A 217,984-nucleotide genomic window follows, 5' to 3' on the forward strand; every position below is an offset into this window, starting at 1 on the left:
TACCTTCAGACACCACATAAATTACAAATCACACCTCGTGGACTCTGTTTCAGATCAACCTAAATAGACGCTTCATGTTTTAGTTATTTGCCAATGAGGGTAGGCATATTGTAATATATTTGAGTCGGGTTCAAACTCTGAAAGCTCATTGGTCTGAGGTCATGTGACCAAGCCTGAAGGGGCTCAGTCATATTTATGAGACATAATACAGTCAGAAACACATGTCTGACCCCAAACCAGCTGTGGGGGGCTAAACCCTCACTCTGGCGCGAGGATCATAATGCCACTGAGCCCAAGATAATCTAAGCCATGGGCAGAATGTTATGGAATGATCCCTTTGGGGCGGGGTGAAGACCCACCAGTGTACAGTGTTACTATGACAATTCATGTAACTTAAGGTCATTGAATAACATTGAAAACTTGTTGTGCAACAAGGCCACAGAACCACATCTCCCCACATTTCATCCACATTGCCTGTAGTCTGCTTCTGCCATGTTTTGAATCCAGCCAGTGCTGGACACTCGGACTTTGCATCCCGTATTGCTTCATATGGAATGCGAAACACCTGCCTGGCCAAAATTAGAATTCTGGACCGCTGGTGGGTTCAGAACCCTGCTCCAGGGGGATTCTGGGAAATGCGTCACCTTACGGGACCCTCACGCAAACTGTCCTGCAGCGTCCAGAATGGGGCCTGTTTCACGGCATCTAATTACAAACAGGAGATGTTTCCACCATCTGCTGCGCCACTTTAATTAGCCAGAGAAATAGAGATGTATAGAATCTGCAATTAACCAGTGAAAGCCTAGACATATAGGATCTTTAATTAGCCAGTATGTAGAGCTATTTAGGGACTTTGCACTTACTGAGTTATTCAAATTTGATTCATCAGTTTTAGTTCAGCTGATCTATACAGGGGTGGTTATATTTTGGGCAGTTTTGTGGTTTTGTGGGAGTCAGATCATGCACAGGGATCACACAGCAGCATAGGACAGAGGCCCACACTTACACCCAAAGATGAACTTTAATACTGCTTTGCGGGATAAAAGTCACAAAGTAACTATCGCTACAGAAACACAACTATACATAAAGAATGTCATTGTAGATCTGTTGGGTGGACTAGGACTGCCTGTTACCTTTTCAGAAATGTGTCTTGGATTTATAGAGCATGGGTCCATGTAAATGAACACAAAAGATAATTAGAGATAAAGACATTCATCTAATCTGTCACATATCAATGCAGAACTGACAGCATTCCTTTCTTACTGGGGTTCTTTTGTTTTCTCAGTTAAAAGTGATGATCCTGGTCCAAGTCATTTTTGAAAGACTGCTCACCTAACGCACTGATGTGTTCCAGCTGATTCAATCAGTTCTTCACCTGATTCCTCACACTGTCTAATCAGCACCTCTCCCTGAACAGGAGCTTGCAACAAAGGAAGACTGGCAGCCAACATGTTACTGCTTCCTGCCTCCCCATTGCAGAGTTAAGTAGCATAAGTGATCATGTGGCATCAATATAAATATTTTAACACAGCAAGGGGAGCTGTCACTGAGGGGTGGTGTCTACCTTGCAGCTGGATCTCAGTTTTTAGCGCTGCCCCTCCTTCAGCACACCTGTGGATGGATTACCTGCTCATAAAGGGCACATAAAGAAGGCAGCAAGTCTGGAGAGCTGAGCAGAATGAACTGTGAGGAAACTGCTATTGCCGTCCTGTAAATGATTTTTTTTTCCTTGCGTGTCTGAATACCTGTCTTGACCCTTTGTCTCTGTGAGCACCTGAACAGTCTATCGACCCTTGCCTGTACTAGACAATCCTTTGACCTTGCCCTGATTTTGATAGGTAGGGAATTGTAAGTTAGACTCAACAGAGGGCTAGCATTCATTTTGCAGTTTCAGTGTTTGTACAATTCACATTCAAGTCCCAATGAATTCACCAAAGGAACAACATGTGTTGTGCTCTATTCAGATTAATGCACACCTCACCCTTCCTCAGTGGCAAACCTGTTGTTGGATCACTAATATATATACATATACACACACACACACACACACACACACATACATACAGTATCTAGAAACACTACACACCCTTTGAGTCAGACTTTTTCAGCTTTACTTAGATATTGTTGATTACAATGTGTAAGTGAAAAATCGAATGCCTCGGTTTTTAAAAAAAATATTAAAAATGAAATTAGTATTGGTTTTGTATTGGTTGCATACATCTGCATACCCTTAAATTAATACTTGGTGGAAGCACCTTTTGCTTTGATAATGACAGTGAGTGTGTTTGGACAACTCTCTACCAACTTCTCATATCTAGATTTTTGCCTTTCTCCCATTCTTCTTTACAGTAGAGTTTGAGTTCACTTAAACTGTGAGGGAACCATTTATGAACAGTTATCTGGAGGTCAGTCCAAACTTGAGGTCAGGTCTCTGACTGGGCCATTCCAGGACATTGATCTTCCTTTTTTCAGCCATTACACTGTGGATCTGGCCGTGTGCTTTGGGTCATTGTCATGCTGAAAGTTGTCCCCATCTTTAGCTTTTTTGCAAAGGGTAGCAGGTTTTTCTCCAAATCTTTTGTTACCTTGCATTATTCATTTTTTCCTCTATCCTCACCAGAGCTCCTGTCCCTGCTGAAGAGAAACAGCCTCAGAGCCTGATGCTGCCACCACCATGCTTGATATTAGGGAACCTACTGAAAAAACCTACAAAATCAGCTGATATTATCCTGAACAATCAGAATCACTTTGATTTGTCACAGGTGAAATCAATTAGCTTTGGGCATGATTTCAATGGTGAATGGTTAGACTTGAGCACAATTACAACTCCCATTACAAAGGACATGTATGGTGTTCTAGTTTTGTTAATTTTATTTTATTTTATTTTAAATTCATATTTAATGCTGTCTTTTCTTTTTACTTTGATGTTGTTTGTTACCATGTGAAAGTGAAAGTTACATTGAAAGTTAAAAACCGATTTAATGGGTTTTCATTTCAGGCCTCAGAGCAATAAAAACAATTTTAAAAGGGTGTGTGGACTTTCTAGATCCACTGTACATGGTCATAGTTAAAAAGAAGAGCAAAAGAGTTTAGCCCTAACAGAATAACAATACCACTTTCATATTCACACATCCACATACACCCCTCTCCCTCAAACATACACACTAATCACAGCGCTGCTGTTGCTATCACAACCAAACAATCCTGCTAAATCTGTCTGAGGATCTGGTAACACAGTGGTGTAGTGTCACTACCCTATTTTCACATTTGCTTAGAGTTCCTGCCTCTTGATGTCTGTAAAGACAACTTTTACTTTCAAGTCTCAGATGAACTAAAACCTTCAGCTGAACTAAAACAGGATATAATTAGACGAGCACACAGACTGTCTATATATAAATATGGTGCATCTTGTTTGGCTGAGCTGTGTCTGTTATCACAAAAACAGTGCAAAATGAGTTATATTTCACATAAACACTCATTGTCCAAGTGATGCATGCCCAAGCCACTTTATTTTTACTTTTAAGTTTAAGATCTGCCTTAAGATGACTGAACCTCTGCTGCATTGTTGAGTCCTTTGCACATAATTTAATGCTCTGGGTGTTTTTCATTTACACACCAATTTATAAAACTCAAAAACAGCCTGATCTTGGTTGCAGCAGCTCGCTGATACTCCGTTGTCAAAGATCCAGAGCTGTTATGTTATTATTGTTCATAACCATTTTAAGGGTATGCGTAGGCGCAGGATCAAAATGTCATCTTTGATCCCTGGGTCAGAGCAAGCACATTATTACATGAATTTCACAATATCTGAGAAACCAGTTAGCACTCTAAAGCAGACAATGACACAAAGTTCATAGCTGTTCAGATATGTGCCCGGAGATGAATAGATCATACACAGCCCTGTGAGATGATTTTAAAGTATTTATTATCATATTTCAGTCACTTCGGATGTCACACATGAACAACATCTCATGTACAAAAACAGGTCATGGGTGTCTGAGAAATAAAGAGAAGCAAACAGCGGTTCTCAGTCCAGTGGCCAGAGTGGAGGTCGTGGGGGGAGGGGGGTGGTGCCTAATATCAAAAGCCACCAATCCTGCCTCGGCCTTAAGAGGCCTCTTCCTCCAAAGTCCACTGTCAGAGATCACTTCCCATAACACACAGTGCAGCCGCCTCTGGGGGAGAGAGGCACTTTGTTACATTTCACCAGGAGCTTCCTTACAGCAGGGGCATTCCAAAAGGGAAATCCTCCCTGATCCTTCCCAGAACACCCTTTGGCTGCAATTCTCATCAGCACCACGGTGACAGCGATGTCAGCAGTGTACCTCCCCACCAAGGAGCAGTGCGAGGGCTGGAGTCCTGAACAGGTGGCCGATTTTCTGACACAGGTAAGGTGAGTGATGTTACCTTACAGTGCCTCATTCTAGCAACATACGATTGTGGTCACAGCAGTGGGGTTTGTGATAGACTTGAGGATTGAGCGCTTTTATCCTCTTATGCTTAAAAAAGCAATGTCATTTTATCCGAGGTTCAGCCACGTCAAACATTCTGTGCGTGTTGGAATACAGCTGTGAATCGTTGTGATATTTTATAAAGAAGTGCTTCCTGTGCTGTTGTCATATTTGCACAGAATGGAATGCAACAGTGTTCAGCAACCATACGGAGGATGAAGATTGATGGCCTTTGGCTGCTAGTGAGTTTTATGCCGCATTCTTTTGTGTTATTTTGTGTGTGTGTGTGTGTGTGTGTGTGGTGTCAGTGTGTCTTCAGTTTACGCAGTCACTCAATGAGATTTGACACCCACTGTGTGATCAGAACTCTGCCCCCATTTTCACAAAGTTTGTCACGTAGAAACAAGAGATTTTCTGGTGGCCTATGTTCATATCATGGTCATTAGTGTTAGTTTCTAATGTTTCTAATGTCATACAGGACATTATCATTGCCTCAGTAGTCAGATAGAGAGCTGTTAATTTGATGCTTGCCTTCACGAGAGATGACCATGACTATCTTTAACATTAAACATGTTCTGATGACAATCTCTTTTTTTTACCTTGGTTGGGTATAACCACTTAAGGTTCTAACTGTTGAAATCAAGTCTGAAGTAGCAGCTAGATTAATGCACAAGCCAGCACTGACCCCTCTCCATCTTCCTCAGTTGTATGGCACTACAGCTGTATAGTCATTCAACAGAATGATAGCACTGAGATTTTCTTTCTTCCTCTGACTGGAATGACTGCTCAACATCAGCATTATCTTTTTTTTTATTTCTGTTTTTAAAAAAAGTGAAGTAGTGTTCAAAAAACATATCAGCTGTCTGGCGTGCATATACTGTATGTGCACCTTATTTGTGGAAGCGTGTGAGAAACTGTGTCATAACTTCCACCTCACATCGACCACAATGTGTTCTGTATTTGCCTGTGTGTTTCTAAATGTGTGACGGTATTTCCGCCGCTGCGCTCCAAAGACGAGGCTGCAGTATGTAATGGTCAAAGACAAGCTGAAAGATTTTGTGTTGGAGTCTCCAGCATTTCAGTTTTAGTTCTGCTCTTCTTGGTATCCTGTTCAAGACCCTCTTACCCATGTCATTTCTGGTTCTGCTCCTCTACAGTAACCCAGTTCAGTCCATTCAGACTGTCCCACTTTCCTTTCTCTTCTTTTCCTCTTTTCTTTGTCTTTGACACTGTCTTTAAAAAAAAAACATTTGGAAACTACTTTGCTTGATGTAATTAGTGTGCTTAAGCTGTTTTTTTACATCAGTTCTGGATTTCAAAGTGCGATGTTTTAAAAACACCACTTAGAAAGCCATATTTGAACATGTTTCCACTACAGAGTAACTGATGCAAAGGGAAAGTTACTTGTTTTTCTACAAGGGACATCACTGTACTGCTAGAAATAGCCAGGTCTATTTCTAATGAGCTAGCTTATGCTTGGCAAAACTAGATTTTAGTCTTATTTTTTAAAAAGATGTCACATAGCGTACTAGCTTACAACTGAATTCCAGAAATGCAATCCATGTTTTATTTTCTCCATATGAGGACAATATGGATATAAAAGCAAATCAATCAAGGTGATTTGTTGAAAGGATCAGTCTTTCATTTTCAGTGGATTCAATTTAATATGAAAAAGTCACACAAAAACACACATACACATATACATACACACAAAATCACACCCACCCTCAAACTCTGCACACTCACATGCTGTGATCCTCTGAATTTACATGGCGCCTGAACTAGGAGGAAAATGTTTTTAGATGCCAGGGTACCACTACTGCTGTATTAGTAGTCTTGCTATTAAACCTGTTAAACCTATTAAACCTATTAAAGCTGTCTGAAGGGTGCAAGGCCACTCCCAGGCCCTCGCCAGGATGGAGACTGTAGTCAGAGAGAGGCAGTGAGGAGGGAGAGGGAGAGAGAAAGTGGAAAAGATAGCAAGAGAAAGGAGGAGGGAGGGTATTTTGTTATTAATGCCTTTCATGAGATGGGAATGTTATATTGTTCTTCTCTTTTTTCACTATTATTATATTTATATTTATTATATTTATATGTTCCTTCTCCTATTTACGATGCGGTATTTCAAAAGAGGAAGGACAGAGCCACAGAGAATAAAATAAAGGAGCCTTTTGCACCTGACAGCTGAAACTTAAGTGTTTACTTTGTGGGGGGCCTGTTGTATATTTTTATTTCAATCATCAGGTGATTTTTGAGGTAAAAATTTGAAATAAACATGTATCTTTGAGGTAAAAATTTGAAATGAACATTTTCCTCCTGTCCTTATTTTAGATGTTTTAGGTGAATATTGCTTCCTCTCATTTGAGTTTTTATGAATGTTTTCCAAAGTGAGCAGAGAGCATGTACCTGGCCATGTTAATACATGGTTGCTTATCCCCCCGAGTATCTTCTCCTCTCAGTTCAGCTAAGTCATAATGTTCACGTAACATTGTTATGACATTGTGGCAGCATATTGACTGCAGTGCAGCTTTATGAGAATATTAGTTGGGTGTTGCTGTGCTACAGCATACTTACTGCTGTGTAGAGGAGCTTGTGAATTAATGGTTCAGTTCAGTATTATGTCATATCCTTGCATGCAGACGCTGATGGCTTTGGGTTGTGAATCTGTGTATCCAACATCACTGCATATATAGAGTTTGCATTGTAATTTGGATCAAGGCATAAGTGCAGTATACCAAGATGCTTTAAATTTTATATTTTTCATACAAGTTTGAGAAGGGAGTTTGTCTACTAAGATGAATAATGTAAATTGATCCTTTTAAATAGATGAAAGATGTTTGATTTGTTTGTTTTTTTTCTGCTTCAGGTATCAAAAGGCAGCATGTGGTATGATCCTTACCACGCATGAGTTTAAACTCTAATCCTATTTGCAGTGTTTTTTTTCCTCATAAAAAATGAAAGCATAAAAAATATATCAAATGACCACAGAAATAGGCCACAAGAAGTTATAACCACACTTCTCAACATTCCCAACTAGATCAGAGGTAATAGAGTTGCATGATGACATGTAAATGCATTCCAAAGCTAATGGTTTTGTTGAACCTTATGCCCTGAATCAGAGGGCACTGTTTAAGGTGTAGGAGATAGGGAATACGGTGCGGGGAGGGTGTGGCCAGTATGGGAAAGCATAGGGATGACTTACCTGGGAGCTATTTTGGGTGTTGATGGGACTCTTTTTGGGGTGAAATTTTGGAGTACTTATCCATCCCTACGGAGTTCCTCCTGCAAGGGTGAAAGCACCATACCATCTCATATGAGATTCAGAATATTTCAGACTGATAGGGTTGATCTGTTTAACAAAGCGCTTGTTCGTGGCTCAGGGAAGCAGCCGTAGAAATAGTGGTCACTGACTGACCAAAACACTGATTCACTGAGAGAGCAGGCCTGCTACCCTTTATCAATTCAGTCCAGCAAAGCAGTCACAGCCCCCAGACCAAGCCTGTAGAGTTCTCACTAGTGTTGCAGGTGCTATTTATCACAGCCATGAGCTTTTTTTTTCCTTCAGAGCAGGAGTTTCAGTGAATTGTGTGGGTGAGAGCACAGAGCGCTTGTCTTTAATATGCAGGAGCAGTTGCAGGGCATTGGGCCGTTGTGTGTTATCCAGACTCAAGGAGAACTGTGCATAAATAATTCAGGCGCTCAAAGCATCCGAAGAGGTACTGAGGCACCATAGTTTATATTTTATTCAGTGTCAAAAGGCTAAGTTTGATTTTTGGCAGAAAATATATTTTCATCTTTTGGCGACTGAACTGATAATTGGGGGCAACACCTCTTTCCCTGTTTTCTGAAATGATGAGGAAGGTGACATTTTATACAGAATGATGCACAACTTGTTTATTTGTTTGGTTGTTTATTTGTTTAGTTAACAAGTAATTTTACCAGGGTAGAATTTCATATTATATTACAACATCACAGCAAAAAGAACAAGACTATACATACAAAGCAGCTGGACTTACAGAACATAGGCATTAAAGATCAAATAAAATATAACTATAAAAACATTGCCCAGCCCTTATCCTTGAATGCAACATAATTGCATCATGCTAGACTGTATTTCGATTAAAAATGATCTATACTGAACAAGCAACACATTTTTATATGGTCACATTCAGGGAGCTAAGGATGATTCTGAATCCACTATGATCCCTGATCCACTATGGTCTGTCATGACCTTAAGATGCCCTTCAAGTCTTTCATGTGTCAGGAATTAGATAAATATGAGTTCTAACATGGTACGATGAGATTGTGGAAGTCCTAATATCTGAGGATTTAGGCTTCACCAGGCTATACATACTTGCCTCTCATTCCTCTGAGTGTATAGTCTGAGCTCAATGTTTTCAGCTTACTAATGGATACAGCACAGGATGGCTCAGCGAGGCATTGAGAAGATCCTACAGGCACAGTGGAATGAAACTGTGATGGTTATAGTTGTGCACTTGTGACCAGTAACCATGTGTTAGTGAGTCTGTGTCCCAAATGTGGCATTGCTGCTGTAATAAACAGGCTATTTTCACAAATTCACAGGCAATTGAAAGAACACAGGTAACACACATATTCCACATAACACTGTAACTGCCCCTGTAACAGTATCATACAGTGATGTAGCTGCAGGAGAGTTGGGAGAACATTATTCATTAGCTGGGGATTTTTTTAATAAACAGGGGTAATAAAAAAAACAGTTTAGCAATCTCTGAATAATAGATTCAGATTCACAAGAACAATGATGTGAAGCTTGAGCATTGACAACAGATATGAGCAGCACTCAACTCTAGACAGTAATTAAAACAGGAACCACATGCATCTCGCAATCAGCCAACAATAAATAAAGAAATAAAACAAAGACATTGGACCAAAAAAAGAAATAACTCTTTAAAAGACATAGTACTCAGTGGAGCTTTCAAACATCCTACGGACTGAAGACCAAATAGCTATATTGCCGCTGCTTTTCTGAGACTAGGAGTACTGGGCAGTCAAGGTTATTAATGCCACAAAATACAAACACTGGGACTGTTATACTCAACAGTCTGATGTATAATTCCAAAACATAAAATCTCAGGTGAATTACAGTATCTATTATGCTAGAGAGAGAGAAAGATAGTCAGTGTGTGAGCGAGTGAAATTGTAGCAATAAATTATATATGACCTAAGAGAGGAGATGCATTATTTATCAGGCTTTGGAACATACTTTATGTTAATTAGTTCACTGTAATTTCTTGAACTCAAAATGAAAGCAGCTTCCTCTCTTCAAAGACTTCTTTAACGTTTCTTGAGTGTTGTCTGGTAAAATTTTTACATGGCAAAAATATTTGTAATAGTTTCAAGGGTTGCATAAGTGCTTCCAATTTGTACTTTTTGTCAGAGTACAGTTATTTAAAAGTATGTGATGTGTTACGGGGCCACAAACTTACAACAAGTTGCATATGCCTCAGAAAATGTACTGAATTTGATGGGCACGGTATCTATCCACTACCATCTGCATGCATTTCATGGCTATTGAGGAAAGGGCGCCACCTAACGGTATAATTTAGAACATTCTCTAAAAATAGTTTGCGATACAAAATTTTGACGTTTGAGTTTTCTGCTTTCAAGGACTGTCAACGTCAAAGCATTAATATAATCTTTGTCAGCACCCTGTCAGTTGTAAGAATAAATTGCCATGATGGCGGGGAAGGATGATGAACATTCTTTGATCAAATATTCACTTTCAAATCCGTTCACAGAGGGAACGGCTCGACTTTGTATTGAAGAGAAATAAACGGTACCATTAAGTGTTTTAACAAAAATTCAGGGCAGTGGTGGCATAGCATTTAGAGAATGAGGCTTTGTATCCAAAGGTCGCAAGCTCACCATCCCAGCTGGACACTATTGCAGAACCCTTAGGAAAGTAGTGCAACTTAATGGCTTGAATAAACATTCAGCATGCAAAATATGGGTTATGCAAATTGCAAACAAATAATGAAGCATGCACATAAATGTGTTGTGGTTATTGAGTCTGGCCACAATGTGGTAGATCTGCTCTGATAAAGAATCATCCCAAAACTTGTTTTTATTTTAACAGTATTTCACCATTTCAAGGTAATTGATCATCTTTAATTTCATTGGTAAATGAATATGACATGCCTTTGGCTCTGTCCAGGGTGTACTGCTTTTTCCTTTTTGAGGAAAAAAATCCATCTTTTTGTGCCACAGAAATTAACTATGTCATAAACTGCACTAGCTTCAGGTGCTATATCTTCGGAAGGGGACTCACAAAAAAGACAGTTATGACAATTAAGTATGATAGTGCCATTTCACTTAGACTAACCCAAAGTGTTTATGTTAAGGCCCCAATGGATTTCTAACAATTTTGGATATAAGGCCTGAAAAACCTTAGAAATGTTAATTGCCTTGAAGAAGCTTTGGCTAATTGTTGAGAAACAGAACGTTCCTGGAGCTAAAGATTTTAAGTGTAATCTGTTGTGCTAACTTTTTTGATAGATGGTTTGGTGTGTTTGTGAAACATTTTATCCCCCATGAGACCCCCCCCCCCCCCCCCCCCCCCACCACCACCACCACCACCACCACCAGCACCTCCACGGAAACCCCTTCAAAAACAAGATAAGGCATCTCGAGGGGTTTTAGCCCATGAAACAAAATTTACCAACAAATATATTATTTTATACCAATTGGAATATTATACAGGTTAATAAAGATGATCAGCTGATGTCGTGTACATACAGCACAGGGTTTATACCACTTCAGATGCCTCAATAAACAGGAGTAAACGTTACAGTTTGCCTTGGTTATTAGCATGTGCAATTTGTTGCCTTAACTGTTGTTGTCTCTAATATTAACATTTGGCATGTGGTTCATAACACAATTTTTTATATGCTGTCACCAGCTTATTACCAGCACTCACCGAAGAACTGAAGTGAGCTCTGGCCACTGACCCATAACAGGACACTTCTGTAGATTATACCAGACCTCTTGAACAGAACCTGCAGTTTTCAGTGCCTTTCAGTGACTAAATCTTGCTGGTATTAGATAAATGTGTACCTGCTTGTCATGGTGGAGACTGGCCCACTGCTCCTTTTTAAAATGTTTTTCTTTCCTTCCTCTTCCTCTTAATGCAGAACCTGTCTGGCAACGACCTCAGCAGATTCAGCCTCGTGCACCAGCCGTGAGTATCACTGCAGGCCCTCTGTCCCTCTATTGCCCTGCTCGCCACACAACCCTCACCACAAGCAGCATGTTTCATACAATGACTTATCTTCTTGGTTTGAATTTGTGCGACTGTTTTTGTTTATTGTTTAACTGCGGGGTCCCTTAGAGGGTTCTGCGTTTTTAAATCTGTAACGGAGAGTTTGGTAACCTGGAGTTTATATAAAGTGGAGAGAGGCTGGTGACCTTGCCCCTGCATGTGTGTCCATAGTTCACTGTGTGTGGGGCACATAAGGACAAACCAGGGAGGTATCAACAAAATGGATGGACTGTCAAGGCAGCAGGTGATACAGTGTGTTATCAATATCCTCCTGCTGTTGTTTGGTTGGCATCCTCATGGACGCGTGCAGCACTCTTTCAGTGCCTCCCACCCCCCATGTATTGCTGCCCTGAAGCTGAGATTCATTTGTGAGGATTCACCACAACTGAGTGATGTAAATTCCTGCCAGAGCTTCTCCCTGTGAGTTCCTGTTTTCACCAGTAATCATTAACTTGTGTAATGAGGAAGTTGCCAAAGCAGAAACGGGGCCGCTCTTTGAGCAGCAGTGGAGCCTGACTCACAGGCATTCAGAAAGAAGTCACCTTCAGCCCCACATTGATAGGGGCTGGCTAATGGGTTTTTCCCTGCATAACCAATGCGTTTTTCCTTTTCTTTGCATGCCCCTTATACTGGACTTTACTGGCATGCCCCCTGCGTAGAAGCCTCCTGTAGCTGAGAGAGAACTGATTTGTGAAATGACTTGTTTCCTCCGTCGTCTTCTCCTTGGTAAATGCTGCCACTGAGACTGTCACTGCTGTAGAGCTGAGCTCTTTCACAGAAATTGTTGGGACCATATTATCTGAGACTAAACTGTCTGCAGAGATGAGTCGAATGCCAAGGTATGTAAAACCTAGCACAGTCCATCAGCATTCATGCAATTAAAAATTTGTAATATTAGCTTATTGACTGCGTATTGACTATATGGTTATGGTTATGGTTATGGTTGTGAGTGAACTGAGATTATGAATTTGATTTGCATGGTAATGATGATTGTGGTGGTTTATTACTGCTGTTGGTTGGTGTAGTCATGGCCAGTTTTTGGCAGCACAGAGCTGAGTTTGAGTTGAATGTACAGCTGTAGGGTAGAATTGCATCTCATTGCTACAAACTCTGCTAACGATCCAGGAAAGTGCCAACATACGCTCTCCTCTGAAACACATGATGTCAAGGGTTGCTTGTTTTCCCACTGCAGTCCACAATTTAAGCTTGTATTGACACGAGTCATGGGCAACATTTCATATGTAGGCAGGCAGATGGTAGGGGCCCAACCAACCACTGGGGGTCACTGGTGTGCAATGAGACAGATAAACCCCGGCCGACTTACCCTATGCTGATGGCAGGGATCAAACTCAGGTTGTAGAGCACAGCTTGCATTCAAAGTGAACACTTTAACCGCTGACCTTCGTGGGAGCCCCTGATCCAAGTTTTTCACAAATTTCTCACAGCGCTTGTCTTTGTTTTGTCATCGTTTGACTTTTCACTGATGGTCCTTTTGGCTGGACTTCCTCACTTTCCCCACGCACAGAGTGAAAAAGAAAAAGAAAAGGGAGGGTTGTTTCGGTTGATGGGGGTTAGAGCTAAAGCAAAAGTGAATGTTGCACTGGGAAATCTGAGCTCAAGTTGAAACCTCTTCAACTTGTGCCATTTCACTGAGGCCTCATCCCAGACCATACAAAGACTACACAATCTAAACTGAAACACATTCCATAATTCTGAATAAACTGTCAAGTGTGGTTAACAGATTAGTGATAATTCTATTTCTCATGGTTGTTAACACCTAATTTGCCCAATGGTTCCTGATGTATTAATGTGCACTAATCCTGATGTAGTACATCTATATCCAGCCACATAAATGGGTAACATGTAAAAGCTATAAGCTATATAACTTGCACTGCATAGGAGCATCTGCAAAGCAACTGTACTGAAACGTCCTAAAAAAAAGCTGTTTTTCTCTGTGTTGTAGAAGGCATGTGGGGCATAGATGTGAGTCAAAGTGAGTCATATTTTCAGTTCAGGCTTCTGTTTACAGTTATTATGATAGGACAATAGATCAACACGAGCTGAGGAAGTCTGATTCACTGATACAATGGTGGCACTTCCACCTGTGGTGCTGCTGGTCCTGAGGCCCCTCTCCACATTCAGGGATTTACCCTGGATATATCACAATTGCATTGATTTTTCTCAGTAATCCTCTGAGAAAGCCAGTTAGCCCTTAATGCTAACTCAGCACTGCTGTGATGTGCTTGCTGCGATAATCACACAGTTTCAGCAAGGCTGGTCTGTTCAGCGCATTGGACCAATGCTCCTTTGCTGTGATCAGAGGGGAGGAAGTAAGTCCATTCACAGAGCTGCCAGCAGGGGGTGTTTCCATCACCCTCACCGGAGCAGCGCTATCGTCCAGGCAATGTTTACCACAAGGAGGCACTATCGCATTTTAGATGGCTTTTATGGCATGTTAAGGTCAAGGACAAGCTTGCAAGAGGGTCCAATACTGAGAAGGAAGTAGACATATTGTCAGAGAGGGATTATATAATCACAAGCCATGTGACTCAACAGACAGCGGAAATCATGTACACAGGGGAGACTCATTGCTTGTTGTGCTGTTGGGACCCTGACACTATACATGTACACATGGTTACTATAGTATCCATCTCTGTATCTCTCTCGGCATCTTTCTTTCTCTCTCTGTCTCTTCCTGTATCATTATGTTGCTTTTAGCTTTGTTTCCTTTTTAATTGATGAAGTGATATGTCTGTTGAGCTCTATGTATTATTGTCAAAATAAAGGAGGCTTAACAGTCAAAGCCCTTCTCTCTCCCCCCATCTCCCCCTTCCATTCCAATGGTGAGGTCATTCATAGACAGCTACAAGAATGCACCTTCCCTAGGAGGTGTAGTTTTGTATGTGTAGCAAGTGTCTTAGCTACAACATCAAGTTCCAGTAGTTATGATAACTATGCAATCCTGAAGGTTGTTTTATAAAAGTCTACTTCCTATACAAGCTGGCATATGGAGGGTCCTTCATAGAATAGCTGCATCACAGAGTATTCCTATCAGGTTTGGAGAAATGTGATTTTTTTAATACAGAGGAAAATATTTTTCACTTTTCAAGTGACTGCTCAAGATAGTGTGATGGAAATAATGAAAAAGTGGCTGGATAGGGTAAACATGCATTTTTTCTTACTTGCTTCATTTTGAAATATATAAAAAACAAAAACATCTTTGCATGCTCATGATTTACATTTTTGGAATGGCAAAAATGGCAATATATAACTCTGACAAGGCCTACAGCGGTATATATTTACTTTTTTATAAGAACACGCTCTTTTTTAACAAATGTTAAACAAAGAGCTTTGAAAAGTAAAAAATCTCTCTTTCTCTCTCTGTTAAAAAATTGTCTCATTTTTTAATGTCTGTTGACTTTTGTAATGTAATGCTTTAAATAGATGACTATTTTTGTGCTGAGTGTAGTAGCACAGAAATAGTCTGAGGTTGCGAGGCAAGTCCATTACCACAGCGAGTCTTGTAATGTAGCAGCTCCACTATTATTTTTAACAAAGAGCACTCCATCAGCATGCCTGTGGAAAGTCTACAGCATTACACCTCCAAACCACGCACCCACTCTGTCTGCAGAAAGCATGTAAGCTATCAATTTCTTTCAAAGTCAGCTGTTTTGTGACAGGATCACAGCATACAAGTCAAGCCAGAACACACACACCGAATGCAGTGATAATTTCGACACAGAATATCATAGCATTTTGCTCATGCACATGCATGTTCATGCATACTTTCACACACGTGCACACTCACTCAGGGAACTGTTGACCCATATATTTTATACACCCTGATAATAAAGTCCAGGCTTATCAGGTGCCCTTTGGAGCAAACTATTTCCTTAGAGGAACAAGTCTCTTGTCACATAAAGAAGACCCTGTCCCTCTGTTCACCTGCTGTGATCATCTACCATGGGAGACTGTTCAAACACAGGTTTTGAAGGGGAGCCTTAGAAAACCTGACAACCCACAGAGAATTTTGCAAAATCAAGGACTTTGAAAGTGAATGCCTGAAACAGTCATATGAAAACTGTGGGTTATTTTTAATTTCATTAACTGCCAGCCAGTAATGGAATTATCACTCTTTCAGTCTCAAGGATGTATACCAAGTAATGTAAAATGTAAAAATTATATCTCATTTTCACGACACCCTTGATATGTGAAAGATAAAGAGGACCATGACCATGACCACATCTATTAACAGAAAAAAACTGACAAAAATGAAAAATGCAACATAGTGTAACATATAAAACCATATTCAGTCCAAATTACAAAGTACATCTACAGCAGTTACTATTATAATCTATAATTATTGATGTTAATTTCTCTGATTGCATAAATCTAAACAAGAACAAACCCAATTTGATGGCTCCAGGTATAGTCTTAAAGGGGTGAGTCCCAGGTGAAACTTGCCTCTGAACAGACATTGCTCCTGAAGTAAAGCAAACCAATGGCTATTTCTGTAAAGGAACCTGGATCAGAAAATCACGCTGACTTCTTTTTCTCTGAGTTCACACATGAATGAAAGACTGAAGTTTCGGGATGAAAGTTCTTGTTTTGTGGTTTGTAATGAGTCACATCTGTAAATGGAACAATTCCTCTGCATTTATTTTTAGTGTACTTTTAAAAACAAGGGACTAGGTTGAGAAATGCTGGCTTTTGCTCTGTGGTGAAGCGTGGAGAGTGGAAAGCAGAACTGTTCACTGTTCTTCATCTGAAACAAGATGTGTTTTCTTCCCTGCCTCAAGCTGCAGATGGGTACTTGTTGTTTCATTTCTCTGAGATCTCTCCCACCTATATCCGTCTTAGAATCGTGGCAACTGTCACAAAGAATATGTGACGTTACACAGAAGACAAGGGCAGTGCCACTACTCTACCACCCATTGTTATGCATGGCACACTTTTCAGATGTAATCACAATTTTCCTCTTAAATCTACAGATAATGATATGATCAGATATGTAGATATGTAGATAAATAAAACTCACAAAAGAACAGAACTTCAAACATTAGTAAATGTGCATTGTTAAATGACATCATCTCAAGATCCTCTTGAATGCACACACATGGTTCTGCACCCAAAGAGCTGAAGCACATAAGCACATGCACACTTTCATACAAAGGCTTTTCAAAGTGCAGTGGTTCAATGTTTCAATTCAATGTCAAGAGCAGTGAGGAGCTTGTAAGTTTGCTAGTTTAAAAGGCTGCTGCGGTTGTGTCCTTGAATTTGCCCTTTAATCTGAATTGCTTGTGTAAATGCTCAGCTGTATAAATAGATTGCATGTGATGTGTAACCTGTGTCAAGTTATACCTGATAATTTAACGTCTTCTATGCAAATAATATTTAGCCTAATTTTATGCTACCTGTTGATTGTTAAAAATGTGTTTAAAGCAACAATAATCAAACACAATTAAATACGCAAATATCAAGCCCATTTGTCCCTTACTCCGCAGTCGTGTTGTCGAATGTCAATTTGTTTAAAATGTGCTTTTTCCTCACATTCAAATGGTCGTCTTCGAGCTATTACTGTTTTGATATGTCGTAATCATACTTGTTTTGTAATGGTGCGATCATCACTTCCTGGCGCGCGTGCACATGAAAGTCAACACCTTCATTCTTGTCCATGCGACGCGCATCAGATAGCATCTGCAGTTTGCGTTAAAAGCACAAGGTGCGCACTTCAAACCTCATGCGGACAAAACAACTAAAAAGGAGAGACGCAAGGGATCACTAGCTATCTTCACAAATCCTCGTCATAAGGAATGGAAAAGTTAAATAAATTAGCAGCTCCCGCAAGTGAGAAGCTGAGGTAAGAAAAGTTGTATATTGAATCATAAAGTTGAGTTAATGAGTTCAAGTCAAGTTGTCTTTACCGACGCACGTCGCGTGGGGTCTTTCGGCAGTTGCTGTTGACACCTGTCAGAGCAGATGTGTTTATTTCATTGCAGTAGCCTGCATACGACGCTCAACAACTTTATTTTTCTCATTAGAGGCAGGTGTGTGCCATTTCTGTGAATGGGTTCTTTCAATTATTATTTACCGTTGACTGTTTTCCTCCTCTGTGAGGAGTTTCTGATTTATGCACAATTAAAAATGTAGCAGCTGCCATCAGACTGATGATGAAATATGCTGGTAACCAACAGTTTGGCACTTTTTCTCATAACGTCTAGGTAGCTACATATATTTTTATGACTTATTATTACAGGATGTCTAGGAGCACAAAGCATCCGCAGAGGAACGTGACAGTAGAATCACTTGGAGTGAGCGCAATTGAGTGCCTTGCATTTCAAGTGGGATTTATATAAAATGTTTGCAACCTGTTTGCATTCTTACGTAAGAATTCTTGCATTCTTACGCGGGTGATTGCCGTTCTAGGATGACAGAGTGGTTTAGCAGTCACCAGTTGTCTGGGTGGACTTCCCAGTTTGACATTTTAGATATGACCGCCGGGCAGAAAAGGGGAACAACAGCTCCACAGGGACGAGTAGCACGATTCAGCTTCCCACTTATTTTAGTGGCGGCTGGTGATCTGGAAACAGAAAAGGCACAGGCCTTACCACTAAACCCATCGTTAGTTTAAATCGTTTCTGTTTTAGTCCCTTAAATAACTATCAATCAAATTGCTGAATGATCAATACTGATAAGTATAGCTTCCAAATTTTATTTTGTGATAGCATTGTTTTATTTACATTACATTGTTATCATTTACAAGATGCTCTTATCCGGAGCGGCTTACATAGGTTACAGTTTTGTCCATTTCGACAGCTAGATATTTACTGAGGCAATTGTGGGTAAAGTACCTTGCCCAAAGGTATAACAGAAGTGCATATAACAGCAGCATCATAAAGCTGTAGAGCTACAGAACCCAGTTTGTTTGGCCTTATGGATAAATGCACTCTCTCCGTGACAGAAGTTATTCTGACAAGGTACACACCATTACTCTAGTCTGAAAGTTTAATGTTCATGAAAAAGTTTGTGTGTTCTGCGTTATGACGCGTTGGGCTCCAAGATAGTGTGCTGTACAGTTAATAGAGGGGAAAATGTAGCATATTCTCTGAAATTCAGCTGATTTTTACTCAGTGAAATGTCATGTTGTCATTTAAATTCTCTAATCTGACGAGAAAATAAGTACTTGCTAATTAATTATTCAAATAATTGCCATCCGTGTTAAACAATCAAGTTGTGGCGTTTGCTTTCTTCACATTATTGATGCAGAATTGAAAGTATGAGACGGAATTCAATAAAATCAAAGTTGAACATCTCACTATCTTTTAGCACACTGTGCAATGAAGACTAGCAAAGCATTTACATTACAGAATCGTAAATAAGATTAACGAATATTAGGCTATATGCCATCAATTTTCTGAATTTTCCGGACTGGAAGAGTAAATATCCACAAATCCAAATAATCTGCGGATATAACAAATTGCTGCACATGTTTAAGGATTAAATAATAAGTAATGCTCCTGAAAATAAAATTGGTATTCATTATAGATTCGTATTGATTATTCAGGGAATTAACTGTGATTGTTAACTGAGGAAATTAACCGGAAACGGTCGAAACTAATGGAAAGGTAAGGCTTGTGCCTTGTCTGTTTCCAGGTCACCGGCCGCCAGCCGTTTAAAGTCTGTGCTTAACCTGGATATTACCAGTAAAGAGCATTTGTGACTTTGCTTTACGCTCAGCCGAGTTTATTGCCACCTCAGTGCTTGCTGTTGCTACGCTGACCAAACGTTAAAGTGCAGCAATGACAAAATGCTTGGCCCTGGATCACAGACAGGGTGAGACGAGATAGAGAGGGCACTGAGTGAGTCAGACCAACGCCAGACGTTACGGTAATTACACGTCTCACTGCTTGTACTCTCTCTCTCTCTATCCGTCTGTCTGTAGTCAGGTGCCCCATTATCATCAAAACCCAGTCAACCCAAACACTGCGAAGTGCGCAATACGCATCATGCGGCAGAGGGAAAGTTCAGGGTTTTTACAGTGTTTCTGTGAGTTTGTGGAAACACTGTCACATGTTGCCTGTTAGTCTGGGTCTTTTTGGTAGGGTGTTTGCGTGTGTTTGTGTCCACGTACATGTATGTACCTGTGTGCCATACTACTGCATCAATTTGTAATCTGTTTAATATAATTAGACTGCAATTTAACCAATCTGTCTGAGGTTTTCTCTCGCATTTTGACTGATTTCCACATCACACATGAGCTCTGAATAGCATTTAGTGTGAAGCAGATGAAGGGCAACTGGCCTAGATGCCCTTTAACCTGGTTATGTGTCCTCTAGGCAGCTTCAGAAGATGGTGGAGGACATTAAGAAGAATGATGGTAGCATTCTGAACCGCCTGAAGAGGTGAGTACTGGACCATCAAATATGTGAATACAGGGAATTGCATCGGTAATGAATGCCATATTTTTCTGAAGGAAATCTTTTGTACTGTGATCCATTGAACTAACTTTGGTGACTGTTTCATTTCTGACTTGTAATCGTCAGCAACAATGACACGTGTCGCATATTTGGTTGTAGACAGATATCAACAAATTGTAGACAGATATCAAATTTGTTAAATTTGACAAGTTAAGCTTAATCATGCATTTTTGGGGAATTATAGAGTTTTGTATTGCATAACATTGTAGCAAACATGGAGACTGAGGAGGTGAACAGCGTTGCTTGCCAGAGCTGGGAACTAAACCCACACCAGTCAGATTACCACATTTCTAAATGAGGATGTACTCTTCAGTGTAACGTCACCCTCCCTAACAGGCATGATAATTATTATATAAATATTATTATGATATAAAAATAGCATCATGGAAAAAAAAAAAGATTTTAGAATTTTTTTATGTAGTTAAAAGATCCATATGAATGTCTTTAGAATCAAGGATGGGTGCAGTGTTGGATTCTGTATTTTAGCGGCGTGTGAAGCGTGAAAAGACCTTTGCACTGGTCAATGCAATGACCTGGCTGCATGCTTCTTACACAGTCAAGGGACTTTTTAATGGTTTCTAGTGGAAAATAAGTAGGATTTGATGATTTGTTCTCACACAGATGCTTTTAAGATGAAAATAGATGACCGAGAGAAAAAAGCTGGGGGGAGATATTGAGGAGGGGGGACAGAGAAAGATACTGATACAAGAGGAGAGAGAGAGAGAGTAAGAGAGAAATAAACAAAAAAGATGGAAACAGTCAGAGAAAAAGAGAAAGAGAGAGAGGAAGGGGTAAAGCCTGCTGCCAGATGGCTCCTCTCTCTCACTTCCCCCTACTCAGCCTCAGCAGGGGAGGTGTTTTGCATATGCAGAAATGTACATCATTCTCTGTGGGAAATCATTGTGTGTGTTTTATTATATATTCCCATTCTACCTGTTTGTCGGATGATCTTGGTAAAATGAGGTCTGTATTCAGGATCAACTCCCAAGTGTCTGCCCTTTAATTTCTCCAATATAACTAGTTGCTGAAAAATGAAGATGTGTCTTCCCTCTGTTGACTGTGCAGGTTTCAGAATGAGAAAGCAGCTTTTATACGCAAAACCGGGAAAAGTACCTGGAACCGGTATGAACACTCATGGTAGTGACGTTGCCACGTGGGCTACCATGTTGCCAAGTGCCCTCAGGCATGGACTGACTTCATAATGCTCAAAGAAACAAATCACTTTCTAACCCCTGACATGCCTAGCCAGAGTACTGCTTTAACATAAAGAAATCAAATGCCTGGTAGTAGCTGTGTAAAAGCTATAATGGGTGTGTGTTTGCTTGGTGGAGTACAATACAAAATAGCTGTTCAAGCTAAGGTCATGAAAAACATAAAGGTAAGTCAGTGTGGGATATAGTTAACAGCCTTGCCATATTAATAAATGCTGGAGATGTTTGTAATGCACATTACTATCTTCTCTAAATGCTGTTGGGTTGTTTCCCATGGTTAGGCCAGCCAAGACTTCATTCTTATGTTTGGCTGTGGTGTGAAACATGTCAGTAAACCAATTTTGATTGGCTCCAGCATGCATCACTAACCCTGGAGAGAGGGCTCATTAATAAACTAACATCCTCCAGTTCAGCTTGCCATAAGCTGTAACATTGCATTGTTGTGGAATTAATATCCGAAAGGCTGTCTAAAAACGACTGACCATTAATTAACACTATTCTGTCATCATTTTATGAGACTGTTATGACCCCTGCCGTTCCCATGTCCCCTGGCTTACTGGTGATGTTTGTAATTTTGTGACACTATGTTTGCATGGAATTTCCCACTAAAGAATAAAGGAATAAACAAAGACATCATATTGATGTGAGGCACTGCAACCACGTCCTCTTCACTCTGTTTATTTTGCATTTTAATGGCAGACTGAAAAACAAACCGCCGCCGAAGTTACCTACGAGAGACTACAACGCAGGTGAGGTGTGAGGCTGCCGCCTTCTTGGCCGCCAGCAACAGGGAGTGGTTGCCTAATGCAGGTGGCTCTCTTTGGGTGGTCTGAAACCTGCAGAGTAGGTGGAAACACTCTGAGGTGTGGCTGTGACCTCTGCTTTCTCCCAGAAGGCTCACGTTCACGTTCGCTTAATTGTAGCTGCGTGCGCCTGAAGCCTCGGTAGGGTAGCGGTTTCTGGATGAAACGGTGACGCAAACCTGGCCCAGGTGTGGTACATTACAATCTAGTGAAGTCAGGAGGTTTTTCAGGGACTGCCCTGTCAGCACTGAAAAACCCTCAAATGACAAGCTGGATGTTATCGTGAGTAATGATGTCATAGTGCTACAGAACAGGATATGGACATGTGTGCCTTTACTGACAGGCTGTCTATCTGCATCTAAATTTCAATCTGTGTCTGTGTACTTATAAAACCCCAAAATTACACATAGCATTTAATAATGTGTAATTGGTTCACAATATTCCATTGCTCCATGCGGTGCTGGATGTAATGTGATAGTATACATTTTCACTTATTCATGCAAAAATACCTGCATGAATGTGCATTTCTTCCTTTAAATCACGTTTTTGAATACAGACACAGACTATTGCAGCAATGTGATGTAACAGAAAGGAACAGAGCTTGTAACTCAAAGGTTACCAGTTCAATTCCCCTTGAGGCACTGCTGTTGTACCCATGGGCAAAGTGCTTCACCTGAATTGTCTCTATAAATTTCCAGGTGTCTACATTGTAAACTATGTAAATTGCTCTGGAAATGAACATGTGCAGTGCAGCTGTAATAATATGATTGTATTGATAGAAGTGAAAAAAATGAATGGGATCAGCTTAGAAGTGTAACTAACTAACTGACTGCAATGTATCCGTGTTGTATTTAGATGAAGATGGGGACACTGATGAGTGGTCGGGGTCTGAGTTTGTAAGTCCAGTATTTGTCAGTGTATCAGTGTGTTGAGTGCATTACAGCATTTTAATGTGTGTTCAGTAGCCGCTGCACATTAAGCAGCCTGTTTACACCTCCAACATGCTGTTTTTTAAATACCATCTGATAATTTACATAAATATTAAAATACATGCATAAGGAAAACATACAATAATATACTGTGTATGTGTTGTATATTGAGTAGTTATACAATATGTACATTTATTTTTATTGTACAGTTATGCAATATTACCACATAATTACAAAATAATATATTATACTAAATATTACGTTACATTAATATTGTGTGTGTGTGTGTGTGTGTGTGTGTGTGTGTGTGTGTGTGTTAAAATGAGCTGATATGAATGTGGATGCACTTTGGAGGAGAGAATGCAGCTTCTGCCTGAAAACACTGTGATGTGTGCTCAAATTTTGTATAACTGTGATCAAAGCAAATACGAGTTGTCAGAGCAGACTGTTTGGCTGTTATGTGGTGTATCCTGCCAAAGGGTATCTGTTTGTTATTCCAGGTATTAGCAGAACAGGTTTCTCTCTTCTGCTTTAGCGGATCATTTGGAGTGATGTGGAAATCTGATTGTAACCCTGCTGTAAACAGTGAGCTGTGGTCTTGGTGTGTAAGATAAATGTCTGGATGTGATTCAGGACAGCGACACGTACGAGGACCCACTGGAGGACCAGGACGACAGCTACGAGCCCCCGCCCAGTGAAAAGGGCAAGAGGGTCTTCACCCCCAGCTCATCGGCCTCCTTTCCCAGGGGGGAGTATGTAGGTAAAAACCCCCACCCTCTCACAGGGCTCATCACATCCCACACTAACCTAAAATAACACTACCCATAATGACACCATTATCACTCACCTTTCAGAATGACCTCACTACATCACCCATCATCCCTCATGCTCTCACAATTACCCAAGACTACACTACCCACCATCCTTCTTTCTCTCAGGGACCCAGGGGTGTCCATCATGTCAGTAGGTCAATGTGCAAGATATTAGCACAGCCACACATTTGAACAAAACAAAAACATTGGTGTGTTATTGTGTTAAGGCACTATTTTTTGTGGGTTTTTTGTTTATCTTAAGATGTTTAAAAAGGTGAAACAGCAAAATTGAGAAAGTTTGCTCATGTTGTTTGAGGCCGGATGAACACCTGCTCTGAGAGCAGAGTTTCACAGTATCCCTGCAGCATTCAGGAGACCGTGACAGGGCCGCAAGGCATGAGTGTTGTTGTTCTATGCAAATAACGACATCCTGTAATCTTGCTCCTTGCCATCAGACAGTTTACGTGACAGGCCCAGCCACACCCACAGGAAGCCAGTTCATCCCCCAAGGGACCCCAAACCACTGCTGCCTCCCAAGCCAGCCCAGCCCGAGGAGGACAATGTAATCCTACTCACTTTACCGCTCATTTCACAGTGTAATCTGACTCACTTTACATCTCATTTTACAGTGTAATCTGACTCACTTTACTCCTTATTTTACAGTGTCATCTGATTTACTTTAATCCTTATTTTACATCATAATCTGACTCATTTTTCCCCTCATTTTCCAGTGTAATCTGACTCATTTTTAAATATTGCAGCAAATTGTTTTTTAAAAATTTGAGCACTTAAGGTATTAAGATATGCAAAATATAGGAAGATACATATATATTGAAAATAAAATAGAATAAGCATTGACATATGTCACAATATAATTCTTAACTTGCTAACCAGAAGCCTATCCAGGGCAGCAATAGTGAACATCTGCGCAGTTGAATATTGACCAAAGCAAAGATAAATATGTTACTCAAAGGTACAACATCTTCGAATTAAACCTGCAACCTTTTAGTTGCAATGCGCAATGTGACACTGCCTCTCTAATGCAGCGTAGTATGTTTTATGAATGTTTCAGTGTTATAAAACTGTATGACATTTTGCTTAGAATTATTTTGCTCAGCACACAGGGCAACTGCAATGACTTTTTCTGAAAATGACTTTGGGTAGGCTGTGGTACTTTGCGACACATTCCAATCTGTGCTTTTAGGAGTCAAACTGTATGTTATAAATGCTTAAGAGCCTGCATAGTTTCATTCCCAGAATGCAGTTCTGGTCATCCAAAAACATGACGTTGTGTCTGTTCTTGTCTCGCCAGGAGGACTACATTAACCCAGAGGAGGGAACGGATGATGACTACATTGAACCCTCAGAAAAACCTGCTCCAAGCAAACCAACTAAAGACACGAGTGAGGCACATACATAAAAATGTTTTGCATGCACATGAAAGCCCAGGAATGTGGAAAGGGTTTATATATGGCTAGTGCCTTCCTCCTCTGTATCTTGTTGCTGTTAGTCAGAAGCCATGACTGGTCCGTCACTGCTTGTCTTTAATGTTTAAACCCTGTTGGTGACGTTAAATTCTTATATTATTTATAAGCATCTGTGTACAATTTGCTCTTCAGCAGTGACCCTCCTTTTCCTCTGTTGATGTTGTGGCATCTTGCTGAGTTCTCTGTGCATCCCTGTGCTTTGCCCGTTCATTTAAAAGCTGTCTGTGAGAAATTAAAGCAGAAGTGAGGAAGCTATACTCCAGCGTTCAGGCCTTAGCACTGCGTGTCATCGACTCAATCTGTGAGTTTGCTTTTAAATATACAGGAACAGTCCATGCATTAAAGTCTTTATGTTATTACTGATGATTTTCCGCCAGAACCCCCCTTTGTGAACAGAGGAGTCAAACCAGCGACAAGTCGCCCCGCAGTTTCCAGTGCTGAGTCAGACCGCTCAAACAGTCCAGGTGTGTGTGTACGTGCACATCTGCATGTGTGTGTATGTAAGCGAAAGAAAGAGAGAGGGAGATGTGTACGTGTACATGTGTATGTGTACATCATCAAACAAATCTCAGGTGTTCAGTAGAAAAGAGGTGGAAAAAAGGGGTGTCTGCAAGGGGTGCAAATAATCAATATTTTTGGAACACCACCAAAATCACACAATAGAGTAGAAAGTCATGAATATTTGAAAATCTCACATTGTTATTTTATTTTTGGTATGTCTTTCAGATTTGTATGAGGTCCCAGACCCAGAGGTAGGTTTGTGCATGGAACATTCACCGAATGACAACATCTCTGACAAAATGTGCAGCACATTATTTATGACCATAATAAAAAGTAAGTTTTTAGTATAAATTTTTTTATTGAACAGTTTCTGTGTGACCTCACTTTAGAATTGCACTGCATATCATTTACCATGTATGTGTATTCGGCAAATGGGTTGGGATGGTATGAAACTGATTGCACTTTCTTTTTTATCAAAAAGGACAGTGCACCTTCAGTGAGCAGGTTAGTAAATTCTCCTTGAGCCTCTCTCTGTAATACTATGAGGAGTGTTTCTCATACAGAAAGACATTTTAAAAGAAAGATAAACAACAAATTAACTTTCCATAGAAACATTTTTCAGTTTTGTTCAGATAGAGTTCACTATCTTTACTCCATGAATTGTTCATTTTTTAACATGTAGGTTTTTATTGTTTTATATGCTGGTGTTAACACACAAAAATAGGTTCACACTCAAGAATATGATTAGAGGGAGAGTCACCTCTGGTTACAAACTGTGAATACAGCAGTCCAGTATCTCTGTGATCCAAAACAAAGAGTCATGAGCAAAATTTGTAATGAGCAAAATGGCATTCAGTCAGATGTTCCCTTCAGGCTACTCTTTTCAGATACCAAGAATCAAAGAACTAATTCAAAAGCATATATCACAACAGCACTTGCTCTCCTAAACAACTTAAACAGCTAATTAAATGAAACAGGGTTAATTTAGCAGTCAATAATCTTCATTTATTAGAACAGGGAGAAAAAGGGTCAATTTAACAAGAACATTTCATTTTGGCAATAACCCCATATCGTGCCATTGCCTCTTACTAGTACAATGTGATTAATGGTGTAGAAGAATGTAGTGTGTACCAGCTACACATGTACCATTCTGAATTGCATGTTACATTATACATTACATTTCACATAAAAAGTGATACCTGTATATGTGTAAACATGTATATGCATATATATTTATGCATATATATGCATATATATTTCACAAACGTATATATATGCGTGTATGTACTATGAAATTGTGCTTTATATATAGCCTTAGTATGACGTATAGCATTGTATTTTTCCCAGTGTTTTCTGAAGTGAAGCAATACACCACCACAGTACACTGTTTTCTGTCCCATTCCATTTTCAAATGCGTCGGCATGTCAGGCAGTCTCATTTAAAATGCTGTTGTCTTGTACGTCATGTTTTTGTATTTTTTTTCAGTGTAGCACTTCCATTCTTTCACTCTGAGTCAAAACATTGGTGTCTTTGGCAGAAGAAAAAAACAGTCCATAGACGAATATTAGAATATTAGAACTACAAGCTTTTGCAACAAAAGTAATGTTATAGGTGCTCTGATGAAAATAATGGGCAAAAAATGTTCCACAGGTTTGGTCATATTAGGACAGCATAATAATTATAAAAAAGCATGCTTTTTTATAACCAGTGGTTAGTTGGATGATCCAGTGCACTAGTTTCTGTGTGGCCACATATACAAGCCGCCATATTGGAGTGGCTGTGGTCCAGGAGCACAGTTGCCAGTGTAGCTAATAAAACATGTCATTGGTCAAAAACACCAAAAGCAACAGGAAATTTCAAATTAAATTATTTCCTGTTTCGACAGATTGAGTGCACATCTAAATCAAACATTGCCACCAAGAGCCAGCCCCAGGTAGGACACCCATGTTGTGGTTATAGGTTTAGATATGGGAAGTGTTACTTGAAGCAAACTTCAGTTTTCTTGCACAGGTGTTTGGCAGACTTTTTGTTCGGGTTTCAGGGATTGTTTCTCCATTTGTATTCATATTTCCTCATATTTATTCATATTTTCATAAGGGTATGCATGGTTATTAATAATAGTGCTTAAATCAGTAAAATATGTTTGGACTCCTTCACTCATGTCCCAGTCTGAACATATTGCCATTACGACTCGAGTCCCTTGCTGTACAGTCTGATGAATCAACACAAGACGTTTAAGCTGTTTTCTCTTTGTTGTCCTCCAGACACCATGTAAAGAAGCCAGCTCCAGTAAGCAACACTAACTAGTCTTTCACCCTAACCTGCTCTCAGATTTCAGACTAATGGTTTACATGGCTAAGCATGTAGTACACTTAAGCCAGCTCTGAACTACAGTACCCATCAGCACCGTCCTGTCAAACATTACATAGGCTGCAAACATTCTGAATGACAATGACAGTGGGGTTTCTGTCAGATTATTCCATGAAATTAAGACTTTTGATCCTGTCAAAGTTTACACTGGAATTGTGTCTGATGTTTTCTGCGTGTTTGTAGACAAAAAGCAGTAATGATGTAATCATTTTCCTTTCACAGGAACCAGTGGAGAATGAGGAAGATGAATATGAAATCTGTGATGCAGATGAAGGTAAATATGAATATATGCTTTTACTGTATATGGAGATGCAGATAATATTGACAAATAGGAATTCATTCATGCAGACAGGGCAACCATCATCTAGATATGACACATAGTGATGAATTGCAATATTTTGTGTATAATTAATGTTTTTACCAGGATGTACTACTCCCAACCATAACCACATATAAAAGCAGGCCTTGTTTCCTTTGTTGTGTCTTCAAACCATGCATGTGAAATTTCATGGAGTCAAGGATATACAGTATGATCTAGATATAAAGTAAAGCAAACATTTGAATAATCAGCTACAAAACAAAAACAAAAATTTTACATTTAAGCAAAGCCAGATTTGCATTGTGATAGGCAAAATGCAAACACATGCTGGTTCAATGTAGTCAAGAAGTTAAGATCTAGTTACAGCTGGTTAGTGAATTGCAGGTCTTAACCATTTGTAATGCATATGCGTATGCATACACTATGTTAAAGTAAATCTGGCCCTGAGTATCCTGCTCCTGTGGAGATGTTCCTCCTCATTAGTTGGTAGAATTGCACCCTCTAGTGGACATCTGCATAAGTACATAAATGTTCTAAATGTCTGCACTAGTGATGCGCAGGTCAGGGTTTTTTAATACCCACCCGACCCGTTATGAGAGCCAATCCGCACTGCCCAACCCACAAAAATATGCGTTAATCAACCGCCTGAACCTGATCCGACCGCAAACCGCCAACTTTAGCCTGTATACTGATGGCATCCCTATCATAGAGTAAGAGATAATGTTCTTTATTTAGTGCACGTTTCAAAAAGGACAGACACTTGTGTAGACAACAAGGTTTTGCACAAGCCACCGCAGGCTACAGCAAAGTGAGTGGTGTTGCACTCTTTCCTTTTTGGGCTGTTTGCCCAAACGTTAGCATAATACATTGATTGCAAGACATAGCCTATTGTATCTTAGCCTAATAGTGTCTGGGTCTAGGCTACTAAATAAACAGATGAATTGTTCCAAACGGTGTTCTTTATTGTTGAATAGCAGCAAAACAAGTAACCCTTCATTAAAGACATGAACTCTGTCTCAGAGTTGTCCATATCTGTAATTACAAATTATAGCCTGGCCTAATGCATTATAAATTATAGTCTGCAGAGAGATGTGTGATAGATACAGGTTACTTTATAGTAATACAGATTATTGAGGGCATTAGACAGCCAGGGCATTAGAGGACCTGCATCATCCGGTGCATGCGTGTATGCCTGTGTGTGTGTGTGTGTGTTTGAGAGAGAGAGAGAGAGAGAGAGAGAGACAGAGAGAGGGGAAGAGAAGATGGAAGGTGGACTAGTCACAGCCTAGCCCAGAGCACGCAATTTGGAGAGCCTATAACCAGAGGTGGACACCCCGGCTTCAGAAAGTAAAAGTCCTGCCACGTATTTGTTCTAGCCATTCACTAAACAAGGTTATTTCACTAATTAGCTCCTCTACCTGGCTGGAGAGTTGTGCTAATTAAATTCAGCTGGTGTAGTGCATGGGTAGAACAAAAACGTGGCTGGCAGGACTAACTTTCTGAAGCTGGGTTGTCCACCTCTGCCTATAACGCAAAGCCAATTGCATGCAATGTTTCTGTAAGTTATTTATAATTTAGTCGGAACGCTGCTTTGTCACTTTTTGTCCTGACCCCCCTGAACCCGTAACATTTTCTAGTAAACTCACCCGAACCCACCCGACCCGTGGGTCAACCCGCAGGACCCGCAGGTTATGGGTCGACCCGCTCATCACTAGTCTGCACACATTATTTTTGGCTTAGCTTTAGATTGTTTTCTCCATTTCAAGTGAATTCATTTTTGAATGGAGTTGCATTTTGTGCAGAGATGTAAAATGTTTACTTACACTTTCCTTGCCCCCCCCCCCCCCCCCCCCCGCAAGATGAAGACATGAAATCAAAGGAGAGCACTCTACCTGCACTCAGAGCTCCCAAACCAAGACCAAGAGGCGTGTGAGTGCCACATTGCATATTTCATCTAAAAATACTACATCTTAAAAAAAAATATGCACTCTGTCCCTTGAAACGCTGAAATAACTTTCTAAAATGTATCTATGAACTTACTACTTTTGAAGGGACATTTACAGCTGAAATGAGTCCTAAGTATCCACCTTTAAAAACCTGCTTGGCATCCATTTCCCTCAGTGACAATAAGTATACACATACATTCTGACCCTGTTGTTGAGTCAGACATTCCTTCACTGGAACTTGGCAGTTTTGTGAAGTGACCGGAAGGCCTTTGTAGCATCAGGAAGTCTTACCATGTGTGCAGTGTCCCGGGTCATGAACACTCTCTGTCAGGAGTAGACTGTACTCTTATTGAAACATCCCTTTCATTACAGGAATAAACCAAGTCTGCCACTTAAGCCGGTAATTCAGTATTTTTTATGCATTAAATAAATGTTGTCTTATGTGGTCCATTGTCCAGTGCTATTGTTCATGTGGCCTTATAATACGCACTTACAAGTCTTTGTTGTGTATGTCACTTTGCAAGAATGTAAAAGATGATATAGACATTTATTTGAATATGACCTAATAGATATCATAAACAAGAGAAGTTAGTGGTGGTTTTGTCTTCTTGCAGAAAGCCGACTTGCCAAATACAGAGCATGAAGGTAAAATCCCATTGACATCTCATACACATGGAACTGACAGTGTCACAGCAATAAATACCCTCCATCACTTCCTTAAAGTTACCTTAAAGTAACAATGACTGGATGTTTGAAATTGTTGTTAAATAAGTCCAGTGTTTATTCATTCAGTTCAATTGTGTCACATTCCATTCAGTTCAATTCAGTATTTAACCATTCAATTCAATTCGAAAGCCCACAAAAGTCCACAAGTTATGGTGTCAGCATTGGTCATGCTGCTCAAGTATGTTATGTGCAGTTGCCATTGTTATGTGTTCAATCACATGAAACATGTAACATGAACCCTTTCCATTCGTGAAACAGCCCGACCAATGGCCTCAAAGAACAACGTCCAGAGCCCATTGCCTCTTCCCCCTGACTCCACCCAATCAAGGTAGGCATTGTGAATATGATGCATCTTTAAAAAGACACACCTTAAAATGGCACACTCTTTCATGACAGCATTTTCTTCCTTTACATTTACTTCCTTTTCACTCTTTCAGCACTCTGTCCTGTTGGTTTTAAGCAACAGGCTGAATCATATATTTGCGCAATACCCTCGAGCAGTCAAACCCATTCTTTCCTGGGTGTAGGGCCCAAACCCACACCACACCACTCAGTGCAGCCCACATTGTGACACAGCAACCCTTTTTTATTCTCCTGCAGGTCCCCCCTTCCCCGGCGGATTTCCTCCCCGCGTGAGTGAGACGTCTAAGGGAAAAAATAAAAAAATCACAGACATGATGCCGCCGGCTGTGCGCTGCTCCGTCTCTCCATTTCCGTCAGCTTCAGTCTGTAGAGGGGCTTTCACTTCCCCGCTCTTTGGCTGCGTTTCCTCCATGCGGCCTTGTAGAGTAATGTGTATTTTTTGTACTTGGTTGTTCCTTCAGAACCTCCCGTGGACAGGGGGGCTGCGCCAGCACCCAGGAACGGGCACAGTGCCGCAGAGAAGGTAAGCCAGAACCTCGCAAATCTCCCCTCAAGTAGCAATTACATTGTAAAAACATTCAGTTTACTTGGCAGACTCCCTAATCCAGACAATTAACAGAGTTTACGATTTAACAGCTTCTGTATTTTGTAAACAGGATTCACTCAAGTCCTTGGAGATCTTTACAGCGCTGGGCTTGTGAAAAACCCAGCACTGAAATAACTTTAAAAGTGATCAGTTTCAAAACAGAAAAGCTCTGCTCACTATAAGGCATCCCTATAATATGTTATATGTTAATAGTTTAACAACCACACAAGGTCACACAAACGTTCATTTATGCACATGCTCAGTCACACTGTCCTGTGGCATCTTAGGAGGCAGGTGTGTATAAGAAAGCCTGGTACGCCAGCACCTGTGACCGCCGCGCCGCTGAGGAAGCTCTGATCCGCTACAAAAAGGTAAGAGTCACACTACAGACCGAAATGGCCTTTCCAGTTGATTCATTACATCGCTGTTGCATGGTGGGGCTAGAACCAGGCTGACAGGAGCTGCAACCACAGTTGGCTTATCCGGTACAGCACAACTACCTTTCCACTACATTACCCACAACCCACAGCTGTCCCGCATGATGTCACATGCTATATTTCCATCTGTCCACATTAAAACAGTTGAATGGACCTTCATCTGTAGCCCAAGACTGAGGTTTTCTCAAAAGGCATATTGGGATGGCATCTGCCAAGTTAAGGGTTCCCAGGGCAAGCCCCATACCTGTACAGCTGGGAGAGTTAGGCCTCTTGTTTTGTCTTTCCATGTCAGATTTGGTTGTTTGCTGTGATCAGTATCACAGCATGTTCCTTTCTTCCTTGTTTGTTCGTCTCTTCGGCTTTACCACCAGTGGGAGCAACATAGTTACAATGCTTCTTAAATGTCCAAAACGTTTAAGATTGAAGAGGTATGTCTTCCAGGTTGTACTGTAAGTCTGGAGGTGGTTGCATTACGTGAAGTGAGGTGTTTTGCATGCTCGTGACTCTGATGGTGGCTGTGGTGACTTCTGTTTTCAGGACGGGGCCTTCCTGGTGAGGAAGAGTTCCGGACAGGACCCCAGTCAGCCCTATACGCTGGTGGTGCTCTACAACGGCAGAGTCTACAACATTCCAGTACGTCACATCCAGCAGAGCCATCAGTATGCTCTCGGTCGAGAGAAGAAAGGAGAGGAGGTGAATAAAGCTTACTAAACTATATCAAAATTGGGGATGTTACACAGCCATTTCGACAGAGCTCAGGATCTGCACTGCTTAATGGCTGCTACTTCAGTGCTTGGTCCAGAGTTTTTCTCAACTTGTTTTCTTACATGCATTTCAGTTCTCTAGCACCAAAAACTCTATATAGCCTCATTTTCGAGATAAACAATTATCCTACTACACTACATCCATCATCTCAATTACACATTTAATTACCACAAATTAAGCACATAGGCATGAAGTTAGCAGTGTTTCTGTCCCTTGACTCTATCGTGTGTCGGATTCAGCTTCATTCAGTAACGCAGTACATTACAGCAATAATTCAAAATTTTCACCAGGAATATGTATACAGAATAGTTTTTCTTTGTTTAAAGAAGTCGGAAAATATTTACTGTAGGAGATGAGTAACATGTTAACCTGCGCATATAAAAAGTGGTCAAAGCAAAAGTAGTTGTAAAAGCAAAAAATAGATATTGGTTAAGCAGGGGCAGCTGAAATAAACACATGAAAGGAGCTCATGAAACTTCATATACTGTATACAGTTTAGTGACAAAGTCCAGTAATCTAAATTTAGTTGTGGTTATATTTAATGATTGTCAGTTGGCTTATGGTCTGTTCGTTCATAGACTGACCACAGGGTATGAAAACCTATATGAAGACACACGTCTCTCAGCATCAACAGAATTGATAACCAAAACAATTCTTTTGCCCTCCATGTTATATTGTGAAAAATGTTTCATAATTATCCCCAGATTCATCCAAAGACATTCCATCCATCTTCATTTTTTGGATTGCAGTTTGTATTTGTCCAGTTTAACTTTACAGTTCTCATCAAAACCAGGAAGAGGATCACACCGGAGTATTCCCGCATCTAAACCACAGATTTGATTGGGGTCAAAAATCCTGACAGCCCCAATGTACAGTATTTGAGTTGGTTGACATAACATGATTTCCCATATCAGTCAGATTCTTGGTATTTAGAGAGAGCGGTTTCTCCAGATCCCTCAAAAGCATCCCTCAGCAATGTCTTTAGCTCCATCAATGCAGCTGTGTTGGGTGTAATATCTTCATATCTCAAACCTTAGACAAAAACCGATGTATTTTGAATGGTACAGCAGAATATCTATGGCTCCTCTTTTATATGGCTCAGAGGGATTTATTGGAAAGAACGTCACACAACAGTTGCGTTTCTCATGTGTTCTTTATGACATATTTTTCTGCTTGGACAATGCTTAAAAACTTTAACAGCGCCAACAAGCTTGTCAACAGTATGGGAAATTATTTACAGCTGCTTATGTACATCATTTACATCTGTTATCAGTGACTACAGATATGCAATCAGATGTTTTCATCTGGTGTTTAATTTGCTGTGCAGATTATTGTTATGCAGATACGCCCTGCAGAGTTCACTGGCTGATGAAATTGTGCAGTTGTTTCTTAGAGGCTCCGTTACGAATGCATGTAATAAGGGATGATCCGCTTTTTAAGGACAATATGTGTGCAGATGAACCTATGCATCTTTCCCATGCATTTTTAACAGAGGATTTCCCCTTGTCTCTGCAAGTTTGGTTTTTTTGTTTTTTTTGTGATTTGAAAAGCCCTGTCATTAACTTTTGTGTGTGGTTTAACATGACATATTGCAAGCTGTGCAAAATAAAATGCATTCTTTGGTATGCCGCATACCAGGCAGATATTGTTGCAGTCCCTCTAAGAAGTACTTCTTAACGTTGTTTGTGCATTCATGGTGTTTAATATCCTCCTCACTTAATGGTAACTGCCTTGATTTTTTTTTTTTTTGTTTAGCATCAATGAACTCAAAAGTAGCCATTAATTGTATTCAGTAATCAGTCATGTGCCTGTGCTGATTGCTCCACGATTGCTGAGAGCTTTCAGGGATGCCTGGAGGATAAAAACTGAAATACAGGTCGAAAGCCACAGGTCTGGGGAAAGCTCCTGGCCCTGTTTTTTTTTTTTTGCAATATTGGCAATAAGGACAATTAATAGCACTTTTTTCCGTTTTTGCAAATGGAACTGTGCTAATGGCTCACCGGGAACTTGAGCATAAAAGCTGTAAGGTCCAGTGCTTCTCCATTGTTCTTCCAAAATGAAATTCCAAGCCCCTGATGTCACACTTGCTTGCTGTAATAACAACGTGACCACATTGGACTGAACACAACAAATTCATGTTCTAGTCGCAGCACAAAAGAAGAGGTTGTAATATTTCAACATTACGCTTGATTTTTTTTTTTTTTTGCCTCGATTTGTGTTCAGCCGTTCAATAATGTATTTTGTTGAAGATAAGGCATTTCTAGTTCTTGCAGGCCCACAAACTAAATCACGAATGACAAACTAGCTACTATGTCTGCTCCCTAAATGAGAGGCACGCGTCTGTGACTCTCCTGCATCACTGAGAAGTGACTGTCTCCTACATAAGTGAGATCTCTGCCCACCACACACATCACAGAGAACCCAATCTATCAATTTAATATTAATACATCACTCTTCAAAAATGAACTGTGATGCATTAGTGGGAACTGCCTGTTTGACTGTCACATTACTGAAAGCTGTCTGCTGTCTGTCTCTCTCAGCGTTTCAGCAGCGTCTCCGACATCATCGAGAACCACCAGAGAAACCCCTTGGTGCTGATCGACAGTCAGAACAACACCAAAGACTCCACCAAGCTGCAGCATGCTGTTAGGCCCTGAGGACGGAACATGTGGAGCGTGGTATTCTGCATGGCATGCAATACAGTGCTGTATCCTTGTCTCGTGCACTCCTGAGCGTTAGAAGAAACAGACATGACCAGGTTTGTGTGTGCACACCTCTGCCTTAGGTCATGTGATCCAGTAAAATACAAGGAGGTTGGAGATGCTGATGCAACTGAGTAAAGACCACATTCAACGGGAAACTGACTTACTCAGCTGCAACTGTGAAATAAATCGGTTTTCTAGGCAGTTTAGCAAAACATTCTGGAGTTCACCTGTATCTGACGTTTTGCTTCAATCTGGTCAAACGACGGGAAGATGAACCGTAGTTTCTCCATCATACAATGTTAATCTCATTTAAGATGTTGAATTGATAAGATTCTTGTCAATATTTTAATTATTAATAAATACTGGACCATCACTCAAGTGTACAAATATTGTCTCATGAAAACTTTTGTTTATAATGCATTTAAACATTTAGAATAAGAGCTATTTTGTAGAAAATATACATTTAACACTTTTGGCTTCATTGTTTTAAAAGTTCAATTGATTTTGTAAGCAGATGGTATTTTTGTAAAGGGTTTTACTAATGCAATAAAACAATTTATTTGCAGTTTGTTGCAGAAAAGTGTTGTCACTAATGTGCAGAAAGGAAAAACCAACACACTGAAAGTAGCCCAATGTCTTTCTCAAAGTATATACATTTATTACAAATCTGACCAAACACGTCATAAATGCCACCGGGGAGATATACAGTACAGTTTAGTGTCGATCTGTAACAGAGCGTTTCAGGCACTTTGCGTAAAAAAATAAATTTATCTTAGAGCACCACTGCACTCATCTCCCTGACCTACCAAATAAAGTTACAAACAATGGTATCTCTTCTGTTTGTTTTTTTTTTTTTTTGCTCTTTGTGTTTTTATTTAAATAAAATAAAAAGGGTATTTGGTTGTCTGGTGCGGTGCTCTGCAAAAAGTGTGAGTCAAACTGAGTGTCCAGACTGGTGCAAACACACCAACTGAAGTGAACTGAGCCGCACGGAGAAGAGGCAATCTCGCACACAAGCGTTACAGTTGACAAGACAGGTCTGCAGCCCATGCGTTAGTCTCCTGTAGGTCGGCATTTTCTGTGTTCAGCCCCAGATCCCGTAAACTGACCAAATCGCTACATGGTCCTGGAGTGCCTCGTGTCTTACAGGAAAGTGTCTTGACTGGACTGAAAACAGGACTTGATTGGGGACAGCAGATTTATTTACAAACATGCATACCAAAATTATGAGACGCTACCCCCGTATGAGGTCACAGATAGATGTTAACCTACCAAGTGCAAAAAGAAAAAAAAAATTATAGGCTATTCTTTTCAAGTTACAGTAGGAGGGATTTTTTTATTCACCTTTAACAAGATAATTGCTCATAAAAAATTGAAACACCTTGTTACATACCAAGTACTTCCAGTACTTACTATCAAATGTCAACAGTCACAATCCTGTAATGTCCAGGTTCAACTAAAACATGAAATTCTTTTTTTTTAAAAAAAAAAAAAAAAAAATACAGTTTGACGTTTCATTCTCCTTCATTTTGATCACTCTTTTCTGGTCACTATTGCATATACAGTAGTTGTGGAAAACAGCTCTGATTAGATTTGACGCATGGTTACTCAATATTATATAATGATCTCAGATCCATTAAAAACTGGTGACTATTTCTAACCTGTACAGACAAACAAATCATATAAAAACAAAAACTTCGTACAAAAGCGCTACTGGTTTTCATATATGTAGTAATGATCTTGTCAAATTATTTTTCGTTGTTTTCTTCTTGGTTTGGATGCAAAATGATCTCAATGAATTGATACAAGTAATATGATCTCTTTCAACACAACAAACAGTTCAGCCAAGACATACGGAGTGGATCACACAGTATGGGTGCTCAAACCCCACTAGGCATAAAGGGATTCAGCTTTCAAAGAAGCTGTTGCTTTTGATTGAGAGTATCTTAAACACACATGTTGAAATACACTGTTGATAATGCACCGCAAAGAGGTTTGAGCGTGGTGAATCCACCCATCCAATCAACCACACTGAGGCAAGAATATTCAGCCAGTGTGTGAAACGCATTATAGTTACAGGGAAGCACAGGCCAATGAGAACTTAGAAATATGCCCATAGTGAGCAGATTTTTGCACGTGCCTATTATGCCACAGTATATCCAACAGTGACTAACCCTTGATTTCACTTTTTAGTTACACTGACATTTAAGCAAAGTTCTACTTTCAATCAATCAAGCCTGAATTAGACATACATGATTAATGATAACGGTAAAATAATGTTCTGATACTTTGAAGGAATTATCAGGGTTCTTACAAAGGGTTCTTACAGAGTTTTGTGCCAGCAGTTAAAATATAAATACACAACTTTTTCAACAAAGGATTCACTGGTGGAAAATATCATAAAACACAGTATTTACAAATGGAAAAAAAAAAACATCTACAGAAGGTAACAGCTTTTGAAAATGCTTTCCACAGGAAAATTTGTAATGCACACAGGATACTTGCCACTCATATATAAAGAGAACCTATTTATATGTATATACCCGTAAACAATTGGTTAACTGTTTATGTTGAGGACTCCTGACAATATGCCAGAAATGTTATTAGGACCAAGGAGTAAAATATGTAACTACGACGTACTGCAGGGATTCTGATCAATTAAAAAGGTTAGCAATTGTTTTTTGTCAGGGTAACACAACTACGTTAGCAGAAAAACAACATTAAAAAAGGAAAAATAACGTATAGTGAAACAAAATCAACTCTCAGTCCTCCCTGAAACGTGTATTCAAATGCTGAAAATAATTAACGTAAAGAGGTGGAAATCACAGACAAATTGGGAGTTTGTATTTTACATATCTAACGTTTCCATTAAAAAAAATCTATCACCTGAGTTGATCGGTACGTGTACATCTTAGTTGTTGCAACAAGTCAAGCACTTAGTAGTACTTCTGTACTATGGGCAGAAATGAAATGGTGTTTCCTTCCTGGTGAGATCAATGTCACAAAACAATTGTCCAACACAAGTTACTGACACAATGTGCTGGACAAAATCACTTTTCTTTTCTGCTCTGTGGAAATCTGCAGATTTATAAAAGAACACGTATTTATTTGACATCTGCCCAAAGTAGCTACAGAAGCACTTTAATTGTACACATATTGCTGTCCATCAACCATGTACTCAAAAAGCTCTCTTACCCAAACTTATATACAAATACAGTGTGTGCAATGCATACTGTTCACATTTAAATTCAATATATACATAAAGAGCTCCTTTTCAGAGTCTTAACATTTGGTTTTTAAGTTGTACCAGACACACTCGTAATGAAGACCTTAAGAATCTCACCTGAGGGACAACTTAAAATTACTACTTTTCTGCTTCAGCAACACTGGGAGAAAGGATAAGCACAGATCTCTAAACAACACAGCTTTCAGTCTGAAAGGGACAAAGACTGGGTCATTTCAAGGGTATCATTGTCTGCAATGTGAAACACAGCTAACCTTGTGGTGTGAGGGAGATAAGAGTCAGTGGACTAAAGTGTGGAGACCTGAGTGAGCAGACAGAGAGCACGCATACATGCTCTTTAACTACCCACAATGCCCTTGGAGCTTTAAAACAGCTTGTTCCAGTCTCTTGTAGCCTCCATCAGATGCCGCTGGCCGTGACCTATCCACTCCTCCTGGTTGCCAAAGACTCGACCACAAAACCAGCAGTTGAATGTCAATGGCTGCTCAGTGCCTTCGGAGATAGTGTTCACAACTTTGTACTTATTCCTGCTGGTCTTTTTCAACCTTAGTTTCAAGATGAACCTCTCCCTGACCGTGCCCTGTGGTCGCACACGTCGACCATGAGAGGCGTGGCAGTTTGCTGAGCAGTTCTGCTTAAATGTGTCACAATCCAGCTCTGATAGGGCATCTACAGTTCTTTGGGACAGCGCCACTTTCATAACCTCGCCTCTAAACTTGTTCACCGTTCTCATGAGGCTAGCAACCTCTGGTATATCTGCGTCAGGGTGGTTGAGCACCACAACAGGCTGGTTTCTCCTTGGGCACTTAATAAGCTGACCAGGACTGAATGGCAGTAGCCTAAGTGTTCTCTCTACATCCCTTGGCACTGGTTCCCAATGAACAACAGTCGGGCCCTCCTTCTCTTTAGATTTTTTGCTCGAGAGCCTCCTTGCTTTGGATGCAGGCTCCACGACATCTTCCACGGACGGCTTCGTCTGCCTCTTCCTTTTGGGCGTCTGGTGATTCATCCTTGGGTGTGGGAGGCGTGCTTTCTTTAGCTTGCAGACCAACCCTTCTTCCCTCTCTTTTCTTTGATCTTTACCTTGCACAGGTGTTGGGGAGGAGAGACTCAGTAGCGGGGAAGCTGCAGCTTGGATGGAATCCTGTGATGATGACCCTGAGGTTTTTGTTCCTGTGGAGACATTCAGAATGGATTGGTTGGATGACATCAGCAGATAAGGTGACTGCAGAGCACCTGTGGCTAGGTAGATGGGCTGGTTGGCGTGCGTGGTGTGCGTTGTCACCCCACTGCTAAGCGTGCCACTGCAGGAAGGAAAGCTAGCATCTGAAGCATTTCTAACAATCTTAAGAAAAACCCTACTGCCGCCACTTTCGTTGGTTTGGCCAGTCTGATTTGTGGCTTTTCCTTCAGAAGGACTGTTCAGCAGTATCCCAGACTTAACTGGAGACAAATATCTAAGCAGGAAGGCTTGTCGACCAGCTTGTAAAACAGTGGGTTGGTCTGGAGAATTCACCGGCACAGCCAACATTGGTCTGGACTGCGGCGTCTGCACACTGCTGCCTGTAGCGGCCCCCCCACCAGGCGTTGCGGTAGCTGAAGCCACAGCCAGCGGTCTTTGAACTAAAAAGCATGTCGGCGCGTTTGCAGTCCGTTCTCTGGAGACAGACTGAATTGAGCTGGACAAGAACAAAGGTCCCTTCAAAGGTGAGCTGTTGACCAGAAAACTGCCCGTGCTGGTGCCAGCCCCCTGCTGGGTGCCAGTAGTAAGTGTTGTGCTGTTTTGCCCACCACCTTTTGCCAACCCACCACCTGCTTCTTTGTCACCCAAAACCTGTGCAGCTGTGCCTATCCTGCCATTACTCAGTGTGAAAGCCAGTGCCGCTGTTCTGTTAGTCGGTCTTTCACCTCCAGGCTTCAGATAAGAAACATTTATTGGGGGAACAGACCCAGTGATCAGTTTAAATCCTGGGCTGCCCCTGAGCTGAACAGGTACTGCATACCCATTCTCAGCAGTCTGTAGAAAAACTTGTTGCTTACCCTCTGTCAGATTAAGGGGCTGTAGAATCCTCAGTGTGGTTGTGGGGGTCCGAATCACTTCATGGTTCAGCGTGGTTCCAATTCGCTCCTTCTCCAGCTGCTGACTGATAATGGCATCAGAATGCTGTTCTAGTATCTTCCCCAACATGGCAGCATTACTCGAACTTGCTGTACTTTTCTCTCCCCCAGATGAGTCGATTTTCTCTGTGCTTTTCGCAGCATGGTCTTGGGGTTCAGATGCACTAGTATCCTTGGTGTTTGTTCCTGTCTCAACACTGTCATCACAACCAAGGGGCTCCATTTGTTGTTCTGAGCTTGGAGAGGCTGTTTCCAGTGCAGTTTTTGACTTTTGAGGAGATTCTGGAGTTTGACACATCCCACTAACCTGCTGGGGGGCCTCCTCTTCTTCAACAGTGGCTATGCACTCATCAACTTCAATTTCACTGTCTGGTACTTTTTCCATCGACGGAAGATCTGAGCCCATAGGCGACTGGGTGTCTTGAATGTCTTGATTGGGTGAGTGTGTAAACCCTACCTCATCTTCTTGACAATCCTGCAGCTCCTGTTCAGGCAAGTCTGCTAGCTTCAAGGTTCCATCAGATGATGCTCTCGAAATCTGACTGCTGTCATTCTCAGGGTCCTCCATCACCAGCTCATCGTCACCAGGCAAGGATGTATCAGAGGAAAGACTAGAGGTGTCCTTTGAGTAGTTGTGGAAAGTGAAGACCTCTTGGTTTGGAGAATTCAGTGCAGATTTACTTGACATATTATCATCATCAATATTCTCTGGGCAGGTGAGTGACACATCCATTTCTTTTGGGTCTGCAGATTCAAGCGGCGTCTCCATCTCTGAGCCAGGTTGGTCAGGAACAGATTCAGGAGATGACGTGTTGCCATTAGGTTGACTGGTATCTTCACCTTTCAGTGGTGAGCTGTGTTCCATCTCGTCCATGATGGGGCAAACGCTGTCTGTGGTGGGCGAAGTCGCAGGGCCTTTGTTGCTGTTTTCTTCTTCTGGAAGCTGTTGTTCCTCTGCCTCTCCTGCCTGTGAGGGTGACTCATGCTGGCCATTTTCATCCCCATTTTTCTGCACTCCTGTTTCTTCTGAAGTTTCTGGTGAAGTGGCATCATCATTTTCCTTTGTAGAGGTCTCCTGCTGAGACAAGGGGCTGCAGAGAGATGTACTGTTGGGAGAAGCCTCAGCATTTGACAAGTCTGGCTGGCTGCTGAGGGGGGCAGTTCCTTCTTCAGAATGAACCGGACTGTGAGTGTCTTCTGTGCATGTTTCCGCTGTCTGACTGTCTGCATCCTTCTCAGCAACTGATGACGTCGACGATGCTGCTGCAGACTCTGGTGTTTTAGGAGAGGACTCTTGCTTCCCAGATGGTATAACTTTGAGTACTAAATGTTTCTTGCCATCCACCATCTTGAAGCCCATGACTTTTGTAGTGCAGTTAGGAGGGATGGTGATTTTGTTTTTGACCATGAGCACAGTGAGACCATTGCTATTGGGGTTTAGGAAGCTGGTGTTGGGAGTTACAGCAGCTTCCTGCTTAGGCTGTGACAATGTAGGAATGGTCTGGGAAGCATACTGCTGATCAGTTTTAAGAGCCTTAGCCCATTTCTTACAGTCTCTCTGAGCTGCAACAGTCCTCTCCAAAAACTGCTGCGTCTCCTCCAAAGTCTTTTCTGGATTAGTCAGCCTTCCAAATTCATCAAGCAAACCCCCTCCAGACAAAGCATGCAGGCCTTTGGACATCCAATGGGTCTGCCTAGCTGGATTCTTGGTTAGTAGAAGCTTTAATCCTGGCGATGAGTTCACTAGTGTTTTGGGGCCGTCCTCCCCGGCGCTCCTCCTGGTTCTTCTCTCCATCTCATCCCCATGGACAGTAGCCATGTGTTTTGTAATGTAATCCTTCCGGGGTGCCCCATAGTCACAGAGCTGACAGGTGAAGGGGTACGTCCCTGCATGAGTCAAGACATGTTTCTGATACTCGCCGTTGCTGTGACTCACATGCTGGCACTTACTGCATTTGTACTGGGGGTCGTTGTGTCTATGAGTGTGCTGTACAAAAGTTCCCACGTCTTTAGTGGAGAACTTGCACTTCTCACAGCGGTAGTAGCCGTTAAGGCTGTGGAATATGTTGAAGTGTCTGGTGAGCTGCAGGAGGGTGTATTGCACGCTGTCATTGCAGATCTCACACCGTACAAAAGTGTCTCGGTGTCCTATACGGTGTCGCTGAAGGCTGGAGAAATCATGGGTGACGAAACTGCACATGTCACATGGAAAGGTTGGTAGGCTTCCTTGGTGAACTCCCTGAAAATGCTTCAGCAGGTCATTGGGACTGAACATCGCCTGGCCCATGCATTCAGAACAGCTGAACCTGAGGATTTTTCCGGAAATGCTCGCCCCTGGTGGAGTCTCTTGGCCCCTCAGCGGTGGCCTCTTGAAGGACTTGCGGGCAGTCTGTGCCTTGTTTTTCTCATGACTTTCCTCTGCCTCTTCTGGACTGTACTCCCCGTCCACATTCTGCATCAACGGAAGCTGGACGGCAACCTGCTTCAAACGCAGTCTTGTGCGCCAGTTTCCCGGGTCCTCTTTATCAACTTCTTTACTGCCTTCAGGTGGGTCATCGGCAGTTGTGTGGTCTGCCTCCATGCTTAAATTTACCAGGCGTCTGCAAATAAGCAAAAAGAAGAATCCAAACTGTAATTTATGGGCTAGGAAAATACATAAACCAAGGCAAAGCAAAACCAACAGTCTTAAAATTTTTAAGCCATTAAATAATGATGGGTAACAGAAGTTACCTTCAAGCTAGTGTATAAATGCCATATAAATCTATGCCATTCCAACATAAGCAAGTCTCTCATGTAATTGGAACACATGAAACAAGCTCTCAGTGTCAACCACTTCATTGGAGTTTTTGTAAACAAGTCCATAAACCCAACTAAGTAAAGCTACATACATTTCCTTGCACCTCTTCCACTCACCTTAACTGATGGCAAACTCAACCTACCCACAAACAGCAAATAAAAAGTGTCAGAAATGCACATTTTTACATAACAGATCAGTTTGCTGACCTTTTACAGGTGCTTTCTTGAATAGGTTTTTCTATCATGCTACTTCGTATCTCAAGCTGTACAAATCAGATATATACAGCATAAATTTAGCAAAAAGCCTGCAAGAAGGGTGGACAGATAGTCACTGACCTGAGAAATCGCAGCTTCCGAACTGCTAAGCTCCTTACTGGGCATATTTTGTTCTTTGTATGCTTCTAAATCATTACCCCTGCCATCACAGCCTTACTGAAGTAATAGCCAGTCATGTTCAAACAGCCATTGTATGTCTGTAGATTTTTTTTCCAATTCCTGGAATGATTGCTTCAACTAATGTAACATGACACAGGGTCCAAAATTAACTTTGTAGTCTACCAGCTATTGCATGAAGTCCCTATCACTTCACAACGTACCGCATATCAAAATAAACAGCAATTTTCTGATGATACTAGTTGTTTCTCTGTGCGACAAAACGTTGGGTAATCTGGTTTTGAAATCACAGCAAATTTCTGCATTGTCTCCAACATAGGGCTGACATTACATCCCACTTTGTATGAAAAATAAACACAAAATAATGTATTTGCTTTTCATTGCAATGATTCAAAAGTTGTGGTCAAAAGACGTGCGCAGGTTTTCATAAAATAAAGCACACTCTTCATCCAATGATTCAGTGACAAGACTTCAGCAAATAAAACAATGACATTTATTTCAGTTAGGTACTAAGCACATATTTTTTCAAATTGCTAAGTCATAGAGTATCCCACCATCATGGCAAACTTTATTATGAATAATCATCATATACAGATCCATAAGTTTTGTATGTTTGTCTGGCATTACCCAAGTTGCCACATCGTCTATGAAACACATCTACACAGATTTGTTTCAAAAAACCCTCCTGTAATTTCTCCCGCCAACTGTCTGTTCACATCCGGTGCTGCTGCGTTTCAGTCTTTGTTTATTAAGACGGACACAATGGCAGCTGCTCTGGTCACAAAACCAAATGTAACTTCACCACTTTGGGAACATTTAGGCTTTCAACCAAATGAAAAGGGAGAGCCAGCCAATTTAGACGAGGCAATATGCAAAATCTGCACCAGAAAGGTCCCTGTGAAACGGGGAAATACATCGAATTTGAGATCTCACCTACGTACCTATCATCCAGCTATCGAAGCACAACTGCCCCAACCCCTCCCCACCAAGTTGCAGAGCAGCCTCAAAAGGGACAGCTCAGGCCAGTGCCAGCCGACAATTAAGAGTCCTTTGCGCGAGTTGCCAAATTGCCATGAAAGTAACAGGTATAAATGCCTTACAGCTGCTGTTACCTGGTTGAGGAGATGGTTCCATTTAGCACGGTGGAGAAACCTGCATTCAAGTCAATGCTTCAAAAATTCGACAAGCAATACAAGTTGCCTGGCAAAACCTACTTCTCAGAGACTGCTGTCCCGAAAATGTACAACACAATAAAGGCATCGGTCAAGAACGTCGACTACTTCTCTGCCACTACTACTGATATGTGGTCACGTGTCAATATGACTCCTTATTTGAGTCTAACGGTGCATTATCTGACCACGGACTGGGCTCTTAAATCACGTTGCCTCGAAACAGTGTTCATGCCCCAGAACCACACGTCCGACAATATTTTGGAAGCTCTCCACCACGCATTTCATGAGTGGTCCCTGGATGAAAAGAAGCTGGCCTGTATCACTATGGACAACGGGGCAAACATTGTAGCAGCAGTGAACAAGCTGAACTGACCATGGTTGAACTGCTTTGGTCACAATTTACATTTGGCAGCAACAAATGCAATGGCAAGAGATAAAAGCTAAGCGCTAATGGGCCTCTCCCACACCTTGGTCAGTACGTTCTCTCAGCGCTGGTTGAAGAGAAGAGATCTGGCGAAAGCGGAAGTGGAGCTCCAAATCCCCAGCATGGCCTCATACTGGTAAGCTACAAAAGTAAGACTCTTAGGTTTATTATAGGCAAGTTTATTAATGACCACATCGCATAGAGTTCACATTCAGTAAAATACTTGTCATTGAGGCTACATTCAAATTCATCAACATAGGCCTGGCCTACTAAAACATTTAATGACAGTTAATATGGCATTGCAGCCTGCCTATATTCTGTTGCTGGCTTAATAAGATGATTTAAATGTATTTTTAGTTTAATAAAAATATATTGAAACAAATAATTTAAAATGTAGCCTATATTATTATTTTGTTAATTAGGCCTACTAAATAGATGTAGGCTAATTTCAGTCCCAATTTAACAGCCAATACTCTGCGCAGGACTGCGCTACGAGATGGGGCAGCAAACAGAAAATGGTGGACAGAGTCTTGGAGAAAATCCCAGCTATCAAAAGAGCTTTGGATGACCGGCGACACCAGCATCTAATTCCGAGCTGGCAGGACATCGCTGTCTTTGAATGCGGCCTTGAAACCCGCGGCTGAGTTTACGGATCTGCTGTCTGGCGAGACAGTGCCATCAGTCAAACCCGTCCTGAAACTCCTGACTGGAGATGTTCTGAAACCATCAGACCAGGACACCAAATTGACATCAAACATCAAGCGAAAGCTGTGCAGTGTTCTCGAGAAGTACAAACCAGCTGTCTTACAAGAACTTTTGGCAAAGGCCTGCTTGCTGGACCCTAGATATAGGGGGGATCATATCAATGACACGGAGGAGACGTGTCACATACGCACACATCCAAGAGATGCTGGGAGTGAAGGACAGAGGGAGCGGTGCCAATTCGTCAGTGGCTGGAGACGAAGAGTCCTTGGTGCAAGCGGTGGTGCCACTTGCAGCAAAAAAGAGTCTTGGAGACCTGCTAAAGTCATGGACAACCACCTCCACGTCCATACCTGAGAGAGCTCGAGCAGATACCGAACTCACGCACAGACTTCAACGCAGATCCACTCGCCTGGTGGCGTGACAACCAGGGTAGATTTCCTCTGCTCTCTAAAGTTGCCCGCAAGTACATGTGCATCTGTGCAATGAGCACACCATCGGAGAGAGTTTTTAGTGCTGCCGGGAACATTATTACCCCTCTCCGATCCTCTCTGAAACCACATAAGGTGAACATGTTGGTTTTCCTAGCACGCAACACGGACATGACAACCCAGGTCTAAATCTTATAGACTCTATTCTTTATGCTAAAGGAAAGGAATATTTCATTTTCATTTATTTTTTTACCATATCCAGTGCTTTTTATATTGCATTAGTTCTGCACCGTTTCTTTGACAAATATAGGCTATCCTTTTTTACTTTATTAAGACTGTGTATTCCGTTGTGATTTGTAAAAAAATTAGGAGACATGAGAAAAAAAAATTTTACTGAAGTTTCTCGTGAGCACGAAATAGTTTCTCGTTTTTTTTTTTTGCTCATGTCCCTTTAAGGGCTCTGTAGATTTGCACTTAAAAGATTTAGCCTAAACAATTTGCTTTATTTATTTTTGTTTGAAGATTTATATCTAACCTAGGCTACAAGCTAGGCTTAATCCTTTGTTTTTTCATAAAGGAGAAAAGGCGTGTAGCCTACGTTCTTCTTGCGCTTCATTGTCCTTCTATGTTCTGCATTTAACAATAAACAAGTATTTAATTTATTTTAATATCAGGATAAATGAAGTAAATGAAGTAATTTGCAAAAAAAAAAAAAAACTACCATATATCTCTGTGTTGAGCCACCCCAAATCACCGCAGGGGAAATTCCTTAACTGCGACAGCCCAAGCTATCATACGTAGCTTGTGAACAGGAGTCTGTACATGAATAACCAGCATGAGATTTCTCTCTGAAAATGACAGAGCAAGGGGGGTGGGGGGGTCTTGCCACTGACTTAGCCTACAGTTAAAAACAACAGAAACCAAACTGTTCGGACATCTTGCATCTTTTGACTTACAAAGTAGGCTGTGATCATTTTTTTATTCATGCAAAAAACACCCACCAGAATGGCTAGTGACCCTGCAACCACAGAAGAGAAAATCTACCCACATTTGCTGGCTGGTATGTGTTAATTTCAGACCCTGATACTGAGATCAATCCTCATCCTTACCTCTTCAGTGCACTTCACCAACAATAAGCTGCTGTATTTATGCATTCTTGACTTTGATTAAAAACAACATTCTTGAAGTTCACCATGTTGTTTACAGAAAGGCTGTCCTAGCTAATGTGGCAGTACAGGTGGTGTGGTGCTAAAGTGAAATAATTCTTTCCATCTCTGTAGTGCAACAATGCACCAACCTGCCAGCTAATTTTGTTACAATGATAAACCAGCTGAAAGGTGATGCTGGTGTGAAATTTTGATAATCATAAAGGCAGGCTTTTATGAGCCCCTAGGAAGATAAGGATGAATGAGGAGAGAAGGAGGGGTGGTTCAAAGAACAACATACTTGATAGCTAGCTACTAGTGCCCGGAAATATCTGTGCATACTAGTAACTTCTGACATGAAGCCATTACTTGTTATTTATATGTTGCTTTATAGCGGGTAGGAGGGGGCAGACCTTTAAAAAATGTTCACATTTTTTACAAAATATAGGCTTATCTGCAGATCAAAATGCACAGATACGAGAGAATCTGAGCAAGTCAAAGAATGTGCACTTTTCAAAACATTTATCAACAGGAAAGAGATAACCATTTTCTCAGAAATTAAAGGAGATGCCACTGCAGTCCCTTCTTCCCTTTTACAACAGATCTAGGATCAGCTTGTACAACGCTTCTCCTTCATGTCAAACCACTGAGGGGAGGAAAGGAGACATGGACCCAGGATCAATAACACAACACATAATGTTCCCACACCAGTAATCAGTAGGGAAGTTCAAACTATTGATGCATTCATGGTTTGCAGTAAACAATACTAGCTACATATTAGAGGAAACACAGGCTTCAACTTCTATGGCTATATGTTGCTCGCTAATTAGCTGGCAGCTATTTGCTTAGCATGGAACTTCAGTCAGATAACTAGCTAACTGAAGAAAGTAATGTCAAATTAATATACAGTTCACCTACAATGGAAAAAAAAGTTTGAAAAGATTGTGAAAAGTGATTTGGTAACATGACATTGTTTTTTTTAGTTAGTACTTTATCACTGGGAAAGGATTAAACAGATGAAGAAATATGGATTAAGCCAAATGAGAGTACTGTCAGAAGAGAATGGGTCAAATGATTTTTAAACAACATATACAACTGGGCTACAGGCTAGTTTTGCCATCAAAGACTACCCCCAAAATCATGTTTCCAGAAGTGAGCAAAGGCACAAGTGTGTCACATGCTCAGGTGCCTAAGTCAGCCACTTATTGCATCAGCAAACAGGCCAGAAAGAACACAAATCCAGCACTGTAAATGACTGGAATTTGTCTTTCGAAACTGCACTTTTACAAAAGGAATAATATGTCTGTTCAGTTAGTTCCACAAAGGACATATGTTTTAAAATGGCTTTACTGTTTCACATAACGATAAGAAAAGACGCTGGAATGCCAGTAAAATTCATCGGCTCAGTGTACCTCTAATAAAGCTAGTTCAAATATGTTTTTGTGTGCTGCAGCTAAATGTCCATTTGGTATGCGGATTATAACTGAAAACATATGGTACATAGTTGCATCACAGATAAATGCATCAGTGTATCTCATTAATTTTTTTCTAAACATGAAATTAAAAAACACCATTACTTTTTTATTTCTGCCTAAAAACAGTCTGCGACCAAGACCTGTAGACGAGCAATTTCAGTAAGGCAGCTTGGCCTTTCACTTGCACATCACCAGCTGAAAAAAATATGAGGTAAAAGGTTAAACAGAGGAGCAGCTGATTTCATTTGTATTAAACGGGTTCCTGTGTCCATATAGCTGAAAATGCTGGATTCAGACAACTCCTGGATCAATCCAACATAAAATATGCATCACATTGTCAACATTAGTCCATACCCTATCTACAGATATTGCTAAAAAGGGAAACCATATTGCAGGGAAACCATTTTCCTCATTCTGTAATTAAGCCTACTCATTCTGTTACTCAGAGAAGTTATTTTGCCATGTTATCACCAGTATACAGTATCATCATGTGTATGCTCGTCTTACATTCTATCAAATACGGCTATGCATCTTCTAAATGCATCAAGTCTCACACACTGTGCTTTGCTTTGATTTACATCTCTGCATTGTGTTATTTGTTCATGTCCTGCGTGCATACACAATCAACGCCACAAAAAATTCCATGAAAAGTCAAAAGGTTGCGTTCATTTGCCTTATTACATTTACACGAACTCAAGCGGAAGACATTGTCTTGCAGAGCAATTCACAAAAAAGCACATGCATCATGTTAGACATATAGTCGTCTTGACAGTGCAGTAACAATAAAAAGCAAACTTTCTTGGTAAAACTGCCAAAAACAAACCAGGAAGTAAGAAACACCTGTAATTAATCTGACTTCCAAATACACAGCATACACAAAACAGGGTGGTCACCCAGACCTCTTTGCCTCCTGAGGAGAGGTAGGCCTTACTCACAAAAACCCATGTCTACGGCAGCACGTGTAGCATTGTGACTCATCCATGATCTTTTCCTCCTTTTGTCCTTATCGGCTGGCACAACAGGTCAGACCTGATAAGGAACTCCAGTGCTGCAGACAGAAAGCTAACCAAAATAAAATAGCAACATAACAGTAAACCAGCAGTCTGCTGCATGTAGAGGATTTAGGTTTGTCACCCTTTCAAAGGCGCCATACGAGTTTTGAATTTACTACAAAAGCCTTGAACTCCATCTGCAGAGACAACAGCAACACCAGGGGCCCCACTAGAAGCAAAACTGCTCTGAGAATACAAAAAAACCTCTGATGCCTCGTAATTGAATGCACAGACTCAATATTTCCTGATGACATAAATAACCAACATCTTAAGCTTGCGTTCAACTATCACGCTGAAGAATCTTTAGAACATGTTTTAAACACTCCATTCTTGTAGTGGAAAAAATACACCCACAAGCAATGAGCACAAACGTTCGCCAAACGTCAAGATATGGCTCCCACTAAAATGCCGCCAATCAACAGCACACAGAATGACTGATTCATTGTGATTTTTTTTAAACTATGACAAGAGATTCATTTTTGCAGGCAGAGATTTTTTTTGATCTGGAAAACAATGACTAAAACAACAATTTCCAGGTCCGTCCATCAACAGCCAGCATTGTCTCAGTAACGAAATCTATGGAGATCCACATACAAGCTCCCTCAATGAAAGCAAAAAGGTGAAGCCAAGAGGTTGTCTAACTGAAAAGGCAATAAGTCACCTGCCTTACAAGATCACAATATCACCCACAGTAGTTGACAAAAGAATGCAAGCTGAGAATTCCCAAAGCTAATAATTTTCTTAAAAGAATAGCAAGGTATCTGAGCAGACAAAACAGACCCAGGATTTATCAGGGTAAAGTTAAACGTGCAACCATTTCACAATGGTGTTAATGGGAGGAGATGTCAAGAGCTGCTGCCTTGATTTTAATGCATCCAGAGGATGTTCAACCATCAAGCAAGAGCACACACACAGAGCAACAAGACACTATACTGAATTTTGCAAAGCAAGATAAATGCACCCTTCGTGTTGTTATTTTAAGAGGACCAAAGGACCAAACAACTGTGCAAGTGAACAATCTTCTGTTTGATATATACAGACGTATTTGTCCACGTATGCCAAGAAATTAGCTCTACTTTCAACACTTACATTTTGTCTCCTTCCCTGACCAGGTCCCTGTAGTCTTTAATCATATGCAAAAGAGGTCCAACAGAATCAACGCTCTCACAAGAGATTTCCATACACTCCACTCTGCATGGCAAAGTACCATGCTAGTCAGGATGAAAAGTTTACTTTCAGACCATAACCTAGGATCATGTTCTTGTGTCATGAACTCAAGGGGCATTCAGTCAATGCCCTGCTGTAGCCTACCTTTGAGGGATTATTTTAAGCAAGTATATTTTATGTTTTACTATGTTTCAGTTAGTTTGGATAGTTTGTCTGTTCATTTACTTAATATGTGGATGTTATGCACACACAAATATACAATACTGTAGTATCTCTGCAGCATCCACATAGCAGAATAAAAAAATCACTTGTTTAAATGCTGTTGATTACTTCACGTGTTAGCTTTTGCCTCTTTAAGGAAGTATTTAATTTATAGTTCTCGACATTAAATCGTTTCAGGGCAACCAGATATTTCAGTTCTCAATATTCTCAATAACGTTTAAAATTATTAAACATTTGACATTTTGAAAACGGGCCTCCACAGCCTTACTGGCTACTACTTCCAGTTGACTTTTCAATAGAAACCTAAGGCATTATCCAACTTCAAAGCAACGCGGACGAATACATTGTAGCTTGCTAGGGAGCTAACATGTAACTACATTTAGATTTTCTAAACAGTTTAAATTGTTTGATGTTTTATTCTCCACTGTCAGTCAACTCGGTACAGTACTATTAGCTAGCGAGTAGGCACTTAATTTTATCAAGAAATTGTAGCTTGTCGAGCACTACTTGGTAACAAAATAGAGCTAGCTAGCTAGCTAGATGCCCCCACCCACGCTTAAAATAAGTAAGCAAATATGCATTCAAAATTCTTAAATTATGCACTAATTCAAACCCAGCGCATGCTTTACACACATCCATCAAATACTCAATGGTTACTTTTAACGGAACTCTGTGAAACAGAGGACTTCTGTTGAATTTACCTTTTCGTTTCTCTTTAGTCTAGCAGGTCAGTGACGGCGGCCATGACAGTTCCATCCGGGTATGTGGGGCTGAGCTGTGTGTCTATAGCACGGGAAGCCAAAGCGGATGAATATGGATTACCTGAAAGACTACTCTTTAGGTTGTTTATTTTACGGCTTTTTGCAGGAATATGAGCACATCATGTTCTTCTTTTTAAAGGTAGGGGTTGCATCCGAAACCGCACTTTAGGAAACAAGTTGAAACTCTGTTTTGGAACATGTCTGTTGCGGTTGTATGTGCCCCTTCCTTCCAGATTGTATCTACACAGTTTATAACTGTAGTATTAGCCTCACAGTAAAATGTCATGCCCCTCAGACGGAGCTCAGACCCGCCATTATCCACGAGGGAACTAGCTAAATTACCTACATTTTTTCCTTTGCTACAGGTACATAACTTCTCCAAAATATGTTGCTCTTTGCACATTAAATAATCACAACACAGCCACAAGGAAATTGAAAGAATAAGGCGTAACAAGATAATAAGAGGTTTACCTTGTTTTGCAGAGTGAGTGTGCAAATTTTGCTGATTATTACTATTGGGGATTAGTAGTTTACCGAGATCATTAAGCCCGTGCCTGCCCGTCAATATTCCATACCCCCACTGTCAAGCCAATAAGACAGACATATAAATACATCTTTTCCTGCAAACATGTCAGCAAGTATCACTCGACCTATATGTCTGATTGTAACAACTGAATGGTTTATTATTAAGGAAGTGTATGCATGTCATTCATGTTTGAAATCATGACCAAGCCATGTGTTTAATAAACTTACGATAATGTTCAGTTATGTTAAAGTAAGAAGTCGTATCTGAGGGTAGAATAGGAAGCCTTAAATTAACTCTGTTGTACTCTCAAAAAGTTTAATTTCTGTAGAATTTAGTTGGACAATTTCAGCCCTTTGGGACAATACATTAGTCTGTGTATCTATGCTCACTGATACAAATAAAATCTATAGTTTAGTTAAAGATCTACATTAGATTGAGTGGAACACTAAGCTCAAATGTAGATATCAAAAGTACCAACAGCACAGAGCAATACAAAAAAATTATGCCCTTGCTCCTAGTTACAATGCTGTTGTTTGTTAGTAGGTCTAATTAGATGCATCCTCAGAATGATACAACAATCAAAATTGCCACAAGAATGGAAAATGTCTATTTTTCATTACACCCCAACAAATAATAAAGAAGAAATTGTTGCTAATTTTCAGTTGTCCATCTGCAACAAAGCTGATTTGCTCGTTTGTCATTATTTGTTGACTACATTCAATGTCCAGTGAATGTAGTAGACCAGAAAGACATGGATGAACTATGAAAAAAAGATGCAGTGGAATAGCCTGAGTATGTGTTGTTTCATATTGCAGAGGGTTAGGATTGGAGTCCTGGCCCTTTTGGACAGACTGTTCACTCGTCCTTTGAGATTTTGCTGGGGTTTTTATTGCATTTTATTTTTTATTGGTTGCCTTTATTCAGAGCACATATAGATCACATTTTTAGTTTTGATATATTTATATTACATTTATACTGAAACATTGTACTATCAATTACCTTACTCAATGGTACACCAACACCTTGGAATCTCACCTGTCCCACCTAAAAATCAAACCCACAACCTGCTTGTTATTGCTACAATTCCTATTCCCTACCAACTATGCTGCAACCCAAAAGACCCTATTGGTATCTCTTGACCGGTGACCTGTCCATCAGTGTCAGTGTAGGGGCCTTGTTCACACACTACTAAATAGAGTCATAAGTCCCCCCTTTCTGTTGTTTATATAGCCAAATTCACACACAGTCCCAGTACAAGCCACAGCAGTAACAGAAGTTGTCTGTCTTAGCAATGACACTGAAGCAATAACACTTGTCAGTAACATTTTAATGCTAATACGTGTGTGGCTAGAAATTGCAGTTGCCTACTAGTTGTAGCTATGCAAGTGATATTATAAAACAAGCTTATTGGTTAGTTGATCCAAAGATGCCATTTTATTTTGGGGTAAACATGAAAAACCCAGCACTGCTTTGTGAATACAATTTACGTAAAAAAAAGTCTTCTGAATGTTGTGTATTAATTATAACAACAACCATAGTGTTACAAATGGCTACAAATACCTCAAACTATTGATGCTAATTTTTAACACAGACAGAAATGAAGACACTGTTTTGATTGTTTGGTGAAGCCTAAGGGGTCCCATCTTTCTAGAATGAGTTTGTTGTCAATGACAGTGAAAAACAACCTAGTAAGCATGGCGTGTGCATGGGTATAACAATGGCTTCAGTCAGACCGAAGTGCGTAAGTAAACATGGCCACTGCAGTTGTTGAGGTAAAAGAGCTGTTTGGGAAGAGGGCAAAAGTTACAGTTTTGACTACTTAACAGCAATAGCTTGAAGTATGCTAAATGCTTTGTCAAACTTGCTGTTGTACATGTGTGTATGTTTCATGTCACATAGGGAACTTTTAAAATTTGTTTTCCAATGGTAATGCTAAATGTAGGCAGGAATTATGTGACTGTGACAAAATGATTGATAAATACATCAAAATCCAAAAATCAGAAACATGAAAGGTCCCACTTGAGTTGTGTATCTTCACAATTGTAAATGATAATATACCCAAATCACAATTTCAATGAGACGCTCCATTAAATATATCAAACAGAAGCACTGTGAGATACACTATATGGCCATAAGTATGTGGACACGCTTCCTAATTATTGAGCAGGTGTTTCAGCCACACAGATTGTTAACAGGTGCATAAAATCAAGCACATAGCCATGCAATCTCTGTAGACAAACCTTGGAAGTAGAATGGGTCGTACTTGGAGAGCTCAGTGACTTTAAACGTAGCACTGTCATAGGATGCCATCTTTGCCACAAGTAAGTTCACAAAATTTCTGCCCTGGTCAACTGTCAGTGCTATTATTGTCAAGTGGAAGCATCTAGGAGCAACAACAGCTCAGCCACGAAGTGGTAGACCATACAAACTTACAGAGCGGGGCCGCCAAGTGATGAAGCACGTAGCACGTAAAAACCGCCTAGCCTCTGTTGAATCACTCACTATAGAGTTCCAAACTGTCTCTGGCTGCAACATCAGCACAAGAACTGTGCATCATGAGCTTCACGAAATGGGTTTCCATGGCTGAGCAGCTGTACACAAGCCCAACATCACTATGCACAATGCCAAGCGAGGGCTGGAGTGGTGCAAAGCATGCCACCACTGGACTCTTGAGCAGTGGAAACACATTCTCTGGAGTGATGAATCACACTTCACTATCTGGCAGTCTGAGGGATGAATCTGGGTTTGGCGGATGCCAGGACAGCGCTACCTACTGGAATACACAGTGCCTACTGTAAAGTTTGGTGGAGGAGGGATAGTGGTCTGAGGCTGTTTTTCAGGGTTTGGGCTAGGCCCTTTAGTTCCAGTGAGGGGTAACATTAATGCTACAGCATACAAAGACATTTTAGACAATTGTATGCTTCCAACTTTGTTGCAACAGTTTGAGGAAGGCCTTTTCCTGTTCCAGCATGACTGTGCACAAAGCAACGTCCATAAAGACATGGTTTGACGAGTTTGGTGTGGAGGAACTGTAGTGGCCTGCACAGAGCCCTGACCTCAACCCCAGTGAACACCTTTGGGATGAATTAGAACGCCGATTGCAGGCCAGACCTTCTCATCAAACATCAGTGCCTGACCTCACAAATGCTCTTTTGGCTGAATGGGCACAAATTCCCACAGACACACTCCAAAATCTTGTGGAAAGCCTTCCCAGAAGAGTGGAGGCTGTTATAGCTGCGGGCGGGGGAATGCATATTAATGCCCATGGTTTTGGAATGGGATGTCCAATAAGCTCATATAGGTGTGATGGTCACATACTTTTGGCCAAATAGTGTATGTCAGACTATGACAATCATTGGAGAATGATTTGTCCTTTAGCTAAATCATCAGATTATTTTATTATAGAACTGAATGTCAGCCTCATAGACATACTTAGACAGTTATACCTTGAGCCAAATGTACAACAGAAAGTCCAGTCGGAGAAATACAAACAAGGCAGATAGCATGTAAAGTTTACAGCAAACAATGAACCAGCAGAGAAAAAATGAACACACAAAAAGTAACAAGAAACAAAAGAGATGATGATGATGATGATGATAATGATGATGATGATGATGACAGAATACTACTGCAGTTGTAGCAGGAGTATTGCTGGTTCAGTTTTCCTATGGGAAATTAGTGTCCCTTAACTGACACTTCTACAGTAAGCATGTATAAATGTGAAATATATAAAAATGTATACAGTGTCAAATGGACAGTATAAAGGAATATCCTAGGCAAATAAACAGATGTATACAGTTCAGACGTGTTCACAGATCAGGAATATTCTGGTGTGCCATACCTGCTTCATAAAAAGAGATATAAGTTGATGTATCTGAAGCAGAAATAATTGACGTATTCTGTGATACAGGAAATGCAGCAGGGGAGCACTTCCTGGACAAATGCTGGGCGTGTATTTGTATAGCTGTTTCTTCCAGATCCCATTTAGTCGTAACCCTGGCAACATCAAAGCAGGCTGATACCTTGCCACTGATTTACTTTTGGATCATTTTGCCCAAAGCTTCTGGTTTCTTCTGCTCCCTGCTCCATGTGTTCATTTCATATGGGCCTCTGGGGACTTTCACATCAGGGACCTGGGCCCGGATCCAAGTACACTTGACCCCAAAGTCCAGTTCAGTTGATTAGTGTGAACACTGTGTCAGGGTCCACTTGAAAAGGTTCATGCATACCTGGGTACAGTTTGTATCAGGTGTGAAAACTACTTTTCTCTCTCTCTCTAGTTATCACTGATGCTGTCACTAGAGCCAAACATTGCAAAATATTATTTCTGTGATTTCATGCACCTGTTAATAACCACGTGTGTCTATAAATGTATTGATAAACTTGGTTAATTACATTATACACAGATTATTGAAGAATCTGTATACTATTCTCAAATATGAGATCTCCCTTAAAAGGAACGTGTGTAAAGGTTCAAAGGTTCAAAGGTGTAAAGTTTGTTCACTGTCATCCATGAATGTTTATCACAAACAAAGACCCTGTACTATGTCTCTCTAGATAGAAGAATCGCCGGTTGTGTGGTACCAGGACACAGTTTATAGGAGTATAGGATCTTTGACAGTCTTTCTGCTTGAAAGAGATGATGTGCAAGAGAAGTAGAGAAAAAGTTACTTTCATTGTTGTAGTTTCTCTCTGAAGGGAAGGCCACTTAGTTTTTTTCACCAAATGCTTTAACACTTATTTTTTCCACACTCTATTCAATTCTTCTATGTTAGCTTTAGATTTATATTAATTGGATGTTAACACTATAAACATATTAGGACATAATCACAGCTGTAACAATTTAACTGTATCAGAATGTGTTCAACAAGCATACACACCACTAAAAAGAACACACGTACAAAGAAAAACAAAGACTTACGTTCACGTGTTCATGTGTTTGATTAGCACAATACTGCCCTTATTTTAATTTCATTATCTGAGTTAAAGGAAAAACTGTGACCCAATGTTTCGCCTGGCAATTTGAATAAATGTTTGATTGATTGGAGAATGTTAATCTTATGAATTTATTATTTTTGAATGAATGAATTTATTATTATTATTTATGTCGGTCTTATGGATCTTTATTTGGGTATACGCCCACGTCAGAACAGCTATGCTCACATTCAGGTTAATTAATGCACTGAAGCAAGCAAGTATGGAGCAGCACAGTTTCTCATCTTGACGTACCTATGTTCTTGTTCTTCTCTTGCAAAATGCCTTTACCAGGATGACCTTGTAAGTCGCTCTTGATAAAGGTATATCTTATAAATAAATAAACAAATAGTTGGATAGTCGGGGGTTGAGTCGGCAGCAATGTAGCGAGTTTCTTGGTGGAGTTAGTCATCTTCATAAAATGAAGATATGAATGAGGAACGATCAATGAGGTGAGGTATTCATATAGGAAAGGCGATCTAGGCAGCATGACGCCTTCAAAAACAACCTCCACCAAAGTCGAAAATATGACAGTAGCAGCTCCAAATAAAGTGACAGAGCTACACGATGTTGTAGTTTGACGAGATTTTGAATCAATGCTGATTTTGCGCAGATTCGCTTAACGTGTACACTGTCAGGATTTATCTGTTTAGTTAGTTCACTTCACTCGCCGGTTCGCATACCTTACACGTTAATGACTACTCGCACAATCGGCGCAGCTTTGATTTTTTTTTAAAGTCCACGGTTTACTAAAGTTTTTAAACCGATTTTTTCTCTTTTACAAGTTGTAGTTCCTGTGCCGACGTCCATGAATCCTAATCCTTGATTGGATGTTTTAGAGAACCAAGGAATGTAAGGGGCGTTTCAATTGGCAAGAGCGTTCGTGCATGTGTGTCCATTGCCGTGCATTGTACAAGAGACTCCGTTAACAATGGAGGAGACAAACTTCACGGCGTCTTGATAAAAGTCCGTACACATTGCACGTCAAGTTAATAAATCAGAAGATTGCTTTGCGATTATTAAAAGTTGTGTTGAATGTTGATTGTGCTTCGGTAAGTTTCAGGTTCTTTCTGTCTCAGCGCTTTCAGAACGCTTATCTGAACAACTTGGATTTTCAGTCAGAGAGTTTTAAATGTTAGCTAGCTAATAGTTGCTAACCACTGTACCAAACCATCAAGCTAGGTGGTTATCAGGCAAGGTGACAGTGAGGCTTTTAGGGGAAATCTTACTGTTGAGGGTATTTTGGCTTTCAAGGAAATGGCGATATAGACTTTTAGGTTAGTGTTATTAACTTTTCAACCCGCGAAACATTCAAATCATGTATAATGTTACTCTGGCCCTGTTAAACGACTTTGTTATTGTTTAATTGACAACAGTGATACCTCCCACAAGTAGCACACTTATTAACACAGTTTGTTTAGTTAGCATTTGATCTAACTAGGAACCTATGGATGAAGTGGGGGAACACAGCTGTTTCACCCCTTTGACAAAATCTGTTTGGCACGCAGAGGTGGATCCAAATCTCAAAACCAATAAGAGGTAGCAAGCCTAATAAAGGGGTTTCTTATTTCACTGGCGCATGTCAAGCGACAGCTATTCTAAATTGGCATTGAATTGGTGCTTTGCAGCTATAAAAGGTGGCCAACTTCAACGTGTCAATGCTGGAATCTTAAGTATTTTTAAGTATGGGTTATGTTCGGGTCCGTGCTACGCACGAGTTTTAGAAGAAGCATACAAAGACAAATATTTGCTCTTACAGGGGATCTCCACACTTTATCTCCAATGGAGCTGGAGGGCCAGTGGTGGAAAGGGCAACTTGCCGGAGACATATACCAAGCTCTTCGCAACAAAGTATGTGTGCTGTGTGTCTTTTTCCCCCCTCGCATTCTCATGTCTGTAGACGCGGGAATTTTGTGGTAGCTGGTACGATTTTGTTAGATGGGGCACTATATATTTGGGACATCTTTGTGAAAAATTAGAACATCATTAATGGTATTGACTTCACTGTCGTTTTGTATTGCGCCAAGTTGTGAACTAACGCCCTGCTACAGGGGTGTCAAACTCCTGCAATGCTTGTATCTGCAGTGGCATTTATATCAGCTGCACCTGGCTCAAACGATCCAATTAGTTGTAGATCCATTGATGCTGATGCATTTGCCTAAATGTTCTGCAGGAAATATGTTAACATGGAGTACTTGTGTAGTCTTCAGGTATGTGTCGTTTTACCCCAGAATAGCAAATTAAATAAATGTATGGACTAGTAAAGAGGTTAAGGGCAGAACTTTGAGCACACTGAATGGAAGGGGAAGAAATAAACCAAAGTGTGTATTTATATGTTAATGAGACCATGTTTGACCTATATTTTGGGAATGTATTCAAGTCTGGTGGTTTTGCATAGGTTTGGATTAGGAGTTGCTTTTTAATACATCGTTCGTAAGCTGTGTTACAAAACACTGTGTTTCCCATAGGAGCTCAAGTTGCCTTCCTACAAAGGCCAGTCCCCCCAGCTCAGTCTCCGGCGTTATTTCGCAGATCTGATTGCAGTCATAAGCAATCGCTTCAGGCTCTGTCCCACAGCCAGGCACCTGGCAGTCTACCTTCTTGACCTGGTCATGGATCGCTATGATATATCTGTGCAGCAGCTGCACATGGTCGCACTCTCCTGTCTGCTGCTGGCAAGTAAGTACACCACTCAGTAGCTTCACCTTGAAAGTAGGTGAAGTAGCTTAATTGCTCCAGTAGCTCATTAAAACGTCATCAAATTGCTCACCCTACCCACAAGTGAAAGAAGGTCTTTAGCATTTAATTTTAAATACCTGTGTTTGGTGTTTCCTCCGGTTTGTCTTCCTGATTTGTTTTGAATGAGCAGGTCCGTGTCATAGATTGGCAGTAAGCAAAAAAGTTTGCCTGCATGTTTTAAATTCTACATTGCTGTTGTAAGGACAGCCACCTTAGTAAATATCCTGCTTCAAAAATGAATAATATGTCAAGCTAGCTATGTATGTTAACATGGGTTAATGCTAATAAGTGCTTTCTAGTTTGACTACAATGATGATGATGATGATGATGATGATGATGATGATGTTTTGTTCCAGGCAAGTTTGAAGAGAGGGAGGATCGTGTCCCAAAACTGGACACACTCAACAGCCTGGACTGCATGAGCTCCGTGAACCTGGTCCTGACGAAGCAGAACCTTCTGCACATGGAGCTGCTGCTGCTGGAGACCTTCCAGTGGAATCTCTACCTGCCCACGGCTGCCCACTTCATAGAGTACTACCTGTCCATTGCCGTCCATGAGTCCGACCTGCACGGTGGCTGGCCCGTGGTCAGCCTGGAGAAAACCGGGCTCTACATGGCCAAATACGCCGACTACTTCTTGGAGGTCTCACTCCAAGGTTAGTCTGCTTTTCATTGTCATTGTTTTCATGTAGCAAGAAAGCTGTAAATTTTAAACCCAAGAAAGCCACATCAACCTCTTAGCTGATCTCGTAAAGCATAGTTTTGTATGCATCATGGGATATGCTCTTGTCTTTTCTACAGACCAGGCATTCCTAAACTATGTGCCATCTTTGGTGGCTGCAGCATGTGTGGCGTCTTCCCGTATTGTCTTGCGCCTGTCCCCTACCTGGCCCTCCCGGCTGCAGCGGCTCACCGCCTACTCCTGGGATCACCTTGTAGCCTGTACTGAGCGCCTCCTCATGTGGGTGTCCCTTACCTGTGTCATGTTCTCATTCTTTACTGACATTTGTTGTTAATGTGGAACAACGGTCACCAGCACACACACATTATGCTCCCTATAACTGATTTTTTTTTTTTTTTTTAAGTGAGCAAACAGGTTTACAATATTTTACAAAACTCAGTATTCTTGGGTACAGTGAGCAGAGGGCATCTGTACAGTCTAGCATCAGAGACAGTAATGAGTATTCATGTTTTTTTTTAAAATTTGGATTTCTTAAAATTGAATAAATTGTGAAAGGCAGTCTTTAATGGACACTGCCCAGGAATGAAACACTATACTGTTTCATATTTTTCTTTTCTTTCTACAGAGCACACGACAGTGATGTGAAGGAAGCAAACAAACAGAAGCTTCAGCAGTCCAACTCCCAGTCCAGTCAAGCACTGTTCCATGGCCCAGGACAGGTGTCCACTGTGCCCCAGTACCTGCCCCACCCCACTCTGCAGTTAGCACAACAGACCTGTCAGCCCATGCCAGGCTCTGCCCATGCAAACGCCTCCTTCATGCCCCACCCTGGTGTGCTGCAGAAAGGTGCCCAATCACATGACCACCTTCAGCCAATAACCCATGCGCACCCTGCCCCACTAGATGCCAAGGTCAACCTACCCTTTAACAGGGGCTACCAGGTTAACACACACTATACCTGCGCTGCCCCTTGCTTTGACAGGTGATCGTCATTGCCACGTAGAGGTGGATTCTTGCCTGTTTCTGGTGGAGTGGGGAGTGTGTAGAGTTCAAAAAGGACATGTCTTTTTCCCCAGTTTACTTTTGAATAGGAGGGGATAACTGAGCCGCAGAACAGTGTTAAGCTTCAAAATGTTTTTAATTTAAAAGTATAAAGAAGAAAAAGATCAGAGTTCAGCACTGTGTTGTGTAAACTTACGCCTCACTTGACATATTTTGTGCAATATAATTACTTGGATGTTGTAGGTCCTTTTTTTTTTTTTTTTTAGAAACAAAGAGAGCATGTTTATCTGATATCTAATAACAGATGAAGGTGGGGTGAAAATTCATGATCATATACATCATTCCAAATTGCATCTAGCCCCAGCCCAGTATTTGTGAAAGCACAGCTACCTCATTAGCATTGAATGTAAAATTTTTGGAACACTTAAATTATTGGTTAATGCTACAGTATTTCATTTGTTTTTTCTTTATTAGCCTGTGTTCAGTGTTGATTTGAGCCATGTTACAGTATTCAGCCATAGGATTCTGTAATGTGGTAACTGAACAGAAAGTGCATCCTTGCATTCCACAGTATGCTACCTCATCAAGTAACAGAGTTCCACATTAGCTGTCAGCACCTTTTTAGTTTGACAGTATTGCATTCATCTCAGTAAAATATTTTTTGTATGATCTGCATTTAGAACCCTGTAATTAATGGTGAGAAAAATGTCTGTTTACATCTTCCTGAGTATGTGAATTTGCAGTGAGTGCTATGCACTTTGAAAAGGCTATTTTAAATAAAAAGCAACTTGTAAGTTGTATTCTTATATTCTGTTCCCTTTGCTGTAGTTTGCTTTAGTTGATGACTTTGCAGGTTGCTTATGACATTCCTGTAAATGACTTGGTCTTTCCAGTAAGACTTTATACATTCAGATTTTATTAATGTGTTGTAAGCTGTATTATATGAGTTCTTTCCAGTCATTATCAAATGGCCTTTTTAGGTCAAGACAGTCTTTCTAAAGATAAGTGATAGCTGTTATCATTTTACCGTGGATTACAGAATGTAGGATGGATGGTCACCCAGTCCATCCTGCTGATCTTCAGATGTCATCACATCCTCTGGGTGGAGATAATGTAGCTGTCCTTACCAGCCATCTGTCAGGTTTGAAAATGCACCTGGAAATAATATCCCATCTTTAACGTATGTACAGATGTCAAATTTAATACCTATTAAGTAATTCAATCCACTGTCAGCGTGCTGTTGACATTGCTCAGTAAATTAAAGGTCTGATTAATTTATGTTTGGTCATAAAAAAGAAGGGAAAAGTGGGTAGCAGCACTCCTCTCTATGAGTAGGAGTGGTCTGTGCTTATTTATCACTATTAAGCACATGGTTGTAGGTAAGGTTTTTATTCATAAGTCTTCAATGTCAGTATGAAAGCCAATAGAGAGTTAAAATATCACAGCAAAGAATAGACCAAGTTTACATTATTGTGTGATTGACAAACTATTTAGACCACCAGATAATTTGCATCAAACTCTGAGAGCCCAGATTTCTTCAGTTGTGTTTTCTGAGAGTTGCAAAATTATATATTTGACATGCTGAATGCATATCCATTTGCATGCCTTCTTGCATAGGTAGTGTAATGGAAATATTTAATGACTGTGACAAACTATTTGAAAGTTTAAAGTTGCTGAATGTAATTCAGTTGTAATGGGAATATTGAATTTCTAATATCTGAGGCCTTTTAGTACTTTAGTAATTCAGGAAGTATTTATGTAATTCAAGAAGATTAAATATTAAGGTATATATTAAAGTTATATGTTAAGTTTCTTCACCAGAATTACAACATACAATTAAATTTCAGCATGTGAAAATGTAATCCTTCATGTCAACAACTGCAATTACTATTGGTATTGGTTGTATTATTGATGTCATTTTGGATTCCTTTATATTGAGAATTCCAATTAAAGTGGATTTATAACAAGTAAAGATGGAATCTCAACTCATTTAAAATCTGTTACTTATAACAAATATTCCAGTTACAACCTGTGAAAAATGACTTCAATGATATTAATTTATATTTCCACTGGTGATGCTCTGTGCAAACTGGGAAATTACATGAATGAATGAAGCTACTCTGAAGATGTTTTGTAAGTTTTCTAATTAGAATACTGATAAGCTTATCATAATAAGTATTTGATTCAAGAATCATATTTTAACTATACATTTTCACTTAAATTAACTATTGATGGACCATTGAATGGACATTTAACTTGTAGGTTAATATCAACATGTTATAATTCAAATGTACATGTTGAATTCTACTACTTTGTCATACTTTTCCCCCTTGAACTGGTTAATTTCATTTAAGAGCTTAAGTTTTTAAATTTTACATGATGTATCTGAATTGCAACTAGTTATTCATGAGGAAAAAAATGTTAAAATGGCTTACCATAAATGACATCTTAAAACAACTTTAAATTGCAGTTGTGAGAGTACCCACAGGATGTCACTGATTTTCAAATTAGTTACTGAGTCTTAACCATTGTACAAGTCTCATCTTTTATCTTATTTTAATTATTTCAAATATAATCAAAGTAGCCTATGGATGACATGGAGCATGTCAAACCACTGGTGCATGAGGGCTTGTGTGAGCAAAAATTGATGTGTTGAAGCTTGTGAACTTTGTTTTATGTTGAACCAAATAGATAGCAGACACTTAGAATGGTAGCATTTATTGGCAGACATGCAGTGTGGTTTTAACCAAGTGACTTCATAATAATGTGTTTAGTACATAGAGGCTGTGTAGTGGCAGCACAGACAGCACTGGCCTCACAGAGGGATAATCGCATTATTTGTGCATGCAGGACAGATGAACTGAAATAATGTCATAGGTTTATTAACAGCCCTTTGTATGTGTCAAAGTTTGGTGAGGTGGTCAGGGCTTAACGTGTGATATATATGTATATATTTTTTTTTCCTCCATTCTCATGTTGGTCACTGCTCTTATACTGATGAGGTTCAGAGGGTTTGCTTATATATGTTCCAACAGGACCTTACAGGGTGACAAATGGGTTCGGTCTGGTAAGTGAACACAAGCAGCAATACCTTGCATATGTGAAACACTTACGTTGTGTCTACTAAGCAGTCGACAGTCTTCATGTGATGATATCTTGCTGGCAGGTAGAGTGGTCACTCACTGGACCTTCACAGTTATAATCAGAGCCTTCCCTGGCCAGCACATGCATCTTGCCCTCCTGCAAAACGTCTAAAAAAATCTCATCTTTAACAAAAATGTATGCATTGCTGAGAGGGATTTGTATTTGGATGAAATGGAGGGTTTTAATCCCAGTCATGGTTCAGAATGCAGTACTTGGCCATACTAAACCACAGTGACAAAACAGCTGTGTGATTTTCTTGAATACCAACCATCTGTAGACCATTCACTATGACAGATATTCCTCAAAGGTACCGTGCATTTGACAGTTACATCCAGAAAGAAATATAGAGAAAAGAAGAATAGCTAGATTGAACTCATCTATGGTGGCCATGCCAAAGCAGTGTGGATGAAATGTAACTGCTAAAACTATAGAAAATACTTATTGAATAGGTAGGGGAGCTGAAAACAACAGGTAAACTGGGAAATGGAAATATAGTAGGGACTGCAGGGTCTTGACGTGGTAAGGGGATTCATCTTTTAACCAGCTGGCTGTGGGTTCAGATCTTGGGTAGGGCACTGCCACTGTACCTTTGAGAAAGGTATTTAATCAGTGTCTCCACTAAGTGCTGGACAGTTGGATGTGTGAAAATGTATGCTGTCCTTATCCAGACTGACTTATACATCTGCTAAGCAAATGATTAGCAGTATGATACAGCTAAGCAGAAAAAATAAACATGAATATGTGTATGTTTGTGATAGAGAGAGTGAGAGAGGTATGATAGATTACAAAGTAACAGTGACAACCAGGTAAAATATGCCTAGACATGAAAAGTGAATTGCATTTCTCACACTCTCCAATATCAAAGAAGGATGGTGAATCAAATCAAAGGTTCAAATGTACCCACTCTGTCCCGGAAAAAAACATCATCCAAAGAGGTATTAGTCATTTCCCTCTATATATTCACCTGCAACTGCATTTACCTGCAACATTTACTAACAATATCAATATACCCAGCCCCTGCTGTTCTTGAAGGAATTTCTAACATCAAGCTGGCCTTGCAAATTCTGTATTGCCCTGCTACCTTTCCATGTGTAGACTGCAGCAAGCAGTTCATTGTACAAGTCTGAGATCTTCAGAACAGTTATCACTGCAGTGCCTCTGCGCTACAGCTCTGGGAATTTCAGTCAGAAAACATAAATGCCTGAATAAAGATCAAACTGAGTCGGTTCTACAGAAACAGATCAGCCCAAATGCATGACTAACAGAGAAAGGAATGACAGAGAATACAGCACCCTCAACGCCAGCTGTGTGCAGGAGCAATACTACTAGGGCTGGCAGTGTTCATTTTATAACCCTAAGTTTAATAGCCATATAAATTGAGCAACAGGGTGGATTCTATTCATTACATAAAGCTGGGAAATATATTCAAATGCCAATGTCAAGCAGCCATTTTAGATGGAATTGCTGTGGTGCTCCCAGCATCACAAACTGTATCAATAGCATATATAGCACCAAATCTCCAAGAAGAGGGGTTAATGTGTTTGTGCAGTTTCATTCATTCACTGTATTTATTTTGTAATTTGAAGTACTATAGTCTCAGCTGCAACAAATAAATAAGTGGGTGGAATGTAGGAATGTCCAACCTATTGATTTGTGTCAGTTGGGGCAGCACTAACACCCACAAAAACAAGATGACATTGCTCTGATACAAACTCTCACATTTAGGTTATTCATACAGGAAGCAGTTTCTTCTTTTTACTTTCTAGTAGGACACTCTTTATGACTAGGTGTGAAAATGGAATTTTTTTCTTTTTTGACATCAGGATGTGAGGGGATTTTTTTGAGGGCAAAAAAGAAAGCAAGAGGAGTATAGGATTCCACCCGCATCATGCTCAATTTTGTGGAACAACGTATCATTATGTGGCAAGAAATTACATTTTGTGGCACAAAATGAACATGTAATTCCTTTTGTGGCTAAAAAGTAACATTGTTTGACACAAAACTGGAATGGAAGTGGAACGTCACATACAAGTGGAATGCAGTTTCGTGCTATGTATTGCTCATGTCATGCCAAAAAATGCAAATCTGTGTCACAGGCCATGAAATGGAAATGATGTCTAACTTTCGTTTTGTGCCATGACCTATATTTTGTACTGAATTTTGTCCACAGAAATCATGTAATGCAGAGAATAGTGCCCCATTTGTGTACCTTAAACCCTCAAGATGCCTCAACCAAGGGGATTTACCTATACTGATCCAAAACAAATCAGCTGGATAGACAGTGAAAAGCACCATGTTCAATACCAGCCTTAAGGCTGTCTGATAGAGGCCCTAAATTCACTGCCATGATATGTTTCAGATTTTCCATCTTACAAATCCCTCAGGTATCTGCTGTGCATTATATATATCCAGAAATGGAGAGAAGATCTGGCACAACTTGCAAGTTCCTGCAAACTCATGTAGATGAATCAAGTAGAACCAAAAATAACCACTAACATGGTTGTTCAGCTACAGTCAAGCTGAAATATTATGCATAGACAGACCTTTTAAAAAACAAAATTTCCTAAATGTTTTATACCACCAGAATATTAAAGTGCCAGTTATTGACAAAAGGTTGCCCTTTAAAGGCCATCATCAACAGTCTTCCAACAAGTTTTTGCCGACCCCTTCAGAGAAACAAACACACTCACTGTAGCAAAAGGAATATGCAAAATGAGCGTGCCTGTTCAATCTCGTATTAAAGTTCCACCACATATTGGGCTGGGCATGGTTGCCATCTTCTCCAAACCAGTGTTGCCCCTTTAAGAGCATTTGCTCATACAGTGCTGTCCCTGCAAAAACATAGTGTCCCTTCAATATCATGTAAACATGCTGTCACTCTTGTTCCTCGTGCCCAGGTTGAATGAAAAAAATAAACAGGTTCGAAGATGCTGCTGTATTTGGCAGCTGGATGGTGTTATTTTCATGTCTTTCTCCCACACTATTAACATGTTTTTAAGATAGGATTAACTGAATTCTGAGAGATTTTCTTTTCATGTGTACCGGATGGTCTATCTGCCCTCCTTTCAAATATTGCATAACTGTGTTTCGTAATCATAATTTTGAGGGTAGCTTAGAAAGTGCTGATGTAATGTAAGTAAAACAATCCAAATATGTTTTATGTAACAATTCAAAGCAATGTTTTTTTTTCCCATTTAGAGCTTACTATACACGGAATACAGGAATTACAGAGAAATCTGTTCAAAAGAATTGTCTTAACATTTAGGGAATGATGACACAATATTCCCTAGTGATATGGTTAATTACTTTGTGTTTCTCATGAACATGGAATCCATCATCTTAAAGAAGCTTCATTTTCAAGGTAGTGTGTGTTTTAAACAACTCAACCATCATTGAGTAAGCATCTTGTGCAGATTTACTTTCTGTATGAACTAACAATGTGGATGAAAATATAAAAAAGTATTTCTGTCAAACATAATTTGAAATGTTAACATAAACAGTAACAACATTAGACAGATACATATTTGTTTTTGAGCCACTAGTTAAGCAGTCTAAGTACTCTATATCTGACATTACACAGCACCGGCGTAATGTGTTGCCAGGTAGTAGGAACTGCTGTATGTATTTTGACATTTCAAACAAATCTACTAAAAGTATTTGATACACTTATTTTTCAAAATAAATGGTTGAATTAAGATATTACATTTAGTGTTTGCTTATTTAATTACAAAAATGGATATATACAGACTAAAGTAAAGTTTTACTTAATACAGTTATAGACCCTATATGAACCTGCTTAATTTTGATTTAAATGTACAGTGCACTTTGCATAGAGGAATCACATTAGTTCAGGATGATATGATTCTTATAAGAGGTTGATTTTCAGAAGTGGAGTTCCAAGTTAAAGAGCAAAAAGGGTGTTCATCTTTTGGACAATTTTTCTTAATTAATGGAAAAATGCCCTTAGCCACGTTCAATCAATCAAAACTTCTTTGTTATGGTGCATTGCTATGATTATCTAAAAGTGATGTACATGTACGGTATTCCAGACGGAATGAAATAAAAACGGAAAAGTCAGAGCAAATTGGGAACAAGAAATTGAAAATAGCACATAAAAGACACTGATCACTTCTTCCTAACAGTTCTATAGCCAGTGAAGTTCTTCAGTCATGGAATAAAATATATGTGTTATGTATTGTAAACAGTAATTTATGAAATAAAATATGAATAGCATTTCATGTGAAATATTTAATGTGACTGTGGAAATCACTAGCACTGTTCAAGCTACAATGCCATAACCTGCCAATGTCTTCTAACTAAATTAAAATGTAAATGATTTCAGTGTGTCCATGGAATTCTGTGCGATGTTACCCTGCCTGATCACATTGATTTTCATGATGTGAGGCCCTTTTAGGTCCTCAGTGAATCTTAAAAATTGTGGGCTGTGGAATACCCAATTTCTCATCTTCATTTCTTTGTTCTTAATGGTATTGTAAGTCTCAAGATGTGGTCTGTTGAAAGTGTTTTTCTTATTCCTGCCATGTCAACTGGTACTGCAGAATTTAGCTAGACTGCAAGACTTTTGTCAGTTTTTTGTGCTAAGTGCTTTGATAATCAGTGCAAGATAAGAGATGCACTGTATTTAAATTTCAGGTGCGTTCTCTTTAATTATGTGCCACTGAACTTCATTGAACGCCTTAATTTCATGTTGCAAGTGTGGCCAAATTGACTGTTAAAAACAGACTTTGATTTCAACAAGCAGAATGGATCCTGTCCCTGTGTTTTAATAACTTTGTGGTTGAGGCTTATGTCAGTATTTCTTTTAAGTGGAGTTTGCTGTATTTGTAATGTATTACTTTGGCCCAGCCGAATAGTCAAAGCAGCGTTTGCAAAGCTTTATGATGCAGGAAACTTCTGTGCCGAATAAAATATGCTCTGGGACGTTTGACAAGGATATAAAGGCAACTTAGCTATTTATTTCTTACCAATATCATTATGCTTTGTATCCAGCCAAGTAACTACTTAACTTTACATAACTGTTTACCTAACTAATTATGTATGTTAAATCATTCTTTAATGCCCAGTATTATGATACAACCCCGTTATTTGACAGTTTCGGCTAAAACACGGGAACTTGAAAGAGGTGGAGTCTGTATGACTGACACAAACAGAGGAGGATCTTGGTCCATATGCGAGAGGATTTCCATTTCCTGCACCGAATTTCTCCCTGCAACCCGTGTCCTCCTAAAACGCGCTCTTTGATTGGTCAGCCGTAGCCCTTGTAACCAATCAGGCTGCGGCTACCATGGAGGAAGGAATAAATGCAAGATGGCTCCTCATATAAAACCAGCCTCCTGGCTTCTCTGTTGTGAACAACAAAATTACTCTTTATATCTGATTAGATTAAAATACCTGTCCAGGAGCAGTTCTGAGGGATAATCTAGGCGCTAAAGTGATATATGTGCAACCCAAGGTATCGCTGTGTGGAGCAAGCTATACAAGAGAAAAGGGGAACCTGTTTTGAAGCTATGAATTAGGAGCACCCACGACTGCCTGGATTCGGATGGTGCGCGACACACCAGGGCCTCTCTTCAACCACCGGATCTTTTGAGATTGTCAGAATCAAAACTTCTGGGAATTCATGGTGTCTTTCTGTCGGTGCACGGATCGCAAAAAAGATCGCAGAGACGCTCGTAGTTGATCAGCATGGCTGTATCAAGGTGGGATTTTTTTCTTCGTTTAAAATCTCAGTAGCCTTCTGGTTAGCTAATAACAATAGAATGCTCATGTGTCACCAGGCCATGTTTTCGCCTACCTAGCAGCTAGCTTGCACAATCTCATTTTAACATGGGCATTTAGCTCGCTAGTTCATTTGTTGAATCTAAGAGGCTATGTAGTGCCTACATCGCCAGCTAGCAAAGTGTAATACTGTTTGGCTATATTGCTGGCCAGCAGACTAGCTGGCTAGCTACTATCAAGGCCAGTTTGTTAACATTAGCTACCTAACTGTCCTGTGAGCTAGATAAGCTATCCATACGCAATTTAAATATTTAACTAGATAAATCCTAGCTTTTTAGATGTCCTACCTAGCTGGTAAATGTGTATAACTAACATTAAAATTGGATAGCTAACAACCAGATAACTGGTTTGCTGACTGAACCCACAGGAATTTCTGTCTGCATGTGGGCTACCTAATTAGATTACTCAATTTTCTCTAGAGGTTTTGTGTTGCGATAAGCTACAGCGATTTACTAGCTAGCTTCGTACGGCTAAATGTGCTGCCGGCTGGTTAGCCAAGTAGCAAGTCTGCTGTAACCTTAGTTGGCTTGTTTAGCTAACGTTAGCTATTTTACAGTTGATTGGTTAATATAGTTGCTAATTAGTTCCCTAGCTGGGAAACGGGAGGGATGTGAGGTGCGACTGGAGAAGCAAGTTTATTTTGATCAGTTTGTATCACAAGTTAACGTTAAGTGGAAACAGGGGGTTAGCCCCACATTAGCCGTAATCCTCTCTATTTATATTCATAGATCTGACCGCTAGCTAATGTGCCCTGATGGCCACGTTAGATCATCGCGTGTGCGTGTGTTGAGACGGGGGGTCTAGCCAGGGGATTCTCTTTAACACCCTCATACACTAGTGTCAAATTGTACAGTAAGCTCGCTAACAGTATGGCAACGTTACGATTGCTAGTTAATATCGAAGAACTGGCGTTTTAGACTCTTAAGGCTTGACGTGTGCGTCAGTCGTTCTCATAGTGATAGCATGGCTGCTATGTATATTTTAGCTGTCTGGCTAGTTAAGCAGATAAACAGTAAAGCATGGTGCACACTGTTGAACTGAAACATCTGTGCTAGCTAGACTGCAAGCATGTGCTTGACGAGCAGTGTGAAAATGAGAAGTAGCTATCGTTAAAATAGCTGCGTTCGGTTTTCCGGAACCACCGTCGTATCGATTGTTCCGGGGATACATTGCAGAGGGCATGTGGCGGTGCATGGTTGTCTATCTTTTGCCCATAATTTCACTGTTTTAATTGCGAATTTTGGATATGCTGGTAAGATGTAGCCTACTCTTGATAGGCTATTATCCATTTTGATGACAGTTTAGATCACTAGCGTAAACTGCATTGGCGTTACGAAATATTAGTTATTCAGTCTGACCTCCCAGTTCAGATATAACATAATGACCTTTCTTAGGGCGATGTTAAACGGTATACAGCAGCCCGACGTTGTAATGAAATCCCATCAGCGATGCTTACATTGTTGCAAGTCATTATCCCCTGAATTATTGGATCATTTGCAATGTAATGTCAGATTGCCGCCACCTTTGCGTATTTGGCAAGGTCTTTCTCGCCTCGCTCTGTGCCCCTTTCTCACAAAAGCTTTACCAGTGTCCGTGGAATCATTTGGTGTGTGTGTTTAGAATATGTGTCTTTCCGTTCAAGTCTAAAGGTGAACCTATGGAGGGAGTCTCAGGTCGTAAGAAAGGCAGAACAAGTCATTTTGAAAGGGAGGAAGCGCAGTCGCCATACTCACACATGTCCTCATAAGTGTAAGATGAGTGTTTGGCGAGGAGGCATTCTGATGGCCTATGCTTTGCTTTCAGGTCATGCTTGTAAGTGTAGTTCCTCTGAGTTCTGTTTTTGTGTAAGATGGAGCTATGACACAGCAGTGGAGTTGTCATTAAAAGACAAGCAAAATTCTGTGATGTTTCTAGAGGCTTTGTATCACAGAGTAGTCCTTACAGTCCGTAGAGTTACTTTGTGTTGGTTACTGAAATTCCTTTCGACTGTGAGGTTGCTGTAGGGCTCAGACTGAACTGGTGGCAATGCTACCTAGCAGGTGCACACAGTCAGGATTTTGTGGCTTCATACCCTCATATGGCTAACCAGTAGTCCAGGGCATGCCCACTTGCTCTGGATTTGCAAGTGTAAATGGGCTCAGTTTGAATTCAGTGTTGAAATGTTATCTGTATTTTCATCTTTGGAATTTTCATGCCTGACAGAGTTCTTGTGCTGATAACGTTCAGCAGATGGGGAAAATGTATGTTAGAGCAGAACTGAGTTCATAGTGGGAGTCAGGTTAAGGGCGTCTCCTCGATCTCCAGTGATTCCACAGGTCTGTAACGAGCCAGAAAATCCTGCTCTGGAAATATGTAAATCAGCAAGGGTAGCAAGCGCTCACATTACCCACCCTTTCCCAGTGCCGTGGGTTTTTGTTACTTGTAATGAACTGATTTCACATTCTGATTAATTTTTGATCATATCTTGTGGTTTTACCTTACCGTAAATGTGACCGTGTTTGACAGGTTTTGCATTTCAGTCTTTGAGGATCTGTTCCTTGGCGTGGCTGCTTTGAACCTTTTTCTTCCGCTGAAATTTGCACTTGGTCTCCTTATTTTTCTCTCTCCCCTCTCTTGTTCTCTCTCTGACCCCCCCCCCCAAGGGGAAATATGATACAATTACAACAACAGTGGTGACAGTAATTTACATGCTGATATGTATACTTAATGACTGACTGATATGTCTGTCTTCCATCTTTCTTCAGGCTTGACCGTCTGTTTATTCTGCTTGATACGGGTACAACCCCAGTGACGCGAAAAGCCGCTGCTCAGCAGCTGGGAGATGTGGTGAAGCTCCACCCTCATGAGCTGAACAACCTGTTAACTAAGGTGAGTTTAGCTCGCCTCCACCCTCAGGCCACACCCCCCGCCAGGGCTGGAAAATCAGAGCCTGGGCTGCAAATGTCTGACATTTAAGGTGACCATTGTGTTTGTGCCCTCTGGGCTCATGCAGTTAATATTTAACATGCAAACTGTGGTTCCTCTTTTGACTCCGGTGTATAAATAGAATAAAAGCCGTGACTTTCCTCCTGTGTGCTTAAAGCATTTGAATGCGCCGTGCTGTACGTCGCATAAAAGTGTGGTTTATATTTTTCCCCTGACCTGCGAAGGTTCTGACGTACCTGAGGAGCCCGAACTGGGACACGCGCATTGCGGCGGGGCAGGCTGTGGAGGCCATCGTGAAGAATGTTCCAGAGTGGAATCCCGCCCCTAAGCCTAAAGACGGTGAAGAGCCATCTCATAATCCAATTCCAGTACCTACACAGGACACTGGGAGGGGAAAAAGCCTTAATGTTCTTTTAGTCCTAGCTTTTAGAGTTAAAAACAGTTTCAAAATGGCAGCTTGTTTTATTTTTAGCTATGAGTTGCCACCGTTTTCACTGCGTCTGTGTAGTAGAGTAGAGTGGTGCATTCTGGGCAGTGGTATCCTCAGCTTGCAACGCAGCTGGCCCGCAGTGACCAGCTGCACGACTGAATAGAGTGCTGATCAGAAAGTTCCACTTCTCAGAGTAGTTTGTTTCCTTCATGCAGAACTGTTTTCTGTACCAGCATTATTTGCTAGGCCTGTGTGGTTAGGTGGGTGTGGTGAGCGTGTGGGTGAGCTGAACATTTGTTGTGTGGGTTTCCAGACGTCTGGACAGCAGCATTTGGTGTTCAGTGTGTCTGATGGAGTGGTGTGTGTCGAGAATGGGAGGGATTGATGGGGACTTTTCTTTTCTCTCCGGCCCCCAGAGTCCAGCTCTGATTGCTCAATAGAGGAGTCCCTGTCAGACCGCCTGAGTTTCTACAGATTCGACATCTCCCGTCTGCTCAAACATGGGGCGTCCCTGCTCGGGTCGGCCGGCGCAGAGTTTGAGGTCCAGGATGACAAAGCTGGTAATGTCTTTTTTATTTGTCGGACAGTCTTCACCAAATGACTTTAAGGTCTATCAGCGCAACACACATAAACTGAACACCATAAGATCTGCAAGAACAAGGTCATAGGTACAGAACTTGAAGTAGAACATCAGCGGTGAGGCATAAAGCCAAAAATAGTGTCAATAGAAGCGTACAACCAGCGTGACATAAGGGTATATATAGTGCTTAAAATGATCAGAAAGCAAAACCAGAATGACCTCCACAGAAGTACAAGAGCGGTCATAAGAGCAACATAGCCTTGTTACATGTCTCGTAGACTGTTTTTGTCTGTGTAAACTGAGTGCTATTTATGGGAAGTTTAGTAGTTCTTGTGTAACAGGTTACAAGGTGTCTTCAACGCAGAAGTCTCCGTTTTGAATTTAATTGCATTTCTGTATACATCAGTTCTCCACCCTTGGAGGCAGATGTTCGAGGAGTCACGTGTTTTGAGATGGTGCGCTGCTAGTCTCCCTCATGTTGCACTTGGCATTTTTATTCAGTTATCTTTCTGCTGGTAGACTGCCTTTTGGTGCCACTGCCTGATTAGATGGAATAACCACTTTCAGTGTGTGGAAGGTCTTTGTTTGAATCTCTGGAGGTGATGAGGGCCGCTTGGCACAGGTCACTGGGGGGATGGGGGTGTTGAGGGGGGAGTCAGGAGCTGTGATGTGAACAGGAAAACGAGCGATGGCTCTCTAGATAGTCTGTCTCTGTCAGGTAGAGCGCCAGCTTATAACAGCAACAGCAAAGGGAGACATGTTTGTCTGATCTGCTCGTATGGGGAACATTTGTTGAAATAGAGCAAAGCTCCCCCGGCTCCCATGTCCCCCTTCAGTTTTCTGGGCTGTCTGCAGTCGTGCCTTATGGTATCTTGCTGCGCAGATTCACCAATCTTTTATGTCAGCAGGGTGAATGGGAGGAGATGTCTGAATGAGTGACAGATGAGTGACAGATCAGTGAATCTGTATATCTGTTGTGCAGCATGATGTCCTGAAATGCATCCTGTTGGACACTTGTCCCTCTTAGTTGTTTGACCTCTCATTATGGACACAGGAGAGGTGGACCCGAAGGAGCGCCTGGCCCGTCAGAGGAAGCTGCTACAGAAGAAGCTGGGTCTGGACATGGGCGCGGCCATTGGCATGGACACAGAGGAGCTCTTCAATGACGAGGACCTGGACTACAACCCAGTCTGCGGCCAAACGGGACAAAGGCCCCAGGGAGGCCGGGCCCTGGCCTGTCCCAGCTCGCGCAACCACACAGTGAGTTTGCCACCCCCCCCCCCCCCCCCAACTCCTCCTCTTCCTTTTCTGCATAGTCCTTCCACTGCCCTACAGATACTGCCGCTGTAGGGCCAGTGTTGAGTAGTTTTGCAGATACTGCAGCCTCCCAGCATCAGGGTTAAACAGCATTCCCTCTGGCACTTCCCTAATTTGCTCTCTGCCTCAGATATATTCTCCCTTTTACTTCATGTTTCGAACCCCTCTTCCAGGAAATGAACTTTTTTTTTGTTCCCCCTCCCGACAATCTACTGGTCCAGATACACAACTCACATGTTACAGTTTTGTTATCACACATCTGTTCTTATCAGTGTCACGGTGTTCCTCTGTGGCCTGCGGCTTAGGGTGGAGGCAGTGTTAAACTGGTTAGGGCTTTGGACAGTATGTGTAGTTAGACAGTATGTTTTATCTTGTCTGTATAGCCATATTTTACATGTTTAGGAACTGCATGGAAAAGCCTCCTGTAAGACTACACACGGTCCTTGAACTGACAGACGAAATTCTGTTGATTCTTTTAAATATTTGATTTGTCCCCAAATACCAGCAGAATAGAACTATACATTTTGCATTTACAGTAACCTGTGTGAAAGAGTGAAGTTCTTAGTTGTATGTCAGTTACAGCTGAAAATGTAACACACAGCATGTTAAGAAGGCAGACAATTGTAGTGCTATAATTAAAAATGGGAATTGTTTGCAGACCATACAGGCAGCTGAGCTGATAGACTCAGAGTTCCGGCCAGGCATGAGCAATCGACAGAAGAACAAGGCCAAGAGGATGGCTAAGCTGGTGGCCAAACAAAGATCCAGAGACATGGATCCCAATGAGAAAAGGTATGGTTGATAAATAGTATTTTTACTAAACAGCATTGTACAGATTTTGAAATTTTGAAACATGATGACAACATCTGTCTCTTTCCAGCAATGACAGCTTTGAAGGTGAACCAGAGGAGAAACGCAGGAAGACCACAAATGTCGTCATCGAGCAGCCAGCTACAGACCATAAAGTTTTAATAGACAACGTTCCTGATAACGCCAGCATGTTTGAGGAGGTCAGTAACAGATGGGGAGAGAAATTTTCTCAATAAGAGGTTTCAGTTTCAGTGGGGTTCTCTTGAAATCTGAAAAGGTGATCTGTATTTAATCATTATTCATACAAACACATTTAATACTACTATTAGGCTTACCATCTCACTGTATTGTCAATTCAGCTGTAGTTAGCAAAGCAGAAACTGCGATGCTCCTCATTGTATCATTTAATTTTTTGTGAGAGGAGGTCAGAGTGAAGTTGAAGTGAAATTTGGCCCTTCTACTTTTTCCAACTGGCGGTTTGTTGTTTTAAGTTACTACAATAGTGACAAAATGTTTTTCTCCTGAGCTAGACCCAGGAGTGGCCCCTGGAGAGCTTCTGTGACGAGCTCTGTAATGACCTTTTCAATCCGTCCTGGGAGGTAAGTGCTCAAGAGTTGAGAGCATCACGCACTTTTTAGTCCGGTTTTTATCGTGCTGCTGAAACCGATTTGCATCGGCCCGTGTTTAAAATGAAATACAATTTACTGGTGACATTTCTGGAGCTGTTCTTGACTCTGGAGTACAAGCTCTTGATATCTTGAGCTGTGTTAATGGGTTGCAATAAAAGTAATTGTTTTATGTACCCTGCATGCAATTTGAGACAATTGGATTGAGCAGAACATGAGCTGTGTGTTATTCCAGGTCAGGGCTTGTATGCCATATCTGTGACGCAGTGGTTATTTTGGCGTAGATAGTGTGTTGAAGTGTGCCATGTCATTTTCTGCAGCATTACGTTACATTATACTGTATGTGTTTAGCATACGCTCTTATCCAGAGCGACTTCTGGCACAATAGAACATAAGTGTATCCATTCAATTTAAACAAGCAACAGTGCCAGACCAGGCTCACAACACTCCCACACCAGTTAGTGTGAGCATAACTGTAGTCAGTCATTTCTCGTGTGCAGATTCGTCACGGTGCAGGGACGGGCCTCCGAGAGATCCTCAAATGTCACGGCACGGGAGGTGGGAAGCTAGTTGGAAGCACTGCTGAGGAGGTTTGTCCCAAACCGGGGGAATGGGTTAAATTCAATAATCAAAAAAAAAAAACATAAGTGCTCCAGTACAGTTGTATTAGTTTGTATTAGTTGTCAGAGCCAAACTTTGCACAGGGCAACATTGGAGAGATTGTAAGTTCAGTGCAGCAGTATTTTATGTAAATTACAATGATTGCAATGTATTCTGTTTCACTGTTTTTGCATAGTGCACTGACTTTCTGTATGCTTGTCTGGGCGTCTAGAGTTGAGTGAGCACAGCTCCACATGGCACAGGGCCTCAGCCCGGCCCCACAGGCTCAGCCCTGGTCATTGTCAGTGTTGTAACTCCGAACTCTGGCCTTTTCAGATGGCTCGGCAGCATCAAGAATGGCTAGAGGACCTGGTCATACGGCTGCTCTGTGTCTTTGCCCTCGACAGATTTGGGGACTTTGTGTCTGATGAGGTGAGAGAGGGATTTATTGTTCAGGACTGGTGATTTTGTGGTCTCACATAGTTGCTTGGGACTTTTAGAAAGGGGAGGGGGGGGCGGCTTTAGAGGTGCTGGGAGAGAGAGAGAGGTGCACATGCGTATGAAATATTATCCAACCCGGTTAAACGCACCAGTCCTGTACAGCTGTGGCCCACGAGCAGCTGCAGTCAGACATTTCCCGTCTGGAGAATCTGAAACGGTTTCAAAATTCCAAACGAATGCATTTTCATTGTTTATTATAAGAATGCTTGAAGAGGTCAGTGATTCAGTACCACAGAAACTTGAAGCTGTGCATCTCACATCCTCCGCTCTCTCAGGTGGTTGCACCGGTGAGGGAGACGTGTGCCCAGACATTGGGTGTGGCCCTCCGGCACATGACGGACAGCGGAGTTGCCATGACGGTGGACATCCTGCTCAAGCTGCTAACAGAGGACCAGTGGGAGGTCCGACACGGTGGGCTTTTGGGCATCAAGTATGTCCTGGCTGTCCGACAGGTAACCCCTGGATTATTGCTAGCGCTCCTTTCACACGTTTGGTTTTAGAAATGACTGCACTGAATGTGTAACAAAGGGATTATTGCATTTCCTGGCTGAATTAGTGTTTGTATGTGTGTGTGTCTGTATGTGTTGGTGCATAATGTATGAGCCACAGCTCTGGTAGCATGGCCTTTTCTCCTGAGTAAAAGGTGCATTTCTCCTGTCAGGATCTGATCGCCGCGCTGCTGCCCAAGGTGTTGCCGGCCATCACCGAGGGGCTGCAGGACCTGGACGATGATGTCAGAGCTGTGGCGGCCGCCGCCCTCATCCCCGTCGTGGAGGGGCTGGTGCAGCTGCAGCCTGCTGAGGTAAGAAACCCTCCCGCTTCCAGCCTCACCCATTTACCAGAACTCTGACCACTTTCTGAAGTACCTTTTTGTCAGCCACCCACCCATTCACTGAATCTCTTCCTCAGAATTCCACCCACTGCCTGAATTACCCCTCTGTTAAACCATTTCTCAATGTGTTGGCATATGTCCATTAGCATTACACCATCTGCTAGCATTTTCCATATGCAGGTGATGATTATGTAAGATTTGGATCATGCAGTGGGGGATGGTCCAGATTTCAGTATTGTACCTCTTCAGGTATGTAGGTGGGAGTATGTCCTGATTGCGGTTTGTACCTGTGTGTGCAGGTTCCCTTCATTGTGAACACCCTGTGGGATGCTCTTCTGGAACTGGATGACCTCACCGCCTCCACCAATAGCATCATGACCCTGCTGTCATCACTGCTTACCTACCCTCAGGTCCGAGAATGCAGGTAAGTCGCCCTCCGTCCTGACGGCTCAGGCATTTAATCTCCAGCTCCACCAGTGGCGGTGCCTGCTCAATGAAAACCTGAGTGTTATTTTCCTCACCCACGGGTTTCTACATAATCTTTGAGCATGCTAGAGACTAGTAAAGGAAAAATTTTCCTAGAATTTTTGTGTAATCTTTCCTCATTCGATGCAGGCTGGTGATGGCTCTTATCGTGTGTGTGCATGTGTGCATATGCTGGATTGAAGGTGGCTCTTTCTGCCGCTTTGTTTCCCAGCATTCAGCAGTCCCTCACGGTTCTCGTCCCGCGGGTCTGGCCCTTCCTTCGGCACACCATATCGTCTGTCCGCCGGGCGGCGCTGGAGACCCTCTTCACACTCCTTTCCAAAGCTGACCAGGTGAGTGTGTGTTCCCGCTGGGCTTGCGTCTTCCTCTGGCCCTGAGGAGGCCAAGGTTAAAGTCATTGGTGTTGGACTGCTGCTGTGGATTAGGCCAGTTATTCCCCATGTGCAGATGGACAATTCCTGCATCAGCAGTTATCACACTGCTGTGTCATAACGGCCATTCACCTGAGTCCAACCAAGCAGTTAGTTTTCAGTATCTTGGCTTTGTACGTGTAAACTGGCATAAAACTCCGTAAATAAGCTGGATCGTAATATAGCAAGATCGCATGGTGTGGTTTTTTTGAGAACGACCCAAGTTGCCTTGTACTGTGTCTTGTACTGGAATACAGTGGTGTGTGCCGTGCTGTAACGCTGCCTTGTGTGTTTGGTTACAGAGCTGCGCGGTGTGTGCCGTGCTGTAACGCTGCCTTGTGTGTTTGGTTACAGAGCTGTGCGGTGTGTGCCGTGCTGTAACGCTGCCTTGTGTGTTTGGTTACAGAGCTGCGCGGTGTGGCTCACTCCCATCCTGCAGGACATGCTGAGGCACATCTTCCAGTCCTGCATCCTGGAAAGCAACCAGGATATCCTGGACCTCATCCAGAAGGTGCATTTCTTACACACACACACACACACACACACACACACACACACGCGCACGCTCACACACACACGCACGCTCACTTGACAGATACACATGTGTGCGTACACATGTGTGCATACACACAGAGACATGTCTGCTGTTCAGGGCTATGCAGTTGAAACTCGTACCTCAGTTTCATTTGCCTGATGGTGACTGTGCCCTTTGCTCCCTGAGAGGTGCGGGCAGGCGGCGTGTGTTTGTTTCCGTTGGCCGTTCCCGACCGCGCCCTTGGTCTCCCCTCCCCAGGTGTGGACGGAGCTGATCAACCAGGCTCCGCAGCAGTACGTGGTGGCGGCCAGCTGCCCCTGGATGGGGGCGTGGCTCTGTCTGATGATGCAGCCCTCGCACATCCCCATAGACCTCAACATGCTGCTGGAGGTGAAGGCACGCTCCAAGGTAAGCCAGCAGTCCAGTGTGCCCCAACCACAGCACTTACAGTCTACCAATTCAGACCTCTCCAGCTTAAGCACTCTTATTTTTGACTGATAGAGTCCATCAGTGGTGCAGTATGCTCTTAACACATTAATTTATCCCAGAAATGACGTAGTGTGCTGAAACCCCAGAAATTATAGACTTCTCATGGTATGCTTGCACATGCCAATAGACGGTCCAGTGCAATCATGCCACATTCATGAAGGCAAGCCATGGTGTAGTGTGTTCACGTCACCCTGTAACGGAGACTGTTTATTGCCTGGCACACTTCAGTGATCAGTCCTGACTTGTAGTATGTGGGTGTAAAGCTTGTCTCATACAGGGACTTGCGCTTTCCTTTGGGGGAAATCGCACGCGGTGGGTGCAGTGTGGAGCTGGCTGTGTCCCTTCTGCCTGTAAGCAGGTGGCCAGTGGTTTGGTGTCTTTGGAGAAGTCGTGCTGACGTATTATCGCTCCGGTTGTGTAACAGGAGAAGCTGGGCGGAAAGCCTCGGCAGGGCCCCAACCAGGTGAAGGAGACCATCCAGGAGTACATTGCCGGCGCGGAGACGGTGACAGACGACCCCGCCACGCGGGACTACGTGGTGATGAGGGCGCGCCTCATGGCTGCAAAGTCAGTGTCCTTCCTCCTGCTCCTCCTCCTCTGTCCCTCAGCTTTCTCCTTTACTCTTGTTTGAACTCGGTTGAGATGAAGGGAGAGGGAACCTCCGTATCCTTCAGCAGAGTCACACACTGCGTGCATGGCAGCGAGAAATGCCCCTGCTGATGTCGTACTGAAGCACTGGATTTGTAACCCCCACAAGTCCACCTTTATTTATTTTTCCTTTTAAATCTCGATCTTCAAAGAGTATACAAGTTTGTCTGTTTGCATGGGTTGCGTTTTATTTAAATGTAGAATTTCCTTTAAATTTGAATGGGGAAAACGAGTGCAAGTCTGTTCCTGTCTGCCTCCAAACCCTGAGAATACAGTGTGCCTCTGGTCATCTCCCTGCTGCTTATGAGCAGATGGCTAGAGATCAGCTAAAATGGAGATGAACTCAAATTGCTTACATTGAGGGTGCAAAGACTGGACTGTGCTACGGTTTTCTGAAGCGTTTGCAGTCTACATTTCTATATTTAAGTCATCAGGAAAGTTCTTTTTAAGGAATGAGTAACAGCATTGAGATTTGTGAGTGTAATCTCTATAAACAGGAGGAGATTTGGAGCAAAGGGTTTTGGGTTTAGTATGAGGGTTAAGTATCCTGAAGTTGGTTGAGTAACCATGGGAGGATTCCAGATGAGTTGCTGATCTTTAGTGGAGAAAAAAGCTTTTCTTTAGGGATACCTGTGTTAGTCAATTTTAGCAATCGCAATGATAAATTGTTCATTCACTAGTTTTCCTACTAGTGGCCCTTTGATAGTTACTGTATTTATATGTGTGATGGTTTGGAATCTTGCTTTTTCATTGATGTAAAACTAAATCTTTGTTTTGAAGTATTAAATGTTTGTTTTGCTCTAAATATTAAATTAGACGAAGTAGTATTTCAGTATTCTGTCTTCATCCTGGAGAATGCCAGAGCCTATGGTCATGTTCCTCATGTTCTGGGAGAGGAATTGAACTCTTTTGTAAAGCCCCAAACTTCCCCAAGCTGCTCAGTTGGCGTGACCACAGCGTGCTGCGCTTTCCCCCACAGGCTGCTGGGGGCGCTGTGTCGCTGCATCTGTGACCCCCGGCTGAACTGTGGTGCTCAGGAGATCCGTCCGGCCGAGTCGCTGGCCCAGCTCCTGCTCTTCCACCTCAACTCCAAATCGGCCCTGCAGCGTATCGCCGTGGCGCTGGTTCTGTGCGAATGGGCCGCCCTGCAGAAGGTGAGACCGGGGTCACGGGTTTGGTCCTCGGTAGGGCTGGGCGATATAGTCGTTGCACTCTATTGAATGGTCCTTGTGGCCCAGTGTTACACTTGCTGTGAGAAGTGAGCTCTTCATAGGCCAGTGTCCAAGTCCACGAGGCGACCTTTGGCAGTGACACTAGCAACTCAGTTTAATACAGCACTGTTGCAGCACAGTTCAAATGCTCACTGTGTGTCCTTGAGCAAAGTACTCTGCCTACTCTGTACCCTGCTGCAGTGGAGGTCCAGCTGTGTAAATGTACTGCAGGATTTGCAAGGTGTAGGATTATCGGATTTAAGTCCCCTTGTTGACTTTAGGTGTCTGATTAGAAGGTGAATACATTGTGGAAAGAACAATGTCTGAGCCACCAGCTTAAGTTCCATGTTTACTGTTTTATATGGTAATGACCACCACAAGATGGCTGGTTTTTTCCTCTTCCCTGCTGGCTTGGTTTTTGTTACAGGAGTAAAAGGGGCAGCAGTGTAGCATAGTGATAAGGAGCAGGACTCGTAACTGAAGGGTTGTTGGTTCGATTCCCCGCTGGGGCACTGCTGTTGTACCCTGGGGCAAGTTACTTAATTATGAATTATGAATTGCCTCAGTAGTATCTAGCTGTATAAATGGGTAACGTAAAAAAAAATAGTAACCTATGTAAGGCGCTCTGGATAAGTTCGTCTGCTAAATGCCATGTAATGTAGTGTAATGTAGAATGTTTGCTTTGGTAAAGTTGGTCTGGTTTGCTCTGATGGTATGCAGGCCCGTGGCTGTTAGCCACACTCTGTGTACTGTTCTGAGAATGAGCTCCCGGATTGGCTGATTTTGTGATTGACTGAACCATGCGCCCTCCCCCTCCCCCTCCAGGAGTGCAGCGTGGTTTCGGCGGCGGTGCAGCCGCGGCTGCTGGCCATCCTGTCGGAGCACCTGTACTACGACGAGATCGCCATCCCCTTCACCCGCATGCAGAACGAGTGCAAGCAGCTGATCGGCCTGCTCGCCGACGCCCAGATCGACGTGCGCGACCGCGTCTCCTGCAGCGTCTTCACCATCGACCAGGCCAACGAGCTGGTGAGGCTGCTGCCCCTGCATCGCACGCGTTAGATCAGTGCAGGGCCACTCGCCAGCGTACCGCTGGACAGCAGGTGTACTTTGCTGTGAGATCAGTCTGAATAATCTTAGATCGTGCAACTGAAACGCCAAAGGCTTGAGGTGAACAGGGTTCAGTTTAACAGTAATATTGACAACTTGTGCAACAGAACATTGAGATACTCTTACTGCACTGGATCTCTTGATGGGTTTTGCACCCTGATGGTGTCCCACAGTCTGGTTCTGTTTCAGTTATAGCAGGAGGCAGTGATCTAAGCCCCTTCTGAAGTGGGGTTTTTTTTTTTTTTTTGGTGGGGGTATGGGTGCCCTTGACTATGAGCTGTCTTGGCCACCCATGCCAGCCAGTTAGGACTGGTTTCACATTACTGCTGTGGCACTGAGCCCTGATTGGTCTCCTCAGTCCTTTTGTGTCTGTTTCGATGGGAGGGTAGTCAGATCACTGGCCAATGAGAGTCCAGAGGCCCCGAAACGTGCATAGCCAGTCAGGCGTGGGTAATATGTGTGAGCTGTACGCCAGACTCTGTTACACAGAGAGGAAAAATAAACAGAAGACTTAGTTTACCTTTCCTGAATGGAACTGGCTAGGCTGTATTGAGTTCCATTGTAATGCTGTAGATTTGTTAATGGTCAGATTTTTAGTGTACATAAGACACCATTTAAAAAGTGCTATAGGAAAGAATGATTGGAAAGTTGGGAAAGATGGTTTACGTTAAACCACACGGGCTCATAAAGCCAACTCAATGTTTGAGGCAATAAAATGAATGCACCTTCAAAGCTATGTCTGTACGAATCGTGTCCACACCACTGACGTCCAGAGCAGTCTCTTGCAGTGTGTCTTCCACAAAGGTGTTTCCACTGGATGATTTCTGCAGTTTTTCACTACCTGTGTTTCTGGTGACAAGGAGACTGGCTTATAGCATATAAACACGCATATAAACTGCCACAGACACGGACCTCTTTCATTTTTTTTTAAATTTACATTTGCATTTTGACTTGAGGTGGAACTGCTCAATTTGGTGCTCACTCTGGCCATAGTGTTCATATGAACAACCCGAAAGCCAAATCAAAGGCCACGGCTCTGATTGATGTATGTGGAGTTTGCATGTTTGCTGACTGTCATGTTTGACAGATTACTTGGTCAATTTGTAATCTGTGCAAAGGATGTTTTTGCTTACTTTTGCTTGTCAGGTTATTAGTTGTTATATATATATATATATATATATATATATATATATATATATATATATATATAAATATAATTTCTCTATGACTCAGCAATTTTGCCCTTTTATGAATTGAACGGATTTTTTCTCTCTCTCTCTGCCCTCTGTCTCCAGGTGACCACGGTCTTCAGTGAGTCCACCGCGGGCCTGAACGTGAAGTCCAGGTTGTGGCAGCCTCTGGACAGCAAGCGGCAGCAGGTCCAGGCCACGGTGCTGGAGACCGGGCAGGAGTGGCAGGTGCTGCACCTGCGGGTCCACATGTTCACCGCCTGCGCCATCGTCAACCTGCAGGTCCTGCCGGACAAGCTGAACCCGGTGATCCGGCCGCTGATGGAGGCGGTGAAGAAGGAGGAGAACACGCTGGTGCAGGGCTACGCCTCCACCTTCATCGCCAAGCTGCTGCAGCACTGCATCGCCCGCTCCCCCTGCCCCAACCCCAAAATCCTCAAGAACCTCTGCACGTCTGTCTGCGTCGACCCGCTGCTCACCCCCTCGGCCGCCTGCCCCGTCCCTCCCACCCAGGACACAGCGAAAGGTGGGCAGAGCCGGGTGCGGGAGACCCCTCCTAGGGCTGTGAGCCCTGGTCCTGCTTCCTGATTGGCATAAGGACCATACAAGAGTTACACACAAAGTGTTCACTGTGTTCAGCAATCAGGTGGTCAGTGTCAGTGAGTGGCTGTTGAAGCGAGGTGTCTGTTCTACATGTCAGTGAGTGGGAATTGGAGCACACGGTCTGTGCTGTGTCAGTGACTGGGCTTTGGAGTGCTGTGTCTTTGCTACCTGTCAGTAGGTGGGCAGTGGATGGGTGTTGATGTGTAGAGTCTGTACTGTGTGTTAGTGAGTGGGCATTGGAGCGTGTTTTCTGTGCTGTGCATCAGTAAGTGGGCGGTGAGTGGATATTGGACCCTTTGTATTATGTGTCAGTGGGCAGGCACAGTGTCAGTACTGGATGAAATGCTTAAAAGAGAAGTGGAGCACCGTGGTTTGGCACGGCCGTGCGGTTTGATTTACGGCGGCGATAGCCGCCTCTCCAATTTCACGAGCCGTTGGCGTGTTCAGCTGGAGATGTCACGGCAGACAGCTGTGCCCGGTGCCTTTTTACGGCCATGGCGAGATTGTCGGCTGCATCAAAGCCAGCCGCTCGTGGCGGATTCCCGCCGCAGGCTAGCTCAACCCTAAATTTAATATGTCGGAAAATGCGTCACATTCAGGACACAAAGCAGCAGTAATGGGAGACCGAAGTACCTGCTTTCAGTGAGTGACTCATTCAGGTCAATGAGTGACACAAAGAGAGTACCCCATGTCAGTGTGACATCTTGCTGTTGCCTTTAGGAAATGGCAGACCCAGAACGTACTGAAAGAAAGACTGAAAAAATGAACTTTACTTTTTGTTTGCTTAAAGTTGGGATGGAGAAAATGACGGTGTAATTGAGTTGGAGTTCCTGGGCTTAGCTAGCGGGATGTGGTTTAGGGTAAATATTGACACTCCCATCTGTCTGGATCACTGCAGCAATGGTAATTATGAATCATATACTCTGAATCATATACTCTAACTCATAAGACTGGATAATCCTTAACCGTATGTCCATAGCTGAAAAGGAGCAGTATCACAGGCCATGCCTGGTACTAGTACAGGTGTTCCCGATATACCATAGCCATTCACGCTAATTAAACTGAACACTCTAAGGATGTCAGAAAATGCTATATTCGCATTTTGTATTTATATAAGTTTTATATTTGAATGTATAAATATACAAGTTTATTAATTTTCTGAAACGTTGTTTCCAGGCAGCCACTGTGGTGTGAGCTTCCTTTATCCATGCTCAGATCAGTGAAAGTAAATATTCAGTAGCATTTCTCATGGTGCTCAGTTGGTGACCACTGATCAGAAGTCAGTATTACCAGTGTAGGGAGCAAGCTGAAAACCAGCCTTATTCTGTGGTGTGTGTTTTAATTTGATTTGGATTTTTTTCGGCTCTGTTCAGCGGGCGTTTCAGAAAAAGATGGCATGCACCATGTGGTCAACAAGACAAAAGGAATCATCACACTGTATCGCCACCAGAGGGCAGCGTTCGCCATCACTAGCAAGAGGGGCCCGACCCCCAAGGCCCCCAAGACCCCCACTGCAGAGCTACCGCCTGGAAGCACCGTCACCATGGATACAGATGAGGTGAACTAGAGGACAACGGCTCGTCTCTGTAACAGAACTGTATTGGGTTTGTTTTCTTACAGCAAATTAACCTGTAAGAACATCTGAGCTGACTGATCAGATGATAAACATAAGAAGAAAATGGTCAATAGTTCAGTCAGTCTAAGAACAGCAGATATGTGTCCAACAGCGGCAAGTTTACTTTTTTGTGTGTGTATGTGTGTGTATATATATATATATATATATATATATATATATATATATAATTTTTTTTTTTAGGTTTTTCAGCCGTGATGTTAGGCAAATGCGATGCCTCAAAGCCTGCTACATGGAACAGGTGTCCATGATGATGTTGATCTATTCTTGTCTTTGATCGTCTAATCTGTCATCTTTCAGAGTAAGAAACCCTGCCTCATTCAGAGAAGAGGGGCAGAGTTCTCCCTGACAACAGTTGCTAGGCACTTCGGCCCGGAGCTGACAAGTGCACTGCCCTACCTCTGGGACTCCATGGTGGGGCTGCTAAGGGGCGTGGTCGATGGGCACAGTTTCGGTATGCCCTCGCTGGGTATTGTAACCTGTCTGTCCTTCAAAAATCTTTCATATCTCAACACTAATATTTTGTATCTTTCTGTGTTTCTGTGCTTAGTCTGTGCTGGGATTACTGTTATTAGTCTGTCTTTTGTGTTGTGTGTCTTGTGTCTAGCTCTGTATTTTTGTGTGATAGGATCCTGGGTTGTGTAATTGGTCCTTAAGCATATTACCAGAGTGTAGGGACCCAACCCTTAGTGTGATTGGTACCAGAATGTAGGCAGCTAACCCTGAGTATAATTAGTTCTTGAGTGAGGGGAGCTAACCCTGTCTGTCTGTGTGTGGTGACAGACTACAGGTTGCAGCTGGAAAAGGGGGACTCTGCTGCCCAGGAGCTCGTCAACTCTCTGCAGGTGCTGGAGGTGACAGCAGGAGCCATGTCCTCTGAGCTCGTCCCGCTGGTAAGCGAGAGAGAGAGCCGTCCTTTGTCACCCCTCCTTGTCCCTGTGCAGACATTTTTAGAACATTTAGAAACATAAAACTGAGCCAATGTGGCACAGAGTCATATATTAATGCACATTTATTCCTAACTGTGGGAGTCATTGATTAAAATAATTTTTTCTTTGCAGAGTCTGGCTGTTCACAGATAGTTGTTGCTGATGTTTGCATGTATTTGCGTTTCCTGGCCTTATTGTGCTGCTTTATCCCTGCTTCCACAGTTAGAGGTTTCAGATTTCACCCACTTGAGAGTGGCCTATGTGTGGTAATGAATTAGAGGTACATTATGTGTAGCTGCTTTCTTAGCACAAGCTTTTTCCTATGAAATGCCCTTTAGGTTGACGCAGCAGGGCCTTGCGGTTTCCATCTGTCCATACAAAGCAAGAGTTTGTCTAACGGTGCTGTTCTAATGTAAAGTTCAAAGTACATTTCTTTTCTGTTGTAATATGTTTCATGAACTTGCTGTCTTGACAAACAGCATACAAAGTCATTTTGGATTTGTGTAACTTGACAGAGGGTTACACAAATGTTTGACAGAAGCACAGTAGCTAGGTTGTTAATGAAGGATATGGACTGAAATTTGATCACTGGTTAAACGGCAGGCACTGAAACACACCCCCCACCTATCTCCCTCAGCTACTGGAGCACCTGCCCCACCTGTGTACCTGCCTGCAGCACCCCTACACAGCCGTGCGTCACATGGCAGCGCGCTGCGTGGGTGTGCTCAGCAAGATCGCTACCATGGAAACCATGAACGTCTTCCTGGAGCGCGTGCTGCCCTGGCTCGGGGCGATCGATGACAGCACCAAGCAGGAGGGCGCCATCGAAGCCATGGCCTGTATCCTTCCCCTGCGTCGCTGGCCAAAACCGTGACATTCGCTCTCACAGGCCATCTGTCTTAAGTCCAGAGATTGTGACAGGCCCGTTGTACCTCTTACCCTGAAGCTCCTGACATGCTTTATTCTGAGAGCAGGAGAAGGAATGTCCTCCAAGCTGAGAGCTGTTCTACTTTTGCAGTTAGCCGGGAGCGCACAGGTCCTTCACCCAGAAATTGACACACAAAACAAGGACTTGAATTGAATGGGTGAAAGCATTCTGGGTCTTGTAGTTGCACTGTGATTCTCCACCTCCTGTCACGGGGGTTGGGAGATGTGCTGGTTCGGGGGTGCTCCTTGACCACCTCCCCCCAGGCGTGATGGAGCAGCTGGACGTGGACATCGTGCCCTACATCGTGCTGCTGGTGGTGCCGGTGCTGGGCCGCATGAGCGACCAGAGCGACAGCGTGCGCTTCATGGCCACGCAGTGCTTCGCCACGCTCATACGCCTGTTACCGCTGGAGGTACGGCGCCAACTCGCTCTGCGTTATTACATTACATACAGTACCAGTATCAAAAAGAAGGGTTTTTTTTGTGTACCATTTTTCACATTTTAGAGTAATAGTAAGACATCAAAACTATGAACTGACCAAAAAAGGACAGACAAACCAAAACTATCTTATCTTATTATTATTCAAAGCAGCCAAAGAATATATTTTTTGATAAGAAATTTATACATAGGCATCAACTTCACTATTTGTATTTGTCTAAGAAACCTATTTCAAGCACTTAAGCATATGTCTTCATATAAAAATATATTTGAATGCATGTTTCCCATTATTTTAATCAGGTGTGTCCAAACTTTTGACTGGTAATGTAATTAGATTGCTTTTACAGCCCAGGCTGATCTGCATACTTTTCCTTACGCAGCTGTATATTCACATGCACTTCAGAGTAGCTGTCATGATTAAAGGTGTTGCAGCAGTGATCCCCCAGGACTTGAGCCTTCTCCCTTGTGGGGATTAGCCCAGTTCCTGGTTATTTCACGTGCACATGCGTAATTTGCTCTGAACAAGAGCAGTGGCTAAGCATATAATGTAATGTGCACATACCCACATGCAGAAATGTACCCGCCACATTGTAACAATGCATGCACACAGAGTGACGGACATACTGACCCCAGCAGAGACTGGTTAATTGATTGTGAGCGTTGACTTTATAGTTTTCACACTGTCAGATCTCCATCAGAGGACCTTTACCGAGAGCATCGCCTTACACTTCAGCATCAGCAAGGCATTGTGTCTCGTGCTTTTCAGCTTCCATATTCAGTATTTTATTTTAATTACCAGAAGTCCGACAATTCACACTTGTCTTGCTTCTGTCCAAATGACTGTGTGTGCCGTTCTGTGTGTCCCTTCGTCCAGGCGGGTATACCAGACCCCCCCAACATGTCCGACGAGCTGATCAGACAGAAGGCCAGGGAGCGGCACTTCCTCGAGCAGCTGCTGGACGGACGCAAGCTGGAGAACTACAAGATCCCTGTCCCCATAAAAGCCGAGCTGCGGAAGTACCAGCAGGTCTGTCTCTGTTGTCGCCGTTTGTTTCCTCCTCCCATTTTCCATTTTCTTCCCAATTTGGAATGGCCAATTCCCCGAATTCTGGAATGTCCAATTTGTCATCGATGTTTGGTCCCATTGCACAACCCCCACTGTCAATCCGGGAGAGCGTGGACAAGAACCTACCCTCCTCCAAGACATGTGATGTCAGCCGCTGCTTCTTTTCGCACTGTGGTCCACAAGCTAAGCTAGCACAGAGATGAGACGGAGGAAGACATTTCATATGCAGCTTTGGCACGTGAACCACAGGTGCCTGATTGACCAGCATGGGTCGCTGTTGCTAATGGGACCGAAGCACCTGCCGATGTACCCACCCTATCCCCGGCGGAACGAAGCCAATGTGTTCCACCTGTGAGCTCCCAGTCACTGTCGGCTAGTGACACGGTCGGGTTCGAACCCGGGCCGTAGCGTTCAGTCTGCACTTAGAACGAGTGCTTTTACCGACTGAGCCCCTCTGTCTTTGTAACTACATCCACAGACCATCCACACTCTTCTTTCTGCCTGTGTCTCCGTCCCAGATTGTGTTGGTCTTTGTCTTATTTTCAACCACAGTGAAATTCCATTATGCGTTGCCCTTTTGATTTAAATGTTTTTATGAATCAACAGTATGCACAATAGATGGCTTCTGTGATGTCAGAGGAGAAGAAATCGCATTGCTGTATTAATACCTTCCCACATTATTGCGTCTTGACAGTTTCTACCCTGAAATTAGATTAGCTTTTATAAACCTCTTAGGAGTAGTTTAAAATTGCCAGCGGTGCTGAATGGCCAGTTGTACCGGAGCTGCTTGGCGTGCACATGTTTGTCATTGCTGCTTACACTAATGGCATTCAGCCCTGGGGCCAGGTGAGCGATTGGCCTCTTTCATCAGCGTTTTGATGCTTTTCCGCTCTTCATCTCCACCCGGGGTATTCTGCCACATTAACAAATCAGCTGCATTTTATATGCAGGTGCAGCGAGTTGGGGGGGTGAATGGCCCCCTAACCGCCACTGGGCTGCAGGAGTTTAAAACTTTTAAATAGACTGCACTCTCCTGCTGCTCCTGGCTGCCACCTCGCTGACATTTCCATCTGTCTAATTGATGGCCACAAATTAATCAGCGAGAGAGCCGCGGGTCAGGCGAGTGCAGCCGGAGTGCCAGCCAGTCGTTTATCTGCCAGCAGCAGGAGCGAAGCGGTGAGGAGAGGAGGGAGACTAGCAGGGAGGAGGAGGAGGAGGATGAGGAGGATGAGAGTTTGATGGAGGAGGAAGTGCACCAGTGCAAATTTGTTCGTGCGAGATGTAAACAGAGGCTGTTAATGTTTAAATCTCATTAAACTTCTCCTTGCCTGTAGAATAAGCGAGGTCACGAAGCCGGCTTGATGAGGAAAATGTTATGCATCATTACAGAAATGGGTCATTTGCTAAGATTCCTGGGTGAGCGGAGCAATCTGTAAATCTGTTGCACCAATTAACAGTTTCTTCCGTGTTTTACAATACGTCTCAGTGAGTTTGATCTGGAATTCTGTAGGTCTGGACTTGCTCTAGAAATACCCAGATTGCGAATATAGCTAATATGGTCTGCAGTGTCATTGTGATCCTGTCAGTAGCTGCTGGCTGCAGGCGTAGATCTGTCCAAAAAGGTAGCAATTTTCTTACAATCCTATCTATGCATGTGCCGTCCTAAATTCTTCGGAAATTAAGTCTGGATTTGGGTTCATTCTTGGGTGAACACGATGGCTGTGGACTTGGAGGCTACATTTTCGGACAGACCTTCCTGTCTGTCTTCACCCAGACCCCACCTCGTAAATGTCCTCAATGCCCCTGACTCTTCGGACTCTTTCCGCAGGACGGAGTGAACTGGCTGTCCTTCCTGAATAAGTACAAGCTGCACGGGATCCTGTGTGACGACATGGGCCTGGGAAAGACCCTGCAGTCCATCTGCATCCTGGCAGGGGACCACTACCTCAGGTGTGCCACCTGCCCTCCCCCACCCACCCCTCATCTCTCGCTGCTGATTGGCTGAGGGGTGTTGCTACAGTAGCATAGTAATTGGAACACTGCATTGCAGATCAGAGAATTCCAATTGAGGCATTGCAAAAATACAACAGACAATGTGGGTGAGAAGATTTCAAAATTGATGAAAGTTGTATGTTCTAAATCCAGGATGACTGCTACTATTGGGCAAGGCACTCAACTTGAATAGTTTCAGTAACTATTTGGCTGTGTATGACCTGTAGAATTTGTAGTCTGTAGTGTTTGCTAAACAAATGTTATGGGTGAAGCAGCAAGGTGTTGATTTGTGTGTGTTCCCGCAGGGCACAGGAGTATGCAAAGACCAAGGCAGCTGACTGTGGGCCCCTGCCCTCCCTGGTGGTCTGTCCCCCCACGCTCACGGGACACTGGGTGGACGAGGTGGGAAAGTTCTGCTCTAAGGAGTACCTAAACCCCCTGCACTACACGGGCCCCCCCACGGAACGAGCACGGTGAGTGTGCTCCACTGCGAAGGACAGCGGCCTTCCGTCCTTTCCTTCCGATGGGGACAGAGTCAGAGGGGAGGGGACATTTCTGTTAGTTCCCTGTCACATGACCATATTGTGCTTGGCTGGGATACACTAAGTCATGTATACCCTCTGAGGCTTCATGAACCCCATAATGGGGGGAGATACCCTGTGCCAATTACTAACTGAAATGAACCAGTCTAAGATGATTGTTTTGGAGCTCCATCCATTTTGGGTTTCATTAAGCCTTATTGTTCTGTCATTACTTCAAGCAGCCCTTGGGGTGCATTCAGTCTATTTCATTAATACTTACCGAAGCAAAATATTTAATATTTTTCATTTCTCTCACATGGTCACAAGATTGAAGGTCATTGAATTAAATGCGTGGTTATATTTATTGACCCCCCCGGTGTTTGTGGAAAATAGTGACTTGGGTTTGATGGCTTAACAGAACTTGTCTGCTACCTGTGTTCCAGGTTACAGCACCAGGTGAAGAAGCACAACCTTGTGGTCGCCTCTTATGATGTCGTGCGAAACGACATTGACTTTTTTAGGTGATTTTCTTTTTTTTCCCTCCTTTTACTTAACAATTATATTGTATGTTTTCCTTCATGATCATGTAAGCATGTAAATAATTGAAATATAATTGCTTTTTGCCTTGCCTCTTTTTTTTTTCCAGGAATATTAAATTCAATTATTGTATCCTCGATGAGGGTCACGTCATTAAAAACGGCAAAACCAAGCTATCCAAGGCGATAAAGCAGCTGACGGCGAACTTCCGCGTCATCCTGTCAGGCACGCCCATCCAGGTGAGCTGCGCGTCTGCGAGTCGAACGCGCCGGTGATCGGCTGCGCTCGGAGCAGCGCCGCAGGGGCTAAATGCTGCCGTCATTCTGCTGAGGCAGGGTTTTTGTTTTTTTTAAAGACCGTGCTGTACTCGGTGTTCTGTTTTAACGATCCAAGCACGTGTGTAATGCAGAGCTTCCAGGTTTCTGTCCCTCAGCCCACCTCGGGAGTAATGTCTGTGCTCATGGGTTATTGCTGGACAGGGCTGTGGTTCTGCCGCACAGGAACCGTAATAATAAAGCGTCAGATCAGCAGATGGTTGATTTAGTTTGCGAATGAGGGCAGGTGGATATCAATTATTGTTATCGTATAAAAGTTTTATATCTCCCGTTTTTTCCATGCATTCACACAAATTAAGTTTAAGATCAACAAGCTTAAGGTCCAACAGCATTAGCCCCACCCAAGATTTGAACCTGTGATGCTCTGGTCAGGGGTCTGGTTCGTTAACCACTATCTCATTGGCGTGGCGTTTTCCCCTCAGAACAACGTGCTGGAGTTGTGGTCTCTCTTCGACTTCCTCATGCCGGGCTTCCTGGGGACAGAGCGCCAGTTCGCCGCGCGCTACGGGAAGCCCATCCTCGCCAGCCGCGACGCCAAGAGCTCGTCCCGAGAGCAGGAGGCGGGTAAGCGGGGGGGGGAGGCGGGGTGCTGTGCCACCATGCTGTGCCACCACGCTGTGCCTGTGTGCATTTTTGTGCTGACCCAGCTGATACCCATGAGTGAAACGAGCTGCCTGTGACCTTCATGCCCGCGTTTCTCCTTGGTCATTTTGTGCATTGTGATGCCGGTCTCCGTGGTGAAGACCGACAGTGATGGGGGGGGGGGTCAGAGGTTGAGAAGAGAATTCAGCAGGCTGTTCATGAGTGCCTACGTGTATACTTGAACTGAATTTGTGTTCCTTGGGGGGGATGAGGGGGGTCTGAGCCTACTTTAGAGGAGGAAATTTGTATTTTGCCAAGGATTATGAATGCCCTGGATGGAAACCGTCATTGCTGGGATTTCTGAAATTCTGCTGCCTTTTGGAGCAGTGGATTCAGCAATGAAATGCAGACCTGAACATTCCAATTGACCCGTCAGAGATGAACGCACCTGCAGTCTCACCCTTTCCCCCTTATAAGCTCCCATTCTCTTTAATGACGGAATATTTTGTTGAATCTTTTGGATCCTGAAAATTGATTTCCCTTCAGAACAATGTGATGAGTTTTTGCACAAGAAAACCACGTTCCTTGTGAACTTTCTTTCAGTGTTAGGATTGAAGAAAAATAGCAATAAAGTGTTTGCTGACAATAGAGATGTGGAAAAATGAGGCAAGTTATATTCCTCAGTTTCCTGGTCCTGTTGATGGCTGGCTATGGATTATATTTTCTAACAATATTGTGGTCAGGAATCAGTCTTAAACAGATGTTGAAATAAATTTAGATGCATAAATAACAATAGAAACAATTCAATGATCAGAAGTCTTGTTGGATAATGGCATGCAGCACCAAGATTATTACATTTTTATATCTGAATTTGCTGTTGGAAAGTGGCTACCTACATTTACCTACATTGTTTTTGACTGAGGTGTTCTGGTTATCTGTTTGAAGCTGGAGAAGGAGATGACCGTTTTGATCATGACAGTGTTACACACCTGAGATTTATTTTTGGAAGAAAAAGGAGACCATATCTTGACTGTAATCATGTTTTTCCTCACTCATGGGACTTCCCTCTAGGTGTGCTGGCCATGGAAGCTCTACATCGTCAGGTGCTACCCTTTCTCCTGAGGAGGATGAAGGAGGATGTTCTCCAGGACCTGCCCCCGAAGATCATCCAGGATTATTATTGCAACCTCAGTCCCCTGCAGGTATGAAATGGTACTGCAAAGGTTGAGGATATACCTGAGGGTATACCTTTTAAGTGCAGCAGCCATTCTCCTCTTAAATGGCTTTGCTAAAGCCAAGGCAGAACAGTGAGTCTTGAGGAGACGCTGGCTAGGCGCAGAGCTCATGAATAAAGCCCCCCCCCAGCTCGATTTTTAATCATACTGTCCACTAGATATCATTTTCAGATTTACTGCCTGACAGTGTGAATCTCTGTGCGACCTCCTGTCCCCCAAGCTGAAATGAGTCTTGCTGCTGAATGAAAGATTGAAAGAGTGTGGCACAGATCCTGTGATGACCGCACCGCAGGAATTTACACCCCCCTCCCCCCACCCCAGTGTAGCTCATTGTGCTAAAATGAAGCCATTAAGGTTTTCCCTGTTTTTCATTACGTTTTTGTTGAATCCAGCACTCCCGCTCTATTGACTCAGGGGGAAAAAAAAAACCCTTCACGGCGCCTTTCTCCGTCTCCCACCCCATAATTTCATAGTTTCCACAACTACCAAGGGCCTCCTGCCTAGGTAACGGTACTCTTTTGACTGCCATACAGATGGCAGCCAGCTGCCCGCTTCTCCCAGGGTTGAGGTATTAATGTGCTGCCAACAGCATTAAAGAAACCCCTTCCCTATGGTGCTCGAAGTGTAGAGTATAGGTGGATTGTCTGCACTGAGAACACTCTTACCCAGGGTCTCAGGCTCCTGGTGTTTGTACTGTGTGTGAATGTGTTTGTAGTACTATTAAAGCCCCCTACCCTGATCTGAGGGAAATGTGATGTCATCTCTCTTTTCTCTCCTCTCTCTCTTCCCTGCACTCCTACGTTCTCTCTCTCTCTCTCTCTCTCTCTCTCTCTCTCTCTCTCTCTCTCTCTCTCTCTCTCTCTCTCTCTCTCTCTCTCTCTCTCTCTCTCTCTCTCTCTCTCTCTCTCTCTCTCTCTCTCTCTCTCTCTCTCTCTCTCTCCAGGTTCAGCTGTATGAGGACTTTGCCAGGTCACGTGCCAAGGTCAGCGTAGAGGACACCATCTCGACCGCCACAGCACCCGAGGAAGAGGACAAACCCAAGCTGAAGGCCACGGGTCACGTGTTCCAGGTCGGTCACGGGTCACGCGCTCTCCAGATGAGTCCGATGAGATGTCATAGGTTACGTTTTTCCAATAAGGCAGATGGATCTCATCTGCACGTGTTTGTGTATGCACTAATGTGCGCGTGGCTAGTGTGTAATACAGGTGTGTGTCCCATCAGGCATTGCAATACCTGAGGAAGCTGTGTAACCACCCGGCCCTGGTCCTCACGCCCTTACATCCTGAGTACAAGCGCATCACTGAGCAACTGACAGCTCAGCACTCCAGTCTGAGAGACATCCAGCACGCGCCCAAACTGTCTGCCCTCAAGCAGGTAAGAGCCTGACACGTCCACACCCAAAAGGCTCCCCTACGCTGTGAAGTATCCTGCTCCTCTGCCCACAAATACTGAACTTCCCACATTCAAATAGTTTTAAATGGGGTGGGGGAAACAGGGACAGATTTACCCAGACTGTCTCCCTACTCTAAACTAGGTTGTGTGTGTATGTATGTACGTGTAAGTGTGTGTACGTGTGTGTGAGGAGGTTAGGGAAAAAAACCACACACACGCACTTGTTGAAGTACTGACTCCCTGCAGCTGCTGCTGGACTGCGGGCTGGGCGGGGCCGGCTCCTCGGAGGCGGGGACGGAGGCCGTGGTGGCCCAGCACCGCGTGCTCATCTTCTGCCAGCTGAAGAGCATGCTGGACATCGTGGAGCACGACCTCCTGAAGCCGCAGCTGCCCTCGGTCACCTACCTGCGCCTGGACGGCAGCGTGCAGGCTGGCCTGCGTCACTCTATCGTCTCCAGGTGAGGGCGGCCGCCGGGCGGGGCGGGGCACAGCATAGCGCTTAAGGATCACTCGCTGGATGTCGTTAGACTTTGCACCAAATATGTTTTTTTTGTGGAGAGCAAATCGAAGAATTCATGAAATCATGTATTTGCGAAACCTTTCTCTCCCATGACTTGTGCGGTATCCCATTAAGCAGTCATTCAGAGGCTCTCTTTCCTCTCTGGGAGTTGACTTTTCCTGAACCTGCTCTGCCTCTCCCCTTCCCAAAGGTTCAACAATGACCCGTCCATCGACGTGCTGCTGCTCACCACCCACGTGGGAGGCCTGGGTCTCAATCTGACCGGCGCCGACACCGTGGTGTTTGTGGAGCATGACTGGAACCCGATGAGGGACCTGCAGGCCATGGACCGCGCCCACAGGATCGGACAGGTATGGACCCATTTGTGGAAGGTTTTTTTTTTTTTTTTTTTTTTTTTTTTTTGGAATGTAAATGAAGAGGACACACCTGAGGCCTTCACAGGTGTGCTTTTCATCTGAAGTTTTCAGATGGGATTACATCAAGATGTTGTAATCTGAGATGTTCTAAAAGGATCCATTTGTTTGGCTGAATATTAAGTGCAGTGAAGTAGGTTACATACCATGCTCAAAGTAACAGCAAGAGAGACCCAACCTGGGATTCAAACCTGTAATATTCTGGTTAAAAATTCACCCTTTCCAAAATATTTTCTGAATGCACCACAGATGCTGTGTTGGTTGCCTAGTCTGCTGCGAGTCCTTTCAAAGGTGTGTGCGAGTCCCGTGTGCTTGTGTGTGTGTGTTCCGTGTGCAGAAACGTGTGGTGAACGTGTACCGCCTCATCACGCGAGGCACGCTGGAGGAGAAGATCATGGGCCTGCAGAAGTTCAAGATGAGCATCGCCAACACGGTCATCAGCCAGGAGAACGCCAGCCTGCAGAGCATGGGCACCGACCAGCTGCTCAACCTCTTCACCTTGGACAAGGTCAGCGCGCTCTCCCATCACACACTGTCTCTCGCGCGCGGGTTGCGTCTGCGGAACACTGACCGCGTTCCTCTTTGTCCTCCGCAGGATGAGAAGTCGGAGAAGGGCGAGACGTCTGCGGCCTCGTCGTCAGGAAAAGCCTCCATGAAGTCGGTGCTGGATGGCCTGGGAGACCTGTGGGACCAGCAGCAGTACGAGACCGAGTACGACCTGGACAGCTTCATGCACTCTCTCCAGTGACCTGCGACCCCCTGCCCCTCCCAGAACGACCGGGACAGCTTCCTTCACGCACTCTCTCCAGAAACCTGCCACACGCTACCCCTCCCAACATAGACCTGGACAGCTTCTTTCACGCACTCTCTACAGTAACCAGTCACACCCACACATGTCCTGCCATACCTAATGCAACCCAGACAGCTTCATGCACTCTAATAGTGTGCCACGCCCGGACAAGCCCTGCCACACCCAGGAAGACCTGGGTAGCTTCATGCACTCGCCAATAACCTGCCACGCCTGGACACACCCTGCCACGCTCATTGTGACTTGGACAGCCTCATGAACTCTCCCATCATGCATTATCTCCCAATGCGCCTGTCTAGACAGCTTTAAGCGGTCTGCAGTAACTGCAGTAACTAGCCCAGCTGACTGTACCTAGCTGCTCTGACTGCCTCCGCCTGCCGGTCTTCCGCATGGGTGCTGGTGGTGGAGTAGAGAGGGGGCCAGGACCACAAGGAGGACAGGGCTTTTTAGGAAGGATGTCTTAACACATTTCCTTCTTGGTTTGAGATTTCAGTGTGTGCACTCCACCCCCCCCCCCCCCCCCCCCCGTCGGTCAAACAAGGCTGCATCAGAGTATAGCATCGCTGTGCACAATGGATGGACATTCCATTCAAGTGCTGTGTTCCTCCCTTTTTAAACTCAGTCTTAAACCCTCAGTTCTCTCATTATGGAACCAGCGTGGATCTGCTGGACTCTAGATGTAAATAAAAAGGGTGTGTGCGTGTCTGCAACCGCTGCGCCCCACAGACGCTGTTTTATATTGGAGGAAGCAGAGATGTTGCCCCAGGAGCTGTGGGCTGACCCTGCACTCCCAGCCTCCAGAGGGCGCTGTTTAGCCTCTCTCAGTTCCTGGTACCGCATTAGCACAGGGTCCACAGCCTCTGAGACACCACCGTGCAAGAACCATGACGTCGAGCAGACTGCATCATCATTTCACCCTCTGTTGCTGGCATAAGTCCCACCCCTCCACCAAAACCGCAACCAATCAGTGTGTTTCTTGTAAGAGCTCACCTCGGAAAAGCCACAGCCGCCAGCCAGGTACTGAGGACTGGCATCAACCAGTCGGATCAACTGTCCTCACAAGAGAGCGTTTTAAATCACAGAACTGTAAATATTTCTGTACTTGCCGTTTTTGTTAAAGCTGATAGAATTATAATAAATTCTAAAGAGCTTTTCCTTGTCTCTTTTTCTGTTGTCATTCACAAAAGTTGGTGCTTGTCAGTCAGGGCTGTAGGTGGCGAACCAGCACAGCTCACAGTTTAAAGTCCCTCCCTGTGGGAGAAACTGCTACTGTGGAATATTGTACTGTAAGCTGCAGTAAGATGATGCATAGAGTGGTAGTATTTTCTGGCCGGTTATGCACATCACCCCAAGGTCCCTGCCTCAGCAGTCTCTTCCAGGCCTTTGTCTCTCTGCAATCTGACCTCTTGCTGGCGAGTTGGGCTCAGTAAGAATGAAGTCCAGCGTGTGAGGTGCTTTGCTGGTAGACCCACCGGGTTACTGTCTCTGGCACTGCTGGTTGGGTCTGAATTTCATGATGCAGCATGAATAAAAGAACTGAATAACTCCAGTAGTCAGTTACCCCCTTGAGTATTGTTATTTGAAGGTTCGTTTGAGTGAACTGAATGGTAACTTAAAGGATTTTAAGTATCTGCCTCCATTTCCCTAAGCACATGGGTATAGCGGCTGCCCATTTACCTGTGTAGCTGCAGTAGATTTCTTCCAGATGCCCTGTGCGGACTCTGTGTCTGTGTTATCCTGTGCTGGAGCAGCTCTGACTCCGCAGAGGCACACAAAGCTTTCTCAGAGCTTTCTCAGAGCTGCTGCCTCAGCTCCTGGCTCGCTACTGAATAATGCCATAAACGCTAAATGATTTATTTCTGGAAACATTCAAAGGACTTTTCCATTAAGAGTATGCAGCATCTTGCCACAAACCCTTAAAAAAACCCATGTCTGCTGCTGATGCATATATAGGGATGGTCTTAAGAGGGAGACTTGTTACAGTGCAAGGCGATGAGAGGTGTTAAGGTCCAGGCCAACCGGACAGGGCCCAGGTTATAGTGATGTCATAGTTAGGGTTAAAGGTTAGGTCCCCAGGAAGAGTGCTGGGGCAGATTAAAGATTAGAGGACAGAAAAAAAGTGCTGATGTTAGAGAAATGGGTTTAAATTGATTTTTTTAGGTGAAAAGGGTGAAGTGTTAGGCCTCCATATTTCTGCTGTGCAAGCTTCTAATTTGAAGCACCATGTTCCAGCCTTCATGAAGTGTTCGCGTACAAAATGTTTAATTATGCAAAGATGAGAACAGAATACGAGTTTGTACAAGAACATACATGCTTGTGTGCGCTCATTTAGTATTGGTCATGTTTTGGTCACATTTTGGTCATGTTTCCAACAAAGCATTTCAACTTGAAAGCAAGGAGTGTGAGTGTTGGGAGCCCATGCAAGAGACGACAAATTCCACTGCATCATACAACTACGTTTAATAAGAGCTGCTTATTAGTACAGAGAGGGGGGAAAAAAATAGTCGGAAGTACAAACTTGAAGCAGTAGTAAGCGATAGCAGCATTGAGCTCCATGTTGTATTCACAGTAGTACTGCAGATTCAGACAAGCGTAGGTCCAAGTCAACAATCTCAAAGCCTCGTCAAAGAACCAGCAATCACACCCAAAAGGAAAAGAAAAAAAAAAAAACGTTATCTCAAAAAGTACATTTAAAAGTAGTGTGGTTAGTCTACAAAAACAACTAGTGAAGAGCAGTTTATTTTTTTTTTTTTCAATCCTGTTTTGGAAATCACGACATGATAGACAGGTAGGCCTACTGGTGTTTGCTCAGAGAGAATGTCCATGGGGAAGGAGGGAAGAGATACTACCCAAACCCTGTGATACATGAAAGATAAAGAATTATATAGAGAAATGAAATGGTCACCTTTACCAAATACATGGCTTTTTTTTCCCCCAACACAATTTTTTTAACCCATTCAACATTTAGGAGTTGCTCATTGTCAGGATTGTAAGAACTCAAAAATACTTAGTGGTGTGAGTCTTAACACTGGCCCAACAAAGGACCCAGCAGCTTGGTGAGAAATAAATTAGTCAGACCACCAGTACAACTCGGTACGAAAGACAAGCTCGTAATGACATTCTCACGTCCATTAGTGTTGTTCCGTTTCATTGTGCAGATTTATATTTTCCAAGCGGAAGGGGGATGTCACAGTACTTATTCAGAGATCTTGAGGGATCATTCACTTCAACCTGCTCCCTGCTGGACACACCTGTGAATTACTGTAGCCAATAACGTGTGAATGCCTTGGAAGTTTCATCCATGGTTGGTACATTAGTAGGTTAAAGTCAAAGAAAAAGATAAAATGGACCTGAAGCAAGGGGGGGGGGGGGGTACGCAAAGCAGCATAAATTTTCTCCTTCCATCCAAAGAATGGTGCCGGCTGAATACTACATTCATACTTATACAATACAATCACACGCAAAGTATGCGGACATCACCTGGGTGCTCCCTCTGTTCTTAGAAAACCCCCCGGCCCTCTAAGAAAAAAAATAAAGAGATGCCACTTGCATGGCTATGACTCGCATAGCAAAATGTACTGTGACAACCCCCTGCCCAGATGTGTTACTACACAAGGTGGGGTAGCAGCGGAGTCTCGTTCGCATAATACCACAACATACTGAGTGTCCGCGCTGGTCTGCTACGGTCACCGTTTATTGCCCATTCATTCATTACATTGCCAATCACTTAACACCACCAGCCAGAATCCTTTCTTGGTTTTTTTGTGTTTTTTTTTTTTTTTTTTTTTTAGATCTTTGCCACACTAATGTAAACCACATCAGCGAGTTAATACACAAAGCTTTGCATTTCAAAAATCTAAACACTTTAGTAACAATATTACAAAGGTTTTTTTTAGCTTCAAAACAAACAAATGAACAAAACGAAAAAATAAACTTTAAAGAATTAGCATCATAAAATTAATTTATTCCAAGTAAAAATACAAAATAATATTAATGACATTGACCAGATATGAAAGTCTCCCCAGAAACAACTATATTAATGGTTGAGAAATAAGTCTGTGAAGAAAATACGAAATAAAAATGAAAAATATGTAAATATGTTTCAATTTTCTTTTTTTAGCAAAATCTCTAAAAATAATGAAAAATTTCTCAGTACAAAGGCTACATTACTACTGGAAGGTACTAGCACGTAGAGTAGGTAATTACACAGTAGAAAATGATCGTAGTGAATCACAATGCTTGCAATGAAAATAAATCTGCAATAAAGATTTATGCCTCTTTTTCTTTTTTTTTTCTTTTTTACAAACAGTACAAACAGTATTGCACATTACAACAAAGAATCGAGGTTGTTAGCCTTAAAAAAAAATGGGACTAATTCAAGTCTTGCGTGAAAAGGCCTCCATGCACCCAATGCATCATGGGGGCTTTCAATCAAGTTACAGCTGAAACACTTTGAATCTTTATTTTAAAAATAACATTCTTTTTCCTCTCCTCCTTCTCAAGGACCCTCAAAAGTCTTTTTTTTTCCTCTAATAACGTCAAGTTAACAAAGCAGGGTATGTCGCTTTACAAAACAAAAGGGAGCACATACTTTTAGGAAACATAAAAAAGTTATCTTAAAAAAATAACATGAACAGAAGATCTCTCACAATTCTGGTCAGCATAATAAATGATTGATTATAAATATACAAAACAAGGGAAGTATCTTCAATTATCTTTCTCAGCACCAAATGGAGATTGTTTCTTCTTCTTAACTTTTTTTTTATCTTAATTCGAAAGAATTAATAATTGCCTTGGAACTCTGCGGTTTCGTTCAATCGTTTTTATCAAGAGTTCCCATGACGTCCCAGAAGGCAAACACAGGGAAGCTCTTTCTGCAAACCCTTTCCTCTGCAATAAGGTACACTCTGTACTTCAGCTAACTACATCGTTATATTAAAGTTATAAAGCTCTAGCTCCTTCAGTTTTTTTCCAAAAATAAAAAATAAAAAGCAAATAAGCATGACAAAAATAAAATCAACCATCTGTTAAATCATTTTTTTCTTGCAGAATTAAATTAATATATATATATATTTTATCTGAATAAACTTATTTAGAAAATATCAATTTCTCTCCTATTATATTTCAAAATTGAGGTATTGCAAAAGATCATGTCAGTCAGAAAGCACGCTTTATCTTTTTTTTTTTCTTAACAAAAAAAATAGCTGACTGTTTGTCCAGATACAAAGGGTAGTGCATAACAAATGTCTTTTACAGAGAATGAACACACATAGAAAACCTATCTGGGCTGGGAAAGCAATATCACAAAAAAGCCCAGAATTCACTTTCATAGGGATACTAATCATTATCAGCTTTTTTGTTTTAGTTTAGTTTTTTATATATTTTTGATCAGTAAAAAAAGGAGTTTTTGTTATTTTTTAGTTTAGTTTTTTTCAGAAACGAAAAAACTTCACCCTAAAGCCAATACTCACTACTGAAAATGAAGAAATAAAGACAGAAAGGGGACAAACGAGGAACAATCACGACACACACGAAACAGGACGTGATGCACACATCTACTTGCGTTGTTGTAGTATCCTGTCGGATTGTCCACAGAATTGCTAAAAACCAAGTAACCAGCCCCTCCCACCCAGGAAAACTCCCCCCCCCCAACCCACCCCATTTCCCTGCCCTGCCCACCCCAGGTTCAGCAGCCAATACTTTTCTTCATGTTGCATCCATGACCCCGCCCCCACCCCCTCCCCTCCCCAACATCCAAACCCCTTTTTGCTAAAGAAAAAAAAAAAATCCACCATTTTTAGCAGGTCATAATTCTACTTCAAGCTTCCCAGGAAAATAAGGGTATACCCCCAGCTAACGCGCAACTCTCTGGCAACTTCAAGGCAACGTCACTAACACGTCGTCATCATCACGTCAAGAGAACACTGAGCGCTGGCCGGGGACTGGAGCTCAGCTTGGAAACCGCACACCTCTGTTACACAGTTCTTAAGCACTCTTCCGTTTCCTCTTATGATTTAACTCATTGCCTTGGTTTTTTTTTTTCTTTCACCGATTTCTCAAATGAAAAAAAAAAAAAACATGCCTATCTCGCCATTCAGACCTGTTGGTGCAGAACTCAACGCCCTGCCAGCTGTCATCATGGTAGTGTGTTGGTGGCTGAAGTGTTAATCACATGAGCTCTTTGGTTGTGGACACCATTTTAAGCTATGTCAATGGTACAGACAGATCTGTGTATCTCAGACTCCAGCTCACTGTCTTATCTGTGTGTGTGTGTGTGTGTGTGTGTGTGTGTGTGTGTGTGTGTGTGTGTGTGTGTGTGTGTGTGTGTGTGTGTGTGTGTGTGTGTGTGTGTGCGCGCTTGTGTGTGCGCTTGTGTGTGCATGTGTATGTGACACATGGTTGCATGTGCGAGTGTGTGTCTTTGTGTATGCTAGTAATGAAGTTTTCACAGGACTTCTATGTCAGACATCAACAACAGTTAAAGCGAATCACAGTTCTAGACATACTCAGACCTAACTACATACTGTATAAAATTGCACAATTATATATTAACAATCACTGCAAAAGTACTTCACCTAATCATAGACAGTTTTTAAAGGATATCCTACATCTAATTAGCCCATGATAAATCGTGGTTAATCCGGTATATGCTCGTCTCTGTATCCAGGGGCAGTCTAACAGAGACTGCCCTGCGACTGCACGGTCAGCCAGATTTCGTGGTAACGTGGTACTTTACAGGAGTATTTCACCAGTTTTCCCTGCTGTGTCCAGTTCACGCCGTAGTCGTACATATATTACTTATGCTTGTGTGCAATGTGGGTAAAAATCGAATAATAGACATGATACTGAAATTGTATTGCATGCAGCAACCTGATTGAATTAAACATGCAGTCAGGGACGACCCTGCCCTTTACCTCCCCCCCCCAACCCCCACCCCACCCCCAACCCCAACCCCCGCTGTTCTCAGGGCGCCCCCCCTCCATGCTATTCTAGTCCCCTTGGCAGAAGGTGCAATCCACTATCACTGTTTGTCCATTTTTATATTACACCCAAGCCTGAATAAAGTACTATGGTATCAGGAAATACCATGGATTTAGCAGCAAAAGCTATTGCAGCATTACATTTACATAACACTAAAATGATATAAAAATAAAAGACCTAACCAAACATAGTAAAAGCAAAACAAAAAAAGTAAAATTGGATTCTGATTGAGCTTATGAGGTATTAATATTTAAAAGTCAAAATGGAGAGCAAATATAGGCTTGTTATTCTAAACAGGGTATTTCTGACCCACACTACTGATTACTGAATAGTTGTTTAATTTTTTTTGCTACATGTTATGCCACCTATTTTTGTTATTCTTTTAATGTATTCTTTTTACCTTTGGTAATTTTTTTTACTAGGGGCAATGTCCTACCATTTCTGAAAATAAGTGCATGCTCCTGTCACAGAAAATTAAATTATCTATATATAGATAGATATAAAACAAAAAAATATAGAACTTTTCATATATATATATAGTCTCACTTAGGCCTCAGTCTGATGGGACAGACTCTGAACACTGAACCACCGGACCTACGGGACAAGCGACGTCAGAATGACCGGGTCTGGTACCGGGCCCGGCACTCTCTTAGATACGTCGGTCTGTGTACGGATTTGTGACAAAGTGCAAAATCTGAACAGATAAACTGGTTTGTTACTTTGTTGTCTTTTTTCCTTTGTCAGAGAATATGCTGGACAATGAGCTGAAAACGTTAAAATAAAAAAAAAAGACCCATGTTGGGTCGTTATCGTCATCATGGTATGATTTTGGGTGATGGGGGGTGGAGGGGGTGCAGCGCTGTCCTGGGATGCTGAGGAGGGGGGGGGGGGGGTGAGGGGGTGTGGTAGGGGGTGGGGAATAGGGGTCTACGGCCCCTCAACTCCAGCGGAAGGACACGTGGCGCGGCCGGTCCCCGCCCTCCTTGACCAGCGGCTTGTGGAACTCGCGGCCGGCGCGGGAGTGGATGCTGGCCCAGCAGTACTCGCAGTAGTACTGCAGGCAGGTGACGTTGGCGCAGAAGAAGGGCGCGAACTTGCCCCCGCAGCGGGCCCCCTGACACTCGTCGCACAGCTGGTCATCCAGCACGTAGGGCTTCACCTCCACCTGCAGGGGGCAGCAGAGATGAGAGTCAGGACAGACAACTCTGCAAGAGGTGTTTGTGTGCGCATTGCATTTGCTGTAGAGAAGCTATCCGCACACCCGTAAATCCTGCTGCATTTTGTGTGTGTGTGTGTGTGTGTGTGTGTGTGTGTGTGTGTGTGTGTGTGTGTGCGCACGCACAAACATCCCTGTTGAGGTAACCAAGGGTGACTCGTGTGCAATGTCTGCTCTGCTCTCTAATGGTGTTTCTGACAGGATCTCTCTCTCCCTCCTCCCCTCCCTCTCGCTCCCTCTCCCTCTGTGTTGCTCTAAGAAAGGAAAGAAGCTCTACGGTGAGGCAGGTCACCGCAGTGATTTAGAGTGCAGGAGCAATAAGTGTCCATTCAAGCCCCCTGTTTTTACAGGAAGAGCAGAAATCACACGCTGTCAAACAGGAAGAGAGAAAAAAGGCCCTGAGAGTGCTGAAAAGGCAAACACGCACACACTCCCTGTAGGAACTCCTTTGCGTCCTGTTCATTTTCACAAGCCCCCCGAAATAATGTCAGAACCCTGCCCAGCTAAACAGCTACCATAATTTTTTGTGATTAGTTGCTGACCATCAGCATAAATCCGCTTAGGCTTGGCTCTGCGGGGTTAGCACGCCTGGGGATGATGCGAGTCCCAGATCTCTTTAGAAGCCAAACAAAATGCAGAGATGAATACATACAGCACAGCCGATTATGGGATGTGCCTGCTGCACGGGCTTCCCGGCCTTTCTGGTGGCCGCTGTGCCCTATTTGGAGACGCCCCTGTGCCAATTCCCTCAACTGTGGGCAGGTAAAGCAGGCACGCCACAACGCTGTGGGTGGGTCCGAGCGGGCGCCCCGCCTAGCCTGCCACCATCGTTCCCTCCCGGCCGAGGACAAAAAGCAGAGTGAGCCTCACACCCCCCCCCCTTCCCGTACCCCCCCAAATCGCCATGGAGACAGGCTCCAGCCGGAACAGCTGTGGTTTGCAGAGTGCCGGGATCATGCACAAATCTCCACTGTGGCCAGACAGCATAATAAAAGGGTTCTGCTTCCTTCCGTTTGTCACCGGGGAGATGCAACACAGATCAACAACACAGCCCTGACTGCACAGCACTGACCCAGTGCTCAGCCCTGACTCGAATGCAGACCCGGAACTCAGCCCTGACTCGAATGCAGACCCGGAACTCAGCCCTGACTCGAATGCAGACCCAGTGCTCAGCCCTGACTCGAATGCAGACCCAGTGCTCAGCCCTGACTCGAATGCAGACCCAGTGCTCAGCCCTGACTCCAATGCAGACCCGGAACTCAGCCCTGACTCCAATGCAGACCCGGAACTCAGCCCTGACTCCAATGCAGACCCAGTGCTCAGCCCTGACTCCAATGCAGACCCGGAACTCAGCCCTGACTCCAATGCAGACCCGGAACTCAGCCCTGACTCCAATGCAGACCCGGAACTCAGCCCTGACTCCAATGCAGACCCGGAACTCAGCCCTGACTCCAATGCAGACCCGGAACTCAGCCCTGACTCCAATGCAGACCCGGAACTCAGTAATTACAGTGATAAAATGTACTGACTACAGTTTTAACAGGTATGTGTATTGCAAAGCTAGGAACGTGGAATAGAGCAAAGAACCAGTTTCACAGCAGAGAATTCTCCATTTCCTTCCACAAGAACGCAAACCTTTGATGTAAGTATAACACTGTGACATTCCCTCTGTCTAATGCAAAAGTGATGAATGCGCCGATTCCTTCCTGTTTTTTTTTTTACCCTTTTTCACATTGACTTTGGAATGGCCAGTTACATCCTCTGCACTCCAGCAGAAGTGCTGGAGCGCAACCAGTGCAATGCTCTGATAAATTTGCAGACATCCAGTGGCTAGTCCTCTAGTTCCACTGCACACTACATTAAAGTGAATGGTGATAGGAGGATAGGGGTGTCCCTCACTGGTGTCATCAGAGGACCTCGTGAGTGGCTGATGACAGAGCTGAAAAGTGGAATGACAAGGGAACCCTGGCCTACACAAACACACTGTGTCTTGGGCTGCAGAGCTCAGCATTCACCTGGAACAAGTGCCATCAACAACTACATAACTTGTATGCGTTAAGACTAACTGAAAGTTAATGACAATAAAATGGAGTCTAATACATAAACAGAAATGTTAAGCACTCTGGAGTGACAACAGAGGAGCAGCACGAACCTTGCTACCTGCAGCGAACACCGCCCAACAACAGTCTTAGAGAATGGTCAACGTTCCAGAATCCTGGTACATTTGAGAACTTTAAGAGGGAACCGGACTTCTCTGCTACACTGAATTATCTGCACTTGGTGGCCGGCGCAACTGGGTAATTACAAGGACACGCAAAATGGTAACCGCCACCATACTTCGTGAATAAATGTCATGTGCAGCTGGTCCGGCGTGTCACTCGAGAGAAGAGTCAGACACAGAGCAACCGCAGGTGGGACGGAAAAACCACAAGCTTTCCGAGCCTCCGGATCCATTGAGAATGCGCAGCAAGAGCCCGATCAGGGCTGGAGTCCCCTCTGATCACTGTCAGAAGAGCAACCAAAAAGGAGCTCACTCAAAACAGAGGGCCGTCTTCCCACAATGCCCAGTTGTAACAAACCGATCACGTTGGACGCGGTTGGCCACGTCGAGCGAGTAGAGTCAGCAGTCAACTCCCATGTGACCCCCCCACCCTACCACCACCACCCCGCAGGAACGGTCCGGCTGAGGAGAAGTTCAAACAATCTGGCAGGCCCCGAGTCTCGTTGGTCATGGTCTGGTAAGCGAGGGGGGTAAAAGACTGAAAATAACTGGCCGATGGCTGCCAGCTCAGGGGCACCGCAGTTGGATGGACACGTGCATAGGAACAGTGAATTTCATGTAATTATCATACCAGAGTCTACAACTCAAAATGTCTGTCAAGATTCCAGGCACACAGAGCCATGAATGCACAGGCTGTAAATCTATCTACTATAACGAAATGTAAGCCATGGCAGAAGAGAGCTGTCTGAAAAGCAACTGCTGCCATTCCTCTACTGTCCACTGCAGTTTACACCACCGTGGCCTACAGTCACCTTTCAACCTCCAAATGAGCATAATCAGAGAACAGGAAAAGACTCCTCGTTCATAACCCCCTGACTGATGTTCTCTGAAAGACAGGCCAACGTTATGGGGGCCTGAACTTTGGAGAAATTATATTTTTTGGATTCTTGCACAAAATTACAAGTTCACCGGTCAAGGATATTAATGAAATGAAGACTGAAAAAAAATATATTTCCTGAACTTAATAATGCAGAGCTAATATGTCTTCATGTCCCTCCCAAAAGCCTTCTTTTCCAGGATATTTGATATCCTATGCCAAAATTCATCTGAAATGAAACCGCACCATGCAAATCTGGGAGAATGAAGCTGTATCATCTAAAGCACACATACAAGCAATGGCGCACACACACACACACACACACACACACACACACACACACACACACACACACACACACACACACGCGCATGCACTCACGCACACGCACAGACAAAAATGACAGCCGAGCTGGTCCTCCCTCAGCTTAAAGATGTCACTTCCCCACTCCTCCCAACTTACGCACTCACCCGTTTGTCGATGTCATTGTGCTGCAGCTGGACGAATCTGGCGCTAATGGCGGCAATGTAGCTCTGCTGATTGGAGAAGGCCACACGCCCCGCCCCCTTGGGATACTTGAGCTCAGGGTCAGTGTCGATGCCGGCGTAGCAGACCCCCCCATACAGACGGTCCATGATCATAGCCAGTTCCACTGTGGAGGGGGCGTTGGTGCAAATGTCAGTGTCCACAGTATATTCTCTCTGACCAGGCAAAAACCTAAAAAAACCTAAAATGCAATCCCCCCTCACCGCCTCCCTCACCTGCACGAAGGGGCCGCGGGACCCCACCCACAAAGATGGTCTTCCGTGGGTCTAGGGGCTGGGAGCCATCCATCACAAAGTCACTGTCACTTAGATTCCAGGGACGAATCTGAACCTGAGAGGTGAGAGCATGAAAGAGATGAGAGCGCGCACACACACACACGCGCCTGCACGCGCACACACACACACACATCTAAACCACACATTTACCTTGTCAGGCACACACACACACACACACACACACACATACACACACAAGTGTGCACATACAGACATGATCTCATAAACTCTCACATACACACACGTAAGATTTTATACACAGCCGGTTCCTGCTGTCAGCTTTAAAGAGTCCAGAGACTCCATTGTTACAGAGTAGAGTGAAGCCTCTGTATAAAAAGGTAATATAATTTGTGTTGCAGTTATATTTTGAAAGAAGAGACTTTAGACTAATTAAAAAGGCCAGAAGGGTTAAACCCCATTAGAAGTTCCTCTGCACCTGCATAGCGCATGTGATTATTGAATCAAGCCTGCTGTGCACTAAAGGAGATCTGTGTTTGCAAGGGGGGGCAAGAGTGCAGGGAAGTGGCACAGAGGAAGTGGCACCTGAGGTCACTGTTTGCTCAGAACACCCAGGGTGCATTAGGGCTGGCAGCAGGAAGTGTCAGCTTAATTAAAGACTCGTTAACGCAGCTTGCTACTGCTTCTGCTCATGCCACCGGAGAGGGAGAGCGCTGCTCTCTGTCAGTGAGGGCCAGAGGCTCCGACACAGGAAGCACAGGATGGAGGGGGGAGAGAGAGAGAGAGAGAGAGAGAGAGAGAGAGAGAGAGAGAGAGAGAGAGAGAGAGAGAGATAGAGAGGGAGAGAGAGAGGAGGAAACAAGGAGAGAGAAGATTATGGTCAGATGTGTCTCAGTGGAAAACACCTCTACTGCTGACCAATTTGTCCTTGACTAACGGCCTGAACAGACAGACAAGCCTGGCAGTGGTGCTGTGAAACTCACCGGTTTGTCCTTGATGGTGGGGCTGGACACACACAGGTAGAGCTTGCCATCCTCCTCGATGCATGCATCGATTAGGGCCTGTACAGATGTCTCCTCCTGGAACAGCAGGAAGGCATACCCTGCAAAAGAAGAGGAGTTACTGAGATCGGTGTACACTGTGTCACATTTCCTGCTCGGATTACAACTCTTCTGCCAGCAAATGCACAGTTGTGCTTGGGTATGCAAAGAGAGAGTTTAAAAAAAAAAATTAATTAACAACCAATTATTCACTTCAATGAGGAAAAGGATGTCAAAATGTAAGACATTTTGTCCCATCAGTCACAACAGTGACTGCGTGTGCAGTGAGGTCGTCTCCCTCTTGCCTGATGCTGCTGTGTTTATCAGATGAACAAGGCCGCAGGTCCCGTTCCTTTTAAAGGGAATCTCAGCGGCGGTTGGGCCGCTGTCTGCCTCTCTGAGGGAACCGCCCGGATTCCCACAGGCAGCGCTCTGGAGAGACCCGGCCTGCCCGTAGCGAGTGACACTTCACGGGCTGTTGACTCTCAAAGGGCGGCAACCCACTGATGCCAGCCCAAATGAGGACAGGCACTGTCCCAGAGCAGGACTCGCCTCTTTCTCCCAACACCAGCGTATGCGCAGAGCGACCAGAACTTTCTCTGGACACTGCCTTCTACAAGCCCTCCCCAGCACAGACCACCTCCACAGCCCTCACCCCTTACAGGTCCACACGCATCACTCTCACCCTAACAGCACACAGCCTTGGTGTTTGTGTATGGAACAGCACCTGACTGCTTTGTCAGAGTGTAGACACCACCCATCTTTGACAGAATCTGAAGGTCAAGAAATGATATCATCAGGTGAGCATGAGTGAATGTTATTGCACAAGGAAATGCAACAGAGGAGGGTAAGATCCTGGTTGCGTTCCAAAGTCCATCCTTAAATCCTCAAACCCTTGAAGGTTACAATAAGTTACATTATTGTCATTTGGCATATGCTCTCATGCCCTTATGTATCTAATAAAATGGCGTGGATGGTTGCACAAACAGGATACCACTAGCCACACATGAACAGGCTTCAGTGCTAAACATAGTGTAGAAATCACAAATGTGTGCCTAGATTAACATATATGATGGCTCAAATAAGGCAACAAAATAAGGGACCGTAGAAACAAAATCTCAGAAACCACCGTGACCATCCCACAAACCATCATAAACAACCGCAGCAGACCAGCCTCTCAAGCAAACGTCGGAATCATTCAGGGTTACCCTGATTGTTTTCAATTCTGTGTTTGTGAGTGAGACAGTGATAGACACGGAGCAGAATTATACAGCATGCACAGCTGTACTGGGTTACTGAACTGTGATGTCAACAGGTAACACTACAGCTGTACTTTGTTAACTCAGGGGATTTGTTCCAAAGAATGAGAACATGGATTTAAAAAAATATATGTATTTCCATGCATTTATGCAGTCTTACAAAATTTAAGTATTTATTTTATATATATAGAGAGTGGACCAGGGCCAGACTCCTCCTGCTGGACAAATGAGCACAGCTGAGATTCTTTTAAAATGCCTGCTTTTTCCTCTCATAGAGCCTCACTCTGTAAGGAGCAAAGGTCCAGTATAATCACACTTACTGCAGATCTGCCCTCTGTCCCTAGATCATTTTCAGAACAAAACTCCAAAACCCCATTGATTTTGTTGTGATGCCTTTGGTAAAAATTGGGACAGACAGTCAGTGGCTTTGACTATGAGCATAGTAACAAACCAGTTTTCTACAGAGTAGTGCTAAATGGGGCATTGATATATTAATATGCATCCAAATTACCATCTCAAAAACTACAAATCCCAAATGTGCTGTGAGCCGCTCGCTAGTCATGGCAGCTGACTGATGATTTTGAAGGGCTCACTTTTCACGACCCCTTCGCCTCTCATTCGTGAGGGCCCTGGAATGAGAGCGAGAGCCTTCACTGGGGGCCTTAAAGGTGGACTTTGGAACCAGCCCCATGCTAATATCTGTGTCCCCTGTAGGCCTTGCTCCATCCTGACCCCATTCTGTCCCCTATGCCAGGCTCCTCCCATAATTCTTCACTGGCGGGGCAGACCACTTTTAAAGGTCAGCTCCCTTTGGAAGTTGCGAACTTTGACCTTTTACTCAATCAGAGCCGTGACAGCACTGCACCAGCAGGGTCGGCTTTTCACCTCAACCTTGGAAAACAAACTGCTCTCTCCCTCAACACCTGTGACATCGGCCTCCGCACACTGGGTACTGCTCATTAAAAGACATTATCCAGTTATACAGCAGCTGTCTCCCTGGGATTTGAACCTGTGACCTGTTGGTTCCAGGCATGGTACAGTACTCACCGTCTCACACCATTCAAAACTTCTGAATGTGGGTCATGTACGGTCTGAAACATCTGTCCTACCTCAGCTCTATAAAACTCGTTTAGGTCCAGTTGCATTGTGGGTAGAAAACATTGTCAGACATCAAAGCACGGCAGCACATGATATCAGCAACTGTGCCAGTGGCTTCCAGAGTGAGATGATCAGACTCCTGCGTCATCTACGATTAGACAAAGGTGCTGGTGATCGTCAATCTGAAAGTTCTACTTCCTGCTTGGAGCTGCTGCAAATGCCATCAGGGTCTCCATTCCAAACCCCACAGCACAAGAAGTGGATCCCATTAGCTGAGGGGGGAGCAAACTAAGAGGTTTCCTGACAGCATGATCCAAACATAGAGCTGTTCACCGAGCATGATGAAAGCACACTGCCCTGAGATAGATAAGGCACAGTATCACACAGTGAGCAGCAATGTAGGAAACAAACAAACACACCACAGGAAAATAAGACAAATATAGTCCTGCCTGTTTACTCGAGTGAGGCTTTCAGCAGCCCAGAGACAAAGCCCCTGCAGTCCACTCAGACAAACTGCTCTTCCGGACGCTAATAACCTGGCTCCAACACAAACTGTCATGCTATCATGTCGGAACACGCCAAGGCTCTGCCTCTGTCTGGTGTCTCTGTCGGGTAACAACATGTCCCAGAATGCACCAGGCCACACCATCAGGTGTCTTTCTTCTACATAGCAAAGGGATAGAATTGTGGTCTACTATACATTCAATATATAACGTATATACACATATATTTGCTTTAATCCTATATTTGTGCAGCTGTTTTCTGAACATTTTGATTTATAGTTGGAAAATAAAACTTAATTCCAAACAAACAATTTGGTTTATGACAGCGTTTTCAGAAACGCCTGGTGTCATAAAAGCAGAGACTGCCTGTACATCTGCATGCACACTTTTAACCATATATGGGTAATATTGCGGTTTATGGAAGGAACTTGTTCCAGGCTAAACATAAGGCTAACAAAAATTACTAGAAAAGCAGCATAACCTGTAGCCATGTTTCCTTCACAATTCTGCCATTCAAAACAACACTGCTTGTCTCAGCAGGGCAGCTAATCCAGGGTCATTTTTCAGTGACCTATGGGAACATGACTACAGCATCTCTTCTCACTCCAGAAATGGACTTCATTACCCACAATCCCCAGTCAAACACAAGGGAATACATGTGACCCTCCCTATTCACAGTTTCACATATTTGTGCCAAGCAGGACTCCCTGTTCCCAGGCTATAGAGATCTGTGCCAGCACCTAATGTCTTAAACATATTTTATATCGTACATATTTATTGCACGTGGGTGGAAAACTGGCAGTGCAGGCACATGGTACAGCTCTTTTTTGTTGTGGGCTACCAAACTGATGTTCTAAAACCCAGGTGACTACTAGAGCTATGGTGTGTGTGTGTGTGTGTGTGTGTGTGTGTGTGTGTGTGTGTGTGTGTGTGTGTGTGTGTGTTATAGATTTTTCACAAAAGGCAAGGATCACTGTACACTATAAAATGATAATTCAGAAAATGCCCTCAAACTCTTGCAGAAAACATAAATACGGGTGCTTCCTTTAAAAACAGGGAGACACTGGCAACTTGATACGCTTGTTTTCTGCTCCTGTTAGTCAGTGCGATGGTGCTGCCAGCTCTCCGCTGCAGAGAAATCTGCATCTCTGTACTTCCATGGGATGGCGTGGTGGAGGCAGACAGCCGAGGAGGCCGTGCGAGAACGGGCCAGGAACATTGTGTTCCTTCCTGCTGCAGAGGGAGAGGTCATGATTCAGGACGGACACAGCGTACAGCTGCGCAGACCGCGTCGTAATGCGCCTGTCGGCCAGCCGTCGGCTCCCGGGGTTACGCAGTGCGGAGGCTCGGCCCAGCGCACAGGCTGACACAGAGCGAGGGCCGAGCACTCACTCAGAGCGCAGAGCACAGAGCACAGAACACAGAGTGCAAATTCTGTCGAGTGAGCTTAATCTCTGACTGCGCTGAGGGTAAGCATAACTCAGAAGGCTAGCCCTTCTGATATTTAGTGTTTTATCTCAGTGCTGTATTAAAATGGCTACATTCGTTGTCCTCCTGTCATTTTAGGTCTGCAATTTCTGGCCGTCCTCATGAATAAAAGGAATGTGAATTGCCCGATAGGGGCGAAGCGCTTAAACAATCCAAACAGAGCTGCGCGGAGCGGCTGTGCGCTCCTCTCCAGATTTACTGCGCTCTGTGGGGGCGTGAAACACACCTGGAGACCGGGACGGAACAACATGAGAGCTTTCCGAGCAGGGATAATTCAAAAGCACATCATTTACTGAGGACAAGGGGGACAGGAGTGCGTTCTGGGATTTCGCGAAGGGGCTGGCTCAAGTCAGCGTTCCGGCGCCTCTAACGCAGGCGTCCTCTTTAGTCCTACACCCTGCCACCTCGCCCCCCCTTTCCCCCTTGCTCCCCCTTTGCTTCGGTCCACAGCAGGAGGACAGGAAAATGCAGACACAGCGCCCACCCAAATGCTATAATTATGCCCCTGAAACTAAATCAATGCTGCAGCAACTGCAGTGAAAATACCCTTTTAAAAACCTTTGATGAGGAAAAGAGGACAAGCATCTGCTTTTATAAAAGAAAGATTATCAATGAGTGCAGCAAAATTTAGGGAATACCAGCATCCTCACCGCATTCAAACCAAGATGCTTTTAGGAGACTAGCCGGGTCACGATCATTGAAACGAGAAACTATAATCGGGACCTTGTCAGTAATGACTTTCCTATGAGAACACAGAGAATGTATGAGAGCATAGAATTCCCTCCAACTTCTCTGTGACACGTTCCACAATAAAAGCAGAGTTGAGTCACACAGGGAGTAACCATAATGCTGTTTCGCTTGCTGTTAAAGAGATGAACCTTGGGTAGTCATCCTGTCCAGATGGAGGTGCACTTGTGCATAGGGCTGCTTCGCTCCACAGAAACGGATATCAGCTGCGACCCTGTGAGATTTCCCAGCATGGATATGCTGCCTAAAAGCCAGACTGCAAGTCCCACAGGGTCCTACTCCACTGGACAAAAACAGAGCACCCGGAGCTTGCTGGCAACACCTGAGCTGCTCATAACAAGCCAGTGGTGGGCAAGAGGTCCCTTTTTTCAGCAGTGACACCACCCCAAACCATTCTGAGTCCTAAAATAGACCTACACTCAGGCTGGGTCGCAGAAAACAAGTCCCAGCCTACAGAGTGAGGCCCATCTACACATGCACAAACCAACAGCATAAGAAACCTCAAAACCAAAAAGGCTTTTATCATCATAGTGTAGACTGCTCCACAGAATCCCATTGGCTAACAGGGCTATCAGGGCTATCAGGGCTAACATGTGATCCAGCGAGAAATCAATTCCACATCTACAGGGGATATATGTGCACACGCACACACACACACACTTTCAAAACATCTCTGTAGTGTTCCCCGCACAGGTCAGACAAAAAGAATCTGCATAACGTTCTTTCAGAGAAGGAGGCACAATTGTGAGGTGTAGAAAAAGGATTAAAATTAACTGTATTTAACTGTATTCACGTAGTGGTGTCAAACAACTTGCGATATCATTTACAGCTAGGAAATTGCAATTCTACCCTGGCAAAGCCCTAATTAGAGTAAGTGTGTGGCCCTAGGGTAGCGCAGCACATGTGTGTGATTACGGTCAGCGCAACGCAACCCGTGCTGTGGATTCCACACCGGGGTGACGCCTGCCGCAGACGTGTGGAGAGCTGGGTGACTCACTCCTGTCAATGGATGCCACAGCTTTTTCATCTGAGGCTGGGATGAGTGAGAGAGAGAGATCTGTTTAAATTATATAATAATATAAAAAAAACCTGTCCCGGTTTCGCAGCTTCACCAGATGCAGCGCATTACCATCTGCGCAAAGAATTCCAGCCATTTCCAGCCGTGTTTTAATAGCTTCCCTAATATGACACGCAGCACTGCCGTTCCGAAGCAGACCAAAATGACTCAGGTGCTGGATCGGGCCCTCGGGCTGTGATCACTGGTCCAAATTAAACTTCCCCTGGAAAACTGGGGAGGGCTGGAGGCGGGCCAGCGGCCCGGACGGGCCAGGCATTCAGAGGAGTCTGAAAGGCGACCCCGCTCCTCGCCACGCTCTCCGGAGCAGTCCGTCAGAGAGAATCCCTGCGACCTGTGAGTGCCGCAGGTGTTTACAGCGAGCAGCACATCAGCAGGACCTGCACGCATACAAACAACACACTTCTACAGGAGTCTGCGGCAGCTACGTTACACTAAAATCACATGGACGCACCACCTTCCCCTTTAGAACTTAGCACATGGCTGATAGCTGCCGTTCATCACTGGTGCTTTATCAGCTGTACATGTCACCAGAGTGCTGATTTGCTTTTACCCCGCCAACGCCCAGCGTGGTGATGTCAGCATTACACACCGGTCTTGGAGGTTCTCTGGAGCTCAGCTACACACCCCCAACCAACAATGCACACCTCTACCATTAATCCACACGTTAAAAAGGATTAGTCCATGTGACATACTTTAGAAAGATGCATGCATAGGCACACACATACACAAAAAATATACAAACACACACACACACACACACACACACAAATGCACACACATGCAAGTGAAGAATGGGGGGTGTGCAGTGCACTGTGACCGGTGGAGGTTTGTTCCTGTTTGTGCAGGCTGCTGGGTAAACAGTCTGGCCGGAGGGCACTGAAAGGGCTCCTTATTCTGGCGGGTCGTTTTACCTTTGGGTGGAAAGTAGGACTTGCTCTCTGCCTTGTGGGGCCAGTCCACCACCAGGTGTCCGTAGCGACGGAAGCTGTTGGTGATCTCATCTGTGGGTAGAAACGGAGAGGGGGGGGGGGGGGGGTGTTATTCATGGGAACAGTAAACTCACTGTTTAGGACTCACAGAAGGCTGACCAGAAACAAAACACAGAACTGTACCCAGCTCACTTTTATTATGAGAAAACAGTAACATTGTTGTGTTCTCAATGCATCTGTGGCAGGATAAAATTATGGCTCCACATGCCACATGCCTGTGTAAAAAGAAAAGTCTTAACTCATGAGAATATATGAAATCATAATGGTGAAACAGGCCCTTCAGCCCATCTTGTAATTTTGCCTGCATCTATAATAATGAAAAGATCCTTGTATTTAGAGCAATCTTGTTTTTACAGTGCAAAAAAGGATAAGATCCCAGCCAAATGTGGGCTGTCTGGATTTGAGCAAAGCTTCCATCATTACAATATTCACCGTTCAGTTTTCAAAATTACTACATCTGCTGCACAGCTCCCAATAGTCTCATATCCACTGTGCACTCTCCAATATTATGATATCCACTGTACAAGCTTCCAAAATGATCATATCCACTGCGCAGTTTTCAATAGTATCTACTGTGCAGTTCCCAATAGTATCATATCCACTGTGCAGTTTCCATTAGTTTCATACGCAGTGTACAGCTTGTGAAATTAGGTACTATTACAGATTCCTGGCATTGTGTTGCTTTTCCCCCTCAGCAAAGAAACTGCAGAGGAAACAGCATCATATATCAACCACTGATCAATCGCTGACTGTTGGAAATGGATCCAGGACATGTACGCCACCTGCTGGTGGTCTGAAACACAGTCAGTCCTGCTTTTTCTGTCAGAGTGTAGAAAACCCTTCTACAGTCAAATTCCTGCAAACGAAACCCTGAAACCAGATGTACATACCACACATCGAGCTTTAGCAATACCATGTTGGTCAAATTCCTAGAGGAAACTAATTCAAAAAACAGGCTGAAAAAAAGAGAAAATGAACAGGTGTTCTGTACCTTCATCAATGTCAGGGGGCAGCCCACCCACGAAAACCTTCCTGGAGTAGCGCTCGATCCTCTCACCGTTCTGACAGCGCGTAGGTGAACCCATACCAGGGGTCAGAGACTGGTCGCCATGCCCGTCGTCCAGGAAGCCGTCCTCAAAAGGAAAGAGGGAAGAGCGGCCTGGACAGAGAAAGAGAGAGAGAGAGACAGAAAAAGGGGGAAAGAGAGGGATAACAGGGAGTGAAAGGAAGTGGAATGGAGCGGAGGGGGAAGGGGGGGTAAGGAAGGGAGGGAGAGGAGAGGAGGAGGAAGAGGGCAGGATGGGAATATTAGTGAAAACATGATCATGAAAACAGGACAAAGACGCGATTCAACGCTGAGACAAACAAGCCCGTACAAGGTTTTTCTTTGGGCAGAAGCGATGAGCGCCATCCGTTCACAGATGGACACACACAAGAAGCTCATTTTCTCGACATTCTGCGCATTCCTTCCTCGCCTTCCCTATTACTGTCCACTCTGAAATCCTCTGCGCACCGAGAGGTTGGGTGGGTGGGAGTGGGGAGGGGGGGGAAGCGAGGAAGTAACTGAAAACACATGGCCCCTCTCAGCCTTTTTTCACAGAGCATCTCATCTTGGGCCTCAGAGCGCCTCGGAGCTGCACTAACTACAGGGGCAGGCCGTGGGCGGGGAAGACACGGCGGTCGGTCTAAAGATCCGGACCATGCGTGCGGTGAGGGGAGAGGGGGGTTAAACTGACTGGGCTGGGAGAGGGCGGGGTTTTACCCCGGCCAGATGGACGGCAGCTAAACACTTCCTGGGTGTGGCGGCGTGTGACCGGGCCATTCTGTGCACACAATGCTGGAATGCTAAGCAGCTTAGGACTTTCATCCACTGATTCCATTATGGGGGAGCGGGGTGAACATGAAGGAAAGATGTCAGCAAGGTGCTGCCCTACTCTGGAAAGCAGAAACCAACACTGGTGTGGAGCCCAAAAAAATCCCAGCTGAGTAAAGACTTAGCGCACACAGTTCTCAATGTTAATATTGACATTCTAAACACAGAGTAAATAGCTCTCTCTGTTTTTCTTTCTGTCATCCAAGAGCTCTTGCTGTCTTTTTTCTTCTAAATTAAGTTTGTCTTCTCTCACAAAGTTTGAAGTATATTTGTCAAGACCGAATATTAATGTGTAAATCAAAAAAAAAAAAAAAAGTGGAACCGATTTCAAGTGCCACCTCCTGGGTAATATGAAATAAACATGGAAAGAATGAACGCTTGTCTAATTTCTTCATCAATACACATGGGCCAAAACATCCCTATTCATATTTCCAAAAGTACAATATCTGTCAAATTCAATGGGTGAAAACTGGAGCCTTGGTCTCTTTGGTTGGTTTAGAGGTTCTCTTTTACAACATTCATAATTTAGCTTACACAGAGAGGTGCTTTGACATAATGGAGGTTGGATCTTGAAGCAGTAACAAAAAAAACCCACAGTTGTGCATCCAGGTTTTACTGAACTTAAGAGTGCTCTTCATTTCCATGGCCTGTTGACAACATAACTTCCCTTTAATAAAAAAATGCCATCCCATTTCTCACTCTGGGAATTGTAATCTGTAAGATGAACAATAAAACAATCCATCAAGAGTGTGCATATGTGGTTGTATCCAGGCACATTTTTAGGAGGAGGGGCAGGAACAGAAACAGAGTGGACAATCTCTCCATAAAGACATCAGAAGCCTTCTTTAATGAAGTCCAAAAGGGAACAGAGAGGGAAACTTGCACAATGGACTGTCCAAGGCTGGATTTAGCAGATCATTTTGCATCAGAATCAGTCATCTGTAGTCAACAGGTCTCAAAGTGCATGCATGGCTTGTTACAATAGTGCATAAATGTTGAGATAAAAATGACCACGCTTATGCCCACTCAAGTATGAGGGACAAAACAAAAATGGAAACAATTATTTCCCAAAAAGTTATTTTGTGTTTTATTATTTTTTAAATCATAATTCACCCTTCTTGGAGCTGGTCTTTGGATGGTGCACCTTGACTTATATAATGACACATTATGAATGGATGCATAGTGTAGTGGTCTACTGGTCTTATCCATCAAGGATAAGAAAGCGCTTTACACTAACTGGGAAACTGACCTCATCCACCACCAATGTGCCATATGGCAGCCATTTTGTGTCACAATGCTCACCACACTTTTGCTAAGTCTGCGAGGCCAGCTCTATGTGTCAAGGGGATGGTTACACAGTAAGGTTAGAAAAGCTAGACTTTAGCTTAGCCAGGGTAATCAGTTTCAGAACCACTGTTTTTTGTCAATGACCAGAGTGAGTCAGGACTTCACTTTAATGCTTCATCCAAAGGACCACACCTCCTAGAGTGCAGTGTTCCCTTCACCACATAGGAGTACTTCACAGCAATTATCCAATGCAAAAAAGACAGCATTCTCACAAAGGAGTGATGATGTTGCCACAACAAGGCGACCGTGTTGAGGCAAGGTCACAGAAAGCTTGTAGGAATATTACAGACATCGCTGCCTTCCGTGAGGAATTAGTTCAACACTCCAAATCAGCAAAGATCGTTTCCACATTAACCATCCCTGCCACTTACTGCCTTTATTACAGAGTCAATGTGCTTCTACATTTGGGTTAAGGAGTTAAAAAGAAACAGTGACCCTTATTTGCTTGGTAAATATTTATGACAGAGGGGAATATGAGTCTTCTTTTGACAATAACCTTGACTTTGCTAGAGAAGGCACAACCTTCTCACAACAAATACATTTTTGATAAGTAGGGTGGCAGAAGAACCTACGCTTAAAAGTGGAAGATTTTGTGAAACACATAACCTTTATTTCCAGGGTTATCTTCATTTCAGTGTGACGTACCGTAATTTGCAGGATCAGCAATATGTCACTGCAGTATGTGGCATAGTGGCAAGGGAACTGAACTCTTTACTAGTGATGGGAAAGTGAGAATTCATGGACTACATAGTAGATGGAACATGTGCTGTCAGTCACTGACTTGTGTGTAACCAGGATGATGTGGGGCACTATTTTATGCAAGATATTTCACTTGAGTAGCTTCAGGAAATATCCATTAGCATTTATAATATATACAATGCAAGATAAGGATAATTAAGTCTGTGAGGCAAATGAATAGCATAACGTTACAGTAATCCTGTGAAAGATTCAAGGTGGCTTTATTTGCTCCATAGACTGGAGCTGACAGGAGATGGGTCAGGCAGCCTTTGGAGATGCCTGCGTTTGACAACTGGGCAATTGATATTGATCTGTGTGCCACCAATATGGACAAACTGGTTTTGTTTCATCTTCCACCATCTTTTATGTGGTATTCCACATCTCCCCTGTATAGCAGATTGACTCAGAATAATGCGAGAGTGAAAAGGTTGAAAATGCAAGCTGATTTTTTTTTAAAGAATTTTTTTTTTCATGAAGCGGCAAAAGTCCAAGCTACAGGTTAGAGAACACAGTGCCTTTTCCAAACTCCCCCACCCATCCAACCCCCACAAAAAAAGATTAAATGCAGTGTAAAACCAAACTGAAAACAAAACCAAAAAAAAGATAAAAAGGAAATGAAGACAAATTAAGCGGTATTTCATCCAATCACAACACAGGTGAAGCCGGCTATGGTCTGACATCACTGAAATGCGCATGTCTCATTTCTTTGAGGGCTGCAGATTGTGCCATCCCCAAGCAAATCTCCGCAATCAGAGACACAGAGAATAAAGGTTACACATTACCTCTTCTGCGCCCATAGCTCCTGGCTGCTTGTCAACAGAGGGAGACAGAGAGGGAGAGAGAGGGAGAGAGAGACAGAGCGGTGGGTTTATGGGCGGTGGGCCTAAACAGACACAGCAACAAAGTGAAACATTATATACAGCCATTCAAACAGCACCCGTGGAAGCTTCTCTCGTTCTCTCCCTCCGTTCTGTTCTTTCTGGATCGTGCACTGGCTGCCCGTCTCTTAGTGTCATCGTAAGAAAGTCATTTCGGGTTGGGTGGATGTGTGTTTGTGCGCGCGTGTGCGTGTGAGCCTTGATCACATTCCAGCCTGGTCACCTTTGCAGGGATGTCATGGTGGCGTGGTGATATCATAGGGGCATAAGGGTGGTACAGTGCCAAGAAACTGTGCTTGTAACACAAAGGTTGCTGATTCAGTTCCCTGATGGTGTTGTCTCCTCGGGCAATGTACTTCACTTGTATTGCCTCAGGAAATTTCAAGCTGTATAAATGGGTACGGTAAAAATTTGAAGCTACACAAGTCACTCTCAACAAAAAACCTCAGCTAAGTGACTGTAATGTAAAGCACGTCATACTTTGTCCTCTCCACACTCCTACAGTATGGTGAGACTGTCTAAAATGCTTTACTGACAAAGGTGAGGCCCAGAAAACGTTCCCCTGCTCATCTGGTGCACAGAACTCCCTCACACAGACTCTGCTGTATTATGCCACACCTCTCTGAGCAGAGGAGAAACCATGTTATACCTGCGTATTTGATTAAGGGTAACAATAATCCTAATTTGGCAATAGTATAAGACAGTAACTATCAATTATTCATTCATTTTGAGAAGACAAAAGGTGCTTTTCAAAGGCACTTCAGACACTACCTCACAGCCAAGCAATCCACTGTCCAAAATTCAATATGGCTGCTGTTACAGGCTACCCATTGTGGCTCTCTGCACTTGATGGACAGACTGTCTCATCAATCTCTTCTTTTCTCATTAAAGCTGTTTCTCTGGGCCCTTACTCCGTAGTGCGGGGAGGGAGGGGGAGATAGAAGGAGAAGGAGAGAAAGAGAGAGGGGACAGAGAGGAAAAAGTGAGTGAGAAAGGGGAAATCTGGCAGGGGTGGAGGGGAGAAGGAGAAGAGCTCCTAGCAACCCCAGGAGGAATGCCAATCTCCCAGGCCAGCCTTTACTCTTGCGAAACTGTCGGTGGGTTGCTCCAACGGAGCAAGACAAAATAAGAAACACCTCTCTGTCCAGCTCCAAAGTTCAAGTGCATAAGCAAGGATGTGTTAAACAAAGTGGTCTGCTACAGAGGAAGAGCCAGAAATTTCAGGTGGGGGGGGGGGGGGGGTGTCTCTCTGCAAAAAACCTGGAAAGATCATTTGTACAAAAAAGCACCCTGGTTAAGCACTCACTTTTGAATCAGACATACAAAGATGCCCCTACTTTAGATTCAGATTTAGTGTGTAGTACATCCTCTTGAGATTTGAACCCAAGACCACTATCCCACGCTGCTGCCACAGCAGGAGACAGCAGAGGGAAAAAAAAAAAATCCTGAAAGAGCTCAAAACTTGTACTTCATCTCAATACAGGAAATAAAGTGAGATGAACCGTGATAATGTCCTTTCAAGCTTTAAAATCCCTGTCTAAATACATTCGAAAATACCTGCATCAAACTTGCGCAAAGCACATTAAGTTCAATAAACTCAGATGCAGATTTGAGTCCGAGTTCAGTTTACCGGTGTTAAAGATACAGAATTAATCTGTGCACTTCAAAAAAAAAAAAACAACCTGGGCGTGTATAGGCCTCCCAGGGGAAAACAGCATTCTTAGAGATCTAACCAATGTGAAACTAAAAACAGTATCTTGCCTCAAGTTGAGAAGCTGTGACAGCAATAAAGGAGTCACTTAGCGCCTGTCATGTTGAAGTCTCCTTCCTGTACTAAGCACACCATGCTGAGAGGTTTTGTGGAGCGTACAGCCTACACTCGAAAACGCCTCACTGCTATTTAAAGCACTCTGCTGCCTTACACGCCTGCCATGCATTGTGTGGGACAAGCGAACAAACTCTTCTAACCCTGCGAGTGTCACTGAAAAAGGAAAAAATGTACCGGGTTTAGATGGACACAGGAAGTCAAGCAGGTTCCTCCCGTCAATGACGAGACAGCACTCTCAAAACCAAGACACAATTTATACGAGTTTCCTGATGCTCTGCTCCTACTGGTCTGGGGAGCTGATGGACCCCTGAGCAAACCCTAAAATGCTGTGGGGACACAGGGCAGGCCCTCTTCCTCCCTTCCACTGTTTTCTTCCCTTCAACCTTGCTCCTTTTAACTCACTTTCTTTCCATCTACTATTCTATCTCTCTCCCATTCTGTCTCCTTATCCTTCTCTTGGCCATGATGCTTTGGCACCACGGGGGTTAAAATTTCCCCACCCTCTCTCCCATTCCCAACCACCTCTGTGAAACCAAGGGCCCCGGCGCCCTCTCAGTCCAACCTCAAACATCGCCCTCGAGATGTGTGGATCTCGTTCGTCACCATAGAGACCAGACTTCTTCCACCGAGGATATTGTTAGGAGCCTCCGTGACCTCCTCGCCCCAAATTACAGCCCAGAGAAAACACACGCTGAGCCGGGAAACTGCTCCACATCGCAATTTTACCATTAAAGAACCTTACAGAACTAAAGACGAGAGATTCAGGCTCCAAACATGGCCCACAAGAGGATCGCTGCAGGTTAGAAAAGCATGGAAATATTGCCTCAGGCTTTCAGAAAGGTTTGGAAGGGGTTTTAGAGTTATATTTCGCTTGACCAAAAGGTTTGTGGGGGACTTGTGGTGTCAGAGACCTGAGAGATCTAACCCTGACATCTCATGCGGTCGAGTTCTTTCAGGACTTCCCTGTCTGGGACTGACAGGATTCTGGGCATCAAAGCATGTGCCCTCCAAATGAGACACCAGTCCATCATGGGCCTATTGCCCACAATCAATCTCTATTATACTAAGCGTCAAACTAAGTGTTATGCCTAAGTCAGTGAACGCAGAGTCCAAACCAAACCTATTAGAGATAGGAAACCCTAAACCTCATGTATCCTGATGAGGGACTCTGCCTACCACAAGGAAACAGAGATCCTTCCGATTCAAAATGCAGAGACGGCACAGAGACGAATCTGCTTGTCCAAGATAGGATCAACAGTAACAGTCCTAAAAAGGCACTTAAGCATCAGACTTTGTATCGGGAGGCCTGCTGCGACTGAAACGAGCCAGCCTCTGTTCTGCCTTGCTCTTCTCTGCAGGGTGCTGAGATCCCTGGGCAGCCCCTCCACAGCCTGAGCCAAATGAGAAACATTACACATAGAGGGGGAAAAGCGACATTTAGGTCTTGTTTACGCACACCCATTTGCTTTGAAGGAAACTTCAGCTGGCCTTATCTTCAAAGTCTGGGGAATATGTGAACAAATGCTCAGATGCAGAAGGTGGTTTACACTTCGATCACAAAGTGCTAACCCCCACCATACTCTCCGCAACGGATTGGGGGCCATTTTTCTCAAACCGAGAGAAAGCACAAGCTCTGCATCGCTTTGCACTGATTGCAGCGTAGAAGACAAAGACACTACACGTGTTCCATTTCACTCTATTTTTTTCCATCACTGAGGGCAGCAAAATACGTTAAAAAATATTGTAATGCACATGGGGCTGCAGATAAATAGACGGCTATACAATGTAGCTAGGTAACTGTATCTAGCACTCCCTGGGCTACTTTCTTTTTGTTCACCTTCTGGATTCTGACTTCATGGACGTCATGCATCCCCTATGGCATAAATGATGTACAAGGAAGATATGTCATGGAAACTCGCTGTTATTAAAATTCAACTTTGGTTGTGTTTTGTACACAGGAACCACCTGAAGTAAAAAAGAAAAAATCATAACATCTGAAGGGGATATAGAAAGCAATTTTCAATTGTATTTGTGCGCACGCCCTTAAACAACAGGCAGGCTTCACACACCCACAAGTGCTAGCGCAAGACCTCGTCACACCAGTGACCACACAATTATTGCCTCAGCATGAACAAATGACATGAACACTTACCTGTCACCTACTGAACAACAAACTTCACTACCACAAGAAAACGATGAACAAGGAAATGCCATACTTTAAGACACACAAATACATCCTTTCAAAGAGCAATACTCACTGTTCAGGGCCAGTATGTGATCTGCTCCTGGGTGGTGAAAATTCAGGCCCATCCGTCCTGTGGAAAGACGTTAGCACACTCATTAGAATCTGAAATATTTCAGATGTTTTATTAAATTCAGTCATTAATCGAATGCTTTGCAGTATAGATACTAGGACACCCTTATCTTACTGGTTAATGGAAAGTTTAAACAAAAACAGACAGAGAGAAGAATCCTGGCTGTGCTTCCATGCTGTGGGCGGAACACGATCAGAATGCAAACAGCTCTACAAGACTACATTGTTCTGGAGATAAGGCATGTGAGCTTCTCTGTGCTGTCCCGCAGTGGATGTGTCTGACATTCACTCTACCAGAGAAGGAATTTCCTGGTATTGTGTGTGCACATACACACACATACACAGACACGCAAACAGACAGACACACACACTCGCACGCACACATGCAGCCACACATGCTCATTTGTGCTAGTCATCTCCACCAGGACAAATAGGAAGTGACAGAACAGTGCTGGATATGGCGTGAGACATTTTCTGTGTTTACTCAGTCAGAACCACAAATTGCCATCTGACTTTCACAGTGCAATCATGGGAAAATGGCTCGGCAATCGAAGCGGTTCATTTTTGTGCCTCCCCCCATTGGGCAACAGGTGCTGCCTGCAGACACTAGAGGCTTCAGACTATCTGTCAGAAGAGGCAACCTCCTCCCAACGATCATGTCCACAAATTCCTCTAGCTACACAGCAGTCTCCACAAATTCAGTCAGGGTTACTGTTTGCTATGTAACATCAAAATCACTTTGAGCAAGACTTGTGTCTGTGCTCTTCCCCAATCAGTTGACCGAGGCACTCTCATGTGAACAATCAGCAGGTCTGTCCAGTCTAGGATGGGGGTATGACCCAGCAAAGAGGCTGAAACAGAAGGCTGCTCACATAGAAACTGACTGAAAACTTGAATGATTAGGCTCATTAAAAATCATCAAAGTAACCACACTAGTCAGGACCAAATTAGCAGCGCTGTTCAAATTTGAATGGTAATCTTTATCCAAAAACTGGTGTGTGTTTCTTCACAATTATTATGTATTCCCCGTTTTGTGTGTGTTTGGGGTTGAATGTTCAGACCAATATAGTGATTCTATATAAGCGAATATAGTGATATATCAGATAGAGATAATTTGGCTTTCTGTCTCAGGACCGGACCGGGTTTAAGGAATTATGACAGAACATACACCACAGAAAATCTTTTTTTTTGTATATTCAGATTTGTGTATCACACAGTGTAACAATGTATTGGCCTTGCAGAATTTGCCTTAACTGTCTGTGTTCAAACATATTCACTCATCTCCCTTTTATGCTTTCTTTTGAACATCACACATTTTGGTGCTTATTTGGATCATGTGATCCACCTACATTATATCAAGTTGGCTGAAGGCAATTCCAGCAATCAGCTACTCACACAATCACTCACACAACCTTGTTTTCTTCATGTGGCCAATCTGTCCAGATTACCATTCACTTTAAACCAGTTGACAGGCCATTGTGTCAATCAAACATGACTGGTGCCTTCAGTCAGAGTGGGTACAGACATTGAATTCAGCAGCTATTTAACCATTCCTAATAATAAATCCTTCATGTCTAGCAGGGAATTGCAGAATAACTGCTCAACAAATGATTTGGTGCAAAAAATACACATATTCTGGCTGATTCTATGAGGTGCCTTTGAGGTCTTCACAGAGAGTGTGATGAGGCACAAATCTGAGAGCGCAGCTTGCGCTGGTGCCTCTATATATAGCATTTAATGTGAGAAACAGAGCGTCTGTGTTGTAAGAGTGGTGCAAGGCAAACAAGGGGAGGTGTCAAAATTTCAACACTCAGCTGCAGTTGATCGCAGGGGTTTCAGCGAGAGCACCAGCCTGCAGTCGCCTGCAGCAGTGTCGAAACTGGAAAACGAGAATCTAATAAAAGTAGCAACCCCCCCCCTCCCCCAAAAAAGCCCCCCCGTGCCAAAGGAGAGCCAGCTGCTGCTTCCAGATAAACAGATGAGAGCAGATGTGTTTTTCTCGTCGCCCTCCACCGGTCGTAGCTCAAAATATGTGTGCATGCACACACTTGCAGGCACGTGCATGCGCGCGCATAATTTATTCGCCTTTCCATCGGCTGCGATTTCCAATCCGGCGGCTGGTTTTGCAATCCCAAACAGGTCGGGGGGAAATTCCATCAGAGAGCCAGCATTGTGCCATGCTTGGATGACTGCATTACAGTCATTACCTTGAGCAACGTCAACACGCCTGCACCAAAAGGCACCCCGCTGCAGAAAGGATGCAGTTTTACAAGTTGGTCATTTCCTTTCACTCTTAAATGGTGATTGCCTTTTTTTTCCCCCTGCAACAGAGGGACCTGCGGGCTCTAACATCGATATAGCCCTGCACCTGAGGCCCTAAGAAACAGGTGAGGTTAGAAGGCATGACACGGACATGCTGTGAATAACTACCGCTGTGGCCAAGATTCTCAGTAATTCCTGCTGCTTGCGATATGGCGAACGATGCCTCTCCTGCAGGTCTCAGACTGACTCACTCTGCAGCTGTAGCCCAAATCCGCACCCCCTCCATCACACCAGACATAACGCTCAGCTTCACACTGGACAGGCCAAGTGAGCGTACGGCTGTGTGTGTACAAGTGCATATGTACATGTGCATGTGTGTTGAGGGCGTTTTTGTATGTATGCATGTATGTGTGTGTGCGTACGTGCGTACGTATGTGGAAACATGAAGGCTTGAACACACGGATCAAAAACATCTATGATAGCTGTAGCTGAATCATATGTTACAAGTGGAATATTGATAAAAACATAATCTTACATTTCTTGATCACATTGATGTATCACTATCATGATGAAAAACCCCAAAACATCTGCAGGTCTACGTCACACTGAATAATAATGAAAATCTGATGCCTGGTGTCTCTTGAGCTTGGATTTCTTCAGTTCAAGAATCTGAATTTTACTTTCGTATCAGAAGAACAATCCACACAGAGAAACAGACACTTGTGTTTTTAAAAGTGGGTACAAATAGTAATTTAAAAAACTGAGGATCCACACTCAAAAAGAGAAAGAGGATAGAGTGTAGAGTATACAAGTATATATAACATACTCGGTACGTTATAGTGTAAATTTGTTTTATATTCATTTGAATGCAGAATACAAGACTGGTGACTTGGCGTCTACCAATGAAAAACCTATTTCATACTTATTTAATGATTGTTAACAACAATTCAGGTTATTCAAGACCTTATACTTATTCTACTGTGGGTGTTTGTTCTCCTGCTCTCTCCCTTTGTACACAAACTCCAGGTCTGTCTCTTTGAACTCCCCAAGTTCCATGGCACTCTCTCAATGATCATGGCAGCTGTGTAACCAAGGGACACCCCCCCCACCCCCACCCCACCAAAAAACCCTAACTCCCCCCCACCAAATCCCGAAAATAGCACTGGGCATGTGCCATCTGCTGCTCCGCTTCCTCAGAAGGGGCGATGCAGCCGCAGGGTGACGCGGGTGACATTTCCTCTCTGAGCTTCTCCCGAATATTTTGTGCGTCTGCGTATGCGACCAGGAATAAATCGAACCCATTTCCTTGTGAAGAGCAAGTGCTATCCGCAGCAGATCTTATTACAGCAAAGTGATCACGGAAAGGCCAGAACAGGGCTATACTCTTTCATCCATCCACCTTAGTGAACTGGTTTAAACCGGACCCTCGCTCAAACCCAGTTTCGTGGGGTGTCCCATGCGCAAAAGGTGGGAGGAAGTGGTCTTCATGTTAAAGGGCGGCAGTTTCGTTTTCCATGTCAACAGAGAGCGAGTTGAAGAGCCCCCCCACCTCCCCCTAAATACACAGAATTCCAGGCTGTGAAACAGCAGCTTCACACCTGCCGTTTTCCCCAGCTCTCCCGGAGCCTGTTTCTGCCCTCTGTTCCACATTAAAGAGCTCAGCAATTCTGTTTTGGGAAAAACTTAATCTGCCATTTGCAATGGACCCTGTGGCTGAGGGCCGAGTGGAAAACTTATCCCACTGGAAAGGGGAAAAAAAGCTTTAGGAGTCAGGGCCTCAGTCCAGTCCTACTACACCTCTGTCTCTGGTTTAATAAACCCAAACTCCAAACAATGGAGACATCAGCAGTTAGCTCCTTGAACAGACATGGGTTAGAAAGAAACACAATGCTTCACTTTCCAGAACTTGTGCGTTTCCTAATTCAAGTGAAAGGTCACTACTGCAAATTAATTAAAAAACAAGATCAACTTAATCCACACCGAGACTTGTGAGAAACAGAAACACAGTGTAGGAGTAGAGCTCACCAAGATACTGCTTCAAGGTGAGAGAGGGCAACGGCCACTTTCCATTGCAGATGGCGACACGAAAACGATGCAAAAAGACATTATTTCACTCTCAGGAGTATTTGAATATAACACCACAAGCTCAAAAATAAAAAAAAAAAGGTTTCACTCTGCCGCTCTAAATGACACTGTTCAAATTACAGCTGAGATTAAATCTAAACGCTATGTTGCTTGTCCCTGTTTTGAGTAACACTTACACTTAATCATAAGTTTGGCAGTCATGAAAATTAATGACAAATAGTGTGGGAAACAAAAAAAAAAACAATAATTCAAGAGAAAACTCATTACTCAAAGTTAACAAAAATGTGCCACAGCAGATCAACTGACAGACAGACAGACAAATGTGAAAGCCATTCTAATGACAGTAATTGTGCTAGGAAAGCTTACAGCACACTGTAGATCATGCTGACCCTGGGCTGGAAATCTTTCAATTTTGAATCAACACCCCCCACCCCCCGACTCTGCTGCTTCACTTCCTTGGTCATCTCAGAGGGACACCACCAGCTGGGCTGGGTGTGCACTTTGTGATTAGTGTGAAGGGGGTCAAAGTTCATATGTAATCTAGCTCTGAATTTCCAAAGCTCTGAAAAGCCTGGGAGCCTGAGAGATGGCGACAAGGCCGCCCTCTCTCTACTGCCTTTAACCTCAGCTCAGAGCTACAGACACTCCATTCTACTGCCCTTAAACTCAGCTCAGAGCTAAAGACAGTTCATTCTACTGCGTCTAACCCTATTCAGACTCTATTCTACTGCCCTTAACCCTATTCTGAACTAAGGACAGTCTGTTCTTTGAGCAGTTGTTTACAGCTCCATATGGCAGGTGGCATGTTGTGTTGTGATGTTCTGCGCATATTCGACTTTATGTCAGAGCGCTAGGCTGTTATCCTCCGCTCCTCAGCAGATGTATCACACAGAGCTAAAGAAAGGGGCATATTCTGCCTTTTGTTCTGAATGACAGGTGAACTCTGCAAGTAGAAAGGAGGCCAAGAAACTGCTCCTTCCACAACTGACATACATGCCTGACGCCTTGCATGTGAGCGAAGCAAACTGTTCAAAAGGTGAGAAACCATTCACCCCAGCGTGGGCACGCGTACACGCGTACACACACACACACACACACACACACACACACACACACACACACACACAGCAACCTGTTCAAACAACATATGTTCATACAATGAAAATGACAGCAGCAGTAGCAGAATGTGTCTGGCAGCAGTAGTCACAGGTCTGTAGCATGTGGTAAGCAATGTAAGAATTGTGCAAATAGGTGAGAGCAGCTTATGGCGGCCATGTTATTATCATTATTATTATTATCATCATTATTATTATTGCTATTATTATTTCACCATTCGGTCCCTCAATAATTCTCTTCATTTATTTGGTCGCTCATTCTCATTAATTCACTGATTACTTTTGTTTTGTTCACTTGCAGAAAACACCTCTCCAAAGGAGACTCAAAGGTCATTCATGTGACAGACAGACCTCTGTGTTTCGCATGTGGAAAGCCCAGGCACCAGTGAGGCCTGACCCCCTGACTCCACTAGGGTTGGGTATCGGTTGAATTTTATCGATTCCGATTCTGCTTATCAATTCCGATTCTGATTCTGCTTATCGCAAGACATCAAACACTGTACAGTCTTTCACATTGAGGCCGTGCTGCCTTAAATGTTTGGTCAGATTTGATGTGCAAACTGACTTGCAGCTAATTAGCTTCCCACATGCATTGCACTTTGCCTTGTCATCGTTTTCTTTTCTAAAGCGAAGCCACACTTTTGACCGTTTTCCGCGGTCCATCTTTCACACTGTTGTGACGTTAGCCATGCATGCTAGCTCGTATTTAACCCTTTCGCACGTAACTTACTTTAATGCTATGTAGCGCGCGTATTACGTTACATGGTTCATTATGTTTTCATCAGCGTTATTAAGCTTCTCATAGTTTTCAGTTAGCATTTGCTACATTTGTCACATTAAATTGCCGTTTCCTCAAAGCTAAAATTAGCTAGAACTTTTCCAATCTAGTGTTCTAATCACACCGGTTTTAGCATACGCACTAAACGACTAATCACCCCGGTGTGACCGTATGTGCAAAAGGGCTAAACAAATGGACACGCTGTTGCATTGATGTGTGACGTAGTCACGTAGACAGGTCCTGGCAGATAGCTACGCATGTCCTTGCAGATATGTAGCCTTTGTTTGCAATAACAAAGGGCTTATTGCATTTTTTTTTTTTTATGGGTACCCGGTACTTGGCATTTTGGATTTGGTTCTAATTTGGAACCAAGTTTCGGCTCCCAACCCTTGACTCCACACAGCTGCCCTGAGAATGGCTCAGGAGAAATGTGGGATTATGGGAAGGGGCAGCACTGCAATCAGCTCAATGTTGCTTTGGAGTCTTTCCCCACTTGCCAAACAGACATGGGTGGAAAAAAAAGCCCTGTCCTTATGTTCGGTTGGACTGTGACCCTTCATCTGACCCCAGGAAGAGGGACCTCACGGAGAAGAAAGCGAGAGAGAGCTGGCTGCTTCCTGAGGTACCGCCTGCCCTTCGTTCTTCAAACACATATGAGGAGCCTTTCAGAGGCAGAGCCAGCTGGGCCTGCTTAATGTTGAGGCCCGTTGAAGCAGTTTCTCCCTGCAAGGCGACCATCAGAATTGGACCCCACTATGACTACTACTGTGCATGACTACTACTAGTCCACACAAGCGCAGAAGCACAAACTGACCAAACACAGCCACGCAAATCAAAAGTACACATGTCAAAAAGCCACATTAATCAAAGCTAAAGTGTCCAAAATGGACATCTGACCAAAAAAATGAGAGCGCACACACAGATTGGCAAGTCATGCACACTACCTTGGCAGGAATAGATTTTCTACATCAAAAATTGAGGAATACTTCTCTGGCCTGGACAGGAAGAGAGACAGTATTGTTCCAGAGGCACAGGAAGCCAAAGAAAAAAGCCAGAGAAAGGCTACACAGAACACATGATGCCTGACTTAGTTTTTCAAAGTGTTGCAATACTTTGCAATACTGAAAACATAAAACAGAATAAAAAAACTGAATTGAAATCCACACATGGGCTTGTCTCAAATACTGGATGAATTAGATTAGATTTCATCAGTGACTAAATGATGTGAGTGACCAGAGGCTATAGCAGCAGTTCCCTAAGACACAGAGGAAATCTGATGGTGTGTGTGTGTGTGTGTGTGTGTGTGTGTGTGTGTACGCATGCCAGAGAGATAGAGCATACGTGCCTTTATATGTGTGTGCTTATGTCAGAGTGGTATTGAGCTGGAGCAGTAGTAATAGCATAATGACTAAACTTACAGGGCTCCAGTTGAAACAGCAGGCTGTCAGACCCTTTGTGGTCGTGACATGAGGAGGGGGGGGGGGGTGGTGGTGGTGGAAAGGGGTCTAATTCTCCACACGTGAGCTCAGCTGACCCAGTTTAGGGCCTCGATGCGTTCCAGCGCCTGAAACTAAAAGGGACCGTTTGTTCAAGACGCTCTCCCCTTCAAAACAGAATGTAAACTCCCCATGCATTCCGCTGAGACCGGATTAATGAGCATTCAGGGGTAGATCACAAGAATACCCCCAACCCCTCACTAACCCCCCCCCCCATGTCCTTTATCTGCTTTCCACCCTCCAATGGCTGAATCCTGTTCAAACAGTGGCTCAAAGGGAAAAAAAAAAGAGCTGTAGGTTCACTCCGCCTCTCTAGCAGGGGCTGACACATTGTAGCTCCCCTATCTGCACATCTCCCAAAACTAAATCAGGCCCCACCACAAACACAGCCTTCCATTTCTCTCAGCCCGCATAACAGCAGCAGCGCGATCAGACTAACCTGTTTTCTCTGACACAAAAGTGACAAACGCCTGTGAAAATATTCGGGCCTTCCTGAAAACAAGCTCTGGGAGACTCTGCATGTGGTGACATTTCGGTGACAGTGATTTTGGTCTACATTTCAATGGCTCTCAGATAAGCATCACGTGCTGACAAAGTGTTCTCACTCCTGCCACGGGATTAGTTGGATTACTTTATGACTTTATTGTATTGGATGTGAATATTCATGAGATGATGTCACAGGGAAATATTACAGGGAAATAAAATGCAAACAACAGCACAGCACCAGTTTGTCAGCCGCTCTATTATTTCTACGCACATCAAGTCTGTTGCAGCCTCGCAGCCGACCCACACATCCAGCACTGCAGTTGCGGGGATCCAGGGCTGGACTCAGGGCTGGTCCAAGCATTTTTATGTGTCTCCTGCTCTTGCTCGACCTGGACTGTTTATACAGATTCCGAATAAACGCAGAGAGAAGGAATGCGAGACATCCAGGCATGAATCACCCACCCCCTTGGCAAGGTGATTTATGGCCAGGAGGAAAATATTCCAGAGATTTTGTTTTCGCGAGATCCCGCCCTCTCTGCCTGACAGCAGGCCTCACCCAGACACCCTTTCCGAGAAAACAATCAGCCTGCTCTCAGACGCTGGCTTAGGGCAGGCACTGCATAGGTATACTAATTAAAGGCTGTATTTCAGAGAGTCGTGCCACACAGATTCTGTACATATGCACTGATCTAAATATCATCTAACTGGCTTATCCCACTCACTGAACCCTCAGGCCTGAATTTTCACAGAGTTGTGGGTAGTGCACCGTTTTAAAATATTATACACATTCAATAATCTAAAAATCTGTAATCACTATAAAGCTATTCAGATGATGTACACATCAGTGAATCAACATTAAGCCTGCTCAAAAGTGACGCCAGTGAGCATGTTGTCGATGTTGCACAGAACAACATGCTCCAGTCAGTGTTCCTATTTAGGCTTACGGAGAGGAAACAAAACAACATTAAATATCAGAAAAAGGCACAGAGAGACAGACAGACAGACAGAGAGAGCAAGTATCCCAGATAAATGCCGGCAATGTCATCTAAAACAATATGGAACATTAAAAATTTTCCAATAAAAATTACAGACAGCCCCTGCACTCTACCTGGCTTTCCAAGGTTGATTATTGCTTTGTACTAATTTGACAAAGGAAGACAAACCAAAGTAAAACCTTAAATGCTAGTATGAAATGATTTCTCTGCATTTGTTTCCCTATGTGGAAAGGAGCAGAGCTTCAATGCTCTGCTCACCTGCACCACTGTGTTAGATTTGTTCAGTTCAGACTTATTTTATCCTCTGCTACAGAAAAGCTCCATCCTGAAGCCCTCGAGAACTGCGGCGGTAACTGCATTTTACAAGTCCTCCACCTCCAGTTTTAACACCACTGATTGGACGACAATTTAAGCAGCGACGTCAGATGTTCTCTCCTTCACCATCAGAACAATATGTCGCCCCTCCCTCCCTCTCTGGAACAGATCCACAGTCAGTTACTAAGTCGACAGGAACACTGACCGCACAGAACTTCACCACAGTGGGACCACGCCGGAGGTCTAGATAAAGCCCAGTGATTTTCACACCATGCTCTGCTTCACAGGTAAGTCAGCTGACCGATCACCCCAAGGGTAAGCGTACACACACACACACACACACAGTCACACGCACACAGTCACATACACAGGCACAACACACAAACAAATATGCATACACAGACAGATATAAGAAGTTTGTCAAAACATTCAGTGGTTGAGAACTTAAAAAAAAAAAAAAAATTCAAACTTAGCACTGAAGCACCTCTATATTTCAGCAAAAATGAACAAAATTGTTCATATATAGTATAAATAAACAATTTTGTTCATTTTTGCTGAAATATAGAGGTGCTTCAGTGCTAAGTTTTAATTTTTTTTTTTTTATTAAATTTTTGAAGATGGCCACAAAAACCATAAGCATGCATTTACAGTATGAATATTCCTAAAATGCAAAATATTTACTTCACAAATGATCAGCCATAGCCACTGGTGGCCCACCAGCTGGTGCTGTTTACCTTTGTCGTGGTCAGTCCTTATCATATCCATTAAGGAATTCTCCAAAGAGTGCAAGCTAAATGCATCAAATGGCCGATTCCGGTCCTGCAAGAGAAAAGGGTCAGAGGTAAGAGTCCATCAGGCTTCACAGACAGGCATAACAAAAACACTCATGAACACTCACGCAACCAAAACAGGTTGCGCATGTGCATGTGTGTGCGTGTGTGTGCATGCGCATAGATGAGCGTCATCATGTGACCAGCGTTGGGTGGTAAGTCATAATGTAACCAGCAGGTGAGTGCAGAGCAGGTTTCTGAACATCTGATACGAAATGCTAGAGGGGACCCCTCTCTTGCTAAGGTCATTAGAGAGCAACCATGACACTCAAGCAGTCAAAATAAGTGAAAACAGACAGCCCCTGTGCCCTTTACCAGAAGAATTACCTGCACCAGACACACGTCTTTGCCACCCGTACCTGATAGCTATACCTAGGATTCAGGAGAAGGGGACCCAACTCTCCATTGTGAATATGGACAAATAATGTTCAGCCACAGAACTCCTGTAGTCAGTAGCTCTGAAAACTCCAATCTATCATATATTTGGACTACACCTGATACTGCTGTTCAAATCCAGCCCTAACGTGTCCAAACTAATCAAATAAATCACATGAGTGAAGCCAGTTCGCTGGTGCAACGCTGGCCGCTTCAGTCATGAAAGCGGGTGCTGTCCCAGAAATAACGCCTACACCCCTCCCCCCCATCGCCCCGTGTTAATCTTCTGAAGGGGAACACTTCCATGTCAACAGGCCCAGATGTGCTACACCAGACCCGCTAGAGTCAGTTTCTTTCAGACCGGGCCTCTCTGGCAGCCCGTGTCCGGTGAAACACGCAGAGGCCCCTGCCGAGCAGCACGGCATTGTGGGAAGAGCGTGCCTGCGGTCGATCGCGAGAGCGCGGAGTTGGCAGCGCCGTCCAGGACCCGCCATCGGGGGGCACATTGTTTGCACACCAGCACTATTGTAATGCTTTTGGCTGAGCATTCAAAAGCGTTATTCCCTCCACGGGCCCAGCGCTGCCACTCAGATAAAAATCTGCCCACTTTGTACAAACGCTGAACATTTAAAACGCTGAGCTCTGGGTTTGGCCGATTCGGGCCTGTGCTCACCTCCTCACACTGGCACCGTGCTGAGCGCTGGATGGGACGCTTCCCAGAACGACCAAAGGCCCAGAGGAGAGACAGCTTTTAGAGTACAAACATGTATGCATATACATACTCACATGGTGCCGACCATCATCACCCCAGTTAAATTTGAAGCACATTGATTTGAGATTCATTAACAGGCTTATTTTTAATAACTCCACACAAAGTGTTTTCCAAAGAATACTTAAAAAATCAAAACTATTCATATACCTAAGTATCAAACAATTTAACATTAAATATGGAGGCCACTGTCTGCATGTGATGTATGTTTGTATGTATATGATCCTGTCTAAGATTACGAGGTTTGACAAGAATGAGATTATGAGGTTTGACAATGAACTAGTGTTGGTGAGGAATCCTTCCACCACAGCTGAAGTACAGAAGACACTACTTTATTACTTTATTTGTAATAAAGCCCATAAAATTACAACTCCAACCTGATAAAAACGAATCCATAATACAAATATTACGACGCAGGATATTTAAAACAGACTCCACTTAAAAGAAGTGAACTTTTACTTTTACTTTTAGAATAGCCTCCATTACAGATGACCATACATCTGTTCTGCAGAAAAAGCTAATCGTTTACAGGTTACGAAGCAGGCTTTTTTTGTTCCTTTCTTAAACAAAGCGCCTGGACTTTCAATGGAAGCCAGTAGAGCTGCCAATCATAAACTTTTCTACAGTAAATGTGTTTGAGTGCTGCGAAGATGGGAAAAATATTTTGTCAATTAAATCATCAAACCGCAGGAACAGAATTTAGCGCACTTCCGATAATTTCTCTAGGGTTTATGATTTTCCTATTATTAACCGTTTTTCCAGCATGTTTCTAATTTAATGGGAAAATATTACATGGCCAAACAAAAAAATTGGCCAACTGTATTTCCCCCAACTAGTGATCACAAGCTTCAAAGCTTAATGCAAATCATGAAAGCTGTCAATAATTCCACAGTGCCACAGCCTAATAGTGATGAATGAAGATGTTGACTATAATTCCAAGGGGAAAACAAGACACAGAAGGTCATTTGCAATTGCCGCTCCCATTCTAAGCAGGTCTTGCAGTCCCAATTTGAAGGCTAAAACCCCCTAATCGTAATCTATTCACTCTAAAAGTAATCTTTGGGAAGAGGCCAGACCTCTCAAAGACCACGTATTTTCTGTGACAAAAACAAAATGTGCAAGTGTTTGCATATGGGAGTGGCCACAAATCAGTAGCTGGGAGCCATCTTAACTGATAATTTACATAATTATATTTACATGACAAAGCTTAATTTGATGGGCACGACTTGCCCGTCCACAGCTGAAATGCTAACTCGGATGTGAGGGCGAGATAACAAGCGAAGAACACTTGCTTGTTATCACAACTATAAAACCAAGGGGCCTTTCACAGGGAGCACCTGACTGCTGCATCTTGGATTAGAAACGGTTCACACGTGTAGGAGTGCCAAAACTGGAGTTCCAAACATTCCGTCCCTTTGGCTGGTACAGAGAAACAGCCTGTCATGTGTGCATGTCTGAACAATAACACAAAATCCTCAACTGTGTTTAAATCAGCTAGTATAGTATAGATAGTATGGAGAATACACTGCTATAAATAAAAGGTTGGTTTGAGGGGAAACATGAACACTGCAATTAACTGAATAGGCTGTTATACAAAAAAACCAGGCCATCGATCAACAAGCGGCAAAATCGTTCTGCGAGAGCTGTAACCACGATATGGCATCTCCATTTCTCTCGCCTTCCCTTCGTTTCACCTCAGTAAGCAGATCAAGCCTTGTGCAGCTCCATGCGGCCCGTTTGACCTTGTGTCTCCAAGATGACTGCCTCTTACAGAGAGAGAGAGAGAGAGAGAGAGAGAGAGAGAGAGAGAGAGAGAGAGAGAGAGAGAGAGAGAGAGAGAGAGAGAGAGAGAGAGAAGCTCTCATCTCTACAATATACAATGTCAACCAGTCTGAAATTTCACCATCCACAGCCACCAACTGGGGTCAAACACACGCTGATGGGCTGTTTGGTTCAACAAGGCTAACCTTTCCTGTGAAATCCCATTATGTCATCATAAATGAATGGTTCTAGCATTGATTTGTGGAAAGAATCCCCAATTTCGGAGAGCATTTTTCCACTGTGGAAAATGTAAGCCTCCTGATACTTTTGATGGAAGACCCTGCCTGGAAAATGAGAAGCTGACAGAATACAACATTCCAGATAATTCTGTCTGTGTGTGTTTACTGTGTGCGTGTGTGTGTGTGTGCACGCGCACTGGCACATGTCTGCATGCCAAGCTTTAGTAAAAATCATTTCTAAATTGTTTCCTGAATAAAGCCTGCATCATAGAGGAATGTATTCAAGTATTCAAGATACTATGACAACATAACTCCCTATGCCAAACCCTCAGCACTTTCTGCACATATTGAACTGAAACAGGTGCCATTGCGGTCCAGCAGTAGGTGTATGGTGTAATCATTCAGACAGTATAAATTAGGCAACAATATCCCTACCACTGGATAACTTGGGTCTTTGATGCCCTTTAATTTGAGAACTGAAAGTCTGGCCCATGGCAATGGCAGGCCTTTTCAGAGAACAGCAACTTAATTAACTTTGGAGCAAACTCTGATTAATTGCTCTTCTCATGTGTGAAATTTCCTATTATATTAATTTGCTTGTTTGAGTCCAATAAAATGTTTGGGAATGCAAATCCTTTTTTATTTGTTAAAGAGTTTGTTTGAGGACAAAAAAAAACTTGAATTAAAGAATTCTTATGACATACTGACTAATTACTATGTGTAAGACTGAGAACACACACATTTAAAATTGTACTTCATTTAAGACATCAGTTTTAATGTCTCAGACTGAGACAAACAAAGGACTAAGTGAGCATTCCTAGATAAGACCTGCTATTTTTTCCCCTTTTGAAACTAATATCTGCATATGATGAAAATGTTCTGGACTGACATTCTATTTGATAAAAGCCATTGTGTGACATTCATAAAATGTCCTGAGCTTTTTGCTGAAAGTTAGCTAAAAGGCTTATCCAAACAACGGCTAGCATAGCATGTGATATGTCATTCCCCTTAGCACTTTATGACCGCATTTCAAATCACATCCTGGGACAGCAAAGTAGTCTGCTGCTGCTTACGAGTGTGTTAAATAAAGGCCTTATTTAACAAACTGCGTGAGAAGACCTTGGGTAAATGTCGAACACTGCCTGCAACATCATGGCACAGTCGACTCAGTACCAGACAAAAGCACTTTATCATTACTAAAATTGGACTGAGATGTGCTTGACTGAGCTGCGCCCTTTCAGAGGCAAGGTGTCATTGTCAGGCTCTCATGTCTTGCAGAAGCCTGGTGTGGTAATGAGCACACGCAGCAGAGGTGGGGCAGAATGAGATATTTTAAACTCAGCTTTTTTTTTCCCATGATGATCCGCAGTGACAAAGACGATGCTTAATTTGGCCGGTACGGTGCTTAAGATGAGCTACTGGCCTCCGTATATGAATTATTACTGGCAGCCAGTACACAGGCGTGAGGACTGTGCTTTTTCGCCGTGACCCGTTTCAATGTTTTGTAACTGCAGCCTGTTTTCTGTATTACTGCTACACTCTCATTTAACTCGGACAGTGTGTTGATTGAGCAAAGCTAGGGAGTCTCGATTTTCACTTGAGCAATTCTGTAGACCCGAGATCAATCAGGCTCCTCCCATTTACACAAGTCATGGCAACACCCAATTTGTCCAGGTGGAGGAATGAATACCTGATGTTTGGGTAACGTGGGAGGTGGAGGGGGATGATCTTGGGATTTGTCGGCCTAAGCCTTTATTAAAATATTTAAACCAGCTATTTTCATTATTTTAATCTGCAATGAGGTGGCATCCATCTTATTATATGTCTTGGGTGAGAGAAAGGGAGAGGCAGAGAGGAAAGATATACTCAGAATCCACCGTGTAACAGGTGCATAGTGTTCTGCGTTTCTGTCGGGAAAAAAAGGGAATTTGGGGGTCATTAGACTGGGATTACCAATGCATTAACCCCTGCTAGAATAGACTAAATGGCAGTCTCTTATCTTAGAAAATGCAATCCCTGCTATGATGCGGTGAATGTGTTTCTCCCATTTCTCTCTGCAAAAGAATACTGAGATAATACTCATGTATGTCATAAGGCTAAATGAGTAGAATGCTAAGGACACTCGACATAGCTTTTAAAGCATACAGTCGTCATTGTATTAGTTAACTCCAAGCTAGAAACAATATCACAGCACATTTAAACAAAGATACAATCAAAGTTCTGTTCAGTGCAATTTGGTACAGAAACGATTTTAATAAAGGTTACTTCCTTAAATTCACATAACACAGTACTCGACTTCACCAGGAACTGCAACGTGACTCTTCACATCCACATAGGGTAGTCAAGTGGATGACTTGAAGTATAGCTACAAATTATTATTGAAATCAAAGGCTGTGGTTGGATAATTTAACAGACGTAAGTAGACGACGGCAGCGTGACTGTATTCAAAAGAACCGAGTCAATTTTGAGACCAAAGTGCGATGAAACTGACATATTCAGAGTTTCAGTACTCATTCAGCTAACTTTCGTGTCATGACAGTCGGCAACACGCCAAAGTCCTGGAACCTTCAAGAGTGGAGCAGTGGTCCCGTCCCCTCGCGCGGCGACAGCCAATCACATACAAGCAGCGTGCCCTTTAAACACCCCAGTGTGAGCTGGCAAAATAATGGGCCGGAAAGTTAACCCTTTCGCGTCATGCGGCATATGCAACTTACAAAATCAACCTCAGAATACTTCCATTTTATGACAAAAGGTATAACGCCACATTTACAAGGCCACTTGAAATCAATAACAACGTACTGTATGCAACTGAATGTAAAGATTAAAATGATCTCATTAAATATTCACATTTAGCTCCCTACATATGGTTATCAGTAATGACCATTCCAAATGTCTTATTTTCAACGTCGTATAACCTAGTAATAGGCTAGTTTACTTCATAATCCCAAGTAAATGGAAAATAATTTGATGTCCGTGTTAAACTGGCTGGACCTATAAATGTGAGCATAATGTGCATTCATCTAATTCCACCTGCCCAGATGAACAACTATAATTGCTAACAGTATTTCACATTGTGCTCAAAAGAACAAACTGATGACACTTCTACAATATCAACCTATGCAGTAACTCGAAGACTCCATTGAAATATGGCTCTGAAGGTCACGTCCTACACTACTGAAATTCGGCACTATCAATGAAGACGGATATAAGATTAATAAAACTCAAAGTGCTTCTTCCCCTATATTAATGTAAATTAAAATAAATGTAATACATCGTTGTTCCGACAAAGCTCGAAAAACCCATCTAAAGAGAGATACGCATGAAAACAAGGCGAGGTGGGCAGATCATTTACTCTGCCGAAGGTTTAGGAAACATTATTGCGAATACGAGCAAAAACAAATTAAAATCAATGTACAGTAATACGATCATAGGACTGGACATGATTACCCTCGACTGTCACAGCTATTAGCGTATAAGGTATATATTGCCTATTTATACGCAAGCAAGCTCGTCAAACAGATAGCTGGCCGGCTAGCTAGCTAGGTAGCTATATTTGCAACATCATTGTCGGAAAACATAACGTTTGAGCTTTACTGCAGCTATACGTGGCCAAAGTATTTATCATCCACATAGTATAATAAACATGTACACTCATTACAGATCATGAATTATCACGGCACCTATTGCTGTGGTGGGGTGAATCGCATACTAAGTGCATAAGGTCAGGATGAAACCCGCACATTTCAAGGTTACCTGAAAAGGCAGCATATTGTTGCTGTTGTCCGTTCTAAAGGCGTTGTCCTCCATCCAGGATTTTTGGGTGAGGGGACCAGCTCGGGGGAATTTCGGAGGGGCGATGACGTTGCTGGAATAGGGCTTTTTCATCGGAGAGATGGGGTTGAGAGGCGATGGCACCCCGACACCGACCCCCACTCCAACCCCGACGCCCACAGCTCTCCGCGGGTCCCTGCCTGCCTGGAGCCCGCTCCAGGGATTGGAGGCTGTGCTCCAAGCGGCGTTGTGGTGATTGTTCCAAGCGGACGAGGCGGCAGAGGACGAAGAAGCCTTGCTGTTCATGACGGTCTGGTGGCTGTACGCGTTTCTCTGAGGGAAAGGGGCTTGGTTGGGACTAACAGGCGACCTCCTTTGCTGCGGCGGCGGCTGCTGCTGGGCTTGCTGCTGTTGGTGCTGAGACTGTGCCAAGCCGATTTGGGGAGAAAAATTTCCGCCGAACACCGGGTTTACGTGGTGGGGGAAATTCTGAAAAAGCATAGTCCCATTAACCGAAGGTATCCCTTGAAAAAAACTATCGTCCACGGTGTTCGTGGTCCCGGTAGACCAAGTGCTCCCGAAGGAAGGGGACAAGGACGTGCCGCCGGGCTCCTGCGGCTGATGAAAACTCAAACCCGGGAGGATCGGTGACTCCATCGGGACCTTCTCTTTGCTGTTCTGCGCCGGGGCTGCTTGACTGATCACGCTCGTCGGGTTTTCCTCCGATGCTGGGGTTTCCGATGAAGGGGTCGGGGTGGAAGGGGGATCTACGTTCGTTGGATCTTGCTGTTGTGGAGGCTGGGCTTTGCTTTTGTCCATCAGTAAGTCATCCTGCATGGTTTGCTCAGCTGCAACGGGGAAAAACAGAGACGAGTTATTATTGAGGATATCATAAACCACACTCGCCGGGCTGTTATGGTATTTGGCCAAACAGAACGCTGGGAGGGGGTGGTTATTATTGCTACCGCTAGTGTCGCTTGGGCTAGCCGATTGCAGGGTGAATCCGTAATCACCCATTTAGCAGAAATTCTACGACTGCCGGTATGATCACATTAACCGTATTTCCATTAAAGAAAATGTTCAACGGCTTCACCCTTTCAAGCGCCTCCGTTCCCCTCTGATACAAACTGGTGATATGCTTGGAGGACAGATATTCACCAATAATCGCCACGTCTCTTTTTCCTTTTTCACCGGAACTCCAGACTGCAATGTGAAACTGATTCTTGTTCCTGTTTTTTCTTGGACCACCCCTAAATTAATTTGCATACGTCAATAAATACAGCTGCGTCCTTCAGCAAGGTTAGAGAGACACGCCATCCTCTATTCTCAGTGAAGTTAAAGGGACAGGTTAGAAGAATTTCCGTAATACAGCTATGCACATACAGAGCCAATTTTTCATCCGCATCCACGTAGGCTACTTACATACGCTATATTCTCAATTTGCCCAACATGTCAAAACTCCCACATTCATTGATTACAAATGGCTTTACAATTAGGTTGGAGGCTAATGAGAAAATAACATTCTGGTGTTAATTGGGGCAATAATTACTCATTGGTAAACAAACAAGAAGAACTGCATTCATTTAAACTAGGTGACATGCTTGGACGGAATGGAACACGATCAGGAATTTGAGTGATTGCCTACGTCATTTCAAACCCGCCCTAAAAGTTGACTAACTTTTCAAAATGTATCGATTTTTGCCTCAAATAATATTAAATTTTGCAGTATTTGCACTGACTGAGCTGCGCATAAAGCCACACGTATTCCGTAACTCCGACTGTCTGCTTTGTTGTTCATCGCCTACTGGTTTTTCCACTTTGTTTAACATAGCCTACATACGGACCTCCGAAGGCCGTGCACGAAGGATATATTTAATACGTGGGTTACACCAAGGGCTTACAACAAGGAGACCTCCTTGCTTGTACAAAGTAAAACATTTCTGTGACACTGAATAAACCATTCATTGATTTTTGAGTTCGTTACGTCATACTTTCCACCTGTAGTCAAACCCTGTTCATCCAACATACATGTTACATTTGAGTATTCTTTTCATACTTTGCCGACATGGGTATTCATCACACATTCCAGCCAGGATGCAATTTCTTGTTGCTGTGGTTTCAATATGACCCCCATACTCACGTGAAACATACTAGCACAATTAATCTATGCATGTGCTGCATTATAATGGAAAATGTATAAAAGTCTATTTGATTTTGATAGTCTTTAAGCCTGGAATCTCTAGTTAACGCAGCACTAGATGTGGGTCGATATTCTCTGTAGAAGGCAAATTGCAGGGTTTAAAATGAGACCTCGTGTGTGCCACTGCAGCAAATGGTTAACCGAACGCTTAGTAATGCCGGGCACCTTACCATCTGTGGTCATTTACACGTAACCAATGAGGTTTTAAACGCATTACTAAATTAATGACAAAATATCGAAACAATTCATCGTAAACTACGTCGAAGTTACTGCGACCGTAGACGAAGCAAACCGTGTAACCCAAATCGTACATCTACGAATCTGTTAAAACACATCTCAGATGATCGAAATGTTTGCTATATTTTTAGAGAGACCGTTAACAATGTAAAACATTGCAAAGCATTCTGTCCACCCCACAGTTAATCCTTGTTTTCCGTCGTTGCCTAAGAGAGTCCGATTCAAGGTCATCAAAGTAATCAATACAGGGGGCAGTTTACCGACCTACACGCAACAAATACATACTATGATCAAAATACAGAGTTATAAACTGTTCCGTGTTCGTATAATACAATACGATTATAAGCAAAACGCACACAGATAAAGAAATATTTTCGTATTGACTTCTTATCCAGTACTGTATGGTTTTCCAAATTACGCACACGTTATTCACATGCACAGCGTGTTTCTTCGCCGTTTTACATTAAATAGGATTTACCTTTCTCGTTCACCTTTTGGGATTCTGTAAATAAGGCTATTTCTGTTTGCCTCGGCTGGGTACGGATATGACAAATGAGCTACCTCTTTGCTGAGGTAGAGTCAGCAGTTGCTTTAACAGCTGATTGACTGCGGCGCATGGATGATGAAGAAGAGGCTTCAGGGAATTGTAGTTTTTTTAGTAACATTTAAAGCAACATTGATGCAGTTCCCAGTATGCTGTGGTAAGTTTGGATAACAATAAAGTTTATTCTAAACACTGTTTTTCATTGTGTGTTGTATTTCTTATAAGACGATGATGGCAAAGTGACATTACTCACATGTTGTTGTGCGTCTATAGATGACATTCGAAATGACAGATTCATACATGTATAAATCGTAGTTGACACAGTATTTTGTACATGAAATAGAGGTAACGTACGTAAAGATCATCGATGGAACGTTTATAGTAAAAATATCTTTGAGTAAAACATTCGTCAATAAAAAATATGCTTCCAGACATAACACAGCCACTTTGCTGTTACGATTTACCGGCTGCTAATCTACATGATACTGTTGTGACAACAGATTCGACGCTAATGACGGAAAATAGGCCTCTATTTAATGATAGAATTAATTTAAACTAGCCACGAAGCACCTTTGGTTACGATTGCGGATATTGAAATAATCAGAAATAACCTACCACAATACGAGGTATTCTGAAGCCATATATGTATCTTCATGTTGCTCGTCTTCCAAAGTAAGCTTTAGTGCCTTACAGTTAGGACCGTCTGCCCGAGTTAGGGCATTAATTTGATATTTTTGGGCGACATAGAGGAAAAAAACGCAAAGTCGAACTACATATCCCAAGCTGCTAGTCCTTGTGTCATTTCTCAGCTGTTCGGCAGGCGCGTTATTATTGGTGACGCAGTGCGTAGCGCCGTAGACCCCGGCGTCACCTCGCACAGACAGTCAATGGAGTCGAGCGGTCACAGCGACGCAGTTACATTAATAACAAACCACGTATTTCTCGTCCAGGGCAAAATTTGGAGCTGAAAACAAAAGCACGACACACTGAAATTGCATTTATTTATTTATAATGGTTAAGTAAGATTTTTTAACATTTAAGTTTCGATCGTATTCGTGTGTTTTGTTTCGCTGAACCTTCCCGTGGCAGGCCTCGTTTCGAACACAGAAGGCCTTGGCTAGCTAGCTGTCGGTACGTTTTCTGCACAGTAACTGTCTCAGCTAGCCAGCTACACGTTTATTTTCATAAGACGAGTGTGCAATCAGATATTGTAACTGCGAATATGGCGGATCAGAGGGCCGTGGTAATGCAACAGATTTTGGACAGGTGAGTAGAGTTATGCAATGAATGCTAACACAAAACACATTATTCCGAGGCTAGCTTTGGATGTGCGTTTTCAGCTGTTGCACCGAAGAACTGCATAGTTAGCTACGTTTGTATAGCTAGCCTGGCCGCTACAAGTGGTCGGTATACCGAAAATCTTTATTCGGTTCAATGGCATTGTATAAGAGGCGCTATCCAGGCACACGGGGTCCGCACCAAATAGGCAGGTATTGGCCAGCTAACTGGCAAACCTCGTACTGGTTTAGCGCATTGACTGCACATTGTAACTAGCTAACTAGTTGTCTAAATGTTTTACTGTAGCTAGGTAATTGTTAATGCACAATGTGTGGCGCCATGCCGGTGTCCCTAAATGTGCTATGGAATGTATCCGTAGCTAAGGTGTGTGTATGCTAGCAGATAGCTAAGATAATTACTCAAACTAACTACTCCAATAACGCACTCAGTCCTAATGACACACTATCCTTAGGTTTCTAGTTGTATAAACAACTCTGTAAACTAACAACACACTTACTGCAGATTAGGGTGTTATTATCAATATTATTGTCTATGCGATAGTGGGATTCATTGTTTTCATATAGCCCCCCCCCCAAAAGAAAACACTAGTCCTCTGGGACCCAAGTTGAGTTGCTCTGAATACAGTGTGGCTCTCTAGGACCAGAGCCGTGTTGCCTTGCAGACAATGGCCTCCACAGTCAGGGCTGTGTTGCCCTGTAGACATGATGGTCATCGTGGGCCAGAGTGGAGTTTCCCGACATACACTGCAGCCCATCAGAACCAGGATTTAGTAGTCAAGCGGATGTCATGGCCCCGTAGGACCGAATTTGAATAGCCCCGCAAACATGGTGGGCCTTGAGGAGCAGGTTTGATTAGCCATGCAAAAACCCAAGGCCCTCCGTGCCCAGGGCAGAAGAGCCGTCCAGATACTGACCGTTATGGATGCTGAAGTGGCCCTGCAGTTGGACAGGTGGCTTCCAGATGAAGATTGATTTCATGTGTCACATCTAGTATATGGGCAACGTGGGGTATCTGTTCAGCACATCAGAAACAGATGAATGTTGATGGCTTCTGCCAGAGGGGTACATGAGTCCTGTCCAATTTTCCGTCCAATTTTAGTCCTCGGTCACTTTGGCTCCTGTTAGTTTTCACATGTGATGAGTTCAGCACTTGACCATGTTTGGAGAAGCTGTGGTCAGTAAGAAGCCAGTGAAGTGGAACGATTCCCCTCCCACCCCATAATATGCACATCCCTGTCTTTTGTTCCATACTGTTTGCATGATCACTGGCTCATAGTATTTTCCATTCGAGGTGTGAAAACAGCTCTCAGAAGCATGAATGTATTAACAACATGAACAAGTATTAAGATTAAATGGTCAATGTAATTAATAATGTGCCTTTCAGGTTTTTTAAGCTTGGGGCAGCAGCGTAGCATAGTGGTAAGGAGCAGGACTCGTAACCGGAAGGTTGCCGGTTTTGTTCCCCACTGGGGTACTGCTGTTGTACGCGTGGGCAAGGGACTTAATCCAGAATTGCCTCAGTAAAATATCTAGCTGTATAAATGAGTAACATGTAAAAATTGTAACCTATGTAAGTCCTGGATGAAAGCGTCTGCTAAATGCCAGCATTGTAATGTAATGGATGTGTGAACAGACCCTTCCCTGTAGTGACTGGCCATTCTCTCCTGAGAAGCAAACGGCACCATGCATCTTTAGCCTGGAGTCACTTGGGCTGTTCTTGTCTCTCGCCCTGTCTCTGTTGTACCAGTGCGCAATCCAAGGGCACTCAGTGGCTTCGCTCTCAGATCAGGTTATTGCTCTCCCATTAAAGCCTCTTATTACCCTCAGTGTAAGTGACACTGACTGCTTCTCCCATTAGTGGTGGAAAGTTAGAGGTTTTGCTTGGTCTGCACTGAGAGGCGGTGTAAACTTTTTTTTTTTTTTGATTTTTCCATTGCTCAAATATCACATGCGATACTCGTGTTTAGCTTTCCATCTTTCCTATCCTTATCAGGGGCAGTGGAGCAGATTTCGGTGTTTGGCGACACAGATGCTTAACACCTGCTGGTAGAATTAGCTGCTTTTGTACCTTGAAAAAACACATGCGTCTGCCTTGCTGTCTGACCTTTCCTAGTGAAACCCTGAGGAACATGGTGTTCTTCAGTTCTGGACCTTAGTTATGGTATACTTCATGCTGAAAGGCTTTGCATGTAAGTTGTGATTTGTTTCAAAGCACCTGAGAAATAAACCCAGGGAAAGTTTCTGGGTGAACATCCCACCACGCACACCCCGAAGAGGAAGGAAGCACAAAAGGTTGCAGGCTGAGTATCACCTCAGACATGCTCAGAGCAAGAGCTTGGCGGAAACTAGAATATCAGTGACATAGTGGGCTGTGCTGCTACTGCTTCAGCTGACACACTCAAAATCATGGCCTTTTCCTCATCTTTTGGTGAGGTCTGCCTCTCCAAAACTGACCCATAGGTGACTAGCATCTATGTGCTTTCACACTGTAACAGGCTTGTCCCAGAATGTAATTCCACCTCGTGAACTTTTCTGTGAGTGAGTTAGATGTCATGGTTAAACTTTTATCGAATGCTTGATAAGCACAACTGGGTTTGGTTGACAGAATTTCTGTTTGCACCTTTGAGCTCTTCCGGGCGCTTTGTTGAATAATATGGCACATTACCAGCCCTCCTTTCAAAGCAGATTAATAAGATTCAGTAATTAATAAGGTCATTTATTAGATTCAGTTTAAGTGCACTGTGCTTTGTTCTTAACTTTGAATTATACATTTAAGTAAGCGTTAAATTAATCTAGGCCTTCATGGAGTTAAAGCTCCAATAGGATACGGTCTAGGTGTTTAAAGATTATGTAGTACTCAGTTTTTTTTTCTTTTTCAAGGAACAATCTTTATGTTATGGAAATATGCAGAGAATTATAGTTTACTCAGATCTCCTATGGGTCAAAAATATTTTTGTACTCTTGCTGAATTATTTTAGATGATCTGTCTTTGAGAAGACGCAATGATAAATGCCATGATTCCATTTTTAATCCTGTGGCATGGTATTGATTTCTCCTGTCTTTTTGCTGTTGTCTGGGTAAAACTGTTCTCTGTGTCCTGACCTTGTCAACGTTTCACTGTCGGGAACGCTTTCCAGAATATCAGATCTTACTCTAGCGTGTTGCAAAACGGGTTTCATTGCTGCAAGAGTTACCAGTAAAGCATAGATTTGTTTTTCCCCCTTCTGAATGCCTGAAGCTCAAGATAAGGGCTTTACCATTTCGGAGCACGGCTCAAACTGTGCTTCTCCTGTACACGCACATGCACACACACTACCAGCAGAATGTCAGTGAAGACCTTGTAATTCTAAAGCACTAGCTGGAGGTATTTCCTTGAAATGTTTCGTATATTGCTTTGTTGGCATTTAATGGGGAAAAATATATTTGAAGTAATTTGCTCAGGTGGTGGCCTGAGTTTTCTGTCTTATCAGCATTGTTCTCTTGATCGTCTGTTTTAATCATTTTCAGGAGTGAAAGAAGAGGAAGCCGAGTAATTACGCACTCGTCCGTTTGAGCAAGTTGTGTACTCGGCTCTATCAGTGACAAACACATGGCCCTTTGGGTAGCGCTATCTGGACCTGTCACCGGCAGCTGGCTCCCTCTGCGACATGCCGTTTCATTAATAGAAAGAGGAAAAACAAGCTTTAGTCTGTTCGCACCTTCCACTGTCTGGCCAGTCCTTGTGCTCTTTAAATTTCTCTGTCGTTTGAGTTCGGTTTGAAATGCTCTGACGCTAATCTTCTGGTCTGCCTTCTGCTTTCTCCCTTTTCCCCCCGTTCATATCCCTCGGCGGCTCCTCCATTTGTCTGCCTCTATTTCATCTGCTGTCTCTCTCTCTGCCTGCTTTTAGAACTGTCAGTGTACGGTCAGTTTTATTATCATAATCATTATTCTGCCGATGCCCTTATCCAGGGCACCTTCCAGAGCATTAGAAGATAAAAGTGATTTAGCGATTTAGCCTTGAGGCCTGTTTTTGTTGCGTTATTAGTGCACCATGTGATATGGCGGATAGAGGAACCCAATGAAACCCTGCCTGTGTAAATGGGTTACAGGACGTAGGTGGAAGATTGGAATCATTGTTGCCCTGAATAGCGAACATTGCCTTGGATGTGATCCAATTGCATAAGCTTCTTCTGCGGTTCGAGCTGGGGGTGAGAGATGCGTGCTGTTTGCTGTTCTCTGTGCCATTGACGGTCCGTTCCAGTGGCTGTTGCTCCATTTATTGCACCTCGGGGAGGCGTTGCTCTCGGGGATGGCTTTTTCTCACTCGGCTTGATAACCGGCAAGCTGCGTCGTGTCTCTCAAAGATATTGTCATCTTTCAGGCCCTTGATGAACATTATTAATCCACAGGAGTCGGACCCCGTTGGCATGCTGCTCGTGCAGCTGATCAGATATTGGGAATGGTTTTTGCTGTGAAATCTCGTCATCTGAAGTAATGGTTTACCGTCGAAAATTGCTCAGTTGTCCTAAATTGTTTAAAAGCTCTATTCCTTGAAAGGTGGGGTTTGGTTGATGGGGGATGTTTAGGTTGAGACTGAGTGGCATCAGCAGAATCTGGCTGGAGGTATTTCCCTCGTGACTGCAGTTGTTGCTGGTTAAAGGTTAAAGGTTTGCTGGTGTGTCTTGGATCATCAACATTCATAACAAGTTTTCAAAAGCTTTTTTAACCCTTTCACATAAATATTTATAAAGGAGAGCTTTGTAAAATCAGGTGGCCCTAAAGCAGTGGTCAGATATTCAGATTTTTGCAATTTAATGGTGGTAGCACTAGAATATTCAGTTCAGTTCTTCATGTGTGTGTCTACTACGAATAACTGCGTAGAGAAATGAGAGCCAGGTACTCAGTATGAGAGGAGCTAAAAATGCTCCATATTGCAGAAAACAGCATTGAAATAAGCCATGACTGTATGACACTGGAGCCGTGAAATGTGAGACACAATGTCGATTGGTATTGCCGGTCAGTTCATCAAAATGTTGACATTAGTGTGATATTAATCAAGATCAAGTGCTGTTTTAATAATTCCTCTAAAGGTTTAAAACAGTGAAATCAGACTTCCTCAAGGAGAGGTCAAACTTGGGGTTCAGGTGTGAGGTTCTATAATGTGGGTTCGAAATCCTGAAAAATTGCTGAAGAACCAGCACCGCAAATGGTAAATTCTGAAATGTTCTAATAACTATTTAATGTAGAATAATATCAGTCAATTAGTTAGGAGATAACAGTGGAACTGTAGGTAGACACTGTTAGAGTGTGGCCACAGTTAGACCTTCATTGTGCTTATCATGTGTTACCTGACTGAGACTGAGTGTCCACACTCTTCTGCTGTGGGGCATTACACACTGCACCAGAAGCTAGGCTACGCTGAGCATTCAAAGTATGTGCTTCTAGAAGTTCCTGCATAAAAGGCTCTAACGTTCTCCGGGAAAAAAACAAGGTGCTGCATCTGTCAATGCACTTTTTTAAAAAAATGCAGTTTTTCCTAAAAGCTTTCAATGGCTGAATTCATGACCTGTGTTTGTTGGTACGCCCTGTTCCGAACGTGTTTCTTAACTTCGAGTGTGCATAGGGGTTGGTTAGGGTGTACACTCACCAAAGCCTCAGTGACACAACATAAAGAATCCTTGCAAACTGAGAGGTAACCTTGGACTTGTATTTAGTCACAGCTTACAAGGGAGGTGCCACCTCATGATCTACTCAGTACTCTCTCCGAACTGTTCCGCATCTGTGTATGCACATCTATCCTTCTGTGTGTGTGTGTGTGTGTGTGTGTGTGTGTGTGTGTGTGCACGTGCACGCATGCACACATATGTCTGTTTCAAAGGGCTTCTGTATGTGTACACGCACATCTGTGTTTTAGTGCATCTGTGGTGTGCTTTGGATGTGGGGTGTGTGTGTGTGTGTGGGGGCGGGGGCAGGTTCACATTTGCAGATTGAGGTGAAATGTGACCCGTGGTGAGTCGTGTGACTCCCAGGTCTGAGGTGGTGGGGGGGAGTGGAAGCCAGAGGAGATGTTGCAACCTGACCTCCACCCCCCAAACCCCCCTACCAAGTAGGCAAATATAGCCCCTGACAGCCACCGCTTGACTGTGCCGGTCCGACAGGAAACACGAGCCAGTCGGCAGGCCTCCACCTGTTGGGTGCCTTTCCCCCGCTCCAAGGCGGGGAGACACTCACATGAAGCGCTAGGTGAGGCGTGCTGGGTGGCGAGAGCTCCCTGCTCGTCAGCCAGCTCTTCCGAAAATGTCTGCAGGTGATCTTGATCTGCAAATGCAGTACATGGATTTGCATGTAACGGCAGCAGAGGAGCGGTGGGAGTGTTCTCAGGTGTTGGCACAATCTAAGAATGCCCCTTACTGGGACATAGCAGAGGCAGGAGAAGAGAAGCATCCACACCCACTGATGATTTCTCTCTTTATGCAAATCCATCTGTAGCCTTGTAACCAACCAGCAGACCTGCCCTAAACTATCATACATGAATTGTCACAAATTTCGGTTTGCGAAACATGTGACTGAGGGTGGATATAGCAGGCAGTGAGTCTCTTTAGATGACGACCGGGTGGCAAAGTAAGGAGGTACTGCAAAGAAAGCAGGTTAGATACATATTCATGCTGCCTTATTCATACAGATTATTACAATGGGCTTTTTGTTTGGTGCCATTCTTCACTTACATAGCAGATACCTGTATCCACGGCAACTTGCAGAGCTTGCATTTGAGCATGTCTATCTATAGCTGGGTGTTTTCAGTTATTCAGGTTAGGTGCAGTGCTCAAGGCTGCAGCAGATGTGTCACGACTGGGATTGAAACCCGCAACCTGGTTACGAGCTCAAGAGCGGCGCTATGGCACTCTGCAGCCCCAGTTTAGATGAGATTAAAGGTGGGGTAAAGACAGACAGACAGACATCCTGTACACACACACACACAACCCCCCCCAAAATTGATGGTCAGTTTGGGAATCTGTGTTGGCCGGGATCCTCGGCTCTCTCCCGAGCAGGCATTATGCAGTGGCTCCTGGAGCTTTCCCACAGTCACGTGACCCGCGGCGCGTGAAAGAGCTCTTTGTAGAATGGCCTAAGACCCCCTTAAACCTGAGCGGCCTGGGACTCGTAAAGCCATGAGAAAAGAGCCACGCCACGCCCACCGTCTTTGTGCCTGGCGTCAATCAGACCGCAGAGAGGGCCTTGTTCTCCCCCTCTCACTGCCGTGAGTGTGAACGAGAAGATAACCCCCGGGTGGATCGTACCCCGAAGCACCGATCCAGGATCAGCTATCCCGACCTTAATCCTAACCCTGACCAATTTATGCAACTAACTGAAATGTGTCCAGGGTCAGTGCGTAGCCGGCACTGTTATCTGTGCCATAGCTTTCATATTGATTAAAGTGAAGAGGAAAAACGATCATCCACGCTGTTGATGGAAGTCCACCATCCATGCTGGTATTTGTGGCAGAGTTGTCAGGCATAGGTTTTCCATTGTGAAACTCTGGCATTGAAATAGTGACATTTGTTAACCCTTTTAGCCTTTGTTGAATAATTCAGCTTGAAATCCCGGGCATTGCTTGTTTGTGGTGCAAAGCTCTTCAGTTTAATCGGGCTGAAAGAGATTTTATATGCATTAATCAAAGGGTAAATCTGGAGGCATGAGCTGTGCAGCATTTTGCATCCCAAGACTGACATGTTGCAGTGAGTCACAACAGTGTTTTTATGTGCTCAGCGTGAGCCATCAAAGCATGATTAGGTGGCTATCTTGGGCTAATGAATCTTTATTTATATTTATCTTTGTATGAGGATGTTATTTCCTAAGTTTCAGCTAAAACATTGTTGCCCTCAGCCTCCACTCCCCAGCAGCCTTAGTGAGGCAGGTTGAGCCTTTCTGATTGAGAAGTGCCTTCTGGAGTTTGTATGACACTAGGGCTACCATAGAGTTGGTTACAAACACAGAAGGAAAACAAATTACTTGTGGCCTAGTAAAAATAATACAGACTCTTCTTTCTATTGTAGTAGAGATGAGGAACAACAAATACATTTTAAAATATGTGGGTGAATTAAACCATGTTGGCTGATTGCTGTCTTTTAGCTAATCAGAACTGAGAATGGACAATGTCTGGGTCATGCTGACACTTCAAGCATATTCATTGGGCAGGAGAGACAGTACCGTCTTAAAATGGCGGTGCATTTACGTGAGTCTCCAGAGGCAGATGCGTTCCCACTTTGAGTCAGGTCTGCTTAAGGGTTCTTCCTTTTAGTAAGGCAGTTTTTCCTTGCAACTCTTGCCGTCGGCTTGCTCTGGGGTATTCAGGCCCGTGATCTTTGTAAAGCTACGTTGTGACAAATTCTCCTGGAAAGAGTGCCACACAAATTCAATGGAATTCAATTGAATTATGTTCTAATATTGAAACGCAGACATAGTTGTGGATTGTAAGTCCTCATAAAACAAAAAGTTTAATGAGATTAAATCGTTAATGAATGATTTAATTGTATTCTTATTTAAAAGTAGTTTGAAAGTACAGTACTTAAAAGTAATGCTGTCAAGCTGGGGCCAGGTTTCTCTAATGTCCAGACATCGTGATCAAGAGAATGAGTTGGATGATCACTCGATTAAAATAGCAATCCGGTCACACAATTCGGTGAAATTTCTAGTTCAGAGGGCAGTGGTATTTTTTATTAATTGCCACCTGTGGCTGTTGAGCCAAACTGTGTATTTAACCACTGAATCATCAGAGCCTGCTGAGTATGTTTTAGTTCCGCTGCGGTCGTGATGCATGTACCCCCTGTTCCGTGGGTGACTCTGCGGCTGACAGTACACTCAGTGTCTCCCTGTGGTTTCTGAGTCATGTGACAGTGGTTAGAGGAACCTGTAGCTTCTGCAGCCCTTATTTTCCATTCACAGAACGAACGAAGCTTCTGGTCATTCAGCAAGTACTGTTATTAAAAAAGTTATTGCCCCCTGTTGAGAATGAAAGGGATGTTCCTATGATCCAGCAGTCACCGATGTACACGATTTTAATCAAAACTGAAGTCACATGTAGTTGCATGGACTTTCCCCTCTTCTGTGAGGGATAGGTTGGGATAGGTTTTTTACATGTTACCCATTTATACAGCTGGATATTTACCAAGGCAATTCTGGGTTAAGTACCTTGCCCAAGGGTACAGCAGCAGTTCCCAAGCAGAGAATCGAATCGGCAACCTTTCAGTTACGCCTCTTGCTCCTTACCACTGTTACACTGCCGCCCCACAAAAAATAGCAAAGAATAATGCCTGTTACTGGGCCTGTCTGCTGTCTCTGTGTGTGTGTGTGTGTGTGGTGAAGGGGAGGCTTCAGGTCTGCAATGGTGACCCGTGGGCTGAGCCGTGCGCCGTCAGCAGAGGACATCCATTCTCCCGCGGTCCAAAGATAGACGCGACGCCGTGGACCTGCGCCTCCCTGTATTATATTGCGGTGAAGGGGCGGGCGCATCGCCCTGGGGGGATTTAATGTTGCTGATTTGACAAGAAGGGAAGTTGGACCTTGTTGCGTCAAACGCCACGCTCGTCCGCAGCAGAGAGCCGCGCCCGTGCTCTGACACCCTGAAAGCGCCGAGAACTTTTGCACCGTAGAGCTTGTTGCGCAATCTGTTTTCTCGCAGGGGTGCGCGTTCACCTGAGACTCTCATTCAGGCAGGTGTCCCGTTTCCATCGTTAACCCTTTGCTGCGCGTGCATTCCGCCGTGCGTGTGCCGACCCGGCAGGCGAACGAGGAGGGCGCCTCTGAGAGGCTTGCGGTGGGAAAGGCGGGGAAGGGACCGTGTGCTTTAAATGATGAACAGCTTTCTAGTATGCCATTTTCATTTTAGTGCAGCCTCATTTAACTCGCAGGATGGGGAATGTGGAATATTCCTCCTGCTGTGAGGAAGAGCAGAACTCGAGCAGAACTCCAAATGCAGGGACAGCTTGCGCCCTTCAGATCTGAGCCCGAAATAAGCCCACTATGACAGACTGAACCACTTAGTGAACCAGGACGATATGCTCTGACTGGAGTGGGCTATAAATTTACGGGTAATTATACTATAAATGGACAGTAAAGGATGAATTTACCTGCATGATTGACAACAGGTTATCTCTTTGGAATGCAGCCTACTTGAAGTGGCCCTGTTGTTCTGTTTGTTGTAGGGGGTGAGGGGGGGCAGGGGGGTGAGAGAGAGAGAGGGAGAGAGCAGGAGTTTGGTTTCGGGGCTGGATCGTGTTGCGGCTCTGTTGGTCCAGCGCCTGTCATGATGCAGGCAGGGTTACGGGAACAGGAGACGAGAATCTCGAGGGGTGCCGGTACCCGCTTTGTTCTCCGGTGTTCCGTTCCCATGGAGACGCCTGCCTCCTTTTACAGTCAGCGTCCCGCTCTGACGTTGCTCCGCACTGCGGCCGGCCCTCCAGCTCCTGCTCAGGCGTGTGCCTCTCCATCACGTTCCTCCAGCGTGCGTGCGTGCGTGTGTATGTGCAGGTGCGTGCGTGTGTGTGCGTGCGTGCGTGTGTGTGCGCGCGTGTATGTGTGTGTGTGTATGTGTGTGTGTGTGTATGTGTGTGTGTATGTGTGTGTGTGTATGTGTGTGCGCGTGTGCGTGTGTGTGTGTATGTGTGTGTGTGTGTATGTGTGTGCGCGTGTGCGTGCGTGCGTGCATGTGTGTGTGTGTATGTGTGTGCGCGTGTATGTGTATGTGTGTGTGCGTGCGCGTGTGCGTGCGTGCGTGCGTGCGTGCGTGCGTGCGTGCGTGTGTGCGTGCGTGCATGTGTGTGTATGTGCAGGTGTGTGTGTGGCGTTTTTGTCAGTTTTCCAATCTGACTATCCTCCAAGCTATGCCAAGCTAAACCCAAGCTGTTTGTTTAGCAGCACAGCCTGCGTCATCAGTGGTGTTCTTTGCTGGTGAATGTGTACCATGCTTATGGTGCAGACTGGAACTGTTCCTTTCGTCCTGTCTGGGTGTGCACTGAAGCATCTAACCTGTGCGCCCCCCTACCCACGTGCCCCCCCCCTCAAATCTTGAGGATGCAGCATTCTGGATATCAGTTCCCACACTGTGAAGGAGCCGCTGGTGGAGAATGGAGAGGGGCTTGGGTTTCCTTCAGAAACGCAGGCCGTTCTCCTGCGTCACCCGAGCGCTCTCGGGCCCCAGCTCGTCCGCGCCCCGCTCCACTCTGCGCGGCGCTCCATCTTTTATTCAGAGCGTGAAAGCAGAAAAAGCGGCAGGGCGCGGGCGGAGAGGCCGTCCCCGGCAGGGCTTTGGCGAGCCCTCTCCGTCCCCCTGCGTCCCCGTAGCAGGAGAGAAGGCCGACGACGGAAGGCCACAGATTTGCCATCCATTATTCAGGCCGCGAAGCTCGGGGGCTTTAATTATACATCTCTTATTGTGCCCCCACCCCCTTGCATCCCGCATTCAGGATGATGAAACCGGAGCACAACGTCTGAGAGGCGGACAGAGAGGAAGCCAGATGCTTTGCTGAAAAACAAAAACAAAAGTTGCATCACTTTGATTGTGTTGTGTCTGGAGGTGTCAGTGTCAGCCACACACAGGAACAGGAAGTACTCTGCCCAACTGGCAGGGAGGTCTCGCCTGTTCGGTATGGCCATATATGGCCAGAATTTATGCCATTGTCGAGTCTTTCTTTGTGTACGCTGCATGATGGATTCTTCATAATGGCGTAGTGTGTTTAAAGAAGGGAGTAATTAAAAAGGGATTTGGAAGAGGAAAAAAAAACTCAGGCAAAATGTATGGTGTGGCCTGTTCCTGTTTGTGAGTTTAAGTTTTAACATACAGATGCGTGAAGTTAGTTCTGGTTATGATACACTGTCCAGTCATGGAAGAAGCTCTCAGAGTAATAGTTAGGGTTTTGGGCTGAAGTGGAACACAGTGGGGGTGTTCTCATGCCCTCAAGGGAATTCCCCCTGGTTGACCAGTGAGTTGAGGCAACCAGTTCTGATAAACCTGGCCCACAGGAGCAGCCAGCCGAGTGGCTTAGAAGGTCTTATGTTCATTTCTCTGTGGGAGCCCCCTGTTCTGAATTCCATTCCGTCAGCGGGCCAGTACCCACAATCCCTCTCTTTTAATCATGAGTACTGAGGCACATATATACTGTTTTTAAAAATCTGGTGTGGTGTGACTTGACTGGGTACTGAACCATAGAATCAGGACAAGTGCTCCAACCACATGGTTCAGTTGGTTAGAAGAAGGAGGAAGGAGGTTGAGGATGTGGCTGGTGTGAAAGCACTGCAGCTGGCTTAGCAGGGGTGTGGGTGTGGGCCAGTGGAGGACCCCCTCGCTGTGAGTGATGCTCACCTTCACACCCCCCCCCCCCCCCCCCCATGATGCTGGCCTAGAAAACCTGTGAAGCATTCTTAGATCTCCTTCCAGGGTCTAAGAATAACAGGCTCCTGGAAGTGTGACGGGTGAAATATGGAGCCAAGAGGGGAACAGCTCACCCGATCACTGTGAGAGAGAGAGAGAGAATGAGAGAGAGAATGAGAGAGAGAATGAGAGAGAGAGAGAGAGAGAGAGAGAGAGAGAGAGAGAGAGAGAGAGAGAGAGAGAGAGAGAGAGAATGAGAGAGAGAGAGAAGAGAATGAGAGAATGAGGGAGAGAGAGTGTGAAGTGTCCTATTAAAGAAAGGGTGTCTTCATCCAGCTCAAGTGATTTGTGTGAGGTGCTTTTTTATATGCATGTGTACATGGTTACTCTGTGTTTGACATTCAGAACCCTGTGGGTGTGTATATAGTCTTTTTGTGCGTGCGTACGGGCGTGTTTATTGCAGTAGCCGGAGCAAAGCATTCCTGGTTATCTCCATGTAGGCCTTTGGAGGTAGAAAAACCAGTGCACACAGACCCAAGCCGCTGGCCTGCTTTTCCTTTCAGCATGAAAGATGCTGAAATGAAGGTGTTTGACACAGCACACAGTCAGGTGGGACAGGACTGTGGTGTTGCAGAATTTCTCCTTTTATGTCAACAGTGTGTCTCTGTATTTACAGAGACTGATGAATCCTGACACGCGGACTCTGAGTCACCAAACCCTGTTTCCATTTCTCTGCCCCGGGGGGTTCGAATAGCTCAGAGTGTCCTCTACTCCTCCGCCACAGGGGCTTTGACCTGGAACACAGCACACTTTCACAGGCAGGGGTGGGGTCGAATCCTAATCCAGGCCGGGACACTGCAGTGGGGGAGCGAGGCGCTCAAAGCCGAACGGCTCCGGCAGGGTACAGGGCCGTCGAATGCATTCTGACAAGAGAAACGTGGAATAGGCCTACATCAGCATGTCTGCCGCGGAGGAGAGCGAGTGGGTGCCGAACTCATGTAATTCCTCCCACACGATTGCTCTGCTCTTACAGCGGCCTTATCCTCGTTGGCACCTGAATCGCTCGCGCAGTTCAGATTAACCTGTGTGACATGGACCTCAGGCCACAGCCTTTATCCGGAATACGCATCTGTGGAATGTGGCAAAGCCAAGACTGCGATAAGGCCAGGTAATGATTATAGCGCACTATAGTAGTGTAATAATTCTATTGTGCAACACGCAGATCGCACGATGCCCCCGTGTAAAATTGCTTAGCTCTGGTGATCTGCAGCCGAGCCGTTCATGAGTTGAGATTCATCTTTTTCACATTCTCAGTGATGAAAGGCCTCAAAAGAAAACTGCAGTCGTGCGGTCAGTCCACGGTCAGCACGGTTCACCCACGCGTTCTGAAAGATCCGTGCCAGCGATGCACGAGGGGAAAAGGTTCATCGTTATTCAGTGTGTAGGAGGAAGAGCGGAGGCTGCTCAGGACTTGCCGGCTTGATTAATGCCTCGTTATGCCGCACACCCCAGCAGTGCATCGTGGGAGATATATTGAATTATCACTTGGCATGGTTTCAAGACGCAACATCTGTCAGGGTGTCACACAGAAGCAGTTTTGGGGGGGGGGAGAGAGAACCTGCTTTTTTCTTTGAATTAGCTCTCATACCAGAAATGGGTCTTTATTGTAACATAGTTTTAATGCATTCTGCGAGAAGAGTTATGAGAATTCTGATCAGGCGATGTGCCTCACTTTTCTTACCCCTAGAGTTAAAAAAAAAAAAAGAGAAAACCCTCTCAAATCCATAAACCCTCCACTTATGCCTTTTTAAGAGGTGGCTTGGTTCTGCTGACTCCACCACTTTTAATATTTGGTCTCCTCTTCTGAAAGCTCTCGCCAAGATTGCGCTTCAGCCTTTGTGTTCTGTGGATATGAGCAGCACAAGCGCTTTCTTCATTCCACAGACACAAGGGGATTTGTGCTTTTATCTAGATCGCTCTTTTATCTACATCTGCTACAAGCACGGCAACTGGAAGATTCTGGGTAATGGAAGAACGCAATAATGTTAGGCGCCCAATTGGTTTGGGGGTAAAAAGCAGTGGGTTTTGATCAAACGTTCACTGTATGTAGCACCTGTAGTTGAGCTGAGGCTTGTGCTCTGTGCAGCTTGTGTATCAACGTGTTCTTTCCTCTGGATCAGTGGTTGTGTGTTCTGGTTCAGCTCAGGTAATGTATCACCTGTCACTCAGGGCTGAGCACTTAAAAGGAGTGCATCTCCTCCTCTTTCTGCAGTGGAGGGTATACTCACTGTGTAGGCTTACATTGTGTGTGTTTTTGTGTGTGTGTGAGAGAGAATGTGAAACTTATCTTTCTGTGTTTGTCACAGTAGCTGCTGGGTGTGTGTGTGTGTGTGTGTGTGTGTGTGTGTGTGAGTGTGAGAGAGAGCGAGAAAGAAAAAGAGGGTAACACTTTCTCCATATGTGTTACAGGAGCTGCTGGGTATGATTGTGTGTGTGTGTGTGTGTGTGTGTGTGTGTGTAACACTCTCTCTGTGTTACAGGAGCTGCTGGGTATGTTTGTGTGAGTGTAACACTCTCTCCGTGTGTGTTACAGGAGCTGCTGGGTATGTTTGTGTGAGTGTAACACTCTCTCCGTGTGTGTTACAGGAGCTGCTGGGTATGTTTGTGTGAGTGTAACACTCTCTCCGTGTCTGTTACAGGAGCTGCTGGGTATGTTTGTGTGAGTGTAACACTCTCTCCGTGTCTGTTACAGGAGCTGCTGGGTGTGCTTTGCCACAGACGAAGACGACCGCACAGCAGAATGGGTGCGGCCGTGTCGCTGTCGGGGGTCCACCAAGTGGGTGCACCAGGCGTGCCTGCAGCGCTGGGTGGACGAGAAGCAGAGGGGCAACAGCACCGCCCGCGTGGCCTGCCCACAGTGCAATGCCGAGTACCTCATCGTCTTCCCCAAGCTGGGTACGAGAGGGGCGCCGCCCTGGGGATGGGACACACGGAGAGGTCAAAAATGTAAAAATTAAATAATACTACTGTAGATGGCACAAAAACAAAGGTTTCAGAATGAAGGAAAGTTCCTCTTGAATGTGACATAGGAATGTAGTAGGCTTATTGTGGTTGTCAGGAGCATACAGTGCACATGGAGCAGAGGGTTGCAACACTCCCCTTCGGACACTCTCCTTCCGCAGGTGCCCACATCCTTTCCTGAATGGTCCAAGCCCAGGTATACTTCTGAGTGGACAGTTACCTCCTTCTGGACACTCCCACACCCAGGTTTACCTAAGTGAATTCCGGAGTTGACCCCGCCCAGTATACCTTGGGTACATTGACATGTCCATTTTAGAATCGGCTGCAGTATACTGAGTAAGTTTAACTGTCGTTTACGGTCGTAGTGTCTGCAACGTGACGCAAAACGCAGTCGTCACGATTTTGCTGCAGCGGGCTTCAGAGTGCGTTCCCTAATCCCCTTTCCGAGTTGTCGCCCCCCCTGCATTTCGGTACTCTCTGTTCTTTCCGTTCTGCCTGACACAGCTCCCTGTGTCTATATCCCCTGTCATGTTAATGGATGCCAGTATGTAAGGTAGCCCAGCTGCATCGGTGTGCCCCCTCTCCTGTTCCATTAACCTTGGCTCTCTCCGGGGGGGGGAGCGGCCCGGCTGCGGTTATTTCGGGATAAGCCTCTGTCTGCGGCGCTCCGCCTCGGCGGGCCGCGGCCAGCTGTGGAGGTGCGCTGTAACGTTTCTGTGCTAACCTTCAGAGCGGGATGAGAGGGGGAGCGGAGCCGCCTGTGTCCCCCTGCCGCCCGCGCTGCTGCACTGCGGAGAGGGGAACAGCTCTGCCGCGTTTCCGCACAGACGGTTGAATTAAGGCTTCTGTCCTCCCTCAGGGGAGGAGATCAGTCATGTGACGCCTCAGTAAGAGCACTTTGAAATTGATTTACTTTTTTTTTTAATCAGCCGAGTTACCAGTTACAGCACCCCGTTTGTGTCTGCCAGCAGATTTTCCCCTTTTTTGTCCTAACGATGACGTTGGTGGCCGGTGTGGTCCCTCCACTGTGCCGAGGTTGTTTTTCCTTCGATAATCATTAAGCCAGTTGTAGTGACCTGCAGAGTTTTAAGGGTTTCCCTGAGAAAGGCTCCTTTGAAACATGGCAGACCTAATTCTTACGAAATGTGTTAATCCTGGAGGCGAATGCGGGATAACTGCAAAGTTACGAGGCCGTGGCAGGAAGCAGACCTCCACCAAACGCAGTGAAAACCCAGAAGGAATTTCAGCTGCAAGCCGCTTGATTTCAGTGTGGAATAGGCGAGAGAGGAGCCGGTGCGATTGTGCAAAGGGTCAAAAGGGTGTAGGTGCTGCGCCACCACCCTGACTGCCCCGCCGCTCCGCACTGCGTCTCGAGGCGTCGGGTGGGGTAATTCCAGGGTGTAACAGACTTGGCTGGCCGTGGCTTAAATTGGATGGCAGAATTACGGGCGCCGAGTGGAGGGTCGCTGGCCTTTACGCGCAGACAGAAAAGAGGAAATTGGGCCTCATTCGTAAAGCGGCCGTCAAGTGGCTGCACAGACTCAGACGCAGTACCCCTGATGAATCACAAGCTCAGCGCCAGAAATAGCAGGGCAGGCCGAACCTGGCCGATCCGCACGGAGCAGCAGACAGAGCGGGGCTGGAGATATGGGGGGGATAGGGGGGGGTGCATAACTGAGGAGCTTCCTCTCTGCTGGCTGCTGAAGGCCACTCCCCTATTGGCATATAAACCAGACGTCAGACATGTCATGATTTGTCTATTTATACCCATTTGAGTCATTAACTAAAAAATACCGAGTATCTGAATACCAGGCCCAGGATTAGCTTGGTTTGGTTGGATGTAAACTACTTGAGGAGAGTCTTACAGTGCCAGATGGTATGGCTCCATATATGCTGTCTATGTCCACTTAAGGCCCACTCTGTATTCAGTAAATACATTGTGGCCTTTAAGAAATTGCGGTAGCAGATATATTTAAACTAGTACAGCCATTCCATTACTTTATTTGCTCAGCGGACAGCCTTATCGAAGGTGACCCGTGTAGCTTGCTTACATATTTATCCACGATGAAGCTCGACGGGATATTTACTGAAGCTGAAGTGGTGCAACTGTAGTGTCTCCTCTGCTTTTGGAACTATAGCCGCACATTTTTAAAGCACTTGGGTAGCACACTGTTCCCTGAGTGCTCCTGTGTGAACTTTGTGTGAACTTTGTGTGTGTGTGTGTGTGTGTGTGTGTGTGTGTGTGGAGGTCAGCCCTGCCAGTTGAACAGAATGTTGGATAAGTGGACCGCAGTGGCATCAGTCACAGACATAAAGTAGGTCATGTGACAAGGGCCCAGGCGCGTCATTAGGAGTTAGCTGGCCCTCAGCATTGGTGCTGGAGTCCTTGGCTGGAGACTGTGTGCCATGCTATTGTACCGGCACGCAGGTGCCTTCAATAATAGATCGATTAATGAATTGCGTTTGTGTGGCTCTTTTCATCCCATCTCAAAGCCCTTCAGAAGAAGTCTGCTCTGCCCTCACCTTGACACGCTCACTGCACACATCATACTAAATGGACAGAGATTATTGTACAACCCTGTTGCCCACACAGTGCAGAGAGAGAGAGAGAGAGAGCAGCTGCATTCGGCTCTTTTGTGCTGTATATTCGTCTGGTTATTTTCCATTAGTACACGGAGAGAGAGATACAGTATTCTACCCGTGTATGTGCAGTTTGAATGCGTTGGGCTCCATTGAAACACAGACAGAGCTGCTGCAGTGCTACCAGATATGTGAAAATGCTGAAGTGCTTTAGAACACAGAGCTGCATGGATTGTACTAGACTATATACTGTGTGACTATATACTGTGTGACTATATACTGTATGACTATATACTGTATATACTTTTAGTTCAATAATGTGAAAAGCTGAAATGTACTTACTGTATTTTACGTATGATATGACTGTTACGGTCCATTAGAACATCAGAAGCTGGATTGTACTAGCTTACATACAGTACAATGGTGGTGTGGTCCATTAGATCATTCAAGAGAAATTGTAGTCACATTTATATACATAATGACTACTTAGTGATCTTTAGGAGAGTCTTACAGTGCTAAATGGTATGGCTGCATATAATCCAGTGTTTTGTTCTTCCATCTTAAGGCCCACTCTTTACTAAATACCTGGCCTTTAAAACACTGAGATAAAGTAACATAAGGTTTATACGTATATGGTACAACTGTGTTACAGTTCATTAAACTACAGAGCCACATGTACCATAGATGCTTATTTAGAGTATGAAAGTGTTGCGGTTGATTAAAACGCAGAGCTGCTGTGCTAAGCTGTTTACAACTGTCCTCTTTGACACTGGGCTGCTCTGGCTCCCTGACACAGCACTGTAAAGCCATGCCGTACTGAATCACGGTCTTTCAGCGGTGGCTGTGTGTGACTGCTCAGAACAGAGGGTTTCCCAGAGCGCACTGCATTATGCTGATGCCCCACTTGACCCAGAGGCAGTAAATTGGCCACCATTTCGCAGTTTGGAGTCACATGCTGAAGCGTCTCAGTTTGGGTTTTAATTGAATTTCCACCCCGAGTGCTCTCTGTGCAGGCGTTTAAAGCGGTGTGTGAGCAGACCTTTATGAGCGGCTACAGCATGTGCTGCGGGGGCCGGAGGTGCCGTTGGCTGTATCACCATCATTAGGCACACAGCTGATTCAGGGTGATAATGGGGTATGTGACAAGTGAGATCCACCTCACTCCTGCTTCTGCCAGATGTGTGTGTATGTGTGTGTATGTGTGTGGGTTTGGCCTGTCTTAATTACACTAATCATGGAATCTACTGCCAAGCGCTGGGAGAAAAACTGCTCTGCCTCTTTTGTGTGTTTGTTTGTTTAAATTGCACATAGGCATAAGATCTGACCCAGTTCCTCCTGACGTGAACACTGCAACAATGCTTCAGCAGGGAGGAAGTGGAAGAGGTTCCAGTGCTGCTGTCGTCAAAACGTGTCAGAATAAGGCCTGCAAGCTTTGTGTGATCGGCACTCACCGGGGAATTCCCGCCAGTAACGCTGTGCCCCCAACTAAAACCCAAAATTGGGATCTGCACGGTTTTGGTTTCAGGATTATCTGCTCCATGTGCTGCTTAGTCTATGGTTTCGTTTCCTTATGCTTGATACTGCCCTCTCGTGTTGGGGTTGTGTAGTTTCCTATCTCACCAATCTGGGCCCCTCTTCATGAAGCACTGTACTGAGAGGCCATTTTGAGCATGTTTTTTCATCAGATTATTCTCAACTCTATAAAACTGCCATTCTTAAGAATCCGATCCCTCCATGTGGTGCTTTAACTTAAAGCCTGGCTTTGCCCCTTGATACATTTTTTTGTTTCTGTGAAACTGGTGATTAGTAAAAAAAAAATCTCTGCCGGCAGCCTTTAAAGAGTTATAGAGAACGAACAGCATTGCTGATAACAGCCTCTCACTCTGACATACCTTGATGCTCTCCTGCTGAGAATTTCACACCACTTTCATCCCTGTCTCACCCTACTGCGTAGAGCTTTCAGGGGAGGGACCTCACTGATGATTGGAGCACAGCATCTGTCTTCTGAAGGCCAACAGCCCAACCTGTACGAAAATACATCTTTCAAGACCTTTCATCCCGTTTCCTGGCTGTTTTTTTTTATTGTCGCATGTCGCTGTAAATGTGCTCACCCGGAAACGCTCGGCGAGTCATTTGAGTTGAAAAGCAGGGAGTGTTTTTGGAAGGCTCTCAGCGCTCACACATCATTATTCAGTCTGTGCTGTTGTGGGTTACCAAAATTAGACTTTATATTTAAATCCTTCCAAGCACATGTCCCATGATAACTTCGGGGCGTATAAATAGCTGCTCAAAAGTAGCTGCGAGAGGTTTTAAAAAAAGGGAGCACGCCAGTAACGCGATAGCGGTCTGCTTTTACACAAACTCGTTTTACATCGGCCTGCGTTCGGCCATGTCTGTGTGCCGGGTGAAAAAGGATCCTTCCCTGGGTCCAAGCGTATGAAGACGGGGAAGCTTGACTGAGTGTGGTTTCTTACACAGTGTTTAACATAATACCACAAGCTAAAACATGCACTGTACCGCTCGCACGTTAGTAATGTGTGCTGGGGGCACTCCGTCGAAAATTGCATCTCTCTTGGATGATTGAGTTGTGATTATGGGGAAATTATGGTCTGCCTTTTTAGATGAGACACCAGCAGCCGCTGTAACCGTGACTGCGGTTGCCATGACAGAAAGCCATGGTGACAGTGCCACGTCATCAGGTATAAAGTGGCTCTCGCAATCTTCCATCTCTCAGGAATATGGCAGCGTCAGCCTTTTTTAAAAAAAAAACACCATGTGTCATTTCTATTTGATTACCGTCCCAATCTGGCAGTCAGTGTTAATTTTGGGCCACCTCAGTGGGGCAGGGGTGAGTACAGCTGGTCTCTGTGGTGCTTCCCTGACATTAACCTCTGAAATGGAGGGGCTATTAGTGTGGCCCATGATGGCCGACCTGTCATTCCCAGAAGGCCCTCTGGTTCTCCCTGTCTGCATGGTGAGGTAGTGAGTGTGATACCACAGCAGTCCTGCAGAAGGAAGAGGCCGCATGGTCCCCTGCTGTGACCCACATTCCCTGTCCGTCCTCCCTGCTTTTTCCCTGTATTTCAGCCCTGGGTAAAAATAGGGTCCGTGAGTGGAAATCAGGTTGTGTTCCTGTAAATATTATATGATCTCTCTGAGCGGGGCTGGAATGTGAGCGAGGGAGAGGGGAAAAAGAGAGGAGCGAGAGATCTCAAAGGTCACGGCTAGTGCGTCTGAGGTATCAGTTGAGGATGTGTCCGGTTCGCACCCGGTCTGGTCCAGTCCGTTACACAGACGGTGTGGTCCAGTCAGTGGGCGGCCTGGTGCATTGCCAGCCCTGTGTGGTCTACACGGCCTCTGTGTTAACTGAGAAACTCTGATGCAGGCCTGTTGTCAGAGGATTTAAAAAAGCTGCTGACTCACTCAGCGAGACACTGAGAAATCAGGCTCAGCTGTGTAGGAACCTGTGCGATTCAAACGCATCACACACCGGCACTCACAAACACACTCGTGCCTGTACACACTTAGAGCTGAATTTTGCCTGCCGCGCCGTTGGTCTGCGTGTGCAGTGTAAGGCAGCAGTGCCTCAGCGCTGGGCTGGGCACCTGGGCGTTGCAGGTACAGTCTGTACTAGTTCCGCTCTGATGGCATGAGACGTTTCTCTCCATCCCTGCAGGGATCAGGGACCTGAGCATGCTGGAGCTCCATTTTAAACCAAGCTCCCCCCGAGGCTTTGAATGTAAAAGGGAGCTTATTTTCTTCATGCATTCCCTTGTTAAATTCAGTAGTGTCTGTGCCGCATGACAAGACGGGACTCTGAGGGTGTGTGTGTGTGTGTGTGTGTGTGTGTGTGTGTTAGAGAGAGAGAGAGAGAGAGAGAGAGTGGCACAGAACACTATCAGTAGCAGATAGCAGCCACTGGGCTGTGACCTGGGCAGCTTTTTTGCTTACCTGCAGTTTTGCGAAGCTGCCGTGTGATCAGAGCACGATCGGAACGTCTGGTTCTGATCTCTCTGCAGCAGCACAGACCCTGGCTCTCGCTACCATGCTACGCAACGCATCTCTGCTTTGATGGAGTGGTGGGCAGGTCATTCTGCCGCAGTCGTAATGCTTTTAACTCTTTAGCAGATGGCATGTCTGCAGATTTGCAGCGAAGCTGGCGGGGGAGAGATCATATAAAAGCAGAAAGTAAAGCCTCGCCCCTCTGCGAAACTGCTGTCCACATAGAATGGAGTGGATACGTCCACGCTGTCTGCCTCTCGAGGGGGAATCCAGATCCAATATCATTATTACCCTGTGAGAGGGTAAAAGGCATCCAAAAAATGGATGAATGTAAAATGAAATGAAATAAAAATGCAAAGGTCCTAAAACTATTGCAATTTGTGTTACCCTCTTAAAATGCAGAGAGTGAGCTTGTGTGAGTGTGGGAGGGTGAGGGAGGATGGGCAGGGAGGAATGAGGACGGGGGAGTGCTTATTAAACAGCAATGCTAATGCCCTCTCTGGAAGAGCTACCTGCAGGTCTGTAATAAGGGCCTGCGCGGGTTCTGCAGCGAGATATGAGATCTGCTTCTTAAGCATGTTGCAGAGTCATGGTTTATCCGCTGGGCGTGTGTGGTGGAGAGGAGGGGCTCCGGATGGGCACGGTTGGGGGGGTGTGTATGCGGAACTCCTTGAGGGGGATGGGATTTGATGGAGGAGGGGCGGCAGGGGTTGGGGGAATTAGACTGAATGGGTCTTGTCTTAGCATCGGGAGTGCTTGGTAAATTTTCCTTCAAATCCCAGAAGACACAAAGATATAAAAAAAAAGGGCTGAAAATAAGTCAGTTGGGATGAACTGCTCCCCTCTGCCCCAAAAATAGAAATGTTCTGCCTTGTGCCTGGGGGGAGGGGGGGAGGCTGGAGCGGCTGGGTGCAGGAGCGCCCCGAGCTCCAGCAGCAGCAGGGAAAGGGCTTGTTGTGACCCCTGCTGGAGAGAGGAGCACCCTGTCTCACTGCAGCTGACGCTGCCCCGGGCGGGACGTCCCGCTGACGGACTCTCTGCTGCAGGGCAGCCCTCCCTGCCTCTTTATAGCTCCCCCTCTCGCTTCAGCTCAGTGGTGCCTTCAGTAGCAGTACAAACCAAAGCAGATGCGTAGATTATGAAATAAAACAAGCTACAGGTATGTATGACTGTATAGCACAACACATGAATATGCACAGATGTAGGTAAACAGGAAAAATATAATTGTGTATTTAGAGAAATATGTATGTAATACAGTTAACCAACAGTTGCATAAACAAAATGTAGCACAGCAACAGCGTGATTTAGCTGTTTATGCTGTACTGTTCCTGCCACGCAGAGCGCTCCGTGTGACCGTCAGACTGGGATGTAGCTGTGTGTTTGCCCATAGGCCCCTCTCCTAGCATGACTCACATCTTTCTGGCATCAGTAAAGTTTGGGGAGAAATGGTGGAGTACTGTAGTTATCAGTTTGAATAATGCTTTCCTTGCGCAGAGTTTTTATTATGGTGTATTAGAAGAGCTCTCTCAGTCTGTCATTTAGCAGTGATCAAAGAGTCTGTCCTCGCTGGTAGGCCAGCTCTTGTCTGTGCCAACTCATTTCAGTGGGCAAGACCGTGATCACTGAGGTGGAATTTGGTCAGGACCTGTCTCTGCATATGTAACAGTGATCGCATATTCTGCTACTGAGTGCTCTCTTTCTAGGGTCTGATGGTGGTCATCGAAACATGTTGTTTTTGCGTTTGTATCCCTAAGGTGCAGATAAGTGCTCTATCCCTCTCTTCTGTCAGTCCCTCTGTCTCTCCCTGCAAAAAAACAAATAGCTTTTAAGGGAGGAGGTGCACTCAGAGGGGCTTTCTGTGGTCACAGTAAAGCTGAGGCTTTTTCTCTCACTCCCTCTCTCTTTCTCCTTCTCTCTCTCTCTCCTTCTCCCCCCCCTTGTCTGCCTGCCAGCAGGACTATAGCAGTACAGCTCTGACGCAGCAGAGCTGCAGAGCTTAAACGTGACCTGCCTCAGCACCGCACGGCATAGAGGCTCAGTAATGCCTTTCAGTGTTTGCCTACCTTTTGAGGAAATGAATGGCATGAATGAATGTTCAGATCATTGAGTCAGAATGAGGGCTCATGCTTCAAGGCTTCATAATGCCCAAGTTTAGCTGTGTGCTGTGGGTAACCTCTAAACGTCTTGGGTAGTATGCGCCAAGCACACAACAAGTATGTGGTCCTTACAAAGCTGACAGAAACGCATTAGTGCATCCAGGAGTTTGTGTGCAAACATGTTAACACGAAGCTATGTGGGACTTCATATTATATAAATTTGAGCTAACTAGTTGTGCATACCCTCAAGTAAGCCCTGTTCTCCTTATAAATAGCTAGCTAGCTAGCTAACACCTGATAAGCTGGCTGGCTATTAGTACCAACAAGTTACATCTGCACGTGTTTTCAGCTGTTCTTGTATAGCTTGTAAGATGGCTACAGTACAGAAGAAAAATGAGGCAAGAGGAGCTCTATGTAATTCCCATCTTAATTTATTAATATACATAGAATGTAGCAATGAAAAATAACTTTCTAGATTCATTTTAGATTTTAGGTGTAGTTTCACATGTTTAACATGTTTCACTGAAATGAAAAATTATATCATAGTAATCAAAATGGTTTTAAATTGAAGAACTATGATTAGGAAATATGTTTATCTCTCGTGGTCAATTGGCAGTCAATCAGGAGTGTGATACCTGTTTGTTACGACCATGTTGCCATATAGCTACGCGTAAATTTGATGTACTTATTGGCAATGGGATTTAAGGTGAGAAAAGTGTTTAAAATTCTGAATACCACTTCACTTATCTTGGCCCTAATGGTATTTGTTGAAATGACTTCTGTTCCCTACCTCTGTATTGTTGCAGGTCCAGTGGTCTACGTCCTGGACCTAACTGACCGTCTCATCTCCAAGGCCTGTCCCTTTGCGGCCGCTGGCATCATGGTGGGCTCCATCTACTGGACTGCGGTCACTTATGGAGCCGTCACAGTCATGCAGGTCAGGCCCTTTTAATTGCTTTAAATTTACTTTTCACTTTTTAATTACTTTTTAATTACACAGCGTAAGAAAGGGCTCATTTATAGTGTGTGAACAGAAGAAAAGTAAATGTCATTTTCGGTCCTGACTCTAATGTGCAGTCTGCAAGAGAACACCAGTGACGAGCTGCGTGCCTCTTTCTTTCTGATCTTCCATCCTACCCCTGGTCTGTGTTTCTCTCCCACCCCTCCCCATGACAATGCTTTGCTCTCTGTCATCTCCTCCCCCCGGTCTCCAGGTGGTGGGCCATAAGGAGGGTCTGGACGTGATGGAGCGGGCAGATCCTCTCTTCCTGCTGATTGGCCTGCCAACCATTCCGGTGATGCTCATTCTGGGGAAGATGATTCGCTGGGAGGACTACGTGCTGCGGCTGTGGAGGAAGTACTCCACCAAGCTTCAGATCCTCCAGCTCATCTTCCCCGGTGAGAGACCTCCCCGCCACCAGGGTGGCGGTGTTTCCCAAAGCGCCTCCTGACTCCATATCAGTACATCTTAAAATTGAATTTCTCTGGTAAAGGATTGAAATTATTTGAAAATTGGGGAAATATTTGACTGGACAAATCAAGATGATGACCCTCATTCAATGAATTCTGAATACCCCTGACCAACATTGCCATGGGACCAACCCCTTGTGCCTGTTAATCAGGACTTGGTTTCACTCCTCCACACTGAGAGTTAGAAAGTCGAGATCTAACTTGCTATCATTTTAAAAAATACTGTGGAATAGTAGTTATTAAATCTGCGGGTAATATTCTACTCAGAAGAGCTGTAGGCACACATGGGACAGATTTGGCACTAGGAAGTATGTGTCATAATTGGGCTCAGTCTTACAGCATGAGCATAAGGTGGCGGTGTGTTTTATCATGTTTCTGCAGTGTCACGCCCCGGGTAAGAGGGCATTCTGTGTTATGTAGGACTGTTAAATCCGATGGCTTTTGTTTTTGGATTTTCACCATCCCGCTGGCACCGCCCGCCACCCAGACTGCAGGGGTTTGGCAGGATTCTGCTCACCCTGTTTTCCACTGACCTCATCAGCAAGGGGAAATCAGACCCTGTGACCTTTCCCGGAGCAGGCTGTGCTCCTGGGTCCAGAGCAGGTGTGGGCGGCCCAAGCTGTGCTGCCAGGGCCGCGGAGGGGCCTTCTGTACCATTTTGGGCGTGTCAGGTTGCACACACTGGCGCTTCCAGACATGCACACGCGTCTACATTCGCACACTCTTACTCCGCCCTCTTCTGTACCTCGCGCAGGGATTGGCCGCCCTGTCCCCCGGATCCCGGCGGAGGCCAGCCCCCTGGCGGATCACGTGTCGGCCACGCGTATCCTGTGCGGCGCCCTGGTCTTCCCCACCATCGCCACCATCGTGGGCAAGCTCATGTTCAGCAGCGTCAACTCCAACCTGCAGCGGACCATCCTGGTGCGTCGCGCCCCTCGCCCTCCACTCCGCCAGACTGTGTGACCTTTATTAAACCACAACAGTGCAGCACAGGCCCGGTGCGACAGTGACAGTTTAGGGGGAAGATGCACGATGCGGTTTGGCCAATTAGTTCCTGGGGAATAGTAGGTGGCCAGATTCACAAGCCAGGGTTGTGGAGTTTTGCCAGGACACGGATTAATGTGCCTTCTTACACTTTCTTATGAATGCTGTGGGACCTTTAATGGCCCTTGCGGATCAGGGTTTTGGTTTAATACCTCAACAAAAATGTTATATGTGGAAAGCACAAACAGCAGATGGCCGTTTGCATAGCAGAGTACGAGAACGCGCAGGCCAGATGTTTAAGTGGGTTAGTCTTCTCTCCTGTGGGCTCAATGCAAGGGCAGGCACAGGAGGGAGTGTAGGCGCGGGTGGGAGAGGGGGTTAGTCACGGCGCGAGTGGGAATGAGTCAGTGCGTGAGTGGGGGGTGCGTGGTGACGGTTCGAAGCTCTGACGCTGCTCTCTCCTTTCAGGGGGGCATTGCGTTCGTCGCCATCAAAGGCGCCTTTAAGGTCTACTTCAAACAGCAGCAGTACCTGCGCCAAGCCCACCGCAAGATCCTCAACTTCCCGGAGCAAGAGGAGGCCTGAGTAGCGCCCCCTGCTGGACTGTTGACCTGTAATACCCATGTACCCTCTCCCCTGCAGCCCCCTTACTCAGCTCTCTGTCCTGTGGAGTTTATTGTACGCTGCTGGTACTTTACTATCATGATTCTTACTGTTAGGATTATATTTTAAAATCTTAAAGAATTGAGATGTGGAGACATGCACGCACACGCTGACAGACGCAGACAGACACACAAACAAGTGTGGCCACAGACACACACACACACACACACACACAAACACAAACACATGTGCACACAGCCACAGACGCACACACACGCAGAGAAACAAATACGTGTGCACACACTTACACAAACATGCACAGATGGGCACACACACACACACACACAGGAGAATTTCCCAGGAATGTGACTTTGTTTTGTAACTCTAGTGGCAGGTTGGAAAACCTGACACAAACTCTCCTGTAGATAATGGAGTAGGGGGAGTTTTTTTAATTGCATAACCAGCTCATGTAGTATTTTAAGGGAGTAATAAGTACGGGACACATAATCATACAGGACAATTTTATATTATTATTGATTGTTTTACATTGTGTTTTTGCAGTGATCTCAGTTTTGCAGCTGGATTATAAATATTCCCTTTTGGTGTGTGTCTGGAATATTAGTGGATCTCCGAATATTCTGGATAACCATCTTTAACATATTTTTAGAATTCATTTTGCAAGATTAGATGAATTATCCGTCTTCATAGTTGATAGTTGTGTCTGATTTTAAAACGTACTCCTGTTGTAAAGGGATGATTATTTACAACAAACTGGAGACTACGGAAAGCTAATCAGAGGCAAGAAGCAAGGCACCAGTGAAATCTGTAGAGGGCTTCCAGTTGATGCTGGGAGATGAAGTTCAGAACGAGAACATACTGCATGGTCCCTTGCTTTTTGGACTACACCTCCCATCATTACTGCAGTTTTAATATTTTCCTCATTGAACTTGCCATACAGGCATAATGCTAGACATTTCATGGGTTCTGAGGGAAGTTCTGCTGAATAGCTAGAAACCTACTTCCTCTGCATGTGGAGCTCGCCTGCCGTTGGTGCTGTTGCTGAGCGTTGCCTGATGACTTCACTTCTGACATGAGCACAAGAAAGATGACACGGCTATCAAAAAGGCGGCCATGCCATTTGCCATACCATAGTTGGCACGGAGACCAAACAAACATAAATTCCTGCCAACAGAGATATTCCGCGTTTTTTTCCTCAGTTCTCACCTACGTATACTGAAAGATTGATGTTTGGTTGTGACCTTAAATCATTTTTCCCCTCTAAACACAAGAGCAACATAACACTAGGTCATAATTACGAAATGCATACTAACATTCATATTAGAGGTATTGATTTCCTGTAAGGTGCGTTTAGGTTCAGGTGCACAGTAATTAAAATGTTGACCGATTGGTCTTTTACACAATATATGCCTTGAAGTGTTAACATTCATCCTGGTTTGTAGCAACAGCACTTTGTTTTATGGTATGTATAAAGTTTTAAGTGCTCAATATGTTTCATTTTTCTATCATAAACTTCTCAAGTGTCCCCAAGCATCATTGTTAGCAATGTTAACCTTTGAACATTCTCTGGATGTTGACTGTGTACAGACATCCCTAGGGAGGGAATTACTTATTCAGCGAATGCGTAAACACTTTTATCTCTAGTTGGCTTATAAGTGTCACATGGTTGGGGAACTTGAGCAGAGCATTGCAGGTTTGTATCCTTGCGGGCACTGACTCTGAACTGCTTCATGTAATTCAGTAAAATGTATGCTGCAACAAGACATGATGTGATGTACACTGTAGATTATCTGGGCAGAAGGCAGATGGGTTGGGTGTTCATTCCCATTTTAAGGCGCAGTCTGTGCGCCTGTATATCCACATTGGTAGTGGCTGCATTAATAAGGTGATGGTTGAAGTGACAGAAAAAAAAATGTCTCCCAGTTACAGAGATGTGTGAAAGATCCCTGTGAGAGCACCTCCTCTAAGCCTGAGAGCCAAAGAGAGTCACTGACACTATTGCTGTTAATCCTCCATCATTTCCAACAATGAAGCAGAACCATCAGTATGTATATGTACCTTACGGCTGTTGTATTAAGAGGCATGGATTAGAATCATTACCAAAAAGTGCTTGAATATTTATGAGGCTGCATCTCCATGTAACACGTCCCGTTGAAGCTTAACCCTGCGGCCGCCCGGCATGTCCTGTGAGATGGAGGCGGTCACTTCGAGTCCCTGTGCAGTGCTTTTCACCCGAAACGGATCAGCGTGAGCTGCCACAGAGTCGTCTCTGGAGGTGTTGTTTGGGCTGCGTTTCACAATCATTCCTCATTAACTGCAAGCCGGTGAGTGTCAGTGGAAGGATGGGATCATCCAAGAACCCAATTTGTCCTCTGCTGGAAATGGGTGGCGTTCCTCATCAACTGAACCGTTTTCCGGCAACGTGGGTAACTTCCTCTATTATTCTGTTGATCTGGTCGTTCAATCAGGCGTGAATGGGGAGTGCCTGCTGAGTGTTAAAGGGAGACTCCACCAGAAAACCCAAGCTATACCTTTTAGCCCGTCATGCCCTTTCATGTCTCGGCCGCACCTCGAAATACCAGTTTGCTTTGGCCTATGTTGCTCTGTAGATCAAATTCAGTTCTGATTCAATGTGTGTAAAGTTGTTCGGGATGACACCTTATTCCAGTGTTTTTGCCATCTCTCCCTTCCTAGAGGCCACACACTGCCCTGTGCCATTCCACCCCAGCCTCTGCATCAGGCAGGCCTTCACACTGTACTCTGGGAGAGTGAGATTGTTTTCAGTTAAGTGCAAAAGGCTAAAATGGAGACAGGAAAGGTATGCCAATTCCTTAAAAGGTAATGAGCATTGATATTTCTGGCAGAGTCCCGCTTTAACATACCTGGATTTCCCCTTGTGATGTAAATAATTTAACTGTTTGACTGCACAGGGTCTTGCAAAAGTGGACTACAAACAAAATGTGTTTTATTGAAAAAAAAAAAAAGAAAAAAAAATTAAATATGCCAAAAGCGGAATATTGATGTTGTAAAAATGTATGCTTTGTACAGTTATATTGCTTCTGAATTTATAGTTTAATGGTTGATAATTGTGAATAAATGTATTTTTCCACAGCTTGACTTCTGGTGCCAGGAATGTGTGCTTAAATTGTGTAGCGTTGCTATATTAAAGGTTAATCCCTGTAACATCTGGCCTATAAACTACCAAGGTGGTTACTCTCCAGTAGCTACATTCACATATCAGTTTCTCCTTGTACCCACTAAAATGCAGATCTTTTGTGTCTGTGGCAGAAGAGGCTAGTGTTGCATATATGTTCCTTCAAGATAAAAGGTTCTCTGTGAAGAGATTCCAGCCTTAAGATCAGGAGGTCCACGGCCACAGCTGTCCCGTTCTGGCTTTCTCAGCAGGCCTGACAAACATCTGATTGCAGCTGTGTGCTGCATGGACCACCCTCAACTTCAGGAAGGAGTGTTGCTTTTACGACCCATTGTGATACCTTTATGTAATAAATACCTGCTGCATTCTGAGTGGATCAGTCTACCCTTATGGAATGACAAGCACCTAGTGTGTGCAGACTGAGTCTCCCTCTGCTTTTGGTTACTTTGCCTGTGTGCGTTCTCAGAGCAAAGCTGCACATCGCAATCTGAAAGCACTGCAGTTTTTATTCGGTGTGTGTGCAATTACTTGACGAAGGACAGAACACTGGAAGTCATTTCATATGTTATTTATTGTAAATAGAAAGGAAAAGAACACAATACACTGGCTGTGCAACTGTACCATGCACTCTGTCTGCCACAACCAGTCAAAACAAAAACTCAACAGCGGAGATTCCATTGGAGGCCATTTTGGCTCAAGCTCCTGCCAGCGTTCATGCCAGGGTGAACATTTAAACGTTTTCTCTTTTTTTGTAAATTATAGATCAGAATTTATTTCTCTCTGGAAACAAATGATTTTTTAATATGATATGGATGGCTCGAGCCATTTGATTAATTCCCTTGGAAAATCCGCTTATGTAAACAAATTTTTGTTTACAAGGATATTAATAAGCAATGAATGCGAACTGTTTACAAAGGACTATGGTTGCGTTCCAAAATGCTCCAATGCTCCCTATAGCTGAGAGCAGCATTGATCTGTTTTCAGTGCTGTGCGTGTGACTTATCGTGCTCCGACAGCTGAGCACTGATGAGAGATCAGCCTGACTGAGGGCAGGAGCGAGAGAGCAGTTGGGAATGCAACCTTTGTGCACAGTGTTTCTACTTAGAGATGGCGCACCTTTGGATTTGTAGAAAAAAAAAAATCCACTGAAATGCCTGAGTTTCTACTTCATAGTGGTTAAACTTAGTAAAATGCTGGAACACCATTAGTTTAGCTTTCTGTACTGCTGTAAACACTTGATTTAGCGGACTTTCCTTATTCGGCTGCGAAAAGGATATTCTAAAAATACAAATTTCAGAGTGTACTCTTTTTTTTTTTAATTCTTCCACTTGTAGAAAATGCAGCATTACTTATAGTTGATACTAAGGAGCCTGAGAACTTGCAGGAGATCAAATGGAGCCGATTTTGCTGTACAAAATGTGGCTATTTGGGCGATTTAGCTTGGCAAGGTTCATCGAGCCCTGAGAGATGAGAAGAGTGTGATTCGTGGCGGGGTTATAACGTCTATGTACACCATAGAAAACAGCCATGCCTCTCATATTAAAGCCTACGCCCGCCATGTTTAGGCTGCAAGAAAATGAAACGTGAAGCAGGGATGAACTTTTGCATCCAGCCCCATGTATTGAAAAGTGCATCGTTTAACCAGCCGAACCCTCCTGGCACAAGAGACCAGTCCACCCAACATTCTCTGCTACGCGAACCTCTGTGTTTTTATTGCTTAGTATGAAGTGCATATTTACAAGCACAGTACTGACATTCCAAAGGCTCGTCCGGCTTTTCCGTTTGACCTGTTTGACAGACCTCTGAGCGACAGGACGATTAAAGGGTCACACGACAGGAAAAAAAAAAACAAAAAGCTGGAGTTAAAAGATCTCGTGCAGCTCCGCTGATGACGTCAGTGTGGTCATGGCAGCAGCTTCCAAAAGACACCAGCAGCAACGCACAATCCTTTACACCCAGTCTGCCTCCGAGACAAGGCGCAGACAGCCCGTGACCTCCAGACGCTCCAGTACATTGTCACAGGGGTCACCCTCGCCTCAGAGACCAGAGGCACTTCCTGTATCGCTGAGGTCACTGCCGGCAGACCGGGCTGTGACATGTTCAGCCGGTCGACCCCCTACGTCCAGCGGAAACCACTAATAAGGCCTATACTTTTCTGAACATGCCCAAAACACAGCCCTTCTATTTAAGGGCTCTTCCATAGCCTAGTACTGATGCAGAGAGCTACTGCAAGTCTTACTTTTAATTGCACCTGTGAAAGACCTATATCCAGACAGAGAGGCGGGCATTCCGGGTATGGCAGAGGAAGAGAGGGGCAATAAGGATGAGAGGGGTGGGGCAAAGCTCATACCGCAGCACTGCAGCTCTGAGTTCATGTCTCACGTTGCCATCTGTAACTGACCCTTCTCCCCCGTGTGTGGCACACCTGTATCCTGTAAGAAGTGTGACATTTTAAAGGACTCGACTGTCCCCGCCCGATCGCGAAAAAAAAAAGGCCATTTCCATAGTAAATGCTGTTGAAATACAATTACAGAATTAAAAGAATGACTAATATTTAAAACGTTTTTTTTTTATTCTCAAATAAAATGAAACCCAAATTTGAGTAGCCCTGAGAAGATGCTTAACAGTACACCACGGTAGAGCGGGTAAAAGGGAGGTCATGTGATAACACTTTTTTTCTGATCCGATCAACAGGTTAAACCTAGCTGCTCAAAAGGGCACCAACATTTTACTAGTTTAAATAAAATTTTCCAAAGATTAAAACTCAACAGTACTGTGTACTTTTCCATAAGGCTGATTTTGTTCGTCAGTACAGAAATATTCTTCCTACATTAGTGTGGCGTTGGAGTGTTACAAACTCAAAGTGGACTCCGATGACAAGATTTTGAAATTTGCCATGCCTTCTTCCCCAGTATAACTACATAAGAGAGCTGAAAGAACAGTCTGTCTGACGCAATCCCCCTTCTCACATCACTTCAAATCCACAGCTGGTTCACAGCAGTGCAACTACTCCCTGTGGCAGGTGCTTTGACATTCCTACTGATAACCATTTACAGGAGAGCTGTATTGGTGTCCAGGTTTGTGCCTTGCAGCACAATGGTTTTTTAAGCACAAATTCTAAAAAAATTCTTAAAAAAAAAAAAAAATGAAATGTTTGTGGGACTTCTACTTTGAGCTATGACCATGAGCACAGCTAGTGAATCACACTTGTAGAATGCGCACCCCTCCCCAAACCCCCCCAACACCCCCCCACCCCACCACCCCAACCGCACACACTCACACACAAACCCACCCCCAACCCCTCCCCAACACATTGCAGATAGACGGGGCTCCACAGGGTTCCAGTTGCCGCGGGGCGGGGCCCCCCTTGTCTGTGGCTCGGCCTCTCACAGTTTGGCAGCCATGAAGTTGATGTGCGGCTTGGCCAGTGGGAAGAGGGGCAGACTCCTCTTGAACTCGGTCATGTCCTGCACCAGTATGGGCTGGGGGAGAGGGAGAGGGGGGAGGGAGAGGGAGAGGGAGAGGGAGAGGGGGGAGGGAGGGAGAGAGAGAGAGAGAGAGAGAGAGAGAGAGAGAGAGAGAGAGAGAGAGAGAGAGAGAGAGAGAGAGAGAGAGAGAGAGAGAGAGAGAGAGAGAGAGAGAGAGAGAGGTGGGGGTTGCACATAAGGTCAGACAGGTATAGACACACCCAGTCACCCAACACACACAGTCAGTCCTCCTCACTCTCTTAACTCCCAGCCCATTCCACTACATTGCCAGTCTTGTACCTCCTCACACATCCCTGTGTCTGCTAAAGTAACCTAAATGTTTCTACCTGTGTAGCGGGATAAAATGCAGACAGCGAATGGGATAAACATTTTTTAAATAATCACATGGGTAAGCAAATGTGTGTAGTTATGGGGGTTGGGTTACCTGCTAAGGTAAGGAAAAATATGAGACACATGCTGTACCTGAGGCAGGGAGGGGGCGGGGGCTAGGTTGACATCATTTTGGCACGGGAACTCCCCCACTACAGGGCCTGGAATGAACAATGAAGAGAAAACGAAAGCTTTCAGACATAATCACTGATGCTAACCCAGTGAGCAGAGATGGAGGACACACTGCCACTGAAGGACAGGTCGAAGGCCTGTAGCCTGTAATTCTACACCATCCACTCTCTTGGGGTGTGTCCTGTGGATGACCGTTAGGTCCTGAAGCATTTATAGCTGTATTTTTAAAAGCACGAGGGGGAGGAGAGGACAGCGGAACTCCAGGCCCACGACTCCGCTGCCCCCTCTCTGGGTCGGGCACTCACATGAGTCCATTTCACGGGACAGCACGTGGACGGACACTTTGTGTCTCTTCGGGGCGTCCACAGCCAGCAGATCCTGCAGGAGGGAGGGGGGAGAGAGAGAGGAAACGCTGAAAATCACTCAATATTCCTTTTTTAATTTATGCAAATTGGAGGAATACATCAATTGCCCCCCCTGAGCTAAATATAATGGATGTTTGAGCCATTAATCCAGCGGGAACTGAGCAGGGAGAGGGAAGAGCAGGCACGGCTGAAACACTGGTAAAAGCAAACTGAAAGAAACATAACGAGCTAGAGAGGGAAACTCATTACTCCCATCTCAGAGTCCTGCCAGGACTTTATTCCACATGACAACTCTGCCATAAAAATGAGATGCTACGCTTCCTCACACCCTGAAAGAGCTCAGTCTATCCCCATATCCCCTAGAGGAGCTCACACTGTCCCCATTTCCCCTCAAAAGAGCTCACAGGCTATCCCCACTTACCCTAAAACAGCTCACAGACTACCTCATTCACCCTAATGGAGCTCACAGACTATCCTTATATCCCCCTTAAACTTCTCATCAGCATCAGCACAAGCCAATGCACGCACCCATAACCTGGTACCTTTATCTGCAAATAACAGACCCTCACTGCTGCTCCAGCACATCTGGGCCCAAGGCCAGGTACTACACAATGTGCCCCGCCTCTAAAAGTGACCACACCCCCTCAGTCGTGACTCCACCCCCAGGCTCAGCCTCATTTCCCAGTCAGAGCGCGAGACACTCTCACCTCCCCAATAGCCCTGCTGACGCATCAGCGCTCCCTGCTCGCGCACCGGAGGAAATCTTTTTTTTTTTTTTTTTTTATTGTTGTTGTTATTCTGTCATTGCACTCATGGAGTGTCACCTCTGCAGCTATGAACAGAAACGGTCACAGCAGATTTACAGAGGACGGTGCGAGGGGACTGAAACTTAATTATCACAGCAGGGGCTGAACTCAACTGAAAAGATAACGCACGCAGGGAGAAAATGATGACGTAACCGTTACCCCCCGCGGAGCTGATGCACAGACACGTATGACGGTACCGTCGGGGGGTGGAGGTAGGCGCTTTCAGAAGCCCAGTAAAGAGCAGGTCTTTCCCAGAAAGCGTATCAAAATACAGCAATAAAAGGGTCCAAGCCGACAGGTGTCTCCTCGGCGATTGGCTGTGCGGGAAATATTGCATTACCCCGTGCATAAATGAAAATCAATCTCAATAGAGCAGACATTAAAACCCACTCACCCTGTAAAACTGCATTATGTTTTCCTTCGTCAACGTCTTCAGATAGGCTACTTCAATATTATCTGAAACGAGAGACAAGGGGGGTAGGATGGGGGTGGGGGGGGAAAGAAAGTCACGTGTCAAAATGGATCACGTCTTCCGAGAGACCACATGCAGAAGGTCAAAGGGAATCCGACTCGGAATCTGATCACACAGTGAACGTTAAACAGGATGGTCTGTGCACGACCAGCATGCAGATGCCCCAAATCCAGAAATAACAGGGCCTCTGCTGTTACCTGGCGAACAAACCCCGCTGGCTGAAATGAGCCGTGCGTCTAACAAGCGATTTGCATCGTCATAACCTAATCACGCCGAGTCCATCGGTAACTGTACACTCGCTCAATTAGCAGCCTGTCGTTACTAATGCGCTCACTAAAGGGGAAATGCCTCCTCCTTTCCTCTCCGTTCCTGCAGATATCGCCAGGAGAGTTGGTGTCACCTCTTCAAAGGAATTTATGGCCAGATTAGGAGGGAATAATCTAATTACGGGGCATAATATTCCACCAGAGGAAAAAAAAAAATCTTCAGAGAACGCCCGGATACAAAGCTCTGAAGGTAATCCGTGTGCATTCCTGTCGCTATTAACTGCACTGAGCCGTCTTCCCACAGTGTTTTCCCACAGAGGACACTGCGTCTTATTCTGAGCACACAGAGCAGGATGAAATGAAACCCGGATTGAGGTGTATGAGTGACAAATACAACTCTGTAGGGAGCTGACTCTAAAGGACACCGACAGCACTGGCTTCTGGGAGGAACTCTGGCAACACAACTCTGTACAAAATTAGCATGAAATTCAGCGAGAGGCAATAAACCAGCTTGTTCATTCTGCTCTAAATTCTTCTACTTCTTTAAAGCAGAGTTTATACTTGGAGCATTTTAATGTCTATTAATTCCATACCAGAATATTCTACGGCTCACAAGATCCAATATTGAAATAAATCAACCCCCAGATGTTTTCTCCCCCCTCCAAGCTCTGCAGGAAGCTTCAGTCCCTTCTGTGTAAATCACAGCTCACTATAAAGAGATCTGCATTCACTCACACTCAGAACATTAATAATGTCAATTAATCATCTGTTCTGTTCAGCAGGGTTCTCCTTTATAAATATTGATGAAAAGGAGGAAAGATTTCTCTTCCGCTCTTCCCAGCCTGGGTCCAGCCCATATTTGCACAGGAGGGCGAGGCAGCGTGCTCACCTCTGTCGAAGTTGTACTGCTGGGAGATGATCTCGCCCCAGTATTTGGCGCACTCGGCGGCCAGCTTCTTGGGCTTGTCCAGGCGGCGGATGGCCAGGGCCTGGACGTGCTTCTGGAAAGCCTCGTCGCTCATCTCCTCCACGCACTTCTCCATCGTCCACAGGAAGGCCTCCACCCGGCTCTCCAGGTAGTGGGGCGCCTTCTCCGATTGGATGATGAAGCGCAGGCCCTGCACGCCATTGGCCCGCCGCGGCCCGCTGAACACGATGTAACCTGGGAGAGGAATCGTCAGCGGTAAATATCCAAGCATGTATTGACCACCCTTCCGGTAACTTCCAGGGAGGTCGTTTTCCATAAAGGGTGTGGGTGTGTGTGTGTGTGTGTGTGTGTGTGTGTGGCTCACCCAGCTGCTCTTTGGTGCGCAGTGTGTTGAAACAGGGCTCAGATATGATCTGGCAGAAGAGCTCCAGCAACATGTTGTCGTGGGTATTCTGCATGTCTGTCTGGTAGTAGATCTCAATGCCACAGTTGTTGTGAACCTCATTCCTTTGCTGGTAAACATACCAACCCCCTGGAGGAGAGAGGGAGAGAGATAAGAGCCGACTGGTAGAAACTAGTCATGCAAATGCAACTGGTAAATCATCCGTCTATGAAAAATGTAAAGGTTTCTCAACAACTAACACTGTGCTTCTATGAACATTTAACAATACATTTGTGCTTCAATAAAAACGTAACAGTAACTGCAAAAACACAATGCCTTGATTTAACCATAAATGAATTATGTTTTCCTTGTTACCGATTTTCCAGGTAAGACTGGAGACAGATAGCTCAGACAGAGAACAGCTAGAGAGCATTCAATATACCGTCAATGCAGAAAGTAAAATATGAACCCAAACATGGTCAAACACCTCACATTGCACAGGACACATTATCTCTACATTAGCAAACACAAAAGTTTATGTTGTATTTTTGTAAGAAAATGATTATATCATTTACTATTATTCATAGAATTTGCTATTATACAAAAACATTACACATCTACTGCAGTTGTTCCATGTAAGCATTATCAGGCAACCACACAACAAGCAAGAGCGAGATCAGACTGTGCATCTAGAGAGACCCTCTTCATACGGAGTCGCGGCCCTCTCTCCTCAGGTGCTACAGAGGAGGAGGAGGAGCCACAACAGCTGCTGTCTCACTCAGAGAAGGTAAGATGTTGGGTACTTTGTTTAAAAAAAATAAAAAATAAAAAAAAAATTCCAGATATTTTACCAATCCGTATAAGCTTCTCCTACTTCTAGCAATCTGACTAACTACAATAATGTGTGGATAGCTTGCTGCAATCTGTGCATCGGCTGAATGTAGATGGCAGTAAGGGCTTTTTGCCTTGATGCGCTCTGAAGGATTTCAGTGTGAAACGTGAGCACAGGGATGTTTGCTTATGTGGCAAAACAGTGGCACTGTCTGCTGTCGATACCTTCTCTCCGTTTCTCCTGCAACCTGTTACCAGCCTTAAAGGATGCTGTGCATGTAAATGACACTGCAAAGCGGTCACACTGCCACTGTACCGGTAACTGTTTGCAATGTTAAGTACACAACTTTTTATACAATTTGTAAAGTATTACAAATTAGCTCTCACTCCCCTTAATTATTCAGATAATTTAATATAATTATCCCCACTGGGTTTTAGAGGGTTGTCATTTGCTGCATATTTAGACATTCATTTATCGTCAGGGCTACCCCTCCTCCTCTAGAGGTTAGTTATATCCTTCCTGATCAATTTATACCCCACAATGTTGTACTTATCCTCACCCCCTCTACTTAGCCAAGTCTCTGTAATGCCAACCATGTCATTATCACAAGAATATCTCGCTCAAAAATATTTTTATACACCTAACATTTAAGCAACAAGAGCTAATGCAGGGATGATCACATGGGCTTTAACCTCCTCCACCAGTGAAGTGAAGGTCACTGTGTACACGGGTCCGCCACCAGGAGGAAGTCAGCCAATTAGCATCCATAATTAACTTCACATTACACAGCATTCAGGATGTGTCCTAAAAGTGCTGGGCAAACTGTTCGAAGGGGGGAGGGTAGAAATGTCACTTACCATCAGGGACCTGCACCTCCCTGTAGCGAATGAGCTGGCTCGGGAGGAGGGGCTTGGTGTGGGCGTGCTCGATGAGCGTGTCCTCGACCATCTGCATCATACCGAGAGCAGACTGGAGAGGAGACACGGGGTCAGAGGTTAAACAGCAGGACACCAGTGACATCAGCGCTGAACAGACCCACACACAGAGAAAGAGAAGGAATGAGTGAGAAAGGCACAAAAGCATGCAAGGTATATACAGAGGGGCAGGTGAGAAGGAAAGAGAGGAAAAATGGCAGGCAAAAAGGAGGACAGAGGGAAGGGGAAAAAGAAGGTGAGAGGAGGGCAAGAGGTAAAGTGCAGAGACAACTGGGGGAGAGACCTTGCATACTAATTACTATCCATGACTACTGATAATGACCACACAGCAGTATATCTATGTTCTAAGCTATGGAGGAAGGGAGCCTCTATGATGTAGTATCCTATACATGGCAGTGAGTGTCTATGGCATGTATACTATGGGTGGCAGTGAGTCTCTACAGCATATGCTGTAGGGATAGTGAGTTTCTATGATGTGAATGCTGTAGGGGCAGGGAGTCTATGGTGTATACTGCGTGCGACAATAAGTATATGTTGCATATGCTGTAGATGTATTGGGTCTCTATGGTAATGAAAGTGTCTGGGGGATAATGTCACCCCTGCTGGCATATCCAATCCCCTCCTTTTGCTTGTGACATTCTCATCAACAGCAAGGGTAAGCAGGGACTCTGACAGATGGGATCTTACATAAACTGTGACTGGATGGTCTGATCTTATCAGAGATCCTCAGTTTTCACCCTGTCTGACAATCCCAGAAGACAGATAAAACCTCTTCCTGCGCACAAAGTCCTTGCTGAGGTCCATGAGGAAATAAATATCCCTACAGATTCTGATGAAGGTAACACTATGCAGGCGAGCACGCACGCCCCCCCCCCCCCCCCCAAACACACACACACACACACACACACACACACACAAAGCTCCTTCCAACTTCTTTTTGTTTTCAAGGTAACACTGCCCACTGACCTGTTTGGTGATATTGCCATGGATAAGGGCTTCGATGTGTAACCGTGACAACAACTGAGGTATGAAGGCCTTGAGGCGAGGGAGAGTGACATCTGGAAAACATATCAAGACAGCAGAATCAATCACAGAGCCATTCTCACAGCGACAAGGACAGATGATAATCAGAACCGCGCACGTCGCGGCGAATCGGACGCGGCGCGAGCTCGGCCGCCGCTCCTGACCACGCCCGCTCGTACGGAGGAACGAGAGCGTGATAGAGGGGCGAGCGTGTTAGCGGGGAGACTCGGGCGAGCGTGTGAAAAGAGCTGGGGCGCTCCTGCAGTGTCCGGCTGGCTGGCTGCACACATCTGCCACTCTGAATTCACGTGGCGTCTGACCCAGATTCTGCAGCCCGCCACAGGCATCAGCAGACAGGGTGCGTGTGTCCTCAGGGCCAGGGACGACATGCGTGGGGCAGCCTGGGATTCAGCAGCCAGGGGTCTTAGGTGTACCCGGGTAGAAAAGAAAGGCAAAGGCCTCATTTCTGGGTGTCTCAGGTGCGCAGACTGACTGCATCCCAGCCAGGAGCCCCGCTCTGGTTTACTGCATTGATAAAAACCTTTTACTGCACTTTTTGCAAAGAGCAAAGACCATTTTAAAGTAAGACCTGCAGATTCAGCAGCAAACAAACAGAAGCCAGAAGAGACTCATCTCACTGACTTTGACAATAACAAATACACCTTTGTGTGTGTGTGATACAGATAGAGAGAGAATAAGTGAGAATGAGAGTGTGTGAGCATCCACCACAGAAGACAGTACACAGGTGTGTGTGTGCCAGAAAGAACGTGTGTGTGGCTGCGAGAGAGGGACAGTGGTGTCAACATGAATGTGGGTGTGCACACGCATGTGTCTCACCATCCAGTGCTTCCTTCAGCTCGTCCTTAGTCCAGGCCACCTCGGTCATCAGCAGACGCAGGTAGTACATAGCGTGCTGGTGTGGCTGCTCCGCCCGGAAGTTGTTCAGTGATCTCATATACTGGGTGACCGAACACACAAAATGGCGGAATTTACTCATGTTGTCCCGCGTGTATCTCCAGGCCATCAGGGGGCTTCACACACCTGCTGCAGGCCGAGGGGGGAGAAGGGGAGGCTTACCGCTTCTTTGATGATGTCGAAGCGTTTCTCATCTATCTCGAAGGTGGCCATTTTCTCAATGATCTTCTTCAGCAGGATATGCTGTTTGTCATTGTAGCCCTTCACAGACAACTGTAGCAAGGACGGGAGAGAAGGGCGTCAGCGGCATTACAGCTGTGTGAGACAGCTCTGTGTGTGTGTGTGTGTGTGTGTGTGGCAGAATGAGCATTTGACTATGTGCATTTGTGTAAGTGTGCATTTGGGAGTGACTGCACTTGTGTGTGAATGGTTGTGTGAGTGAGTGTGTGTGTGTATACTGCAGTGCTGCTAAGAGATGAGCTACTTGTCAGCATCTGTCCCCCCCCCCCCCCCCACCCCCCCCCCCCGCTCCCTTCACCACCCCCCCAATGCTCAAAGCTTTGGCACTTCCACAGAAAAGTAATTATTTCACTCAGCAAAATGTCAGCACTAGTCACAGAAGGAATTTAAAATGCTCCACACACTCCATTAAGCAGGCACTCAGACCTCTGCGGCAGCTCCCAGGGAGGGAGGCGGCACTGCAGTACCAGCAAGAACCACATGGTGGTGCTGTGACTTGACCATCTTATTAGAGGGCCACTGAAGGGCAGGGAGAGGCTGATCCACCAGACTACCCAAACAGCACAGCTGAGCTCATGCCTGTACAGTGGACGGCATCGCTTCTGCTGAATTTAAACAGGAAGCATTCACAGTTACCAATGCCCTGTTTATGTGTGTTCCAGCTAATAGAAATACACCAGTGTTTATCCTTATCAAGTATGAAAGGGGATTCAAACTGAATCTGTATACCTTATGTGACTAGGCTGAGTGTGTGTGTGTGTGCGTGAGATTTAGCATCATCTCCTAGTGCACCTGCACAAGGGGCATGAACAGGTTATAGCTGCTCTTTGCCATGTCTTCCAAAAAACTATTGCCCCTCACGTGTCAGGCATCCTTCAAAGAGCCAGATGCTCTCGCACACTCGCAGAGACACTGCCCCCTGGCTGCCATTAACAGCATCGCGCCCAGTGAACCCAACCATCTTACACAACAGTGTAGTGTGCATAGCAGGGCGGTAAGCATGTTGAAGCAAACCGGAACCAGTATGCCAACAGTGCCTATTGACCCATTTTCAGGCCTTTATAGACGGTGGCGGCGAGTTGTGTAGAATTCAGGGGTACAATGAGAGAGAACACTGGGCAACAGCAAGAAAAGGCTCTCTTCTACATGGCTGACTCTATGTGTATCACATTTTGGAAAAAACTCAAGCAAGGCTTATTTATAAGAGGAGCATACATTATAAGCATATTCAGTAGGATAGTATTCCTTTGCTTAGCATGTGTAACTCAAATTCAGCCATAAAACTACAAAACCCAGACATCAGTGGCATTTCCTGTGTCGGTTTATAAAAAAAACCAACACGCCCGAGGATGACGTTTTTCCAGCACACTGCACTGGTGACTCACACATGCAGTTTAGTCGAACATGAATACGAGGGACAGGCCAGAAACCACAATTAGTGAGGATCAGAAGAGAGAGAAAACCCACCATCACAGCAAAACCAGAGCGAGAAAGATAGAAAGACAGAAAGAGACCACTCCTTTTTCTGATGTGTATCAGGATTAGTGTGAGAATCGCAAGGGTCAGCAGGTCATTTACGTGTTGTTTTACAGATCCAGACTATCCCTTTGCCTAAACATCATGGACTTCCTATAGCCTTAACTGATAGTTTCCACAACTAATGCTAACCAGGTCCTGCAGTGATATCAGCTTACGCTGGAAACATTGGGTGAGAACTGATATTGTAGAAACCTGCATCAACCCTGGCTGTGGAAACCTTGTGTCTGAGTATATTCATAGCACAGGTTCCTTCAGCCCAACCCTAAACCATCTCTGACATTATTCTAGGATCAGCCAAGATGTGATGTTTACTGGTCTCCCACCCCTGTGGCTTTGAGCTTCACTTCTGGAGTTATAGTTCTTTTGATATATGTGTGTGTGTGTGCCAGTGTGTACATTAGGCTTCAGATTTTATTTTCTAGCTTAGATCTGTAAACCAACCAGTAAAATCTGAGAGCTCGAGGACTCTTCCCTCACTGCGGGACAAGTGTGAGAAGAACAGGAGGCTCCGAGCCCTCCAACGGATAAGACAGACAGAGGGAAAGAAGAGACAAGGCCGGCCCGCGCGCACTCTCAAGCCTCAAGCTCCGCCCCCTCTCCTCTCTGCTGCCGTACTTACGAGTATGGCATTCATCCCTGAGGCTACCGCATACACCAACCCTGACAGCCGGGCTGCATATGTACACTCTTTTAAATCATCCTTCAATAACCTGAGCAACAGGTAGGTCATGTTGCAGTGCAGGGGGTCAGCGTAAAGGTAGCGACTAACAAAAAGAAGACAAGAGAGACATGTTTGTTGGGAGGGGCTCCGAAACAGACATGGGATTGGGCTTTAGGGGGAGGGGGGGGAGAAGACTGATAATAAGAGTATGTATATGCAGCCTGTTGACCAGCTTTACACTCAATAGTAGAGGGGTCGGGGGGTTCTGAAAACTTTTCTACAGCTACTCTTTCACCGTACCATACGCCACAGATAGCAGCGAGATCAGTCCGTTTCCTTTTCAATGGCGGAGGCTTCCTGTCCTTGTCCTTGTCTTGTTTGATCGTTTTACTGTTTGATTGGGAAAGTGCCAAACAAATTTTTCATTCGGTTTCTTCACTTTTTTTAAATTAGCTGGTTGAGTAAAACCTAATTCCGGAGGTTGCAATTACCAAACAAACCCTGCCGGAACCAGAATCTGCCACCAGCAGGGGGCAGCGCCACCTGCAATATTCATTTCCACCTACATTTTGAAGACAGACAGACTGCTATGGAGGTCTCTCCAGCACAAAGGGAAACAGACATGCCTCTCCTCTAAGAGCCAGGTTCGAGTGATTCGAGGGGGGAGAGGGCGGGGCTGATGCTGAGGATTGGTTGAGAATGGTCGGATTATGGCACGGGGGGTGGGGTGGAAATTTGGGTACTTACATACATCCCATAGATGGTATTTTGCAGGTCATAGTTCAAGCCAGCTAGCTCGGCTGCATATGCATATTCGTTCAGGGAGTCCTTGAGCAGCTCAAGGTACAAATAGGCCATGTTACAATGCAATGGGTCCACATAAGCAAACGGGCTGTGAAGAGAATGTCACATATAAAACCTTATACTTCTACTCTCATCAACCCCACGTTCAGCTGGGACAGAGTTATTAACTGGGAAAACAGAACACACATTAAAATACAAATGTCTCCCTTTACAATACAAACACTTTACAGACTGACCACACAGCAAAAACAGTCACTGGTATGTCACATCAAGACATTATTTAAGACCAAACACAGATTTACATGGGGAAAGATGGAGGGGGACACAAAGTACCCTGTAATGACAAATTCATTTCATTATTAAAGAAACAAAAACTGTGACAGGGCTAGCAGAAGTTTCAATATTAAAATACACATTGCTTCACCTTGTGTCTCCACCTAAACAGAAAGGACATTAGTCTTACAATGAGTAAGCAGTTCTGATAGAGTGACTATGTTTGACATTTTTTACCTAGGCAGCATTCAGTAAAGCACTACAAAGCAAATGGGTGAATACTGCTACTTTTCTGTCATTTTATGCAAAGCTGTCAAAGGACAACAATAAATAACTGAACATGGCTCTCTGAGAGACGATTTGATGCTAATTCCTGTGTCTAACGGCAATTTCACACTTGCTTTAGTTTAAGCCCTGGACAGTTTAAATTCCTGCTCCACAACTGTACCAATCCCTTGGCAGCGGGTATATGACTTCAAAATTCAAATCCAACTTCTTCACGCTCTTATTATGGTCTGTCGACTTTCTGAAGCTCAGAAAGATGTTCTGCAGATCAGCCTTTCCATAGTGGCTGGTGATCAGCATCTCTGAAATTCAGATGTTGCTGTGTCCCCTGTAGGAGAGCAGCTCTGGATACGCACCTGAAGAACTCAAAGTTCAGGCAGGCTTTGGGCAGGAAAAATTTGTCGTCCTGTTTGAACCACACTTTGCTCATGGCTGTGTCCTAAGGAAAGAGGTTGGAATTTGTTAACCACAAACAAAGTTAAAACATACAAAACATGCTAATGTCTACAGCTTCATTCCAACACATTTACAACTCTCTGCCCACAGTAGCAGGGCACACCACAGATTCCAGTTCATGACCTTCAGCTCCAGAACCCAGACCCCTAACTACATGTGACACCACTGTACCAACTTGAGACAGTTAATTCATTTATTCAATAATGGTGTGAACAAACTGAAGAAAAACTAGTAGTCATTTGAAAAGCGCACCTTTATGAGGGTGGGAAAGGATGGAGACTCTTTCTCCAGAGGGTAGATCTCAAAGTTGGTGGGGATGAACTCATTCCTCATGGGCAGTTTAAACTTGCCATTCAGGTCTGCGTTTTGCCATTTCTGCAAGATCAACAAGAGGAAATGTCAGTGCTTTAATGACAGATTCCACGTGTTTCTCAAGCAGGGCACAGAAATGGCAGGAAAAGGAAAGCCTGGAAAAAGAAAACTCTGAACTTAAGAGCAAAAAACTGCACACAGGCATGTTTAGGTAATGAGAACAACAAAATCTGACTGTTTGGTTTCAAACTTGCTCTAATCATCTGTTGACATTAGTCCTACTGCAGGCTGGCTCCAGTCCCACACTTCTCAGCCTTCCTTCAAAAATTTGCCTGTAAAACCTCTGTCAGTCAGATGGCAGTCTATACTATAGACTACCAATCCTTAATACACAGGAATTGTATGCGAAAGCCAGTGTGGAATATCATCTGTACTCAAAAGGAGAGTTATGACTGAAAAGCTACAAGGAGCTGTGCCTGAGCATAACTTTCTAACATTTGTGCAATGCTTGACCTTTTTTTGTTAACATTCATTTATCAGACGCTCTTATCCAGAGCGACATCCAGCATTTGTGACATTTCTGACAATGTCATCAAAGGCCAGCTATGTCACATGAACAAGGAGGGAGAATTAGGGAGTGGTGCCTGATCCAGACAGGGCAGCCATTTCACTGATCCCTCCCTCCATCTCTCTCCGCTGCCCGAGGCGCATAGGTTCCAACCGGCGTGGTGGTGCGTGCCCAGCCTTTCCAGAATATTCCATCCATGCTTCAGCCTCTGGTCTGTTCACACTGTGGAGGCTTGGCTTCTATTTTTAACCTCAGAGCTGGAGGAGAGAGCGCTGGAGCCGGAGTGCTCATTACATGCAACGGTCACATTTATAGAGACTGGAGGAGACTGGGTAGACAGTGCTGTGAAGCTGCCAGCTTGTTCTGCAGTTATAGTGCTGTTTTTGAGCATCGGCGGTCAACAGGAGTTGGAGAGGAAGTCAAACTCACACCTTTCAGCAGGTCAAGCGTTTAGGGGAACACTGACGTCCGTCTCACCTTGATGACCTCATCAGAAATGGCCTCCTGCTTGTACTGCGTGCCGTACCATTCTTCCGTCTTCTCTGTCTGTCCTTCAAATGACTTTGAGACTACTGCGACTCTGCAGAGAGGAAAGGGACAGGGCTGCAGTCACAGACGTGTTCACCACACACACACACACACACACACACACACACACACACAAACTTACAGGAACACACGCACGCACACGTAATACTCTAGTGTAACAGTGATGTATGTCTGCCATCCTGTTGCTGAAGGCAGCAAGGGACACGACATCACTCAAACGAGCCGCCAACCCGAACTGGCGAAGGAACAGTAGACATTCTGCCTCTGGTAACAGCGGCCCCTTTCTTTCTGATGCATCCTGGCACTCTTCCCCGTCCTGCACCCCCCTGCTCTGTGGACCCCCACCACCACAGATCCGCACTGGCTGTCTGACAGGAAAAAAACGGCACAGTGGGACCAGACGTTGCGGTCAGGCGGAGCGTTGACGGCGTAAAATTCACAGCGCACATCCGCAATCTACCTGCTTCGCTGGCACAGGCCCGGAACGGCCAGATGCTGTTTACCGCTGCGAGCGGCGAGGAGGGGTGTGTGAGGAGCAACAGCTATTACACCTTCACGCCGGGGCCTCGGCTGGCGTGGGACTCGCGAGAGGAAGGCTGCGCGCCACGTGGCACGCGGCAGCCTGGCAGCTTGGCAGCCCGCCCGCCGCTATGCCAACCGCGAGCACCAATCGGGTGCTGCCGCCCTGGGGCTTACATGCCACAAAGCGCTGGCACACAGAGTACATGGGTAAACGCTCCACTTTCTACAGCAAGCCCCTATTGCTTTCTCCCGCAGACACCTCCAGCCTTCTCCCACATACACACACAGACACACACACGCGCACACACAGCTTTCTCCTGTGAACACATCCTGATTTTTCTGGCACATACACCCTGCTGTTAAAGACATGCCCTGCTTCTTGATATATTGGAAATAAAGTTCTCTGACCAAATCCCCAGTCGCTGCCTGTTAACAACACCAGGCTCATTCACTGTACGTAAAACATCAAAATCCGCCGCACTTTGTTCATGCTGTTCTCCTAATCAATGTATTAGATTGAGAATGAAGGCCTGCTCCTTCGTAATGTGGCATGCTGGTCGATGTGCTGCATTTAGAATATAGACCCGCTGTTCCGGGAAGCTTGCATAAGTCAATGCCAACAACAGCACCAGAAACAAGGATTTTCCTGACGGCTGTGTCTTGAAGACAGTTTGCACGGAATTCCAACGATCAACACAAGGTACAATAAACACGTCAGACGTAAGACATTTAGCCGACACCTCTTCTACCTCTCGCCGCCCGTGTAAATGGTTTGAGCGGTCTCTGTGCACTTGCATTTCAGTAGGCCCTTAGTGAGCTCAGTTTCCATGTCAACGCAGACAGCCTCTACCTTCCACGAGGCCTTGTTCTGAACCACGGCTCAAAAGTAGCAGGGCTTTCGAATCTAAATCAGCTGCTTGTCTACAAAGGGAACTAGAATCATTTTAACCAATCCGTTTGCCTGAAACAGGCTTGGCGAGCTACAGCAAGACTTCTAAATACACAACAACACAAAGACTACATTCAAATAGTCACTACGAGGCTCTTACATTGTGTTTTAAATCACATACAATTTTGCACTGTAGATAATATGTAATCCACAGCTATATGAAGCTGTAAATGAGGTAAAAAATACCTTGAAAACCATACAAAATGACCCTTCACCTGTGGAAGGATTCAAAACTATGACTTTCAGGTTGAATCCAGGGCTCTATACATTACAGCTGGACTGCACACACACACCTTTTGCATACAACTAGCCAGACAATACACCTGTTTAACTTTTATGAGAACACACACACACACACATACAGTTATGGAGTTAAACTGTAGCTGAGACTGATGTCTCACATGGTTGACTAACCTTCTAGCAAAACAGACACTGCACATCTTTTTGACTAAATATTGACAAAATGCTGCTTCCAGGAAAGGCTTTAAGGGACAAAGCATGAATGGATGAATGTGAACTCCACGGCCAACTGACCCCATAAAACATCACAGACCCACACTGCCCTGCCAACTGCTGTTTACCACCAGCTGCATAATTCTGGGTGGCCATTGGCCAGAATGTGTCACAGCTTGATAAAATGTATGTTTCCTCGTAAGGGGCCTGCGAAGACAGCTCAGAGGGTTCTGTAGATGTAATTTTAACACAGATGTTTGCACCTGTTAGTCTCATCAAGGCATTTTACAGGCAGGCTCACATTTCATGCACTATCCGGCACACTGCCCTGAGGAACATACTGCTGCTTAACAAACAGATAATACTCCCACCAGCTCAGCCAATCATGTGATACACTTTGACTATGAACGGAATCCATCCAACCAATCGGAGCATGGACCTCCGGTGAAGGTTGACAAATCCTGGTCAGTTCCATAATTGTGGCATAGGATAAAGACAGTAGCTTGTGTGCCTCCCTAGGGCAAGTACAACAGCACATGAGATTGTTGATCGTCCTTGGAGAAATGGACACAGGAAAGTCTTCACCTCACGTAGAGGGGGAAAAAGTGGGAAAAATGCTTGAGATCCACTGTAAATCTTTCCAAACTCTTTCACCCTCACAAACTGAGTAATGAACCAGTCAAAGCGCCCGATGGTGGCCTGCTCTCCCCGGGCAATCCGCGTTTGAAGTGGGATGCAGCACAGTGATAAACGGACTCCTGACGGCTCCTCGCCTCAACAACAAAAGCAGGAAATTGGAGCTTCCAGCTCAAACGCGCTGCAGAACACCCCAAATACCCCCTTCAAAGCCACTTCGGTTACGAAAACAACCAAAGAACGGCACAAAATCATAAATGACGACAAGAGCAATTTACAAACTACACAGTTATCACAGCTACAGAGCCCAGAGCAAAAAGGAGAGCAGAAAAGATGGAAAGGCCAGTGGCCAAAACCAACAGGGCTGAACTAGGTGGATCTTCCTCCTGTACTTTGATCTGAACATACAGAAATGCTTCTGAAGTTCCAGCACAGTAAAGGCCTGCCTTGCCAGAATAAACTCAGCAGGCCGTCACGGGAGAAATTCAAAATCAAATAAATCAACCTGATTGAGTCTCTGACTTGTGAGATCAGTACATCCCACTAATGAAAACTTCTCCCTGGAGCAAGCCGCTGAAATGCAGGGGAGCTCCTTATGTCAGAGCGAATATCTGTTTACATTTATATTAACAAGAGCATCCAACAAATACATGCACCCTTCCAATGTAATTTGGTATAACACTGGAAATGTTGCAATGGATACGATGGCAGACCTGACATTCTCTGGCCTCAGCTTCTCCAGCACCATCTCAATCAGGTCCGGCCTGAAGTCCTCCAGCAAATACTCTGCCGCCAGTACCTCCTCCAGGGGGTAGTACTGAAACACACGGGGGGGGGAGACATTCAGCGTAACACGTGCGAACTGTTATTGTAACACAAGAGAACCTTTGTACTGTAACACAGAAGGCACACATTCACAGCTACTGCAGCCGTTTCAGACCCATGACAAAACAAATCAAGAATGGACCTACATGCAGTAAACCGGCCACTTTAGAGGTGTATCCACGAGGTCTCTCCTTGTCTTTAAAACGGAAGGCCACTGTGTTCAAGTCCTAAAGAGAACACACATCAGCATGTGTTAATGTAATGCACAAGGTTACTGCCATCTTAGGTCCCTGCCCTATACTCTCACTGGAAAAGTGACAACACGGAACCCATGTGCTGTCAGGGTGAAGGACAGCACTGTACTTGCCTTCAAACTGTGCTAAAAATAAAATGGCAATTCAAAAATTCATCAAGATGTATGAGTGAAACATCAAGGAAGTTCTTGAATGTTCCAAAAGATTAAATCATCTCTAAAACCAATTTGGGGAGTGCTTATTTGTCAAGACTGAACGACACTGATCCCCGTCTGTGCTGAACAAAAGCACAGACCCCTGTTGTTTTTAACAATGAACCGTAACTCTGTTCCTCTGATTCCATTATAAAGAAACAATGACAAAGTTAGCATTTTTCCAGCTAAGCTCCTGCTTTCTGACTTCTTTCTGCCTTTTAAGTAACGTTTGATCCTACTCCTCTTGGCATTTCTCCAGCAAGCTAACACACTGAATACCCCAGAACTCTCAACTGTTCTGCGGTATAGGGACCATTCCACTTAAAGCAGTTCTAACTATGAAAAGTTCCTCTGCATCTGTGGTAGACTCACCTTACACTCCTGGAAGACCCACTCCTGTGGACCTTCAGTCCGTAGTTTCTGGATGTACTGGAACATGTGGAGGATGATGTCTTCAACGTGCACTGAAAGACCAAAGACATGAGGGCCGTTCAGACTCATGCACACACCTTTATCACAACACAAATACACACAGGTACAAACAGACACGCGCGCAAATGCCAACACAACCACGCAGACACACACACGCGTTGAACCTTACAGAGTCCTTCTTCGGTCAGATCCACGTTGATGATAAAGAACATGAATCCCCTGGCTCCCTCCTTCTGACCTCCAACCAGTGTGTTTACCCAGCCTGTATGGAAACAATAAAAGATTTCACATTCAAACTCAACTTGTTTTGTATATCTAAGAATTTTAACAAACATACAATAAATACATAAAAAAACCAATAAACCAAGTCATAGTTACTGCCATCTTAAATACACCCTGCACTCTCAGAGGAAACGTTTCTGTGCACGACTGTACAGGTAAACATACAGCCAAAGTGAAGTGCTGTGAACCAGCCCTCATGCCCTCACAAAGCTCACTCATGCACTGTTTACCTTTGGCCTTCAGCTCGGACAGTAGACTTCCTGGGCCCTCATGGCCAATCAGATGGCCCAGATAGTGGCCTGGATTGGATTTGTAGTACTTCTGCAGGTCTGGGATGGGGAAGGTGACGTATAGGTTCCTGATATCCTTGATAGGCACCACTTTGTAAAATTGCTTTATTAAGAGACAAAAGGGAAGAAATAATCATAATTTGGGCACAAAACACAAACACATGTGCACACACATACAATTTTCTCTAACCTGGGTGATCAGCTGTGGCTAACTGAATACTCAGTTAGCCACAGCTGAATACAACATGTAACATGTTAAACAGGAACAGGCAGTAGGCACTACAGACAAGTGAGAAATATAATGCATTTACAGTGGAATAGAAAGCCCAGCCTAAATCCATTTTATCTCTCTCTCTCTCTCAAACAGCACATGGACCCACCCTGAGGTGCTCTTCCTGGAACGGGTGCTCGGGGAACTCTGGGATGGGGACAGTCTTGTTCTCCACCTCGCCAAACAGTTTGACTACCATGGAGGTCAGCTCATCTAGGGACTCTGGGAGAGATTGAGACAGACAGAATGATGACAATCAACTTTTCATAAGCTCCTTTCTCACACAGCTGCTCAGCATACTGAAGCAAAAGATCTGTAACAGCACTGACTTTCAGTACTGTGACTTCTCATAATGCCCCTTTGGGACTGACTTGCATTTGTGAGACAAAACTGTAACAACTCTACCCTGTGGTCAAACCTTATGATCAAGAGCCTCTATAACAGGGTCCCATGGATCCCATAATCAGGTTACAAGGATGGAGGTCTAATATCCAATATTCTTATGTCAAATTCAATGCCGGGAATCATTTTTGCAATGCATGCTGAGAATATTATACCAACATAAAAAGTACACTCTGAGTTACCGAATAAAAAAACTACCCATTCCTCAAGGTTCAGCAGCACACAGAATCAGCCACAATCAAGGAAACACAGCAGCTGTATAGATACAATAATACTCCAATAATCAGAGTTTCTCACAGCAACAGCAGGCAACAGACAAAGTGATTTTTAATGAAAGAAGAAAAAAAAACACTGAACGTAACATTCTGAAGGCGGAATAGACATGCCATGCAGCTAGTTTCATGTCTTGTATTGGTCTGGACATCAAGAGAGACACAGAGAGTACAGTTTAAGACTGACTCTTTCAGCAGCAAAAAAGAAAAAAACCCTGATGAAAGCTTTGTTAGTGGAGTGCCTCTAATTCAGCGTCGTGGACATGGAGCACTGCCAGTGTTGGTAAACTTATCGCACAGACAGCCCCTTCCCGGGAACAGCAGACTGCAGAGCTGTGAAAAGCATTAATTATGAGGTCACCGTATCGTAAACACAGCTGCCAAACAGCGCAGGGGCACACACCGTTACAGAAAAGCGCCACTGGCCTTGGCAGACGCCACGGCTGCGACAGCGCCACCGGTTCCACACGCGCGGTCATAATTTTCGATGCAGAAATGGAAAAACGAAATACGCATTCAGGACGTTTTATGGAAAGCGCGTGCGTTTTTAAATGAAACGGTTTTAAACCCCCAGAGGATGAAATGTCACTCTCACTTTCTGGGCTGAAACGAAGCGGTTTCTGGACAGCCCCGTAAATCTCAGGAGGTGAGTAATGAATTAATTCCCAGGGTGTGGGGAGTTTTTACTGCGGCTCTGAAAGGAATAAAACGCCCATCCAATGGACGTGCTGTACTATCACCCTGACCTCATCTGCTGGGCTGACGGAATCCAGTCCTGTAAAATGTTAAACAGCATGCTGGTCCTGCCTTCCAAACGTCTCTGCTAAACGCTGCCCCTGCACATTGCATTTGCAGGGCTACCTTTGTCCAGTCTTAGTACACACACACGCACGCACGCACACACGCTCACCTCTGCCCAGAACACACAGTCCCATCAGGTTGGATGAGTAATATGTTGAGTGGAATTTGAGCAGCTCCTGACGAACATCAATCCCCTCTTTCGTTGGCCTGGTCTCGAGAGTCAACTTATTTCCTATAAAATACATACAAAATGTAACATGTAATATATAATACATAATTCATATAAAACCCCCAGACTGTACATATTACACAGACATGTATAACAGAAAACACACTAATAACAATAATAATAAACTTTATTTATATAGATCCGTTCATACACCATAATGCAACCCAAAGTGATGAACAAAGCATTACACACAGCAATAAAGCTAGATGAAGAAAAAAAACAATGCAGTAAAATCAATTGATAAACAGAACACTTGAGACTAGAACTTAATTAAAACAAATAAATCAAGATCGGAATATATAACATATCTATACCAAAGCACTCATTACGTGAGACTAATGAGCAGCACATACATAACACTCATAACAAGAAGCACACATAACCCTTGCAGAGATTTCCCTCATGGTTACAATACCTGCTAATTCAGCTACAATTGTATCACTGTGTTAAGGGCTAATACATGACTAAATCAAACTGAAAAACCTGATAGTTCTATTGACAGAACTATTGATATAGTTAAAAAAGAACCTGAATAATTATCAACTAAGGACAGGTCAGCTGTAGAGAGATGATTTTTAAGGTGAAATCCTTCCAGAGATGCCCCATTGAGTGTACCTGGCCAAAACTCAATCCCCATCATCTCACATCAAATCATAAAAATATGCACTGTATTATCTACTTGCATTTGGCTCAATCACACACGCCACTTAAGCCTACACATAAAACCATACAATGGATTAACATGATTTTAAATGGCAAAATTGTAGTCATCAAATAGAGCTGACTTCACATTCTTTGCTAAGAGCGGATATTGCAGAAGGGATGGGATATCCATCAAAACCATTTCTCCTAAATCAAATCTGAAGGCCCAGGAATCTCGGTCAATCCCATTACAGGACCCTGTCATTTCAGTCATTCTGATTACAAGCTTATCCACAGCATGCTGGCCACATTCATACAAAAAGGCCCATCTGCTCCAAGGCATTTCCCCAACTCTCAGGTAAAGAGGTGAGGGCGTTTAAGGACATGCTCATTACTTATCTCGAAACGAGGAAAAAACAACACCAATTGAGTCAAAGGACTAAGACTTTGAAATTCAAGTGGAATTTAATAACTAAGCATAAGCCTCAGAGTATAGCTCATATTCAACCATCAAGTACATGCAAGAGGTTAATTACAAATTCTCCAAGTTCATAACAGCTGCTGATGCTGCGTTTTGCATGTATCAATGCTGCCACCTATTGGCCATTCTTAACTTGGCCGCAACACGATTGTGTGCATCTCCATAATCTTATGGAAATTACAGGCAATTCTGCAGCCATGATATCCTGAATAGAACAGTAGGTTCTGATTCTACAGAGTGGACATCTGGGGTCTTCTGTTCTGTGTTTTGAGGAGGGCCAGTTCTCTCACCTGTCCCAAATTTGCTGAAGGGATGGTTGGGGTTCCCAGTGGCCTTCTCCAGCTGGAAGAGCCTCCAGGCATCATTCATCAGGTTTTTTTCGTGCTCAGAGTCGACAGCATTCACCTCCCGGTCCTTGCAGCTTTCGTCAAACAGTGGGCAGAGGAAAAACTGTGCAAATCTGAAACACACACAGGAGTATTGTCAATATGTGCAGAGCACTGTATTCACAGACAGACAGACAGACGCAGACGCAGACGCAGACACACGGTGAGCCAGCAAGAATAGTTACATGTAAATGAAAGCACTTTGCATGGCAGTTGCCCATATCCAGCCTATTCAAATAGATCAGACCTTCTGTTCAATGTCATGACTCACACCTACATGCTGCAGCTCACAAACCTAGCCTGCTCTACAGATAATTAAACAGAATGGGATACTTGATTATTAGCCTGGAAAGCTGTAGCCAGTACCTAACCAGGCAGCAAGCAGTTTAGCTACTCTGCTATACATGGGACCTCTATAGCAACACACACACAGCAAAATGGAGATATCCTGCAAGGCAGCAAACCTTTGACTCATATATACATTTACAGCCCCTTGTACCTGATGTGTTAATAAGGACACAGAAGAACAAGAACACCACTGGGACAACATTCAATGAAATGTCACCCCGAGTCTCATTTTCAATCAAGTGTAGCAACCAAAAGAATAAGGTCCGTTTAGCTGTGATTAGACGTTGGCTCAGAGACATCAATCTATCATAGGTAAGTTGCAACTAAATTCTGATGGGTTGCTGGTGGGCACTGGTACAGGAAGCTAATTAGCTAGCTTGCCAGCAAGTATAGCCTGTGACCCCTCATGATTCCTCCATCTACACAGCTAGTTAACTGTGTTACCAGGTCACTTGGTTAGCTTACTAGCTACACAGCAAATGGTCCAACTCTCCAGCTCCTACTATCCTATGATATGGCCCCACTTGTGAAAAATAAGGTGCTCTTCAGAGATTTTTAATCAAATCTGTACTGTTCTGCCCCAGAAAGTGAATCATTTTGGTTTTGGTTCCTTTGACAAGCCGAGACTCCTGGACAGCGACCCCGGCCACAGGACACCTCTGTGTGGTGATCTCTGTGCACCGATCTGCTGGAGGGGGAGGCCTGATTAATACTGAAATGTTCACGTGCGCCAGACGGTGAGCAGGCCATACCAGCTCGGTGTAATCATTAGACAGTGAGGGATGTCCACTGGAACAATGTACAGTTAAAAGTTAAAAGAGTTTCATTTACTAAAATGAGTATGGTGACTGAACACAAACAAAAAGTCCTCGGTCAGTTCACCCTCAGTGGGTATGGCTCCTCCCCAAGGCAAGAAACTCCGCCCTCTGCTAGAGTTGTCTCCCTCAGTCAGTGACATGCTGGATGGTGGACAACATCTGCCAGTGAAATATATATCCCCATCCTCGTCTTGCATGTGGAAGTAAACCAACCTGTCCTCCCCCCACCTACTAGAACAGTTGAAACCTGAGTGCAACTGTCCACAACAATGTAACAGACACCATCTGCTGCTCTCAACAGAGGGGAACCAAGTATACCAACAATTTCCTCAAAACTGGAGTCCCCTAGGGCTGCACGCCTGCGGGGTTTACATTTCTTGGCCCCTCCGACCAGAAGTCTAACCAACTTGGACTGACCAAAGAGGGGTGCTTTTTGAGGTGACTTTGTAACTCGATCTTAGAAATGCACAGAGCATGTTGTGAAGAAAAGCAACATAAAGCACTGTCAGCAATGTGTGTAGAGTAAAATGTAATATGGTGAACTATCTGTGGTGTTCCACAAGTACAGCCTGAAAATGCAGAAGGCAGCAAACAATACCAAGCCTGTGATAGGTCTTAGGACGCTGTGGAAGGTTAAAGGTATTTTTTTAATCCCCGTCATAAACGGCCTGCCGTAATGTGCTGACCTGTCCAGCGCCCCCTGCAGGTGCTCGTGGGACACGTCGAAGTAGTAGTTTGTGTGCTCCCCGCTGGTGAAGGCGTTGGAGCTGCCGGCGTGCTCGCTGAGAAACTGGCTGTACTCATTCTCCTTGGGGTACTTCTCCGTGCCCAAGAACAGCATGTGCTCGCAGAAGTGGGCCAGTCCCGAGATGTTGGGTGGGTCCGAGAGGGAACCTGAGACAGGCAAACATAAATAATAATAATAATGTACGTCTCCTGGCTAATTATGTATTTGGCTAACGCCCGTATCTACATCGAGAGCAATTTACAAGGCTGCCATGGCAGAATGCACTTTCTCTATTTCTTAAGTGCGCCAAGGACAGGGGCAGATGGCGTAGAACACATTCAAAGTCAGTGATTAGCCATAAAGCTAAAAACAGCGTCAAGCTGGCATAAACTAATCCAATACCAGCACATACAAAGTGTTTAATGATCCTTAAAAACTGTCTTCTTCCAAAGCAAAGAACGTGCATAAATAGCAAAAAGAGCAGCCCTATCCCCAATTTCCCCCTGTAATCCTGAATGAATATCTTTTATTACTATTATTTATCTGCAAAGCAGATGTCTTTATCCAACACAACATACAGAGCTTACATTTTCAAAGGATCCACTTGAACAGCTGGATATTTAACTGACACTGTTTAGGCGAAGTACCTTGCTGAAGGCTACAATGGCTAATGCCCTACTTAGGAAATAAATCTACAAGCTGTGTACAAGCATATGTACATCTGTGCCTTTACACAGTTACACATTAAACTATTCTGGGGACAGATGACTCCAAACACTTCACATCATTCAGCCTGCATTTGTGACTGTGCCTCTGACAACCTGAAATGAACCCTATCATTGCAATTATATGAGTGGCTCAATCAGGAAAGTACTCATCGAGAGCAGATTGAGCCCAAGAGGTCAGGTTTGGATCCGGCCATGTCATAGGCCGACGATGACCAGGAGCCCCCAGCAGCAAAACAAATTAGCGTTGCTCCATTAGGTATATCAGTTGGGGTGTCCTTGTCTTTCACTTTCAAGAACCCTGCTGTTTGCCAGCCACTTGCAAGCTGTGCGCATGACGTCAGTGGACTAGTGCTTATCCTCCAATAGCAGCACATTTCACAGCGCTGCACCGTACGATTGATTGTGCAAAAAAACTGCTGTTGGTCGTGTGGAAGTATATTGGTTGAAGAGCCTGATGTGTGGCAAATCCAAACCAAGGTTGCATAAAAGGGACTTCACCATCCTCTTCTACATCTACAACGTCATCAGTTCTTCATAAAACTAGCTCAGTCGTTGACAACTGTTCCTTTTACATTCAAATACTCTTTCATACTGCTGAGATTTACCTGAACAATACAGGTTAGGCAATATGAACATGACCTTTTTAATACAGGATAGGCTGCCTCAACAGGTAAATCAAGTTGCTTAAGGATGAAACAATATGCCAGTCATGAAAAATTATGTCAATTGTTATGATTTGGACAAATATACACAAACATGTACAAACACAGATTGTAATGTAGCAACCAACAGAGGAGAATATGTGTGGTACAGCACGAAATGCTCTGATTCCTAACAATTCCTAATTGCCATTCAGCTAAAAAGTGGACCAGTTTCATTCTTCAGCCCCAAGTGTTCAAAAGTACAACCTATACTCAATGTGTAAAAAGGGCAAAAGACAACTGCAAGACTTCTGACCTATGCCCAACAATTAAACAGGAGGAAAGCCTTGCACATCTTATATTAACCACTCACATCCGAGTCTCACCTCACACCACCTCTGCAAAAATCACATTTCGCAACTGTGAAAGGTCCATGTTTCAGTGGACTGTTAACAAGCTGCTACCGTTCTGCCCGAGTGCGATCTTCAGCATCGGTACGTAGCGTTCCCACAGGGCCCCCTCTTCTCTTAAAATAAAACCAAGAACATGCCCAGCACTTCACTACTGCCATTACACCTGAGGGATGCCTCGCTTCCGCCCAAAAAAGGAACTAAATTATTTAGTCTTTCAGCCCACTGCAGCGCAGCACTAAAAATATACCCAGAGCAGCTTCAGCCCATTCCTGTGCGGGAGGAGACGCTCTCTGCGGTCCTGGCTGAGGGGGGAGAGGGATAAGAGAGGGAGGGGGGACAGAGGAGGAGACAGCAGGGGTAAGGCTATGAGTGGGGGCAGAGGAGGTTACGCAGAACGAGAGGGACAGGTGTTGTGAGAGAGAGTGAAAGGGAGGAAAAAGGAGGGGAGGCGCCCCATACCTATGTGGACATCGAGTGCGGCTGAGGATTTGTCTGTGGTGGGGTCACTGATGAGGACGGCCTTCAGGCCATTGGTGAACTCCAGCCCCCTGTAGACCCTCTTGTCCTCGGGGGAGCGGATGATGTCGCTCACCACCCTCTTCACTGCGGGGTCGGTCATGCTGAGGTGCCGGGCCGTTGCGAGTCTGCTGCGCTGGGGAGGACGCAAGGGGGCGGGAGGAAATACCACACTGAGCACCAGGAATAATCACCTTAATGCTGAAAACTGTTGAAAGCACCTAGTAGATGTCCTTTTTTATGATCCAGCTCACCTGCAACTTAAAACACATAAAAGAGCTCAGAGGACCAGATATGACTGAGGGATGGTGCTTTGCACAAAGATGTAATTTCAGTCATCCAATGGGAATTAGAACCCACAACCTTCCAGTCACAAGCCACGCATACTAAATTAGCAAAGTAGGGATCCAGGCTGCAGGCTTCTTCAATATGCTTCTGTGAAAAATAGGTTTCTCACCAAGAAACCAGGCGCTTCTGGTCACAAATACATGACAGGAAGACAAATTATACCAGCATAAGTGCAAATGGCACAAACTGAAACTACTGAGATAGCCTATGTGGTATTTTCTCCTGCTTTCACAACCAACAAGCTCTTTACCAGGCAATATGCAGGCCAGTGCTACTTCAGAGCCACTGGGGATCTGCATGATATTGCAGGAGACAACTCTTTGTAACAACCAGTACGAGGCACTACAGCTCCCCACACCACCCTACCTGCCCATACACTGTCCGTGTTACCGATTAGAGCATAATGTTGTGCAGAATGACTCATGCGTCATAAATGCATGGGCTCATCCCATTCACCACGCCAAGACAAACGGTCCATAGTCCATAAAGATTTTACTTTGTACATTACAGAGAGCATAAGTCCTGCAAGTTGACCCTGCGAGTGAGCTCATTAAAAAGATAAATGTAGGCGAGCACAACAGCTGAGACTTTGTTGGCATATTAGATGGCACAATCCTCTTAAAGTCAGATATAATCCAGGAGAGGCCACTGCCTCTGTTCTGCTGGTGAGCAGCACCTCCAGAGATTAATGTGGGAAAACAGTCAGACCAGCAGCCTAGAGCTGAGACATATTGGGGCTGCACAGGACATGAAACACAATGTACGAAGTGAATGACAGTGTGTAATTACGGATTAGAACTTGATGTTATGGTTACATGACTTCACTACATTGCATCTTAATACAGTTTAGACAGACAGGTGCAAGCTAAATGGTCAGCTCACATGTCTACACAGAATGCAGGCACCTACTGGTTGTGCCATTCAGGTTTCCCCAATGCTGGTGGACTGTACATGGTATCAATACGCTGGTAGTGACATAAGAAATGCCGGCATACTGACATCTTTATGTACACTTACTATTTTAGTGCTCACACATTACTGGCGAGGGAGGGATGTTGGATTTTTAATTAGACAATCATACTAAAAGAAGATACAATGACACATTTGAGCAGAAGAACCCCAATGTGCAGAACTCAGCTGCTCTGTGCTGTAAGAGACAGGCTGATCTTATAAACCCAAAGCATGTCAGCGCCCATTTAAGGGCTACTGTGAAAAATGGACATGATAAGAAGGAGAACAGGATAACTAATTAAAAGGCAAAATGAGGCCAACCCCCTAACGAAGACATCAACTGCACTGAAATAACGAAACCTTAGATTTACAAATAAAGTGTGGACCGTATAACTGAAGGACGCAATTAACGACTTTTTGTTTCTTTCTTTATTGACATTGTTCCATTTTCAGTTCTTTATCATCTGAAGGAAAAGCAGACCCTGGTGCTATTCTTTGTCACCCTTGTCTTAGATGTGGACAGCCCCAGTGTCAGCCTGGAGTGACAACACTGCCGGCAATATAATTATTTTCACAAATTATTCCAGATGTATGACAATGGGCAATCCTACATGTATTCTCACAGTTCACGATTCTATTGTATGACACACTACAAATACGTTATAATAAGCCACGGCTCGTACCTTCGCACTGCAAAGATAATTTACGCAACTCAACCGGCTGTTATCGTAGTCAAGACTAGAACATTTGGCCTGATATTCTGTAAATGTCCCGAAGCAAATAATAAAAAGAAATTACTCTTCTACCGTTCAATGTTCGCTGTTGCATTATTTATTTATATATAAAATATGTTTATACGAAAAGCAACTCTATATTTACATGATATGGTGTTCTGAATATACCGATGAAAAGCCTGTAGAACAAAATCACAGAATTAACTTCGTATGGCGTATGGACCGAAGTAAGTAATGTGCTCATCTAGTTAGCAAACTGACTGGCAAAATCTGCAAATTATACAGATACAAAAGATGAACCATCAATAACAGAAATTATAACGTCTCGTTCGCTGCTTATCTGATGTTAGCAGCTACAATACACAGCTACGATTAACTAGCTATGAATTGAGCGTGCCCTATGGCGCTCACTTACGAGCCACCTCTACTCCTAAACAAGTGTCACTGACGAAAATGTCCTCCCTTTGAAGGGACAGCTAACTACCTGGATGACAAGGAAGCGAGCTAAACGTGACATTTTCTCAAAGATACCTGTACCATTTAGCTAGCAAGCGTTGCTTCGATGCGTCGCTATAACAATTTTAACTGTCAAGTTAGCGCGCTATCATCAGTTTTCCGTAGCTATTTGGTAGCTAGTCGAGTACCAATTGTGACACACGAAATACTGTAACTATACAGCTAGCCAGGTAGTTACACTTTAAAGCGATCTAACTAGTCAATTGGCTTTCTAGATATCTAGCAAAGTGTCATCTATGTAATTTTGCTAACGTTAACTATCACTAAGTAGCTAACGTTACCCATTTCATAAAACAAGTAGACTTAAATCTAGCTAACGCTAGGTTACGTTAACCACCTACTTTACGACTAACAATCCAGCATGGGCTTCTCATCTCTAGGTGGTTCAAATTCAATTGTAGCTGATCGGCTAATTCGTGTGGGGTCGGTGGGCATTAACAACTGTGGAAGGTAGTTAGCTAACTAACGTTAGCTACAAGACGACGGCGCTGTAAGGTTACAGGAAATTCTTGCTAAAAGAGGCCTTGTCACCCCACACGCCGACAGTTGATCCAACACCCACTAGCCGGGTTAAACTGATTAACCTCGATTTTACCTGGAAATTGAGCTAGCGACAGAGAAACACGAAGGACTCTGGACCAAAATAACTATCTAACCAGTCAAGACAACCATCGACAAAACCAAATAACGTTTTAAGCAGGAGGACAGATATCCATGGTTGCATGGAACTTACTCTGGGCAATTTACGCTCTCATATAGCTATGTCGTTAAAAGGCACATTTGTGTGTACTCGTACAAAGAACAGCGGCGTTCTGCCTGAGTAAATAAACAATACATCTAGCCAGCTAATTACTGATTGAAACAAGACAGACTGCCTCCAATTAGCTAACTAGCTACCTACTGTAGATGCATGACTAACTAGCGAAGTTAGCTAGCTAGCCAATTTACTATTCAGATCAAGAAAATTGATTTCACTTACACACCTTTACACTACAGCGTAGAGTACAAATGTCACGAAAATGGGCATTTTCAATTTTAGGTCACTTACCCCAAACCTTGATGAATATACGCACAATTTCTAAGAATCGGAAGATACCTCCTAAACTGGGCCGGTCGGCTAACACATTGCTGCATACTTCTGTCCCAGATAACAAAAAAAGTCGCCTCTGAACCTTACAGCGCCATGATTTTCAAGACAGAAGCAAGGGATTGATCGATCCTTCCGCGTACCCCACAAACACGTTGTTGTACTGCCATTCACGGCGATTCTTACCATGCCAACGCTGACAGTTATACTTTTGGTAATATTTTTATCCGTTCTCACCCGCTTAATACAGAATTTAGCAAACTAGTTATTCTGATGCCAGGTGATTTGCAGATGGAACTCGATTAACTGCCCTGTTTCTATTATTCCTGACGTTACAAAACAGACCTAGCGAGCCGGCCTGTAGTGCTGTCAAGTCCGATTCACTTTGGAGAATCGAGTCGTTACGAATACTTACGTCACGATGAGCAGATTCATTAGTTTCATTCATTTTTCTAAAGGTGGTAATAATCATGGAACATTGTCTTTTGCGGAGAACTAAAGAAAAATCGTAGGTAAATTACTTAACCTAATACTCAGATACACTGAATCACCCCAGTTGTCTGTTTTGTCCGTTTCAAGTGCCAACCTTAAAATGCAACTTTATTTATCCCCACCTCTTTGTTTTTACAACGGTAAACAAAGTGATTGGATCCCTGGTCATAAAGAGGGTCCTACATTTTTGGTTTTCCAGCGTGTAATCTGGTTTACACCCGCTACGTGCTATGTCTAATTAGTTGTTCTATCTGAACACATGTAGGCTAAGCCTAAGTGAATGTGACAAAGTGGTGATTAATTAGATAATGAGAATCATTCTACGCACAAACGCTACTAGAGTCCCTAAACGCTCTGGGCGAGCTACACTCCAATTTCTTTAGAAAATAAATACCATAACTCTTTAAATACCATATTCGCAAGTCTTGTGCTTTCGTGACCTTCGCTACGTGATCTTGTTCGTTCAGTTGTCCTAATGCTTAGCACAATCGCAAACAGGCCTAACAGAGATAACCGATTATGTTGTAGGCCTACTAGGTTAATTCAAACCCGTAACTTTATAACATATTTAAATCTGGAAGTTGTCTGAATGCTTCAGATGTTTGAAACAGACGCTGGTCCGACATGTTCCATTAATTTCCAGTGGCACAGTCTGATTCTGGTTGATGTCTGGTTGAACCCAGTGCCAGCAGGAGCAATTCCAAATGTATGACAACCGTCATTGCGCCAACTCTGGCTTCTTCAAACTTCAGATAGGAACACAGCGACATCTAGAGATCACAAAATTGAATACTCGACCTCGAGTTTATTTATTTATTTAGTTAATTAAACTTGTACAGAATCGAAGAGACCGAGACTGGCGATGGGGACCGTCTGACATTTTGATACAGTCTGACTACCCAGAAATTGCAGGCAGTCTATGGTCATGCTGTGACCTGCATTTAGTCGAAACAGAGCTGAAATGTATCCGAAAATATGTACACTGGGCGTGTAAAATAGAACACAGTAGAATTAATAAACACTTGCTGTCATTACTCAGTCATCGATATACTCCCAGTGCTCTGAGAAGACGAATTTCGGCGACTGCAACACGGACACCAGGGTACAAATGTTTTGCAAGGCACATCTCCTTTATTGCTTTATAGTTTGTATAGAAGAAAATGAACGACGAGAAATTCATAAAATAAACACAAGAGGGCAGTAAAAAGCAAGCGACGCAACAGTGATGCACAGTTTGAATATGAAATCTGAAATGTAGATCCGCTGTTCTGTCTTACGTTGCGACATACTTTAGTTGCGTGTGCGGTTATATGTAAGACAGAACAGCGGATCTGCATTTCAAATTTAATATTCAAACTACGCAACAGTGATGCCCAGTTTGAATATTAATTTATTTATATATTATTTGATTAATATATTATTTGAATATTATGTGTCTTACACATACACGCACACGCAACTAAAGTGTGACTTTACGTTGCGACACACTTCAGTTGCCCCCGCTCTTGTATGTGTGGGTGATACGGTAATCACCCGCAAGTCACTCATTGTTGTCCCAGTTCCCAGTAAAGTGAAGTGTAGCGTAATTCCAATAAATTACCAGCATTGCATGTAGGTCTATATATTGGCATTTGTCCGAATGGATTAACAATTACTTTTACTTTTATAGCACAGTTAATAGCCAGATGTTTGACGCGCGCGCAACCATAGCAGGCCTACATTATGTGCGCAGTATAGGCACCTCGGTGTTTATCTTATTCCTGCTTTACGTTGTTATATGATTCCAGGCAAGTAGTCTATAATATTTCACCATTATATATAGGCTACGTGCAACGACGATCTTTGACCTGCCCCCCCCCCCCCCCCCCCCCAAAAAAAAGTTATAGTAATATAATTAGTAATATTAGTTGTTAATCACGTTAATCAGTAATCAGTTGTTAACTAAGGATCGTTCGTCTTCCATTTCCACGTGCCTGTATAGCGGTTCTGTACTAAATCAACCTAATTGCAAAGAGCTTATAATTTAATTGTCATTGTCTTAAATGTGCATGTGACACTAGCCATGGGTTAACGAGCCACACCTGTCAGACTGCAGGCAACTTACATACGGGTGTATTGTCGCAGAGCAAGTATCTAAATTATTTCGGAGCAGTTCGGCTGCGGCTTCACTCCAGCTGGTTTATGTGTTTTGTGCTGTTCGAAAATGAATTATTGTTTTGTGAATAATTTATTTTTCCTAAATTGTACTCCTGTTTAGTTAAAAAATATTAGACTTTGTCCTTTTCTCAGTACATCACTGTTTTAATCCCTCGCCGTATCTTATAATAATTTATAAAGAATATAATAATGAATTATGAAATGAATAAATGCCTCTATGACACCTGCCTGTATGCAGGAGAGCTGGCCACAGAAGAATTCAACAATAAAAAGAGTATAATCATTTTCAGCAGAAACTTAAAGCTGTGAACGATTCTTTCGCAGCCTACTGTTCTGAACGCAATGACACAACCACGGCGTACAAAAATTTTCAGGCGGCTAAAAAATAACACTTTTTTAACGAGTATGCAGCCATGGGTTGTGAACTTGGACTGTGGCCTGTTCACGTGAGATATATATGCGCATCTCTGCGTATTTTGCATGTTTCGGGAGTTTAGGAAATTCCTCAGAACGCTGCTACCCCTGTGGTTTGTTTGCATTGCGGGAAAGGGAACTGAACGATAAAGCACACATTTATGAAACACTGGTTTGCTCCTCCCTTAACCCCCCCCCCCCCCGTAAAACGTAACTAGGGAAAGCCTTCCAATTTAATCAGCTCCTGAAATTGATCAGTCCTTGAATGTTTCAGAGACCAAACTGTTAACAAAGACGC

The 217,984-nt window shown here is 44.2% G+C and overlaps 8 protein-coding genes across 15 annotated transcripts in view; 5 read left to right on the top strand and 3 right to left on the bottom strand.

Annotated features, from left to right (window-relative positions):
• Positions 1–17,472: 17,472 nt before the first annotated feature.
• blnk (B cell linker) lies at positions 17,473–36,224 on the top strand. The gene is made up of 23 exons (XM_036547257.1): positions 17,473–17,611; positions 20,088–20,153; positions 21,294–21,350; positions 22,139–22,188; positions 23,098–23,138; positions 23,805–23,931; positions 24,439–24,545; positions 25,296–25,386; positions 25,848–25,934; positions 26,197–26,222; positions 26,453–26,475; positions 27,857–27,904; positions 28,236–28,260; positions 28,564–28,615; positions 30,520–30,589; positions 30,979–31,006; positions 31,221–31,251; positions 31,591–31,660; positions 31,933–31,964; positions 32,157–32,218; positions 32,569–32,652; positions 33,256–33,411; positions 36,024–36,224. Exons 1-23 carry the CDS (start codon positions 17,565–17,567, stop codon positions 36,138–36,140), a joined length of 1,497 nt encoding a protein of 498 aa, XP_036403150.1. The 5' UTR covers positions 17,473–17,564; the 3' UTR covers positions 36,141–36,224.
• Positions 36,225–39,586: 3,362 nt separating this feature from the next.
• LOC118789654 (zinc finger protein 518A) lies at positions 39,587–53,284 on the bottom strand. Of its 3 annotated transcripts, XM_036546151.1 has the most exons (3): positions 53,231–53,284; positions 41,473–44,150; positions 39,587–40,605 (listed from the first exon to the last, which is right to left on the bottom strand). In XM_036546151.1, exons 2-3 carry the CDS (start codon positions 44,129–44,131, stop codon positions 39,797–39,799), a joined length of 3,468 nt encoding a protein of 1,155 aa, XP_036402044.1. In that variant the 5' UTR covers positions 44,132–44,150; positions 53,231–53,284; the 3' UTR covers positions 39,587–39,796. The 3 variants fall into 3 exon arrangements, with proteins under 3 accessions (XP_036402044.1, XP_036402042.1, XP_036402043.1); XM_036546149.1 differs by having other exon boundaries at positions 39,587–44,150; XM_036546150.1 differs by lacking the exon at positions 53,231–53,284 and adding an exon at positions 46,379–46,439 and having other exon boundaries at positions 39,587–44,150.
• Positions 53,285–59,790: 6,506 nt separating this feature from the next.
• On the top strand, positions 59,791–63,197 carry ccnj (cyclin J). Its single transcript, XM_036547380.1, has 6 exons — positions 59,791–59,842; positions 60,550–60,641; positions 61,259–61,469; positions 61,886–62,185; positions 62,331–62,490; positions 62,837–63,197. Exons 2-6 carry the CDS (start codon positions 60,573–60,575, stop codon positions 63,195–63,197), a joined length of 1,101 nt encoding a protein of 366 aa, XP_036403273.1. The 5' UTR covers positions 59,791–59,842; positions 60,550–60,572.
• Positions 63,198–72,063: 8,866 nt separating this feature from the next.
• btaf1 (BTAF1 RNA polymerase II, B-TFIID transcription factor-associated) lies at positions 72,064–101,310 on the top strand. The gene is made up of 38 exons (XM_036546731.1): positions 72,064–72,077; positions 74,901–75,024; positions 75,306–75,420; positions 75,928–76,071; positions 77,146–77,351; positions 78,067–78,200; positions 78,289–78,418; positions 78,749–78,817; positions 79,345–79,434; positions 79,781–79,876; positions 80,221–80,397; positions 80,607–80,747; positions 81,077–81,201; positions 81,475–81,595; positions 82,080–82,184; positions 82,467–82,616; positions 83,122–83,264; positions 84,325–84,499; positions 85,382–85,585; positions 86,962–87,382; positions 88,833–89,017; positions 89,393–89,546; positions 89,876–89,985; positions 90,659–90,860; positions 91,213–91,361; positions 92,262–92,414; positions 94,282–94,403; positions 94,751–94,918; positions 95,410–95,487; positions 95,613–95,742; positions 96,261–96,402; positions 97,492–97,622; positions 98,599–98,724; positions 98,877–99,029; positions 99,294–99,505; positions 99,758–99,917; positions 100,318–100,488; positions 100,576–101,310. The coding sequence occupies exons 1-38, from the start codon at positions 72,064–72,066 to the stop codon at positions 100,726–100,728; spliced, it is 5,583 nt and encodes a 1,860-aa protein (XP_036402624.1). The 3' UTR covers positions 100,729–101,310.
• Positions 101,311–108,663: 7,353 nt separating this feature from the next.
• cpeb3 (cytoplasmic polyadenylation element binding protein 3) lies at positions 108,664–151,034 on the bottom strand. 5 transcript variants are annotated; one of them, XM_036546266.1, is made up of 11 exons: positions 150,916–151,034; positions 147,302–148,167; positions 140,309–140,393; positions 129,987–130,043; positions 125,805–125,828; positions 122,056–122,223; positions 120,987–121,076; positions 113,846–113,964; positions 112,845–112,959; positions 112,554–112,735; positions 108,664–108,934 (listed from the first exon to the last, which is right to left on the bottom strand). In XM_036546266.1, exons 1-11 carry the CDS (start codon positions 150,953–150,955, stop codon positions 108,707–108,709), a joined length of 1,974 nt encoding a protein of 657 aa, XP_036402159.1. In that variant the 5' UTR covers positions 150,956–151,034; the 3' UTR covers positions 108,664–108,706. The 5 variants fall into 5 exon arrangements, with proteins under 5 accessions (XP_036402159.1, XP_036402161.1, XP_036402162.1 ...); XM_036546268.1 differs by lacking the exon at positions 150,916–151,034 and adding an exon at positions 150,235–150,365; XM_036546269.1 differs by lacking the exon at positions 150,916–151,034 and adding an exon at positions 148,478–148,812.
• Positions 151,035–151,168: 134 nt separating this feature from the next.
• march5 (membrane-associated ring finger (C3HC4) 5) lies at positions 151,169–178,886 on the top strand. The gene is made up of 6 exons (XM_036547128.1): positions 151,169–151,566; positions 166,700–166,902; positions 176,453–176,583; positions 176,861–177,044; positions 177,871–178,037; positions 178,569–178,886. Exons 1-6 carry the CDS (start codon positions 151,523–151,525, stop codon positions 178,683–178,685), a joined length of 846 nt encoding a protein of 281 aa, XP_036403021.1. The 5' UTR covers positions 151,169–151,522; the 3' UTR covers positions 178,686–178,886.
• A 6,319-nt stretch (positions 178,887–185,205) lies between these two features.
• ide (insulin-degrading enzyme) lies at positions 185,206–214,713 on the bottom strand. Of its 2 annotated transcripts, none has more exons than XM_036547126.1 (25): positions 214,585–214,713; positions 210,931–211,118; positions 208,649–208,856; positions 206,701–206,870; positions 205,168–205,290; positions 203,693–203,805; positions 203,253–203,415; positions 202,910–203,002; positions 202,681–202,772; positions 202,007–202,087; positions 201,749–201,852; positions 198,404–198,506; positions 197,299–197,421; positions 196,947–197,029; positions 195,976–196,120; positions 192,951–193,061; positions 192,711–192,831; positions 191,817–191,908; positions 190,773–190,884; positions 189,066–189,233; positions 188,663–188,935; positions 187,430–187,491; positions 186,170–186,242; positions 185,826–185,893; positions 185,206–185,357 (listed from the first exon to the last, which is right to left on the bottom strand). In XM_036547126.1, the coding sequence occupies exons 1-25, from the start codon at positions 214,668–214,670 to the stop codon at positions 185,262–185,264; spliced, it is 3,051 nt and encodes a 1,016-aa protein (XP_036403019.1). In that variant the 5' UTR covers positions 214,671–214,713; the 3' UTR covers positions 185,206–185,261. The 2 variants fall into 2 exon arrangements, with proteins under 2 accessions (XP_036403019.1, XP_036403020.1); XM_036547127.1 differs by having other exon boundaries at positions 210,931–211,123.
• Positions 214,714–217,947: 3,234 nt separating this feature from the next.
• Positions 217,948–217,984, top strand: part of LOC118790075 (kynurenine 3-monooxygenase) — a 14,556-nt gene continuing 14,519 nt past the window's right edge. The window contains exon 1 of the mRNA XM_036546885.1: positions 217,948–217,984. This exon is cut by the window's right edge and continues 99 nt beyond it. The gene's annotated coding sequence lies outside the window, so the exon portion shown is untranslated.

This window comes from Megalops cyprinoides, chromosome 15 (genome assembly GCF_013368585.1).
Source record: "Megalops cyprinoides isolate fMegCyp1 chromosome 15, fMegCyp1.pri, whole genome shotgun sequence".
Lineage (NCBI taxonomy): Eukaryota > Metazoa > Chordata > Actinopteri > Elopiformes > Megalopidae > Megalops > Megalops cyprinoides.

Bases quoted from the DNA above. Each gene is read 5' to 3' on its own strand.
- LOC118789654 (XM_036546149.1), bottom strand. From the start codon at position 44,131: ATGGAGGCAGACCACACAACTGCCGATGACCCACCTGAAGGCAGTAAA.
- ide (XM_036547126.1), bottom strand. From the start codon at position 214,670: ATGCAGCAATGTGTTAGCCGACCGGCCCAGTTTAGGAGGTATCTTCCG. The intron at 206,871-208,648 runs GTCAGCACATTA...TGTGTGTTTCAG, and splicing joins CTGCAGGGGGCGCTGGACAG to ATTTGCACAGTTTTTCCTCT. The intron at 203,416-203,692 runs GTGGGTCCATGT...CTCTTAATAAAG, and splicing joins TCCAGGAAGAGCACCTCAGG to CAATTTTACAAAGTGGTGCC.
- march5 (XM_036547128.1), top strand. From the start codon at position 151,523: ATGGCGGATCAGAGGGCCGTGGTAATGCAACAGATTTTGGACAG. The intron at 151,567-166,699 runs GTGAGTAGAGTT...TGTCTGTTACAG, and splicing joins ATGCAACAGATTTTGGACAG to GAGCTGCTGGGTGTGCTTTG. The intron at 178,038-178,568 runs GTGCGTCGCGCC...CTCTCCTTTCAG, and splicing joins ACCTGCAGCGGACCATCCTG to GGGGGCATTGCGTTCGTCGC.
- btaf1 (XM_036546731.1), top strand. The intron at 75,421-75,927 runs GTGAAGAGCCAT...TCCGGCCCCCAG, and splicing joins CGCCCCTAAGCCTAAAGACG to AGTCCAGCTCTGATTGCTCA. The intron at 92,415-94,281 runs GTCTGTCTCTGT...CTCTTTCCGCAG, and splicing joins AGCTGCGGAAGTACCAGCAG to GACGGAGTGAACTGGCTGTC.
- ccnj (XM_036547380.1), top strand. From the start codon at position 60,573: ATGGAGCTGGAGGGCCAGTGGTGGAAAGGGCAACTTGCCGGAGACATA. The intron at 61,470-61,885 runs GTAAGTACACCA...GTTTTGTTCCAG, and splicing joins CTCCTGTCTGCTGCTGGCAA to GCAAGTTTGAAGAGAGGGAG. The intron at 62,186-62,330 runs GTTAGTCTGCTT...TCTTTTCTACAG, and splicing joins CTTGGAGGTCTCACTCCAAG to ACCAGGCATTCCTAAACTAT.
- cpeb3 (XM_036546266.1), bottom strand. From the start codon at position 150,955: ATGAAGATACATATATGGCTTCAGAATACCTCGTATTGTG. The intron at 148,168-150,915 runs GTAGGTTATTTC...TCCCCGTTGCAG, and splicing joins TCAGAATACCTCGTATTGTG to CTGAGCAAACCATGCAGGAT. The intron at 121,077-122,055 runs GTACAGAACACC...TTCTACCCACAG, and splicing joins GCCCCCTGACATTGATGAAG to ATGAGATCACCAACAGCTTC.
- blnk (XM_036547257.1), top strand. From the start codon at position 17,565: ATGGAAAAGTTAAATAAATTAGCAGCTCCCGCAAGTGAGAAGCTGAG. The intron at 25,935-26,196 runs GTGTGTGTGTAC...TATGTCTTTCAG, and splicing joins AGACCGCTCAAACAGTCCAG to ATTTGTATGAGGTCCCAGAC. The intron at 26,476-27,856 runs GTTAGTAAATTC...CTGTTTCGACAG, and splicing joins AGTGCACCTTCAGTGAGCAG to ATTGAGTGCACATCTAAATC.